At 48.3% G+C, this 206,012-nt stretch overlaps 6 protein-coding genes and 1 pseudogene across 13 annotated transcripts; 4 read left to right on the top strand and 3 right to left on the bottom strand.

Annotated features, from left to right (window-relative positions):
- Positions 1–2,272: 2,272 nt before the first annotated feature.
- LOC105094434 (RAD52 motif-containing protein 1-like) lies at positions 2,273–12,101 on the bottom strand (annotated as a pseudogene).
- Positions 12,102–14,880: 2,779 nt separating this feature from the next.
- Positions 14,881–18,554, bottom strand: LOC105094436 (lysozyme-like protein 6). Its single transcript, XM_064494893.1, has 4 exons — positions 18,356–18,554; positions 17,258–17,416; positions 16,292–16,370; positions 14,881–14,984 (listed from the first exon to the last, which is right to left on the bottom strand). The coding sequence occupies exons 1-4, from the start codon at positions 18,492–18,494 to the stop codon at positions 14,915–14,917; spliced, it is 447 nt and encodes a 148-aa protein (XP_064350963.1). The 5' UTR covers positions 18,495–18,554; the 3' UTR covers positions 14,881–14,914.
- Positions 18,555–32,186: 13,632 nt separating this feature from the next.
- Positions 32,187–40,594, bottom strand: LOC105094437 (peptidyl-prolyl cis-trans isomerase FKBP10-like). The gene is given in 12 exon segments (XM_064494790.1): positions 32,187–33,140; positions 33,402–33,565; positions 34,321–35,082; positions 35,085–35,199; positions 35,375–35,564; positions 35,937–35,989; positions 35,991–36,080; positions 36,195–36,386; positions 36,695–36,826; positions 39,176–39,752; positions 40,344–40,393; positions 40,440–40,594. Coding segments are annotated over 10 exon segments (1,602 nt in total). The 3' UTR covers positions 32,187–33,140; positions 33,402–33,565; positions 34,321–35,034.
- On the top strand, positions 40,350–46,834 carry LOC105094399 (endoplasmic reticulum protein SC65). Its single transcript, XM_064495815.1, has 8 exons — positions 40,350–41,084; positions 41,226–41,378; positions 41,515–41,686; positions 42,421–42,549; positions 43,440–43,585; positions 44,222–44,305; positions 45,727–45,871; positions 46,197–46,834. Exons 1-8 carry the CDS (start codon positions 40,593–40,595, stop codon positions 46,217–46,219), a joined length of 1,344 nt encoding a protein of 447 aa, XP_064351885.1. The 5' UTR covers positions 40,350–40,592; the 3' UTR covers positions 46,220–46,834.
- Positions 46,835–58,980: 12,146 nt separating this feature from the next.
- Positions 58,981–86,604, top strand: LRRC37A (leucine rich repeat containing 37A). The gene is given in 14 exon segments (XM_064494789.1): positions 58,981–59,038; positions 61,414–61,576; positions 63,907–63,978; positions 71,969–72,040; positions 74,918–74,989; positions 76,004–76,081; positions 80,016–80,090; positions 80,643–80,659; positions 80,662–80,713; positions 82,403–82,521; positions 84,458–84,645; positions 85,488–85,684; positions 85,686–86,037; positions 86,536–86,604. Coding segments are annotated over 14 exon segments (1,584 nt in total).
- A 15,801-nt stretch (positions 86,605–102,405) lies between these two features.
- On the top strand, positions 102,406–148,820 carry PLEKHM1 (pleckstrin homology and RUN domain containing M1). Of its 2 annotated transcripts, none has more exons than XM_010986419.3 (12): positions 102,406–102,509; positions 108,321–108,408; positions 110,469–110,716; positions 112,429–113,055; positions 119,918–120,323; positions 130,296–130,566; positions 133,393–134,313; positions 136,706–136,851; positions 139,945–140,138; positions 144,378–144,441; positions 145,013–145,170; positions 145,999–148,820. In XM_010986419.3, the coding sequence occupies exons 2-12, from the start codon at positions 108,361–108,363 to the stop codon at positions 146,108–146,110; spliced, it is 3,195 nt and encodes a 1,064-aa protein (XP_010984721.2). In that variant the 5' UTR covers positions 102,406–102,509; positions 108,321–108,360; the 3' UTR covers positions 146,111–148,820. The 2 variants fall into 2 exon arrangements, with proteins under 2 accessions (XP_010984721.2, XP_064351878.1); XM_064495808.1 differs by lacking the exon at positions 102,406–102,509 and adding an exon at positions 104,951–105,130.
- A 1,668-nt stretch (positions 148,821–150,488) lies between these two features.
- On the top strand, positions 150,489–180,174 carry ARHGAP27 (Rho GTPase activating protein 27). 7 transcript variants are annotated; one of them, XM_064495809.1, is made up of 19 exons: positions 150,492–150,637; positions 151,050–151,210; positions 151,614–151,754; positions 153,064–153,741; positions 170,691–171,098; positions 171,384–171,566; positions 171,774–171,854; positions 171,928–172,011; positions 172,385–172,452; positions 172,776–172,866; positions 173,381–173,485; positions 176,075–176,173; positions 177,127–177,244; positions 177,376–177,498; positions 177,575–177,673; positions 177,858–177,935; positions 178,021–178,155; positions 178,293–178,398; positions 178,500–180,174. In XM_064495809.1, the coding sequence occupies exons 2-19, from the start codon at positions 151,196–151,198 to the stop codon at positions 178,675–178,677; spliced, it is 2,790 nt and encodes a 929-aa protein (XP_064351879.1). In that variant the 5' UTR covers positions 150,492–150,637; positions 151,050–151,195; the 3' UTR covers positions 178,678–180,174. The 7 variants fall into 7 exon arrangements, with proteins under 7 accessions (XP_064351880.1, XP_064351879.1, XP_064351881.1 ...); XM_031468565.2 differs by having other exon boundaries at positions 150,497–150,637; positions 177,127–177,232; XM_064495810.1 differs by lacking the exon at positions 171,774–171,854 and having other exon boundaries at positions 150,489–150,637.
- Positions 180,175–206,012: the final 25,838 nt, after the last annotated feature.

Here is a 206,012-nt window from a genome sequence, read left to right as displayed (position 1 = left end):
CCTGAGTTTCTCCTCCCTGTACCATGACCTGGAAACTCTCTCAAAGAAATAAACTAGGGGAGTCATAGGGATCACTTCATTTTTATTTCCCATCTCTTGGGGATGACTGAACTTTCTTGCCAGAGGTCCAATATCTTGAAAACTGTTTCATATATTTAATCTGGGTTTCCCCCCCCCACATTGTTTCAAATAAGAGGTTAAGTTGTTCCCTGCTACTTCATCTGGGCCAGAAGTCAATGAATTCTTAACTCTGTCTTGGTACAGGGTCCAATCAAAGATTAGGTATTGCATGTCATGCCTTTGTTTCCTTTAATCTAGAATATTTCCCTACTGTTTATTTTGTTTTGTTTTGGTTTTTGGTTTTTTGCTTGTTTGTTTTTTTTTGTCTTCTATGACATTGGCATTTTTGAAGAGCCTAAGCCAGCTGTCTTATAAATTGCCCCACAATCTTAATTTGTCTAGATTCAAAGTAAGCATTCTGGGGAAGAATAGATATCCTGGCGATATATCCTTCCTACTTCATCACTTCAGGTTGCCTGATGCTAAGTTTGACCACTTGATTAAAGTGATATCTTCCATATCTCTCCATTGTAAAGTTATCTTTTCCCTTGGTAATTAGTAAATAATCTATGGGGTGATACTTTGAAATCAGTGAAGATCCTACTTTCAAACACTCTTCACCCAAGTGTGCATCAGTGATAATCCCGGTCTGAGTTGTGTCACACTGGTAGTTGCAAAATGACACTTTCCCAATCCTGTCTTTCCTTCGACATTATTAGCTAGCATTGTTCTATAAAATGCTCCCCCGATGTCGAATATTATTCTAAACTCATATGCTCTGCTTTAAGTTAATTGTTTTATCTCATTGTTTTTCTCTTGAATGTTTAGATTGTCCAGAGTTGGCCAATGTAATCTCTGTCATTAACCACAAAGTGTTTTTTAATTCCCAGAGCGATTTCTGATACATTTCCTACTCACAACTAGGAATTGAGAAAGGGACTCCAGAAGTTGGGGACTTACTCAGACTCCTCTTAGAAGTCTGCCCTCTTCCTGTGTACTCTCAACTCAAAGTTAGACTTTTGGGTTGGGAGGAGATACTTCTGAATTAAACTACAGAGCAGTGTCACCCAATTCTAATCCCTATCACCTTTTTCCTAGGCACACTGACAGCCCCTGCCATCCTTACCCTGCTGTTGGGCACTTCCGTCCTCCTCTGTATTTATTTATAACAGTTAAAAGCAGCAATTGGCCAATTGGTCCATATCCAATTCTCCAGGCCATATGCCCCAAGAACTCATTTTTGCACTGCCCTTTGGTGGCCTTGGCCTGCCTCCCTACTCAAGTCACTCTTTTACCACTAATTTAATTCTGTTTTCATTTATAAGATCTTACCAAGCTGTAGGGCCCGCTGCCTTTGCCAATTTAAAAATACTATTGAAGTTGTCTGCAAGACATTCAAGCTGCACTGTGACAGGGACTGCCTGACAAACACCACACGTTGTGGTGAGTCTGCATTGCCTGATGATAAATTTTTATTTTTTTAATTTTTATTTTTAATCAGTGATGATAAAAATTTTAAACTAACGATGTAATTGAACTATTTTTATTCATTCATTCAGAATTTTACCTCCCTAAATTTCTAAGAACTACTCCCTTGCTAAAAGTAAGATTCTCAGTTACATTATTAAGCTCATAATGCCTCAGTTACTGTCAGCTTAATAATGTAACTGATCCACATACATAGAGGAACAAGAGAAAGGCATGGAAGCGGGAAGGGAATGACCATTCAGGGCCACATATTGTATACTGTGCTCTCTGCTTGATGCGTTACCCCCAAATGAGAACTTATTCATTTAAGTGCACCACAGTTTGTAAACTGATTTAATATCCATTAGGTCTCAAGTACCCTTTGCCTTATAGGGCGGGTGTAAATATATTTGTATTTATTTTGTTTGTTTTTTCAGTTTTATAAAAGAATGCAAGTGGTGGTGGTTTATGTTTTATTTGGAGCCTTAGAGTTTCTGGTTCTGTAACCAGAAGCTGCTACCTAGCCCTTCCAGTGGATGGGATGGCTCTTTTATTCTTAGACTGTCCAGCTCTGAACTTGCTCTGAATCTCAAGCATTTCTATCCACAAAACACTCAGATGCTTTCAAGGCTTTCTCTCTATACATGAGATTTATTGGCACGTAACTTGACGACTTCCAAAAAGTGCTTTCATGCACAGAACAGCTTGAATACTGGTCTCTATCAATGATCTGAAGCACATTATAAATAATTACATTTTGCTACTTACATAAAAATGTTGCTTATTTTCCAAACTTTTTTTTACCAATATTACTCCCTTCTCCCCCAGAAGTTGGCAGAACAGGCATTTTTAATCTCCCTCCTTTTACAGGTGAGCAAAGCAAGATCAGAGGTGTGAAGTGCTGTGGCCTAGTGCCTAGATCTCCTGTCCCCAGTTTGGGGCTGTCTGCGAGCTCTTGTTCCTCCTTTCTCATGACCCTTCACCTCTTCCTCTGACCCTCACACCTCCTCCTCTGACTCTAACCACCACCACCAAAAGTACTTTTAATCCTTCTGGAAGAGAGACCCAGCTGCACAGTGGTACACATGACCCCACAGTCAGAAGCTTTTGATGGGTCCCCAAGTAAATCTGGAAATACTAGGAGTTAAATAAAATGAAAGCAAAGTAGGCATCTGACAAAAGTTGCTTTTTCCCTTCTACATTTTAGGACTTCCAAGTATTATTCCATTGATTTCTTGAATATTCCACATTAGCATACAGCCTGGCAAATCTCTTATTAACCTACACCCCAGATCTCTGCCCAAATGTTAGCCAGAGAGCCAGCGTGGACATAGTGTTTCTCTCTGTGTAGAGCCTTCTGTTATGGGGGCTGGGATATATGGGAGCAGGACCAAGGAGAGGCATTGGTGGTAAGTGGAAAAGGCCACACCCAGATGAGGACCTGTTAGCAGCGGGTGTTGTGATAATCTGTGATGGGAGCAGGAACACGAGCACGAGCACGCTGAGGAGGTGGAGAGAGGAAGCCTCACTCCTCTGCGTCTGAGGCAGGATGGGCTGGGGTGTATGAACGAGAGGAGTCACAGTGGGTCTGCAGAGCATCCTGCTGAGTGGGGAACAGTTGTCTTCCAGCCTTGACTTCTCTTGAGTACTGGGCAGTTGGCCCCTGGGAACCAGTGGAATAATCCTAAACACTGTCACTCTATTTCACACCATGGAATTTTCTGAGTAGAGAGCCACTTTTTCAAAAGATATCTTTTTCACCTCTTGTTGTGAAGTTTCTTTTTCTCCTCTCTAAGGACCATTCCAGGGGCTGAACTCCCTGGTCCAGAAGCCAGAGTGGTTGCTAAGCAAAGAGCTGCAGCAACCAAAAACACTATGGAAACATGATCTAAAGACAATTCGGGCACAGCAACCCAGGCCAGTGGGGCACTGGCCAGGCGCGCTGAATGGAAACCAAAGTGATATGGCAGCCTGGCTACACGTGTGCCCCTCCCCTGTCTCACGCCCCACCCTTTATTTAACACACCTTTACTGACACGACCTTTAGTAGGTCAGTGGGAGATCCAATAAGAGTGCGGATTTTTCCCAGGGCCCAATCCATCTTTCCACCAGCAAAGGTGACACTTATCTCCTGCCGGGCCCTGTCTACAACCCGGGCCCAGCCCCTGGCACAACGAGGCAGGATTTGGGCTGCAGACCAGAGTGGCCCCGGACTCCAGCAGCGCAGGGGTGGGGGTGATGGTGGGGCAGAGCCTCCCAAGGAAGTCACAGGGCCCGGCCTTCCAGGAAATTCAAAAGTGCTACTCCAGCTCTGGCAATCTAAACTCCTCCTCCTCCAAACTGAAATCTGAGAGACATTCTTCCTCCCCTTGGCCACACTGCTTTGAAGAAAAGTAGCTGACCTACAAAATGAGCACCAGTTACGGCGGTGGGAGGGGAATACACCTTACACTTAGTTATTCTAAAATGTTCTCATGTCCTCTAAACTCTCAGGATCCATGTCTGATTATAAAATTCACCACTCTATTATTAGGGGTTACCACTGAGTCAGTGATGACTCCAAAATGTCTGCAGGAAGGGTTTTGGAGCGGGTGAGCAATTCATTCTGGGAAAGAGTCGGAAACCAAGTGAACAGCCCTATACATTAGTGTGGGAAAATCTCCCCATCCCACCTTGTCTCAGCACAGCCATTAGTCTAGAAAAAACTACAGTGCCACTTTTCAGAGGTCTACCCTGTGTGCGTACACAGAGAAGACACCTAGGATGTTAAAGTCAGCACGTTGTGGGGAGGGATAGCTCCGTGGTTAGAGTGCGTACCTGGCAAGCACAAGGTCCTGGGTTCAATCCCCAGTACCTCCATTAAAAATAAATAAACAGTCGGGAAGGGGGTGGGAAGGGATATGTTGGGAGTTGGAGATTTGCAGATACTAACTACTATGTACAAAATTGATAAACAAGTTCATGCTGTATAGCACAAGGAACTATATTCAGTATCTTCTAGTAACTTATGGCTAAAAAGAATATGAAAACGAAAATATGTATGTTCCAATATGACAAAAGTACTGTGCTGTACACCAGGAATTGACACAATACTGTTAACTGACTATACTTCATTAAAAATATATTTCTAAGAAACAGAATATATGTAACTAAATAAATAAAAACCTAATTACCTCCTCCCTCTCAAAAAGTAAATTCAGCATGTCAAATAATTTTCTTGAAATACTGCAACTAGCACCCAGTTTACTTCCTTCACAGCCCTTATAATCATCTCTTTAACTTTAGCCCTGTTTAACTGTCTGGCACACCCTCTGGCCACAGAACTCCATGGAGAAGGAGCTTGATCTTATTCCCAGCGTCAAGCACATAATGGTTTTTAAATGGAATTGATTCCAAGATTGGCCGATGAGGAATGGGTCTGTTGTTATAATCAGCTTTCTGAAAACTTCAGCATCGATACTGAATCCCTTCCTCTCACATTTCACAAGAAGCTAGACTTCTTAAAGCCTAAACATGGACATGATTGAAGTGTCCCTCATTTAAGCTGAATTTAAAATAATTTGATATAAATTGAATTAAAATAATTATCTTGTGCATAAAAAACTTCAAATACCCCTTCAGAACATAACCATCTTTTCTTTCTATACTTTCTTCTCTTCATAACAAACTTGGCAATGCTGGGGAGAGTTACATAATTAGAAATCTAGCTGCACATTAAGTTCTCAGTGACATGAAACACATTTTTACTCCTTAAAAAAATCTTATGTGCAGGTCATTACTATTTTCTTTCAGAAATTACTTTGACAACTTAATCCCTAATTCAGGCCATCCATATAATTGATGTATAGAAAGGTTTTTCAGCAAAATATTTCACATAAGATACATATACGATGCTGAGATCTGGGTAACAACACAACTTATTTGAAAGGCATTCTTAGTTTCCAAATGGTGCAGCATACTCCGACTTAAGGCCATAGTTACTTGGTTCCTAAATGCGTGGGATTGTGCTTGAGGGGAGTTTTAAAAGGCCTGTGTCTTCTCCTGTGTCCACAACTGCAGAAGCACGCTGGTGGCCCTCAGTCCTGCTCTCCAAATTTCAAATAAGGGGTCAGAGCCAAGGGTCATGACTTCAGGAAAAGCCCCAGGAATTCCTTGCCTCAAAAGCACTGTCAGAGTTTCACATTTCCCTAAGGATGACACAGCTGAGTGGACAAGCCAAAGTCTTCCAAATCCTGCTGGTTGTTTTGAATTATGGTGACACTGGCTGGGTGCCCCTCGAGTTTTTATCTCCACATACTTGAATTAAATCCTGTACTTCCTCTTCAGTCCTAGCACCTGTGACCTCTTCACAGGGGCTGTACACCACAGCCATTTTACCGCTTTCTGAAATAAAGTTAACAAGGGTCAGTTCAGAATTTTGTTCTAAAGCTTCCTGTATACAACAGTAGCACCCAATAATCAGACATTCTTTTGATTTCTAAAAGCAGAAAATTAGAGCATTTTCTAGTAGTTCCCTCATCTGACACTTCAGTTTTTATCACAACTATTTGTGAAAATGTATATAAGAAGTACCAACTTTGCTTGCTTCAAAAAACTTTATGGTCTTAGAAATAAGAACTGAGGAATAATGACACAGGAAGTAAAAGCTATCAGAAACAAAAATGTTCAATCATAACATGATTAAAAAGTGAGGCATTAGGTGGGGGTCAAAGTGAGTTCAAACCTGGGATGGACACCATCGGACTATAATAGATAGCTTCTTATTAGAAGAAGGCAACTGTTTACTCCTTGGGGCCAAAATTCTGCCAGATACAATATACAAAGCTTTGGGGAGAGAGAGAGAGAGAGAGCAAGCATCTGAACGCTGCTGGCAGAGACTGGCCCATGTACCTTTTGGACAATACAACTTCCCTCAAGGCAAACTAGAGTCACAAGGCTTTCTTGTCTAAGGAGTTGTGAGTGCAAGTAAGGAATACCTTCAGCATGTTAGGAACAGGCAAACAATCCGGAAATTTAGTTTGGTTCTTAAAGGTTGTTAATCAAAAGTTGACAGCTGATGGGGATTCTGCCTGATGACCAGGGAAGTCAACCTTCACAGGAAGGACTGCCTGGGCTGGGAGGCTGAGACCAATCCACGGTCAACTCTTAACAAGCAAGTAAGGTCTCTGACAACTTCACTAGGTTTTCTCAGTCTCTCAGTCTGCAGGGCTGTGAAGCAGGGGAACGACTCTGCTCCGGGAATGGACAACCATAAAGTTTCCTTTGGGCAGAGCCTGTGACGTTCTCACCACTGTGTAACTCAATAGGGAACACAATCGATGCCATTTAACAGCATGACCACTTTCAAGACTCACAAAAACGTAGCTAAGTATTATGAGAATCATATTCACACAACACATGAGATGAAAACTGAAACTGAATTGATTCCAAAAACATAATCTAATAAACCCTTCAACAGGGAAACAACGATAATAATAACAGTCAATATATTTTGTCTGCTTACCATGTTCCAGGCACAGTTCTAAGCTTTTTACATTCACCATCTCATTACTCTTACACGATCCCCCATGAGGTGAGCTGAATGACTAACCGAATTTTGCAGATAAAGACAATGCAGCTTAGAGATAATAAATACCTTCAAATCTCTCTGGCTAGAAAGCCTAAAATTGCATTTAAAAAAAATCTAACAGACAGAGTTAGGACTCAAACACTTGTGTCCAAGGCTTATAATCAATATACCATCCTGTATAAGGCAAGTAATCGAAAAAGAAGAGCTGGATGGAGCACTCTGTGTGAAATGGGACAAGGCGGTCTGCATCTGCACGCTGGACACAGTAATACTTGCTGTCATTCTTCTCAGAAATGCCCCAGAGAACAAATTTGAGACTGCCGCTGTGAAAGAATTTAGTGACTGAAAGAATATATAGTGTTTTAGGTAACAATTATTTTCATCCAATTAACTTTTCAAATAAGTTTATTTACTCCTTGAAACTGAAGCACTTCAAGGACAACCGAAAAGTCTTAGCATGGGGAGGGTATAGCTGAAGTGGCAGAGCACATGCTTAGCAAGCACGAGGTCCTGGGTTCAACCCCCAGCACCTCCTCTAAAAACAAAGAAATAAATGAATAAACCTAATCATCTCCCCTTCAAAAAAAAAAAAAAAGTCTTACCTAAAACCACAATCAGCAGTTTCTGGAATGCATCCGTCATAGACTTTTGAGTAGCAAGCTTCTGGGTTATCTTCCTTTTCAAAAGGAATGATAATGGCCCTAAATCCAAGAAAAACAAATGGATTTAAAATGCCTATCTGAATAACTGATTTTTATGTTATACATTTAAAAAGAAAAATGCATCTGTGATTCTTAGATCATTATCGTAGCAACTAAAGGTAGGCACAACACAAGCGTGTGGTTGAATGGCTCTGTTGTAGATATATCCTGGCAGGGCACATTTTTACTACCCAGATCGATTCTGGACGTTCCTGAAGTACTAGACGGGAGATGCAAGCCAAGAATGTGGCACAATTCTCACATCACTCAGATTTCAAATGGACGAGCTGAAGCTACACTCCTGCTCTCCCGTGCATAAACGGCTGGAATCACACAATGAGACAGATCTGGTGGTAGTGCAGATGGCCTCTCCCAGAACATCAGCCACTCAGGTGGATGGTGAAGCTTCCTCCACTCCATTAACTAACAGACCTGCCTCTGACTTAAAACCCTAACCCCAACTGCCACAGGTTCTAGGGAAAAAACTCAGTACCAGCTGGAAAAACCTTTCTAGGGATCTACATTTGAATTTCTCCACTCAAGTCCTTGTATAGGAGGCAAAGGACTGAACATTTACACTAGAGTTTAAATCTTTAGATGATGATTTTGTTGGGGTAACTGAAGGCTACAAAAGATCTGTATTGGAAAGGACTATTTTGGCATAAATTATTAACCAAAAATGGGGGAAAAAATTTCCCTCTGACTAAGCTTCTTGGCAGGCAGTCAGCTCTAAAATTTTAAAGTTAAAGGTTCTGTCAGGCATTGCCTAAAATAAGAATCTATACTGTAAGGCAGAAAACCTCTGCCCAGGGCTTTAGTTGCTGAGCGAGGGTGATGTTGTACCTGAAAAAAATTTCAGAAAGAAAGGAAAAAGGAGAAATCCCACCCCCTCACTACCCACCACACACTGGAAAACAGACCTTCCTCCAGCTTGTGCAAGGGTTCCTCGGCCATGCCAGCTCCAGGACTCCTGCCCTCATAGGGTGGCAACACCACCTCTAAAGTTCAGAAGAACTTCAGGCTTTGCTTCTGAACTGGTGCCACAATATCTTCATTTTCCCTTTCTTCAAGGTCAGAAAGATCCTGAAGCTGGTAGAATTTCAGTGATGAGTTTTCTTGTTTTTTGGTTTTTTTTTTTAATGGAGGTACTAGGGATTGAACCTGGGACCTCATGCATGTTAAGCACATGCTCTACCACTGAGTTATAGCCATACCCCAGACTTCCAATTAAATGCAAGATTTCAAAACATTTTGTTATTAGAAATAAAAACTAGACTCCAGCAAGCCCAGTTAATAGTTGAGGTGTCCTGTTGCTTCAGACTCAAGTAAGACTTGCAAATGAATTACTAGATATGGACAACTATTTTTTATTATATACCATACAAATACCAGAGAAAATTATGAACACCACCACCAAGTCATTGAGATTATCATTAATTCTACGTGGCAGGTCAATGCTCAGACACTTCCACTTGGAGGTCTCTCACATCTCCCCACAACCCAGTTCTAGTCTTCTCTCTGAAGTCTAGGATTTCAATGTTGAAAGGAGTCTGGTTAGTCAAAGAAAATCTACACTTTACCTTTATGATCCTTTTTGACCATCCATTGAATCCAAAGTAGTAATTGGCCAATTCTTGGCATCTGGAGCTGCTCAGGGCAAGGGCATTAGGTTGAAATGCCTTATGTCTGGTGCCCAGATGAACCTAAAGACAAAAGAGACCTAAAAATATCACAGCTTGACACAGAGACTTACTTTGGATACAACTGGGATTTTTCAATACCAATTTCATGGGGTGGTTATGAAGATTAAATAGGGCCACATTTTAAGGAATGAGTTCATAGGAAGCCCTAAATAAATGTTATTAGTTTCAAATCAATACTTTTCTGTATCACTTCCAGGGCCCCTGACTAATCGGAAGGTTTCCCTGACCTCTGATGGTGAAGGTGATGATGAAAGGAACCAAGGAAGACCTGCAGAAGCCTCTTACAGGCTTGTGGGTATGCAAAGGAAGTAAATTGTTTTAGTCGTGTCATCCTATAGCTCCTGCTTGAGAATATGACCTGAAGAGGAGATAAGTGGACCTGCCACTGAAGTAGGACCTGAATCTGTAGCAGCCCCGCTCCCCAAGTTACTAACCTCTGTAAGAAGGAACACACATACCTCTATATATTTTATAAACAACTAAAAGAATTAGCATTCTTTTAGCATCATCTGCATTAGCAAGCTTCTTTGAGAGTGCAAATATCTTGTGTTAACTCTGAATAACTTACACATTACTGTGGATTTCTTACATTGCTAGTTCTTTCTTAAATCTCTATTTCAAGTTTAGATAGGATGTAGTATAGAAATATATTCATAAAAATTTAAATAATACAAATAAAGTCAAAGCATTATTTTTGTTTTTTCATCCAGTCCTCTTGCCCAAAAGATGGGAGAATGTGGTCAACTCCTCCAAAGAAAAGGCATAGACTAAGAGGACGACAAGAGAATCATTACCAGCCTCTGCCCAGGGAAGGCAGAAGTGCCAGGTGTCTCCTTGAGGATATGCACAGGACGGTTCTTTCCTCACCAGGGGACCAGTCCTAGCGGTCCAATCTCCTGCTCCAGGAGCTAGGTGGTAGGAGGGCCAGCCTTAGGCTGGGTCCCACTGCTGGCTGGACTCCTGGGGCTGGCCCGGGCTGGGAGTGGGCGTCCTTCTCACTGCCGGCTCCCTGGGGGAAGTGGAACCAGCAGAGGAGGCCCCTGCTAGGGGAAGACCAAGAAGAGAGAAGGGAGCCGCCCTAGCCCTGGTCCCCAACGTTCCATACTTCCCCCGACCTAGATCAATCTGACCTGGGCTGAGTCTCCCCACCTCACCCCCGCCCATGCCTTCAGAAGGCTGGCCTAGGGGAGCCCCTGTGTGAGGCACTGGCCTCAAGACCTGACTCTGTGATGTGCTGACAAAAGAAAAAGTAGACATGGAGGCAACAGGAGAGGAACAAAGCAGCCAACACTGGAAGGGACTCAAGACACTAGGACAATCCCATCCCCTACCACTGGGGCACTGGAGCCCCATAAGCCGGCTGGGCCCTCCAAAACCATAACAGCATCTAGAGACCTGGACCTGTTCCTCTCTTCACAAACACCTTTCTCATCAGGGCCTCCTCATCTTCTGCTGGGTGGGGAAGGAGGGGACCAGCAGACAATGGGGGAACAAGCCTTTGGTCCTGCCCTTCCTGAACTCCTCCCCAGTGTGTTATCGAGTCCAAACTCTACTAACCACATAACTGGCCAATAAATCAGGATATGAGGTGTTGGGGCAAGGAATAGCGACTTCATTTGGAAAGCTGGCAGACTGAGAGGATGGCCGACTAATGTCTTGGGGAACCATCCTCCCAGTCAGAATACAGGCTGCTTTTACAAATAAAAAGGGGGGGGGGGTTGGTTGTTGCAACTTCTTGCTGTAGGAATTCTTTGTTCCTGCAGCTGTCCACCTGGGCTAGGTCATGGTGCTCCTGCAAAACCTCCAACAAAACAAAGGTTACTTTCTATTCTGCAACGTGTTATCTTTATATAAGTGCAGAAGTGTTAATATCCTGAAAGGTCGGAACCTTGAGAAGAGGCTCTCCTGTTTACCAGACAGGCTACAGGCAACATTCATTTATAAAAGGTACAGAGCTAGCAAAAATAAGCCTAGAAAACAGGGCACAGTGGTTAGAGCTAAAGGAACAGATCCAACAGAGTCAGATTTGTTCTCCTCTATTACAAGTGCACTACCCTCCAGGTTTCTGGGTCTCTCCCTCTCTCTCTAAAGCACACCACAAACACCGCACTCTGGTTCTGAGCAAACAGCGCCTCGCTCTCTTCTCAAGACCTGTCCTTAGTCCCACTACTCAATCACAGCCCCTAGCCCCTTCTCTCTCTCTATTCCCCACCAGCAGGTCTCACCCTGCTCCTATTCTAATTCATGCTACGAAGCCAGCTACTCTGCACCCCTCACATCCAATGGCAACGGACCTGTTCCACCCCACACCTAAATACCACAGCTGTCCCCAGTTACTCCCCACTCTGCACTCCCATCACCCCGCTACACTCCCACCTGCCATCACTAACCACTTGGCCCAGCCAAGCTCTGTAACTTTCCCCTTTACCTCCACCATTGTCTTACTACACCCCATCACCATTACTCCGCACTCAGGATCGCAACCCCTTGACTCCTGCAGTCTCAGGGCCCAGGCGCTACTGACCGAACATGACGAGGTCGCGGGAGGCCCCGCCGGACGCGGGCACCAGGGGTCTGCGGGTTGAGTTCATGGTCCGGCATGGAGAGGGGGTGGCCTGATCGGGGCTCGCGCCTCCTCAGCGACCGCCGCTATTCTGCCCGCCGCAGGCTCCTCAGCAGTCGCCTCGGGCTGGGAAGAGGGTAGGGGGTGAGGGGTGGGAGGCGGTGGACTGGGGGGCCATCGTTGCATGCCCCTCCCCACCTCGGGCAGCGGGGAGGTCCGAGCGCGCCGCCGCCCGGCGCGCGCGGTGGCCGTTACGGGGCACGCGGCGGCGGGGCCATCGGGCCGTCCCCTCCCTCTCCCTCCTCCCGCGCGGAGCCAGGCGGACGAGGCAGGCGGTGCGCGGCGCGTGTGCGCGGGGACGACACCCCACCCCCTTCCCCATCGCTGGCCTGCTCCCTCCTTCGCAGCTACCGCGGGTAACCGCTCTGGCCCCGTGCGCCACAGCTGCCAGCGCCGTGCCCAGCCTTTCCAGGCCCTGGCCCGCGGCTCAGCGCCCAGTGGACTTCTGGTCCCAGGCCAGCAAATGGACCACCGCGCGTGTCTCCCTGCGGTCAGCGAGAGCCCTGTGCCGAACCACCGCCGCATCGCCGCCAGGCCACTACTACGCGCTCCCCTCCCCCGCCAAAGCATTATTCTTTATTGATTTGTTTGTGCGTCTTTCCTCGTCTTTCCTCATCATTAGTTTATAAGCTCCTTAAGTGAGGGGGGGGGTCACCTGACTGCGCGGGGCTTGGGCGGGGGGCCGGGGGTGGTCACGTGTTGGCTCGGGAATTGGGCTGGGTTGGGGGGGTCACCTGGCCCTGACTCCCAGTTATTGGGGCAACTGGCGGCTTTCTCCATCCCTCCCTCCACCCTGGCCAGCTCACCTGCAAGGCCTCGGTCCTAGGTCCAGAGCTCAGCTCCCACACCAGGAAGGTTTTGTCACTCCGGGTGGGAACCGCGAAGGCACCAACTTTTTTAAAAAGAGGCTGTGAGAGGGGCTGGGACGGCCTGGTGGGGTGGGGGTGGGGGGCGAGGGCAATGCTCTGACCGCTCCTTCGCTCCTCCCACTCCAGGCGGGTCAAGGCCTCTAGTTCCCCTCCCTGAGCCCGGCAGCCTAGAGGTCTTTGGCTTAGTGTTTCTATTCAAGTGTATTTTTAGGGTAGAGTCCAAAGGGTGAGTTTATAGGATCAAGTGGTGCAGATGTCTTTATAGCAGCTGGCTTGATTTTCAAACTCCCACAGAAGACTAGAGTACTAGGTACTTAGCACTAACTACCCACAGAACTTTAAAAATTTAAACTTCCCAACTCTTTGTGGAATGTGACCACTAAAGATGAAATCCGTTAACCTAAGAGTGTTTGCATGTGTTTTAAATATATCAAGGTATAGCTCATTAAAGCCATCAATTGTCTAACATGAAATCCTTAAAAAGAATTCCCTGACTTTCCTTCATGATTTTGGTGAATTATGTATGTGAGCTGGTGGAATCAGGTGATGTGGGAAGTTGGGAGGCAAGGTGAGAAGGAGAGATAAATTTCGAAAAAGTTGGTCCAATTAGGGCACCAATGTTGGAGCTCATGGTGCCTGAGAAGGGCTGTTCTAGGCATCCTAAAAGTCAGCTATTTTGTGGGGGAAATAGAACAGATCCCTTGAAGTTTCCAAACAATGGTCTTCAGTCCCATGCCAGGCTGTGATGAAGTTTTTACTAGTTCTCAGCAAAATGGGAAAAGGACAATATAATCATGGTTTAAGTTTTTTTTTTTCCCACAGGACAAAATCTATTGCTTTGTATTACCCTACAAGTATGACCTTCCTTCAATTTGATGCTAAAAATTGTCCTATGAAGAGATACTGATAAAGGATAGTTGTTTTGATTAATACTTAGGCATTAAAGTAAAAAGTTGCAATCTTTCACAGTCTTAATTTTTTTTTCTTTGACATTTTACTGGTCTGTGAAATCCAAAAGCCTGGGAATCACTGAATAGTCAAATCACTCATTTTATAGCTGAAGGAGTTAAAGCTCAGAGTAGGGTTATGAGTGGCTCAAGATAAAACCCCAGTTTAGTCAGACAGGACTGATGGTGGCTCTGTGCAGGGCATTCCTCCAACTGTCCCTTTTCTGTCTTTGCAGTGTCCTTAAGCAGGTTTTACTCCATGTCAGCACCTTCCAAGCAAACCAGATCCTGAAGCTTTTTTAATCATCTGGATTCTAGCCTGTTCTCCCAAAGTACCCCCAAATCACTGACACCTGGCACCGTTTCTCCCCTCCCCTCCACTCCCTTCTCCACCTCAATATACCAGACCCTTAGCCCCACCTGTGACCTACTTCTGAGCTTTCTTACTTCAAAACTAGTTGGCTTTGGAGGAATAACTTTGATCCTGATACTGTTTCAAACCAATAATTATAGATTTTATTACCATTGTATTCATTGTATGTACCTATTCCTTGTCTCCATTATGCACGTGTGTCTCTGCTTCCCCAGCTGGATTATGAACAACAGTTAATGCTTTCTCTTCTCGTCCGTAGCACACTCCTACTCTATTAGGTACTCAAAGACACGTGGAGTTAATAATGAATAAATTAACACAGTCTTTGCACAAGGAATGCTTTAATAATTCCAAAAATATAGAAACTTCTTCATTACAGTCTTCTTGGTTTGCAAATGACAGTCAGGGAACCAGGGGCCTGGGCCTGGACGGGAACGGGGACGAAGCCCTAGAACCCATTTATTTCTGGGGCTCTGGTCAGTTTTACTTGTAAACGGGAAGGGAAGAAAACAGGAAGTGGAGGCAAGAGGCAGAAGAAATGAAGAATTCTGAAGTGAGGAGAGGAATTCTGGAGTGACTCCACCACAGGCCTGTCCCCTGCCTCATCCCAGGTGGCATCCTGTCATCCAGTAGGAGAGTGGCCGGCCCGCACAGTGCAGCCTCCATTTTACCCTGAGGAGAGAAAAGCCTGGTTCTTGCTTCCACCTGACCAGCTGCTCCCCTGCCCACGTGACCCGGAACTTAGTGAGGCTTCAGCACAGAGCGAAGCCCAGCATCCCCTTCATTCCCAGCAGTCTAATCTGTCCTTCTTTGGCCCCTCTGATTCTTCCTTTCAATTCCCTTATCCGTGTTGTTTGCCCTCTTCCCCCATTCAGTTTGCTTCCATATATATTTTTTAATAGATACACTGAGGATTGATTGCAGGACCTCCTGCATGCTAAGCATACACTCTACCCCTGAGCTCTACACCCCCCCATAGGCTTTTAAAATTTTATTATTATTATTATTATTATTATTATTATTATTTATTATTATTTGCTTCCACATTTTTGAATCTTTATCTCCCTCTGAAGGAGGAGAGCACTGTGTTACAGGGCTGAGAGTAATTGGAAAAAAAAAAAAACCCAGGGGCAACCACTGACTTTCTCTCCATAATAGTCATCAATGTCCCTTCTTTTGCATGTGTTTTTAGAGAATGCAAGGCACTTAACTCCTTCCGTTTTTTCAGTTTCCCATATTATTTATATATCTAGTTTGAAGGTCAGAGAAGTTAAGTAACCATCCCAACGTCCACCGTTGGTAAGCTGACAGCTGGGGTGTCTGCCCAGCTGATGAACAACACACTTATTCTAGAAAGTGTTGCAGCCAGTTATGGAGAGAGGGCCCTGTGGCAGCCAGATTTCTATTACTTCACTGCTCCCAGGCCTACGGCTGATTGAGTCAAGTGGGGACACGGGGTCTGAGCTGAACCCATCAGATTCTCTACCTCAAGCACTGGGACTGGGACTGAGCCTAGCCAGGCTCTGTGTGGTTGCCTGGGACATTAGCCCATAGATTCAGGGCAGACATTGTCTTGTGGATGGTAGAGCGGAGAAAGATGGTCTGTAGAGGAAGTCGTAAAGCAAATACAGCAAGAGAAGCAGAAACCTGTCAAGGAAAGCTTGCTGATGGTTTCCAGCCCTGCTTCCGTCCTCTTCCTGAGGCCCAACCTCACCCCTTGTGTGGGCTCAGTAAGACCCCTTGTCCTCTCAGAACAAACTCCTTCAGTTAGCGCAGGCGGTTCTGTTACTGCAGCCAAAAGAGTTTGGTTTAACACAGAGTCAGAGGAAGAGCCAGGTCCCAGCGTTCCAAGCCCTGCCACTAGCCCACATCTTACTAGACATAGAAGACACCTAGGCCTAGCCTAGTGTCCCTTTCTCTGTCAGCACATCTTTCTTAAGACCCTACCCACTAGCTTAGTCCCACAGAGTCCTCCTCACCAGTTCTTCATGCCCCCTGCTCCGGACACAATCTTTTTTGCACAGTTGATGATTGGGAGAAGGTTGGGGCTCAGCAGTTCTGAAACGAAGAGGGAGAGTACTGGTGAGAGCACAGGGGACAGTCCCGAATACTGAGGCGGTCACTGGCTCTCCCCTCACAGGCATGTGCCACCCGGAGGCTGAGTACTTCCAGATGGGGCGGGCCTCCCTCCTAGAGGCCCACTGGGGCATCCATACAATGGCTGCTGGAGGTTGGGGGGGTGGCTGCGGGTGGGGGCAGGAGGGACAGGAAGCCTGAGATTTGGGCTGGTTTGCTACCATACTTCCTAGCCAGAGTAGATGGTGGTTCACCCCTAGGTTTGGAGGTTTCTAGGGAAAGCACAGGGACCACGGTAAAATCATGCTTAAGGAGGGAGGCTCTTCAGGTGAACAAAGGAGGAGATAAGGGACAGAGTCATGGACCCATGGAGCCTCCTGGATCAGCTCTGAGTGGGGAGTTTGCCCTTGGCCTTTGGTTAGACTGTTAGCCAAAGACAGTACTGCTTGGTGGTGAGAGCTGAGCTTTCAGGGCCACCAGTTTGGCATTTGGCACTGGTTCTATGAGCCTCAGTTTTCTCATCTGTAAAGTGGGGATCATACTAGTCAATATTGCATGGCAGTTTGGATGAAATGAGCTATGCATGTAAAGTGCTGAGGACATAATCCACTCTCAAAAAATGCTGGCTGCTGCTGCTGCTCTACCACTGCTGGCTGTGCGAGCCTATCTGGAGCCTGCAGAACACCGTGGCAACTCCTACAGATGCACAATTAGGGACACAAGTCAAACCCTCTGCTCAGTAAAGGGATTCCCTGATTCTTTGAGCCACCCCACTGGGGTCTGCTCCAGGCTTTGCATAGGAAGGGAAATCCTGTGCATAGAGCCTGGTCACCTCTCTCACCTCTCCCACCCTGGGGCCCCAGCCAGACCTTGACAGTCCACGTGGCAAATGTTTTCCGTGTGACTCTGGTAATCGTTGCACCAGTAGTGGCTGTTGATCTGGAAGATGCCGTAGTCAAAGCTGCCATCGGTATTTTCATCTACCTTTGTTATGTTGAAGGCACTTTCCAAGAAAGCCAGGCACAGCCCTTAGAACAGGGAGAAGAGGGTTTTTAGAGGGGGCTAAGCTGAGGGAGAAGGGAGATGCAGGAGGAAGGGAGATGAGGAACCGGAAGAAAGGAGCAAGGCCCTAGAGGCTAGATGGGGCTTGCGGGCTACAAACACCCATTAGCGTCTCCTCTCATCCTTCAGTCCATCCACCCACCCATCAGCACAACCGCCCATCTGTCCACCTGTCTATCCGTGCTTTCTGCCCTTAATGACCACCTACTGTGTGCCAGAAACTGTGCAAAGCCCAGGGAGGGACATTGAGCTGGATCAAATGCAGATGCTGCCTTCAAGGCATCTATAGGGTAAGAATGAAGCTATGTGCCTAAAAAACCCACAAAGCAAGATGAAAGGAGAGAGTGCTATGAGAGAGATGTGCACAAATTCTGGGCAGAAGGGCGATTTCTCTACCTTGGAGTAGGATAAAGCCTTTACACTGGCTGTTTCCTCTGTCTGGAATGTTGTTCCTCCAGATGTTTGAGGGACCAGGTCCTTTACTCTGTTCAGCACTGCTCAGTGTCACCTCCTCAGAGAGGCCTTCCTTGACTTCTTCTAGAAATTGTCACCTATCACTCCCCCTGCTTTATTCTTCTGCATAGCATTTATCACCACCAGGAAGTCCTTCATATATTTGTATGTTTCTGTTTATTGCTCTCTCTCCCCCTAGAATGTGAACACTGTGAGGGAAGGGGCTGTGCTGATATCTATACCCCCAGTGTCTGAAAGAGTTCCTGGGACACACTAAGTGCTCACTTAATAATCATTGAACAAATACGCAATGCTGGGGAAGGCTTCTTGGAGAGGGCTGTTTTTTGAACTTGACTTTGGAAAACAAGTGACAGAAAAAGACAGCTGGCCACGAAGGGCATGACCGGGAGAGGAGGCACGGTGGGGGTGGGGGTGGGAGGGATGGCACTCACAGTCATTCAGGGAGTAGCCCTCAAACCCATCCAAGTCCTCCTCATGCAGCACCTTGGCCAAGTCACAGCGGCTGATGAGGCTGGCCTGATTTATGGCCAGCAGGCAGCTGGCCAAGGAGACGAGCAGCAGGCCGGGCATCCCCGGCGGGGAGGAGGCGCAGTGGAGGGCGTGCGGTGGCGGGCCGGCGGGTCCCAGGGTCTCCCAGACTGCCTGCTGGTTTGCTCCGAGGGCCTGAGGAATATGGAGAGAGCAGCCAAATGTCCTCGCTCACTCACAGCTCTCCACCTGGCTGTTTTCAGCCTCTTTCCTCTCATTTATTATTTTATAAATACTCTTTTATTGCAGAAAATCATAAACATTTACAAAAGGAGAAAGAATAGTGTCATGACCCTCCACGTACCCATTGCCAGCTTTAGCAGTTAAAAACCAAGGCCAATCTCCTTTCATCTGTAGAGCTCCACCTTCTTTTTAGTTGTTCTCACCCTTAGGATGGGTGCCCAGCTTGGGGCAGCATTTGGGTACAGGGCAGTGGAGTGAGGTGGGCGAAGGAGATGAATGAGAACTGCCTTTCATTAGTATTTGTGAGCTTGTATTTGCTTATGTGCTTTCAGAGGAAGGGCTAAGACACTGGACGCTGATCACCCCCAACCCCACACCCCACGTGACACGTGACACGTGACTCTCCCTAAGGGGATGCCCTGCCTTATGCAGTTCATGGGGGATGGTTATAGGTTCTATTCTTTTTTTTTCCATTCAGAAGTGCATATCATAAAGCAAGCAAGAATGATCTAGTTGTAGAAATAACCCTCACTTTCACTCTGAGTGTGTGTCAGTCAGACTAATTCATTTAAAGTGTACAATTCAATCATTTTCAGAGAACTGTGCAACTAATACCAGAGTCAATTTTAGAACATTTTCTCTGTGTGTGTGTGTGTGTGTGTGTGTGTGTGTGTGTGTGTGTAGGAGGAGGAGGAGTGAAGAGCAAGGGCTCTGGATTCCCATTGCCTGCTTTCAAAGGCTGGGCTGCTGTGTGACCTTGGGCAACATACTTAACCTCTCTGGGTCTCCTTTGTGAAATGAAGATATGCTAATACCTACTTGTTAGGCTTATTGTGATGACTGAAGGAAATAATAAGTGCCCAGATCGTGGTTTCACTTTCCCCCCCTCTGAATGGGAACCAGGACTCCAGGGAAAATGGCTGATTCCCAGGCTGGAGTAGGAAAGGGCACAAGATAAATCTGGATTATTTTGTGCAGAAAGTAAGGAAGTGCTCAAGTTAAAGACTGAGGCATGTCAAATGGACATGAGAGCCAGCTCAAAGGGGTACCCACTGGGCAAATCTGGAACAGCATTTTTGGGTAACAGCTTTATTGTGATGTAATTCACAATATATAATTCACATACCATACAGTTAATTCATTTAAAGTGTACAATTCATTTTCACAGAATTGTGCAACTAGCACAACAGTCAATTTTAGAACATTCTCATCAACCCAAAAAGAAACCCCATATCCATTAGCAGTCACTCCCCATTCCACTTCCCTCCAGCCTATGGCAACCACTAACCTACTTCCTATCTCTAGAGCTTTGCCTATTCTGGATGTTTCCAAAAAATGAAGCCACATACTTAGTGTGGCCTTTTGTGTCTAGCTTCTTTCACTTAACATAATGTTTTCAGGGTTCATCCATGTTATAGCATATACCAGGATTTCTTTCCCTTTCATGGCTGAATAATATTCCATTGTACGGATATACCACAGTTAGTTTATGTATTCATCAGTTTATGGACATTTGAGTTGTTTCTACTTTCTGGCTATTATGAATAATGCTTTTATGAACATTTGTGTAAAATTTTTTGTGTGGACAAATGTTTCCATTCTTTGGGATATATACCAAAGTGTGGAATTGCTGGGTCACATGGTGACTTAAAGTTTAAACTTTTGAGGAATTGCTGGACTTCCAAAGTGGCTGCACCATTTTACATTCCTATCAGCAATATGTAAAGGTTCCAATTTTTCCACATCTTCAACAACACTGTTATTATCTGTCTTTTTGATCAAAGCTATCCTAATGGTATGAAGTAGTGTCACATTGTGGTTTTGATTTGCACATGCCTGATGGCTAATAATGTTGATCATCTTTACATGTGCTCTTTGGCCATTTGTATATCTTTGGGAAAATGTCTATTCAGATCCTGTGCCCATTTTTTTAGTTGGATTGTTTGTCTTTTCCTTATTGAGTTGTAATGTTCTTTATATATTCTGGATATTAGAACCTTACTGGATACAATGATTTGCAAATATTTCCTCACATTCTGTGAGTTATTTTTCACTTACTTGACAATATTCTTTGAGACACTAGAGTTTTAAATGCTGTTGAAGACTGATTTATTGGTTTTTTTCTTTTGTTGCATGTGTTTTTGGTATCATATCTGAGAAACCAATGCATGATGGTTTCTGAGTTAATCTGGAACAATTTGATCATCAAAATAAATAATGATAGTGACAGATAATAACACATTGACTGAGATAAGAATCCTTGAGTTCTTAACAGTAATAAATAGGCAAATAGATACATAATGGGGATAAAGGGGGTGCGCTTCCTGACAATAAAATTGAGTGATAATGTGGAAGTAGTCATGAAGTAGGAAAATCACCATTCTGAAACCATCATAGGTCAGTTTGAACAAGAAAAAATCATCAGTAGATGCTAAATCCGAGGTGGTGGGATGCTTGATGAAGAATGGGGTATGGAAATGGTCTTAAAGTGTCTCCCATAGAGTGCATATTAGTGGCATGAGAAAAACAGTGACACTACAGTGAAGAAAGCAGACAGGATTTTGACCTTGTAATCAAAATTAACACCACCAGTGAGGGGCACAGAGCGATTACGTTCCTCCAGATGGGATTCCCTGAGAAGGAAACACATCACTTACGTAGTATTCTGCTCAGGGATGCATAACCTTGAGGGGACATCAGACAAAGCCAACCTGAGGGAAAATTTGCAAAATAACTGGCCTATATTCTTCAAAATGGTCAATGCCACAAAAGCATAGAATGAGGCTATTTCTAGCAGTAGGCGTGTGTGTGTGTGTGTATCTTTCCCCTTAAACTAGACCCTGAGGGTTCCTCCACCCACTGGCTTCACGAGTCAGGCAGCTTCTGCTTGGACCAGATGGCTGCCCTGATGCCCTGTTTCCTCAGGGATGTTTTATTCTGTTTTCTAAGACTCACCACAGCAGCCTGTGCTTGTGACCATTCTTTTGCTTCTCTTTCCCACCCTAGAGTTGCCAGATTAAGCAAATAAAATTACAGGATGCCCAGTTACATTAGAATTTCAGACAAACCACAAATACTTTTACAGTATAAACATGCCCTGTGCAACCATATTCTTCCCTGACTCAGTAGGTTCCTTCAGAGACAGGTGTCACTGAGCCTCACAAAGCAGGGAGCCCCATCTCTGCCCCTGAAGCCCCGTCTTGGGGTTCCCTTGGGGAAGACAGTGGTTCTGGCAGGTGTGCACCGACCTTCCCTCTCCAAGCTTACCTCTCTCCTATCCTTCTCTGGCCCCAGGTCCCACCTCCTCTTCCTCAGGAACTACCCTTTAGCCCCACCCTGCTCACCACTCTCCATTGTCTAAAGATGGCAGGAGTACTGGGCCACCCCCACCTTCTAGAACCCCAGTTCTGTGACGTCATCACTCTCCAGGGAATACTCTGGTCTTAACCACGAAAACTGGCTCAGCCTTGAGGTCTACCCTATCTTCAGGCAGAAGTGGCAGGCGGGCCTGGGGGGATTGCTGACACTGGGAGGCAGACCGCAGGGTGGGACAAGGTAGAGGGCGCTGGCTGATCTCTCTGCCCCTCCCTTCCCTTCTGGGAACAGGACTATCTGTGAGGCAACTCCTTCCCCCATGGGGTTTTAGTGGGGCTGTCAGTCACAGGGCCCTGCCCTCCATGTGACAAGGTATGCCCAGGCTGCAACCAGTATATCTTGACTTGAAATTAAGCAGAGCAGCTCAGCTTCTTACAGGAAGCCTTGGGTGTAGGGCTAGAGGCTGACAGTTTGGAATCCTGTGGATACAGCCCATCTGAGAGACCAAGCCTCCTTGAAGAGGAGACAGAATTCCAGTCCCAGGGTCCACTCTTTCTGCAAACTAAACACGCTCTAGTTCTTACTGCAACCTTGCGATTCAATAAAGGTCCCTTCTTGTGTAAACACGTTAGAGTTGGGTTTCTGTCACTTGCAACCAAAGAGACCTGCCTAATAGAGTCAGCATGGGGCTAACCATCCTTGGAGTGGTGACCTGGCAACCTGTTACCTCTCCATGAAGGCCACACATGCTAGCAACATAAGTCACCAAGGAAATCTGGGAGATACTTCCAGCAACTGCAGCAAAAGGGAGACAAGAGAAAGTTTTGTTACTGATCCTCACCCCACCCTTGGAGACAGGTTGATAGGGTCTGACAGGAAGTAGGAAGAGCTTTCTAAGTGGGCAGTGCTGCCCTGTACCCTCCATCTCTGGACTTCCCTCCCCAGCAGGACAGCAACACATTACATCTTGGGATGTGAAGCCAGCAGGACTTGGGTGGAGGTAGAACCCTTGGAAGAGGGCATTCTCAGGGTGCCACCTCATGAGGTACTGCTTGTGACCAAAAATCTACAGGTGCTTCAGCTGACCCAAATAACCTCGTCTGTGCAGAATTAGAGCCCTGGGCGGAAGGAGAGGTTTCCGTAGCCCAGGTCCACATACTGGAAATTGGGCCAACGTGGGGGTTCCCTGCAGCTTAAAGTCTTAGAGGGGATGATGACAGCTCTCAAAGGGGAACCTGAGGGGCCCTCTACCCTCCACCCACCCAACTGTGACAGACATGAGCCCTGGTTGGCTTCCTACCCAGTTAAGGAACAGGAAAACCCAACCTGGGGTCCATGAATAAATTCAGGATGTCGCAGCCTAGGGCAAGAAAACATGGAGGCCACAGATCATCCGTCTATATAAACATTTACAAGTTATAAATCAAGCTAACAAGCTGTCAACTGAAGGTTATGTTTGTAGTAGAAGGTTCTAAAGCCTTGTTGCCTCCAAAGCATTGCTGAACACTTTCTTCCATAAAATCGTATTCTGGCTCCTGAGAGAGGCCCCAGTGGGACTGGGAAGTGCCAACGCCTGCTGCTGGCCCTGAGACCTTGGGGAAAGGAAGACAACTTATGTCCCTGCTCAGGAAAGTGCAATGGAAGCTCCTAGATTGTGCTATGAAAGTAAGATAAGAGGAATGCAAATGTGCCTTTGAAAAATTAAATATGGACCTTAGTGAATGAGTCTGGATCATTAATAGGCTGGATGGTGGTCTAAAATCCCATGGTGGTCCAGTCTAAACACAGCATTCACATAACTCAGAAAGAAGCATGCTACCCTGATGGTCAGCCCTGTGAGAAATGAATCTTTCCACTGAGTTAAAACCTGCCTGTGTCCACCTTCTCTGCTCAATCTCAGGCCCCACGCATCATCCACACAAAACTGTACCCTCCTGCATGGGATGGCCAACTGCCGGCCATGGGAGCCAAACCAAAATTTCTGGCAAAGAACCGGGTTCATGTAATTGTGTGTATAGGTCAAGCATCTGACTACATCATTATATGTTCCAGTGTGATCATGGCTGAGCATCTACATGGGACTTACCTATTATTGTATTACTTTCCTTCAGTTTCTCTTTTATATGATAGTAGTGCAACCGAGTCCTAACTCGTTCTGCTCAGAGAACAACAGGACAATAAATTGGGAGACGAGGTGTTAGGGCAAGGAATAGTGACTATTCAGAAAGCCAGCAGGCTGAGAGGATGGCAGACTAATGTCTTGGAGAACCACCCTGCTCCAGTCAGAATACAGGCTCCTTTTACACAAAAAAATAGGGGAGGGGGTGTGGTTGGTTGTTGCAAACTTCTTGCTGTAGGAATTCTTTGCTCCCACAGCTGTCCACGTGGGCCAGGTCGTGGTGCTCCTGCAAAACCTCCAACAAAACAAGGTTATTTTCTATTATGCAACTTGTTATATTTACATAAGTGCAGAAGTGTTAATATCTTAAAGATCAGAGCCTTGAGAAAAGGCTCTCCTGTTTACCAGACAGGCTAAAGGCAACATCGTTTTACAAAAGGCGTAGAGCCAGTAAGAATAAACCCAGAAAAAAGGGCACAGTGGTTAAAACCAAAGGAACAGATACAACATAGAGTCAGATCTGCTCTCCTCTGTTACAGTAGGGCATTATATTAATTTTTAAATTTATCCTCATTCTGAATCGATAAACTGCAGTACATTCATATGATGAAATACTACACAGCAATAAAAAAGGAATGAACTATTGGTACTCACAACAACATGGATAAATTTCAAAGTAATTATGCCAAATGAAAGAAGCCAGGCCAAAAAAAAAAAAAAGAGTATATACTGTACTATTACATTTACAGAAAACTCTAGAAAATGTAAGCTAACCTACAATGGCTGAAAGCCGCTCAGTACTTACTTGGGGTGGGGAATTGGAAAGGAGGACAGGTAAGTTCTGGAGGTGATGCAGATGTTCACTGTCTTGGTTGTGATGATGGTTTCTTGGGTATAAAACATATATCAAAAACTATCAAATTGTACACTATAAATATGTCATTTGTAGTATGTCAATACCTCAATAAAGTGCTTGAAGTTTTAAAAAATTACTATAATTACATGAAATATATTTTATGAAAAGGGAGTTACGGGTCTGTCATGGTTGAGAACCCCGGCATCAGGAAAATCCAGAAGTGGAAAAATGTTTCCCACATGCCTGTTCTCAGGTCAACTCGCTGTGCAATTTATCCAGTGGCCACTAGAGGCCAGCAGCGGCCCATGTACAGGAAATCGGGGCTGGGGTGGGCAACAACACTTCTTAAAAGAATTCCCTCCTCAATGCTTGCTAGCCCGGGAAGTGGGCATTAATCACCCAATTTGCATGTAGTAGAGCTGGGATTTGGGCTGTGATCTCTTTGGCTCCTGATTCCACCTTGTTGGTCCAAGAGACCTCCCTGCGCTACCACTTGTCCTGTCTCCACTGGGTGGGCAGCCACACCACACACACATCCACGGGCTCAGGGTGCCCTCGGTGCTGGCCTTCTACCCGACCTGAAACAAGGCAGGGTTCCACTGTCAGACACTGCAACATCACAGGCTTAGCCAACCAGGCTGAAGAATGAAGCACTGGAAAGGCCGTTTTTATAAAGGAGAGGGAAAGGAGAGAAGGTTTAATTAGAGGTGGGGAGGTGATGGTGGAGCACCAGTGGGGTGCTGCAATGGAGGCCTCCCCCCCCCCAAAAAAACTGATACTAATGTCTATTAAGCCCTCCTAGAGCATGAGGCATGATGCAGTGCGTGCAGTGAATCATTTCATCTTCACAGCACTCTTGGAAATTATCTGCAGAGAGGTTAAGTAACACACCCAAGGCCACAGAGCTGGCAGGAGAGAGAGCAAGGATTTGAATGCAGCTTTGGCACGAGCGTGGTGGGTGTGGCTGCCACTCTGTACTGCTCACTTTCATGGGCTTGTCTTTCTTGCTCTTTGGAGCTGGGGCATTACTGAGTCCACGTGCTAAATTGGTTGGTGTTGGTAGCGGGTGGTGGGTATTTTAGTTTAACCTTCTGGAGATAAAGCTCCTGATACTTTAAGAGAATTTTAAGCCCCTGCGATGGTCCAGGAGGGAAGTCCTCCCTCTTACTTATTGAGATTTATTGAGCATTTACAATGTGGGCATTTCAGTGGTAAGGTTGATACTTCCTTAGTGATGCTGTTGGAAGAGCAGCTGGGCAGAGGCCAGCAACAAGGAATTGAGGGGCAGGTGACATAAGGATCCAGTGATACTCATTTGTGCCCACGAGAGTGTGTCAAAGGCAGCAGGAACCCACCTCAACTGGAGTCCTGAGTAGGTGACCAGACCAGGACGTAGGCCCAGGGAACTCACCAGAAGGCCCCAGTCATCAGGAAAGGCTAAACCATCCTGGTGAAGAGATAACTCCTGCACGTGGTTGATGGGTGATAAGGTCTTCCAGCAGTTTCTTTCTTGGACAGCTATTCCCTTGGCTTTGGACCTGCCCACCTGGGATCCTGCAGCTTGATCCTCCAAGCAAGGTGCCTCGGGGAGGTGGCCTCTTCTGCTCCAGGCTCTTCAGAGCCCAGCAGCTCTGGGCTTCTGCCCATCCCACTGCTTTTATGCTCTTATGGACACGTGGTAGGGGGGTCACAGGCACCCAGTAAAGGCTGCAGGGCTGCACAGGTGAGGACAAAGCAGAAGGAGGCCAGGCTCAGGCTGCTGCAGACCCATTGGGCCGGACTGCTTCATTTCACAGGTAGGGAAACTGAGGGCTGGGGAGGGGAAAGGACCAACCAAGGCCACACACGGGGTGCGCTAATGGCCGAGCTGGGGGCAGGACTCCCACGGTAGTCTCCGTCCCCATCCTCCCCAACCTTATTTCACACTAGCTCCTTGCCACTGTGTAGTTCCTTGTACTCCGTCCATTGTTCTTCACTCATCTTTCTTAAAACAATAATGTCTTTCTTAAAACAAGAATTCTTTAATATCATTACATATTCAGTAGACCAGTGTTCAAATTTCTTGTTTTTATGTCAAAAGGCATTTTTTAACAGTTAGATTAAATAAAGATCCAAATAAGATGCACTCGGTTGTGATGGGCTGATGTCTCTTCAATCTCTTTTTAATCCACAGGTTTCTCTTTCATCTTTCTCTTTTTCCTTGCAATTTATTATTGAAGAAGGCAGGTCATACATCCTATAGACTGTCCACAGTCTGGGCTTTGAGGATTACAAACCCATGAGGTAGTTTAACATATTGCTCTGTCTTTTATAATTCCTGTAAATTGACAGTTGAGTCTAGAAGCTTGATTAGATTAAAATCACAGTAGGTGTTGTGTTCTTCCATCAAAGGGACATAATGTCTAGTTGGCTTCCTTCTCATGACATTAGCAGCTGTTGATGCCCAAAGCCTGGACCCAGTCATTCCTGGGGGTGAGGGGCACGGTGAAACATGGTGATAATTCTATCTTTCCTCCTTCATTTATTAGCTGGATTTTTTCTATAAAGAGAAACTTACCCTCATCTACTATTGGTTACCCAGGGTATTATCTCATGAATTCTGTGAGGATTCGGGGGAGGGACATGTGATTATCTCCATTTCTGTATGAGCACACTGCACTGGAGAACTGTCCAGCTGAGCCTCAGTCAACCCACGGAATCATAATAAATAATTAGATGGGTTGTTTTAAGGCCCCAAATCAGGCCCATGGGTGGCAAGCCCAGGCCTAAGGGCTCCTGAGCCCTTATCTCCCTCCGTAGGTGGAAAGACCCGCCCAGAATCTTAAACATCATCCAGCTTAGCCTCGTCCTGTTCCGATGGGGAAGCTGAGGGCACGTGAGGCGTAGTGACTCACGCAGACTTGCACATGTAACCAAGGTCATGGGCATACGCTTAAAGGAAACCCTGAAATTCCCTGGGACCAGTTCCAGGGCCTCGGGCGGTTGTGTCTGCCATTCTCACTCCACAGCCTGTGCTTGTACCCGCTGTGCTAGGTCCGTCCCTCCACCGTGTCTGTCTTACTGTTGTGTCCTCAGTGCCGAAGACAGACGCTTGACGAGTATCAACTGCTGAATGTGTGCATGAAGGTGCCATGGTTTTTATGTCTCAGGAACTGGCTCCTCATGGACCTGTCACCTGGAGAAGGTACCGTAGACATCGATCCCGCAGCAGATGTTCAGAGAGCAGCCAGCCTGTCAGGCACAGGGCAGGTGCCAAGGGTAAGAGGATGAGCGGGAAGAGAGAAGCAGTAGGGCTCACTCTCAGAAAGCGACAGGAGCAGTGGGCTATTCTCCACTCTGGCAAGAGGCAAGCCCTGCCACATACGATCCTGCAGGCAGCAGGGGTAGGGCACACCAGCACACGGGAGGGCCCAGCCACTGAGATGGGTTGGTGGCAGAACTCCAGTCTGCAGGAGGAGCAGGCGGGACCCTCATCCTCACACTGGGCAGGTGACCAATGCAGGAACTCAGGCCAAGGATCAAGTCAGAAGCCCTGAGTATTAGTTAGGATTAAGTTGGGTTGAGAAGAATGTAAAACCTTAAATATCATTGTCTCAGACAGGGTAGGAGTTCATATTAAGAAACCCCAAACGAGGGAGTCAGTCCTCCACCAACAGCATGCTCCATGGTGCAAAGGAAATAACAGAGATGACCCAGGCTCCCCTGTCTCATTGCTCTTCTGTTTTCAGTCATGACTTTGATCCCTGGCATAAAATGGCTGCTGGAACTCAGCCTTTCCATGCCATATTCCAGGTAGCAAGAACAAGTAGGGGAAGAAGAAGAGCACTCTCCTTTTTCAGGGCAATTCCCAGAATTGTGCAGAATATGTCACTTACATTCTATTGGCCCAATCTGAGTCACGTAATTAGACCTAGCTCCAAATGACAATGGGAAATACAATCTTCGTTTCATACATCCATGGGTCCAGCTAAAAACCAGAGAGTCTGTAAGTGAAGATCAGAAGCCATGTGTCCAGTGACTCAAATTATGATACAGGACAGAAGTCAGCAGGGGCCTCACAGCTTGGGCCCAGGTGCTGGGCTGTAGCTGTTTCCATCCCTGCTGCCCTAGGCCCCAGGGCGTGGGCAGGATGGCGTTCTGTGAGTCCAATTGTGGGGAGGGAGGAGGTGTAGAGCCAATAGGGCCTGACTGTCCGTGTATACCTCCTGCTGCGGCAACAGTGGGCCTTTCCCAGCTCAGCATAGCGTCAGCCCTGCCTGTTGTCGAGGACAGGCACAGACTCAAAGGCCAACAACTGCTCAGTGCTGTAAGAAGCATCTTCAAGATGATGAGTCCAGGGCCACAGACTGCCTTTTCCCAGGAGACAGTGATGTGGCTGAAGACAACTGCCTTTTTTTCTTTATTTAAAAAAGAAAATTAAAAAAAAATTACTATAAAATAACATGCACATAGAAAAGCACCCAAGTCCACAGCACCCAGACCGGGAAGGAGAACATTATCACAACCGCCAAGGGCCCCATGTGTCCCCTTCCAGCTACTACCCACTGGCCCTCCTCCCAGCTCCACCCTTTCCACCCCACCCCCTCCAATGTCCACCCCCACTCCCAGCATTTAAAAATCTTTCTAGCTGATCCCACAGTTAATGTTGAGAATCATTGCTTTTATAAGAATGGTTATCTAACTTTGCTGCACAGTCCACCGTGATAGAAGAGGGAACAGAGACAGCTAGGAGGCAGTGTGGTACAGTGGAGAAAATTAGGGGCCAGACAAGCCTGCCAGTTATTGGCTGTGTGACCTTGACTGAGTCCCTTCACCTTCCTGAGCCTCACCTGTGAACTGGGAATATCGTCACATGATTGGCAGAGTTGAAGTGGAGACGTAGAGGGTGTAAGCCCAGGCACATGTAGGGTCGATAAATGGCAGCTACAACTGTCATTTTTATTAAAGGGGAGCAGCCCCGGGAAGACTGGAAAGCCCTTCTTTCTTCATGCAGATGGGCCCCAACCTGAGGATGGTGAGCACAGGCTATGTTGATAGAGGGTCAACAGGCTGTGCTGATGAGAAGCCAGGGCCTTTCTAGGGAGCACAGGAAAATTCCACGGGCAGCAGAGATTCCAAGCCAAGGCCAGTGAGAGGTGGCTGCCGGCTGGCACAGCTTCAGCAGCACCGGGGACCAGCAACTGGGGATGAACTTGGGCAAGCCCAGTTTTGGCAAAGCCAATCCCTCTCCTTCAGCCAGAAGAGCAAGACGCTGGCTACAGACTCTGACTCTGAGAGCTGCTTGTTGAGGAAGAAGCGACCTTTGTCAAGCACCTACTATGTGCCAGAGGCTGCACATTCGTGCCTTCAATCCCGAGAGGTGGGCAAACTCATCCCATTTAACCCTTGAGGAGCCTGACGCTTAGAGGCAGCAACTCGTGCCTGACTCATAGAGCACTGGTGTCACCAAGAGGCTGGGACCCGCCTCCCCACTGGTCTGCAGTGCCAGCACCCCTACAGGTGTGCTGTGTACACAAGTGACCTGCAGACTCCTTATTTGATTAGATGCTCATTCCTGTATTTTTCCCCAAAACGAAAAGTGTATGACTTCTTAAGCTGATGACTTTCTTTTCTTGTACTTATTACAAGATAGACTGTTCACTTTAGAACACACAGAAAATGCAGATAATCAAAAGAAAAGTATCAAAATCTCTCATAGCCCCATCCTACAGAGAGGAGCACGTCAGTGTTTTGGCATCTGTTGTTTGTATACGTGAGTGTGTGTGTGTGCGTGTGTGTGTGTGTGTGTGTAGACATTTACCCAAAAGAGTCATATAGTACACTCTGTTAGATAATTGCTTTTTTTTTTGACAGTTTGTTGCTTTTTTAATTTTTTTAACTTTTCTTACAAAAATTTAGATGTTTACCAATACAGTCTTATTTTGGTTTTGTTTTTAATGCTTTTTGTCAGTGTTTTTCTTCCATTTTAAGGTCTCAAACAGCAGACACTGAACAGCAGTCCCTCATTGCTGGCAAAGGTCAGTCCCCAAGGTGCTACTCAGGGCTCAGCAACGGGACAGGGCACCATGGCCCTGGGTCAGAGGTGGATAATCTGCTTTTCTTCACTTAATAATACAGTTGACCCTTGAACAAAACAGGTTTGAACTGTGCAGATCCATGTATGTAAGATTTTTTTTCAGTATAAGGCAGGTTCCATATTCACAGATATGGAGGGTGACTATGGGACTTAAGCATCCAGGGATTTTGGTATCTGTGGCGGGTCCTGGAACCAATTCTCTGCGGATACTGAGGGATGACTGTATATAGTGGATGTATTTCTGTGTCATTGAATAATCTTCTACAACAGCGGCTCTGAGTTAGAACTCTCCAGGAAAGCTTAACAAATATTATTGTGTGGGTTCCACCCCCAGGCAGATTTAATGGTTTGGGATGGGTTGGTCTATGGGAATTTTAAGACTCCCCAGGTGGTTCCAATGTGTAGTAAGCTGGACAGCCCTCGTACCACAGCATCATTTTCCCATAGTGGCCTTGCATTCTCTTTGCTGAAAGGATGCACTGTGATTTGACCAATCCCTTATCCTTGGACACTCAGTTTGGTTCCAATTTTCATCTTCATAAATCAGGAGTTAGCAAATTTTTTCTGTAAAGGACCAAATAGTATATTTTAGCCTTTATGGATTATAAGGTCTCTATTTAACCCTGCCATTGTAGCACAAAAGCAACCACAGACAGTGCATACATGAATGAGCATGGCTGTGTTCCAATAAAACTTTATTGGCAAAAACACGTGGTGGCCAAATTTAGCCAGTGTGCTATAAGCAGCACTGTAGTGAGTCTCCCCGAAGCTCAACCTTCTCGTATGAAATGATTATTTTCTTGGCATAGTGACTTTCATGTATAATATATAGAAATGTTAATTATATTTATCATTCTGTACATTACATCCTTAGTACTTACTTGTCTTGTAACTGGAAGTTTGTACCTTTCACTACCTTCATCCAACTGACTGGGACAGTTAGGAGGAGGTCAGGGTCATGTCTCTGCGCCTCCCCCGCAGGCCCTGTCCTCTGTGGACGCCCCCTCCCCACCCTCCCTCCATGGTGATGCCCCAGTGGGGCCTCAGGGAGGCAGGAGGCTGAGACCCAGGGACACAGGGTCGGGAGCTGACCGGCCATGGAGACAGCCTGCTTGGTTCCCCTTCTCCCTGATGTTTGGGTCTAAGGGCCAATCCACACAGAAAGACCATGTCCCAGAGGCTTTACTTTAGTCTTTTATTTGGCACAAAGGAGAAAGGGGTCTGATGCCAGTTTAATCTTTTGGGGGTGCAGAGCTCTACCCACCCCCTCTCACCCTCAGCCCTCAATGACCCCCTCTTCTCTTTGTAGGGGGGAAAGGACAGGTGGAGGAGGAATGTGACAGGTGAAGGGACCAGGACAGGTGAGGTAGGGCTGCCCTCCTGAAACCACCCCCTTCCTTAGGAACCAGCCAGAGCCAAGGGAGGAAAGCATGCTCCTGGGGAGCTGAGGACAGAGGACTGGGGGCTGGAGGGGGGGTGGGGATGGTGGGGGAAAGTACAGGTAAAGGGGGAGTTTGAGGAAATTAAGAAATAATGAGCTTGGCCCTGCTCAGTGTCTGCTGCCATGGAGGGAAGGTCTGGGTGAGGGGCCGGCGATGACCCCAGCCAACCCACAGACTCCATCCAACTCCAGACTGACCTTGGAATTCCAAAACTTTCAAGGAAGGGGTTTGGGGTTGAAAGAGAAAAACCAAATAGAGGTCTGTGCTGTGATTTTACTCTTGGGCAGTGGGAAGACCAGAGCTGTTCCCTCTGGCCACTTTTCAGAGTCTTCCAGATCTCATCCTAGCAGGGGAGAGGGTGACTGTCCCCACAGACATGAGCTTTTGCCTTGGGGTCCAGGCCTCTGGCCTTCAGAGCTCCTCATGGACGCACTCCCCATCTTCATCTGACTTCAGCTTGAGCTCTTTCCCGTGATTTTGCCGTCCTTGTTGCAGTCCTGATTCTGGAAAATGTCTCCTACGGTTTTCTCAGGGTCCTGGCCAGGCAGGAGGCATCCTTTGCCTTCACTGACTTTAGCCTTGATGAAGGTGGAGAACGGCCAGAGAGCCAAGGAAGGGGAGACTGAGCAAGCGCCTGGCCTGAGCAGCTGCAGGTGGCCTTGGCAGGGGCTCCTGGGCGGAGGCCAGTCAGTAAGGACTGAGGAGAGACGACGGCACTGAGTCCTGAGTGGGGCCAGGGCAGAGGGCATGCAAAGGGGACAGACAGCCATAGGGGGAACAGGCCACATGTGCCAGAGGACAAGGGACTTAAGGTGCAGTGACCCACAAAGGGCAGGAATATGGGTGCAGACAGGATGGTGGACATGCATTGCATTCTTGCTAGATGCCACAGTGCAAGGTGGCTTCCACTGTGTGACAGTGTGGGAAGGGTTATTTAAGGACTGAACTCCTCACTCACCTCCTCCAGGGGGACCTCGCCATCCTTGTTGAGGTCCAGGTCTTCAAACAAGTTGGCAGGAGGGTCCTCATGCCACACAAACAGGTAGCCTGTAGGCAGCCCATCCTCCTGGGACACCAGCTTCACCTCAAACAGCAGCACCGCACTGCCAGGGACCCCCTGAGCTGGAGGGAGGATGAGGAAGAGAAAAGGGAAGGGTTTGGGCCTGGGTCTGCGGTCTGCCCAGGGTGCTCTCCCACTCATAGGCTTCAATTTCCCCACCTTGGGGACTAGAGAGTAGGGCATGGGATGTTTACAGAACCATCTGGAAGGCCTGCCTCACTCCTCCCACCAGCCATCAAGGCTGCAAGTGGGCAGGGACAAAGCCATCAGACCAGTCTCTGCCCCTCATCTCCGCTCTCTCCGTGTGCTAGGGGTGGGAGGACCAGGATTTGCCACCTTTCCCCCACACACGTGCCCTGTGGGCCCATGTCCAGGCCTCGGATCACATTGTTGGCCCCCAAAGTTGCCTCCTGAGGGGCCCTGTAGTCATGGCTGTGGGGAGAGCAGATTTCCAGGTCAGTTCCCAACCTCATCCCCTGCCTGTTCACCTCCCATCACCCCGGGCACGCCCCCTTCCCGAGTCTCTCCTGGTGCCACCCCAGGGCAGGGTGCAGGGACCCAGCGGCTCAGAGGTAGGATCCCCTTCTCTTGCCACTGCCCTGAAGTGTGGCCTGGGGGCTCACATCTCTCCCTGCTCCAGTTCCATCCAGAGAATGCAACTAGCAGCTCCCCCTACTGCTTACTTCACCCTCCCTTTGCTCACGGAGTTGAGAATTTTATCTCCTTGTGCTCCCCCCACTCGCTTAGATGGGAACTTATGGAGAAAGTAAGAGTTGGAGGTCTGTTAGGAGGACTCCCCAAGCCCAGGCCCACCCACCTGCCCAGCCCTTGCCCTGCCTTGGATCCACGAGGAGAAGAGCCTGGTGCCATCCAGCAGAGAGCAGTTATAGTGGTAGTGGACAAAGTCCCCAGGCTTGGCCGTCTCGTTGCAGGTCTCGGCGGGCTGGGACAGTGTCTTGATTTCCACTGGATCCGCAGGGTTGTGGAAGTCGATGATGTGGACATCAAACATCAGCCCAGCGGAGCCAGGGATCTTGTCTAGTGGGCCTCAGGCCTCCACAGAGGCCCCAGACCTTCCCTGCCAGGGGGTTTAAACGAGGATGGGGTGGGATGTTTGTCTACCTAGTCCCCTCTTCTAATATACTCTGGCGGTGGGGAGGCAGTGGAGGGGAGGGAGAGCATGCCAGTTAGAAAGCCCTTTACATACACCTTGGAACGTCCCAATAATTTACCCTGTTGGGCTATGTGATTAGTCCCATTTTACAAGTGAGCACACTGAGGCATCCAGCAAAGCTAGGTCTCAAGTCCAGGTGTCTTTGCCTCTAGGGCTATGCTGTTTCTGGTCTCCCGTAACCACCCTCCCTCTCAAACTCAGGGTCGGCTGCCCTTCTCCAGTGTGGAAGGAGGAAGTGGGAGACTGCCCTGGAGAAAAGGATGGAGTCCATGTGGCAGAAGCTGGGGTGGGGGCAGAGCATCAGCTGGAATCCCCCCGTCAAGGGGAGGTCAGGAGGAGCTGAGGTGCTGGCTGGGATCAGGGAACAAGCCTACCAGTCCCGTTCTCCCCATAGGCGAGGTGTGTGTGGGGAGGGTGATCCTCCGGCGCTCCCCCATGCACGAGCCCTGTAACCGCTGGTCCATCCCGGGGATGATGTAACCCTGCCCCACGAAGGTATTGTAGGTGTGGTTGTGGGAGTAGCTGCAATACAAGGTGGGGGGGGCCAGCAAGGGAGTCACAGGGGCCCGCCCTTCCCAGCAGTTCAGAGCTGCCCCCAGCTGCTCCCTGGGGCAACCTCACACCTGCTACTTTCCTCTTGCCTCAGCTTCTCTCATGTCCTCCCAACTCCCACCGTCCTCCTCAGAACCCCCCTGACCTGGAATCAAAGAGGGTGCCATTGAACAGGGAGCTATTGTAGTGGTAACGCATGAAGTCCCCGGCTACGGCTCTCAGGACGCAGCCAGGTGGCAGCTCCAGTGTCCCCAGCTGGATGGTGTCCTTTGGGTTGTGGACGTCAATCAGTAGGACATGGAAGACCAGGGAGGCCTGCGGGGGGATCACAGTCGCTGGGGAAGGGATAGGCTTGAACTATCCAAGTGGAGGGCAAAACTGGTCTTCCTCCCAACTCAGGAAGGTCTATATGAGAGCCATGCAAAAAGGTGCTAACCCTGCTTTCCCGAGTCCTTCCCCACCCATCAGCAGCCCTGGTTCTTCCCCTGTGAGGCTGGAGCTAAGGCTTCCCCAGGACCACCACTTGCCCATACTGAGCCTTTGTGTGAATCAGAATGAAGCACCCCTGCTTAATGAGATGATCACCAAGTACTAGGTTTCATGCCTACTTGCCTCCTGGGCTAGATTTCCTTGTACAGTACACAGCCTGAGCAACTGTATATGGCAGCCTGCTTCTAGAGAATCCCTGAGCTCCTGGCTGCCCTCACCATAGCCTTTCTCGCCATAGGCCAGGAATGGAAGGATGATCACCTTTCTTCTCTCCTGGACACATGCCCAGCAGCCCCTGGCCCATGCCCTTAATGAGCCATCCAGAGGCCACGTAGGTGTCATAAGTTCTGCCCCTGCTATAGCTGCAAAGAATGAGGTAGAGGTGAGACTGCTGTTGGTGGAAGAAACAGGATGGCCCCAGAATCCCCCCTGCATACCACGGTCCCCAGCACCCCAGGGCTCCCTCCAACCCTTACCTTTTGTCAAAGGCGGTGCCGTTGTAGTGGTAGTGGACACAGTCACTGTCCTGGGCCACGCGGGGGCAATGGGGTGGGCGCAGCTAGGTGCTCACCTGCACGGTGTCCGCCTTTTTCCACACATCCAGCAGGACCATGTCAAAGTAGTGGGTGGCATCAGGGGAATGAGCACTGCTGTGTTTGGTGCAGCCCCTAGAGTTGGGGGGTGGAGTGGAGGTCTGAACATCCTGCTAGGCCATCCGCTCCCCCAGCCCTAGCTCCCCGTCTCCCACCAGAGTCAAGCTAGGATCCCACCTAGGGCCCTGTTATTTCCCTTGCTCCCGCCCCAGGGGCTGAGAGACCAAAACACAGGTCCCAGACCAGCCGCTATTCATACTTGGAAAGTCACTCTCCCTCTCTGAGCTTCATTTTCCAGCCCTAGGGTCTTTGCTTCTGCCCCTTGGTCTCCTGCATCCCCCTACCAGGGCCCCAGCCCTTCTTACCCACGCCGATGCTTCTACAAGTAGCCCAAGTGCGGAGGCACAATGAGGCGTTGCCGCTCATTGACACACATGCCCATGAGGCCTCGGTCCATGCTGGTGATGAGATGTCCCACGCCCACCACAATGGCCACCAAGGTGTGGCGGTCATAGCTGAAGAGGGAGGGGACAGATGGGATACAGTGGCCTCTGGCCATGGTTGCATAGATCCACAGGTGCTCACACACACAGTCTCCCTCCCTATCCACAGGTGTAGATCCACAGGCTCCTCATCCCCTCTGCAAGCCTCCCTCCTCGGTGGGCCACGAGCCCTGCCTTAATAGGATGGGCTGCTACAAAAGGAAGTCCTGGAGGATGGGTGGGAGTTGTCTGCTGCTACTGTCTGCTGACTGCAAAGGGTCGGTATGTGCAGCCACGGGGGAAGAGGAACAGTGATTCAGCACTCACACGATAAGCCAATGAAATGCTTGGTGTTTTGCGTTTATTATCTTACTTAATTCTCTTCCTTGTGAGGTGAGCATTATTGATTTCATTTTTCTTACGAAAAAAATTGAGGCTAGGGAGGCCAAGTGACTTGCCCAAGGTCACACAACCAACGTGTGGTCTGTTGAACTCCAAAGCCCATATATGGGCCGCTGTACCATCAATTCACCAAGGAAAGGAAGGGGAAGCAGAGGAGGCCAGGGATAGGTTTTCTATTTTTAAAACAATGCTCTAATGTCATTCTTTTACATCTAGCTGTCGTTTTCCCAGCACCACTTCTATCTTTTATTTTGCTTTTTCTTGGAGGGGATGTAGGTAACTAGGTTATTTATTTTAATGGAGGTACTGAGGATTGAACCTAGGACCTCATGCATCCTTGTGCATGCTAAGCATGCACTCTACTACTGACCTATATCCTCCCTGCTGGTTTTCAATTTTGAAAAGGACTATTCTAAAATTGCCATGGCTTTTATCTGTTTTTAGTTGCAGTTTTCATAAGTTAGCAAAGGATGGGAGATTGTTATTTTGATAGAAGAGGCTGTGGGTTGTGGACGTTTTCCAAGTTCAGCACTGCGTGAACTGGGCCCAGCCTCGATCCAAGAGTTCCCAGCAGGGAGGTCATTCCCCAACTCCCGACCCCTCCCCCACACCTTGGTGGCCACGGGCTCAGAGTGGTACTCCTGGCTACTTCCTATACTTTATTTTGCCCATTGATCTGGTTGTATGTCTGATCTGCTTCCTTTACAGTGCTGTTGTGAGAACCTGACCATGGCACAAAGTTTCTACCAGTTAAACGCTACCAGGGTTCTTCCTGAGTCAAGACTGCCAGGGACTGGGTAAAGTTCACTTTCATTCTTCATCTTGTTTGAGTCCTCCTATCAGCCTTGGGAATTAGGGACTCAGTTTTTCAGATTTGTTTTTAACCACCTTTTTTTCAGATGAGGAAAGTAAAGCTTAAAGAGGTAAAATTCTTTGTCCATGATCACAGCCTGGATTTGAACTCAGGGTCTTGGTCTCAGGAGTTTGTGTTCTTTCCCAATATACTGCCTGGCTCCAAATCCACTGTCACTAATTTCTGTAGGCTGAGCTGTGTGTTTTGGGGAAGTGTCTAAGAGGGACCGACTTCTTGGGGTATGGTGTGAAGGCTTTTGTCTACGACCGGGACCCAAAGTTCAACTGAAGCTGGTGTGCAGCCCTGCCCTGCCTCATCCAAGAAAAGCTGACTTGCCAGAGCAGACTGAAGGCCTGGATCAGACCAGAAGCTGGTCTCTCAAATCCCAAGGCTGGCAAGATGGGCAGCAGCACAGGCCTGGCAGAGCTAAGATGGAGGGAGGTGGGGCTGCGGGGGCACCCAGAGAGGGAGGCATGAAAACTCTCTGAGAAGCCCAGGGTGGCATGTGTGACCATGTGACACATAGACAGGATCCCTACACCAGGCTATGCCCTATGCTCCTGGAACTCTCCTGCTCTTATCTTGCCCACCTGCTTTACCTCATGCGCTGCTCAAAACCCCTATCCCCTCCAAAAAATGTCCTACTTACTCCCTCTTCTCTAAAGGCAAAGGCACTGAAACCTGGGGCTGGAGCCAGAAAGGGAGTCAAGGTGGATGGAAAGGTGGAAAGTCTTGAGACCACTGTCAAATTCACACACAGCAGCCCTTCCCCCCACTATGAACTGGAAACCAACCCTCTTGTGTCTTTAAGTAAAGCACTGGTAAGTAAATAGAGCAGTTAACCTTGATTATCACGCACTTTGTGGGACATAGGAAGCTTGTGTGAAAGAAATTGGGGTCCTTTGACAGGCGAAGGCTTGCGACTGAGGGCAGGCGTGTCTTTGGGGAGATGGCTGTCTAGGAGTCCCCCCTCCCAGCCTGCAGTGTTTGGGGTTAGGGGATCACAGTTTTAGTACTGGGACACAGACACAGCTTGAGAGCGGCAACAAGGGAACCCCATGACTAAGAGAGCCTGGCCACCAGCTCAGGGAAGGGAAATGGTGAGTCTGGGGGCACCCAACCATTACCTCGAGTCAAACTTCTTGCCATCCTCGAAAGTGCCGTTGTAGTGGTAGCAGACAAAATACCCCATCTGCACCTCCTGGGGACAGGCCCTGGGGATGTGGTACCTCTGGATAACCACTTCTTCCAGGAGGGCGCCGGCCAGACTGGCGCGGCCCAGCCCCCTCCTCACGGCCTGCACCAGTAGTAGCAGCAGCAGCAGCAGCAGCAGCAGCAGCGGCGGCGGCGACAGTAGGGGGAGCCGGCGGAGGGTGTGGCTGGGGGGCCCCCGCGCGGAGCATGCTGCCTGGAGCTTGGGAAGGCCTGCGGTGAGGGCGAAGCGAGAGAGTCGCTGCCGCCAGACTCCTTTCCCCTCTCCTCCTCCCAGAGCTGACTCCCCCTCTTCCTGTCCTCCATCCCCACCCCTGCACTGGCTGGTCCACGTGGAATGGGGGCTGGGGAGACTGAGCTGGCGGGGCAGGGGAGGCGGAGTGGAATAGCGGGACGAGGCCAGGCTGATAGTGATAGAGTCGGAGGAAAGAATCACAAAGAACTCCAGGTTTACCCTCACCCTTACCCCAGGGGGCCTGAGAGACCTGGGGCCTGGAGAGGGAGGGAAGTTCAGGAAAGTTGAGAAGTCGGAGCTGACTTTAGGGGGAAAAAATTCGGTCTTTTTTTTTTTTTTTTCTGGAGCTCCTGGGTCCTAAAGCCGAACCGACGCATCTCTTCTTTGGCTGGCCATCCCAGATCTAAGCCTCTCCAGGTGGCTGGTGAAGCTCCAGAATCAGAGGGGTAACTCAGTGCTCCCTCCCACCCCTTCTGTCCCAGGAACGGCCTCTCCAGGGACAAGTTGCTTTATCCTGCAAAAGTGGACTGCCAGAGGACTTTCTGACGTGGGGATGAAGACTGAGTGGGAAGTGGCGGGAGCGGAGGGTGTGCAGGGTAAAACCAGGAGTGTGCCTCCTTGTCGCGGGCTGGGGTACACTTGGAGTGACCTCTTCAGGGCTGAGGGTGGACCGTGCGCAGAAAGACCGCTGTGGTGGAAGGAAGACCAGGTTCCGGGGCTTGGGCAAAGTAGAGGGAGGTGGGACTTCCCTCAGTTCCTTGGTCTTAAGGTGCGGGGGTGTTGTCTTTGTGTGGGAGGGGCTTTCTGGGCTCCCCATCCCGGCGGCAAGCCTTCCCGCACCCACTCACCATCTGCCAAGAGGAAGACCCGCAAGGGCACGAGGTCACCGTTGGGCTTTCTGAAAAGAAAGGAGACGCAGCTCTCAGCCCCTCGGGGACCCTGACCCAAGCCACCACCCCTTGTTGCTGACCCCAGTGCCCGGCGCTAAGACCCAGCGGGCGCGCCGGCGGGGCCCCGGTCCCTGAGTCGGCCCGCCCGGCGGGGACGCCAGCTGGGCGGGGAGAGCCAGCTGGCGCGGAGGGGGCAGTGGAGGGGGCATGGCTCGGGCTGCGTGGGGGCTGCTGTGGCTGCTGCTGGGCAGCGCCGGGGCGCAGTACGAGAAGTACAGCTTCCGGGGCTTCCCGCCCGAGGACCTGATGCCCCTGGCCGCGGCCTACGGGCACGCGCTGGAGCAGTATGAGGGCGAGAGCTGGCGCGAGAGCGCGCGCTACCTCGAGGCGGCGCTCCGGCTGCACCGGCTGCTGCGGGACAGCGAGGCCTTCTGCCACGCCAACTGCAGCGGCTCCGCGCCGTCCGCTGCCGCGCCCCCGGGGCCCGCGCCCCCTGGCCCCGACGGCGGTGGCGGCAGCGGCGGCGATGAGTGGGCCCAGGAGCTGCGGCTCTTCGGCCACGTCCTGGAGCGCGCCGCCTGCCTGCGGCGCTGCAAGCGTTCTCTGCCCGCCTTCCAGGTGCCCTACCCGCCGCGCCAGCTGCTGCGCGACTTCCAGAGCCGCCTGCCCTACCAGTACCTGCACTACGCACAGTTCAAGGTGAGCGCCCAGCCGGCGCCAGCCGCCCGCTCGGGTCGGGAGGAGCGCGGCTCTCACCCAGCACCCCGACCGCCCAGCCCTCCCGCGCGCTCGGGGCCGCGGGCTCTGGTCCTGCTGACCGGCTCTGTCCCCACCCTGCAGGCTAACCGGCTGGAGAAGGCGGTGGCCGCAGCCTACACCTTCCTCCAGAGAAACCCGAAGCATGAGCTCACCACCAAGTATCTCAACTACTACCGGGGGCTGCTGGACGCCGCGGAGGAGCCCCTCACGGACTTAGAGGCCCAGCCCTACGAGGTGGGGTGCCAGTGTAGGACCGGCCCTGACACTCCTTCCTGAGTACCGCCCCCACCCCCACCCCGCCATCAGGCCTGTAGAGGAGGGGAGGTGTTGGGGTACCTCTGACCCCCTGCCACATCGTTCCCTCCCCCAGGCCGTCTTCCTGCGGGCTGTGAAGCTCTACAACAGCGGGGATTTCCGCAGCAGCACGGAGGACATGGAGCGGGCCCTGGCCGAGTACCTGGCCATCTTTGCCCGGTGTCTGGCTGGCTGTGAGGGGGCCCATGAGCAAGTGGACTTCAAGGACTTCTATCCAGCCATAGCAGGTATCCCCTCACCCAGACTCCTGTGGGCATCCCTCTCACCCACAGGCCCTGCTTCCCAGAATTCCTAAGTTCCCTTAACACAAATTTTCATTCCATACACATTTATGGAGCCCCTACTAAGTGCTTGGAAGGTGGATCGGAAAAAGATGTTATCCTAGCCGGCCAGCAGAGCCTTTAGAGGCTAACAGGTCACTTGCCACTGGGCGCAGAGGGCTACAGTGGGGAGTGTCCAAAGTGCTGGGCATCGGTGCAGAGAGGATGTGATATCCCAAAAGGGTCTGGGGAGGTTGGGGTCACAGGCCTTCTAGGCAGAGGGCAATGCAGGTGCCAAGGTGCTGAGGTGGGAAATAGCCCAGCAGGTGTGTGCAGAAAGCAGTTTGTGGCCAGAAATCACACCTGGGGATTCTGAAAGACAGAGTCCCTCGGCAAGGGCAGAAAGGACTGTCCTGAGGTTCTCTCACTGGGCTTCAGTCCTACTTCCAAACCTCACCTGCCATTCCCCCAGAATGCCCTGGCTCCCTCTGGCTTGGGGGTGGCAGGTGAGCTGTGGGGGTGGTGAGTCAGCCTAGCCCACAGCAGTCTTCCTCAGCATCACTTGTAACTTTACACACATCATCTCATGCAATCAGGAGGCAGAGCTGGGATTGGAAGTCATCTCTGTCATCCTTATCATTGGATGTGGATGGAGCTGGTCAGCACACCAGCTCCTCACTGCTGCTACCCACCCCCACCAGATCTCTTTGCAGAATCCCTGCAGTGCAAGGTGGACTGTGAGGCCAACTTGACCCCCAATGTGGGCGGCTACTTTGTGGAAAAGTTCGTGGCCACCATGTATCACTACCTCCAGTTTGCCTACTACAAATGTGAGCCTCCTGGCGGGCTTGGGGTGAGGGAAAGCACTGTGTGGGGAGTCATGGGGCATTGTCCCTCAGAACTGAGGACCCAGGGTGATGGAAGGGAAGTCTAGAGGTGGGGGGGGGGGCAAGTGAAAGGCTGCGGGGAGGGAACAGAGAGAAGCCCCAGGGAAGAATTCCAGGGCCTCTTGGGTAAGTGACTAAATAGCCAACAATTGCATAGTGCTTGACAGCCCTGCGACATCTGTTTACCTCACTTGATCCTCTCACAAACTGCCAATAGCTGACATTACTGGGCCCATTTTTCAGGTGAGGAAACTGAGGCTCATAGAGGGCAAGGGGCCATTAGTCACATGGCCAATAAAAAGTAACACCAGGACTCAAGTTTCTCCTCACTTGAGGGAGATTCTGGCATCAGCTGGGGCTCAGATGGACAATTTCCAGGGTCTCTGCAATGCAGAGATGCCCAGATTCAGACAGAAGCTGGAGTTGGAGTGGAGGAGCTGAAGACCAAGAGGCCAGGAGACCCTTTTTGGGTCCAGTTGGCTAAGAGGTTGAGGGCTGGACCACCAGCCTCTAATTTCCCGGTGCCCTCATCCTCCAGCTGTGTGAGCTGGAGCAGTTGACCTAATCTCTCTGTGCCTCAGATTTCTTGTCTGTAAAATGGGGATAACAATAACAGTGAAACTTAAATGAGCTACACAGGGCATAGGAGAAGTGCCCAATACATTCTAGCTTGCATTATTATTGGATGGGGTGAGAAGCTCAACAGATTCTGGGAGGTGGCTGGGGTGCCAGGGGCACTGGACTAAGTTGGGAGGTAGGGGTGGGTTAGGTGAGGGTTACCCCTGAAGGTGGGGAAGTGCCAGGGCCACTCCTCCCTCCTGTCCTGCCTGCAGTGAACGACGTGCGCCAGGCCGCCCGCAGTGCCGCCAGCTACATGCTCTTCGACCCTGGAGACAGTGTCATGCAGCAGAACCTGGTGTATTACCGCTTCCACAGGGCTCGCTGGGGCCTGGAGGAGGAGGACTTCCAGCCCAGGGAGGTGGGCATCGGGACATGTGATTTGATAAAATAACCTAGCTTCCTCCAAAGGCAGGATGGGAGATGAAAAGAAAGAATATGGTTTGTGGTTGGAGTCCTGGGTTCAAACCCAGCCCCACGAGCTTTGTGGTCCTGGGAACACCGCAGACCTTTCTGAGTCTGTTGCCTCACCTGCAAAATGGGGGTGGTACTGCCTACCTGACCAGCACAGTGCCTGGGAGGTGGGAGGTAAAAAATAACCTGTCTGTTCCTGCCTGCTCCCCTCCCCACCCTCGTATCTTCACTGGCCTTTGCCCTTCTTCCCCAGGTACTTCCTCACCTGGACCAACTGAGGAAACTCCTTGGGAGTCCAGGGCAAGACTGGCAAATATGGTACACATGGTGCCACTTCCGATTTCCTTGTCAGTTGCAGACGGTGCTAATTGATCGAGGCATTCTTTTCCGCTGAGCCTTCGGAATCCTTCTTAACCTTAAGCACCTTAAGCAGCTATGGTTTTTTGATCAGCATGGAAACTGATACCTGTTTCCAGATCCTTGAACTGGAAAAAGGCCAGAGGACCCAGATCCTAGGAGCTCTATCTCCTCCACCATCTAGCAGCAAGGCCCAGCTCACCTCACTTTCTTTCCCTCCGCCCAGGAGGCCATGCTCTACCACAACCAGACAGCTGAGCTGCGGGAGCTGCTGGACTTTGCACACATGTACCTGCAGGCAGATGATGAGGTAAGTGGCCCCCTGCCCTATGGGGCTGGATAGTGATAGAGACCCCTTGGTCCTCTTCCCGGGGCTACTGTGCCAAAGCTCAGCCCCAGCTCCTGGCAATCAGCTGTTGTGAAGCAGAGAGATTTCACCTGTCCCTTACTTACACCTGCCCTTCTCTCCCTGCTCCATGTTCTCATGTCCCCCCTTCTGTCCATGTCTAAATCTTGCTTCTCCTGGACCCAGCTCATGTTGGCACCTCCTCCGGGAAGCCCTTGCTGCCTGTCCTGACTCTGTCTTCTGGGCTTGCAGTGCCTCCCTGCACTGGAGTTACTTGCAGTCCTCATCCATCCCACCCACCCCTTTCTCTGCCCAGTCTCCTAGAGGACTGTTCTCCAGGACAGGGGACCAGGGTATTCCCAGCTCTCCCACAGCACCTGGCACAGAGCTGGGGCTCAGAAAGTGAGTTTGAATGAACCAGTGAGTGGATGAATGAATGAATGAATGAATGAATGCAGGACACCAAGAAGGAAGGACCACAGTGTGTTATTATGTTGATCCTGAATGAGGGCTTGAGAACCTGAATTCTCTGAGGTGTTGCTGCCCAGAGCGTATTTATCCATTCCGTCCTTTGTTCATGCACCCATGCCCCCCTTATCAAACACAGGGGCCGGTTCTGTGCTGGGAGCAGCCAGGCTTTGGTGCTAGCCAGTCTTGGCTCTACCACTTCCCAGCTAGGCAACCTCCAGGCAAGTCTTAGGTAACCCTCGAACTTCCATTTCTTCATCCGTTGAATGGGGAGAATAATGCCCATCTCACACTGTTGTGCTGAGACTCAAATGAGATCCAGCACATAAAGCACTTAGTATAGAGCTGGCACACAGTAGGTGCTCAAATAACTGTTACTTGTTGCCTGCTGTTTGCCAGACACCATGCTTGGGCCAAGGGTAAATTCACGAAAGGCACAGTGCCTTGCCCCAGCAGCTCACTGATGCATGAATCACTGTGCAATGGGAGAGGCCATCACAGGGCACTGGAGGAGGCCTCTAGACCCAGCCAGGGTCATCAGCAAGGACTGCATCCTGGAGCTGATGCCTGGCATTGGAGGGATAAGCTAACCAAGGTGTTCCTGGCTGGTAAACACCATGAGCAGACAATATTCAAGGACTAGCAGTATTCCCTGGGTATTTATGCTGAAAAGGTGGGCTGTGGAGAGGGCAGTGCTTCCAATAACACCGAATCTGTGCCAGTGGAGCGATTCACACATCAGTTCAGGGAGGGGGCAGTTTGGGAACAGGACTTTGGGAGAAACCCTCAAATTATTCATGTGTGAGATCTTGAGGCTGGGAAGGAGGGACTTTGGGACTGTGATGGGATGGGAGGGCCCCTTGGCCAGGAAGGGGGCCCACCTGGGTTTGTGCCTGCTGTGACCTGGTTTCTCCTAGATGGAGCTGGAGGAGACAGAACCGCCCGTGGAGCCTGAGGAGCCTCCATCTGATGCCGAGTTTGAGGGGGAGGGTGACTATGAGGAGAGCATCTATGCTGACTGGTGGCAGGAGCCAGATGCCAAGGGTGATGAGGCTGAGGCCGGTCAGTGACTTGATCCTGGTGCAGGGGTGGGGATGCAGCCTGGGATGGAGTTTGGAGACAGCAGGATCCATGCCCCAGGCTGGAGAGGCTGTGAAGTAGGTGTAATGGGTGTTGGCACATCTCCTCCAGGGACTTCTAGCCTGTTAGCAACCCCCTTCCCCCTTGGTGGAGGGCGGTGGCATCTTTCCTAGAGCAGGGACCAACTAAGACCTGTTTTTGGGGAGCCTCACTGCTCCCTGCCCCACCTCCCCTGAGGACAGCACCCAGACACCTGTTGGGAATGGGGTCGGGGGCTAATCCCAATGTGCTCTCCTTTCATTTTCAGAGCCAGAGCCTGAACTAGCATGAGAAGAGGGCCCCCCTGCACCCCTCAAGAACTTGGGAAGCCTGGCCCAGTGACACCACCCTCACCAGCCTGGACAGCAACAAGAACTATTTATTAAACATGTAAAATGGACATAGCTGACCAGGCCCCATCCTGTCCCACCTGGGAGCAGTGCTTCCCATGTAATGGAGAACAGCTCTGACTCCATATTCGATCTGTTCCTTTAGTTTTAACCATTGTGCCCTGCTTTCTAGGCTTAGTCTCGCTAGCTCTGCACCTTTTGTAAAACAATGTTGCCTTTAGCCTGAAATATACAGGAGAGCCTATTCTCAGGGCTCTGACCTTTAAAGATGCTAGCACTTCTGCACCTACATAGAGATGGCAAGTTGCAAAATAGAGAATAACCTTTGTTTTGTTGGAGGTTTACAGGGACACCGTGGCCTGACCCACACGGACAGCTGCAAGAACAAAGAATCCCTGCAGCAAGAAGTTTGCAACAACCAACCACACCCCCTCCCCTATTTTTTTGTGTAAAAGGAGCCTGCATTCTGACTGGAGCAGGGTGGTTCTCCATGACAGTCTGCCATCCTCTCAGTCTGCCAGCTTTCCGAATAAAGTCGCTATTCCTTTCCCCAACACCTCGTCTCTCAATTTATTGGCCTGTCATGCGGCGAGCAGAACGAGTTTGGCCTGGGTAACACCCAGACCCCTCCTACCTGTTTCTGGGTCTCTGGACCACAGGATGATGGTGCTGCAGATACTGACAGCCTGCCCTCCTCCCCATGCCCCCCAACCTAGACAATCTCTTGAAGGAGAAGAGTCCAGCTCTTCCTAGTTGGGGTCTCAGCCTGAATTGGAGAGATGGCAGAGGGGCAGTTGGCATCAGAAGAGCACTGGGCCAGGAGTCTAGCAGTTCCTGGCACACTGGCAGTGGGTGCTCAATAAACATTTATTTGGAGAATCAGCACTGGGGCCTGGTATCTCCTGGGTGGCGTGCTCAGGGTGCAGGTCCTTCCCTCCCTGCCTCTGCACCCATCTCCTCTCAATAAATGCACAGGCGAGAGAGGGGCCACAATTTGGCCTCTAAACCCTGGGTGTTTGTGAACTGAGGAGCAGCAACCTGAAATTGCAGCCCACCGCCAGGGGGCATGAGGATGCAGTTCTGCCCGATTCCTGGGAAGATGGTGGTTTCAGATTTCTAAGACGGGATGCCCTGTTATTTCCCTAGTTCAGCATCTCTTCCCTCAGGGACTGTGGGGAGGGGTCCGAGAACATTTACTTCCAGTTTTTACTTTCCAAGCATTTACTGACCCAGGTTCCTTCTAGTCAGAGTGAGCATGCCCTGCCCTGTCCTCTCTGCCCATTCTCCCATTCATTCCACAGTAGGGAACCAGGCCCTCTCAGGACCCAGAAGAGCCCCAGGAGACTTCATAGTGGCAGTGGGAATGCCAGACTGTCTTGCCCAATCTTGCACTGCTTCTAGGGAGCAGAGAGTCTGGAGGTGGGGTGAGGGTGATGCCAGGTGGCTACCACCAAGTCCCCCAGCCATGTTCCAAAGTGGGCAGGTGGGGGCAAAAGGAGTCTCTCTAGGGAGGGACCTTTGGCCAAGGCCAGTTAGGTGACAGTTCTGCCCCACTGCCCACTTTTCTGGTCTTCCAGGGATAGGGTGGTAGAGGAACCTTCTCCAACCAGCAGGTGGAGCTGAAGTTGAAGCCCAGTTCTCACCGTCCACACTCCTGCCCAGATATGCTAGGTAACCTGGTCTGGGTCCTGCCTATCTCTGTGCCCAGGAGGACTCCCTGCCCCACCTCATGCCCTTTCCGGGCCTCTGGTGAAGGAAAGCCACAGTCTGAGTCTGGAGCACGGGCGGGTCAAGGCTGGGGGCATGGGTGATCTCACTCTTCCCTCCCTCCCATAGGTGGGTCTGCAGTGGTGGCGTCTCCACAGAGGTCTCAGGTGCCGGGCGGGCCTGCCCGACTCCAGCACTCACGCTGCTGTGTCCTCAGCTTCCCCCAAGCTCCGCCCCTGTTTCTGGGAGGGGCGGGCCCTTGGAGGGGCGGGGAGCGGGGACGTGCTAGAGCGTGCCTGCGTGAGTAGGAGCTTTGGAATCTGGACGGCTGGGTGTGAGTCCGAAAGCGCCTGTGTGCGGGAGGAGGGCTGTGAGCCTGTGTCTTGTGGCAATGTGCGGGTCTGGGTGTGAGCGTGTGCCTGCGGGCACGCGTCTGAGAATGTCCGTGGCAGCATCGGGGGCGACTGAGTGTGTTTGCACATGCGTCCGGGAGGATGCGCGCATTCGTGACTGTGATTCCAAAGGTTCCTTCACTCTCTCAGCACGTTATCTATTTGAGCACCTACCCAAGCACCCTGCCTTCCTGGAGCTTGTATTCCAGTGAGGAGACAGGCAATAAACAATGTTATAAATAAGTTATCTTGCTATGATAGATAAGTGAGATGGGAAAATAGAGCAGGGTGAGAAGACCAGGAAAGCTGGTGCAGTTTAAGAAGTGTGTTGATATGTGTGTCCAGTGTGCATCTGAGAGTGGCTTCTGAATTGAGGGTGTGAGTCAGGGGTGGCCCCTTGGAGCAGGAGGCTGCCCCTCTCTAGGCACTCACCTCCATCCCGCCATTAGGCCAGGCCCTCCCTTTCCAGCATCCCATACTCAGCTCCCCCATCCCCAGCAGCTGCCAGCCCCTCCCACCTCTCCCTGATGCCAGCGTCTCCCCATTGCACAGCCAGCGTCTCCCCATTGCCCGGCCAGATCCCCAAACCCATAAGACTGTGTTCCATTGAGTCCTAGCGTTGGCCCTCTGGGGCCCTCCAGCCCATTCTCCCAACCCCACCCAGCCCAGATGCCCTCGCCTCCTCCACATCTGCCTCATTCTGCCCTCTCCTTACCCCACCCCGAACTCCCCCACCCAGCACCTCAGCAGTCCTACCATCTGTATTATAATGAGTAGATTAGGAACAGCCAAAAGGGCACTGGGGATAACGGCCTAACACAAGAGGCCCAGACTCAGATGCCATAGAGGTGTCCTGGACCCAGAAAGACCTCATCCCGAGGAAAGCATCACTGCTGCAATGTATTGAATACCTACCATGTGCCGGGCAAGTGACAGGTTCTTTATAACCTCAAAACAATCTTGCAACCTAGATATCAATTCCCTTCTGCAACAGGTGAGGCTGATGAATGAGAAGCAACCTGTCCAAGTTTCCTCAAGGGGGTTCCTGAGGTGGGTTTGAAACTTTTCCTCCTAAATCAGTGCTGCTCAGAGAAGGGAGAGAAAGCACAGAACTCCTTGGTCTCCTCTCTCCAGTCTCCGGAGTTGGCTTTGTCCCTTTAGGATGTCAGATGGGGCCTCGGGGGAGGAAGGGGAGGAAGGTGAGGGCTAGATGTGGAGACAAAGCCCCTACATTGCCACAGCTCACAGGGGAAGGCAGAGGGTTCCAGAAGGGAGACAGGGAAGGAGGGAGGAGGAGAGAGGAAAGGAGAAAAGGAGAAAGGGGAGGAAGAGCAAGCAGTCAAGACTCAGTCTCAGGCCTCATTCCACAGCTTGGTCCCACCTCCCCTTGTCAGCTTTCTGGGGCTGGACCAGAAGTTAGAGGGCCTGGGGACAGACTTGCTGGGGTGATTTAGACCAGCCTCTTCTTGAATCCTGAGGAGTGATGGCCAAAGGGAGAATCCCATGGGATCACCCAAAATTCCAGTAAATTCCAATGGAAGAAATTCCCCCTGAGGTTTGAGAAATAGTTCTTGAAGTCTCACCCTAGCATTCCCCTTCTCTGGGAGAGTAGGGTTCCCCTAGAGACAAAGAGTAACCCCTTCCTGTGTCAGAAGGCTGTGTCCAGTTGGCACTGGGGCCAACCTCATAACCTTACTTGAGGGGGTGGTGTCCTGGCAGCTGCAGGGCCCAAGGCTCACGCAGCTTCCCCACTCCGGGGCCTCCATCCAGGCCTTCTTTTCCAACTTCTCTCCAAGGATAGCTCCAGCAGATGGCCCAATTTCATGGATGGGGAAACTGAGGCACAGAGAGACTAGATTGGGGCCCATGGCCAGGGTTCACTCTAAGCTAGGCTGGCGCAGCCCTGTCTGGCTTCTTCCTGTGATCAAATTCCCAGATGACTTGGGGATCTGATGTAAGTATGCTGAGGGCTGGGGCTGCCCACTGCAGCCACCCCTAGACCAAATGCCAGGCCCAACCTGTGGACACATCATCCCGTAATCACCACCTTCCTAGGTCCCTGCTGGTGCTGGGGTGCCTGGATAGCATCTCTTCTGACCCCCAAACAGCCTTTGGGGCGGTAGCACCTCTCACGCCCATGACTCAGATGGAGAAACTGAGGTAAAAGGAGGACATGGCTGCTTGTTTACCCCTCCCCCCACATATACTTGATCCTCTAAATCTGTGGAAGAACTCACTCAGGTAGGCCGCTTGGCAAAGAAGAGGTCAAGAGAACTTGACATTTTCTATTTTGGGTCACCTTTTCCACCTTTCTTTTAATAAGAAAAGTATAAAGTTAGATGCCTGGAGCAGAGTAAGTGGTGGCCATTCCAGATTCCATCCTTTTCTCTTGATCATCTGGCTAAATCCTGCTGGCCTTCCTGGAGGAGGAAGCTAGGAAGGAGCAAGGTTTAGTCAGTCTAAGTTGGGAGTCTGGCCTCTTTCCCAGGCCCCGGGTGGTGTGGGGAGCAGGGAGTTTTTTGGAGGCTTCACAGCCATGAAGGACGTCCCATTAAAATTTGTTATCTCCAAGTGAGGTTATGCACACAGTTACAGAGATACCGGGACAAGGAATGAAGTCAGAAAATGCTTGTCATGTAACTTTAACCTTTAGTGCAATTATTTTGATAAACCCCCTCCCCTTTTTTTTGATAATACCTTGGTATCCTCAAAAATGGTATTGTTCCTAGCCTTGGAGCTCCTCCCCCACCCCCAACACACCCCCTGGAAGGAGCTGGCTTCTCACAACCCTCATCAACAGCCAGCTTCAGGCTTCACCTGCCACCATGCTCCCTGCCCCTCCCCCTCACCACTTCCAGGTTCTCTGCTAGGGCCATAAATCATCCATGAGCTGTAAATTGGCTGCTTCTTCAGCTGGAGGCTGAAGTGCTGATGAAATATGCAGAGATTGCAAGTCCCCTGGGGTGCAGGACAGGACTAGGAAATCTGGGATTAAAGTACAAGGCTGGGGGCTTCCAAATCCTGGCCCCACCAGTTCCCACTGAGGTGGAGCCTGGGACAGGGAGAAAGGCCAGAGGGCGGGAGGAGGTGGGGGAAGTCTCTTTGCACAATTGATCCCTGTGGGTCTGTGTAGTGCCCTCCTGGCTTAGAGGAAGTGAGGGGAGGTTACAGACTTAGACCCCAGAGGAGGGCCGGCCAGCCCCTGCCCCAGCCCTGGTTCTCTAATCCCGAGGTTTGCCTGAAGTCACACCTCCAGCTGACTTCTCACAAAGTTGTTTCTCATCTCACACAGGCTGGCGTGCTGGCAGGGGAGGGGTGGACTCTCTGTGGGAAGGGCGCCTGTCGGGACAGGCATCTCTCCTGGCTTGTTGAGGGAGGGAGGGGCAGGCAGGCTGGAGGGTGGGTGGGCCCCAGCTGTGTCAGCCTGTGAGTGGAGTCACCCAGGCCAGGAGCAGGAAGTGAGTGACTCAAATGGCAAGGCTTCACCTTCCCCTTCAGCCCACTCAGGGCAGGATGGGGGTTGCTCAGAGACCCAGCTCCAGAATCCAACAATCCTGATGCTTGGGACCCACCCTGATGAGCTCCTGAAGCTCTGAGATGGAACCCTGGGGGGCTGAGGGTAGGTAAGGGGTGGGGGCAACCAGGGGAATAGACATTCTCTGGAGAAGTCCTGACCCTCCTCCATCCTCCCCCTCCACCACCACGGGCCCCTGGTATCTCGCTCTGGCCTGTGCTATTTCTGGCCCATTCTATCTCTGTTTTCTTGTCTCCCTATTTTCCCTTTGACATTCCATCCCCGACCACACGCCTTGCAGTGAAGTGTGGCTGGAGCTGCCTCTGTAATTAAGAGCCCTCCCCAGGCCAGCCAGGGACACACCCACAGGACCAGGCCATGGGCAGCCTCTGGTCTCAAGGCTCCTCCCCTGGACAAAGGGTGGCAAAAATGGCAAGAGCACCCCCACCCTCACCTCTGGGGCCTTGCACCATCCTGCCCTGCTCCTGCTGATGCCAGGGCCCACTCCAGCCAGAAGCATTCGGGAGGCACTTCGCCACCAATATCCTCTCCCCAGGACTGAAGGGGGCCCCCTGAACAAGTCTTCCCACCTAAGCACCAGTGGGCAGGGGCAGCGGTGCAAACGGAGTCCCACGGACAGAGATCTAAACAAGTTATGAGTGAAGCTAACTGTTAAATAAGACACCTGGACCAGGGTACCTCCACAGGGACCTGAAAGGCCAGATGGAATTGAGAATTCTGACTCCTTCTCAGAATGTGGCAGCCTTGGGGAGAACTGCTCCCTGGCCTCCAGCCCCTGGGCCATCCCCTTCACACCCCTGGCTCCCCCGATACCACAAAGGGCCTCCAGCATGCATGCAGGCACCCCAGCTCACGTGTCCCTGGTGTGTGCGTCCCTTTCCCACAACTGCCCCTCATCACCTCTTTGCCTGAGTGTGCACACACCAAGTGGTGCTGCTGTCCCAACAGGAGGAAGAGCCCAAGTAAGAGACCCCCCAGGCCCCAAAAGCAGGGTCGGTGCCGGGCACGTCCCCGGACTGTGGTCTCCAAGGGGAGAGGTACGAACTCTGTGTAGGCTCGTGCCCTTGGCCCTGTGTGGAGGGGCACAACCCCAGGGGAATAGAGCAGGGGCCTTCTTAAGGGCAGGAGCCGGGACAGAGGCCCCCTCCCTGAGTCGAAGGCTGGCTCTGCCTTGTCTGCCACCAGGAATGACTTCTGTTTGTCTGTGTTCCTTCCCCACTGCTCAAACGCCAGGGGAGAGCGGCTGTGTGCTGAAAAGGGACCAGCATCAGCCTGAAGTTTTGCATTGCATCTGTTCACCAGGCCTACCCATATGGAGGTGGCCATCCCCCCTTAGGCTGCAGAGGAGGGAAGAAGGGTATGTGTGTGTGTATCTGAGTGTGCTGGGGAGAGACCGCTGACATGGCCAGCATTTGTGTATCTGGACCTGTGTCCCTGAGTGTATATCCCTAAGATGTGAGCAAGGAAGTTTGTGTGTGTGTGCGCATGTAGTGTGTGCAGATCTATATGTCTGCCTGCCACTGTCTGGGAAAGGGGACCCCATAGAGAAAGGGCTGATTGTGAACACACAACAGAAACTCATGCACCTCCTTTTATGGCTCAGAGGCCTCATAGGGGATGAGAGGAAGGGAGGTGAGCAGAGGAGGGCAGCCTGGCTGCCTGTTCACCTTCCCCAGGAAGCACATCCCCAACCCCTACCCGCTCCCCTCGTTGGACCTCTCTTTGCCAGTAACTCTTGTCTCTGGGATGACTTGGGAGGGGCCCCCTGCTGCTCTTTCCTTCTTTACTCTGAGGCCCCAGAAAGCTGCAAGGTTGAATTAACCATATGTGTTCTTGGGGGCCCAAGGACTCTGTTTCAGAACTTCAGGCAAGAGAAATGAGTTTAAACCACAGGGATGCAAATTGAGGCTAGACTCCAGAAGGAATTTACCAGTGCTAGAATAAGGAGAAAAGAGTAGTCATGTAAGGGAGGCTGGAGAATCTCTTTTCCTGGAGATTTGTCAGAGAAATCCCTGCCTGTAAAGGCTTGGAGGCAGGGGATTGGGTAAGATGGTCTTGTGGCCTTTTCCTTCAAGTTCAGCTACGCAGGAGACTGTGGCCACAGTGACCCCATCCCTCTCCCCGGGCACCTCCTTGCCCCATGAGACCACATCTGCTATACAGACAGCTGATTCTAGTAAACATCACTTTCTGATTCTTTTCTGCATCTTGCAGATGAATAAAAAGTGACTACCACACAATAGTAGGTGCTTAATAAATGTGCAGAGAACCCCTTGGTCTAGGAGGCAGAGCTCTTAGCCCAGTAGTTCCTGCTGCTGTGGTGGTGCCTCCACCCAGTCCCAGCCTGAGCTGTGAGCTGTGAGCTGTGAGCTTTGGGGCCAGCTTGTTACAGCATGTTCCAGACCGACATTCAGGGCACATTCTGGGGAGACACACACACATGCTTTATTCTGAAGCCTTATTTCTGCCCCTCCAGCCCAGCCAGTCTCTTCCACTCCTCTGCAGTCAACCAGCCCTACTGCCTGTATACTGAAGTCAGGAGAAAGGTCTGGGAAGTGGGTGTGTGTCTGTGTGTTGTGTTTGTGTGGGGTGTGTGAAGTGGGCAGGGGAAGATGGGAGGTGGGACAGAAAGTAAGTGAAGCCCTGGTAGAGGCAGGGGCCTAGGACTGGGAGCTCTTTTCCTCCCACGCTGGGGACTGCATGGCAGGGTGGCAAGTGGGTGGGTGGGGCAGGGATAAGGTGGGGAGAAAGATGCTGAGATAAACTGGAAGAGGGGGAGTAAGGGAAACAAAACAAAGGGCAGTGGCCCTGGAGTGCGGATGGTAACTGATCAGGGATGTTGATGTCTCCCTGGTCCCTTCCAGGAAGACTTCGTGGATGGCACAAGCCTCAGAAGTGAGACTTTCACTATCATTCCTTTCTCTGGTGGAGACAGTCAAGAATGCTGCTGATGTACCTTCCCCCAGTCCATCCTGCATGCTAGCTTTGGGAATATAAAGCTTTTGTAAGGAGGGACCCTTCCTGAACAACCACCCCTCCAACACCAATGAACACAGAGTGACTAAGATAACCTGTTTACACTTGGCTCTCTGGAAGCCCTTGGAGGGTTGGAGTCATTTTGATTTTCCGTGTCACCAGCATCTAGTCCAGTACCTAGTATAAAGCTGGTGCTCAATACTTATATGTTGATGAATGAATATCTGTAAGAACCTTAGGATGCTGTGTAGCCACCAGCAGGTATTCATTTCATCAACCACAGAAAGCAAAGACCCTTGCCTATTGGGAAGCTCTCTAATTATTCCCCCAGACTCTTCCAATACTGAGGGGCCCGCTGCCCCATTTCTTTTATGCCAGCGTTGATTTCCTTTAGATCTGCTGCCTCTGGGTTTGTTTGTTTTTTTAGTAACTCTCAGCCCTGTAACAGTGCTCTCCTCCTTCAGAGGGAGATAAGGATTCAAAAATGTGGAAGCAAATAATAATAATAAAAATAATAAAATTTTAAAAGCCTGTGGTGGGGGGTGTAGAGTTCAGTGGTAGAGTGTACGCTTAGCATGCAGGAGGTCCTGCGTTTAATCACTCAGTGTATCTATTAAAAATATATATGGAAGCAAACTGAATGGGGGAAGAGGGCAAACAACACGGATAAGGAAATTGAAAGGAAGAATCAGAGGAGCCAAAGGAGGACCGATTAGACTGCTGGGAATGAAGGGGATGCTGGGTGTTCCTCTGTGCTGAAGCCTCACTAAGTTCCGGGTCACGTGGGCAGGGGAGCAGCTGGTCAGGTGGAAGCAAGAACCAGACTTTTCTCTCCTCAGGGTAAAATGAAGGCTGCACTGTGCGGGCCGGCCACTCTCCTACTGGATGACAGGATGCCACCTGGGATGAGGCAGGGGACAGACCTGTGGTGGAGTCACTCCAGAATTCCTCTCCTCACTTCAGAATTCTTCATTTCTTCTTCCTCTTGCCTCCACTTCCTGTTATTTTCTTCCCTTTCCACTTACAAATAAAGTCTAGCTTCTTGTGAAATGTGAGAGGAAGGGATTCAGTATCGATGCTGAAGTTTTCAGAAAGCTGATTATAACAACAGACCCATTCCTCATCGGCCAATCTTGGAATCAATTCCATTTAAAAACCATTACGTGCTTGACGCTGGGAATAAGATCAAGCTCCTTCTCCATGGAGTTCTGTGGCCAGAGGGTGTGCCAGACAGTTAAACAGGGCTAAAATTAAAGAGATGATTATAAGGGCTGTGAAGGAAGTAAACTGGGTGCTAGTTGCAGTATTTCAAGAAAATTATTTGACATGCTGAATTTACTTTTTGAGAAGGAGGAGGTAATTAGGTTTTTATTTAGTTAGTTACATATATTCTGTTTCTTAGAAATATATTTTTATTGAAGTATAGTCAGTTTACAGTATTGCGTCAATTCCTGGTGTACAGCACAGTACTTTTGTCATATTGGAACATACATATTTTCGTTTTCATATTCTTTTTAGCCATAAGTTACTAGAAGATACTGAATATAGTTCCCTGTGCTATACAGAATAAACTTGTTTATCTATTTTGTACATAGTAGTTAGTATCTGCAAATCTCCAACTCCCAACGTATCCCTTCCCACCCCCTTCCCCACTGTTTATTTATTTTTAATGGAGGTACTGGGGATTGAACCCAGGACCTTGTGCTTGCCAGGTACGCACTCTAACCACGGAGCTATCCCTCCCCACAACGTGCTGACTTTAACATCCTAGGTGTCTTCTCTGTGTACGCACACAGGGTAGACCTCTGAAAAGTGGCACTGTAATTTTTTCTAGACTAATGGCTGTGCTGAGACAAGGTGGGATGGGGAGATTTTCCCACACTAACGTATAGGGCTGTTCACTTGGTTTCCGACTCTCTTTCCCAGAATGAATTGCTCACCCGCTCCAAAACCCTTCCTGCAGACATTTTGGAGTCATCACTGATTCAGTGGTAACCCCTAATAATAGAGTGGTGAATTTTATAATCAGACATGGATCCTGAGAGTTTAGAGGACATGAGAACACTTTAGAATAACTAAGTGTAAGGTGTATTCCTCTCCCACCGCCGTAACTGGTGCTCATTTTGTAGGTCAGCTACTTTTCTTCAAAGCAGTGTGGCCAAGGGAAGGAAGAATGTCTCTCAGATTTTAGTTTGGAGGAGGAGGAGTTTAGATTGCCAGAGCTGGACTAGCACTTTTGAATTTCCCGGAAGGCCGGGCCCTGTGACTTCCTTGGGAAGCTCTGCCCCACCATCACCCCCACCCCTGCACTGCTGGAGTCCGGGGCCACTCTAGTCTGCAGCCCAAATCCTGCCTCGTTGTGCCAGGGGCTGGGCCCGGGTTGTAGACAGGGCCTGGCAGGAGCTAAGTGTCACCTTTGCTGGGGGAAAGATGGCTTGGGCCCTGGGAAAAAGCCTGACTCTGGTTGGATCTCCACCCTGACCTAATAAAGGCGGTGTCACTAAAGGGTGGGGCGTGAGGCAGGGGAGGGGCACACGTGCAGCCAGGCTGCCATTTCACTTCAGTGTCCGTTCAGTGTGCCTGGCCAGTGCCCCACTGGCCTGGGTCGCTGTGCCCGAATCGTCTTTGGATCATGTTTCCCCAGTGTTTTTGGTCCTTGCAGCTCTTTGCTTCACAATCAGTCTGGCTTATGGTCCAGGGAGTTCAGCCCTGGAGTCTGTCCAGTGGACCCCCAACTCAGAGTCGGGGGACTTTAATTATGTCACCCAGATGTTGGCCGAGACTTTTCTTCCGTACCTGGACGTGCATTCAGATGGAGAGCTGCCCACAGGGCCATATCGAGGTGTTGCTGTCTCACATCAAGAGGGGAATCACAAGCTAATCCAGCATCAAATGCTCCCAGAGGAGGTTCCAGTGCTAGGCTGGGATCAGAATCAGGCCTCAGCTCTGTCTCCTCAACCCAAAGGTAATAACACCAAAGCTATAGACATAGATCTAACTTTGGATGTTCTGGGAAGCCCAGATTGACCTCCAGAGCCCCTTGAGGAGGCTGAAATTTCTTCATCCCTGCAGGAGGCCCGAACTCATCGTCCAGAGCCCACCGAGGAGGTTGACTCTCCACCCCAGCAAGAGGCCCCTGAGAAGGTTGAACCTTTTCTACCCCAGCAGAGGCCCAGGCTCAGTGTCTAGAGACCACGGAAGAGATAGAGCCACCTCCCCTTCAGCAGGGGGCTTGCCTCAGCCTTCAGAGGCCCCTGAGGAAGTAGGTGCTTCAGTCCCCCAGTGGGGAGGGAGGACTTCAGGAGGTTTTAGTTGAACCATTAAGGCCTCAAGAGGTAAATGTTCCCAAAGAGAATGAAGCTCAGCAGTCAGACCTGGACAGTGTCACTGTTAACCCTCTGGATCTGGCACTTACTGGAACTCCAGAGGTCACTAATGAGGTTGAAACTTCTCCAGTTCAGCAGGAGGCCCCTTCTGAGCCTCCAGAGAGGCCAGAGGAGGTTGAATCTTCACTTGAGCAGGATGCCACAGGTCAGCCTCCAGAGCCACCTGAGGAAGCTGAGCCTTCTCCAGGGGAATGGAGACAACCGGCTCAGCGTTATGAGCCGACTGGGGGAAGCTGTACCCTTTTCAACACAGCAGGAGACCCCAACTCAGTCTCCAGCAGAGATAGAACCTTCTGCAACCCAGCAGGAAAGCACAGCTCAGTGTTCAGAGTCTCCTGCTGAGGCCAAACCCTCTGCAGCTCATTCTCCAGAGCATGATGTGACAACAGCTTCTCCTCCAGGCCAGGATCAAGCTCAGTCTCTGCAGGGACCCAGTGTCACTGTTAAACCTGTGGACCTTGCACTCACCATAAGTCCGGGGCCCACAAGTGAAGCTGAACCTTCTTCGCCCCAACAAGAGGACTCAGCTCCATCTGCAGGGTTTCCTGAGCAGTTGGCTCCATTATTGTTCCAGCAAGAGGCTCCGGATCAGCCTCCAGCCCCCTCAGGAAATGGTGAACCTTCCCCAGTCCAGCTTGAGCCCCCAACTCAGCCTCCAGAGACCTCTACAACTGCCGCAGCTCAACGTCCAGTACATAACGAGGTGATGGTCTCACCTGCAGGTCCGGGTGAAGCTCAGCGTCCAGTGATGCCTGGTACCACAGGTAAACCCCTGGATCTGGCAGTTGTCATCACTCCAGAGCCTGCTAAGGAGGCTGGAAGTTCTCCAGAGCAGCAGGAGGGCTCTCCTCATTTTCCTGTTTCCCCCCCCGAGCAGGCTGAATTTTCTCCAATCCAGTCCAAGCCTCTTTCTCTGTTTCCAGAGCCTCTCTGGGAAGGTTGAATCTTCTCCAGGCCAACAAGAGGCCACAGCTCAGACTGCAGATCACCCTGAGGGGCCAGGGCTTTCTTTGGTCAAGGAGGAGGCCCCGGCTCAGCCTCCAGAGCCACCTAAGAAGGTTGAGATACAACTGGAACACCAGGACAGAATCAACCTCAGCATTCCAGCTCGCCCAGTTTCACTGATAAACCTTTGGACTTGGGGTGTACTGTGACTCCATAGCCTCTTACAGAGGCTGGACACTCTGCAGCCCTGCAGCAGATGACATCTCCAGTGTACCTGGAGGTGACACCTCCACAGGCAGAGCAGGTGCTGGCTCAGCATCCAGCCATGACTGAGGTCACAGTTCAACCTCTGTACCTGGGACTTACATTAAGTCCAGAGCCTAATAAAGAGGCTGGACCTTCTCCTACCATGCAGGGGAACCCAACTTAGCCTCCAGAGCCCCATCAGCCTTCATTGTATCAGGAGGTGACAGTTCCAACACCAGCTCAGGATCACACTTAGCATGTAATGTCACCTAGTGTCACAGATAAACCTTTGGGCCTGGGGCTTACTGTAACTTCAGAACCCACTATGGAGGAGGAACACTCTACACCTCCCCTTCCAAACACCCTCAGAGGACACTTGCCCCTTCAAGCATCACTCCAGTCACATTTCACACTGTGGACCTGGAAGTTACTGAAACTGGAGCAACCAGTGTGGACATTGAACCTTCTCCGACCAAGCAAGAGAACCCAACTCAGCCTCCAGAGCCAACAAAGGAGGTTGTTGTTCAATATCCACCCTATCAGGAGGTGACCGTTCCAACTCAAATTAAGGGTCAGGGTCAGACCCTAACAGCATCAAGCGTGAAATCTCATCATGTAGACCTGGAGCTAACCGTGATTTCAGAACCTACTACGGAGGCTGAACACTCTACATCTCCCACTACAAGACACACTAAGGTGACACTTGCCGCTTCAAGCATCACTTCAGTTACAATTCACTTGGTGGACCTGGAACATACAGTAACGAGCATCCATTGTGGATGTTGAACATTCTCCAACCAAGCAAGAGACCCCAACTCAGCCTCCAGAGCCACCAAAGGAGGTTGACTTTCAATATCCACCCCATCAGGAGGTGCCCATTCCAACTCCAAGGAAGGGTCAAGGTCAGCACCCAACACCGTCCAGCATCACACCTCATCACCTAGACCTGGAGATAACCGTGACTTCAGGACCTAGTGTGGAGGCAGAACACTCTACATCTCCCCCTCCAAAACACCCTGAGGGGACACTTGCCCCTTCAAGCATCACTCCAGTCACAATTCACACTGTGGACCTGGAACTTACATTAACAAGCATCCATTGTGGAGGTTGAACCTTCTCCGACCAAGCAAGAGAACCCAACTCAGCCTCCAGAGCCAACAAAGGAGGTTGTCTTTCAATATCCACCCCATCAGGAGGTGACAATTCCAACTCCAAGGAAGGGTCAAGGTCAGCACCCAACACCGTCCAGCATCACACATCATCACATAGACCTTTAGCTAACTGTGACTTCAGAACTTAGTGCGGAGGCTGAACACTCTACATCTCCCTCTCCAAAACACCCTGAGGGGACACCCGCCCCTTCGAGCATCTCTCCAGTCACAGTTCACACTGTGGACGTGGAACTTACGGTAACGAGCATCCATTGTGGGCATTGAACATTCTCCAACCAGCCTCCAGAGCTAGCAAAGGAGATTGTCGTTCAATATCCACCCCATCAAGTGGTGACCAATCCAAAATCCAAGGAAGAGTCAAGGTCAGCACCCAACACCGTCCAGTGTCACACCTCATCACGTAGACCTGGAGCTAACCGTGACTTCAGAACCTACTACGGAGGCTGAACACTCTACATCTCCCCCTCCAAAACACCCTGATGGGACACTTGCCCCTTCAAGCATCACTCCAGTCACAGTTGACACTGTGGACATGGAAGTGACTGTAACTGGAGAATCCAGTGTGATTGCAGAACCTGTTATGAAGGCTGAACATTCTACATTCCTTCAGAAGACTACAGCTCCTTCTCCTGAGGTGGCCCTTGCACACCCACTCCTGACTTGAATCACAGTTACAGCTGTAGGCCCAGAAGGTACCATAACTCGACACCCAGGGTCATCGAAGACAGCTGTTTAGACTGATCCTTCGGTGGTGCATTCTATAACATACACCTCAGAAAAGGAGCAACTGGAACAGAGTGCTCCCACAAGCGTGAATGTCTGTGAGCTCTGCATCTGCAGTATTGAGACCTTGTCCTGCGTTGGTCTCAGCCCAAAGGAGAGGCACTGCAGAGTGCCTGTGCCAGAGCCCGACAGCTACAATGGCACCTTCACCGTCCTGTAAGTATTGCTTTTCCTCATTTGTTCTCTGCATCCTGCCTGACCTGGCAGCCTTTCTTTGAGGTCTTCCTGGGTCTTCCTCATCTCCCCAGTTCACACTGACTGACTTTGTTTATACCTTTTGTCTTATAAGAAATTTCTCATCTTCATTTGCCTTCTTACTATCATTCCTTCTTCTCCAGTCTTTTGAATTGCCCCTACTCTTTTTCTTACTCCAATTTTTAGTCCATTATTTAATTTCTTAACATCTTCTCTTCTCCCATTTTTGCTCCATCCTCATTGCAGCAACCCGTACCTCTCCCCATCTCATTGGTGGTAATTCAACAAAGTGGTTAAGAGTAGAGATTCTGGAGTCAGACTACCTGGGTTTGAATCCAGATCTGCCCTTTATTAGCTTTGTGACTCAGTTTCCTCATCTGGAAATTAGGGATTATCATAGTCACCAACCATCTCATAGGATTATTGTGAGATTTAGGTGAGTTAATACATGTAAAGCTTTTACGTCAGTGCCTAGCATATATCTGAGTGTTAGCCATTATTATTATTCGATCCCTCAGTTACACCGAGAACTCATCTTTGCCCCCTGGATTTCTATGTATAGCACCCATTTTATGCCCAACCCAAGGCTAAGTACTGTGGGAGCCACAGAAGTATGGCGTTGTCTCCAGAACATCACAGTGACAGGTGGGAAGAAAGGGAATACACCTTAAAAGGTAGGTGATGTGTAATTGAGTATTAAAAGATACAGAGAGGTGCTGTAATTAACCAGAACCTGGAATCACTGGGGTGTGGAGGTCAGGGGAAACTGCATGGGTTAGCTAAAACTTTCACTGGAACTTAAAGACTGGCTGTGATTTGTTAGAGTAAAAATAGGGAATAGAGTCTAGGGAAAGGTGTGGCTGCAGGAATCATGAGGATTTAAGAGATCAGTCTAGCTGTGAAGAACGGGGTTAGGCAGCAATGAAAGATATGCTATGAAAAACCTTGACTGTCACAAATGAGGGTTTGAAAAATATGCTATAAGATGTGGGGAGCCATTGAAAGTTTTCAAGGAAAAGAGAGAAATGATGAAAACAAGAAGTTTATTTTAGATTCCATATGTAGTGTGATCTAGAGAGGAAGGTTGGATTCAGGGAGACCAAACAGAATGCTGTAGCAAAACCTAGGAGGAAAGTGAGAATGGGCTGAATTAGCGTGGTTGTGACAGGAGGAGGAGGAAATCCTAAAAGCACAACAAAGGGAAAACTGACAAGGTTTACTAACTGCCTAGAGTTGGGGGGCAAGGTGTACAGGAAAGAGAAAAATCAAATATGTTGATGAGGAGAAGGCTGGTGGTACAACAGGTGGACATACAGTTGGGAAGGAGAGCCACTTTGAGGGACATGGGTTCAGTTTTATTGATGAATATAAAGCAACCAGAAGGCTTCTGTTTGAGTGGAAATGTCCCATAGGGAGGTGGGCAGACAGGTATATGTTTTGACTTATTTCTGATCCCCCTGAAAAATGTGCATATAAACTAAATCGTCATTGCTGAGGGAAGAGGACAAAGCTAAAGGTAAAGATTCAACGCCATCCAGTTAGTGGTTGAAACTGAACCTCAGGCATTTAACAGCTTCTTTTAAACATGTGTAATTCATGGGTACATTCTCACTGTGTAAAAGAAAGTGTCATAGAAGTATGCACAGGATAAAATGTGAAATTCTCTCCCCACCCTCCCTCCCACCCATAAGATAACTATGTTACTATTTTGATGTGTGTCCTTCCTTCCAGGCTCTTTCCTTTGCATTTTTTCCCCTAATGAGGTAATAACTTCACTCCTTGCTCGGTGATCTGTGCTTTTCCTTATGCGATATGTCTAAGAGGTATTTCCATATTAGTCTCTAATTTCTAACTGCCCTTATCCTTCCAATACCTGGAGAGATTTAGAGGGCACTGAGCCAAAGCTTTGGTGTTACCTGGCATAAGATTTCTTTACTTGCTGATAATGATACATTTTTGCCATTTTTATCATTGATTTGTAGGAGTCATTTTAGACACATAAGTGACTTTGGGAGAAAAAAGACTTACATTCAAAACAATTGGCAATATGTATCCAAGAAATTGGACAGATAGGAAGTTCAGGTTCTCAGGAGATGCCTCATTACTTGTGCCAGTGATCTCACATTATATGTTTATGAATTGTGCCCACTGGGAAGCTAAGAAGCTGTGGGAGTTAGAAAGCTGGTCTCTTCTGCATTTGAGTATTCCCCACAAGGTTACTGTGATTCTCTCACTTACTCTGCTCATTCTTTTCCTACCTATTTAAGGATATGAACTGTGTTCCTTCACAGAGATTTCCAAGGAAACTCTATTTCTTACATTGATGAAAATACATGGAAGCCTTACTGCTGGACTGAGAAACTGTGAGTATATTCTCTCCGAACATGCATACAAAACACTAACTACCTTGTCAGATTCTTCTTGGTCCAGAATTTCGAGGTCAACAGCTGTGTTAAAAGGTACTTCCCCCTTCATATTCCAAACCAACCTATTGATTGAAATTCCATGTTTATTTAAAAAATCAAACTTGGCAGGCCCTCATTCAAATAAGCAAGAACCAATTTAAACTTACTTTCCATTATACCAGTAATACATGATTATATTCTCAATATATAAAAATGAAAAACAGGTATAATGAAAACCCTTCTTGTGCCTTAATCCCCCACTCACAACAATTTTGAGTTTAGTAAAACAGTCCTTCCAGACTCTTTTCCATGTATTTGGCTACATACATATTTACAGATAAAATAAGTTTGTCATGTGTCTTTCTTATCCTTTTGTATGTAAAGGATAACATCCTGCAACTTGATTCTTTAACGTCATGATACATCTTATGTTTCTTTCTTTCCCAGTACGTAGAGGGTTGCCCCATTCATTTAAACTCCTGCATAATATTCCATAGTATGGATGTATCAGTTTAATAATGCTTGTATTGAAAGGTGTTTGGATTGCATCTAGTTTTCTTTTTACAAACATTGCTGCAATGAGCATCCTTGCACATGCATCTTTGTGAGCCTGTCAGGTATTTCTGTAGAATAGATACCTAGAAATGGGATTGTTGGGGTGAAAAGTATGTAGATATAAACTTCTAATTGCCCTCAAGCAAGTTGTGCCAGTTTATAATCCAGTCAGCACTCCCTGACAGCCTTTACTTCCCCACAGCCTTCCACTGCTGGATATTCTCCAAGTTTTTGGCTGATCTGAAGGGTCAATAAAAGGGGTCCCATGTGAATTTGAATTTTTCTGAAGCTGTGAATTTAAATATCTTTATATGTTCGCTGGACATTTGTATTTCATCTCTGAATTGTCTGTCCTTTACCCATTTTTCTTTTTTTTTTTTTTTTAAATTGATTTGTAGGTAAGTCAGGTTAGATAAAATAAGTGATTTTAGGGAGAAAACTACATTCAAAGCAATTAACTGGCATTTTTCATGGCAGTTTGTATTATTTGTTCAACCTGAATAGACAAATCATAAATATAACTTCCAAATTAATAATAAAAGTATTAACAGTCATAGTAATCTTGAAGTAGAGATTATGAGTACCCTTAAAGAGATGCCCCCTTAATCTGATAAGTTACTGATAAGGAAAAAAATGCTAGAACCAGGCAGTTTTTTGTTTTTGTTTTTTAAATTTACAGATTTCTTAAATACTATATATGATTTTTATTTCTCATGACAGTATCTGACTTGGAGGTTTTATTTCCCAGGCTTGTAAGAAAAATGAAAGTCATTTGGCACAAGAAATAGAGAATACTAGTTTTCTCTGGGGAGGAAAATTGAATGGTAGACTGAGGGAAAGATGTAAGGGGAAAACTTTGGATCGTATACTATATACCTTTGGAATTCTGAGCCATGTGAATATATATTACATATTTAAGAAAAGTAAATCAAAATTAAAAAACTAATTTTTCTAAAGCATGTATTTCAGTTGACACAGTATAATATGAGTCTGGTAAGGATTGAAATTTTCTAAGGCAGCTTGAGTTTTATACTTTATAAGCAGAGGTTCCTAACTTAGAGTCAGTGGCTCCCGATGGCAGGATTTCTTAATCCCCTACCCCCACCACATGTATCTTTTTGGCGATCTGCATAAGCTTATGTTCTTAGGATAATGTTATTAAATGTAAAATAAATTAATATATATACAGAAAAACAAAGGAAACCATTACACTGAAATCATTTTCAGAATATTTTAAAAATTAGTGATATAGAAATAAATATGCTTCTCTTAACACATTAAATAACAAGAATAGTTGTAAGTCTAATAACTATTATAACTCCAAGATAGTGATGAGAATAAATGATATTTCAAGATACCTGCAACAAACATGTGATATGGAGTGATCTGTGACTTCTGTTGGGAAGCAAGTTAACTGTACTGCTAATCTCCTGTGGTTTGTTGCCTGCACTCAGAACAGAAGGAATTGCTAGTTTTAATTAGAGATTTGTGAAAATGGAGAAGTAATTTTATTTCCCTTCCAAGTTTGGGCCTCTGAATTCAGTCCACTCTGTTCACAAACCTCTGCCCTAAAAGGATGATCCACAAATGGAAATTGCATGCACACTTTTGCATGTATTCAAGAAAGTGCAGTTTTCTAGGGAAAAGGGCCATTACATTTATGAAATTCTCAAAGGATTCTTGTCTCAAAAGATTGAGTCACAAATGTATGGGTGAAGAAAGACATTTCTGTAAAGCTATAAGTAGATAATAAATGAAAGATTTGTTTTAAATAACAGTATCTGATAGTTGGTAACCTGTCACTTTCCGAATTCATCCAACAAATATTTATGGAGGATCCAGTGTGTGCCAGGGACTGTTTTACATGCCAGGGATATAGGCCCAAGAACAAAAGAGACCAAACAGCGCAGTCCTCAGGGGGTTAAAAAATACATAAAAATAAATATATAAATATAGTAGATATAATATGAAATATTCATAAGTGCTTTGGAGAGAAAGAAAGCAGAGGAAGGAGGGTAAATTACTTTCAGAATGGCCTACTGTTTGCATTATACATTAAGTCAAACAAACAAACAAAAAACCCTGAGCCCTGTCAGTTTCCTAGAAGTTACAGAGAGGGATAATTGTAAAAATAGATAATATCAAGAATGAATGTGAAATTCAGAAGGTTGCCTTAGACCATAACCGTGGTCAGAGGTTAATGGATGTTTCTTAAATGTTAGTTCATGCCTGGTTTAGATACTTTCCTGGTGTGAGGAAGTTTTAGATCTGGCTTTAATTCTGATTCCCTATAACTTTAAAATTTTTCTTCAGTGAAAATGAGTGTTTGGAGTTCTACAGATGAATACATTTTATTTCAGTTAGTTGCTTATTTGAAGCTCCTTTTGGGGATAATTTTTTGGTGACTGACTCATTCTCTAAACTTTACTTCTAGATTGAATGTATTGTTGTTATTTAAAAAAATTTTTCTATCCTGTCATCCAAACAGCTTGACACAAAGAGACCCCATTAACTTAAAAGGCATACTCTTTGGTTACTCCCCATCCTTCTGTGATACTTAGACTCTAGCCAGTCTGACATGGGCAACAGTCAATCAGAATACACTGCCATCAACAGTAGAGGGTCAGCCCTGTCTCTGTTGGTTTACTGAATCCTTGTCAGTGTTTAAAGTTATCATTAGTATATGTGAGTTTCATTTTTGTCTTGATTTTTTTCATGTATCGTTGTTTCCTATGATCTTTCTATGTCATCTATGGTGTTCGCGTACAGCTTTGTTATGTGATGTAGGGATGTAGAGTTTTTTCCAACTTTTAATTTATGAGAAGGGTTACTATAAATGTCATTGGATGTACTGATTTTTGTGGATCATTTCCATGGAAATATGAAACTTAACTACTTAACAGAGATGAGAAAACAGTCAGTCATAGCACCACCTGTTGACCACTCCCCCTTCACATATCTTCTGACCATCACTGCTGTTCCTTCTAACGTGGTCAATTTCAAATGGAGGTCAGGGTCTTGGAAGCATTCTCAGGGCTCCAAGAGTTCTTTGTGGGAATTTAAGTTTTTTGTGTTTTTTTTTTTTTAATGATCTTTTGAAAAAGCATGGAACTACATCCTGTATAATGTGAGCCACCATATAACTAAGAGCTGCCCTTGATTTCAGCCACAGAGTTTCCAGATAGTAACATGTTAATTCTCATAAGCTATGAGTAAATAATCTATGAGATGGACTTAAGCTATGAGATGGAATTAATATAAATGTGACCAAAAGGCACTGTGAGAGAAAAACAAGAACATTTTACATGCAGAACTCCGTGGAAATAGTTTCACAACGCAATATAGTGTGTGCTCAAATCCCCAGGGCTCCTGAAGGATGTACAACTGTTAATACTTCCCACAAGGAAGGGGATTCTCTGAGGCAAGAGAAAGTTACCTTTGCTATCTTACAGAGTTTCTTGTGTGCTGGCTCCCTACTGCTCCCTCCCTCTAACTCTTGGAGGCACTGGTTATGGGCCTTCCTGCTTAGCAGGTTTAAGAAGCAGGTGCAAAAAAAGAAAAAAGAAAAGAAACTGGTGCAAAACAGCACCTTCTCTTCCCCGCAGCATGTTCCTAGTCTTTGTTGTGAGACCAGGCAGAGCAAAGGCCTTAGCTGTCCTCGGGCAGACCCAGGTGGCAGGCATGAGTGTGAATCCTTCCTGCCCCCTGCATTCTGCATTCTGGAGAGGTCATTGGCTGGATCTCTGTTTTCTAATTTGTTCTTTAACTGTCATTTCTGCTGCTCATGTACTGAGTTTTTTTTTTAAATTAATGCGAAATTTCCATTCATATATTCTTGAGTTGATTCTTTGCAACAGATGTACTGTCTATTTACATCTGCCTGGGGATACTAATTATGCTGTTCTAAAGTCCTCTTGTGTTAACTCTGATTAGCGGGCTATATGCTGTTATGTTTGTTTTTGTTTTCTGTCCTTAATAGAGTTGGCTTTCTCCCATTGGTCATTTCTGAGTACAGTTCATCTTTGTAGTTGAGATTCTGCTGCTTCTGTTTTCCAGCTTTATGGGAGAGGTGAAGTGAGCTGCTGAGGCTTGTTACTCCCATTGGGTTCTCCTGAGAGTAGGCAAGAAGTGGAAGGTGCCTTCTGCTGGCTAGTGAGGGAGTGCATGGCCTTCCTCCAGGGTTCTGGGACTTTGCCCTTTTTCTAACACCAGTTGCTCCAACCTGGAGGAAGAACTTTTTTTTTTTTTGCTGCCTGGGTCAAGGAGCAAAGATGTGGGGTTGATGTGCTGCAGGTTGCTCCTACGACACCATCCCAAATAATCACCCTGCAGGCAGCTACAGGACATTTCTGGTCAGGGAGCATTTGTAGAGCTGCTTGCTTTGAGCTAAGGTTGTCATTTTTAAATTATATCTTTTCTGTCATTCTTAGGGATTTTGGTGGAAGTTGAAGGAGTAGAGGCTTGACATGTTTCAATCTGCCAACTTGAAATAGCACAACTTCTTATAAGTACAATGTTGTATCCCTGTTACCTCCTAGAGAAACTCAGGCAAATATGTGTCCAGATACAAATACAGGACTGTTCAAACCAGCATTGTTTTTAGTAACTAAAGAATAGAAAGCTCTTGGTATGTACCAGTAATTGAATCAATAAAGTGCGGTTAGTCCCACACTTAGAAGACTTACACTCTATCAGAAATGTGATGATGGCCACAGAAATCCCCTTACAGTTTCTGGTAGCCACTTAAAAGTAACAATAAACAGATGAAATAAATGTTAATGTATTCTATTTAACCCTTATAACCCAAATATTATCATTTCAACATGTAAACATTATATACATTGTTGATAAGATATTCTACATCTTTTTCTTTAAGTCTTCAAAAATATTCAAAGTATTGTCATATCTACATGTAATCAATATAAAAATTAACGAGAGTCTCCATAGTTTTTGTCTGTACTCTTTGAAACTCAATTTTCTTGCTAAATTTTATTTGTATTTAGATTTCATAAAATTTACAGTTGAAAAGTTGTATCACACACCCAAATTGTTGCACACACTTAACATTTTCTTTTTTTTTTTTTAACATTTTTTATTGATTTATAATCATTTTACAATGTTGTGTCAAATTCCAGTGTTCAGTACAATTTTTCAATCATACATGGACATATACACACTCATTGTCACATTTTTTTCTCTGTGAGCTACCATAATGTTTTGTGTATATTTCCCTGTGCTATACAGTATAATCTTGTTTATCTATTCTACAATTTTGAAATCCCAGTCTATCCCTTCCCACCCTCTGCCCCCCTGGCAATCACAAGTCTGTATTCTCTGTCTATGAGTCTATTTCTGTCCTGTATTTATGCTTTGTTTTTGTTTGTTTGTTTGTTTGTTTGTTTGTTTTTTAGATTCCACATATGAGCAATCTCATATGGCATTTTTCTTTCTCTTTCTGGCTTACTTTGCTTAGAATGACATTCTCCAGGAGCATCCATGTTGTTGCAAATGGCGTTATGTTGTCGGGTTTTATGGCTGAGTAGTATTCCATTGTATAAATATACCACATCTTCTTTATCCATTCACCTGTTGATGGACATTTAGGCTGTTTCCATGTCTTGGCTATTGTAAATAGTGCTGCTATGAACATTGGGGTGCAGGTGTCATCCTGAAGTAGGGTTCCTTCTGGATACAAGCCCAGGAGTGGGATTCCTGGGTCATACGTTAAGTCTATTCTTAGTCTTTTGTGGAATTTCCACACTGTTTTCCATAGTGGCTGCACCAAACTGCATTCCCACCAGCAGTGTAGGAGGGTTCCCCTTTCTCCACTGCCTCTCCAGCATTTGTCATTTGTGGATTTTTGAATGACGGCCATTCTGACTGGTGTGAGGTGATACCTCATTGTAGTTTTGATTTGCATTTCTCTGATAATTAGTGATATTGAGCATTTTTTCATATGCCTTTTGATCATTTGTATGTCTTCCTTGGAGAACTGCTTGTTTAGGTCTTCTGCCCATTTTTGGATTGGGTTGTTTTTTTTTTCTTATTGAGTCGTATGAGCTGCTTATATATTCTGGAGATCAAGCCTTTGTTGGTTTCATTTGCAAAAATTTTCTCCCATTCCGTAGGTTGTCTTCTTGTTTTACTTATGGTTTCCTTTGCTGTGCAGAAGCTTGTAAGTTTCATTAGGTCCCATTTGTTTATTCTTGCTTTTATTTCTACTAGGAGAAAAATTTTGAAATGTATGTCAGATAATGTTTTGCCTATGTTTTCCTCTAGGAGGTTTATTGTATCTTGTCTTATGGTTAAGTCTTTGATCCATTTTGAGTTGATTTTTGTATATGGTGTAAGACAGTGTTCTAGCTTCATTGCTTTACATGCTGCTGTCCAGTTTTCCCAACACCATTTGCTGAAGAGACTGTCTTTATTCCATTGTATGTTCTTGCCTCCTTTGTTGAAGATTAGTTGACCAAACATTTTCTGATAATTACATTGAGTATCAGTTTTTACATTTTAATTTTAAAAATAATTAAGTTAAATTAGAATTCAACTCCTTAAGCACATTAGCTACTCAAGTACTCAGTAGCCACATGTTGCTAGACATGCAACACTACATGCTACATGCAAGAATAAAATAGATTTACAAAATATTGTTGAATGAAAGAACATAGAGAATAATACATAAATGATTCCACTTACATAAAGTTAAGAAGCAAGAATAAATTATATTCTTTGTGGCTGATGTATAAAAGGCAAAACTACATTTAAAAAGCAAGGAAAGTAGTATTAAAGTCAGGATAGTGGTTCCCTCTAGGGAGAGGGCTGTAATTGGAAAGGAGCACAGCAGGGGCTGCGGGGGTGCTGGCTGTGTTTTTTCTTGATGTGAATGGTGTTACATGGGAATTTCTAATTATTAAAGTGAACAGGTATGTATATTTTACGTACATTTTAATTTTGAAAAAAAATTTCAGTGGGGAGAAAAATCAAATGGCTTCATTTGCAGCCCTAATATACTCTGGGACTTCCAGATACGGTTTGGGAAAAGAGAGAAAGGAGTGGCAGCTCTGCAGCATCAGTGCTGCCCAGAGTTGGGTTCTAACCAAGGACTTGTGATCTGAAGAGTAGGCGTTGAATACATGATTTGGTGAGGACGAGCGGATGGGGGTGTGTGTGTGTGTGTGTGTGATGGAGAGAGATGGACGCAAAGGAAGACGGAAGAAAAAATGATTAAATGAAACCAGAGCAGAGATCACCATCTCTAAATTAAATAAGAGTTAGGGTATTTAGGTGGCAGCATTATCCAGGCTTCCCCTACATATAGGAGTTAGTCTTATGTAGTAAGTAATTGTAGTTGTGTTGCATCTTGACTCAAAATAACCTTTTCATTTTTTAGAATTCTCAGAGAAAGTTCTTTGACTGAGTTACATAAGGAATCATTTAAAGGCTTGCTAGCCCTCCGGCATTTGTAAGTTAATTAGTTAATCATATTTACTTATGAGGTCTTAGTTATATTATCAAAAAGTAATTAAGAGGTTCAAATCAGATAACCTCTACAATTTTTTCAGGCAATAAAATTCTGTAATTCTCTGTGTAGGGCCCCAGCCCATCTCCAGCATCAAATACTTCCTATGCATTTTTAACTTTTATATTTATATAGACAAGCTACAGATAGAAAAACAGTTTCAGTTGTAGAGGAGAAGTAGTAATGAGGTCCAAGCAATTCTAGACACTCATATGAACCTTATTATGTAAGTGTTCATATACCATCCACTTATATTTAGTTTATGGCCCACGGATCAGATCCAGCCCATGAGCCGTATTTACACAGCACACAAGTTAAGGATGATGTTTAAAGGGCTTTAATTGGGAAAATGGAGGAAAAAACAAAGGAAAACACGTGACAGAGACTGTGTGTGGCCTGCACAGCCTCACATACTCACTGTGTGGCCTTCACAGAAAAGGAGTGAAAAAGGTGGTTTAGTAGAATGAGAGGAATTAAAGTTAAGCTCAAATTATCACCTACAGGACCAGAAAATATAGAACACTTACATTAATATGAGTGCCATTAAGTCATAATTTTAATATAAATTAAATTAACATTTAAATATTAAATATTAAAGCAGATGAATTATGTAAACAGTATTGTCCAGAACACATCAAGTTACCAAGACAACAGACTAGCATTAAGGGTTCAATGTTGGAATTGTTATACCAATATTAAAAATGTTTAAGGTGATGGTTAAAGTGGTATAGTTATACATGTTTACACCAAGTAAGCATATTAGAAATGCCCCTAACTTCACTAATTACAAAATAAAAAACTCTGCAGCCTCATTATACAAGGAAAGAAATGCTTGCATAGTATTTTTGTTTATTTAGAGATAGGGAGATACTGTGTTCTTTGCTATGAAAGATCAATTTTTATCCATTGTCCATGGCATCCAGAGCTGTGTATGCCATTAATCCTTACTAAGCTAACTAATGATGCTCTTTAGCAACGAGATTCTTCTTGCAAATATAGAAGGCTGAGGGAAGTGGGTATAAGGACCCTCACATGGCCCTAAAAATAGTCCTTTTAACAGTCAAACCATCCAAACCTTAAGGGGCAACCACTTTTGTGTTAGTCTTCTTGTGTCCCTCTGTCATGTGGGCTCCAAACCTTAGAAACACAGTTTGGAGAAAAATAAATGAGTTAACTGCTCAGTGGATTAGGCCTTTGACTACTTCTACTATGAAATACTTTCTTAGCTGATTATTTCATGTTAGCGTAAATCATTCTTACTCATTTTAAGAAATGCCAATTAGTAAAAAAGAGTATGCCGAGCACATGCCTAATGTAAACACAAAGATGGGTAAGACAGAGTTCCTTCTAGCAACTCCTGATCTCACAGGGAAAATAAACATAAGCTCAAACCAAATGCACAAGCACAGAGTGGATGACAGAGTGCTGCAGAGGCGTAGAAAAGGGAGCGATGAAGTAGTAGACCTACATTTCTTCCAAAACAGTCGTTTTCCTCCTGTTCACTCCCCAGCTAGTTGTTTATTTTTAAAAACTCTGACTTTGCTCTATGTCCATGCATTGGCTTTAAACATGATAGACGTTGCACATGAGCAGGTCTAGTCCATACATTCAAGGAGTTTATACTCAGAGGAAATGGGCTGCAAAAACAGCTATATAAGAAAAAAAGAAGTGTAGAGGGGCAATGAGAGCCCTAAGTTGGTTTTGGAGCTCAGAAGAGGGAAGAAAGACTTCAAACTGGATCAGAGAAAATGTTAGATCAGTGCTGTTTGAACAGGACCTTAAAGGGCCATTGTGTATCAACAGACAGACATCTTGGGAAGAATAAATATACAAAAAAAAAAAAAAGAAAGAAAAGAGGCAAAACACAGGAAACATGCTTTTAGTACCTGGAGAGTACAAGTAGGAAGAGTAGGAGATTAGGGCCAGGTCATCTAGGGCTTTGAAGGCCACGCTGAGGGTGACACGCCAGGCTGCCCCATTCCCGCAGCAGTGCTCTCGGACAGACTTGAGCCTGCAGCAGAATCAGTCACTTGGAGGGCTTGTCAAAGCACAAGTTGTGCCCCACAGTTGCTGATTCAGTTGGTCCTGAGTAGAGCTGAGCATTTCTTAAGTAAGTTTACAAGTGATGGTGGTATTTGAGAACCACGTCTGGAGAGTTAACCTGGTGACTGTGTACAGGATGACTGAGAGAGGAAGAGACCAGAGGCAGAAACACCAGTCAGAAGACAATTACACCCATCCAGGATAAGTGAGAGACTAAGTTAGAATCAGTGGAAATAAGATAGCCAGCTATAGTCAAGTGTGGGTGTTTCAAATAAAAGTCAATATTTTAGTATAATACTGAATTAGTTCAAATTACACATTAATAAGAGCAGTAACTTCCTTTCAAGTCATGTGAAAGGCTATCTTTTATTTCTGCTGGTATTGAATTGGCATAGAAAAATAGAATTAAACTGGGAGTTGTGTAAATAGAGTATTCATTTTCACATTGAACATTATAATTATATATGGAGGTAAAAACTTTGAGTTTATAATCTAGAATTTGTTAAGACCACAAAAGGTTATCTAATCAATTCTTCTGCTCTGAGGAAAGATTACCTCCAAATTCTACCAAGATCTATATAGGTGTATATATTATTTGTGAAAATCATGAAAGTGAGACCCTTAAGAAGGTGAGGACAGGTTCCAATAACAATTCATAAGGTTTAGAGGTCATACAGAAGCGACTTACTCGTTGTTATTCTAACCTCTAGAAGTTATTCCTACTAATTAGCTATCTAGTAGCTAATTGAGGCAATATTTTCCTTTTCCTTTTCCTAGAGATTTATCCTTCAATAAAATACAGTTTTTTGAAAGTGGTACATTTGAATCGCTACCTTTTTTGGAGTTTGTGTAAGTTACAAATATAACTTCATTATGTTTGGAATTTTTATAAAACTTAATTTTTTATAAAATTAACTTGCTACTCATTTTGAAACATTAAAATTTTAGTGTAGAGAGCTACTACAATTATGTAGCTAATCCTTTTTGTCTCTTGCAAAGATTTGCAGTCAGATGACATTTGGCAATGTCTGGAGACATTTTTGGTTATCAGAACTATAGGTATGCTGCTGCCATCTGGTGGGCAGAGACCAGAGATGCTGCTAAACCACCTACAGGGTACTAGAGAGCCCCCCACAACAAAGAGTAGTCCGGCCCAAAATGTCAGTAGTACTGCCCTTTGCTAGAGAAGTAAGGATCACTTATCACAAATATTTATTGAGGATTTACTGTTTTGTATCTGTAGGCCCCTGACTGTGGGAACAAGGGAACAAGCCTTGGGCTGGAATGGTAAACAAGTTATTAAAAGCTGCAGACTCAGAGGTGAGAAGGCTGGTTAGCCAAGGACGGGTAAGATCCCCAGAGAGGGGCAACCTAAGACAGGCACAGCCACCTGAGTCCAAGAAGAACATTGTAAAGCAGCCGTTTCTTATACACTCTGCCCTGATAAGCTGTAAGGCTCACTGGTGTCAACACAAACATGATTTACCAAAACATAAAGGGTCTTCTGACCTTGAGCCAGACACTGCCAGTTAACCATTTCCTTTGTCATTCTTCTTTGCTATGTAAGACTGTGCAGCTTAATAAAGCTTCAGAGTAGCCATCAACTCTCTCCGCATACAGTGTGTATGTGTACATGGTATCGTGACACCGACAGTATCTAATGCACCATATATGTAATTATGAAAATATAAATCATAAGCAACTATTTTCCACAGTGAGATTTCTTTAGTGTATGGAAGAGATAATAAGGTTATGTTTCATCATATATAAATTAGAATTACTGCCAAAAGATAATGTTCTGAAAGAATATTTTTTTCTTCTTTTGCTTGTGTCTTTTTTTTCTTTCCTTTTTTCAGTTTGTAGAAATCTAAGTTGCAACTTAATCATAGACCTGAGCTTTGGAACATTCTGGGCCTGGAATGGAATGCAGTTTTTACACAAGTTGTAAGTGAAATAGATGAATGCATGTAAAAGCTATGTGTTTTGGTTATCGGTAATTGGTTAGCTGGGTGTAAGCTCACTATGAATTCCAGAAATTATGTCTTAAGATCTTTTTTTTTTTTTTTAAATGAGAAAACTAAGGTACAAAGAGGCCAGGAGACTTGTCTAACTCATATATGGAACACTTTGCTTTCCCTACTACTGATCCTTGGCACGAGCAATAAAATAAAAGGCACCCAACAGAAACGCTCAAATTAGCATTGCCATGGAATCCCATTGTTGTTGCTCCAATATGTGAATGGTACTTGAAATTCCACTTTTGAATTTAGTTCCTGCTCATGTGCAAAATTCCTAACTACTTAAAATGTATGCAGCACAGAGCTGCAAAGAACTAAGTTTAGCCCCAAATTCTTCAGGGAGCAAAAGTTATGGGTACTTTCTCAACTATTAGCTTCTTTTAAATGGTAAACCATAAAGAATTCCTGAACACCCACCACTGGGCACCTCTCTCCCCAACCACCCAAAACATTATTTTTCAAAAAGTATATATGTCTGAAGTGAATTATATGTGGCTGGTAGGAACCTTTGAGGTGTGGATGTTTCTGTTAAGCTGTAGTGTGAAAAATATAAAGAAGATACATTGCTATCGCCTAATTCTATGTACTTTCCTGACTACTACTAATAAGAAGTGTGGGTTTTTCAGAATCTTGAAAATTCTGTGATTTCTCCATGTCACAAGAAGATCACAGCAGGTAGGTTCAGTGGCCTGAAGGGGATTTTAGACTCGAGGTGAAGAGCCTCCTCTAAATCAGGCTTTGGAAAAGACTCTCCTATTTGTCTTGTAGTTCAGAAATCCAGTTTCACACAGTTCACTTTGGGTTAATGAAGGTGTTGAAGGTGTGTCTGGAGCAGGATTAACAGTTCTGCAGATGCCCACCAGTGGCATCTCCCTCCCATCTTCATTGGTTTGCTGGTGCCTAACTTGTGGAAGGAGAACAGAGGGTCAGTTTTTCTCTTGCCAGAGAGTGGACTCATTAGGTCCCTCCACCAAGAGATTTTAGTAGCATCAGTACCATGTCTTAAACTCATGACCTTTTCTAAACACTTTATAACACCAAGAATCCCTTATAAGAATCTGAGTTTCATTATGGTTATGTAGGTGACCCAGGGGGGGAAAATTGTGGAATCACAGTTAATAAAAATTAATTTATTCAAAAATATTCATTGAGTGCCATGCGTGCTGTGTGTCTGCCCTGCACTAAGTGCTGGGGTTACAAAGAAGAATAGGCCAAAGACTTTGTCCCCAAGAAACTTTCATACTGGGAGAAAATTGATGGGAAAACTTACAAGAGCCATGCTAGCATCTCTGCAGCAGGGTAACAAGGTTGGGGGGCAAGGAAGTAGAAAATGGGTGGTGGGCTAGAAAAGATGGTCATGGAAGAGGCATGAGCCTGTTCCTCTTGAATTTCTGTGTTTATCTTAAATGGCAGAAAAAGTTAATGAAAGAATCAGAGCCAGTGTTGGAAATAAGTTTACACTGTATTCCTAAAATTCATTCACAGTTACTTTCAAAAGGTTGTCAGAATACAGTAAGTGTGTGTTGGCGGCTGGGCTCCTCCTTTGTTTTGTGCCAAATCTAGAAGTCTAGATGGTGCCACCCCTTGAGTTGTCATTTTGTTGCCTATAATGAGATATTACTGAGGTATTTATAAATTGAAATAATATTTTCCTCTGCATTAAATAAGTCTGGAAAAGGGCCCCAGCTGAGGTGAATTTGTCATGAATTAAATGAAGCTGAAGCTGCAGGGCTCCCCACTTGCCTAGGTCCCTTCCAAGGTCTCGGGAGGGATCCTAGCAGTTTTTGTGTTTATAACTTTGCATGTTTTTAGTTAGGATTTTTCCAATGTAGATGAATTTTAAGCCCCACAAAACCTTGATTCATCACTGGGTTTCAGGTAATTATAACTCAGTAGGTTTCTTGAATGAAACCTCTATGTTATTGACAAACACCAGGTGAACAAGTTAGAGGTGTGCTAGAGTCTATTTTGAATCTGAGGTCCACCTCAAAGACAAACCAAGAGCTAATTAATTAATAAAGCACCATTTTTAACTTTGTTTTTTTTCTTTTTGTTTTGGTGGTGGGAGGTAATTCAACTTATTTATTTATTCTCAGAGGAGGTATGGGTACTGCTAAGTTTAATATTTCCTCCTTATCCTTAATTTTTGTCGCTTTGATTACTATGTGCCTTGGTGTGTTCCTCTTTGGGTTGATCCTGTGTGGAACTCTCTGTGCTTCCTGGATGTGGGTAACTGTTTCCTTTCCCAAGTTGGGGAAGTTTTTGGTTATTAGGATGTGGGCTATTTTTCAAGGCTACCACTGTCATGGTCTAGGACAAGCTAAAGCAATACAGATCTCACTGTCCTTATAGATGTTAATTTGTTTTTCTTAAATAAATTGCTCCCCAGATTGCTACAAGCCCACTGGTTAAATTTCCAGAGTTCTGAGAAAGTTGATTCTGACCATTTTTGCCAGTTGTTGTTGTTTTTATGGAGGGATGAATTTTCAGATGTCCTCACCCCACCATTTTTACTGATTAGCCTGCAACATGGTTTAAAATCTCTAAAGCCTCAATGACCATAGGCTAATTAAATATTTAATTATGGGAGATAATTGAAGAAATGAAATAAAAGAGAAAAATGTAATTCTCATAGAGGCTCTCCCAGATGGGGAAATGAAATTTGAAAAAGTATTTCTATATTTAGTGCCCTCAGACTTAAGGTTAAAGTAATAGTTGTTTTAAACACACTCCTTTTTTTTTTTTTTTTTTTTTTTTTTTAATTCAGGTTAAACACAGGCTTTGGAGTCAGAACAGAGTTCAGGTTCCAGCTCTGCTTCTTACTAGCTTGATGCCTTAGGACAAGTTATATAACTTCTCTGTAAAATGGGATAATAATAATATCTATCACATAAGGTTACTGTGAGGATTAAATATTAAATGTTGATCATAGATAGCTGGCAATCCAAAGGGTATTATTTGTGATAATCTTTATAATATTCTGTAAAAGTACACTAATGATTCTTGAGTAGAGTTAATTAACCTAAAGGCAGATTTTCTTTTCTTTCTTCCTGTTTCTTTTGGGTATATAAAAAAAATTTTCTTTTTCTTGTTTGTTTTAAAGAATTGAGAAGAAAATCTTTTCCAGCATTTTGGAATAAAAATTTGTTCCAGAAAATGAATTTGTCACTTTGTTGGTATATAAACAAAATGTTATTTATGCAACAAATATTTATTAAGTACCTAGTAAATATTAGGCTCTGTGTCAGGCACTGAGATGACAATGACAATAAAATGTAGTCCCTGCTCTCATGGAGCTGACAATCCAGGAGACTGACAAGTAAGCAGGTGATTCCACACATGGTAGCAAAGGCTGTGATACAAGAACACATATGGGAGTGTGCAGTGGGAGTGTTGCTCTCCCCAGCTCCTCTTGTATTTTTCTCTTCTTCAGCTCCAGAACCAAGGGATTGGTCCTACTTTTGTGTTTAGCTGGGTAGTTTAAAACATGAAATTTTAAAAATTTCTAGAGATGAAAGAAAAATGCCTTGAATTATGGAGGATACTAGAAATAGTATTTCTTACAGAGGAATGGCTTCCTACCAGCATAGTTCCTTCTAGGGTTTTTGGCCTAAAAAGTTCTTTGGCATATTTTTTTCTTTGCTATCCACTTTTTTTTCCTCTTTCTGTTCTCCACTTTATCATCTAGACACCTGGGTAGTTCCCAAATGAAGAGTGCTTTATGAATTCTAAGGGTGACTTATAGGTAGATTCAGGATTTTTTTTTTTTTTTTTAGCTTCGAGTTCCATACCAAAAAAATGAATATAAACTTTCATGGATGTTATTTTGCAGATAATTTTAATGCCATTCCAGTCTTCAAAATTCTCAGTCATAATCCTTTGATAACAGTTGAAGATACTTATCTTTTTAAATTGCCAGCGTTAAGATATTTGTAAGTATTGCAACAGTCTTATGGCTCTTGAGTTGATTTCTGCTCTTTTTTTACTTTCATCAGAGATTGAGGATTTTGGCTAAAAAGTCACAATTTAAATTTTAACTGGGTTATTGTGGTAAGAGTTATTGGCAAAGAAAAGGATTAAGAAAGAATGTATACGGGTAAGACAGCCAGCAGAGGAAGAAAGCAGTGTTGAAGAACACGTATAGAGATGAAACATGTAAAAATATGATTTATCCCAAAAAGCAAAAAGGAATAAGTTGTACGTTATATTAAAAAAAAAAAAAGTAATCAAGAGAATTGAATGCAGTTGAGAGTGAGAGTTAGGATAATGGTAAAAGAAAAAAAAAAAAAAAAGTCCTGTTCAGCACCAAGGTCATTAATTTAATGATGCAAATAAATTTAAATTTCTTCAATAAGAGCTCCCTGGAATTATTGTCTATGGCAAGTAAAAAGCCAGAATTGAAATAATCACATATTAGTTATCTTTTTAAAGGTAGAATTTTTGTCTTTGGGTTTATATCATGCCTGTTCGGGCTTTTCCTTCAGGGACCTGGGAAAAACACACGTCTCACAACAATTGAAAGAATCCCCATGATGGCCCTTGAATTGGAAAAACTGTAAGTTGATTTTTATTACATTTATTTTCAGTTGTTTTTTTATAGGTTTGTTTTATTATTTTCTTAAGTCAGGTTTATTGATGTATAAGTTTCATAATTTTCATGTAATAAAATTCACTCTGTTAAAATACACAGTTTGCTGTGTATTGACAAATATGTAGTTATATAGGCACCCCCACATCTGAGATATAGAAAACTTCTGCAGACCCAAAAGTCACCTCATGTCCCTCTGTAGTCAGTCCCCTCCTCCCACCACCAGCCCTGGTAACCACCAGTCTGATTTTTGTCCCTATAACTTTGCCCTTTCTGAATGCCTTATAAGTTAAATCATAGGGTATGTGGCCTTTTATTTTTGGCTTCTTTCACTTAGCCAGTCTCTTTGGAGATTATCCATGTTGTTGCACCTGTCAGTAATTCATTTCTTTTTATTGCTGAGTAGTATTCCAATTGTGTGGATATACAGTTTGTTTATGCATTCATCAGTGGATGAACATTTGAATTGTTTCTAGCTTTTTGACTATTATGAATAAAGCCACTAAAAACACTCATGAAAGTGTAAACATACGTTCTGTGTGAATATATGTTTTCATTTCTTTGGGACAAAATACCCAAGGATGAGGTTGCTGGATCCTATGCTAAGTGTATGTTTAACTTTTCAAGAAACTGCTTAACTGTTTTCTACAGTGACAGTACCACTTTGCATTCCCACTAGCAGTGCACGAGAGTTGCACTTGCTGCACAGCTTCACCTGATCCTTATATTTCAGTTTTTAAGAAAAATTTTAATGTCTCTAGTAGATATGTATGTATACTTCCATTTCTCTTGGGTAAATACTTGCCAATAGGATGGCTGGATCATTGGTAGGTGTATATTTAAATTAAAAAACTATTTTCCATAATTGTTCAGCCATTTTACATCTCTGTTAGCAGTGTATGAGAGTTCCGTTTTCTTCACATTTTGCCTACACTTGCTATGATCATCATTTTTTTTAAACTTTTTTTTATTGACTTATAGTCATTTTACAATGTTGTGTCAAATTTCAGTGTAGAGCACAATTTTTCAGATATGATCATTGTTTTTAACTGTAGATAATTTAATAGTTATATAGTGGCATCTCAGTGTAGCATCTCTAACAATTAATCATGTCAAACATCTTTTCACATGCTTCTTTTCCATCTATATATCTTTGAATTTTTTGTCTATATTTTTATTGAGTTTTGAGAGTTCTTTATATATTCTAGAAACAGTCCTTTATTCAATATGTAGTTTTCTAAGTATTCTGTGATTTATCTTTCATTCTCTCAAGAGTGTCTTTCACGGCACAGAAATTCTTAAATTTGACCATGTCTTATTTGTCTTTTTTTTTTTTTAAATGGACAGTGCCTTTTGTGTTGGGAGGAGATACTTCTGAATTAAACTACAGATCAGTGTCACCCAATTCTAATCCCTATCACCTTTTTTCCTAGGCACACCGACACCCACTGCCATCCTTACCCTTCTGTTGGGCACTTCTGTCCTCTGTATTTATTTACAACAGTTAAAAGCAACAGTTGGTCAACTGGTCGCTGTCCAATTCTCCAGGCCATGTGCCCCAAGAACTTATTTTTTTACTGCCCTGTGGTGGCCGTGGCCTGTCTCCCTACTCAAGTCACTCCTTTACCACTAATTTAATTCTGTTTCCATTTATAGGATCTTACCTAGCCGTCGGACCTGCTGCCTCTGCCAATTTAAAAATACTATTGAAGTTGTCTGCAAGACAGTCAAGCTGCGCTGTGACAGGGACTGCCTGGCAAGCACCACACGTTGTGGTGAGTCTGCATTGCCTGATGATAAATTTTTATTTTTTTTTAAAATTTTTATTTTTAATCAGTGATGATAAAAATTTTAAACTAATGATGTAATCGAACTATTTTTATTCATTCATTCAGAGTTTCAACTCCTTAAATTTCTAAGAACTATTCCCTTGCTAAAAGTAAGATTCTCAGTTACATTATTAAGCTCATAATGCCTCAGTTACTGTCAGCTTAATAATGTAACTGATCCACATACATAGAGGAACAAGAGAAAGGCATGGAAGCGGGAAGGGAATGACCATTCAGGGCCACATATTGTATATTGTGCTCTCTGCTTGATGCGTTACCCCCAAATGAGAACTTATTCATGTAAGTGCACCACGGTTTGTAAACTGATTTAATATCCATTAGGTCTCAAGTACCCTTTGCCTTATAGGGCGGGTGTAAATATATTTTTGTTTATTTTGTTTGTTTTTTCAGTTTTATAAAAGAATGCAAGTGGTGGTGTTTTGTGTTTTATTTGGAGCCTGAGCATTTCTGGTTCCATAAACAGAAGCTGCTACCTAGCCCTTCCAGTGGATGGGATGGCTCTTTTATTCTTAGACTGTCCAGCTCTGAACTTGCTCTGAAACTCAAGCATTTCTATACATAAAACACTCAGATGCTTTCAAGGATTTTTCTGTACATTAGATTTATTGGCACTTAACTTGGTGACTTCCAAAATGTGCTTTCATGCACAGAACAGCTTGAATACTGGTCTCTATCAATGATCTGGAGCACTTTATAAATAATATTTTGCTACTTACATAAAAATGTTGCTTATTTTCCAAACTTTTTTTTACCAATATTACTCCCTTCTCCCCCAGAAGTTGGCAGAACAGGCATTTTTAATCTCCCTCCTTTTACAGGTGAGCAAAGCAAGATCAGAGGTGTGAAGTGCTGTGGCCTAGTGCCTAGATCTCCTGTCCCCAGTTTGGGGCTGTCTGCGAGCTCTTGTTCCTCCTTTCTCATGACCCTTCACCTCTTCCTCTGACCCTCACACCTCCTCCTCTGACCCTAACCACCACCACCAAAAGTACTTTTAATTCTTCTGGAAGAGAGACCCAGCTGCACAGTGGTAAACATGACCCCACAGTCAGAAGCTTTTGATGGGTCCCCAAGTAAATCTGGAAATACTAGGAGTTAAATAAAATGAAAGCAAAGTAGGCATCTGACAAAAGTTGCTTTTTCCCTTCTACATTTTAGGACTTCCAAGTATTATTCCATTGATTTCTTGAATATTCCACATTAGCATACAGCCTGGCAAATCTCTTATTAACCTACACCCCAGATCCCTGCCCAAATGTTAGCCAGAGAGCCAGCGTGGACATAGTGTTTCTCTCTGTGTAGAGCCTTCTGTTATGGGGGCTGGGATATACGGGAGCAGGACCAAGGAGAGGCATTGGTGGTAAGTGGAAAAGGCCACATCCAGATGAGGACCTGTTAGCAGCGGGTGTTGTGATAATCTGTGATGGGAGCAGGAACACGAGCACGAGCACGCTGAGGAGGTGGAGAGAGGAAGCCTCACTCCTCTGCGTCTGAGGCAGGATGGGCTGGGGTGTATGAACGAGAGGAGTCACAGTGGGTCTGCAGAGCATCCTGCTGAGTGGGGAACAGTTGTCTTCCAGCCTTGACTTCTCTTGAGTACTGGGCAGTTGGCCCCTGGGAACCAGTGGAATAATCCTAAACACTGTCACTCTATTTCACACCATGGAATTTTCTGAGTAGAGAGCCACTTTTTCAAAAGATATCTTTTTCACCTCTTGTTGTGAAGTTTCTTTTTCTCCTCTCTAAGTGGCACTCAGATGTTTGCTGATTTCTAATTTATTTGGCTGCGATATGTGGCTGTGGACTGACAAAAAACTATCCAATAGCCTTCAATTATCAAAAACAGTCTCCTCTTTTTTGACAGATGAAGAAGCAGCAGTAGGGGATGCAGAAGGGTCATTCATGAAGGTTTTACAAGCCTGGAAGCAGAGCACCAGCGCCAAGCTGATTATTGAGCCAGAGAAGGCGTCCTTGGACACACGTGGTGTCAGCCTGCCAGCCTCCATGTATGAGCAGCCAGACTTTAATGATGAAAGTGACGTTGTCAGTGCAGTAAATTACGTACTGCCTTATTTCTCAGAGGGAAATCTAGAAGATGTAGAAGCAGCATTTTTGCCATTCATTAAACTTCTTTTTTCAAATGTACAAGATGGAGATAAGCCCCTGGGTTGTTTGGGGGAAAAAAAAAACACAAGGAACCATTCTGTTAAACCTGAATCCAACAATTAACCTTATAAAAATAAACTGAAGAGATTCTATCTTCTGAAAAAATGGTTCGATTCAGAAATGCAAAAAAGAAAAAAAAAATTGATGAGGTTAAAAACAAAGAAGAAACGCATGCTTGTACATGCCGACACTTTAGGCCCCAAATTTAAATGGCAGATCTTTCAAAAGGAATTGGAAATTGCCCAACCACAGGAAAACAGCCCAGCAAAGACTGAGAGTGTAGGGGAAAGGCTGTGGGGAGTGGAAAGGGTCCTCAAGGGCCCAGGGGGCATCATCAAAACACGTATCAAAGAATTGATGTGTCAGAGGAAACAGAATGCCCAGCCACCTGTGGAGAACACTGCCAAGGAAAAAGAGCTCAGGAGGCCGTCCCCAAGAAAGCTAGAGCAGCTTCAATGATGAAGAGGCCCAGGAAGTCAGTGGGAAGCTCCTTCAGCCTTCATTTACAAATGAACATAAGGCAGCAGTCTGTTCTTCCCTGCCTTCTGCTTCCACCCCTCCTAAATCTGATGTTAATCACAAATCAAAAGACTTATCCTACACTGTTTTAGAAGATGCAGGTGCTAGAGTTAGAAATATGGAGATTTCTAAGCCAACGTCACATCCCCCCTCCCCAAAAAACACTTCTTCCTTGATACTCGCTCTCGTGTGATCCACAATTATTCAAGGCCAAAAGGAATCACAACTTGGGAGGGAAAGAGTTACTCAGGAGAGTATCTGCAAGCAGGCCTTCATCCTCTGCAGTGAGGAGCCTCATAAATTCTCCTTCACGAGGAGCTATTTCAACTTCAGGGGAACTGACTTCTCAGGAAAATCCTTCTCCAGAATTATTTTCTCCTTCAGACCCTACTACGGGAAAGGTGGCTGCCGGAAGGAGCTATCTCTGAAGTCACTGTCCATACAGATGTTCCCAGCACATATTCTGTTACTGCAGGCAACTTTATGCCAACTGTTCAACACGCCCACGAAACACAATGGGAATACCACAACGTGGGCACCGAATTACCCTCTAAACCCACCGGCTTCAATTTCCCAGGGCTTTCATCCTTGGGTGATCAGTTTGAAATTCAGGTAACCCAGCAACTATGGTCCTCCATCCCCAAAGATGACGTGAGAAGCCTCATTTCCCATGTGATCCGGACTTTTAAAATGGTCTGATCTGAGACCTATGTGAAGCTGGCCTGTGCCAAGCTCTTCTCCAGAACAGGCCTTCTGGTAGTAGAACAGCTGCCTATTTGGGGGAAAGATAATAGCAGGTCCCCATTTCTTATCTTAAATATATCTCTATAAACATGAAAGAAAATAACTCATAAAAGTATTAGAAGAAAATAGAAGCAATATGTTTATAATCGTGTGGTGGAAAAGGGCTTTCAGAGCCTGATGCCACAGGCAGAAACCTTTGGCAGATTTGACCACCTTGTCTGTGAAACCAACTTAGCACCGACCTATGCCAAGCACAGGACAAAGAATCTTCCATATATTTTCGATTTAACCCCCACAGTCCTGTGAAGACGGTAGTACCATCCTTGTTTCATAGATGTAGGACATCAACTTAAGGCCCCAGTGACAAAACCAAAAGCAGAATCCAGCTTCAGCTGACTTTAAAGCCTGAGCTCCTTACTCCACTCTTCTGTCTCATCCCCTTAGAGACAAAAACATTGGGAAGTGTTTGAAACACTGAAAATCAATGAAAGCCAATATTTATTTATTGTAAAGAGTGTTATAAATGAACAGGAAGAAGACAGACAATCCAGGGGAGGAGAGGGCAGGGGCTTGGTAGAGTAGCCGTCTGTTGACAATCTGTCCCCACATCAGCCTGTCCTCATGGTGAGTGGGTTTTGTCAGCCAGGCCTTTGTCACCTCGTGGCAGAAAAATAGTCTCTGATACTTTCTTCTAGTGCTTTTATAATCTATCTAGAATTTGCTTTGTTTTTTAGTGTAGTTGAGGTAGGGGATCGAACTTCTTTCCCCTGCATGAAAATCGAATTGTTTCAAAATTTTCTACTGAATGGTTCATTCTTTCTTCACTAATTAAAAATACTGTCTTTATCTGGACTCTGTTCTATTGATCCAGTTACCTTTTCCTATACCAGTACCGGCACCACACTGCCTAATTCCAGTTGCTCTGGAACATGTTTTATAAATGGTAGGGTAAGCTCCTGCTTTTTGATCATCTTTTTCATAGATTTCATAACTATTCTTGCACAATTTCTCCACCAAATGTCAAATAGCCAGGATTTGTTGAATATTTATCTTGGATTTATATAGGATTGCATTGAATTTGTGGGTTAATTTGAGGACAATTGATATCTTTACAACATTCTAGGAAGATGGTATCTCATGCTATATACATATTTTTTATTTTAATATCCTTCAGAAGAGTTTTAATGTTTTCATCACATAGGTCTTATACATTCTCGGTTAAGTTTATCCCTAGGTACTTTATGCAGTTTTATTGATATTTTAATGGGCTATTTCTTCTATTTCTTAGTTATTTGTGTTATAGAGGAAAGTTTTTGAGGCTTATATGTTGATCTCCTGATTTTGTATGTAGGATCTTCCTGAATTCTTATATTGCTTCCAGCCTAAAGGTTGTCCATCATTTCATACGCAAATATGCTTGTCTCTTCCTTTCCCGTATTTTTCTTACTGCATTGATGAGGACCTCCTCAACAGTGATCAATAGTGGCCATAATGATAGGCATCCTACTGTTATTCTTGGCTTTAAAACCATGCTTAGGTTTCTGCTAGATACTTTTATTTTGTTTTCCTACTTCTAAGAATTTTTATTGGGAATTATCTATTGAATGTTACCTAAAACAATCAATAAAATGTATTGCCGGCTGCGCCCCAGATCCTAAGTTAGGTACTGTGAAAGAGTCAAAGGATTATTAAACAAGACAGCATTCCTTCTACAAAAAAAGTCATCATCTCACTGAGTAGATAAGACTTAAAATAAAAAGGAATGAATAAAGATTTAGAGATAGTCATTGTGATGAATTATTCTGATCATGTTTCTTCCAAAACAGCTTTATTCTCACAGAACAGCAGCAAAGGGCAGTAAAAAAAAGGTGTAAGGTAAATACTACTCTGGTAATTTTTTTTAAAGTTTTTTTTATTTTTTTGTTTTACTTTTGTGGGGGAGGTTATTAGGTTAATTTATTTTTAATGGAGGTACTGAGGATTGAACCCAGGACCTCGTGCATGCAAAGCAGCTCACTCTACCACTAAGCTATACCCTCCCCCTAGTCTGGTAATTTTTAAAGTAGGATTTTAGAACTAGAGGAGAACTTAGAGCTCATCTATTCAATCTCTTCAGTTTCCAGTGAAGAAAGCACAAGAGACAGGAAGAATGTTTATCGTAATGCTTCACCCAAATTTATTTACCAGCAAAACTAGCTCCCCAGCCAAAGCTGAGTTGGAATGGGACAGGCACAGATGCCTCTGCTTTTCCTAGTCCTTTAAGGAAAGAAGGGGGAGGGGGAGAGGTTTGGGTTGTTACCTGTTCCTGCTGGTGGTGGCCATCAGGCCAGGCTGGGCCAGTAGCCTTCTTGGAGGTTCTGGGGTAGGGAAGGCCACATAGTTCTAGGGTTTGAGGACCAGCCTCACTCAAAGTTGTTGGAAGGTAGAATATATGAGTCCTTCCTAGAAAGTGTCAGGAAAACTTCCCTTGTCATCCTGCTGGTTTTCAGGCCCCCACACTCTATTCCCTTTATCCAAACCTCATAGAATTGTAACTGGGAGAAACTATAGATAGTCATTTGTTTATATTAAGGAAATGGAGAAAGAGAAAGGGAAAAGGCCCTGCCCCACAGCCATGCTGCTAGTGAGTATCAAAAAGAAGATGCTTCCTTTCCACTGAGGACTTTATTGATCACACTGTGCTTGGGCTGTGAGCTACATTTTATGTCACAAATCAGCACCACATACTATATGGACACCAAGAGTTTCTAAAACAAACTCTGATTTTGCATTCTGATTTTTTCCTATTCTATGTATATTCAAAAAAGAATGTTTTGTGTTTTAGTGCTGCTCATGGCCTTTCAACTGACTTCACAATTCACTTATGCATCGGTGACAGCCTGTGGTGTGAAAGCCAGTGAGTCAGATAACCGTGCTAGTTGGACTCAGGGATTTACTTAGTGTGATTCAACTTACAGGATAAAGCAGCTAGGAAAATAGGGGCTCCTCCCCACTGGCCCCCAGCAAGTGTTGCGTGTGAGACTGCGTCTGCAGAGGACTGGGGTGAACACTTCCAGAGAGTCACATGCTTCTGCCCAGCACGGCCGGCCGTGAAGGGTCTTCCCTGCATGAGGGCACTTGGCAGGGTGGAGCCATGTGCTGCTCAGCTCCCTCCAGCTCAGCCCAGCACCAAACCTCCCCACTTCCTGCCTCACCCAGCACAGGCCCGTGGCTGCATGATTTCAAGTGAGTATGTAATGACAGTGCCACCTCCATCAGCTGCAAGGTTCTTCCACTCCTGCAAAGAAAGTCATTAATCAGTCACATTTAGTAAGCCAGTGATGGTTGAGGAACGTTAGTGAGTAAAAGAAATTCTCAATGATCAATAACAACGACAACAACGAGGAGAATGATGGCAGCTGTTTGCTAAGCACCTGCTCTGGGCCAGGTGCAGTACAAGGCACTTGGGTCACACCATTAGGTCATGAGAACAAGAAAGTCCCCATGCCCGCTCAGACTCTGTAATGAGTGGGGGGTTGATGTCAACAAGAGAGGTGGACACGAAGACGGAGCTGACAAGAAACCAAGGATAAAGATCCTCATGTTGCTGGGCTTCCCAGATTGTGGACCAGGATTCCAAGTAGCTCCAGGCTCCTATGTGGGGGTGTTTCCATTATTTCAAAGTTGGTACATAGAGTGAGGCTTAGGTAATATTTTTTATGTCACACTACCTCAAATTTGCACGATTCTTTATTAGTCTCAAATGCTACCCTACCATATTTCTAAATAAAAATGCCCAAGAGTAAGGTTCTGCTTTGCCCAGCTTGACCCAGATTGGGCAGTGCTTTTGTCAGAACGCAGAGACTTCACCTGGCCAGCCTGTCTCTCCTTGGGTCAGGGACACACCCCTGGCTGTAGGAGTCAGCTGGTTCAGAAAACCATGGCTGCCTAGGGCTGCCTCTGTCCCCATCTTCCTGATGGGCAAACTAGCTTGGAGCCCGGCTCCTTACTGAGATCTGAGTGATAGAACAAGGGAGGGAGACACAAGGCCAACAGCTACTACGTGAAAATTCTCACTGATTCCAATGAAATCTATCAGACAATTTAGCCATTTTTAAAAGGCTAAATGAAATGAAATGAGGCAATGTATGAATAGGGTAAGAATGACACAGAAAGGTTGCAGGGTTCAGAGGAGGGAAGGTTAGGAAGCTGGGGAGAGTCCATGAAAAAGGAGGGACTTGACCTGGGCCCGGGGTGTATGCCAGACACTGTGCCTGGTGCTGGAGGAAGAGTTGGCTAGGACACAGCCCCTGTCCTCCAGGCACTCCTAAGACTGGGAGGAGGGACAAACCCCTGCAGATGTACATAGAAGACAGTGTGTTGATGTGACAATGGCAATGTACCAAGAAGTGGCTTGGCTCTTGGTTGGCTGGAAAGGAGTAAATGTGAGGGATGGCTTGGAGGAGGGGAAGAGGAAGAAAGCCACACGGAAGGACAGTACAGCGGTGAGAAGCGTGAAACCCCAGGTGTTCCCGAGCTCGAAGAACGAGGAGGGAAAGGCAGTGTGTGAGGCCACGTGGGGAGCAAGGCACCAGTCCCAAAGGGCCTGGTGAAAGCACATGGGCTTTACCAAACAGCACAGACTGCAATGTTTTAAGCAGAGAAGAGACATGATCAAGCTTGAGTTTTAGAGTACTTTGAAGGTGACTTGTAAGTAGAGGCCAAGAGATCAATTGGGGGGTAGGCTAGGAACTGGGAGAAAATGGGGCTCCAGACCAGAGGTTTTGATGCAGCTGAAGCACATGTATGGTGGGTACACATGAGTGAGAACTGGAAAGACAAGCACTTATGTTCAAAGAAGGAAAGGTTGGACTTTTGAGTTTTTTTAATGGTAGATTCTAGATGATAATAAGGTACAAGTGTAACCCGGGGATGCGTGGGTCAGTGAAGTATTAGGAATCCAGGAAGTGATGAGAAAGAGTTCGAACAGCCTTGGAGACTCACTTGTTTCCCCCTTTTCAGTGACCCAGCAGAAAACTAGCTGAGCAGGTACCTGCGGGGTCGGGGAAGACCAGGCTCCCCTTCTCCTGTCATCGCTTCTGTCTTTGGGCAGTTTCCATTACCAGTGGTACACGTGTTCCCTGCCTCCCTGTTCCTATAGTTGTGGGGCACTCCCAGTGGCTCCCTCCCTGAGGGAGTGCTAGCCATGGGACACACAGTCAGAAAATACAGCTCCCGTTCAAAAGGGCTGCCAGAGAAATGGCACCCATATAATTATGAAAAGGGAAATAAAGTTTCTCAAAATATGATCTGTAGACCTCTGTACTGAAATGTCCCTGGGGTGCTTATTTAAAAGAGTATTAAATGAATAAATAATAAGGCTAGTCCTGGACACCTCCCCTTTTCAAAAATAAACAAAGCCAGGCACTTCTTAAAGTGGTGAAGACAGATTTCAATCAATAATATACAGTAGCAATAATACAGGAAAAGGGTCCATCGTAAACTGAACTCAGCTGCACCTGAGGTGACCAGGTTTTTAAAGGGAGAATGAGGGGATAGGAAGGGGGAGGGGGGCTCCGTAGAGTGAGAGAGGTGAAGGATTGCAAAAGGCAGGAAGGGCGGGGCATTGGTCACGTGAAACCCATCTGTGTTGACTAATTGTCACTTATCAAAGTTAGGCTCCTACCCTCTCACAGAAGCTGAGAGACCAGGGCCCTCCCTTCAAGCGTTGGCTGGAACAAACAGCCAATTCTTCAGACATCCTTGAGTGTTTTTCAGGGAGCTGGGGTCATCCTAGGGATGTGTCCTTGAGCTGTTAGAAACTATGTTAGTGTTTGTTCAAGCCTTTATAGGCCAAGGTTGAATCCAGAAGTCTCAGAGGAACCTGGCTTGAATTTGGTCCAGGAGAGAGCCCGTCACTCTCCAAACCAACGTGCCTGCCCCTCCTGAGTCAACCTCCAAAGCAGATCCATGTTAACAAGCCCTGTTACGCTCACTAAACTACTGAGGTCTAGAAGGAGGGAGGGAAGTGGAGGGTGCAGAGGTTCCTGGCTTCTTCGGGGCTGGAGGTCAGCAGGGCTCTGAGGAGGGGAGAGGCTGGGCAGAGGGACGCAAGGATGACTGGAGGCAGACTGGACTCTCCTCTTGGACACTGGACTGCAGCCCCCCACCCATGGAGGTCAGGGCCTCTCACTCTTGGGGAGCACCAGGTCCGACCAGCTCTGGCTTCTGAGGCCCTGGTGGGAGTGAGATGTTGAGACCTGGCGGGCGGCAGTGGGGCACAAGCGTGGGGGCATGAGGGGAGCACACCCATTCAAGAAGAAGACACATCCTGAGGCCTGAAGCAGAAGTGGGAATAGTGGTTCAAGGTGAGGCTTTAGGTGTTGGAGGGTAATGTTGGAAAGAGTTTGGCGCCACACTGTGGAGTGTTTTGGATTGCAGGGCATCAGGAAATTAAGACTTCAATCTGTGAACGATATGAAGGTTTCGTGTGGGAGAGGATCACATGGAGAATGGTAGAGCCTGGCTCCCTGACACTCGAGTCACCAAACTAGCTCTGGACTTACTTAATCAGATTCTTACATAGAGGTCAGTAAATTTCTTATTAGACCCAGTGTTGTGTAGGGTCTCTATTGCAGCAGCTGAACTTAGAACCTAATAAAAGAATAGGTACGCGTGTTGGTTAACTATTGCCACAAGAGTGCTATATAACAAACCCACCTCAGAACTCAGTGCGTTGGAGTAACGACTGTCACCAGTCTGCGGCATAGCTGGGACAGCTCTGCTTTAATGCCCTGCTGGCTAGATCTGCTCTGCACCTCACTGCTGGTCTGCAGATCAGCCAGCGTGGCTCTTTTCCATGTGTGTTCATTCTGGGGCCCAGGCTGAAGCGGCAGCAGCTACCCAAGGGAGGCATAAGAGAGCAAGGCAGAAACCCATCAGGCATCATCCATCCTAGGCAAGGAGCTGGCACTCTCTCACTTCTGCCCATGGAATGGGCCAAAGCCCCCAGCCAGGGAACGAGACCGTACACTCTGCCCACAGTGAGACGCAGCAAAGGTGTGGATGCAGGGAGGTGAGTGCTCGGGGCCAAAAATTCTATCCCAGGATGTAACTGAGTTTTGATTTGGGATTTGTGTAGACAATTGTGATTTTTATTCAGCACTCATATGACCCTTTGGTAAGGTTATGCCTAGTTCTGTAGAAGAAATGAATGTTCTGCAGAATGCACAAATTCCACTCTCCCTGTTGTCATCATGAAAGATAGTGTCCATCATTGTGCAGACCCAAGCACTGTTCCCTATTAGGTCAGAAACCCTGACAACACAGGAATCACATGTCCTTCCTCCCTCCAATGTCTAGCAGCAAGCCCTGCCCAGTGGTGACTCAGGAATATTTCTGAGTGAAGTTTAGGCCATTTCTTAATTCCCCCCATATGATTCCTTGTACAGACCGAGCACCCAAAGGTCAGCATGTGCTGCTGTGCATTCACCCCATAAGCTGCCAAGGTGCTATGCCTTGTGGAGCTGGGATTTGTACCCGGGTCTGTCTGATGTTGAATCATGCATCCACTGCCTCCCATAGGAACCTCAGAGAAGAAAGGGCTACACGGGGTAAACATCAAAACAGGTTGGTGAGATGTGCTCTCTAGAGGCTATATGACAAAGGTTCTCATTGCCTGAAATATCCTGAAAGGAAGGCTGCCCAAAGGCACAAGCCTAGGAATCCACATGAACTTAAGGACAATTTTAAGAACAGGGAGATTCACCATCAGAACCTGCACGGCTTCACAAAGCCCCTTGGCCTCTCCATCATCTCTTTGTCCCTCTCATCAGAGCAAAAGCAAAACCAGCCTCAGATGCTCTCCATTAATTTTTGCCTTGCCCAGTGCATTTTGCAATCTAAAGGAGACCCACTTAAAGGGACCCATGATTAACCCTAAAGAATGCCACCCTCACCATTGAATTCCAGGCACAGGGCATGTGGGTGGAAATTGTATTTTAGGGCAGTGACTCGTGGTAAGTTGTTTCCCCCAGTCCCCAAAAGGGGCTATTGGATATCAAACTATCTCAGGCTCAGGCTGATAAAAGTGGAAGGATAAGGAACCCAGAATTGTTGCAAGATGTGTTGGTTATGATGGTATGATGTAAAAGATTTCAGAGCTTTTTATTAAAAGTGGTGATCCATGGCTCTCTGGGCTGAGTAAGGGATCACCTTAGTGGATTACAAGAGGATATTATGCAGCAGCTTTTAAAAATAAGGCAGACCAAACAGTCTATCTTCAAGATATGTGTGTTAAGTGAACAAAGCAAGATGTGGTACAATATGTAGAGTATGCCACTAGCCACACGTGGCTGTGTAAATCCAAATTTAAATTAATGCAAATTAAGTAAAGTTTAAAAGTCACTTCCAAGTTACACTAGCCACATTTCAAGTGCTCTGTAGGCATGTGTGTGACTGACAGTACTTTATTGGGCAGCATGGTAGACTTTTAAAAATTGAACTATGGTTGATTTACAATGTTGTGTTAGTTTCTGATGTACAGCAAAAAGTATATTTTTTTGTATTCTTTTCATATTCTTTTCCATTATAGATTTTTACAAGATACTGACTATAGTTCCCTGTGGCATACAGCAGGACCTTGTTGTTTATTTTATATACAGTAATATGAATCCACAAATCCCAAACTCCTAATTTATTCCTCCCCCTCTTTCCCCTTTGATAACCATAAGTTTGTTTTCTGTGTCTGTGAGTCTGTTTCTGTTTTTGCAAATAAGTTTATTTGTGTCACATATAGATTCCATATATAAGTGATGTCATATGGTATTTGTGTTACTTCACATAGTGTGATAATCTCTAGGTCCATCCATGTTGCTGCAAATGGCATTATTTCATTCTTTTTTATGGCTGAGTTATATACATACACACACACACACACACACACACACACACACACACACATACACACACACACACACTCCACATCTTCTTTATCCATTCAACAGATAGACTGTTTTTACCATTATGGTTCTATTGAACGATGCTGGTACAGAATATTTCCGAAGGACATGCAAGAAGCTGAATGGTGGTTGCTTTCAGGGAAGGGGACTGGGAGGCTGCAGCACCATATTCCCTTTTGTACCTTTCGAATTTTATATCATATATTTGTATTAGGAAATTAAAAAATAAATTTAAAAAATAACTTTGGAGTTAAGTATTCCCACATAGGGTCAGTGGAATCACTAGGACAGTGATTCCCAGGAGATTACTTTGCAATCAGCCAAAAACAAAACCAAATCTTAAGCCCAAATTCTTCACAGGTTTTCACTGTTCCTTAATATTATTGTGGCAAGTAAAACACAATTCATTAAAGCAGCAGTGCTTTTACAGTAATTTTTGGTCCTTATGTACTTTTTCCCAATTAATATACACTAAAGGTATAAGTATTATCATGAGGAGGTCCAAAGACCATTCTGTTTTTGAGTATTGGCTAGGGATTCTTAACTGGGGATGTGCTCCAGTAAAGACAGAGTAAAGAGCAAGAAGAGAAGGAAGCCAGGAAAAGACCCAACCCAGGAAGCAGGGAGGGGCAGTTCCAGGACGGCAGCTGTGTGACAGGCCGAGGAGGTGACTAGCACACCCTGGAGCACAGAACCTGGAGGAGGGGACTCCGAGGGAAATGGGCACTAGCTGCTAAGCCCCAGTGCACTGGAGCACTGAGGATGCAGCGTGGCAGATAGTACAGAGAGAGACAGGAAACTGAGCACCTGGCTCTCAGAAGGGGATGCGAACGTAATCAGAGTCTATTATTAAGCTCTATGGGGAACAATATTTGCACAGTCACAGTTCTGTAAAAACTACCAATTATCTGGAAATAGTGACGGAACTAAACCTCAAGAATGGACTGGGAGTAGGGGTGTAAAAGAACTAAGTCCTTGTCAATGTTAGTAGGAACTCAATAGACAGTGTTTAAAATGGATAAATCAAGAACTAGAAGTGCAAAGAGATGTGAAGAAGAGCACCAGAAAATTCAGATAAAACCTGCTCCCTAGAAGGAACCCAGCCCAGTGAGCTGGCTCAGAAAGGCGGGCAAGGAACCAGTCAGGGGCAAGGCACTGCGGTGGACCATTTTGTTTCACTTAATGCTATTTGAACTGTACACTATGCATATCATACAGTTTTTAGTTCATTATTTTGTGACTTCCCCTCCGGCTTTATTGAGGTATAATTGACAAATAATTTTAAAATGTAAATCCATTTTTTAAAAAAGAGTGAGAAGAACCAGTGTCCAGAAGCCAGGAGAACATGAGCTATTGCAGTGTCGAGAGGGACAGTTGCATTAATACTAGTTTGATGATTTCATTCAGTTGCCAAGTAAGGATGTATCTGGGTCCAAACAAGAAAAGATCTCACTCCATTGCTCAGAATAGCAGTGGAAGGCAGGAACTTGATGGCACTGGGAAGTGAGAAATAGTCAAACTGTAATAATAATAACTAGTCAACATCCAGTGCTTACTATAGACCAGAAACTGTCCTAACGATATTATCTTACTTAATCTGATATTTTCCTGACTTTACACATGAGGAACTGAGGCTCAGTGAGGTATTGGAACTTCCCTGCTGTCACACACTCTTACCCCTCTGCCTGAGGCTAAGGGGCCAGAGGATGTTGTGACTGACTTCTCTTTTCTGGACATTAGTAAAATCCAATTTAGCAGTTTCTATCTTCAATGCTCTCTCAAGGGGCCTGTGAAATACACTGACACTCTGGCAGTTGTCTTAGCCAGACATTTGCTAGGTTGCCCTGGGCCCCCACTGTTAGGGAAAGCCCAGGAAACAGTATGGAGTACAGCTGGGATTCAAATTTAAGCGTTTCTGGATCCAAAGCTCACTTGCTTGCACACTGAATGACTTCACTTCTCATTACCTCTCCAGTTAGAATCAGAAAGAGCTGTATGAGAATCCTGCTTCTACCATTTCTTAGTTGTGTGGACTTGGGCCCCCAAGTCACTGAACCTCTCTTATCTCTGTCCTGTGGGGTAATAAAGGGACTACCTTCCAGCTGGTTGGTAAGGATAAGTCACAATTCCAACCTGGCAAAGGGTAGTAGCTTCTATTTTCCACAAATGCCAAGCCCTTACCCCTCATCTCCTAGGTCAGGACAGAGTCTCTCATTTTATTATGCTTCAGATCCGTTGGTAGTGAGGGCACAGGACAGGTGGTCAAGCCCCAATTTTTGGACCCCATCTTAAAATGACTCTTTAGGGTAGGGGTGGGGTTTAGGAAACTGCTTGTTGGACCTGTCCCCAGGGAATCTGGATGCCTACGATTCTTGTATCTAGCTTCAAGTAACTTTGGATAGTGCTTGAAATCTAAGCTTTCAGACCGGTGGGATGTGAACTGCCTTTGCCAATGTTTTTGAGCCTTTCCTGCCCTGGCCTCCAACTGTGTATGTGCATCCTCCCTTTCCCTCCGGCCTTACCTGTCTTTATTTCCCCATTCATTCTGACCCCCTGCCCTTACTCTTCTCTTTTCTTACTTCCTAGCTTCCCTCCACCTCTTGGTGCATCCTCCCCGGAGCTCAGCCTGCATTGCTACCCACCAGCCATTTCTCTGCCAGTCCCTTCCTCTGTAGTGCCATTTCTTCCATTGACTGGGGAGGCTCAAATCAAAAGTCACTTCCTCCAGGATATCTTTTAAGATCTCTTTGAGCTCTCTAGAACTTTGCAGGTGCCTTTATTATTTTCAAATTGTGGTAATCTGAGATGATTTTTCTGGCTAGGGTCTTCCTGGTGGACTGATAGTTCACATACGAAATCTTTCAAGGAAATGTGCACCGTGTGTGTGCATTTCCCCTTCCTTCACTCTCCAACCCTCCCTCAACCCTCCACCTCTCCCCCACCCCCACCAGGATCCAAGACTTTATTTGGCTTCACAAAGGGGTGGAGAGCAAGATCAAGAGAGGAAGACAAGCCTGCAGGTTTTGCAGAGAGGCTGAGAGACCTGGGAAATAAGACGGGAAGATGGGGGCTCCTGAAAAAGTCAGACAAGCGATTACTCTGCGGGGTTCCCACAGCTTTTGCAGAGGGCCATTGCGCAAAAATCCATAACAACTGAGGGAAGTCACATGTTCCATTTATGGGGAGGGTATGCTTGTGCCAAGCCAGTGAGGCTCTTGCTGTGCCACTTATGACCAGAAACACTATACTTCTGCCAAAGTAACAGGATTTCCCTAGTAAGTCCCTTACTTTCCACCTTGTCTAAAATGACTTTAACACCAAGAGAATACTTTGCCTCTATGTCCTTATTTCTAATCTTCCTGCTCAACCATTAACCCTAGTGAAGGCACTCAGCACCCAGACTCACCTGGCCTAAAACCAAGGAGGGGTGGTTCTCACTCCTGGAGAATTACTGAAGGGGCAGACCACACACAATCTGGGGCCAGAGCCCTAGCAATCACTTTTATAAACAGAAACTGTTACTGATGTTCCCCAACGATTGGCTTCACCTCTTGCTGGGTGTGGAGCCAAAAACACAACCAAGCCAAAGATTGGGAGAAGGATTTATTACTTGAAGCAAGTAAGGAAAACACCCAGAATCTTTCCTGAAACAGTGTCTCCCCAACAGCAAAATTGGGCATGTTTTAAGCTAAGGGTACATGCATATTCATGAAGGGGCTTAAGCAGAGGAGAACTCAACATAGAATTGGGACAAAAGTTGACGGAGTCCAAGCTTTAGTTGATTGAAGTTAGGAGGGTTAGAAAATGTCAACCTCATCATTTCTTAATTTCTGACCAGTCTGGGGTCACGTAGCATGTGGTGACCATCCTCCAACTGGGTGGGGGCCTTAGGTCCTGAAGAATAACTCAAAGATAGAGATATAGATATAGATATATCCCTTAAGGAGAAACTAGGACTCTGTTTTATTGCTGAACTATGGTTTTTGGTTTTTTGTTTGTTTTTTACTGCTGTTCCTGTTCCTGCATTCCTTTGTTCCCTTAAGGTCATTAATTACTGAGACCTGTTCAAGGGCAAGCATCGTGGCCAGACTTAGATCACAAAATGGCTTAGGCCTAAAACGGCTTCTCATGTCATTAAGCTGTATCTGGTTCTTTTCTTCCAGGAACCTCCTACCCCATCTGCTTATACTGGGGCCTCAACCTTCCCCAAGATATGAGGAACATCTTCCTTCCCTGGAGAGGTTGATGGAGCAGAGAATCCCCAGCCTAGGTCAGTGGAGCTTGCTCCCAAGAACTGGCCTATCCCCAACCAACACCACCGCCACCCAGCAGCCCTGTGGCCAACCCAAGTTCCTGCAGACTTGTATGTCCCAATAGTTCTCCTCCCCTGGCCCACACTCAGGCTGCAGGCTTCCAGGTGACCAAAGCCTGCATGTGAGAAGTGTCTCAAGCACAGCAGGACACCTGCTCCTGATTTTGACTTTTTGTCCTTAGACTGTTTGAAAGAGAAATGTCACTTCTCCCATGAAAAGCAAACAAGTACATGGCTATATGAGAGTAAGCGGATGCTTGAGTGTGTGCCGCCAGGGCTGATGGCGGTTACAGAATGCTCAGGGGACGTCAAGGTGTTCCCTTGGTATAAACTGCGGTCAAAACATGTATATTTTTCTTGAGAGCTGCCAGGTGGGAGGCTGGGCCTGGGCTCTGCCCTCCAGGAGACAAAAATAGGGTAGGCATTGGTCTCATTTTATCACAAGGGGGCAACCTTTGCTGAAGGAGACCAAGTGCTGACCCCAATGCGTTGCAGATAGTGTTAGAGGAGGCAGATAGCTAGATATGAGCAGAGAAAGGGGAAAACAGACCAAATGGCACAGAAATTGGGCAGAAAGTAGCATGGGCCAAATGCAGGAAACCATACATCACGTAAGCACCAGGGGTCACTGAGCAGAGAATGAAAAGCAGGAACCTCTGGGCTAAGTGGTCACACCTTTGGGGGTGATAAGTGGCCCGGAGGCCAACAAAGAAAGGTGGGAAAAGGCAGGAATTTCCAGTGTCTGAATGTAACTGAGACAGGAGGGAAGGGTACAGGGCACAGCCACTCAAGAAATGACAGCAATTAACACCAAAATGGTGGAAGATTCACCTCCTAGTTGGCCTTGAGGATTAAGAGGTTTGACTTCTAATAGACCTTGAGCTTCATTATATGCTCATGGTAACAGCATGATCAAATAATATGCCGGCAGGTGCCATGACAGCCCCCAAGGCTAACCGCAAAAGGCAAAAGAATAGGTGGTGGCCCAATCCCTGGGAATCCCAGCCCCTTCCCCAGGGCAGTTGGATTGATCCCACCTGTAGGCCTGTGAAGCTACTGAGGCCATAAAAAGCGATAACACCACACCTAGTGGTCCTTTGTGCTCTCTCCCCGCTTTGGAGATGACCCGCACTCTGTCTGTGGAGTGTGTACCTACTTTTACTTTAACCTGAGCACCCAATTCCCACACCTCTTTCTTGGCCTTTCTCTTACCTTTCAAAGTATCTCTCTAAATAAATCTACCTTCACTCAACTGTGGCTTGCTCTTCAATTCTTTCCTGCACAAAGCCAAGGACCCACACTTGGTGGGGCATGTCCCAGGAGCTCAACTGAAGCCTGGGACACAGCCCTTCTCATGCCCCACATCTGTTTTCCTGCATCATAACCGTTTGCCCATTATGCCCTCATTTCAATAAAATTAGCCTTGCAGGTTAGAAGTACCCATCATGCACCAACACCATGACACTTCTGATCCAGACTAAATAAGGACAAAAATCAGGATGAAACTGGATGAAGATCAGGGAATAGGACCCCAGACCCTTCCATCCCTGATGAATATTCCGCCCATTCATTTTTACAGTCTATGTAACCAACCTGCCAAAGAAACTCGGGGAAGCCGCTCACCTGAGCCTGCCAGCTCTCCCCTTGAGACTGTACTATCCATCCTGTAATAAATTCTCACTTTACTCTTTTACTACATCTTGTCTCTGAATTCTTTCTGGGACAAGAACCTGGAAAACCAGTTACATCCACCAGCAACATCTTTGGCTGGCCAGCCAGGAGATTTGGTAAGCCAATGCCTCTCACCTCCCTTGTGCTTGAAAGGCTCACCCTCTCCCTCTGCCTCCCCATCTCTCCCCTTCCCTCCACCCCCCTCCCTCCCTCCCTCCTCCTTATCATCAGTCATCTCTTTCGGACCTACTGCCGCAAAAATGTGGCCAGGAGTTGAGCATGTAAATCCCTCTACAGCGCTTGCCACTAAAAAAGTCTCTCCTGCGAGGGTGAGAGAGACAATAGGTCTGCCTGCCCACCAGAAGACAATTCCCACGCCACGTTATCTTGGCTCATAGTTAAAAACATAGCACTGTACCCCCAAAAAAGACTACTTTTGGCCTTGGGAGACTGCCTCAGTCCCAAGCCAGAGGACGTCTCCCTTTCACCCCACATTGTAAACCCCACTGTCTGGAACACCAAGGTCCCCGACAGAGCAACTATCGTCAGGCTACCATTAAAAATGAGACCACCTGAGACTATAGGTAAGCCTCTTCAACCAAAGGCCAAACTGAGAGCCGTAATTTAAAATTTTCCCAAACCTAGGGAGGATCCTCAAAAGTGTTTGTAAATAAGTTTCCAAAATGGGAGACTGCCAGTCTAACTAAAATAGCCACAACTGATATTCAGAGCCTGACAGAATTTTGCGAAAAAAAGACTTTTTCCCTAAGCTAAATAAAAATAAAAAACTGTTCTTGTTTTACAAATCTAGTCTTTACAAAGCAAAAAAACCAAAAACAAAGACTTTCAAAAGTAAACAAAATAAGAACTCTTAGGTAAACTTAAAATAACTATGTTTAAAAATGTCTCTCTAAAATTGTCTCTGGCAATTTTGGTAGTTGAAACTTAAAACTAAGTTAAATTTTAAAAACTCACTGTCATTTATAAAATATTAAAACATTCATTGCTATGCAGGTATAAATTTATCTACCTTTGCCTTAAAAAAAAAACTAGAGTGTAAGTTTCCAATCCAAACAAAAAAAACAAAAAAACCACTGATATGACAACCAGTTCACAATTGCTTGTGGGGTTTTTGTTTGTTTTTATCACCCACCAACAACAACAGCGCTGAGGCTATGCCAGGGCAGGAACTCAGAAGCCAGAATTTCGTCTGACACACTCCCTGCGGGAAGCGGGCGTTAAGGACGCGTTTCACCCGCGGCCACGGCCTCGCCTCTCCGCGCAGGCTCCGGTGTCTCTCTGAGTCCCAATCCTCCCAGACGTTATATTCTCGGAGCTGGGAACCGTTGGACATCCCAGAGCTCCGGCCCCGCCCCGCGGCTCCTCGCGGCCACGCGACTGGCTCCTCGGGCGGGGGCGGGGCCGGACACCGAGCTGACGTGATGGCGTCAGGCGCCGCGGCCGCCGCTTCCTGTTGTCAGTGGCCCGGAGGCCTCAGCGTCGGGTCCGAGGCTTAGGGGCTGCAGCGGCTGGGAGTGCCCCCGACCCCCTCCCCGCCCACTCTGGTGAGTTAGGGGTCGGGGTCAGGGCCACTGCAGGCAGCGGAGGGGCGGGAGGGCCGAGAGGCGAATGGGCGGGGGCACAGCAGCCCTCTCTGTGATCCCACAGAGACTTGCCTTGAGACTGCCCTGCTTCAGAGCCCTCACCCTTCCCAGCCCAAGCCCCGCGCCACACTCTGACCCTAGCCTTCAGCCTGCTTTGCTTGTCCCCTCCATTTCCCACCTGTGACCTGGCCCCAGCCCTACCCCCATCCCCTGACCACCAGTCTAGCGTAAATGCAGCCTCACCCTTGACCTCACTCTAGTTGAGTAACAACCACGACCTTGGCCACATCCCTCAGCCTCCCTTTAATACATCTCATCTTCACCATTCAATCCCTTTGGCAATTCTAATGCTGCATACAAGCCTCCTCGAGCCCCACCATTCTGGTTTGCCCTTTTTAGGATCAGTTTTCTTACCTGAATCTCCCACACACCCCTGCTCTGCTCCCCAAGGTCTGCCCATCCTGGACACCCCACCTCTGTCCCACCCTCATTTAAGACCGACCACCAAAGGAGATGCCCTGTTAAGCTCATCCTTTTCTTTTTGATAACTCTGATCACAGCCCTTTCCTGAGTCTTAAATGTATCTTCTTGTGAGCCCGAGAGCCAGACTCAACCCCTAACTTCCTAGCCCACTATATACATCCTTTCCATCTTCAAGCATCTGAGGACACCTCCATGCCTAAGTGTTTGCTCAACTGCCCCCCTGACTCCTGGTGCCCCAGTTCCTATCACCCTCACCTAATCTTATTAAAAGTGATGTCTCTTGTCCTTTCACCTCTGCTGTCCCCACCTCAGCTCTACACCTCAACTCTGCACCCATTCTTACCTTGACCCCATTCAGTCTGAGAATTTAGTGCAGAATCCCCTGCCAACCCCACCAGCTGCCCCTCAACAGTCAAATTTAGGAGCTTGCTCAGAACCCAGCATTTAGAGACTGAGCAGCTTGATAGGTGCATGCAGGGCCTCAGGTGGTAAATAAGTGTGGAGAAGGAGTGATCCCTGCTTTGGGTTAGGGGCTTTTCCTGGGTATCTGGTCCCGTGTACCTGCCCCTGGGAATTATGTGTCTGGCATTCATATTAAATTACTTGTGCTGATTGCTGGAATGGTAGGTATCACCCAGATACCTGGAAGGTTCGGGTTGGCCACTCAATTAGCTCACTCAGCCTGGGGCAATGGAAGCCGTCACTACCTTTTGGCTGGTTTTCTGGCTGGGGAGAAACCTGAGTACCACTGTGTGGGATTGGCTGTGATCACAGAACCACGTCCATGTGTGTTGCCCTAGCACTTGTAAAGGACCCTCACCCAGTGCTCCTCTCAGCTAGAGCTGATAGCAGACTCCAACACAGAACACAGGGAATGTGATGGAAGCCAGAGATGATGGTACATGTTGTGAAGAGTATGGGTAAGAGGGTCCTGAGGAGGCCAAGGCGGATAAGCAGGCACAGAGGCTGTCAGATCACTTCCTCTTTTTGCAGGTGCTGGATCACTGAGTTTTGGCCATTTGGTTAGCCATGGGGAGCTGAATTATCTCATAGTGGCTGAGGCAGACGGACAGTCCTGCGGCACCCAAACCCCATGCTCAGCATTTATAATCTAGGCTTTTGGTGTACAAATTCTTTCTAAATTCTGATGACCCACCTTCAAAGTGTTGGCCATTTGGCAGCAGTTTTAAAGGGTCTCAAACAGGATCTGTTGTCTTTGCTTGCCATTTATATAGTCTGTTCCTTTGAAAACTGAATGCCCTTCCTCCTTCAGTATCCCCCCTCCACATTAAGGTGCAGGATATCTGAATGGTGTTCAGCCTCCTGGCGGTGTGGTTTAGAATTGGCGGTGCGCCAGTTGTTTCCCACCACTTAAGAGTTGTATACCTCAACTTTCCATGGTCTTTGAAATGGAGATAACCTGCCCTGAGCTTTATTTTTATTTCATTCATCTGTTCATTCAGCAAGTATTTTTTGAGCACCACTGTGTGCCTACGTTTTTCCAGGCACTAGAAATGGTGAATGAGTCAGGCAAAGTTCAGAGTTTGGTCCTTGCTAGAATCCTGAGGGACGTAGGACAAGAATATGGGGGAGATGGGTGTTATTGGATGGAAGGAAGGAGGGAGGAAAGAAAGATACCTAGTGTTCACTGACTTCACATTTCTGGGCTCAGTCACTAGCCCTTGGTTTGGGAATCACAGGCTAGACATTTCTCACCCTCCAGCTGGTGTCCAGTTGCTTCAAAGGCCTCATTCGCCTACACTCACAGGACACTTGTCCAGAAATCCAACTTTCTTCAGGTGGAAGGAGGTGCTGTCTACTCACTCAGCACTCACATGTCTGAAAGATCAGCTGCCTTTCTGAATCAGAAGATAACTTTGTCATTCTTTTCCAAACATGACTCATTGATTGATAACAGCAGCTAGATGGCTTAAACGTCAGGCTATTTGTTCTGAACAGCCAGGTACAGAATTGGATTCAGGCTGTAGAGAGAAAGCTGTTGGGAATGGCTAACTCTCTAAGGAGAAGAGGTTGCTGTTTACTGATGGATGGAGTATTTCAGAAGCAGTGAAGCCAGGTCATCCATTTCGTCTTTTAATGTAAGTCTCATCCAAGCCATCTTTTCTTTCTTTCTGGGTCTCTGGAGGAAGTGAAATTGGATGTATATGGAAGGCCAGGAAGGTATAATGAAGAAAAACAAGCAGAACAATTCCTCCCTGTGTGTTGGAACATTTAAGAAAGGACAGCTGTGGAACTTGGGTACCATGGAAGGGACCTGGCCGCAGCTGGTTGGGACTATAGACCTGATGGGCAAGACGGTTTCTTGTGGATTTTAGCCTTATTTGATAAAATGGAGCTTCTGAGTGCTAAGTTAATTATTACTTAGTCTATAAGTAAATAATTTTGCCTGAAACTCTTAGAACCAAAGACCTGAGATGGTTTGATCTGGTGAAAGGCACAGGAATGTGGAAACCAGAGAATCCTGTCCCTTACATGGGGCTCTTTTCTGCTGAGCCTCAGTTTTCTCCTGTGTAAAAGAAGGATAATCATCCTTCTGTCACAAGATTGTTTTAAGAAGTAAATGAGATTAGAGAAGGGTGGAGAGCTGTGTCAGGATGAATCGATACTTAGGGAGTGAGGTAGACTTCTCATGGTTAGGAGTTGCCTAAAGGGCAGACAGAAGTCACCTTTTCTGCTAAATTTCACCAGTGATGTTTGAAGAACCCTTTGGTAATATTACTCCAGTTCTCTTCTTACTCTTTTTAGCCTAAATCACCTTGAAGCCACACCTCTTCTTGGTTTGGTTCTTGGTGTCAGTGAAGAGTGTTCTGAGGACCGGAAGTGAAACCAGTCCCATGGGATGGTAGATTGGGGGTCTGGGCCTCCCAGGAGAATGATGGGGTGCTGATGCAGGAGACCCAAAGTCCCATTCTGGTCCCACCACCAAGTTCTCGAATCCTAGGCTGTCAAATTCCTGCCCCGAGCTGGTTTCCTGCCTGCCCGAGGCACGATGGAGCAGACACGCACAGGTAGGGAGCTGAGGCTGCCTGCAAAGAAAAGTGTGCCCTGAGTTGTGGCCTGAATCCCAAAGCCTCAGTCCTATTGTATGAATTGTCAAGTGGCTGTTCTCCTTCTGGACTCCTCTTCACTCTCGTCAGTCATTTGGTGGCTTTTCCGACGCTTGGTTTTAGGCGACAGTTACTCATCTCTTGTCTCGCCCTGCTCTGACCTCTCAGTGTCAGCTTTCTTTGGGGTTTTAGCAGACCATTCCTGGGCTGGGGCACCCGCTTACGAATAAGCTTCCCTCCCTCCAGTGAATGTTATTTTCAGTTAATTAGTTAATGAGGCCTTAATGGGCCCAGGCTATCATTCAGATTGTTTTGGTGAAGGCATTCTAGGCCTGGGCTGTGGCTGGCTGAGGGAAGGGCAGTTTTGGAGCTTGAGGCTCTGTCTAGAAGGTCAGGCCTGAGGGAAAGCCTTTGGCTGCTGGAATTGCTGAAAGGGCCTGGAGCCCAGAGTCTTGGAGCCAGAGAGCCTGGACTTGACCTCCTGGGCTACACTAGGTAACCTGGAAGGAACCTAGTCTCCAGGCTCAGGCATTTTTTCAGGAGGGACTGTCTGCAGCACATACCCCTTTTCCTGTTCCCTGGGTGGCCAGAGTGTGGCGAAGGGCCCCTGAGAATCCCTGGTGTGTGGGAGGGGGAGCATGGTGAGAGTGAGGCAGTCAGACAGGGGCCAGTGTTCTATGGTCTGTCACACCCTGAGCAGAGCTGGCTCTGCAGGGGCCGCCTTCCTAACACTTCTCTCCTTCTGCATGTCCTTACTTGTTGAGGTTGGCTCTGAGTCCTGTTTACCCTTCACCAACTCCAGAAGCCAAGGATTGAATCAGAGCATCTTCCACTGTCTAGGGCCACGCTGCTTCTCCCATTTCCAAGCTTCATGCTCGCTATCCTCCTGTAAACCTTTCCCACCAGACTGACCTCAGTGTTCCACTGCACCCCCTCACCTGGACCCCCAGCTGAAGAACCCTCCTCCCAGGCCCCCCTGCCCTTTTGCCCCACCCCCACCCCTTAGCCCTGGCTCACACCTGCCTCTTCCAGAAGAGCAGTGATCACACCTCTTCAGGAGTCTGGGGGTTTCCCTTGAGCTGGGGTTGGCGTTGTCCTGACCAGAGGTAGTGGTGTCTGCCACTTAGTAACCCTGGAATCTTGGGAATTTCCTTGACCTGGGTCAGCTTCTATTTCTTATCTGTCATCTGAGATAATTAAAATGCTCCTAGGGTGGTTAGAAGGAATGAATGAGGCAATATACATAAACTGTACAAAAATCCATTGAGCATGCCTTGATTTTGTTAACTTCTTTGGGCCATGAGTTTTTGAGAGCAAAGACAACAATAACCTTTTTCTTTCTTTTTTTCTTCTTTTGGTGTCCATTCATGCTTAGCTGTGTGACTTACTAGAGATGTGTTTAGATGTGGGTGGGGCCAGGCCAGGCAGCAGTCCCCTCAGGCTCAGGCCAAAGTCCCCACCCCATCCTTCTTACCTTCAGCCACCCCCACGAGAGGGCCTGAGAGATTTACCTGTGTACTGACTTCAGCTACTTGTGCATACTCATTTAGGCAATAGCATTCTTTGCTTGTAGATTTGGGTGGCCACATCCACTAGGGTTATAGATATCCTTGGTAAATATCAGGCCCTGTGCTCGGTGTTTTCCACATTCATAACCTCCATTTGAGAGGCCTGGTGCATGCCCCAGTATGCTTAGCTGGTTAGTGGCAAATTGAGATTAGAACCCGTGTTGTTCTCCTTTAGACATATTCCTGTGCAGCTCAAACTAGACCCTCAGCCTAAAGGAGAAGCAGATGTGTGGCAAGAGAGCTCCTTCCTTTTGAAGCTGTTTCAGTTGTGCTTTTCCCCACTGAGCTGGCTGGCCCTGGGCTAGGACAGGAGTCAGGGGACAGTGGCAGGGCCCAGGCCCTGAATGTGAATGGTGAGCCCTGCATCAGCTTTTCATTCCCTGCTTTTCATGTCAGCCATTGGTGTGGAGTAAAGAGCCTTTTCTACCCACCCTTGGGGCAGACCCACCCATGTCACATAGGGACCCTCAGCTCATGAGATCAGAACCCTCAGACGTTTTTCCTTCCTTGTCTCCTTCCTTAAAATCTACTCTTGGTTTTCACTTTTGGGTTCAAAGTCCTTCCAGTTGCAGTTTGAGTAAGATGAAGGCTGGGGGTGGGGAGGAGATGGGCTGAGGCAGTGATCGTTCATGTGGTCCCATGTATCTCTTCAGGTGTCATGTGATTCTTCTGGGAGCTGCTGCTTGAGTGGAGATGCTCTCAGTCGTGGAGAATGGACTGGACCCCCGGGCTGCCATCCCGGTAGGTAACAAAGGAGGATCAAGGGTGGGGGAAGGGATGCTCAGGACAGCCATTCCTTTGGTTTTTCTCACTTTGAAATGAGTTGGCACTGTCCAGAAAGAGAAGACTTGAGAAAAAGTTATAGCAGAAGCAGGCTCTGAAGAGATCCTGCCCTTTCTAGATCATCTTATTGGTGATAAAATGAGGATTTATAAAAAAAAAAATGGAGATTTAATATAGGTTACCCAAAGACCAAGAATTCCTCCAAAGAAGATATACAAATGACCAATAAGTACATGAAAAGATGCTCAACATCATAAGACATTAGACAAAGACAAATCAAAACCACAATGAGATATTTCTTCGTAACCACTAGAATGGCTATAATCAAAGTGGCAGACAATAATAAGTATTGGTGATGATGTGGAGAAACTGGAACCCTCATACATTGCTGGTGGGAATGTAGAATGGTGCAGCCATTGTGGAAAACATTTTGATAGTTCCTCAAAAAGTTAAACATAGGGTTGCGTATGACCCAGCAATTCCACTCCTAGGTATATACCCAAAAGAATTGAAAACATATGTCTACACAAAAACTTGTTCATGAATGTTCGTAACAGTGTTGTAGCCAAAAAGTGCAAACAACCCAAATATCTATTAATTGGTGAATGGATAAATAAAATGTATACATATGCCATATTTGGCAATAAAAAGGAATAAAATACTGATATATGCTATAACATAGACAAACCTTGAAAACATGCTGAGTGAAAGAAGTTAGACACAGAAGGCTGCATGTTGTATGAAATGTCCAGAACAGGCAAATCCACAGAGACAGAAAGATTCATGGTTGCCAGGGGTTTGGGGAGAGGGGAATAGTGAATGACTGCTATGGGTACCGTGTTTCTTTGCAGGGCAGTGAAAATGTTCTAAAATTAGATAGAGGCAATGTTTGCACAGTTTTGTGAATATGCTGAAAACCATTGAGCTGTAAATTGTAAATGAGTGAATTTTATGCTGTGTAAATTATGTCTTATTAAAGCTGTTCTAAAAAAAGAACATTTAACTTGTCAAAGAACATTAACATTAATTGTGTTGGCTAAAATAAAAATGAAACACTGAAATATTTGTCCATAATCCTATACCTAATAATTTAAGCCAGTTTTTCTCAGCTCCCTCTAGGCCTTTCCACTTAGGTGATTCTGACATACTTGCTTATATTATAATAGAACTATCTTTACTCTGTATTTCCAAAGGACTTTATGTTTTTTAATAGTTTATTCACTTAGCAAACATTTATGGAGTACACGTGTCAGGAACCAGGCCTAGTGTTGAGGGCACGAGGATAAATTGAAAAAACTAGTCCTGCCCTCAAAGAGTAATCCCCCCAGTGCTGTAAATCATGAAGTATTCTTTCCATTTAACAGATGAAGCAATTGAGGTTCAGAGAGGTTAAGTGAAATGTCTGAGGTGACCCAGCTGGTGACTGACAGCTGAGACTAAACCTCGGCTTCAGTCGCCACGTCTAGGCTCTTTCCTCATGTAGAACGTGCTCCTGTTTCTTAGTGGTTTTGTTGTTGTTGATGTTGTTCTAAAGCAGTGCCTTTTGCCTCTTAACTTATTCTCTGTGGAATGTTGGTCACGTGAATAAGGTGGGAGGCCTCACCCCTGTCCTAGGTGGATTACCTGTGCTCCCATAGCTGTAACTGTGATGGAGCCAGGGTTTACACCCAAGACTTATATGGCTGTCAGCTCACCGACATTTAAAAAACAAGAACCCCACAAATGTCTTTGGGAAAAAAAACTGACAACAGTATCTCTGGGTGGTAGAAGTGTGTTTCCTTTTCCTCTCTATGCTTTCTCTTTATTCTCTACATTATTAGTTACATTAATTTATTTATTTTGTATTACTGTAATAAAGTTACATTGCATTCCATACATTAGTTAGTCTGTGCCAGTTTTGCTACAGAGATAGAGGTTTGTGCAGGCACACGGACCCTTGTTTTTGGCAACAGAGTTACACTGCAGGGGGTGCCATGGGATCTTCTAAAGGCCTGTATTATGTGTCGGGCACTGCCTAGGTCATCAAGAAGAAGCTAGTGGGCTCCGTGAAGGCATTGCAGAAGCAGTACGTGTCCTCGGACACGGTGGTCACGAGCGAAGACGGGGATGCCAACGCCATGTGCAGCGCCCTGGAGGCTGTCTTCATCCACGGCCTGCACGCCAAGCACATCCGGGCGGAGGCCGGAGGGAAAAGGAAGAAAAATGCCCACCAGAAGCCACTGCCCCAGCCTGTCTTCTGGCCCCTCCTGAAAGCTGTCACCCACAAGTGAGAGCCCGGGGTGGCGTTGTGGGACCAGGGGAGTTGGGGAGGAGCTTCAGAGTATGCGACACAGGGCTCTTCCTCTCCAGCTGTGTGGAAAAGCCACTCTGTGTCCTTAGAGTGGAGATGGGTGAGGCTGGGGTAATTATTAAACCAGGCCTCGGTGAGCCTCTCAGGGGATGGCCTGGGGCAGCTTAAAGTCCCTGGGCTGGTCTCTTGGGCAGGAGCAGAAGCTGCCTTTTTTTTTTAACCACACTCTGGCAAGATTGGTAGTTGCAATGGAGGTTTTGTGACCTGCAAAGCCTAAAATCTTTCCTGTCTGATTGTTCCCAAAAGTTTGCTGACCCAGCCTTAGAATATTTGCAACATCTGTGTGCTAAGTGTCATACTTATACCAAAGTCTGGGTTTTTTTGTTTGTTCGTTTTGAAGAAGAGTGGCATCCAGGTAGAGCATCTGAATGTGCGCCCTGATACTTGTCTCGCTGGCCCTGCCCTTAACCACCTGGGCTTTGGAGCAAACGGCTGGCACTGTGCCTCTCAAGGCTATTAAATGCCACCTTCTGCCCGAAGGTGCCTTGTCAGTCTCTACTCTTCCTTTCTGTGCCTACTGCCACTGCCCTATCTCAGGTTCTTACCTCACTCCTGGGTGACAGTGCCTTTCTAATTGTTCCCCTTATCTCATTCTGTCTTTCCTTTGGTCAGACAGCCAACATTTACTGAGCTTAAGCTCACGGGAGCTCAGTCACTGAGTTCTGCAGAGTATGGCCCGAGCTCCCATGGAGGAGACGTGTGGTAGTCAGAGGAGGAGCATTCCAATCAGACGGAGGCATTCAGGAGCTGAGCGTGGTACACATGGGGTCAAATCTTATCCGGGGCACCCCACCCTGAAGTCTTCACGGCTGTGGGCACATCACTTTCCTGTGCAAAGATCTACAGCCCACAGGTTCCCAAATACCAGCCCGGAGTCTGATTCACTTGGCTGGAGCCCCTGAACCTATATCCTGACCTGGTTCCCCAGGTGATTCTGATGCACAGCGGGACTTGTATTGCCCCACTTTGCCTTACCCATTTGATACTCAAGACCCTGCATTACCTGGCTTTGCAACCAAGTCACCCACGCCTCCTCCCTGTGCTGTAACTGAAGTGCGCACCACTCTTGCTACAGTCTGTTGCTTTCTTACCCTTTATGCCTTTGTCGCTGTCAGTCCCTCGTGCCTCGAAGATTCTCCTTCCATCTTTGCCTCTTGACATCCCTCAAGGCTTGGCTTGTATCTTACTGTTTCTATGGCATTTTTCTTGCTCCAACCCAGAAATGATTGCCCAGCCCCCACCCTAGCTCTCCCAACAACAGGGCTCACCTGAGTGTGCCTTTGAGAGGTGGTTACCTGGGCTAAGGGTAGGGACCATGTCTTTACCCTGTCTTCACAGTTCCAAGGACCTTGCACTAGGGCTCAGCAGACATGTCCCGGGTGAGCAGATGATGTCAGGGGCCCATGGGGTAGTTGTAATAAAAATGGCAGTTAACCTTCATGACACCACCCTACGAATGTTGGGGGTTGTAGTATTTCTAAATTCCCCTTAGAACGCTATTCTCCAAGAATTTTTCATGCTCTGTATATCTGCAGTCTTATTACTGGCTCTTTCTAACCAGTGGGTAAAACAACATCTCAGTGACTGGAAGTTGTTTCTTGAAACAAGTTTGTTCTCTCCCTTCCCAGACACATCATCTCGGAACTGGAGCATCTGATCTTTGTCAGCACGGATGTGGGCCGCTGCCGGGCCTGGCTGCGGCTGGCCCTCAATGATGGCCTGATGGAGTGCTACCTGAAACTGCTCCTCCAGGAGCAGGCCCGGCTGTGCGAGTACTATCAGCCCACAGCCCTGCTCCGGGACGCCGAGGAGGGCGAGTTCCTCCTCAGCTTCCTGCAGGGCCTGACATCCCTGTCCTTCGAACTCTCCTACAAGTCTGCCATCTTGAATGAGTGGACGCTCACCCCGCTGGCCCTCTCTGGGCTCTGCCCACTCTCTGAGCTCGATCCCCTCACTACCTCTAGTTCACAGCTACAGCGGAAGGAATCCTTGGATTCAATTTCCCACTCCTCAGGCTCAGAGGACATCGAAGTCCAGCACTCGGGCCATAAGATCCGGCGGAACAGGAAGCTCACTGCCTCGTCCCTCAGCCTGGACACGGCCAGTTCGTCCCAGCTCTCTTGCAGCCTCAACTCTGATAGCTGCCTCCTCCAAGAGAATGGCTCCAGGAGCCCAGACCGTTCCGAGGAGCCCATGTCCTACGACTCAGACCTGGGGATGGCAAATGCCGATGATTCAGACCCATCTCTGCAAGAGTAAGTACCCCCCTCCCCCCCTTCCTTCTTCTTCTCTTCCTCTTGCCCTCCCTCCCTCCCTTCCTGTAGCATGTGACTGCCTGTCACTGAGCACTGTCCTCTTTGAGGGCAGAAGGGCAGACAAAGGGGCCGTGGACTCTCCCTCAGGGACTGGAGATGCTGGAAGCTGTCCCTGGAGGCAGACTGGGGCCAGTGAGAAGGATGGGTGTAGACAGAGCCCCAGCACTGTCCTGGGTGACCTCTTACAAGGTCTTAGGATTCAGTGTAAAGTAACATTGTCCTCTTCATCTAGAAAGAAGGAAGCTAATAATAGTTCAGAGCTATATTTACAACTTCCAAAAAGTTGCAACAAAGCATAATGCATAAGGGTGATCTTCTGGGACCTCACAGAAGACCTTCTGGAGGGCACAAAACCTGAGTGATTCCTGGAGCAGGTGGCAGACAAATGGGGACAAGCAAGTGTGTGGACGAAGGAATACACAGAGTGAGAACTTGGCTAGAGGAGGGAGCCTGGGCAGAGCCTATTTCATTCAGGCTTTTTAACATTAATTTTTGAATAGATAATCTTTTTATGGTTAAAAAAGATCTAAAATGTTTACAGTGAAAGGTGTTTTCCCACCCCTGAAACCATAATTATTAAATTCTTGCATATTTTTCTAGTATTTCTAAATTCATCTGTAATAAATAATAATATGCAGATTTAGATTTTTTCTTCCTTATTTCTTATTCTCCCACTTCTTTCCACAGAAGCTACTATAGATTATAAGTACACTATTCTACACCTTGTTTGGGAGATCTTTTCTTCTGTCTTCTATTTTTTTCCAGATTTTTTCCATTGTATGAATGTACTTTAGTTTATTGAATCAGCCCTGAATTTCATGGACATTAGAGTTCAGTGTTTTTATAAGTAATACGTTTATGTGGCCTTTTAGTTCTATGCAAGTTATCTCTGTTCAGAAGCAAAACTGCTGAGCCAGGGGATAAATTAATTTGTAATTTTCACAGATATTGCCTATTTACACTTGATCAGGAATGCACCTCTGTCTTCTCAGCCTTGTCAACAGAAGGTGTTACCAAGTCCAAACTTGTTCTGCTGGCCTCACGACAGGCCAATAAATCGGGAGACAAGGTGTTGGGGCAAGGAATAGCGACTTTACTCGGAAAGCCAGCAGACGAGAGGATGGCCAACTAATGTCTTGGAGAACCATCCTGCTGTAGTCGGAATACAGGCTCCTTTTACACAAGAAAAGAACAGGGGAGGGGGTGTGGTTGATGTTGCAAACTTCTTGCTGTAGGAATTCTTTGCTCCTGCAGCTGCCCATGTGGGCCAGGTAATGGTGCTCCTGCAAAACCTCCAACAAAACAAAAGTTATTTTCTATTCTGCAGCTTGTTATCTTTATGTAAGTGCAGAAGTGTTAGTATCCTTAAAGGTCAGATGCTTGAGAAAAGGCTCTCCTGTTTACCAGACAGGCTACAGGCAACATTCACTTACAAAAGGTGCAGAGCTAGCAGGAATAAACCTAGAAAAAAGGGTGCGGTGGTTAAAACTAAAGGAACAGATCTAATATAGAGTCAGATTTGTTCTCCTCTATTACAAAGGGATTATCAAACTTATGGATATTTGCTCCATCTAGTAGGTTAAAAAATGGCAACTGTTTATTAAATATTTCCTTCTGTAGGACCCGTGTTCCATCAGCCTGTGTTTAGGGCCTTCTTTCCACTGCTGCTGTTCTCCTCACCCGGACCTTGGTTCAGGTCTTTACAGGGTTCCCACCTAGTGTGGGAGTAACACCAGGATTGGGTAATCATGGACTGGGCTTGGAGCAGATCTAGTTTCAGGTCCTGTGCCACCACTCACAAGCCCAGTGATGTCCCGCAAATGCTAACTCTTTTTGAGGTTCTGTTTCTTTGTATTTAAAATGGGAATTCCCTCATTGGGCTGTTTGGGAATTGAATCAGATGCCTGTTAGTGAGTTGCACACATAAAAATATCAGGTCGGGCCCAGAAACACTGAGCACATTAGACAGAATTTTTAAATAGATACAGCGTGCTGGGGAGGAGCAGCCCCCACCCCAGAGGTGGCTGGACCCGTGGCGTGACTGAGGCCCAGTCACCTGTCTTAGCCCTGAGTTGTCTACCTCCTCCCGCAGACCAGCTGGCCTTCTCTGTGTCATGTGCCTTGCCTTTATCTTTCATGGGTCTTGTGATTGGAAAATTCCAGCTTAAAGTCATTGAATCAGTGACCATCCACTCTGTGTGGGAAGTGTTGTCCTGGGCATTACGGGGGAACTCAAGGGGAGAGGGTCAGGATATACAGACCAGCTCTGGACAGTGATGTGAGGAACTGGCCAACACTACACACACACACGCACAAGTACGCCTCCAGCACCAGCATTCTTGGAGCTGGACTGGAAGTCAGTCTGTGAGCATCCACAGAGACCAGCATTTCTTGGAGCGTATGTTTTAAGGGTAAAGATACTCACCAACAGTTAAGAGTTTGCTCAAGTTGTAATGTTACTTAAATGTCTGTAACTTAGAATTAGGCATCAACACCTTGTGCTTACAACTCTTACAACTATAAGATCAAAACATCTGCAAATTAAGCATGAAGCAAAGTAACATTCCAAATGAAATTTAATAATTTAGTGTTTTGCAGAAACCAAATTACAGTTTGCCTTGTGAAGAGAGGATTGACTGCCCTGAATATCTTCTTTTGTGTTCATTGGGTCTGAATTATAGTTGTCACTGAGAAGTGTAGGTGCAGTCTAGTGACAAAGAGTGTGGACTCAGGAGCCAGACTGCCTGAGTCCTCCACTAACCGGCTTTGCCACTTTGGGCAAGTTACTCAGCCTTTCTGACCTTGATGTCCTCCATAAAAGGCGGATAAGAATGCTTCAGAGGAACGCTGGGGATGTGAAATGAGTTTAGATACGTAAAGTGCTTAGAGCGATGCCTGACACAGGGTGCATGCTCACCAGGTGTTGTCATTTTATTCCTGGATACCTGTGACATCCATTCTCCTACTGTTTGTCCCCATATACACTGCTGCAAAACCCTGATTAGTAATATTTGTCAGATGTCATTGTCATGAGACCTTTCCCTGGGGGACATGAGTCTTAGCATATGCAGCCCATCTCTGTGCTTTTATCAGTGGTCTTTGACTGCCAAATGGTACCGTGTGTCACCAACACGATTGTCTGAATGTTTAAGAAAACCGCAGGCTGAGAATTGCTTGTCAAGGGTGCTTTATAAGGTGACCATCCAGCTTCTCTAGGCCATGCTCTTTATTTCCCCGTCATACACACACACGTACTTACACTTACATACATAAGTATGTACAATATGTATACTTTTTTCAGATTGTTTTCTAAATGAAATCACAAACCTTAAAATTTTTTGAATAGAAAGTTTGAAAAACATGACCCTGAACCAGACGGAAGTGGAAGGAGTGTAGCAGTTTCACTGTTTCATTTCTATGTTTCATTTCCTCTCAGTTTTTGAAAATTTTCTTTCTTTTGCCTTTCCTTCAAAATTTTGTCTCTAGCATTTTTGTTTCCCACTTGATGTACATGTCTCTCTTACTCTCATTGGGTCCTGAAGACCAGTACTGATTCTGGGGAAACTCAGTGAACTTGATTGCACCTTGACCTTGGTTTTGATTTGTTGGAAGCTCTGATTTATCACCCAAGATTCTTGCTGTTTGGTGGCATTTCTTTAGGCATGAAGTCACTCACTTATTCTAACATCTAGTCCACTCCTATCGTTAAAATCTTTCTTATTGATTTGGATTCATTGATAATGATAATCATTTTGGTAATGCTAGTGAGTATTTTGATAAATCTTCTCTTTTCCTTCTGTTTTTATGTTTGTGTACGTGGAGACTAAGCAGTCTTACCAGTGATAATGAAAACAATTGCAATAACAAAATGAGGCTGACGGTTGTTGAGTACTTACTTTTTGCTAGACACTCTACTAAGCACTTTACCTATATTATCTCATTTAATCTTTGTCACAGTCATAAAAGCTGGGTGCTGTTACCTCACCTGCTTTTCAGACAAGGGAGTTAAGTCCATGACCTTCAGTGTTTACATTGTGGGGCCCCCAGCAATGTGCTGACCAAGGCCAGGTGGACTCTGGAGCCCTGCTCTTTATCACTCACCGCATCACCTCCCAGGAGCCCCAGAGGAGCTGGGACCTCACAAAGGATGTTAGCAAAAATCTGCCTCCCTAGTTCATTTCAGAAGGGGGCCCCATTCTGTCACAATGGTTTGGACACATATAATCGGTTAGCAAATGTCCCTTCCTCCTCTGCCTGTGGAAGCTACTCCAGAATTTATCATGGATTGGAATTTTTGTGGGTGTGTTTTAGAGCAAGAACGAGCACTCACCTACCCCTCCCAAGACTATTCCACAAAAACATTTACACCTTTCACTGAAAGGTCACTTGTTTATTTATTGAGATATGATTCACATACTATAAAGTTCACCGTTTTAAAGTATACAATTCAGTGGCTTTTAGTATATTCACAAGGTTGTGAATTCAACATCTACTGCTGTCTAGTTCAAGAACATTCTCATCACCCTGTAAAGAAATCCCTTACCCATTAGCTATGAATTTACCTATTCTGGACATTTAACGTCAGTCAAATCATATAATATGTGGCCTTTTGTGAGCGACTTCTTTCACTAAGTGTAATGTTTTCAAGGTTCATCCGTGTTAGAGCATGTATCATGGCTGAATAATATTCCATTGTATGGCTATACCATAATACACTTTTTCATCAATTAATGGACATTTGTTTTTTTCCCACTTTTTGACTATTATGCATAATGTTGCTGTGAACATTCACGTACAAGTTTTTGTGTGGACATATGTTTTTAATTTTCTTAGATGTGTACCTAAGAGTAGAACTGCTCAGTCATATAACTCTATATTTAACTTTCTGAGGAACTACCAAACTGTTTTCCACAGAGGCTACACCATTGTACGTTTCCACCAACAATATAGAAGAGTTTCAATTTCTCCACATGTTTGTCAACACTTGTTATTCTCTGTCTTTTTCATTATAGCCATCCTAGTGGGTGTAAAGTAGTATCTCATAGTGGTTTTGATTTGTATTTCACTACTGTCTAATGATTTTGAGCACTTTTTCATGTACTTACTGGCTATTTGTATATCTTCTTTAGAGTAATGTCTATTCACATCCTTTGCCTATTTTTAAATTGGGTTATTTGTTTATTATTGAGTTGTAAAAGCTCTATATATTCTGGGTACTAGACCCTTACCAGATATAGGATCATCTTTGCATAGAAGATATGCATTAATTTTTCCTATTCTATGGATTGTCTTTTCACTTTTTGATAGTATCCATTTTAAGCAGAAAAGTTTTTAATTTTAATGAAATCCAGTTTATCTATTTTTTATTAGTTGCTTATGCATTAGATGTCATATGTAAGAAACCATTGCCCCATCCAAAGATATGAAGCTTTATACCTATTTCCTTCTAGGAGTTTTATTGTTTTAGCTCTTACTGTTAGGTCTTTGATCCATTTTGAGTTAACCTGTTTATATGGTATGAGATAGGGGTCCAACTTTATTCTTTTGCATGGAACTTTTCACTTCTCCCAGCACCATCTGTTGAAAAGACTATTCTTTCCCCGCTGAAATGTCTTGGCGCCCATGTTGAAAATCAGTTGCCCAGAAATGCATGGGTTGGTCACTTGTACTTAAGGAAAATGTCTTGAAACATCATTCGGGGTTATGATGGTGTAAATAAAAGCAGAGCTCGCCTAGAAGACAACCAGATGAAAACCTAAGTTCTAAAATCCTCTTTTACATAAGCCCTTGTTAAGGGGAGTTTGATGTGTCTTCTGGACTCAGTCTAAGCCATTCGGGCAGATGTGTGGGATCTCTTGGACTCCAGACAGCTTTCTTGCCACCTGAACTTGCATTTGTCCATGATGTCCTCCACTAGATTCATAAGCAGAGGAGGAGACAGCTAATAGGTTTATCTCAGAAGTAGAACTTGGATTCTTGGAAGCTTCAGGAGAGGTAGGAGGAGCAGCCACTGGCCAGTGCACATTCCAGAAGCCTCAGAAGTGTGTGTACGTGTGTGTGTGTGTGTACATAAGGCAGTAACACTGACTCCCTGTGCCCCAGAAGCACCACTGAGGGGCAGGAGGTACCAGTCCCATCGGGAGCACACCCTGTGTTTGCTGGTACCAACACCACACGGCTTGTAGACACTGTCCTCCAGCAGCGGCTTTTGGGAATGTGAGGCCTCTCTGGCTCCACACCCAGCCCCTCACCCCATGCCTGCTGCCCAGTTACTGTTCCAGGAACAAAGTGGGTCCTCACTTCACCCAAGTCCACATCCCGGGGAGCGGGGTCTTGGTGCCTCAACTGTTTGTGCTGTCAGGGAGCCCAGCACTGAGACACACTGTTCACCAAAGCTCTGCCGAGCACAGCCTGGGGCAGTGACAGTCCACACCACTGTTTATTTGGCTGAGCGAACTCTCCAGGCCCACAGTTAGCCTGTTCAGCAGGTAAAGGCAGTCAGTTCCCATTCACATCAAGTCCTTTTCTCTGCTTTGTGAGCTTTTTCACCTGAGATCCTGGACCCCACAGCTCACCTGCCCACTCAATCTACCTAAGTCCCAGCTGCAAAGAAGCTTCGGTGGGGAGTGTCAGGTGAGGAGGGCCGTGTGTGTTGTGAGCTAGGAGCGTAGCATTAAGAGGGTGTTTGTTTTGTTTTTTCAATCACAAAACAGCAGTTTTCACTCTTCCCACCGCCCCAGTAGCTTCGGGCATTCCACCTGACAAGCCCGTCATACAGGTTTCTCTGTTTAAAAACTTCCAGGGTGTTGTCGGAATTCAGCAAAGCCCAGGTAAACTCTGTGCCAGCCAATGGACTGAGCCAAGAAACGGAGATCCCCACGCTGCCAGCCTCACTCTCCCTCCACGGCCTTGACACCAGCACACCCCTGCACTTCGATGTACCTGCAGAGCCCCTCCCCACCCAGGCATCCCCTGGGACTCAAGATGGTGGCCCCAAGCAGGAGCCGCTTTCCCAGGCACCTGGCCCCCTGGGCTGGCTGCATCTGGGCACTACCCAAGCTGGCCCTTCGGGGAGCACTTCAGACCAGCAGCCTTCTAGTCCTGTGAGAGAGACGACCAGAGCCGTCGGCCAAGGGAGTAGCCAGCAGAAGCCTCCAGAGGATGACGGACGTAGGCTGAGCCTTGTGGTTCCCTCACCCACCAGTCCGGTGAGTGGTACAAGCCATGGGGGCAGCGAGGCTGCAGGGGGTTGGTGAATGTCTCAGAACTGGTACAGGGTTTCCTGAGCTAGTGACCCCAAGTGGTCTCCACCTTCTCCCCCTGAGTCCCCTGTCCCTGCATGATTTGGTATTAATAGCTTCATGGTGATGGAGGTAAGGTTTCTTGGTGAGTGGTGGATGTGAGCCAGGCTCTGTGCCCATCACTCCCTGTGGGTTTCTCCTGTCATCTGCGCGTGGACCCTGTGGAGAGGATAATTCTCAGCTGACAGCAGGCTCTCTGCTCTTAACCACTGCCCCTCTCCAGCTTACGGCCTCAAGCAATGCACTTCACCTCACGGAGGTTTGGTTTCCTCCTCAGTAATTGTTATTAAATTCACATGTTTATAAAATACTAGGCTTTGAAAATACTCATTTTGCAACATGAAGCAGATTTAGAACCGCATGGTCCACTTTGGCAGCCACTGGCCATATGTGGCTACTGAGCACTTAAAATGTGGCTCGTCCAAACCGAAATAAGCTGTGTAAAATAAACACTGGATTTTGAAGACTTGGTAGGAAAAAAAGAACGTAGAATGTCTCGTTCATATGTTTTTTGATCACATGTTGAAATGGGAACAATTTAGATACATATTTCAAATAACATTAAAATTAATTTCAACAGTTTTTCAAAACTTTTTAAAAATTGAAGTATAGTCAGTTACAATGTGTCAGTTTCTGATGTACAGCACAATGTCCCAGTCATGCATATAGATACATATATTCATGCATTTGTTGTTTTTTGGTTTGGTTTGGTTTGTTTTTGGGGGGGGGGGTTGTTTATCTATTTTTAGAGGAGGTACTGAGGATTGAACCCAGGACCTCCTGCTAGGTGCTAAACATGCGTTCTACCACTTGAGCTGTACCCTCCCCCTCTAAAACTTTTTTAATGTGGTTAGTGGAACATTTTAAATGACACATGTGGCTCGCATTATATTTCTGTGGGACAGTGCTGTTCTAGAATAAACCAATCCAGACCAGCCCTGGGAATGTCCTGGAGAGAGCCTGGCAGCTGGAGAGAGGCTGGAACTGTGGGCCCAGTGAAGCAGCAGTCAAAGCTGTGAACCCAAGCTCTTTTGCCATTTCACATTTGTGCTTGGGTCATGGGAAGCAGAAGTAGGAATTGGTGTGCACGTGCACATGGACACATGAAACCCAGAGCTCATCCCAGCTGCTGTCTGGGGCTCATGTTGGGGATTTAGTCTCTCTTTCAGCTCTGTCTATACATGTTTCTCCTTTGGCCTGTAGCTTCCAGATCCTATAACTCAGGGGGTGGACCAAGGCCATGAAATAGACTAGAAGAGGTCCACCCACCCCCTTTTTAGCAGCTTTATTATGATATAATTCACATACCATACAATTCACCTAATTAAAGTGTATAATTCAGGGGTTTTTTTAGTATATTCTCAGAGTTGTGCAGCCATCACCACAATCTAATCTTAAAACATTTTCATCTCCCATAAAATTACTTCCATGAGCAATCACTGCCCATCCTGTTCCCCTCCTCCTACCTCACCCACCTCAACCCCTGGCAGCCACTAATCTACCTTGTCTCTGAATTTGCCTCTCTGGACATTTCACATAAATGGAGTCATATAATATGTGATGTTTGTGATTGGCTTCTTTCAATTAGTGAAATGTCTTTAAGGTTCATTGCTTTTTGTTGCTGAGTAATATTCCATCACCAACCCATTGTACGGAGTATACATTTATTTATCTGTTCATGAGATGATGAACATTGGCTTTTTTTCTACCTTTTGGCTTTCATAAATAATGCTACTATGAACATTAATGTACAATTTTTTGCTTAGACATATATTCTTAACTTTTTTGGATGCATACCTATTAGTAGCATTTTTGGATCATATGCTAACTCTATATTTAACATTTTGAGGAACTGCCAAACTGTTTCCCAAAAGCAGCTGACCCGTTTTATATTTCAAGCATCAGTGTATTCCTCTACATCCTCACCAACAGTTCTTACTGTCTTTGTTTTTGTTTTTTATTGTAGTCATCCTAGTGGGTGACAAATGGTGTCTCATGATGGTTTTGATCAGCATTTCCCTGATGACTAATGATGCTGAGCATCTTTTCATGTGCTTATCGCTGTTTGTGTCTCTTCTTTGTAGAAATGTCTATTCAAAACATTTGCCCATTCTTAAATTGGGTTATTTAATAAATTGAGTTATCATAGTTTTTTATATATTCTGGATTCTAGCCCTTATAAGACAAGTGGTTTGCAGGGTTTTTTCTCCCATTCTGTGGGTTGTCTTTTCACTTTCTTAATGGTATCATCTACAACATAAAAGTTTTTAATTTTAATGTAGTCTAATTTGTCTGTTTTTTCTTTTGTCACTGATGCTTTTGGTGTCCTATCTAAGGACTCATTCCTAATCCAAGGTCATGAAGGTTTACTCCAATGTGTTCTAAAAATTTTATAGTTTCAGCTCGTACATTTAGATCTATGATCCATTTTGAGTTAATTTTTGTATATGCCTTAAGAAGGGGGTCCAACTTCATTCTTCTGCATGTGGAAGTACAGTTGTACCAGCACCATTTGTTGGAAAGACCATTATTTCCCCCATTGAATTGTCCAAACTCTCCCCTTTTAAAACTGTTTGAGGAACAATATATTTAAAGTACCCAGGTCTTCAGTGTACACCTCAGTGAATAATTATGTATGATGTGTGCACTCTACCACCATCCAGATCAGGACATGGAACATTTCCAGCCCACCAGGAGGCTTCCTCGTGCCTTCTCCCACTGCTTGCTCCCCTCCAGAGGAAATCATCATCTGACTTCTAGTCCTTAAAGTTTTTCCTGTTGTTGAACTTCATAGAGATGGCCTCATATACTATGTGCTCTTTTACTTCTTTCACTGAACACTGTGTATGTGAGATTCATCTGTCTCTATAGCCTGAGGCTGTAGTTCCTTCTTTTCCATTGTAGGAATATATCACAATGTAGTTATTTATTCTCCTGTTAACAGATATTTGGGTTGTTTTCAGGTTTTGGCTATTAGGAGGAAAGCAGTTGTGAACATTCTTGTTACTTGTCTTCTGGTGAATCTCCACACTCACTTCTGGGTTTGCATCTAAGAATGGAGTTGCTGGGTCACCGGGCAGGCACATGTTTAGCTCTAGAAGAGACTGCCAGATAGTTTGCTAAAGTGCTTGTGCGAATTTACAGTCAGATTAGCACTATATGAGCATTTCCATCACTCTTTATCACAGTTAATGGTATTGTCAATATTTTGCATTTTAGCCACTCTAATAGGTGAGTAGTGGTATCTCTCTGTGGTTTTAATTTGCATTTCCCTGATGACTAATGATATTGATACCTTCTCATTTACTTTTGGGCCATCTGATCCTCTTTGGAAGTGTCCTTTAAAGTCATTGTCTCATTCTTAAATTAAGTTGTATATATTTTCCTTATTGATTTGTAGGGGCTCTTTATATGCTATGGATGTGTGTTTTATTGGAGAAAAAATACATATAGCAAATATTTTCTTACAGTCTATGGCTTGCGTTTTAGCTGTCTTAATGGTACCTTTTATTGAACAGAAGTTCTTAATTTTAATGATCTTCAATTTATCAGTCGTTTTGTTTTTGATCAACGTGTTTTGTGTCTATTTTAAAAATCTTGGTCTACCCCAAGGCTATGAAGGCTATGAAAATCCCTGTATTTTCTTCTAGAAGTTTTAATATTTTACATTTTACACTGAGGTTTATTATCCATCTGGGATTCATTTTTGAATATGGTGTGAGGTAGCTGTTTTCCATGTGGATGTCTGATTGACCCAGTGCCATTTATTGAGTATGACGGTATAAATCTTGGAGCTGTATACGTGTGGGTCAGATTCTGAGTTTTTGCTGTCCTGAAGATGACTTCAGGGCCCAGAATGCCACAAGACCCTGAAGGTTGACTAAGAAACCAGCAACACGCGCTGAGGGCTGAAGAAGAAAGGCTCTGCAGCCCAGACTTGAGCTTGAGGAGGGGGGTCCCCTTGGGACGGTGGCTGTGGGCCCCAGCAGGGTTCCCCCAAGTGGCCTTGACCGTGGTGCATTCACTTCTGTCCAGGGTCTGCTTTACAGGCTCAGACATCCTATCTTGCCAGGGTCCCAGAGCTGATGGACAGAACAGCTTACATCCCCTGTCAAAGCTCATTAAGTTTTGACACCCACCCTGCCAGCCTCCTTTGCAGCTCCTTCCAGCCCCAGCTTTTACCTTTGCTGTTCCCTCTGCCTGGACCTTTCCCTGACTCTGCTTTTCCTCATTGTCCCTGCCTTCCCTGACCACCCTGTCTCAATAGCATTATCCCCAGTCACTTTGTTTCCCACTTACCTGCTTCACTTTGTTTATGACACTCATTACTAGGTGAGATTCTGTTATCTTTTTGTTTGTCTACTTGTTTATTTTCTGCCTTTTTGACTAGAATATTAGCTCCATGATATGAAAGACCATATCTGTTCACTTCTGTCTTGTCAGCTCTGAGCACTGTATCTGGGAGAGAGTATGTATCAATTAATAGTTCTCAGGTTCTCCAGAGACTCTTGAGATGCCAGCTTGTAAGTTTACACTGAGAAGAGCTCCATCAAGTGCCCGGGGTGAGCTGGTTGGTCTGACCAGCTCACCCTCCACCTCCCAGACGGCCTCAGGGGAATCTGGTTGCTGGAAAGTTGCTTGGGAAAAATGGAATCAAAGCCTCTGGTATCGAGTCCAGCATGAGAGCCTCGGGTGCTTGCCCCTTCCAGAGTCTGTCTCCCCAGGGGAGCTTTGCATCCATCCATCTCCCCACCAGTAGATAATCACTGGGCGCCCTGGGTGGCCTGCCTGCTCACACAGGCCTGGAGGGCTGCCTGCCTTGGGTGGAGCGAGGCTCTGCCATGCATGCTGCCCCTGTGGACATCGTCTTTCTATGCTTTCATCACTTAGTCACTGCTATTTATTTGAGACTTTGCGGGTAATGGTAGGGGGTCACTGTCAAGTTTTCTAATACCAAGAGCGAGTCCGTCTTTCTTTTAAAATTTTTGTTTTAAATTAGGTTAATTCAAAGCCCAGCTGTACTTGGTACAGCAATGGAACAGGAGAGACAAAGGTCCTCCTCTCTGGGGACAGACACTGGGTTAGACAAATAACTATCTCCATCATAATTACACCAGTGATAACTGCTGGGAAGGACCAGTGCAGGGAATTGGGGAACTAGGGTGACTTTGCTCATGCGGATCTGAGGGGTTCTGAGTTGCTTTCTCAGTTTAGGTCCCAGAGGGCAGTCTGAATTACTAAGACTTGGCCTTGATCACTGCCCTCCATGGACCACTTGTCTATGGCATGTGGTCCTTTCCCCTCGGTAGGGGTACAGGCTATCCCTTTGCCTGTCCTAATGAGGACAGACTGAACAAAAGTGATTTTTTAAAAGTGGTCCAGAGACCTGCTATCTCACTCCACTGCCAGACTTCTCTCTGGGATTTAGCTGTTGTATTCCGTGTCCTGATACCTTTAGTAACTCAAAGTGTCATTCTTCTGTCTTGGGTCCCTGGTGGCAGCTGCTGCTCAGAGCCTTGGTCAATGGTGATTTTTCCCCACTGTTAAAGGAGCAGAGACCTGGCCAGATGTGGGGCCCTGAGTGAGCAGGAGGTAGGAAGGTGAGACAGAAAAGGGAAGCAGTGATAAGCTCACCACCCCACTCCGTTTTATGACTGGGGGCCCCGGAGAGGGGGCACAGCCACAGAGCTTAGTCCAGGCCCACGTGTAGAAGCTCCAGAGACCCAGTGTTCCTGCTGTTTTTCTCTGTTGCTTAAGGGAACAACAGATCTTCCCTAGAGTACCATTTCCTGGTGGCCGGCCTGTGCTCACTGGACCGGATGTGAACATTTCCTAGCAGTGTCCCTGCCATGGAGAGAGAAGCCCTCACCAGTGACTTACACCTTCTCAAAGTTCACATTTGTCTTATTCCTTGTTCCCTCACCCCATCCTTATTGTTTTATGTTAAAGACATTTGGATAGTCGAGATTTATTCCCTCATCTTTTATAGCTCCACGCTAGGCACAAAGAAACATGACCATTCCAGTCAGCTTTGTAGGTGCTCAGATGGGGGTACGCACAAAATGCCATGGGAGCCCACAGAGGGTCCCAAACCCAGCTGAGGGTGGGTAGAAGGGAGTGTAGGCTGCAGATGAGTAACGAAAGCTTCCAGGAGGAGGTGATGGATGACCCCTGATCTGAGTCTTAAGAGAGAGTAATCTCTCCCATTAGGGCCATGATCAGGGGATAGAAAGTCACAGGATTTCCCAGGTGTGTGTGCCAGGCTCTGTGAACTGCCCGGACAGCCATGTGATGCCCCTCCTGCCCATTTTCCATGGGGAGATTCCCCCTGGGTCTTGATGACCTAGACAGACTTTGTTCAGAATCCTGAGTTGTAAATTGTCGCTAGCAGCCACCCTGATTGACACACTGTCCTGTCACTGGCAGAAGGAAGTTTTTTGGAGGAAGCTCTGAAGGCCTAGCTCTGAGCCCCCCTCACGCCACCCCCGCTCCAAGCTCCTGACTCAGAACTCGCCACACTTGGCTTAAGGAGTTTTACAGCATCTGAATGGATTAAACTGTCCAAACCAATCTTTCTGGGCAGCCCCAGACCTACTCCTCTTCCCTGTCTATGGGAGCAGGGAGGGCAATCTTAATTTAGGGGTTGGAAATACCAACATCAGGGTGAGGTTGGTGGCACTTAGCAAAACAGCTGGGCTGGTCCCACCCCTTGTGTGACTCATTTCTTCTATGTGGACAGCCACTTAGGGCACCTAGCCAGCTTCCTTGCCTCTGCTTGTCCACACTTAGGCACAGAAAGGTGTAGGGAACACTTGAAATAGCGAAAAAAAAAAGGAGCCAAAATCCATTCCCACAAGTCTCCTGACAACCCTAGACCCACCCCACTTCCCCTGGCCAGTGAGCAGCTTCCGACTCAGAGAGCAACAGAAGGGGAGGGGCAGGGTCTGGCTACCTGGAGCCTCAGGGGCCTGCTCAGAAGTGGGGAGCAGAGGCAGCCAGCGAGGTCCCCAGGTCCTGCTTGCCCATATCTCGCTCATCTCAAACCCTACAAGCAGCATTGAAAACCTCTATCCCCCTTCAACAAGTGGCACTGGATATCCACATGCAGGAGAATAAAGGGAGATGCCTTCCTCACACACACACAAAAATTAACTCAAAATTGATCATAGACCTGAATGTAAGAGCTAAAACTATAAACCTCTTAGCAGAAAACTGTAGAGTATATCTTTGTAACGTTGGCTTAGGCAGTGGTTTCTTAGATGCAACACCAAAAGCACATAGAAGAAAAAAGGTAAATTGGACTTCATCAAAATTTAAAAAATTTGTGCCTCAAAGGGCACCATCAAGAAAGTGAAAAGACAGCCCATATAACTAGGGAAATTGTTACGAAGTCCAAACTCATTCTGCTCGCCGCACGACAGTCCAATAAATCGGGAGACGAGGCGTTGGGGCGAGGAATAGTGACTTTATTCAGAAAGCTGGAGACTGAGAGGATGGCGGACTAATGTCTTAGAGAAACATCCTGCTCCAGTCAGAACAGGCTCTGTTTACACACACACACACACACACACACACACACACACACACTTACTTCCTCAGGCTTCTGTAACCAAGTGCCTGGTTGTTTTAACTGGATGGCTTAAAATAACAGAAATGTATTACAGTAGTTACCCCTTATCCACAGGGATACGTTCCAAGACCCCCAGTGGATGCCTAAAACCCTGTACATACTATGTCCTTCCCTGTGCATACATACCTATGATAAAGCATAATTTATAAATTAGGCACAGTAAGAGACTAACGACAATCACTAAGAAAATAGAACTATTATAACAATATACTGTAATAAAAGTTCTGTGAATGTGCTCTCTCTCTCAAATTTGTACACATTTGTATATTCTACAATTTAATGCCTTTCCCATCTTAACTAGGCACTTATCATGCACTGTGGCCGTAACTTTTGCAGTTTGAGATGTGACAGCAAAACTAGCACAAATTTCTTTTCCTTCATCACAATCTCAAGGATAGGGGAAGGGCATAGCTCAAGTAGTAGAGCATATGCTTAGCATGCACAAGGTCCTGGGTTCAATCCCCGGTACCTCCTCTAAAAAGTAATTTAAATAAGTAAATAAGTAAACCTAATTATCTGACCCCCCCCCCAATCTCAAGGATAGATTTGTTCTTACTGTAGATCTTTAGCAACTTCAGCATACAGTTTCTTTCTTTCCTTATTAATTTGAGAACTTTCACCTTTCCACTTAAAGGAAGTACTTTATGGCTTCTCTGTGGCAGATCCGAATTGCCAGCATCACTCGTCTTGTGCTTTTGGGGCCATTATTAAGTAAAATGAGGATTACTGAACATAAGCACTGCAATACCACAGGAGATCTGATAACCGAGAGGGCTGCTAAGTGACCAGGAACCAGGATACACTAGACAAAGGGATGATTCATGTCCCAGGTGGGATGGAAGAGGACAGTGCAAGAGTTCATCATGCTGCTCAGAATGGACACAATGTAAAACTTATGAATTGTTTACTTCTGGAATTTTCCACGTAATTTTTTGGATTGCAGTTGACTGTGGGTAGCTGAAACCACAGAAAGTGAAACCACAGATAAGGGGGAACTACTGTATCTGATAGTTCTGGGAGGCTAGAAGTCCAAAATCCAGATGCTGGTAGAGTTGGTTCCTTCTGGAGATTCTGAGGAAGAGTCTTTCAACTTCTTGTGTCACCAGCAGTCCTCAGCGTTCTCTGCCTCATAGATGCCTCACTCCATCCCTCCCTCTGTCATCACATGGTGGTCTCCGTCTGTGTCTCTGTTTTCACTTGGAATTCGCTCTCTGTGTGTCTCTTCTCCTCTTACAAGGACACCTGTCACATTGGATGAAGGGCCCACCCTACCCCAGTGTGACTTCATTCTAACTAATTACATTTGCAACAACCCTACTTCCAAATAAGGTCACATTCTGAGGTACTGGGGGGTTAGGATTTGGGGGTATGGGGAAAACAAACCCCTAACATAACACAAGAACAAAAGGACAAATAAACCAATTTTAAAATGGGCAAAGGATTTGAGTAGACATTGCTCCCAAGAAGATCTATAAATGACCGATAAGCACGTGAAAAGATGCTCAGTGTCATTAGACCTTAGAGAAATGCAAATCAAAGCTGTAAGATTGCCCTTCATACCCATCAGGATGACTGTAATCAAAAAGACAGATAATAACAAATGGAGAGAATGCAGAAAAACTGGAACCCTCATACCTTGCTGGTGAGAATGTAAAATGGTGCAGTCACTTAGGAAAACAGTTTGAAAGTTCCTCAAAAGTTAGATGTAGTTATCGTATTACCCATCGGTTCCACTCCTAGATATCTACCCAGGAAAACAGAAGGCATGAGTCCACAGAAAAACTTGTACATCAGATGAGCAGGTAAACTAAATGTGGTGCACCCACACATTGGAATATTATTTGGTAATAAAAAGCAATGAAGTACTGTTACACACCACAGTGTGGATGAGCCTTACAAACTTTAAGCTAAGGGAAAGAAACTGGTTTCGAAAGATCACACGCTGTAGGATTTCGTTTATACAAAATGTACAAAGTGGGCAAATCTATGGAAACAGAAGGTAGATTATTGGTTGCCTAGAACTGGAGTGGTTGAGTGGAAACAAGGAGTGACTGCTGATGGGTACAGGGTTTGAGGGAGAGTGGAAATGCTCTAAACTTTGTGGTGATAGTTGCACAACTCTGAATACGCAAAAACTATTGAATTGTACATTGTAAATGGGTTGATTTTATGGTATGTGAATCAGGTCTCAACAACGATGTTTTTTAAAAAATTGTAAAAACAACCCATCTTTCCTTCTTTCCTAATAGAAAAGCAAGAGCTGGATCTCAGAAGACGACTTCTACCGGCCTCCCAGGGAGCAGCCCGCAGAGAGCCCTTCAGATCCCGGTGGAGCTTCTCCCAGAGGGACTCCTGAGTTGAGGCCTGGTGTCCTCAGGCATTTTTCTCAAGGGCCAAGAAGAAGCTGTTCCACGGAGGCCTTAGACAAAGCTTGTGTGCCTTTCGCAGGAAGCAGGAAAGGCCAGGCGGCCGCGGTGCGGGAGCACAAGCACTTCAGGGTGGTGCACCGCAGGCAGATGGGTAGGCGGCGCACAGGGCTCCGGGCGTGCGCGGGGCCAGTGCCTTTCAGAAAACACTTTGAAAGTCCTCTTTTCCATTACCCCGTCGGGAGGTGTCTTCTCACAAGGAAAACCTCATCCCAAAGTGTCATCAGGAGCATCCTTGCTGAGTAATTCAGGAAACCATTTCAGGAAAAGTATTATATTTTCTCATAAAATCTTCATAAAGTGATGCTCAAAACTGCCCACAGAGTACATCAATACAGTTTCCTATATTGAAGTGGAAAATATCTTCCCTGAAACTACCCTGTGAATCTTATGATTATCCAGACGATACATAGGATAATCTTATGAATATGCAGACCTCCAGATTCTGTCTGTAGCCCAGAGCAAACCCCCACCTCTTGAAGGCCCGTGTTTCAACTGCTTCTTCCCAAGGCCTTTGTCTTAAATGGTTTAACAGCCCTGGTGGGGTTTATCAGATCTGTTGTTTGTTCAGTCCCCTGTGTGCTGTCTGCAGTGAGGCCAGCTTGATCTCCACACCCTGTGAAGTTCCAGAAAGCATTAAATAACCATAATCTAATTTTTCTGTAACCCTCAGAAACAAACCAACCAATAAGTGTGTCCTAGAGGCAGTCTCTTTCTCTTCTCATTTTCTGTTGGCATGACCCGGCAGAGAATTCTGGCCAGGGTCCAGGAGCACTGGCTTGGAGACTCTGGGCAGAGCCCTGGTCTCCGTGCTGGCTCCCATGTGCCCATGTGATGATTACAACCATACCAGAGGTGTGCTCCTTGCCGAGGCTGTCAGGTTCCCTGAAGGGTAGGAAGACCCCATGCAATGATTTGAAATCTCTAAGGTCAGTCGAGGCTGGGAGAGAGAAGTGTGTGTCCTTTGGGCCCCCCTGGTTGGTGGCCAACCCCCAGGGAGCAGGGAGCACTCACTCACTCCCTCAGCAAATCCTCAGTGAGCACGTGTGATGTGCCAGGCACTGTCCTGGGTGCTGGAGACATGGTGGGAAACAAGCAAAGTTCATATCTTCATGGAATTTATATTCTAGTGTGAAAGACAGGAAATCAGCAAATTAACAGGTGAATGTACAGTGTGGGCGGGTGATGATAATTGCTGTGGGAAACAGTAAATCAGGGAGTGCCGAGGTGGGCAGTGTGCTGTTTTGTAAAGGATGGCCAAGGAAACCCTCACAGATAAGGTGATCTTTGAGAAGTGAAGGGAGGGAGGGAGGCACGAGGTGATCTTGGTGTTTTAAGCAGGGGGAACACGTGCAGAGGCCCTGCAATGGGAACATGCTTGATGTGTCCAGGAAACAACAGAGCCCAGAGTAGTTGTAATAGAGGTGATGGGGAGGAGATGGCTAGAGATGAGGTCAGAGTGACAGAGGGCCTCTTGGGCCACAGAAGGGACGTGAACTTTTGCTCTGAAGGAGATGGCAGCCCTTGTAGTGTTTGGGGCAGAGAGATGGGATCTTACTTGTCTTTTAAAAGGGAGTGAGGGTCATCCTGGCTCAGTTATTGAAGGGCTATAGGGGGACATAGACCCATTAGGAGGCTTTTGCCATAAGCCAGGCTAGGGATGACAGTGGAGAGAATCCATGAGGTAGTGGTGGAAGTGGTTAGCAGTGGACAATTCTGGGTACACCAGCAGGATTTGCTGATGGATTGGATATGGGGTGTGAAAGAAAGAAAATCAAAGATAACTCCAGGGTTTTTAGCCCAAGCAGCTGGAAGGGAGAAGTTTGTCACTTTATGAGATGAAGAACATCAGGTGAGAAGCTGGTTTGGAATGGGAGAGTCAGGAACTCATTTTTGGACGTGTCAACTTGAGAAGCCTATTAGACATACACGGAGCAGATGGAGATCAGGATCTGAGGTTCAAGGGCGAGGTCCAGGCTGGAGATAAAAATTGGGGAGTTGTTGGCATAAAGTCCTGAGACCAGGGACGATCAGCTAGGAAGTGGGAGTTGACAGAGAAGAGAACCCAGGGCTGAGCCCTGGTGCCCCCAGCATCAAGAGGCCAGCGAGAGGAGGAGGAGGAGCTCGGGAGACAGAAGAGGGGCCAGTGATACAGAGAAGAACCAAAGGAAGGGGAATCAGCTGTGTCCAGTGATGCTGATGGGTCAGGCCAGATGCAGACCAAGGATTGGCCTTTAGACTTGGCCATAAGGAGGGCCGGGTAGCCTTCCCAAGCGCAGTTTCTGTGGAATGAGAGGACAAAAGCCTGATTGGAGCAGGTTCAAGAAGGAATAGGAGCAGGGGAACTAGAGACTGTTCTGACACCTCCTTAGGGAGCGCTTCTGGAAAGGGGACAGAGAAACAGGGTGGTAATTAGAGATGCAAGTGGAGTCAAAAGAGAGATTTTTAAAGCTAGGAAATAGCAGTGTGTTTATGGGCTGGTGAGAATGATCCAGTAGAGAAATGAGAAAACAGCGACGCAGAAGAGGGAGGGAGGATTGCTGCAGAGACATTCTTGTCCTTGAGTAGGCGGGGGGTGGGGGAACCCCCGCACAAATGCACAAATGGGGGGTTGGCCTCAGAAGCACAGTCTGTGATGGGGGAAGTCAGTGTGTGGGTGCAGATGCTGCAAGTGTTGTGTAGGGAGGGGGACGTGGACTTGAGCATTTGAATGCTTTTATTTTCACAGGGAAATTCAGGAACAAGGTCAACAACCGGGGTGAGGACGGGAGGGAGGCTCTCAGAAAATGTTCCCCTCTGGCCTGTGAGGCCTGTGTTCTCATGGTGGCCACTCTGCCCGCACCCACTACAGGACTCTGGGGATTATCCTGGGTGGTGAAGGGACAGGCCCGATGTCTAACGTGCCTCTTTCTGCCTACAGGGCTGTCCAACCCGTTCCGGGGTCTCATGAAGCTGGGCACAGTGGAACGGCGGGGGGCGATGGGCATCTGGAAGGAACTCTTCTGCGAGCTCTCCCCGCTGGAGTTCCGCCTCTACCTGAGCGGCGAGGAGCACACCTGTGTGGAGAACTGCTCCCTGCTGCGCTGTGAGTCTGTGGGGCCGGCCCACAGTGACGGCCGCTTCGAGCTGGTCTTCTCTGGCAAGAAGCTGACCCTGCGAGCCTCCTCCCAGGATGAAGCCGAGGACTGGCTGGACCGGGTGCGGGAGGCACTACAGAAGTGTCGGCCCCAGCAAGAGGAGGAGTGGGTGAACATCCAGTACCCAGACCAGCCCGAAGACCCCCCAGAGGCCCCTCAGGGTGGCCACCCCTCCCACTCAGACCTGCCTTCGGAGGCTGAAACCCTCCAGGGCACGCAGTTGGACTGGTCCTCTTCTCAGATTCCCGAGCCTGATGCTATTAAAGAATCTCTGCTGTACCTGTACACGGATAGGACCTGGATGCCCTATATTTTCTCCCTGTCCTTGGAGTCTCTGAAATGTTTCCGAGTGAGAAACAACGAGAAGATGCTAAGTGACAGCCATGGAGTCGAGACCATCCGAGATATCCTGCCAGACACGAGCCTTGGGGGCCCATCCTTCTTCAAAATCATCACGGCCAAGGCTGTCCTGAAGCTGCAGGCTGGGAATGCTGAGGAGGCCGCCCTGTGGAGAGATCTGGTGCGCAAGGTCCTGGCGTCCTACTTGGAGACAGCCCAGGAGGCAGTGACACTTGGCGGGAGTCTGGATGAGAACTGTCAGGAGGTGCTGAAGTTCGCCACGCGGGAGAATGGCTTCCTGCTGCAGTACCTGGTGGCCATCCCCACGGAGAAAGGCCTCGACTCCCAGGGCTGCTTCTGTGCAGGTGCCCACTTCCTGTCCCACCGGCCTCACTCAGCCTACGGTGGAGTTCCTGCTTTAGGCTCTCCACCTCTTCCCGTCTCCATGCGTGCCCCCAGCTCACCCCTGGGATGCTGCAGCAAACGAGGATGTTTGCAGCAAATAGCCTCTGCTCCTCCGCAGCACCCACTGGGGCTGGCGCCCCTGCTGAGGGGTGGGACCTGCGGTGGCATCTCTGCTGCGCACTGCTCTCTGCACAGGGAGTTCCTGGGAGCTGAGCTCTCCGTCCCCTTCGTGATCATATTACTGCACTATTATATTCCTTGGAGCAAGGGCGTGGTACCCTTCCAAATGTTTTTGCAAGCTTTTGCAAGTGTACACAAATTTTTTTAAATTACAAAAATGGGCTCATAGTACCCAGTGCTGTCCAACAGAACTTTCTGTGATGATGAAAATGTTCTAGATCTGTGCTGTCCAGCACGGTAGCTACAAGCCACATGTGGCTACTGAGTACTTAAAATGTGGCTTCCTGTTGTGACTAAGGAACTGAATTTCCAATTTGATTTAGTGTAAAGGTATTTTCATGTAAATGGGCACCTGTAGCCCATGGTCACGGTTTCAGACAGCGCAGCTACAGCTGTTGTTCTGCAACATGGCTTTTCCCTACTTAGGAATATTTTATGGATATTCTTTTACCTCAGTACGTCTGCTGTGTCGTCATCACCATCAAATCCAGCCCTTCTGTGTTAGGCACTGGGATAGATGCATTGTTTGGATTGAGTCATTTAATCCTCATGACAACCCTACTATTGTCTCTGTTTACCGCTAAGGAAACTGAGTAACAGGGCTGGTAAGTACCTGTCCCAGGTTCACACAGCTAGTAACGGTGGAGCCGGATGAGGACTTGGTGTTCTCAGAACCTGCGCTCTTAGCCAGGTGCCCACAGGCCTCTCCACTCCCTTGCTTTCAGGGCTGGATGATATTCCACTGCTCTCAGTCAGTTTTTAGCTCTTCTCCCCAATCCAGATAACCATTTCCATCATGCTGGGTGAACTGAGGAAGTTGCCCTGCTGGGTGCCAAAGGGAGAGATTCAGCTGCACCTGGTTTAGAAGCCATCCTGCCAGGGCGGAGCCTGTGGGACCGAAAGGGAAAGCCTGCTTCAGGCGTCTGGAAGGAAGTGTTCTGTGGTTGGTCCCCCAGGAGGATGGAGAAGCTGGGCAGAGCAGAGCTTCCTGCAGAAACTGTCTTCAAGCCCCTGCTCACCCGTCACTCCCTGCAAGCCCCTGACACTCACACTTTGCCCCTCAGCCTGCAGGTACCAGGCTCAGGGAGGAGGCCAGGGCCCCAGGGCTGTGAGGAGGGCTCCCCCGCTATGGGTGTGAATGCCTGCAAGGGGGCTCTCCCCATGCCCACCAGCCACCAGCCCCTCTGGAAGCTGAAACTGGGCAGCTCAGGCCTCTCTGCCTGTGAGCAGAGCCCAGTAGCTGGACAGACACCAACTGCTGACATCTGGCTCTTGTTTTGTAGTTTATAGGGCACTTTCCAAACCTCATTTAATGTTGTAATAACCCCACAAAACAGCAAGTGGTAGCTGAATTGGAACCTTGCAAAACTTCGGTGAAAGTCAGGATGAGACAGCCGGTGAGCAGAAGAGACAGCCCTTCCTGTCCCGAGGAGGCTGAAGGGACCCTCTCCCTGGCGCTGTAGGAGGCTGGGCATATGCTCAGGATTTGAGCCAGGCCTTTGTTTTTCCCTTTGCACACCCCACTCCTGCTCCCTCTGCCCCTTGCTGTGGAGGGACCTCCAGCAGAGGGGCTGAAGCTGGGCCTCCCACCCCTGGCCTGGGGCATCAGCCAGCTCTGGCTTCAAGCTGGCACCAGGCAGTGTCCAGACTGCCCTGCCTCTGCTGGCTTCCCACCCACTCCGTGAGGACAGCTTCATGTCCCTAGGTCCATCCCTGGTTGTTGAGGCCCTAACTCTGTTACTTCCATTTCTGAGCCCCAGGGGAAGGGTGGACCTCAAGGAGGCTGGCATTGCTGTGCACCAGTGGTAACATCGAACAGAGGCCACCAAGAATAAGAGAGTGTGGGCTCTACACCAACCCAACCCAAATCTGATCCAGCTTTGCCACTTAATTGTGTGACTGGGCAGGTTTCCTAACCTCTCTGTGCATCAATTTCTTCAGCTATAAAACGGTGACAGTAATTCTTAATGTTTTGTTGTAAAGATTAATGAATAGGGTTGTTGATTCTGGGTGGTGGGAATATGAGTAGTGGTTGTCTTTATCTTTGTATGCTCCTTTTTTATCTTTCTGCTCTCTTTAAATAGCAGGCCCTTTCTGCTTTGTAGCTTCCATGTCATTTTGGAGCTGACTCTGGCCCCACCACTGCTCACACTCCTCCGTTCTTCTCCCCAGGCTGCTCCCGGCAGATCGGCTTCTCGTTTGTACGACCCAAGCTCTGTGCCTTCTCTGGCCTCTATTACTGTGACATCTGCCACCAAGACGATGCCTCAGTGATCCCGGCCAGGATCATCCACAACTGGGACCTCACCAAGCGCCCGGTGAGTCTTGAGCCCAGCCTGTTGTGGCCACATAGGGCCGAGTGACAGAGGTGCGGTCGCTCCTCTTTGCTGCTGCTGTTCATATGTTTGGAAGAGTTTGGCTCTAAGGAAGCCAAGGTCACTAGTTCAGGCCCCATGATCTGGGGGAGCTGACCAAGAAAAGTACTTGCTGCCAGTCTATAGCCCCTGGGCAGAGCTCAGTCAATGCCTGTCTCTGTCCTCAGGTGGGAATCTGAGGATAGTTCTCTGCAGCTCCCCAAGGCTGCAGACAGACTGTTTAAAGGACCAGCATCTAGGGAGTGGGGGAGGGAGGGAGGGAGGAAGAAGGGAAGGAGGGAAGGAAGGAAGGACGGGAGGAAGGGAGGAAGGAAGGAAGGAAAGAATTACACATAGGATAGATTAGATATATAGATGGATGGGTGGATGGGTTGGGTGGATGTAAATGGGTGAAAGAGTGGATAGATGGATGAAGGATTGGGTGGATGTGGAAAGGTGGATGGATGGGCTGGTAAGCTGGCTGCACTTCCTCTTGAAGCAGTCTGCCTTTTCTGTGCATTTTTTTCAAATATGCATCTACTTTTTGTAAAGTTGGGTTCATACTGGACTCATACTGCTTTATAACATGTTTTCTTCACTTAGTATTACATCTTGGATACTTTTCTATGTTCACCAAATTCTTTTGAGTAAAATGTATTCATCAGTCTTTGAGATTTTCCTCTTCTTCAGCTGAGCTTACCCACATCTATAGCTGTGTTACTGTGTGCAACTTATTTAACTTGAGTTTCCTCATCTATAAAGGAGGATTCATAACAGTGTCTGCAGGTCATGTGAAGACTAAAGGAGAAGTACCTGCCAGTCACTTAAACAGTGTTTTACATTAGTGCCCTTTTTCTCTCCTGAGGCCTGTCACCTTCTGTCCCTAATTCACTTGGTCAGGGTCTGCCTCAAGGATCACAAACTTGACTGTCTCCCCAAGGCACAGATTTCTGCTAAGACACAGAATCAGGAGGAAGAATCTGTGTGTTTCTCTAGGGGCCCAGGCCTGCCGGCCACGCAGTCTCAGCACGTGGGTGTGTCCTCGTCAGAGCTCACCGAACGTGATTCTCAGAACTTGCACCGCCCCAACCTCCACCGCCCTGGGAACAGGAACCCCCAAGATGCTAGCTTCACTTTGGGTTTTTTGTTGGTTACCTTGTCCCCACCCCTGCCCTCAGTGTTAAGTATTTAAGTAACTACATGAAGAAAATTAAACCTGTCAATCACCACAAATGCAAAGAACCCTTTGGCCATAAAACACACTCAATGTTTACAACACCCGGGTGCTTCTGTTGAGCCATCTCTTTATTCATTGCTGTAATTTTGGTGCCACTTCCGTTTTCCACCTAGGAAATTGTAATACTGCCCTTAGCATACCTGAGGTCAGGAGATATCCAGCTCTTTCAAAGATCCCGAGCCTGGGAAAGACAGGAAAATTCAAGCTCGAAAGTGGCTAGCTGGTGGATTAGGGGCCCTTCGTCCACTGTAACCGCTCTGGCTGACCCACTTGTGCGGGGCCTGCCTGGCACTTGGCAGGATGTCAGCCCAGACCTGGGGCCTCTCTCTGTCTGCTCCACGCCCAGTCCCTGGGGAGCGGGAAGCCCTTGCCTGTCTGCAGCCCTTGGCAGTTTTCAACATGCATTCCTGCCTGTTATTTCATCTGAGCCTCACCCAAAGCCAGGGGCTGAGTCTGAGGAAGGGCTCCGGAACTACCCGAGTCACCAAGTCACCGAGTCACCGGGCCTTTGCCAGTGGGCTGCCCATGGGCTGGGAGCTGGGACCTCAGGACTCTAGGAAATGGGAAAAGATGGAGTTGTCCACTGCTGGGGGGAGGCAGGAGGTGCCGGTGAAGCTGGTGGAGCAGCCTCCCACCTGAAAGGCCCCTGAGGGCCCTGTTACATCCCTGACCCTCCAGGGAACAGACACCTGGGCCACACAGGCACCCACAGTCCTGTTTACTGAGGACACGCTTACAGGAATTATTGTTTAGTCTTCTAAACTCCAAATAACCCCAGGAGGTAGGTGCTTTTGTTTTCCCCACTTTATAGATGAGGAAACTGAGTCACAGGGAAGTTAAGTAAGTTTCACAAGGTCATACACTAAGACAGGGTGGAGCCAGGATCCCAAGCCCGACTCCTGACCACTGCACAGTAGTTGACGGTAAATATCTCAGCTCCTCTATCCTTCTTACAGAGCAAAGAGGAGACTGCAGGGGAGAGGGGCTTCTCTTTACTAAGTGAGGCAGCCAAATATGCAGAGACAACACCTCAATTTAGACCCAGCCTCCGCTTTCTGCAGGAGGCTTGGATAAACTACTTTAGCTTCTCGGAGCCTCAGTTTCCTCATCTACAAAATGGGGATGATGACACCTTCCCTTTTGAGTTGTGAAGATGAAGGAAGGATGTGGTTGAGGTCCTTAGCCCAGTGTCTGGCAAATAGTAGGTGCTCAGTAATTGGGTTTCACATTAGGGTCAGGGCTGAGGGTAGAACCTTCAAAGTCCTATCATGTAGGCAAGGCCGAGATTGATCACTCAACTCCACGTGGAGACATGGGGGAACCCTGGTTGGTACTGCTGGTGGGAGCAGAGATAGCTCAGGAAACCTCTTATTAAACTGTATCTGATCTGTGGCTTCTTGTGGTTGGAGCCTGACTCAGACCAGCCACCTGGTTCCTGAGTCTGCCTGTTTCCTTTGGGCAGGAAAATGGGGGCTGGGAGGACAGGAAATAGTGGGAAGGATCTGTGAGGCCCAGGAGGAGTGGCTTGTTGACCAAAGCAGCCAGCATGACCGGGGAGGGGCAGCAGCTGGCGGGGAAGAGTGGGTTTGGAAGTCAGATAAACTGGGATCAAATCATGACTTCTGTGAGCTGTGGACCTTGGCCAGGTCACTTCCTCTCTCTCAACCTCAGTTTCCCCACCTGTGAGATGAAGATGGTACCACTTCCCTTGGCAAGTGGTTGCAGGGATGATCAAGTGACTAGGTAGTACATTACCTGGCCCAGAGGTGCTCACCAAATGGCCATTCTGTCTCACCCTCACTGCCCGGTGGTGTCCCCAGGTCTGCAGGCAGGCCCAGAAGTTCCTGACGCAGATCCGGGCCCAGCCCCTCATCAACCTGCAGCTGGTGAACGCATCTCTGTATGAGCACGTGGAACGGATGCATCTCATCGGGAGAAGCCGGGAGCAGCTGAAGCTTTTGGGGGATTACCTGGGTCTGTGCCGAAGCGGAGCCCTGAAGGAATTAAGCAAGAGGTGAGCACCCTGGACAGAAAGGCACACACACGCACACACAGACGCGCGTGTACACGCACACACAGACGCGCGTGTGCACGCACGCATGCACACACACTCACCCAGGGTCAATGCATAACCAACTTCTTGGGAGAAATGCCAGGGCTGGGTGGAGATCTTCCTGTTGGGTTTGGGGGTAGGTTTTATCTGTTCATGTATTCATGGACTCATTCATTTGACAAATATTTATTGAGAACGTACTCAGTGGCCGGCAGTGGGCTAGCAGGTGAGGGACACAGCACTGAGCAAGGTAGACCTGGGTAAGCCAGCAGCTCTAACCAGGAGGGAGGGCTGGAGAAGAGAGCAGGACACCCTGGAAGTACCGGAGGAAGGAGGGGCGTCTAACCCAGACTGGAGGAGGGAGGAAGGCGCAAGTCTTCCTGGAGGAACTGACATCAGAGGTGAGACCAGCAGAACGAGTATGAAATGGGGTAGATGCAGGAAAGAGTGTTCAGAACAGGAGTGATGTCCATGGGCTGTGAATGAAGCCCCCTTTGTGGAAAGAACGGGGAAAACTTTGGGGGGTGCGAGGAGGGACATGATGAGAAGAGGCTGGAGAGGTGAGCAAGGGACGGACACGAGGGGCTGTGTTGCCCTGGCTCCTCCATTCCCCTGCTAGCCCTCTACCCTGTGCTGGCTTTGCTTTGCCACTGTGGCAGCATCCCTCCCCAAATCCCCAGAAGAGGACCAGACTAGGGTGCGACCCTCAGGATGCCCTTCAAGGACCCGGGCCTGGGGATCTTCAGTGCTGTGAGGGAGTGATGCCTTCTGTGGGGCTGTGCTCTCCTGGGGCCTCAGGAGGGCAGACCTCAGGGGGACGAGCTGGTGCCTACTGCCCAGGTGGGCTTCGCTGCTGGCTGTCTGAGGATTTGGAGCAGCTCACAAGCCCCTCCACGTTCCCCCTCCAGCCGCTCTTCCCAACAGGGCTGGTGCCAAGACCACCTGTCCGATGGGCTTGCCAGCTCAGTCCTGGTTACTGGTCTCCTTCTCGGCTCCTCGTGGCCAGGGTGGCTGGCGCAGGGAGAGGCTCCTGCAGGGAGCCCTGTCTTCGGCAAAGGATAGAGGCTGGCTCTTCACAGGCTCCCAGAGCAGATGGCTGAGCCCTGGTCTCCTCTGAAGGCCTGGAAGAACTGAAAGCCCTTGGCCACCACGAGGGACCCAGAAGGCTGCTTCCTTAGGAGGCTACACTTACCATCAGCTGGGTGCCTAGGTCTCTACTCACTCCCATCCTTTCTGAAATTCCAGGACCCAGGACTCCAGAGTCTGCCCTCCTGCCCCTTTGACCAGGGTGGTGAATTCCCCATCTTGTCAGATGACCTTGTCACCCTCCCCAGTCAAGGGTCTGGGTAGACCAGGTGCCTGTAGGTTGCTGGCCTCAGTCCCCCATCCCTGCCCCGCCGAAATTGTTTGGTCATCGACCTTACTGACCTGTCTGGGCTGACCTGTGCTGAGCCCTGGGGGTAATCCTGCTTCTTTCTCTCTGGCCCTACTGTTCCCATCCTTGGGCAGCAACACTGCACACCTGTGTTCCCAGTCTTCGAGAAAGTAGGGCCACACCTGTGATGCCCCATTTCAGAAGCAGTGTGGGGCAGGGGAGAGAGCTCAGAGCAGCCTTCACCCCGCCCCAGACCCTCTGTGTGACTCACGGAAGTTGCTTCACTTCTCTGAGCCTCAGCTTTCTTGTCTATAAAATGGGCCAGTAATCCCTGTGTTCACGTGGCCTAGCAGAGATGTGGTGAGGGCTATGTGAGTGGGGAAGGACAGAGACACGTAGATGGACCTGGATCAGGGAGCCGTGTGCCGTGAGGGAGGCAGACAGGGCCCAGAGGGCCAAGGGAGCTCCGGAAGAAGATGGCATCTGAGCTGAGGGTTTGTGGAGTTCATCTCTTTTCTTTAATTAAAAAAAAAAAAAAAAAAACTTTTCTTCTTTTCAAAGGTAGTGTTCAGATAGTACAAAAGAGAATCAAGCAGAAAGTTTGGCTCACCCCTCTCCAGTCTGGCCACCATCAGTACTGTTTGAGCACACTTCCTGACCCCACTCTCCTCACACACATGAAAACAGAGTTACCACAACACAGCAGCATCACGTACTTAGTGAACTGGGGCCCTGGAAAGAAAAGGGAAGGGAGGGAGGGCTTTCCTGGCTAAGGGAGCCCTCAGCGTTGGGGGGGCGGGGGGAGGCGGGCAGGAGCAGGGCTCTCCAGGACCTTCGAGGGGCTCAGTGCAGCTGGACTGTGGGTGAAGGGGCCAGACCTCAGAGGTCCCCTGTGCCACAGCAAAGGCGTTTGGATCTTACTCTGCCGGAGCGGGCAGCTGTTGAGAGGTTTTGAGCACGAGACTGTCATGTTCTAATTAGGAGTTTAGAAAAGACTAATTTGGCAGCAGTGGGGCACGGGCCTGGTGTCATCATTTGTCCGGGAGGTGAGGAGACCTGGACTGAGTCGGCCAGAGTGGAGGGTGAGAGGACGGAAGGGTTGAGGAGGGACGGGCAAGTCTGGAATGTGGGATCCCCTTTCTCTCAGAGGACCCAGCTGGGCCCGCCCTGGCAAAGGGACTTCACCTCCAACCAGTTGTAAGTCCTCACTGAGGGCGTGACAGGCCCAGGCAGGTGCCTTATAGGGAAGACCCTGGGCCTGGCTGGCCCCCTGGGCTTCCACGACAGTGGGCAGAGGGCAGATGACAGAGAGGACTCTCCATCCAAACCAGCTCCACCCTTCCTGCCAGCTCAGGAACAGCCTGTGCGCCCCCCACCCCTTGTGTTTTCCTGGTGATAAATGGTAGCTTCCTGTTCCCAGAAAGCTGGATGTTTACTGGGGAGGCCAGCATGGGGAACTGAGCAGCCAGCCAGCAGCATCCTCACCCCACACAGCACGGGGTGGCCTGTGGGCTTCTTGGTGGGACTCTCCACCCTGGATGGGGTTACCCCTGGATCACAACTGGCCATGGGGTGGGGCATAGCCCAGCACCCACTCCAGATGCCCCAGGGCCTGGCAGCTTCCTGCCCCCAGATGTCCAGAGCATCCTGGGCAGTTTCCCAAACTTCTCTGGACTGGGAGCATTCTCCTCCCAACCCCAGTACCACACAGACACAGCAAGGCCAGGCCAGTTTTTATACCAGGGGAATTTCTGCAGGTGTTTCCTCTCTATCCCTCAGGATATAACCTTGGGATCTCTGTCATTGGTGAGGTGGAAACTAGAGCCTGGTTGGCCTCTGAGCCCTCGTCCTCTGTCCTTGACCCCCACCCTCTGAAATGGGATCTGCAGTGCTCAGGACGTGGCTCAGTTCCGCTCTCGGAGTACTGAAACTAGATACTTGAATGACTGTCCTTCAGCTAGAGCCCAGGGCTACAGGAGGGCAGAGGCCACATCCTGTGGATTTCTGTCCCCAGCACTGTCCCTGGTATGTAATGGTGGCAATAATGACCACTGCTAACACCTCTAGGCATTCACTGGGTGGATAAGGACTCCTGCGTTCAAACTCCAGCTCGGCCACTTACTAGCTGTGTGACCATAGGCAAGTTGTTTAACCTCTCTGTGCCTCCATTTCCTCTTCTCAAAGAGGGGATTATGATAATGCCAACCTCACAGGATTATTGTGAGAATTAAATGAGTTAATATGTATAAAGCTCTTAATCCAGTTCCTGGTACCACATGTTAGCTTTCATCATTACCCTCATTATTATTACTTTTTAATAGACATTTTTTTAATATCTTTAAATTAATTTTTTTAACTTTATTGAGGTATAGTTGACAAAACTGTAAGATATTTAAATTATATGTCATGATGATTTCATATATGATTACATTGTAAAAGAATAACTCCCATCCGGTTAATTAACACATCCCTCATCCTCTCGTATTTTATTTATATGTGTACATTTACGTTCTACTCTTAGCAAATTTCAATTATACAAAACAGTGCAATGTTATCCATTATAGTTAATAATTATTCTTTGGTATGTTCAAGGCACTGTGCCAAATGCTTTAAATATACTATTTAATCCTCAAAACAGCTTTATTTCTCAGATGAGGAAACCTGAAATTCAGAGAGGTTGAATACCTTGCCCAAGGTCCCAACAGTTAGTCACCTAGGCGGGAGGTGTTCACGACTGGTGAGCAGCAACTAGGGAATGAAAACAAACACGGGTTGGCCCAGGGCTCAGAAACCCTTCTAAGGAGCCACCTGTGTTTTCTTTGAAGGCTCAACCACAGGAATTATCTCTTGGAGTCTCCTCACAAGTACAGTGTCGCTGACCTCCAGCAGGTGAGGATGTCACCCCCAACGCCAGACCTCTCTAGAGGGGCCTCACTCCTGGAGAAGTCAAAACGGGGGTGATGGGTGGGTCTGCCTGCAGTTAACTGAGGCAAGATAGCGATCGTCAGCTTTTCAGACCTCACTCAGAATGGGTGTCCCACCTTCCCACGCTTCCTGGGGTGGTGATGGAGCCCCCAGCCTCCCTGGGACAAGCAGGCACTCCAGCAAAGCCCAGGATCTTGGCACTCCTCAGCCCCTTCCCTGCATCTAGACTCCTCCTTGCTGGGGGGGCAGAGGGAGGAGTGGGGGTTTGGGACATTCCTTTCCTCTAGAGAAGTGGACTTGGGTCCCACCTGTCAATCCCATGATCCCCAGCAACCTCCCTGCACAAGGACGGGACACCCACCTTGCCCAGCCTGATTCAGGGAGGTTTTCTTGCCCAAGTGGAGAGAAACATCTCTGGGGGTAGGAGTTCTTCAAGCAGGGTCCTGGGAGCGAGCAGCAGACCACATTTTGCAGGCAGCCTCAGGCTCAGCACGGCTTCCTAAAAGGCCTGGCGGCCCATGCTTGCTCTTCACAGATTGCGGAGGGGGTGTATGAAGGATTCCTCAAGGCCCTGATTGAATTTGCCTCTCAGCACGTCTACCACTGCGACCTATGCACCCAGCGAGGCTTCATCTGCCAGATCTGCCACCACCACGACATCATTTTCCCCTTTGAGTTTAACACCACAGTCAGGTATGTGGACACCCGGCCAGCCGCCCCGCCCCGCTCCCAGCTGGCCCACACTCCAGGCTGGCAGGCCCAGGCCACTGTGTGCAGCACAGTGACCATCCTCTCTGTGCCAGTGCCTCAGGGTACTGAGGGGGACAAGACGATCCCTCATAGGACTCCCCTGCTTCTGCTGAGCCAGCCGGCTTCCTAGAGAAGAGGCAGCTGCTGCCTCTCTGAGTTGCGGTGGGGTGGGGGGACCTCAGTCTTGTCATCTACCAACAGGTGGAGGAGGGACTGGATGAGTTATGGCCCTGGCGTGTTGGCGCAAGGCTGGGCACAAAGTGGGCAGCTTATGGGTGGCACCTGCCACTATCACTGCCCCTGTAGCCAGTGCTCTTGTCCCCAGTTATTGCTCATCATCAGAAGCCTGTAAATGGAAAACTTCAGGCACCAAACCTCCATTCCAACCCATGTGGGAGTGGAAGGTGCAGTGGTGGGAGCATCAGTTCACTTTCAGTAGGTGTCCCCTGGCCCAGATTCAACCCCTGAACAGACCTAGGGCTGAGTTTTTTAAACTGCAGAGTGTTTGAAACATAGGCAAGGAATCATTTTGTAAGTCAAGCGGTATTTATGGAAAGGGAAATAGAATAGAGGGTACCACCATGCACTGCGGGACTTAGAGGTAAGTGTTGTCAAGAGGATCTTTGGTCCCGGAGCAGAGGCAGTGCCCATGTGCCTTGGTTGCGGGTAGAGTGTAGCCTTATGCGGGCTCTGATCAGCAACTCCAGCCAGCCTTCGGCCTCAGGAGGGCCCAGCCCATTGGCCCCAGCAGCACTTGCCGCTTTCTCCCAGGTGTGGCGAATGCAAGACCGTCTTCCACCAGAGCTGCCAGGCCGTGGTAAGGAAGGGCTGCCCCCGCTGTGCCCGCCGGCGCAAGTACCAGGAACAGAGCACGCTCACCTAACCCGATCTGCACTGGCCAGCAGCCTGGGGCTGCACCCTCAAGGTGCCACCCACCCATATCTCCCTTGTCTGGAAGACTCTTGGATGTGACCAGAGCACGAGCCTAAGAGAGGGAGCCTCTGAAGCCCTTGATGATGCCCTCTGCCCCCCACCCATCTGCTCCAGAAAGCCGGGACACCAGCAGATGTCCCTTATCCGAGGGTGCAGCAGGGAGGGGGCCTTGCACTAATTGGGCCTCGGCTCCCCTCACTGACATGGCATCTCCTTCAGGGCTGTCCAAACACTGTGGAAACAAGACTTGGGGAGCATTTTCAATTCCACATTCCTGATTAAAAGGTCTAGTTTTTTAAGGTGGGTTTTTCCCCTTCATATTTCAACAGAAAATATTTTTTTATTCTTAACCCTCCACAAGTCACCCAAGAAATCCAGGCATTCTCACCCCGAGCAAATGTGCAGGAACTGCTCAGGCCTGGCCTGCAGGTGGGAGGTGGCTGGGTGGACAGGCCACCTGGGACAGAAATCTCGCCCACTGGCGGGTGCCCTTCCTTTGTCCTCGCCAGGCACTTGCTGCCAACAGTTCATGTGCAATGTGCCAAACCGCCGTGGGGCCGGGCAGGCTCAGTCCTGATGACCCCACCACCTCCTCCCTCTCCTCTCTGCTCCCCGCCTCCTCCTCACCCAAAAAGCCCATCACTTTCTTCATGTCAGAGCCCAGGCTCTCCTGTAGCTTGGGATCTCAGTGCCGCAGGAGAAGGGAAATGACTCGGAAGCAGCACTGTCAGCACTTGGAGCCTTCCTTGGTCCCAGGAGGGGTCATCATCTTGCCCACCCCTTGGCCTCTGCTTTTCTCACTCCTACCACCGACCAGCAGCCAGCTGGGCAAGGTGCTGCTGCAGACGCTCTTCGGGGACACATCCCCGCCTGACTGACCCCCGCCAGGACAGAGGTAGGCTGGGCCCACAGAGAGGGCAGTGAGCCCAAGCCAGGGGCCGGCCTCGGGCAGCGTGACTGCCAGGCCCTACACTGTGGAACAGTGACCTCCATCCTTCCACGAAGAGTGCCAGCCCTGCTGCTGAGATGTGCATGGACATGCAGGAGAAGCCACCCTCTTGGAAGGATGCTCAGCCTCAGTTTACAAAGCCATGAATTCACAAAGCTTGGCTGGACTGGCCCAGGAGGGGCACTGCCAGAGACTAGAAAATTTCATTGGAGCGCGATTGCCTTTTGAAGGGATCTTAGAGAGGGGTGGGAGCCTGGAATTGTTTTCAAAGTGATATTGGAAACCTTGGGGTCTGGAGGGAATCCAGGCATGATTTTTCTGTGGCCTTCCCCCACCTCTCCTGGACCCAGCAGACCGCCCTCAGCCCTGTGGTCCTCTGGCCATCCTTTCTGCACTCAGCTTGGATTGGGGGCCTCAGGTGGAGATCCACCTTCAGTGTCAAGAGACGAACCTACTCCCACCTCTCCCTTGGGGTGATTCTGCTGCTGAGTCACCTGCCCAGCCCTGTGGAGCTGGATAAATTGTGCAATAGAATATAAAGGAGGTGGTAGTGTTACTGAGTCCAAACTCGTTCTGCTCGCCACATGACAGGCCAATAAATCTGGAGACGAGGTGCTGGGGAAGGAATAGCAACTATTCGGAAAGCCTGCAGACCGAGAGGATGGCAGACTAATGTCTTGGAGAACCACCCTGCTCCAGTCAGAATACGGGCTCCTTTTATACAAAAAAATAGGGGAGGGGATGTGGTTGGTTGGTGCAAACTTCTTGCTGCAGGAATTCTCTTTTCTTGCACTGGTCCATGTGGGTCAGGCCATGGGGTCCCTGTAAACCCCCAACAAAAAACAAAGGTTATTCTCTATTTTGCAACTTGCCATCTCCACATAAGTGCAGAAGTGCTAACATCTTTAAAGGTCAGAGCCCTGGGAATAGGCTCTCCTGTATTTCAGGCTAAAGGCAACATTGTTTTACAAGAAGTGCAGAGCTAGCAAGACTAAGCCTAGAAAGCAGGGCACAGTGGTTAAAACTAAAGGAACAGATCCAATATGGAGTCAGATTTGTTCTCTATTACAGTAGGCAGATGAGGGGGAGGGGACTGCCACACAGCTTCTCTGTCCCCATCACGGAATATGGTGCACACCTGTGCCCAGCGCATCAACTCTTCCTGAAGTGGAAGTGGATCCTTATCCCCACCCCCATCCCCCACAGCCAGCATTACCGCTGCACCACAAGCCCAGCCTGATCAGAGCTGTACTTAGGCCGGATCCCTGAGGGGGCCTGGGGTGGGTAGTGCTGCCTGAGCCCGGCCCTGTTTCTTTGGTCCTGTGAGTATATTCTGTATTCCAGAAGGTGCCCTAGGAGGCAGTGGGAGTGAGGCCCTGGAGGAGCTCACTTTGGTCAGGCAGAGCCTGGCGCACCCCACTTCCCGCCCTCCCAGAGATCTGGAGATCTGTAGCATTAGAGCTGACCCCCCCACACCCCCGTACCAAAAAGCTGCTAATGTTTTCAAATGAGTTGACTTTTACTCCCTCACCTCCAATGGAAAGCTGATGTGAACCTCAGTAGTGCCCACACTATTTTAAAATTTTCATTTTATGCAATAAACCGTTTCTAGTGAGGGGCTCTGGCCCTGAGAAGTGCTTTGCAATGTATCGAAGGAAATGCTGCTGTGTGATTTTTGAATGATTTTGCAGTAAAGACCTGATCTTTCTAATCTATGGTCTGGTTTCTCAATCTTACTGCTGCTGATTGGGGCCAGGAAACCACAGGCCCTCCATTGCCATCTGATAGGGCCCCTCACCCCCAACTCTTGTCAGTCAATCTCTAGGCACAGGGGAGGCCTGGAGGGGGACAGTTACCCATAAACATTTGCAAGCAGGGGGCTAGTGTGCCAGGAGTGGGTATGGGGAAGAGGGGAAGTGACTGTTCAGTCTATACCCCACCCTCGCCTCAGAGTCAGGGCCCCCCGGGGGGGCAGAATTTCAGGGCATTCGGGGAGGTTTACTCACATACACTCATATATAACTGAAGCTAATGCCAGAGATCCCACAATGATGGCTTCTTTCCTGTGCCTTAAGTGCCAAAGCAGACTCCTGACACTGGAACATGTGAAACCACAGGACTGTATTTCCCACTGGGTTACTCAAGGTGAGAGAAGTCTCAGGAAGGAAAGGTTTATGAGCAGGGCTGATTCACGGATCATGGTTTTCAGGCTCAAAGTGGCCTTTGCTTGGCTGCCAACCTTCCTCTGAAGTTTGAGAAGCCTATGGCTGGGTGGTGGTGGGGCCTGCAGGGAGAAGCCCACCGCCACCCACTGTAAGGACAGAAGAAGGAAACTAATTCCCAGGGAAATTGGGTTGCAGGAGAATGCGACTGAATGACATTCAGCTCTGCAGTTTCCTGTCCTGGAAGATTCCTTTCAGCCTACAAGAGAGCACCCTCTGCCCATCCCATGAGCCCCAGGTTCCCTCAAGAGCAGGTGGTGGTCAGCTCTGAGTAGGAGGGAATAGAAGGAGGAGCCTGGGCTGTGGGCGAGATGAGGCCGGCCCAGAAGAGGGCCAGGGACACGTGACCTGTGTGCTGCCCTGCCTTTGAACTCAGTGCCTCTATCCTTAGCAAGGTGCTTCTGAGAACACTTGTTTCTCCCTTACCCCTCCCACCTGAAGAAGGGAGTTGGAGACCTCAATCCAAACCCAAAGAAGAGGAGAGCTCATCTCAGTAAAATTAGTGATAATAACTAATATAATGTGTGTTCCTATAATGTGACAATAACAATATGTTGTGCTTAGTGCCTATCATTTAATCAACAATCCTATGAAGCAGGTGTTACTGTCTCCAGTTTACAGGAAAGAAAACTGAGATGCAGAGATAAGGTGAGGATCTTGAGTGCAGCCTCAGGAGATTGTTCTTTTTTAAATTTTTATTTATTATAGTACTATTTAATTATTTTATTTTGGCTGGGAGGGGAGGTAATTAGGTTTATTTTTAAGGGAGGTACTGGGGATTGAACCCAAGACCCCATGCATGCTAAGCATGCACTCTACCACTTGAGCTATATCCCCCCAGAAGATTGTTCTGAGCTTACCCAATGGGCAGATTGGAGAGGGCCCTTCTCCCCGACAAGGATCAAGGCGGTGGAGGGAAGGGTGTGGAATAGAGCAGTGGGAGGGTAATCTGGCCAGAAGTTGGTGAGGAGGCTTCCTCCCCCCCTCATCCCACCATCCTGGCCCTGCTGCCTCCACCTCCGGGAGACAGCCAGGTGTGGCCCAGGATCCCGGGAGGTGCAGGGGAAGGGGGTGGCGTCTCTGCTCCTGGGGCGCTGGCCCGTCCCAGAGGGGACAGGAAGCCAGGACACCGGGGATTGTCTCTCGAAGCCGCAACCCCAGCCCGGGAGGAAGTTCTGCCGGGTGCTCTCCGCTGGTGCCTCCCTCGCTATATTGTTGAACAGGAAACAGGGCAGCACGGGAGCTGGGCGGTGGAGGAGGGAGCGCCGGACGCCAAGCCCCCGCGCGCCAGCCTGGACAAGTGGAGGTGAGGCCAGCGAGCGGACACCCCAAGGTGCCAGGGCCGGGCCGGACTGGGCAGGGGTGCTGAGCTGGGGAGGGGGTAGGGGGACCGCAGGTGGCGGGTCCTCACCGGTCCGGGAGCACCGGTCGCCTGCCCCCTTAGCACCGTACTGGAGCAGGAGCTGCGCTGGCCCGGGAGGAGGGCCGCGCGGGACGGATCCTCCCCTCCCCCAAGGAGGAGGTGGGAGGCGAAGGGCTGCCGTCTGTCCCGGGACAGGAGAGGCCCCGGCCTAGGCTCCAGAGCCAGCCCAGGCGTGGGCGCCGCTGTGGCTCTCCCGGACAGTGGACGCGGGGCACCTCCTGGTGACTGGTCGATCCCCGCGCTCTTGAGATCCTGTCCGCTCCCCTAATCTCTCTTCTCCTCTTCGCTCCCCCAGAGTCGGGGATGGAGCCAAGGGTCGGGTCCCCTCCCCACCCAGCCCGTGACCCTGCGCTCCGGTGAGCGTCCCTGCCGTGGGAACCCCGCTCCAAGTTTTTCCAGGCCCCGCTGAGCTGCGTCGGGAAAGGTCTAGGGAGGACGGCGATGGGCCCGGAACAGGTAGTGGCCAGCAATCCGGACGGTTCAGGATGCAATGGCTTTGCTCGGATTGATAACGCCCAGGCGAGACACCGAGCCCGAGTTGAGCAGTCCCCCGCTCCCCGATCATCGTGCCCGGGGGACGCAGAGGCTTGCAGAAGATAAATCCCGTGCAGGGGCGCACGGAGCGGGGTAGAGGCGGGACCCTACCCTCCCTGGGCTCCGCTTGCGACCCGCCAGCGCCCTTTCAGTCGCAGCCCTCCCCGCCCTGCCCCTCCCGCAGGCTTCTCTACCTCTGGGCCCCGCCCCAAAGTCCCCACGGGCCGGGGAGGACTCTTTCAGGCTCCTCCTTGCCCCTCCCAGACACAGCTGCTGTGGGAATTGGAGGCAGCCCTCCCGAGCGTCCCTCTCCCTCTTTGCTCAGCTTGCCAGCTCCTGCTCCCGGAGGTCTCTCCAGCCTAGCCCTTGGAAGCCCCGCCCAAGGAGATGGCAGGGACCTAAACTTCATCCATCTGCCGGCTCCGCCCAGCCAGCCCATGGGGTTGGTGAGGCCCGCCCTGCCGACGTGAGTGAGCCATGAGGGTCCAGGGGAGGGTGGTGAGAAGGGATGTCCTCCCTGGTCCTATTGGCTTAGCTCCAGGCAGCTCACGGGCCCCACCGCCAGGGTCCAGTGTGCTTAGTGACCCAGTTTACACCTGCTCCCCGTCGAGGAAAGCGTGAGAAAGTAAAGGAGCACTATACGCCCCGCAGCTGGACCCTGTTCCTTGGGTCCCTCAGCTTCAGAGAGGACAAGCTCCTAGCTGCTGGGCCCAGGCCACCTTTGTGGGGCAGGAGGTGTGGTCGGTGTAAAGGCTTGGAGGAACCAGCCACTCCCGGAGGAGGCCACCAACTCATTGCTTTGATGGAGGGACACTGGAATGTTTAGAGTTGGGCTCACCCTCTCCGACACACCAGGAGCCGGGCTGAGTTGGCATGGAGGCGGGTGGGTTGCCGTAATCACTCCAGGAGAGCTTTGGAGGCCCCTGGGTACACCGCAGGGGTAGTTACTGTCACGAATTGCATTCTCTAGTGGCCACTCTTACAGGGCAATGTATCGATCATAAGGCAGGCGGGCAGGCCACAGGGACCGAGCCTCTCTCAGGAGGCGGAGGTGGGAGCCGGAGAGCAGGGGTGGTGCTGGTGGGTCTGGGCGGGACGGGCTCCGGGTTCACGACTGCTGCGAAGGCGCTGGGGAAGGAAAGAGAAACCGAGAGAACCGGTTCCCCCGGCCTTGGCAGTCGCGGCCCCTTACGCCAAGGCTCTTGGACTAAGCAGGGCAGGGACACTCCCAGAGCCCGCGCCCCAACCCTGTCACCGCTGGCCTGGGGCACAGACGCCTAGGGGAGGGGAAAGAGGTGCCTAGGACGCGATTCCCTGAGGGCTGGAAGCGTCAGGGCGGGGCAGAACGGGGATAGGGGCAGAACGGGGAATAGGGGAATGGGCTGTTCTTCCCACTTCACAGACTCGGAAACTGAGGCTCAGTCAACTTTTAGGCAAATATAGTGTCGACCTTTGAGCCCAGCCATGGCTTCTGATTGTAAAGCTGGACCAGTATAACCCACAATCTCCCCACCAAGAGATTGAAGCGAGCCTCGAATTTTAAAATCAACACCACAGAATGAAAAGGCTGTCTTAATTCTCATCACAGAGTGTAAGAATGAGAACCTTAGAGATTAGTTTATCCAAGTCTCCCATTTTAGAGATAGGAAAACTGAGGCCCAAAGACACGATTGCAGCTTCGGGTTCTCAAATCCAAATCTTCCAACCCCCTGGTGCGGTGCGCTTCCTGGCTCCGCGGCCCTGACCTCCGCGCCCCTCTTCCTTGTTGCCCACAGGGAAACGCCGCGGCCGCGATGGCAGCGGACGTCGAAGGGGACGTGTACGTGCTGGTTGAGCATCCCTTTGAGTACACGGGCAAGGACGGGCGCCGTGTTGCCATACAGCCCAACGAGCGCTACCGGCTGTTACGCCGCAGCACGGAGCACTGGTGGCATGTGCGGCGCGAGCCGGGCGGCCGCCCCTTCTACCTGCCGGCGCAGTATGTGCGCGAGCTGCCAGCGCTCGGCCACCCTGCTCCCGCCCCGCCGCTGCCCTCACCCCTCCCGGGTCCCGCAACCCCCGAACCGCTAGCCTACGACTACCGCTTCGTGAGCGCTTCAGCGCCCGCCGGCCCCGACGGCTCGCCCGCCGACCCCCGGGGCCGCGCAGGCTCCCTGTGCGGCTTGGCTCGGCGTGGCACCGCGACCCAGCGCCGCAGCCTGGCTCCGGGCCTGCCCGCCTGCCTGTACACGCGGCCCGCGGCGCCCGTGCGGCCTGCGCAGTCCCTGGACGACCTCGCGCGCAACGCCGCCGCGCCCCCTGCCGGCCTCCTCGGGAGCCGGGGCAGCTTTAAGGCCTGCAGCGTGGCAGGCTCGTGGGTGTGCCCGCGGCCCCTGGCGCACAGCGACTCTGAGAATGTCTATGAGGCCATCCAGGACGTGCGTGGCCCGCCACAGGAGCATCGACCGGAACAGGTAACCCTTGGGGAGCCAGGAGCAGGGAAACCGACGGGGGGCTTCACCCACTCAGAGCTGGGGCGCAAGGAGACCCCTCAGCCTTGCGTGCGTCCGGCTTTGGACCAGCTGGCCACGCGGAGCCTAACTTTCCTCAGCCACGAAACGAGAGGAGTACAGGCTCACGCTCTCATCTGCAATTCCCAAATGCCAAAGCTCCCTGGAGCAGAAAGATTTCTTGTAACTCAGTTGATGGCAAAATTGACTTGAACCGATGTGCAGCCGTGGACGGCCTTTATTTATCTCATTTAGTGTGAGTATTCAAGTTTTGCTGCAGAAGTGCAAGTAAACTCGATTACAGGGTGCTGCCCAAGACTTGCTGGGAGCGTTATGTCACCTGTGGCAGGTGTGAGCACTGGTTTCCTTGCTAAAATTCGAACCATTCCGAAACGCATCTAGAACTGAGAGAAGGGATGGTGGACCTGCTGCCTGCTCTACCTGCCTCATCTTTCTCACATGAGCTTGGGCGTCAGAGGAGATAATGGATATGAAAGTCAGGGGTCTGCTTCCTTTTTTGGATGGTTCCAACATTTTAGTTCCTTTTTTTTTTTTTTTTTTTTGTTACTTTCGATGGGTTTGTTTCAGAAAGAAGTCCGGTTATAATGAGGGTGTTCATTATGACTCAGAATCCAGTTATGCAAACTTAGAAAATCTAAAATAGAGCACGTTTTAAAAACACTTACATCCTCAGAATCCTTCGGCAACCCTGTTATCTTCAACTTTAGGGACTTTTCAGGGTGAGGTGGGGGTGCACAGACACCCCCCCCCCCGACATCTGCCACAGCTGTGTAATTATGGGCTATTCACTTCCTCTCTCGGAGTCTCAGTTTGTGTTTAGACCAAGGGGGTTGGGGATGGTGGACGGATGACCCCTGAAACTTGTGAGTTTCTAATTTCCTTCTTTGGACCTAATATGATTACAATAAACATTGATGGGGGTGGGGGAGGGTGTAGCTTAGTGGTATAGTGTATGCCTAGCGTGCACAAGGTCCTGGGTTCAATCCCCAGTATCTCCATTAATATAAATAAACCTAATCCCCCCCAAAAAATCCAAACAAAAAAATTGATGCCTGCCACTTGTCAGTACTGAGTCAGAGATACCCAGAAGAAGGAGGCACTGTCCCCATCTGCGAGCTCCTGGGTCTTCCCTCTGCCTGGTCTCGTTATAGTGCAGAGTTCAGGATATGAGCTACAGAGACTCGAATTTGACCCTGATGGGTGACCTGCCGGGTGACCTGCCAGCTGCTGATGAGCCACTTCATTCCCCCTGCCCCGATGTCCTCGTGTGCACACTCAGGATATTACCAAAGGATTAGGATTGCTGAAAGCCTTAAATGAGGTGAGGTGTGGAAGTGTTTAATGCGTAGTAGGGGGCCACCAAGACTGGCTGCGGTCCCAACTGGGTATGTTTTCTCTGGATCTGTGCCGCCTTCGCTCCCATTTCTGCAGGGGGCACCTCGCTCCCTTGTGGCCAGAGCAGAGAACAGCATGGGGTGGATGGGGAAGGAGATCTGGACTTGGACCAAGAAACCCCAGAAGAGTCACGGGGGTGGAGGAGGTGGGGCGAATCCTTGAGTCAAGCACCTCTGCCAGCCAATTAGACAGCTTCTTTGGGACAGATGGCTGGATGTCATGGCTCCTTCCCTAGGTTCCCATTCTTTTCCTGGGCAGGCTCTTGGCAGTGTGCTCTGGGGCCTCTCCATAGTTTCTGTCCTAGTGATGGTGGGAGTGTCTGGCCCTTGGAGGTGCACTCCTCACTCCTCGCTCCTCACTCCTCCAGGTGGGAGATGGGCCTTGCTCTCTGAACCCCGGCACCCATCATAGGGGCTGGCACAGAGTCTGTGCAGAGTGTGTTGAAGAGGGACGAGAAGAGGCAGCCCTTTTATCATAAGCCCAGGCTTTGCGTGTCTTCCCAAGGGACAGCACCCAGAGCCAAGGACCAAGGTGGGAGAAGGAGATAAAGACCCCCAGATACCAGTACCTCTTGAGAAAATAAATCACCTCAGTAGCCAGGGTCACTGCCCCTCCTAACTCCAGCTCCAGCAGTTGCAGTGGTGTGTTGGGGGTAGGCAGACATGGAGGAAATGAGGCATCTGCCAGAAACCTGGGTTTTGGTGGAGAGGCTCTGCGTTGTTCCACTTCTGGTCCTAACTCACTGTGTGTCCTCAACAGGTCACTTAGCATCTCTGATCCTGTTTCCTCCCCTGCCTAATGGGTAAACACCACACTCCCTGTTACCTTACTTTAATCAAGTGTCAGCCATGGATTTCCCTTGATACTTTATCCCCAACAAACTCCAGGAGTGGGGAATTGGTTCCCTCCTGAGAAGGAAATCCCACCCTGCTCTCAGTTGTTCAAGGTCACATTTAGAGAAGGAATTTCCTGAATGGCAAGCCCACCTGTTTGCTCCTTGGAGGAGGCAGGAGAAGCAGGTTCTTACCTTTCCCCTTTATTCACTCAGAGGGAACTGACTAAACACCTGCCAAGCACCAGGAGAGCCTTTGGATCTAAAGGTGACTGAGACATAACCCCAGCTCTGGCGGTTCACTGTCTAGGACAGGAGATTGGCAGGAGGAGACAGATGTTTCAGTGGCATAGGCCATCTGTGATAGAGCTGCACTCAGGGTGCCAAGTTGCCTGGGCAGAGGTGGAGGTGTGAGATGTGGCACCTTCGGGCCTTACAGCTGGGGCTCAGAAGTGGGAGGTTTGGGGGTCAAGATCATGCCTTGCCAGGCAAGGCCTTGTAAGCTCTCAACAGGAATTTTGACTTTATCCTGCAACCATTGGAAGGCTCTCAGCAGAGAAGGGAGTGAGGTTGAGGAAAGACCCTGTGGCTGGGCCTTTGAGAAGGGTGGAGGACCTTTGTGATCTCCTGGGCACACAGTGATGACAGGAGATTTGGGAGGCAGAATTAGCAGGACCTGTGGCCAGTGGGCTGAAGAGGGTGGGTGAGAAAGAGAAATTAGAGTTCCAGCCTCCCAGTTTGCACACCTGGGCAGACTGCAGTGCTGTTTACTGCGGGGACAACTGGGGAGGAGGGGGTGGGGGAAAGATGCAGTGCCCACTTCGGCAGAGCCAGGTCCAGGAGGCAGCGGGGTGGCTGGTGGAGCCGTGGGTGTGGAGAGAGTGGGAATGTGGGAACGGGAGCATCTCAGACAGCCCTGGGGCCACTGCGTTCGGGAGGAGAGAGGAACATAAGAAAAGAACAAGGGAACAAGGGGAACAAGGAGGAAAGCAGCAGAGTGCTGGCCCAGAAGCTGGGAGAAGTGTCCAGACAAAAAAGGAATTTAGATAAAGGCCATGGAACCTTTATCGGAAGTGGCCACCAGAAGGCCAGCAGCCACCTTATCTGCAGCTGGTCAACAGGTCGCTGAAGGCAGAGGGCAGAGGGTCAGAGGAATGAAGGTGAAGATACAGTGTATACAACTCTGAGAAGCCTGGCAAGGAGAGGAGAGGCTGTGTGGCCAGAGGTGGGTGTAGGCCTAGGGTGGAGACTCCCTGAAATCTAAGTGAATAGGCAGAAGTGGGAAGAGGGGGAGGCTGACGATGCGTGGAGGGGGTAGGTGGTAAGATATGAGCTCCCGAGAAGGGAGTGAGGGAGGGGCCTGGATCAAAGAGGGAGTGATCTGCTTCCTCTGAGGGGCAAGGATGTGAGGATGGAGGTGACATGGGCTCATCAGGGAGGGTGGGAACAGTGTCCAGTCAATAGACTGCTGGACTAGGGGAGAAGTGGCGAAGAGGACAGGACAGTCGATGAGGAGAGGCAGGGACTGTCCCCCCCCCAGAAGAGAGGAGCCTCTACCACTGTAGGGCATTTTACAGCCTTGTCATTCACCATTCGCCATTTACTAGGCTAGCACTTAACAAGCATCTCCTTGTGCTGGCCACCGAGGACGCAACACATGGTAACATATGACAATCCCTGTCCCAAAGGTGCTAACGGCCTTGTGGGCTCTCTCTAAAAGACTCATCCTCTCGGCAGCTCGGCAGGCAGACGTGAGTACCCTCCCCACATTTGCCCTGAGTACAAAGGTTCAGAGAGATTTAGTGACTGGCTGAAGGTCACACAGCCAGGAGGTGGCTGCATCCAAGTCAGTCCCAGGCCTCCTGACCCCAAACCCCACCCTGACCACCAGGCTCAGACAGGTGGTTTTCAGGCTTGGCCACCCTATTCCCCTCAGCAAGGACAGTATGAGCCCAAGGCAAATAGGTATTCACTTTTCTGAGTGCCCTGTAGGTGCCCAGAGCTGTCGTGGGCGTGGGAGCAGGGAGGAGGCAGAATTGCAAACCTTTCCCTTGCTACCTGCAGCTACCCGTGTGGTAGGAGAGTGAGATGTCCCAGGAGAGGGCAGAAGCACACCCTTCTGAGGAGGGAGAGAGGGAGGAGAAGGGGGAGGGCTCTACCTTCCCCCGCCCCCTCCCCCCTTACAGGGGAAGCCGGGTGAGCAAGGGCCCTTTGAGACTCCTCCCCAGTGGCTGCAGGGCCCACCCCTGGGTGAGGGCAGTCCAGACCCAAGGATTTCAGGGTGTGGTCACCCTGCCGGCCCATGCCCCTAAACTCAGGTGGGAAGGCCCAGGCTGGCCACCTGGACTGGAGCCCGCCCCCGCTGCCGGGGCATTGGCCACTGGGAGGAAAGAGTTTCAGCCCCAGCCTCTGAGGCTTCTTATGCAAACAGCCCAGGAGGCACCACACCTGAGCAGGCTCCCGGCCGGGAAGGAGCCCCAGGGCTCTCATTCCTCCCTCCTCCTCTGCCGGGAACTGTGAGTGACCCTTCACCGCCGAGGGAGTTGGGACCCTGGGGGAGGAGGGGCATGCCACGCAGTGTTCCCACTCCCTCTCCTCTCTCCCTGACTCCCCTTCCTGGCTGTCTTTCCCTGTACCTGTCCTAGAACCCACCCGGTGACCCCTGCTGCGAGGTCCCCTCCCCAACCCTACTTCTCTCTGCATCCCAGCCCTGGCACGTACTCCCCGGGTCAACCCCAGGCAGCTGAGGTTGAGATAAAGGAACTGGCCTTGGGCAGACGCACCTGTATTTCCCTTTGGGGCCAGCCAGGGGGCTTCTAGAAAGGGGGGCTGGAAAGAGCAGGGGAGCTGAAGCCAAGTGGAAGGTCTAATGAGTCCCCTGTCCATACTCCCTCCTTCCAACAACTCTTCCCTTCCCCCATCAAGGCGCTGCCCTGGGGTAGCCCAGCTGGTTTCTTCACACTTGACTGGATACCCTCCCCGTGACTCATCTGCTGACCCACACTGACCCAGGAGCCCCACTGCCTAGCCTGTATTCCAGTTTGTGAAAGAGCAGGTTCTTGGGCAGCCCCCTCCCATCCTCACCCCGCATTCCTGGGCCTCATTTCACCCCTCAGTCTCAGGTTCCTTTCAGCAACACCCCCTACCCGACCGGACCCCGCCTCCAGAGACAACCCCGTGGCAAACCCACCTGCCACTTCCTTCCTGAGCCCCCAGAAGCTGGCCTCACTCTCCATCTATTTTCTCCCCTCTTCCTGGAGCTGTCTATTCAACAGGGAGGGGGCCGGGCTGTTGGTACTGACTGCCAGCCTCCATGGCCAGCCAGGGCTAGCTCCTGGCCGTGGGAAAACCCATGATCATGACCAGGTGTAGCTGATGACCACGGTCAAGGTTCCACGCCAGAGTGTTGGGGAGACTTGGAGCTGAATCTTAGTGGGCTAGCAAGGGGACAGTTGATGTTGGTTGGTGTCGAGGGAAAGAGGGCTACCAGGGCTGGGTCCCAGGGAGGGATGCTTGCTAAAATCCAGAGACTCTGTTTCCAAACTGAAGAAGGATTGTGGTACTGAGGGGATTTCCAAAGCTGTGCCTAGGCAAGGTGAGGCCTGCAGGACCTTTCTGTCTAGCCCAGGCTCTGGGCTCCTATGGGTGCTGCCCTACATCCTCTCCTTGCCCTGCCTGGAAGTCTCCTGTGAGCATGCAGGTAAGCAGGCCAGGCTTCTTATGTGTCCTGGTGGCTGGGCCCACTTGTGCCTGAAAGAGGAAGCCCAGAGGGGGCCAGAAGGAACCTGCCTCCAGATCCTTCCAGCCACCATCCTCTCGCAGCCCTACATCTGAGTATCCCGCCTTGTCAGAGTTTGTAAATTACTGTTCACCTATAAAAATAGTTTAACCCCATTACAAATATTTGGATGATGGGGGGGAATTTCAATCCAGTGACTTAGCATTTTGGTTTCTCTCCATAATTATGAATTTATTTGTGGGCAAGTAAATTATTGTTTTAAGTTTTCAAAATTTTTCATAGACATAGAAAAACTATTTTCTGTTTGAGGGATGTAAGTTTCCATATGTATCAAATCAAGGTTATTATTCAAACGCATTTCCTTTGTATGCTTTTTTCTTTTGCTCTGATTCTGATTGAAGTTTTTTAAATCTCCTACTCAGATTTTCTCTAGAAAGTTCTTGCACTTTTAATAGCTTTTGCTTTTCCTATTTAACTATAATGCTGTTGGGAGCATATAGATTGTGACTGTCCTGTCATCACAAATTGTGCCTTTGTGTCATTTTGTGGTGTTCCTTTTTAACTTGCTTAGTGCTTTAATACAAAATCCTACCTTTCTGTTATTAATATGATCATGCTTCCTTTTTATTTCATTTTATTCTATTTTTTGCACTTGCTGATCTCTCTTAGTATCCTTTTATTTTCAGCCATTTTCATTTTTCCAAAAGCGTATTTCTTGTATATATCATATCACTGTAATTTTAAACCCACGCCGACTGTCTTTTAATGGAATAATTCAATCTGTTCACATTTCATTTAACAATTGATACACTGCCCTTGGTTTTATTACTAGTGGTTGATTTTGCATTTATTGGTTTACCTTGTGGTTTTCGTCTGCCCTTCAGTCAAGTTGCTGATTCCCTTTTTCTCCCGTTAACCTCTTGTCTTGCTCTGCTTTCCTTGTCATTAGTGGCTTCTGCTTTTTCCTGGGCTTCCTAATCAGATATGTTCCAGGGTGTGCTGTGATGGGGATTCTTTTTCTCAGCGATCCATCTGGAACTCACAGAGCCCTCTTAATCCATAGACTTGAGTTTTTTTCATCTTAGGGAAATCTATCTGTTGCCTGATTATTGTATTTTTTTTTTCTTTTTCTTTCCTTTGCCTGTTCTCTCTCCTGAATGGATCCCCCCCCCCTTTTTTTTTTATCTGTTCCCTCTTTATTTCTATCTCTACGTACTTTTGCTGAGGTTTGAGATACTTCTGCTTGATCTCCCAGGCCACAAATTTAAATCTTGAGAGTGACTATCTTCTTCTTCAATAGGTAGTACAATGATATATTTTAAGTTCTAAAGCAGTCCTTTTTTGTTCTTCTGTGCTTTACTTGCAACTTCTTAACAGTTCTTATTTTTTGTTCAAACTATAATTATATTTTCAGCCCCTCTAGCTTGCTAATAGCTTTGATTTTTAAAAAATAAGTAATATACTTACATGATTTTTTAAAGTCAAAGCAATATTTTAAAAGTACATAGCAAGAATTCTCATACCCCTGCTTCCATGCCCTGTTCTCCATCAGCTCAAAAGTCACCACTTTTATTCATTATTTCTCTATTCTTCAGAGTTTTTTTTATACAAACACAAACTAGTATGAATGTATTTTTTTTTTAGTATGAATGTATTTTTGATTACTTGATTTTCTGTCTCCCTACATAAAGGTAGTATGCAGTATACGCGGTCCTAAACCTTTTTTTTCTTTTTTTTTTTTTTTTTTTTTGCTTTTTTGAGTTAACAATGTATCTTGGAGGTTGTACTTGGAAAGCATCCGTCTCCTTTTTTATAGCTACATGGGTTCCCATCATAATTCCTTTAACCAGTCCACTGTTGATGGATACATGGATTGTGTCCTATCTTTTACTATTACAAAAAAAAAAAACAAAACCGTAATAAGTAATCTTTTACACCTGTACAGGTAAATTGAGGATAAATCCCAGAAGTCTGGTTGCAGGGTCAAAGGGTAAACAGTAGGTATTAGTTAGATGTTGCCAAATTGCTGTGTGTAAGGCTTATACCACTTTGTTCTCCCCCCAGCTCAAATGAGCATGCCTGTTTCCCCACAGCCTTGCCAACTGAGTGCTGTCAAAATTTTGTTTTCCATCAATCTGAGAGTAAAATATGCTATCTTAAAGTAGCTGGAATTTGCATTTCTCTTTCCAGTGAGGATGAGACTTTTTCAATATTTAAGGATTGTTTATTTTTCTTAAAGTAGCTGGAATTTGCATTTCTCTTTCCAGTGAGGATGAGACTCTTTTTCAATATTTAAGGATTGTTTATTTTTCTTTTTCTGTGAATGGTCTGTTGATATCATTGAACCATTTTTTGATTGCGCTATTGGTCTTTTTCTTACTGATTTCTAGGAGCTTTTCTATAACATGGAAAATAACCCTCTGTCTGTTGCATCAGCTGTAATCCCATATTAGAGTTTGTCTTTTGACTTTGCTGTGGGTATTTTTTGGCCACACAAGTTTTCTTAAATTACATTTATGTAGTCAGATGTAAAAATCACTTATTTTATGGCATTTAGATTTTGAGTCTTTGTTACAAAAGCCTTTTTTATAGAGAATTTTGCTCATATTTGCCTCTGAGTATTGTTGTTATGGCTTCACTTTTTACATCTGAATCTCTGCTCCTTTGAGGGTATCTCTGGACAGAGTGAGAGGGAGACTCCTGGTGGTCATCCAGTGGTCCCATCACCTTTTATTGACAGGTGCCTCTTCCCTCCGTGATCTGTGATGGTGTCTTGAGTGTGTTGGGGGTCCTGGCCATACTGGGGTCTGATACAGTACCCTTTTTGGTTGTTTTTTTGTTCTACCTCTCTCCAGCCACTGGGCTGTCAGAAGAATGGAGTTTATTATATGTCTTTGCTCACCAGGGCTAGGGGTGTACTGTTGGGGTGCCCCATTTGGCAGGGGAGTGGTGGTCTCTGCCAGTGGGCCTGTGGGGCTGGGCAGGTGTCGAAGACATGGGCAGGGAGTGCTCAGCCCACCTGCTTGGGTCCCCATCAGCCAGGGGTCAGGTACCAAGGCTCAACCTGCCTTCCCACTAGGGTCCCATGGCCTCCCGGTTTGCCCTGGAGTTTCCCAGGTCCCAGGCCCTCTCACCTCTTCCAGCCCCCACTTGGCTTGGGCAGTAGAAGTTAGTAGTTGGAATAAGAGGAGAAGCAGGACACGTTTAAGCTGCCGTATTTCCAGAATCCCTGGCCCTAGAACTACATCTTAAAGTGAGAGAAAGAACTTTGTCTCTGATAGATTGGAGTCGGGGAGAGCTGGGAGGGCCAGTTTGTGTCCAGATAAGAAATACTGAATACCTCGTAGAGTGTAACACTGAGGATGCAGAATAGTTAAAAAAAATTTTTGAGGTTTTTTTTAACTTTTTATTATGAAAATTTTTCAAACATACAAAAAAGCTAAAGGAATACTAAAGTAAATAGACGTAAACCTATTATCTAGATTGAACAATTACTGATGGCTGCATTTGTTCTTTTTATTTCGCCAAGAAAAAAAATGATAAAAATTGTAAATTCCAGACTCCATCGTATTTCACCCCTGAAAATGTCAGCATGCATCGCTGAAGAATGTTTTTCTCCATAATCATGATACCATTATTATATCTTAGAAAGTTAACATTAATTCCTTAATATCATCTAAAACCCAGGCCACAGTCAAATTTCCCCATTTAACTTAAAAGAAATCTCCCACAGCCGGTTCAAACCAGGATCCAATTCAATGCATTCTTTGCATTTGCTTGTCTCTTAAATCTCTCTTGACAACCCCTTCCCTTTCCTTTTGCCCTGAAAGGGACTTACTAAAGAGACCAGACCAGTTGTCCTGTAGAATGTCTGCTTTAGATTTGAGTGTTTGTTTCCTTGCGGGAGGGTCCGTGTTCCTCTAACCCCTGGGTTACCTGGGGACTGGCTGGTCTGCAAGGCTTCTGCAGGTCGTGTTGCCAGGGCTCAGTGACAGATGATACAAGGGAAGCAGGAATCAAGGGTGACTCTAGGTCTTTGCTTGAGCAACAGAGCTGATGCTGAGATAGGGAGGAGGAGGAGGATGAAGACAAACTCGATTTGGGAACATCCATCTTTTCAATGTACCTAGGATGTCTCTGGGGGCAATTGGATTTCTCAACCTGGAAATACAGTTGCAAGTTGTTAACCTAATAAAGCTGGTTGAGCCTTCTCAGATCAGCAGAGTGAAAAGCAGAGATGGGACACCAAGCACCCAGGAGATGGGCAGAGGAAGAGGAGGCAGACAGAGAGGTCATGGCCCGAGGCGGTTCAGAAAAGGGAGGGTTATAAGGACTCAGTCCTGCAGAGGAGTCAGGCCACACCAGGGCCCAGTCTGTTATCAAGGAAGTTGTAGGAGATCTGAGCAGGGCCCTGGGTGTGAGTGAGTGGACCATGAGATGGTAGGCACACATTCCTTCAAGAAGTTGGCTTTGAAAAGGAGGAGGGGAGGGCTGCGTCCAGAGACACACTTCTTTTTCTTCAAGGTGGAGAAAACTTGAGTTTGTTGAAATGCCAAAGAGACAAAGGCAGTCAGGTGGCAGGGACTGAGATTTGAAGTGAGGCAGCTTCTGGGTAAATGAGAGGCAGTCGGGTTCCCCGAGCTTGGACAGGAGGACCCTGTATCCCCAATCAGGGGAGGGAGAAGGAATGGTGGGCCCAGGTGCAGGTTCGCCTGAGGGAGTGGCAGAAGATGACCACCCTGTCCCATTTGCCCCCTCCCAAGGTGGGAGCCTGCCAGCAGAGTCCTTGAGAGACCATTTCTGATTCCTCCTGGCCCAGCAGCAGGAGCCCTCCTGGGCATCTGCCGGCCTTACTCAGAGCACAGCGGGTGGTGAGCGGTGAAGGGGCTCCACCCCAGGCCCCACTCCACCCTGAAGGAGCAGGCCGAGCAGGCAGCCCCATGAGGTCACCAAGAGGCTAGGGGCAGAGTCCAGAGCCAAGGGCGCTCAATCGCTCAATCGAAACCCAAAGCCAGAAAAGCAGAAGTGCAGCCCCATTTTCTTCCCCGTGTCCCATGTGGGTGTGGGAACTCAGGCGCCTGCTTGGCTCTTCCGCACCAACCAGCCCTGGGAGTGGGGAGAGAATGACAGCCCATTCCGTGGATAGAGAAGCTGAGGCAGAGATTCCAGGGGTGGCCCAGAGAGAAGTTTAGGCAGTCTACACAAGAAGCCAGGTCTCTGGACTCTGGCTCCATTCTTTTTTCCTTTTAATTGAAGGAAGCTTCTGTCCCAAAAGAAGAGAAGCACCACCTCAGGCAGGCCACCGGGTTTGGAATCTCACCCTGAGGGCCTCTCAGGGGCAGGTCCAGGCTTGGCTCCCTGTATTCCAAAACTTGATGACCTGGACTCTGCCTGGCGACCCTAGCCTCCCCGTTGCAATACGCTGGTGGACGCATCGCTCAAGGTTAGGGGTGGATACTGGGTGAGGTCTGGACTCTGTCCTGAGGAGGTGTGCTCAGGGAAGGGCCGGATGCCAGAACAGGGGCGGTTCTGTACACACAGAGGCCCTGGGGGCAAAGATCACAATTTATTCCCGCTCCCCGCCACCCCAGCCCAGGTGGCACAGAGCAGCCTCAGAGTCAGCCAGGGAGGCCCTGCCCCACTACCACGAGCCCCATTAGCCAGTCCCTGGGCTCGAGGTGCTAACTGGCAGACATTTCTTTTGCCTCTGGCCCAAGAGAGCTGATAGAACTTTCTGGTTGCACCTGCTCCTGCCCTAACACTTCTGTGAGGGTTTTGGAGAGAAGGGTGATGTGCAGCTGGCTTGTTCTGTCCCCTCCCCAACCATGTGCCTTTTGAGGCATGAGGGTGTGGTGAGGCAGGAGGACCCCAGGGGGATCCACTGTGGTCACCACCTCCTCTCACTAGGGGAGGGGAAGCCCAGGCAGGAGGCCCAAGGAGCCACCTTGGTGACCAAGAGTAGCCCAGAGCTGTGTGGGTTTTGCTGGGTCCCCGTAGTGTATGGCCAGAGCCCAGAGGGAGAACCCAGGTGTGAAAGCCAGGCCTCTTACTGGGGAGGAGTAGCAGGTGGGGCGCTGGCTACACTTTCTGTGGTCCCAGCCACCCTCCCCACCACTGTCACTCCCGGTCCCTGCCACAGGGAGACCCTGCTCCCCAGTTCCACCTGTAGGGCAGTGCTGAGGTCCTGAGATCCCACCCTAGCTCATCCCTAATGGCTCCGCTGCCCTGAAATTTACAGAGGCTCTCCTGGGCTTGGCTCCATCTCTCTTGGTGGCCTGTCATGTATGTGTGTGTTTGATCCCTGGCCCTCAGGGTGGGGGCAGTGTGACATGTCATGTGTATGACAAATATGAGGACTCTAGGCCTCTCTGGGGGATTAGTCTGCCCCTGGGCTCTTAGACTTCTGGGCTTCTGAGTAAGGGTCTCCCCAAGAGTCCCAAACCCCAAACCCATGCCATGCCTGGCTTTCCTTGGGTGTCCCTGTCCTGAGCCCACTGTGGGTGCAGGGGAGGAGAGCCAGGGCAGGGGGCCAGAGGATTATTGAAATGGATGAATGGGAGTTGTGGGGTCTGGGATCCAGGTGGGAGGGTGAGGGCCAGAGGCTGAACAGGAAGCTGGGCAGTCAGTGCGCGCGAGTCTGCCGGCTGGCAGGTGGCAGGCACTTGGGGCTGGGGAGGAAATTGCTCTGAGAGGGTTAATGAAGAGATGGTCCCCAGGGGCTTGGAGGAGGGGCCGCAGCTTCTCACCCAGGACTTGCTGTGTCCTCTGTGAATACCCACGTGGTGAGGGGGTGAAGAGAGGAGAAACCAGAAGAAAGCTCTTAGGGTGGGGTGCGGGAGCTAATCCCTGTCCCCCTTCTCTGGGTCCTTGGAGAGTCGGGGAGGGGCACAGGCATGTTTGGGTATGCAGGTGGGGGTAGTGACCATGTATCTTGGTGACCAAGGCTGAAGGAGGCAGACCCAGGCAGTCAGGCGGGTAGATGGTGGTGTGGTCAGAATCCCTCCTATTCTCCACGTGGCTGGAGGGATCTGCTCCCTCTGATAACCACATCTGCCCAGACCCCTTCCTTTTTGAGACATCCCCCCTCCGCCATACAAGCTTCCTCTTTTCCATCACATGCTCCCTGGGCCTTGGAAGAGTTGACAGCCGCTCACTGTCCTGTCTACGCCAGCTCAGGCCCCCTCTGCCTGCCGTATCTGTGCAGCCTACCCTTCCCCCACCCACAGGCCCAGTGCCATCCTCTGTGGATCTTGCTCTGTGGCTATGTCTGGGCCTGGGCCTCAGAAGTCACTGATAATCAGAGTACTGAGTGGAGTGGTCACTGGTGTCCCTGAACACACATACCCCTGATCTGAGGCACCCGCACCCCACCCCACCCTGTCTCAGGCAGCCTCTGTCTCAGGCAGCACTTCCGCAGCCCTGACAGGAAATGGGTTGGAGGTTCAGCCTCCCGCCATCTCAAGGCAACTTCTTGTTCCCGTTGCCCTGTGCCAGCCCTGAGGTTGTACCCTTTGGCTCCACCCCCAAAGCCTTCCCAGGGCTCCATCCCAGCAGCTCAAAGGGGACCATTTGGACATGATTGCCAAATTAACCAGGAGGCAGAGTCGGGGCCCGCGGGGACAGGTAGGCGACCCTGGCTTTAGGGGGTGAGCTCAGCCTCTGATGGGGATGGCGGAGGGGCCTGTAGGGTCGAGAGGCTGCCAGTGGGCCTCCATACTCTGGCCCTGTTAGGAGCTGAGTGAGTGGGGTCCAGAGCAGGGAGCCCCACAGAGGCTGAAGACTCCTTTCTTTCCTCTTTCCTTCTCCAAGATCCCGCCTGTCTGATAGGGGCAGCAGAGGGATGCTGAGAGGTGGTGAGCAGCTTCGGGGAGGAGAGGCAGGCCTGTCACCTGCATGTGGGCAAGGGGAGGGAATCAGAGACAAGCGGGGCACTGGGGACTGGGCAGCGGCGTGTGGTGAGAGCTCTCGTGGCCTCTCCTGGCTCTGTTCTCTGGCCCGAAGTGGGAGACCACTTCCTTTTTCCCACTCGGTGCCCCTGTGTTTCTAAAGTGACTGGAATCTGGGCTCCAAGTGCCCTAGTCAGACCCCTGTCGATGGGCTATGTCTGCATCTAGTTCGGGTGCCCAGAAGTTGGGAGCGGGGAGAGGGCAGCTCTGCGAGAGCTCCCCCGTGAAGGCCTGAGGGCCTGGAGGGCCTGGCCTCACCTGGCTCCCAGGGGCCAGTCTGCTCCTGGCTGCGGCTCTGCCGGGAGAGGAAAGCACCTCTACCTTGGCCCTGTGGGGGCTTGACAGAAAGTTCCAGAGCTTGAAGGGGCCTCAGGGCCACTTCAGTTCAGCTCTGTCCACAGGGCTGCAGCGGCCCTAGCAGGGGTGGGACTCGGCTTGCCACCTCCAGTGAAGGCCCCTCACAACCTCCTGAAGCCACATGTGTCTCTGAGGAAGCTCCAGTCCTGAGACTGGGCTTCTCTCCAAGGGGCATTGCTCTGCCCACATCTGGCCTCTGATCTGCAGTCTGGAGTCCCACAGTGTGATTCTGTGTCTTCTCTTCCCGGTGACAGTTCTGTCACATGGGGGGCAGGGCTAAATTTCTACCTCCCAGATCTCCTCTGTGCCTCCTGGGAGTATTCCTTGTACGAGAGCCCCATCAGCGCAACCAGCCTGGGGCTCCTCGTGGACTTGAAAGTTGGTAGATTGGCTATGTGCTGCAGGGCATTGGACCATCTGCTGGGGTTGCAGGGTGCAATGTGACTGTGATCAATTACAACATCCTGGGTCTTACTCTCAAGAAAGTCCTGCCTTTGGGGGACAGAGAAGGTAGGCAGATGGGTGGACAATGAAGTGACCATCAAGGCAGAATGCCATCAGGCCCTAACAGTGACAAGCAGAATGCCATCAGGCCCTAACAGTGACAAGCAGAGTGCCTGTGGGGTAGACTTCTCCTCGGAGGGAGAAGGTGTCCCCCAGGTGAGGCTTGTGAGCCGGGTGCCAGCGGAGAAGCAGAACTTGACAGGCAGACCCTGGGTGGGGGACAGGGGGTTCCAAGCTGCGGGAACATCTGCAGCAAAAGAACGGCGGTAGGAAGATGCCTTTTGTGCTTGGGGGAGGGTCGGCAGGCTGGTGTGGTTAGAATACAGGATGCCACAGGAGGGCTGTTGGTGACAGAGAGAAAGGAGAAGTGGGGTGCAAGGTCCCATCTCAGCCACACAGGAGCTTGTGGGGTGAGGGAGAGGAGTGCGGAACTGGCAGACTAGTGGACCCACCTCTTCCTGCCCCTCGGTGCCTGGGACCTGCCACACTTTCTAAAACGGCAACACCCCCTTCTATTTTTGTTTTACTGTTAGCAGCAATCACCACTGATGTGCTGTGCATTTCACTGTCAGCCTGCTTGTTCCCCCCACCACTGACACACATGTGTACTAGAGTGTTGGCCCTGCTAGGGCAGAAATTTGTGTCCATTTGTCCACGCTGCATTCCCAGTGCTGAGAACAATGCCTAGCACAGAGTGGGCGAATCTTTGCTGGACAAATGAATGTTCTTTCAGGGGCGTGCCCAAGGCTCGGTGAGAGGCCGCCTTGAGCAGGACAGGCTTCCCCTCTTAAGCAGTTTACAACTTAGTGAAGGTGTTATAGCAACAGAGGAACTTCTAGGATTTTTTTTAAAGGTGTATTATACAAAATTTTGAGGTTGCAGAAAAGTTTTTAAAAATTAAACAAAAACAAGTCTAATTCCTAGAATTATACCGTCCAGAGATGACCCTCCATTAGCATTGTGGAGGGTTTCTAAAACCACAAAATTGGAATTATGCGAAGTTTACTATTTTGAAATCTGCTTTTCCCTTGTACCATTATGCATTCTTAGAAAACAGTATTAATTTCTGCCTGCTGTTCTGCTGCCTGGGGTTTGATAGTGTCAGTATCTGTCCTTCTGGTGGGTGCTAGGCAGGGTGTGGAGGGCACACAGGAGGAATCTTGGGAAAGATCTTGAACTTGACACCTGAGCTGAGTTCTAAAGAAGGAATAGGAGTCATCCAGGTGAGAAAGAGGTGGGGATGAGCAGGCTGTGAACGAGCTGAGGCCTGTAGCAGAGGCAGAGACGGTGTGGGCCTCCAGCAACTCAGTGTTCCTGGAGTTTGAAGTTCAAGGTGGGGGTGGGGGGGAAGCGGGGAGGAGTGGCAGGAAAGAAGGTGGAATACAGGCAGCCCTGGTAAAAACCTAAGACTTTGCTCAGCAGGCAGCAGGCAGCAGGGAGCCCTGAGAGCCTTGAGCATGGCCAGGCTTATATTCTATGTGACTGGACCCTCCAGCCTACCTGACTTTCCTTTGGAGGGGGAAGTGTGGCTCACCTCACCTTTCTTTGCCCTGCCTTCCTCCTTCCCCACTGGCTCTCCTCTCTCTTTCTCTTGTCTGAAATTGATTTTGAGGCCTGCAAACTCTGTATTGGGGAAGTTCTAGCTCCAAATCCAGAGGCAGTACTGATTCCAGTCCAGATCCTTCTTTGTGGGGAAGGAAGAAGGGTTAGGGGCTGTAAAATGGAGCAGGGCCCTGTCCCCATGTGATGGGGTGGGGCAAGGGGGAGAAGGGACTGGTCCCAGGCAATTATCTCTATTCCTGCCCAACCTTTAACTCACACCTGTGAGCATGCTGCTGGGAGAACTCCGTTATCGGTATTTTACTATTGTTAGTAAAGAATTGATGTAATTGTCCCACGCACCTGGGGCACTTCATAATTTACAAAGCACTTTAAGGAACATTTCCTCCGTTCTCTCTTTACTACGATTTCCGATATCCGTAGTGGACTGGCAGACATTTTGCAGCCGGGCAGAGAGATGCTGTGACTTGCGGAATGTTGCCCAGGTGGCAAGTGCCCGAGTAGGCTCGATGTGACCCGGAGCTGCCCTGAAGGTCACGTCTCCTTCCTCCTCCCGCAGGTGGACGACCCCCCGGAGCCCGTGTACGCGAACGTAGAGAGGCAGCCTCAGATCACATCGCCGGGTGCCGCCCCAGACCCCTGCCCCGGCCCGGTGTGGGAAACACACACGGACGCGAACACTGGGCGCCTCTACTACTACAACCCGGACACAGGCGTGACCACCTGGGATTCGCCCTTTGAGGCTGCCGAGAGCACGGCCAGCCCGGCCACCTCCCCAGCCTCGGTGGGCAGCCACGAGAGCCTCGAGACCGAGTGGGGCCAGTACTGGGATGAGGAGAGCCGCAGGGTGTTCTTCTACAACGCGTTGACAGGCGAGACGGCCTGGGAGGACGAGTCCGAAGACCAGCCTGAGGACGAGCTGGAGATGCAGCCAGGCCTGAGCCCTGGCAGCCCCAGGGACCAGAGGGTGAGGGGCGGGGCCTCGTCCAAATGGGCGGGGCCTAGCCAGGGTTGGGGGTCTGGCTCTGAGGGCCTTGGACCCGCCTCCTGCTTCGCAGTGCCCCTGGAACTGAGGGGGAGGGGCGGGGACAGGCAAGGGGTGGGCGTGGGTGGCTCTGAGAGCCTCTGACCCCGCCTCTCACTCCAAGGCCCTAGAGGAAAGTTGAGGGGGTGTGGCCCGGTCCGAAGGGCCTGGGCCCGGGGTGTTGCTACTGGCTCTGAGAGCCTCTGAGTCGTCTTCTGCTCCCTGCAGCCCCCCACCCCCGATACGGACTACCCCGAGTTGCTCACCAGTTACCCTGAGGAGGACTATTCCCCCGTGGGCTCCTTCAGTGAGCCCGGCCCTGCCTCTCCTCTGGCCACACCCCCAGGCTGGTCTTGCCACCTGGGCCCAGATGGGCAGAAGCTCTACATCAACAACTTCACCCAAGAACAGGTAGGCGCAGGGGGCAGGTGGGCCCAGACAGACGCGGGGCCGCTCCCCTTAATGCTCTAAACAAGTTACCGCGCGGGCTTCATGCCAGCCTAAGACTATCACCCACTCCCGCCCCTTTAAACTCCTTGGGGTTATGTTGGGCTCTGGTTGGAGGAAACCTTTTGCTCTCCGCTCATGAGATGAGCTAGGGCATCCCTCTCCCCACAGTGGGTGAGGTTGGAGGACCAACATGGGAAGCCTTACTTCTACAACCCAGATGATGCCTCTGTTCGGTGGGACCTGCCCCAGGTAACCAACTGGGAAAGGACAGTAGGGTAGGGGGAGTGGAGGGGATTATATATGACAGTATCTTTCTCCCCAGATCCCTGTCCCTGCCCCTCGACGCATCCACAGATCCAGCCAGGACAGTGAGACCCCAGCCCAGGCCAGCCCCCCTGAGGAGAAGGTAAGGGAGGGGCATATAGGACCTGGCAGGACCTCCACAGAAGAAATGGGGGTATTTCTGCAGGTCCTGGAGACGTGGTTAGGCATATCTCTGACATTTGCCCCAGCACTAGCCCAGGCTGAGTGAACCTGGGACCTGGGTCATCCCAGGCTCAACTGCGTGAGGCTAGGAGCTGGAAGGAAACCTTTGCTGCTGCTGCTGTAGCAGGCAGCCCCCTACCAGCGACCAGGTAGCTGGGCTGGCAAAGAAGGTTCAGTGGAGACTCAGGCCCAGCCTGTGGGGAATTGCTGGCTGAGAGGTAGACTAGCCTCTGCCTCCGTCTCTCTGGTGGCTCTCCCCTTAACTGCCTCCTCTTTCCTCTTTTCTCTCTAAGGTCAAGACCCTGGAAAAAGCAGGTGTGCTCCATCGCACCAAGACGGTGGACAAGGGAAAGCGGCTCAGGTGAGAGCCCATCCACCCCCAGACCAGGGCAGGGTGGGCCTTAATGATGACGTTCACTGAGCACTTCTTATATGCCGGGCTCTGGATAGTCCCCATAGTGATTTTATGAGGTCCTTTGAGGAAACCAAGGCACTGAGAGATAAAATAACTTGCCCAAAGTCCCTTGGCTACCAAGAGTTAGAGCTGGGAGTCCACACTTCACAGTTGGGTGTCCCAAGCTGTGTTCTTAAACTCAGTGCGCTGCTCCAGGGGGTAGGAGGGGGTTCTCAGCCCAGCGCCAAATCCAAGCTGTGCCACCACCCCACTTCCCCACCCCCACCTAGGAAGAAGCACTGGAGTGCCTCCTGGACAGTGCTGGAGGGCGGTGTCCTGACATTCTTCAAGGACTCGAAGACCTCAGCTTCAGGCGGCCTGGTGAGGCCCAGGCCCTCAGGGCAGGGAGTACCCTATCTGCTCCTGACTTCCATGGGTCTTTATCTAGTCTGGCTTGTAAAAAGCTAGGTCTGAGACCATGGAATATGAGTGTCAAGGGACCTGGGCCTTGGCGGGGGGGTGATGAGAGGAGATGCACCCCAGGACAAGCACTTCCAGCCACCTTGGGCATGGGGACCAGTCCATGAAGATGGGCAGCTCCAGCCTGGTGGGCAGGGAGGCTGGGGACTGGACACACCTGGTCGTAGAGATGAGGCTGCACTCCCTTCTCCTTTCCTCTCATAGGGGGCCAGGTAGCAAATCACCAGCCAGCCTGCAGGCTCCATGGTTAAGAAGTACTGGGAACTCTGGGTTCCGGGAACTCTTGGGCCCCTACTCCTGGAACTGTGATGCCGTTCTATCCCTGGAGCCAAGGCAGCCCGGTGGATTGGAGCCAGGCTGCTGTGCCAGGCCTATCTGAACCTGCTCCCTCCAAACCTTCTTCCCTTTCCTGCAGAAGCAACCTTCCAAGCTCTCCACCCCTGAGTACACAGTGGAGTTGAAGGGGGCCTCTCTTGCCTGGGCCCCCAAAGACAAATCCAGCAAGAAGAATGTGCTGGAGGTGAGTGGTGGTGGTGGGGAGGAGAAGGGGCTTACTGATGGCTTGGGACCCTCATTAAGCAAGCCCCAAAAAGGGGGACCTGGGGAGAGTTGGGGCTGGAATTCTCAGGGCTCAAAAGCAAAGCTGCCCCCACCCTGGGGATCCATCCAGTGTTTCTGATTTCTGCAGCTCCCTCTCTAGGAGCTGAGTTCATCAGAGTCCTTGGTCCTCAAGTAGGGGGTCCCTGGGAATGAAACTGTCATGTCTGGAAGGACAGTTCTCATCGCAGCTGTTTTGGCCTGAGACAGGAGACTCCTGGTCCCCAGCTACTTTCTGTCATAGGCTGGGAAATCTCCTCTGGCTGGTCAGAGCCCAGCTTCCAACTGGAAGTGAATAAACCAGGGCAGTGGATACGTTTCTCGGGCTCCTCCAGCAGGAAGAGAGAGGCCAGGTGGGGCCCAGGCAAGACCATCAAAGGCCACACACCCTTTACTGTCCATGTGTTATCTGGCTTTCAAACTGCTCTTACTCTCACCTCAGTCCCCAAATGTCTTGAGGCCGTGCACAACAAAAATGCGTATGATGATCTGGTAAAAGCCACTGAAAAGCCAAAACCAGGGAAAATAAGTTAGAGAAAGAGGTTAGTGTGAGGGATTAGGGAGCAGATAATGTACAGGCGCTGAGGTTGTCATCGCTCAAAAAAAATCAGCTCCAGGTTTCTTGGTAGCCAAAGTGAAAAGAGAAGGGTGATCGGTTACATGGCTCTTATTAGGGGGAAAAAACCTTCCTACATTTTGAGAGAAATCAAAGCTTTTTCCTAACCCTTGGCTCTTAAATAAATTTTTAGTGTGCGGCTCCATCTAGTTTAGTAAGGGACTCTTGAGGCTGCTTCAGGTCCTATCTGATGAGAGCCAAAAAGCATGACCTTCCCTCTCAGCTCAGAAAAAGCAATTCTGCAAGGAGCTTGAGTGTGTTATTTTGTGATGATTCACTCAACTTCGTTCAGTTCTAGAATCAGCATCCACAGAGCAGGGCTGGAAACCAGTTTTATCTCATGAGCTACCCTGATCAGTAGGTCAGGAGCCTTTTCCAGGCTTGGCAGGATATAGTGCTGTGATCAACTAGCAATGTCTGCTATGGTGTCATATTGAGGAAGGGCATGGCATTTGCTAGGCGTGCTCCTTCCTTGATCTAAGAAGGACATCATCCTTCAAACAGTGCTCCCTGAATGTCACCTCTCTGACTGGGCTTTTGATGAAAGTTTCAGAGTAGATACTTCAGTGTTGTCTCTTCTGGCAAGGACTGGAAGGCAGATGGTGCTGTTGGAAGTTCCTCAAGCTGATGGGGAGGCTGACAGCCTTGACTGGAAATCAAGGAGCCCCTTGTAGCCCTGCTGGCTGGCAGCCATCCTTCCTCCACTCAGGGGTGACCTGTAGGCAACTCTAAGATTTTTCTCATGAGACAGCCGCAAATTCTCTATCACTGAGGATGACCAGTTCTCCTAGACACCCCAGAGCCACAGAAAACTTCAGTAACGATCCCCTGAGAATAGCTGGTTTGAGCTCCGCTTGCCTGTGCATTGACCAGAATGAATGTCCTGTGAAATGTATCGATAGGTCATCAAACAGCTTTGCTTTTCTATATGAAACTCAAATATGAACTGATTATGTTTTTGAGAGAACTGCCAAAAATAATGGCTATTGTTTTAGAAACATTGTTAGGCCATGCTCCCGGATAACAGGCAGGGCTCCTGTCAGTTCAGATTAGAGTCAGGCTGTGCTGTCTGCCCACTAAATGTCCTCTAGTCTTTGCAGGGAGGGGGTGGGGTAGAACATGTAGGTTTGTTTTGTTTTGTTTTGTTTTTGAAAGCATTTGAAATAGCATGCAAGTCTAAGTTAAATAGGTAGGCAGCCAAAAGACAGCCCTCTCTGATTCTGGAAGCTGTACTCTTGTCTGAGACAGTTTTTGCTGACTGACTCTCATTGGACCCAAAGCAAGGCTGGTGTGAGCTGCTGCAGCCAAACCTCCCCATCAACCTTGAACGCTTGGTTCTCAGAGCCAGAGGCTGAGGAGAGATCCTTCCAAGTTGCTGACCGCCTCACCTTGTTCTTTGTAGACTTTGTTAGGGAATGAGGACACTCAGGTGAAAAATAGCCCAGGCTGTTAATACCTGCTTGCTCCTCAATAGTATAAAATAGTGGCTTTGGGGAGTTTCTTTCATTGACTTTTTTGCTGGTCATTGCTCTGGGTAAGGCCTGCCGTGTTCTGTGGCTCATGGGGAGGCAGGATGGGGCAGGGGAACATATACCAGACAGTTGAGCCATGCAGATCTGCTGCACTCAGAGCCTTGCTCCATCACTCACTAGCTGTGGAAATTGCTTAAACTCACCGAGCCTCAGTTTGCCCATCATTTGCCCAATACGGAGATGCTGTCGCTTACTGCTTTTAATGAGGTGGAATGCCTTGGCTTGGGGCGAGGCCCTTGCTCTATTAGGCTCTAAGTTCCTGGGGACAGGAACAGATCACCTCCATCTCTGTATCTCCCCTGGGACCTAGCCCTGGGGCATACCCAGGGAACTGTTGATGACTGAGTGACTTGTGTCCCACCAGCTGCAGAGCCGAGATGGCTCAGAGTACCTGATCCAGCATGACTCGGAGGCCATCATCAGCACCTGGCACAAGGCCATTGCCCAGAGCATCCAGGAGCTGGTAGGCAGAGCCTGGGGCTGCCAGGGCTGGTAGGGAGGGGATGGTCAGCTATTACACAGGGCAGCTGGGCCCACTGTGGGTGGGGGCCTCCACTCAGGCACTGGGAGTTCCCATGGCACCAGTAAGTACCCCTCCCTGCAGATGCAGATGGGCTGCTGAAGAAACAGCCTTAAGTATGTGAAGCCAGCCTCTGTGGTTGGCCCTGCAAGAGGACTCTCCAGGTGGGCATATCTTAGAGGTGTGCCCCATTTCAAGGGAGGCAGGGGAAAAGTAAATACTCTGGTAAACAGCCTCAGACTGGAATGACAAGCTGAAACCAGAAGATATCATTTAAAAGAATTGAATTGAAGAATCTACCATTTTTTAAGTTCAGTATATCAACTGCATAAGTAGAGATGGGGCAGGCCCCCTCTGACAGCTAGCTATTCACCTGGAAACAGCCTAGGGCTTTTCGATCCTTAATTCCCTGTGAGCCAACAGTGGGTGCCCTGTTTGGCTGTATTAATAGAAGTAGGAATCCAGATTCAGGGAGGGGATGCTGGTGAGGTTGTTGGCAGTGCTCTGGCCCCAGCCGGAACTTCAAGTTTGAACTGGGAGCCATATATTGAGGAATACTGACACAGTAGAGTGTGTACAGAGGAGCTAAAGAAAATTATGGGGGAAGGGAGCCAGGAACTGGGAGCTGGGTAGGGGTAGTCAGGATAAGAAAAGGTAGGGGAGAACAAAATGACTGTCTCCAACACCTGAAGGGCTCCACGAAGTTAAGGGAAGTGAACATTCTAGGTTCCCTGGTGGAAGTGAGGGGAGTTAACCTGGTTAAGGAAGCAGTGAACTAACTCTGCCTGGGGATCGCCAGTCCAGGCCTGCTGGGAGGGCACTTCAGGTCCCTCACCCTATCCCAGAAGGACCCTAGCTGGCCCCAGGCCCTCCTCTCTGAACCTGTGTGATTCTAGTCCACAGACCTGCCTCCTGAAGAGGAAAGCGAGAGCAGCAGCGTGGACTTCGGGTCCAGCGAGCGCCTGGGAAGCTGGCGGGAGGATGAGGCGAGGCCCAGTGCAGGTGTGCTTAGGGGTAAGGTGGGAGGAGGGGGATGGTGGGGGCATCCTTTTTTTGGGGGTGGGTGGGGTTAACGACCCAGCTGGGGCTGCTGAGCCAACCCTGGCGCCACCCACTGACTTAGCCCCCGAATTTCCATGCGGCAGCTGCGCAGGCCCCAGGGCCCGGAGGCCAGGAGGGCGACTTGAGCAAGGTCCGGTACAAGCTCCGCAAGTTCCTGCTGAGGCGGCCCACGCTACAGTCGCTGAGGGAGAAGGGCTACATCAGAGGTACTGGAGGGGCCCGGAACGCAGGGAGCCGCCGGTGGTCCAGGGGCGAGGTGGCGCTGACGAGCTTCTCCCCCAGACCAGGTGTTCGGCTGTGCACTGGCCACACTGTGCGAGCGTGAGAGGAGCCCAGTGCCGCACTTCGTGCAGCAGTGCATCCGCACCGTCGAGGCCCGGGGTATGTACGCACACCGGTGGGCTGGGCCGGGCACTCTGGGAGCCTGAAAGCCTCCTTTCAGGACCCCAGATGGAGACCCCCAGATGGTGCAGGGTCGAGAGGGGGGAAAGAACAGGAGCTCCAAAAGCGATCAGCTTTTGCCCCATCCCACCAAAGCTGGTGTCAGCACTTCCCTCTATTCCAGGGCTGGATATTGACGGTCTGTACCGCATCAGTGGAAACCTGGCCACCATCCAGAAGCTGCGCTATAAGGTGGACCACGGTGAGGCAAGTCCCCTGCCCCTGCCCCAGGCCTGAAGGCATTAAGTGATGGTGACCTCCTCTTCCTCCCTGCACCCTTACGGCAGATGAACGTCTGGACCTGGACGATGGGCGCTGGGAGGACGTCCACGTTATCACTGGGGCCTTGAAGCTCTTCTTTCGAGAGCTGCCGGAGCCCCTATTCCCCTTCTCACACTTCCGCCAGTTCATTGCTGCCATCAGTGAGTGCCCGGGGGAGGTGGAACAGATGGGGTAGGGGTGGATCTGGGCTGCCTAGGACACTCCCTTGGCCAGGATCCCCTCCAAAATACTGGAAGCCAGCCCCCTCTGTTCCTCTCCCTCTCCTTCCCTTGCCCAGAGCTGCAGGACCAGGCCCAGCGCTACCGCTGTGTGCGTGACCTGGTGCGCTCGCTGCCCGCCCCCAACCATGACACACTGCGGCTGCTCTTCCAGCACCTGTGCCGGTGAGGGAGCCTCATGGGAATGGGGAGGCACCCCAGCAGGACCCCCTACAACTCCCCCCAGCTCTGGGCCCTGATTCCACCCACCCCTACCCCTGCTGCAGGGTGATCGAGCACGGGGAACAGAACCGCATGTCTGTGCAGAGCGTGGCCATAGTGTTTGGGCCCACGCTGCTGCGGCCCGAGACGGAGGAAACCAGCATGCCCATGACCATGGTGTTCCAGAACCAGGTGGTGGAGCTCATCCTGCAGCAGTGCTCAGACATCTTCCCACCACACTGACCATGGGCCCCCACCCCGACCCCGCTGCTGGTGCTAGGAACCCGGGAGTGGGATGGGCTACAGTGGTCCTGCATACATGCTGGGTGGCTGGAGGCCATGCTGCTGGACTCTATGTCTGAGAACCTCTGCCTCCTACTCAGTCCGCAGGCCAGAGTGAGTTCTGCATCCCTTGGTTCTGAGGGTGTGGTGACCGCTTGAGAGCAGTTCGCAAAATGTGATTTTCACCCCCCTGATTGGTCTGTTTAGGGGTTAACTGGATTCTGTTCTTTATAACAGCATCACCAACTGTGCACATGACAGAATGCGGGGTTGGGGGAGAGTGTTGTCTGGGACCACCCTTGGTGGAAGGAGGAATTTGACTGAGGGGTTTCCTGACTTCCTCAGGCCTGCATCTGGTTGAGGCCCTCACAGACACCCTGTGGGTTCCCGGCCCTGTGCATGGCACTGTGTCCATCATGAAGCAGCAGTAGACAACTTCCCTGCTGCAGAAACAGGACTGACCCCACCCAGCCTGCTGCAGGCAGCTGAACCTGCCTTTCCCCAGGCTTCCGGGCTGAAGCTCCTGCCCAATAACTAGCTGACTGTGGACCATTTTCATCTACTTTTGTTCGGGGTTCTGGGCCTCTGCCCTCCCTGATCACTTGTGCTCTGTGCAAGGGGTTCTTCCGAGTTACTAAATGTGTGCCCTGCACTTGACACTTCACATGCACCATTTCCATTTGCAGCCCCATTTTATGGATGAGGAAGCTGAAGCTTCCAGAGGCAAAGTGACTTGTTCAGGATCTGGTGGGTGATTTGACCCTCCTGTGAGGGTGAAATCAGTCCTTTCAGCTACCCCCCAACCCAAGCATGGCCTTATGGGTAAAGCAATGAAACTAAGCTGGGAGGATTCTGTCTGGGCCTGGGAGGTCCCTGAAGGCAAAGAGGGACTCTGCCCCAGCTGTCTTTCTGTGAGGGATGGGGAAATAGCACGGGCAGCACCCCCAGCCCCTCTCCAGCTCTGGTTGTCAGGTATGCCTGCCCGGTGCTCACCTTGCTATGAAGAGCTGGGAGAGGCCTGCAGGGTAGGGGGAAGGAGTGCACGACCTCAGGAAAGGAAGTGTGAACCCTGAGGTCATCAGCCCCCACTCCCCTTCAGTTTTGGGGGTCTCAGCCCCCTGCCCCACCTACCCATTCATTTATTCAAAAATAAGAGCTAATATTTATTGACATCTGTGTCATGCCAGGCATTTTACTTGGATAATTTCATTTGTTTCTCTCAGTCGATATTTATTATCTGCTCTTCTGTGCCAGGCACCGTGCCCTAGGACAGGGGTACCTCACACTGCCTCCCTGGTGGAGCTTATGGTCCAGCGGGCAAGGCTAACCTAAGGCCACCCCGACGGCCAGCAGGGCTGGGGCAAGAGTACAAATGGAGGCCTCATACTAGACATCAAAATGGTGTAAAGTTATAAATCAAGCTAACAACTGTTCAATAAAATGTGTTCTATTATCTTACTTTGACAAATATACTTTCATGATGACCTGGAAGGCCAGGTTCTAATGTAAACTTCTTTGACTCTTCCAAATTCCATGCCCAAATGGGTGGCATGAAAAGAGCTGGCTCTGCTCTCAGGCTGCACTCCCCCGCCCCATCTTCTCACTCTCAGAGCCATCCTGTCCTAAGGGGAGGTTCACGTGGACACACATGAACACTCCAGTCCATGAGTGCAGAACACTGCCCCTTGGCCACCTCACAGGGTCCACCCTGGAGGGAATAGGCCTGGAACCATTTGGGTAGGGAATTCTGGGGTCCCACATACCAGGAAGGGCCTGGGCTCCAAGAGGGCCCCACAGATCCCTCATCCTGTGGGGAGGGGCATAGACAGAGAAGGTCCAGTGTAGAACTTTCTAAAGTGGGACCTGTGGCAGGGCAGGGACCCCCTCACAGGTTTAAGGGTGGAACTGAACAGATACTAAACACCTGACTATTTGGTTAACTGTTTGAACAAGAGCTAGGAAAAAGCACAGGGTGCTCTGAAGATGTGTCACTGGGATGTGACTGTCCCCCTGAGATGTCTCTGCAGAAGCCACATTTGAGCCGAGCACTAAAGAATGAAAAGGAATTAACAGGGTGAGGAATTAAGGGAAAGGTGTCTAGTCAGAGGAACAGTATGTGCAGAGGCTCTGAGGCAGGAAGGGTTGTGGGGAGAACAAAACCTGAGAGAAGCCCATCATGACGAGCCCACAGCGCCAGCGGGCATGGATGTGAGGTGATGCTGGGGAGGCTGGCAGGGGAGAAAGTGCGCAGGGCCTTGTGGACCACAATGAATGAGGCCTGTGGCAGGACAGCGGGCAGGCGGACCCTTGGCAGGAAGGTCTTGGAAAGTGTTAGCTTGTTTGATCCCCACCCCCTGCCAAGCCTTTGACCCTGCCAAGATCTTAGTGGGTGGTCAATAATGTAGCAGCAGGCATGGAAGTCCCAGAGTCATCACATTTTGTCACCAGGAGGAGCTTTAGAAATCACCTACCAACAATGAGCAAAATCCTGGAGAGACAGGTCATAACTCACCTGAGGTCACGTGGCAGGTTGGTGGCAGAGCCTGCCCAGAGCTTCCTTCACACAGTCTGAGGGCCTACTGTGCACCCCACCAGAAGTCTGAGCTCAGCCGTAAATCCTTAACAGCAAGCACAGTGTACAGCGAGCACCACAGGTGCACAGTGAATACACTTGGGTGAATGGGTTTTGTCTGGAGACACAAACATACAGAAATAGTATCTGCCCTTTTAAAGTGCCATCTGGTTGCGGGGTAGACATAAAAATAAGTGACGGTAGCAGAGTTGCTAAGGGCTTCTCAAACCTCTGGTCCTCCTGTAGCCAGGCATCTATCTCCGACGCTGCCCTAGAAAAAGCCGCTGGTGCCTGCCCCGTTGCTAAGTAACGTGGACATGCTAAATCCTCACAGGAGTGGACCATGAACTCCCTGTCATCCTCCTAAAGACACACTGTCCTTGGCCCACAGCAACATGGGTCGTTGCCCACCCTGTAAATGGTGCTGCCCCCGGGTTGTGCCTGGCCCACGCCTCACTCCCCTACACCCTCCTGAGCGCCCTCATCCACTCCACTCTGGTGACTCAGTCACCAATCCGGCACAACCTCATTCAAAGCTCTGTCACTAGCCTGACCTGTTTTCTTCCAAGTTCCAAGCGCAAATGTCCACCTGCATGGAAAGCTGCCAGGTACCCCAAGTACAACCTGCCTGCAACAAAACTGCAACCAGCCCCTCTCCCTATTACGGGGCACAGCATCTCCATGTACCCGAGTCTCCTCCCCCTCGGTACCCAGTCAGCCACCAAGTCTCTCTCTTCAACCTCCTAAACGTTCCCCGGTTCTGCATCTCCCACCCCCTCCCTACCTCTCATCTGGATGGGCTCCTCCTCTCCCAGGACTGTGTTCCATTTAGCAGCCATCTGACCACAGCTCTTCAGTGTGTGGTCTCCAAGGCCCTTCCCAGCCACACCTCCCACCTCTCTGCACAACTGTGTCCATGCCAGTGGATCCTCGCACACTCCAGAACCGTGCCTCTCCCCCTCATCACATTCACCTTGCTGTGTTGTAATTGTGCTTCCATGTCCCCTCACTTCCCCAATAGGCTACGAACCACCATGTTTTCAAGGTTCATCCGTGTTGTGGCCCATGGTGATACCTCATTCACTCTTATGGTCAAATAACATTCCACTGTATGGATTTACCACATTAAAAAAATCAATTCACTAATTGATGGACATCTAGATTGTTTCCACTTTTTGGCTGTTATAATTAAGGCTGCTATGAACATTCATAAACAAGTTTTTATGTGGACATACTATCTTACCTTCAGCTTCTGTAACAGATTACCATAGACTGGGTAGCTTCAACAACAGAAATTATTTCTCACAGTTCTGAAGACTGGAAGTCTGAGATCAGGATGCCAGCACGCTGGGGCTGGAAACAAGGCTCTCTTCCTGGCTTGCAGATGCTGCCTTCTTGCTGTGTCTTCACGAGGCAGAGAGAGAAGCTCATCTCTTCCTCCTCTTAGAAGGACACTAATCCCACCCTCATGATCTCCCCTAAGCCTAATTACCTCCCAAGGCCCCGCCTCCAAAAACCATCACATGGGGGTTAAGGCTTCAACATACGAATTTGGGAGGGACACAAACATTCAGTCCATACGCATGTGTTTTCACTCTCTTGGGTAGAGAGCTAAGGGGTAGAACTCCTGGCTCATACAGTAACTATGTTTAACTTTTTCAGGAATTGTCAAACTACAATTTCGGTCAAACACTGGTTTCCTACATTGGCTGCATCGTTGTGCACCCCCACCTGCAACGTGGGATAGTTTCTGTTCCCTACCACCTGCTGCAGCATCTATTTCAAGCCTTCATTCTCCTCCAATCCCTAGCCCTCCCAGCCACCCCTCCTCTTAACAGGCGACCTCACCACCTCACAGAAGTAATGGAAGCCCCTGAATGTCCCACTGTCAGAGCTTGGAGCTCCCTCTCTACATCCCCCCTGTCCTCCTTGCCCCTGGTACCTCAGAGGAGACATCTCTCCAGGGTACAGCTCATCTCCTCCCTTTTTTGGGAGAGTATCCACTATCATCGGCCTCTTTTCTCTCTTACTCATTTAGCTGCTGTCTTAGGTTGAATTCCACAGGAAATGGAGAGAAGTGGGTAGGAGGTTTACTGGGGGTGCTCTCAGGACCGACACCTGCGTGGGATGATGCAGGCCCACCCTAGGCCTCAGCTGACCCCATGGGAAATTCTGGGGCCAGGACAAACTCAGTGTTGTCCCCCTATTGTGGCAAAGAGGCAAGGCCTGTAAATTGCCTTATTGACAAGTCACTGGATGAAGGCTGACTTGGGCACTTGGAAGGTGGTGGGCAGCCAGGTGCATGAATTTGGCAGAGGCTCTCTGCAGCCCAGGGCTTGCCCTGAAGAGAGGCTCAGGTGAGAGCTGTTAGCTGCCAACCCTCCTGCAGCTGGGGAAATGAGTGTTTCAGCCCTGCAGAGGGCATCTCGGTGGTATCCAGGGCATCCACTACAACATCCAACTGGCTCCTCCCTCTCACCATTTGCCGCCCTTGCTCACTCTTCCACCCCCACACGCCATCAGACACCTGAACTCTCCCCTAAACTCACCAATGACTTCACACTGATAACTGCTGGGCATCTGGGGGTCTTCATATCAATTTTCCTCTTAGGAGCATCCTGTCCTCCGCTGGCACTCCCTCCTTGGAAACGGTCTCTTCCTCTTGGCTGGCACACTGCCACATTCTCTTGATTGTCCTCCCACTCTGGCCGCAGCATCTCATCCTCTTCTGCTCAGCCGTAAAGGTCAATGTGCTTGGAGCCAGTCCCCCCTTTCCCTCTGCAACCCCTCTTTGGTTGATACTGTCCACCCAACGGCATCAATAGGACCAGGCCAGACTTCTCAGAGCTCCAGAACCCCCGTGTCCCTCTGACAACCTGATATGTGTCTGGGACAGTCTTCAGCCCAAGATTAGATTCATGAACTTCCCTAAACTGGTCCTCCAGGTGTTACCTGTTCCAGGAAATGGCTCCATTATCCCCCCAGGTGGACAAGCCAGAAACATGGGAGTGTGGCCTTCTGCCCCCATCTCCCCCCTCTCCACCCTCCACACCTGATATGTCCAAGTCCAGTTGGTTCCACCTCTCTGGTTCCCCTACTTCTCGCCACCATTAGGGCCCCACTGAGTCTAAGGAGCTAATGTCTCCTACCTGGGCCACTGCAGCAGCCTCCCAGGCCCACCCCCTTCCCACATTCTCTTTGTCCCCACTCCATCCGTCTTCATTTTAAAATGCAAACCTGATTTGATTATCACCCTGCTTAGAAATCTTTTCACAACCCTCAGGAAAAGACTGCAAGTTTTAACACGGCCTCCGGGGCTCTGTGTGACCTGGCCTGTCAGCTCCTCAGCTTCCCCTCATGAGGCGGTGCAGCTTCGTGGTATGGAGCACAGGCTCTGGAGCCACACTGCCTGGATTCGCACCCACAGTGCCCCTGATGGGATTCTGGGTAACTGACTCACCCTTCTGTGTCCCAGCTTCTTCATCTGGAAAATGAGGATGGTGATGGCAGTACCAACCTCATATGGCAGTTGCGAGGATTACGTGAGATAATACCTTCAAGAACAGAGTCTGGCCAGAGTAAACACTCAGTAAACCCTTGCTGGGCCTGGTACCTTACCTGCTCTCCTGGTTTCTGCCCTGCCGCTATACTGACCTCCTATCCATTTCCCAAATGGTTCATGCTCCCTCCTGCCCCAGGACCTTTGTGTGTGCTGTGCCTCCCTGCAATTCTCTTCTCCCTTTGCTCAGTCATCTTTTAGCATTCCTCAGGCAGCTCCTCTGAATGCCCTGCTAGGTCAGCTTTCTTTGTTACAAACCATCAGAGGCCCACGTGTTTCTCTTTTCTCAGCTTGTCGTTTTACAATCATATACAGTGATTATTTATTGCTATCTACCCCCTCCCCATGATACTGTCAGCCCCAGGAGGGTGGAGACTCTTGTTGCTCACCTTTGTATGCCTGGCACCTAGCACAGTGCCTGGCACATGACAGGTATTCAATAGATACTTGTTGATGAGCCAGGACATAAAAAGGTAGATACCTAGAGTTCAAGCCCCAGCTCTGCCATTTCCCATCAAGTGATCTTGGCCAAGCTGTGCACCTCTGTGTGCTCATCTGGCCAGTTAGGACTTCCACACTTACCCTAGAGACTTCTTAAGGTTATAAGATGAGATGTGTGCAACATGCATGGCTCAGAACCAGCTAGTCTTCATTCCTCAGGCCTGAGGAGAGTCCTGGGTCCTGGGGCAAGACAGACTATGGGTTGGGGCCAGTGGGAGCCAGATGCAGAGGCATCCTGGAGGAGCCCTGAAGGAGGAGCCTGTGGGCAGCACAGCACAATGGGCTGTGGCTTTTTTGTTTCCCAAAGCCCCAGAGCTCCAACGCTGCTTTTTCTCCTGGTTTTTTTTTTTTTGGGGGGGGGGGGGGTTGTGTTCAATGGAGGTGCTGGGGATTGAACCCAGGACCTCACGCATGCTAAGTAGCTGCTCTACCACTAAGCTATTACTCACCTTCCCTGCAAAGCTGCCTTTTTTGAAGACTGAGCCCCATGAATGTATTTGTGATACCCAGGACGATACCAGCAGACCTACAAAAACATTTTCATAGAGGTTTATTATGTGTTACACATTTAAGTAGCTTCTGTCAATAGATAGCTACACCACTCCTAGGGCTATATTTTTGTGAAATTTTGTCTAAATGAGATGTCTTACTGAAATAGGACTAAATATTTAGCTGGCGAAAAACTTGCATTTCAGTGGTTAATTAGCATTCTAACATCATATAGAGGAACACTGAAATAATCCCATTTACAGTGACATAGAAAAGTGCTAAGCTTTGATTTTCATACATGACTTTGTCTAGATAGGAAGCTTGATGTGCCTTAAAATGTTTTTAAGTTAAAAATATAACTTATTTCCTGATTACAAAATTTATGTCATTGTTAAAAAAATTTTTAAAGAGAAAGCCTTTTTAAAAAAAATTTTCCCCCTTCACAATGGCACTGGCAATTGAACCCAGGACCTCATGCACGCCAAGCATGTGCTCTACCACTGAGCTATACCCCCACCTCAAGAGAAAATATTTTTTTCAAGTATCTCTAATTTTTTTTTTATTTAAGTACTGTCAGTTACAATGTGTCGATTTCTAGTGTACAGCACAATGTCCCAGTCATGCATATACATACATATATTCATTTTCATATTCTTTTTCATTAAATGTTATTACAAGATATTGAATATAATTCCCTGTGCTATACAAAATAAATTTTTTTAAATATATAGTGGCTAACATTTGCAAAACTCAAACTCCCAGATTTATCCCTTCCCACCCCCTTTCCCCTGGTAACTATAAGATTATTTACTATGTCTGCAAGTCTTTTTCTGGAAAAACATTTTTAAGAAAAGACAAAAACATTTAAAAAAAAAAAGAGAGAGAGAGAGAGAGAGAGAAAGAGAGAGAGAGACTAAGCCCCAGCAGTGCTAAGGGAAGGGTACTTTGTCCCCTTGGGGACCAGCGTATCAGATGTAGAAGAGCGCCCCCCTCAGGCCAGTATAGGAGGGGACCACTGGGATTAACAAGCGAGTCCCAGCCAGGTATAACTGGGGCTGTGAGGTCCAGCCCCCTGTGCCCTCTAAGAGGCGATACTTGTCTTCCGCTGCCAGCTTCAGAGGAGGGCTTGGTTTATTAAAGGAGTTTCCTAGACTTCATCCTCTTTGGCCAAGCAGGTGCCATAAGGTAGAGATGAACAGGTAGCTGATATGGCGAGGAATTTTTTTTCTTTTCATAATTTTCATTTTGAAAGAAAAGGGTGTTGCATAAACAGTACAAAGAGGTCCCGTATACCCATCACCTAGCTTCCCCCAGTGGTGACAGCTTCCATAACTGTAATGTGTTATGAAAACCAGGAAAGTGATTGACATTATACAATTAACTAGAATACAGACCTCACTCAGTTTCACCATTTGGGGCATGCACTTATCTTTTGGTATGTCTTAGTGTATAATTCCATGACATTTCATCACATGTATGGATTCATTTAACCACCACCACAATCAAGATACATAATTTTTCCGTCACCTTAAAAGAAATCCCTTCTGCCCTTTCATAGCCACACCTTCCCTCCCCTCCCCTTAATGTCTGGCAACCTTGTCTGTTCTACATCTCTATAATTGTGTCATTTGAGAATGTTATATAATGGAATCATAAAGTATGTAACCTTTTAAGATTGGCTTAAGATTGCACTCAGAATAATGCCCTTAAAATCCATTCAAGTCGTTGCAAGTATCAATAGTTCATTACTTGTTATTGCTGAGCAGTATTTCACAGATACGCTTTTAAAGAGATTCTCTCCACTATGGGTGGAGGAGGGAGGGAGGGAGACCAGTTAGGAAGCTGCTGGAGCCCAGGTATAAATATCACAAGCCAGACCTCCATCCTGGTGGCGGGCATCACCTCCTGCCACTGAAACTGGCCCTAGATGTGTTCGCGCCACTTGGGTCAAGAGTCAGCTGCAGAGCAGGGATTGGGATTGCTGAAACAGAGCTGGCAGTAGGGGGCACCAGAGGTCTTTTTCCCAAAGGGCGATTCCCAGCCTTGAATACAAGGGAGGGTTTGAAGTCACACTGGGCTGCCGTAGTCATGGGCCAAGAGAATCCTAGAGTCTTGTCCCCCTCCAGCCCCAGCCCCCAAGTTTAGTGCAGCCCTGAGTTCCAAGGCTGGAGGATGAGGCTGATGATGTGTTGTGGGGGAGGTGGCAATGTAAGCCTGGACCAGGAGGAGGTGCAGAGTGAGAGGGGTCTGGCCCTTAATCAGCCCAATGTTCCCCCTCAGGGGGTGACTCTAAGCTCAGGCCACCCCACTGGGCCTTGGCACCTCCGGCCCATCCACCCTTCTTCATCCCTGACAGGTGCCCTCAGTTCACCTGCTCTCCCAAGAGAGTGCTCCCAAGACCTCGGAGTGAGCACCCCATATTCTATACCCACCCATCATGCCTTCCTGCAAGATGCCTTCCGCACCAGCCCACCCCTTCTCCCAGGGCTCATCCAGAGCGCTCTGGGCTGTGTGGGGCCAGTGATTGTGAAGCATGCAGAGTGGGCACTTGCTTACTAACTACTGGGGGCCAGGAGAGAAGCAGCGTTCCCAGGAGGCTTGGTGGAACAGTGGCAGGCATTCTCCTCAAAACCTGCACTGGCTCCATCACCTTCTGAATTCAGCCCACTCTCTTGGCATGACCTTAAGCCCATCCCAGGCTCCTGTCCTCTGGCTTGTTCCACCCCTCTTGCATTTGTGAATGCCAGCTGCCAGAACTCTCCAAACAGCTTTCCATCTCCTCATCCTTGCTCAAGCTGGTCCTTCTCTGTCAGTGTCCTTGCCCCAATTCTCTAGCTCCATGCCCACTCCTCCAGGAAGCACATAGTAGGTTCAAAAAGCGTTCCCATCCTCTGTGCTCCCATGACATACATCATTCGTACTTCCATAATAGAATCTTTCTCATGCAGCCTTCCCCAATAATCTGTAGTTTACACACCCGCCTACCCAAGAGACTTCACACTCATCTCAGATACCCCAGAGCCTGGCATTCAGAAGACACCAGGTAAAGCTTGACTGAATCAATGAATGATTGCATCAGTTGACAGATCTTTGAAACCCCCTTCCTGTGACCCACTTCCACTTTCCTTCCCCTCTGATTACTCCTCCGTGGTTTACTTTGAGGGTGTTTCTTACCCTGCCGCCTCTAAATGCTGGCACTCCACTCTCCTCTCTGCATGGTTCACTCAGCCCCTCAGTAAAGCTGACAGCTATCACTGCTGCGTTTACTCTAACAGGCCCCCAATCTATCCCACAGCCTGGAGCCCCGAGCCCCATGCATACCTTGCTTGTCCTCATCTGTCTTTCCCACTATCTATCTTTCCCACAAATGTTAAGCTCTATAGAGCAGAAATCTTCTCTGTCTGATGGACTGTGGTACCCCTGGTACCCATACATGCTCAGTGAATATTTGTGAAATGAATGAATGAATAAATGAATGGGAGACTCTCCCTGTGAGGTCCTGCAAACAGTTCAAATTCAGCACATCCCAGATTGATTTCACCACGTTCGCTACCTCCCTCCTCCCACTTAGAAATCCCACAGTCTCACCCCAGACATCTCTTATTACTCTCTTAACACATCAGTCAGTACAGATTCTACCTCTTACCTTTCCAATCCCCACACCCACCCCAGTCCCTGGCTTGCCCCTGGTTTAGACCCTTGACATTTACCACCTGGACTTTAACTTCTCCTAACTTGGGTTCCTCATCTCTATTTTTGCTTGTATTCACATTGTCATCTAAATGATTTTTCTAAAACATCAATTTCATTATATCCACCCCTTAGTTAAAGACCTCATTGCATTTCCCAAAGTGCAGACCTGACACAGTGGGTGGCATAACTATAGGAGTTTCAAGGAAAAAAGGGTACACTGGGGTGATCATTAACATGGAGCTGCAAAATGAGAATGCTATTTCTTTTCTAATTCTTCCCAGCCTTTTAAAAATATCAAGAAGAAAGTCTCCATGTGGTGCTAGAATGTCTTTAACAACTCTTTTTCACTTGCTAATCTCTTAACAGGATCTAGTCCAGGCTACGAGCCACAAGATATTCAGCTAGACTAATAACATTGTCTTACTTTTATTTTACTTATTTTACAGTTACTTACTAGCTATGACATAAGTTATTGGTTTGATTATGGTAATAATGGTCCATGAAATAAACTTATTTGGGAAAAGATACTGCAAATCATATATCCATCAAAGGACTAACATCCAGAGTATATAAAGAACTCTTACTTGTCAATAAGAAAAATCAATAGACATTAAAAAATCAAATAGAAAAATGAGCAAAAAGACTTAAACACATAAAAAGAGGATATGTAAGTGACCAATGAACAGATGAAAAGTGCTCAACTACATCAGTTATCAGAAAAATGTGAATTAAAACCACAACTTGATATCCCTGTACACCCACCAGGACTAAAATGAAAAAGACTTTCATTATCAAATGTTGGCAAGGCTGTGGAGTAACTGGAACTCTGACTCACTGGGAGCGAGGATGTAATTCATAACAACTACTTTGGGAAACTGGCCATATCCATGGAAACTGGGCATTCCCATACTACCCTCTGACCTAGGAATTCAACTCTTGGGTGTAATCCCAACAGATATGAGTACAAGTGCTCACCAAGAGTCATGCAGTAGAATGTTCATAGCAACCCTACTCATAATAGCCAGAAAACAATCTGTGTCAGCAGTAGAATGGATAAATGCATTCTAGTATATTCACATAATGCAATACTGTGTAAAAGTGAGAATGGATAAATTAAACTGTACATATGCTGAGCCAGATACATAAAAAGAACAATCTTTGTGGTTCCATTTATATGAAGTTCAAAAGCAAACAAAACTAATCTATGCTTTACAACTCAGAGAGTGGTTACCTGTGAGGCTGTCTGGGAGGTAGCACCAGGCCAGCTGCTGAGGGCTCAGATCATCATCATTGACCTGGGGGAAAAATTGCTTTTTTTCAGACGAGTGAAAGTTAATTCATTTGTGTGCTTCTTCATATGTGTTATATGTCAAGAAAAAAATTACTTAAATTTAAGTTTTTAAAAAGTGAAACACTGAAAGACAAGCATTATGAAAATGAAAGTCTGACGACATAGAATGACTCTTGACGACAGAGTACAAATGGCAGGTGTTCGGGGAACTCTGCTCTTCAGAATCAAGTTCAGATGGCCATCCCTAGCACCCCCAGTTCCTTCAGTCCTGCATCATGTCATAGGGCAGATCAGCATAGTGGTTAGGAACACAGATTTGGGAATGCAGCAAACATGAATTTGAACCTGAGCTCTGATGCTGGCTGTGGGACTTCGGACTAGTTACCTAGCCTCTCTGAGCATCAGCTTCTTCATCTATGAATCACCTTAGAGGGAGAGGGGCTTGATCAGCGGAACAATGTGGCCCAGGGCTGGGCACACAAGGCAGCCTTGATAAATGGAGCCACACCCAGCTGCCTGATGCTCCCTGAACAAGTCCTGCTGTTTCATACCTTTTTGCACCCCTCAAGCATATATGCCGGCTGTCCCTCTGGAGTGCCCTTCTACCTGGAGATCACGTGCACACCCCTCAGTGCTCAGCTCAAGCACCTCCTGTGTGATGCTATGCCCCACAGGAGGCTAGCTCTGCCTCCTCTGCACCATCCCACCCATGAGCACATGCAATTTATAGGCACACCTGCATTTTTTTTTTAATTGACGGTTTGTGGCAACCCTGCATCAAGCAAGCCTACTGGTGCCATTTTTCTAATAGATTTGCTCATTTCATGTCTATGTCACATTTTGGTAATTCTCGCAATATTCCAAATGTTTTCATTATTATCATATTTTATGGTGATCTTTAATGTTACTATTGCAAAAAGATTACAACTCAAGGCTCAGATGATGGTATTTTTAAACAATTAAGTATTTGTATTTGTATTTATTTTTTGACAGTATAGAATGCATTTATTGACATAGAAAAATGCTTACAATGTTTAATCATATGAAAAAGTTTATAAAACAATATATTCAGTATATATGAATAGAAAACTAACTGAAAGACTATGCATCAAATTGTTAGAAATGTTTTATCAGGTTATTTTCATTTGCGAGAAGGAAATATATACTTCTGTTTCCTACAAGGAGTATATGTTCTTCCTTTTATAATCTGTTACATTGTTGTATAGTTTGCACGCAATAAAATTCACTCATTTTAAGTATGAAATTCAATGTTTTCAGAAATGTATACAATCATGTAGACACTAACACCATCAAGATAGAGCATATTTTCATCACCTCCCAAATTTTTCCCTGGCTTAAGACCAGCCCCTTCCCCAGGCAACAGCAGATCTGCTCTCTGTCACCGTTTTGCCTTTCCTAGAATCCATGTGCCTGGAATCACACACCAGTAGTCTCTGCGTCTGTTCTTGTCTCACTCATGCAATGTTAACACTTTTGAGATGCATTTACACTGTTGTTTTCGTAGTAGTTCATTCCCTCTTATTGCCCTATCATAAATCACTGTATGAGTACACTACAACCTGTCTCTTCTTTACCAACTGAAGGACATTTAGCTGTTTCCAGCTAAAGTATTTTTAAATTAAGGTATGTACGTTGTTTTTTTGGACATAATGCTATTGCACATTTAATAGACTACAGTATTGTGTAAACATAACTTTTATATGCACTGGGAAGACAAAAATTGTGTGTGACTCATTTTATTGCAATATCCGCTTTACTGCAGTGGTCTGGAACCAAATCTGTAATATCTCCAAGGTGCACTTATATATATGGTTTGTTATTCCTTTAGTGGATGGCACTTGCTTATAGGAGGAGACCCTCAATATGTACTTGCTGACTTAAAGAATGAAGAACTCTTCAAATGATTCTAATTTCTCTGCAGTTTCCTGGGCGAGGGGTGGGGGGGGGTCTGGTTCCCTTTGCATGCACATAAGAACAGCAGACACACAACCCTGTGTTAGGGACCTCATCCACCTCTGTGGAGAACTGGCACCACGAGATGCCTTGTGGGTGAGTGGTTATCACCATGACGTCAGCCTCAAAGGTTAGGGATGTCCCCAAGTCATCCCAGTTCCCTTTACCACCCTATATGGATAGGTCACCCATGAGAGTGCCTCCAACTTCTACTTAACCTTTTGGTAGCCTAACAGGTTCCCTAAGCCAGGCACTTGCTGACTGAGACAGTGCACTTTATTTTCAACTTTTACAAGTTATTGGGCAGGATGGAGGGAGGAGAGTGGGGCAACACATTCAGATGTGACTTCATATGTGACCAAGGCCATGGCTCCCTTGGTGGTTTTGTAAATCAAGACATATTCCCTTAGTAAGACAAGGGCTAGAGAACCCCATGTGAAGCCTGCGCAGCCCTCCAAGATCTGGTGACAATTGTCATACCACTTCATCCCATCAGCCTGTGCCCCTGCCCTCCTAAAGCATGCGGTCACTGACACTGTCCCTGCCTCTGCCAGCCCCTCAGCCCAGAACATTGTGCCCCATCTTTCCAGCCTCTGAAATATAACTCAAAAGTACAGTTATCACCAAGCACCAGCCCCGTTGGGAGAAGAGATGGAAAAGACGGGACTCCCAGCCACTCTATCTCCTAAATGGAGACAGATACAGACAGAAATTCACAGAACAGGGTGGTGAGTGCAGTAGGGGCAAGGGCCAGAGAAGAGGCACCAGATTTGGGGAAGGGAGACTAGCGAAAGGGAAGGCTTCCTGGAGGAGGTTAATGTTTTGATTGCTGATCAGTTTACTCTCCGTCCCACCCACTAGAATGTAAGCTCCACGAGGGCAGGACCTCATGCTTTGTCCTCAGCTGTTTTTCCAATGCCTGAAAGTCAGGGACATTGACAGGCATAGAGCAGGTGTTCAATGTACATCTGTGAAGGAACTGGGTAAGAGTTGAGCTAAGATTTGAGAGTTGAGTGGAAGTTGGCCGTTCTGAAGGCATTCTAGGAGGGAGGTACTTCGTGAACAAAGGGCTGGAGGTGAGAAATGGCAGGACGTGTGAAGAGAATGAGATGTAGCTGGGGTGGGACAGGTGCTCTCTGTGATTGGCAAGGGATGAGACAGAAGAGACAGGCAGGGCAGCCAGAGCTAGCCCCCTCCCCCATCTCCTTCCTCTGATGAGGTCCTGCTGCCCCCTGGCACTTTATCTGCGCTGAGTTTACAGTGCCTCATGTTGCATGAGTTCATTCATCAGCACTTATGGAGCAACTACTACGTGCCAGGTGTGCTGCTGGCACAAAACACCTACCATATGCAGCATGAGCCAGTTTCCAGAGCGATTTCTCACCCAATATCACAGCTCATTCTCACAGCAACCCTAAAGAAAGGGGTATCTCCATCCATCCATTTATTTAATCACTCATCTAACAAGTAAATATTGAGTACTTAGGATGTGCCAGGTGCCAGGAATGTAACTCGAGCAAGACAAACAAGGCCCCCCTCATCCTGGTGCAGGGGAAATAAACCCATAAACAAGCCAGTAATAATAGTAATCTTAGACTATGATTAATTCTGTGAAAGACATGGCAAATAGGGCAATGTGACCAAGAGTGACCAGGAGCGAATGGCGGGGCTGCACTGGATGCATGGTAGAGAAGGCTCTCCACGAAGGTGACATCTAAGAAGTCACCAGCCATGGAAAGAGTGTGGCAGGTCATGTGCATATCAAGTGGCAAGGTGCTGGGATGGGACAGTGACCAGGGCACTGGAGGAGCAGGAGGAAGGCATTCTGCATAGCTGGAGAACTAGAATATTCGACTAGGGTAAACTGGGGAGTGGAGGGGATGAGGTAGAAGAGGAAGCCAGCAGCCAGGTTATAAAAGGTTTGGAGACACTGCAGTAATTCTACAGTGAGATATGAGTCCACTGAAAGGTTTTAAGGAAGTGAGCTGATGTATTCTGATTGATGTTTTAACAAGACCACTGACTGGGCTAAGCTGGAGGTGGCGGAGAGGCGAGACCAGCAAAGACTTACGATCTGTGTGGGAGGTAAACAGCAGAACCAGCTTCGGGAAGCCTTAGTTTTTCTTCCAAACCTGTTTCTCCCCATTTTTCCCTCTCAGAAAATGGCCCCATAGCACACCCTATTGCTCCAGCAAGAAATTTCCTTCTTCCTGCACATCCCTTCTTCGTCCCACCCCTCACCCCTGTTCAGCCCTGTCCATCTTCACACCAGGAAAACTAAACTGTCTCCAGGCCAGGCCAGTGCCCATCTGAGGAGGTGCACCCAGGCAGCCTGGCTGTGGGACTGTCTCAGCAAGTTCCTGCTTCTCTGGTGCAGGTGGGGAGAAAGTAGAGAGTAGGCTTCAGCCACAGGGAGGCTCTGCAAGGCGAGGATGACAGAGGAAGCAGGGAATAGGCGTTGGGGTTGTTGCAGTAGAATAATCAAAATGGTGGACCATGGGCTCCAAGGCAGAGAGACAAGGGAAAAGGGCAGGGGTGATGGCCAGTGAGAAAGTGGGAGAGTCACTGGGTAGAGGGTGTTAGGTACAGCCTGCCTGAGAGAAAGCAGTCTGGATAGATAAGCGGTGTGGTTGGGGTGGAAACTTTGAGGATGGTACTGACAGCAATGAGGACAAGGTCTAGGGAGTGACCCTGGGAGTGGAAAGCTGGGCGGAGTGGGGAAAGTGATGTCTGGAGGTGAGGACGTCAGGTGCTGTGGAGCATCTGTGTGGATGTGGGACGAGGTCAATGTGGATGACCGGCAATAAGTCCCCCAGAACGTTGAGGGTGACTGGGAGGTGGTGGATGCCAGCACTGGCAGAGGCCTGGATGGTATAGCTGGTTGGCGTGTGTTCTGAGGAGCCAGGGGTTGGAGGAGGAAGAAGGAGGAATGGTTTGGAAACTGCGTAGGGAATAAGGTGGACACCCCCTCCTCCACCTCTGGGCCCTGAGGTGTCTCCTTTTGAAAGAACTGCTGGGAAGTCTCCATGCTGGTCAGGAGTTGAGAGGACACCCTGAAAACCCCGAGGCCCCCAGGAAGGGCTGCAAAAGAGCTGAGAGAGAGGCCTGGACGGGGAGGTGGGCCAACTCGAGGCCACACTTGGCTGACTTCTCAATTAGATGGAGTAGAAGAAGGGGCCAGCCCGGCAGGATGGGTGGGGAAGGAGAAGTTGGAGGCCGGGGGTCGTGGCAGCAGAGGGCACTGTGGAGGGAGGAAGGGTCCCTAGGAGGGGGAGGAGTTAACTAGCTTTTAGCACAATTATCCATTCTTTTCTAGAACTGCCTCGAACCCCCAAAACTGCCAGAACTGAGGCTTCTATCACTGGTCTCCCCAGGCCAGCAGCACTGCTCTCCCTCAACCCCTTCCCTGTTCCCTCACTCTGGGGGGAGGAGTCCCTTCCCTGCGGCCTGTGTCCAGTCCCTCCCCCCCCCTCATCTGGGACTGGGCAGACCCAGGTCCAAGAAGCTCAGTGGTAGAGTGCATGCCTAGCATGCACAAGGTCTTGGGTTCAATCCCCAGTACCTCCATCAAAAAATAAATAAGTAAACCTAATTATCTCCCTTTGCAAAATAATTAATTAATTATTTTTTTAAAAAAAGAAGCAGCTCAGGAACACAAGGAGTGCAGGCCCCCTCCCCACCCTCTGCTCCTTTGCGGGTAATCTCCCTAGGCCCATAGAGACCCTGCCTAAAACTGTTCTTTATCCACAACTGGGAGCCTGGGACACCAGATTAGCCACCAGGCCCCCCACCCAGCTGTGTTTGCTGTGGAGAAAGCAGGTGCCTCTCAGAGGCCACCCTACCTTATCTGAAGGTGTAGCTGGGCCCTGTTTAACACTACCACTGCCTTCATCTTGACAGGCGCACATGGAACTCTGGCTCTGGGAGAGAAATGAGAAGAAACTGACCTGTGAGCCATCATCTTGGCTGTTACAGAGCAGTAATCCCCTCGGTGCGATGGAGGGAGGCTGTGGTATTTCAGGTCAGAGTCTGAGGAATGGGAGGGTGTCGGGCCATCTGGGAGGAAGGAAGCTCTGAGCAACTCTGTCCCTTAATCATACACTCCCCATCGCTGGGCAGGAGTAGAGCAAGACCTGGGGTGAAGTGTGGGGCCTGGTCCCCAAACCCTGGGATTTCACAGACCAACAACTGATCAGTTTGTCAGAGTTGGGATTAGGGTACAAACCAGGCTATGGGAACCCCAAGGGGGTGCCTCATCTGCTTGGAGGGTCAGAAGCCCAAATATACTCACAGGTTGGGAGTCTTCATGGAGCCCGGGCCAAGGGGCCTCAGGAAACCTGAACTGGTCTTTCTGGTCAGAGGGAATTCAACCAGTGTCCTGGTGACAACCGATAATGGTAACAGTCCCAGCAATCCTCCCTGGAGCGGTAGTGACACGCTGGGCAGGAGCACTAGTCCATCCTCTCACGCTGTCACCAGCACCCCGGTGGGTAGGCCCGTCACGGCACCCATTTCACAGCAGAGGGAGCAGAACCTAGTCTGCACCCCGTCCGGCCTTCCATCCGCTCATCTATGTATGGTACTTACGTAACGTGAACGTGTGTACGTACCATGTACGTACGTAACGCATACGTACATACGTAATGTGGACTTTTATTGAGCACCTGCCATGCGCTAGGCACTGTTTTAAGTGCAGGAGATGCGGCAGAATACAACACAGATAAACTCCTGCCTTCATGGAGAGAAAGCTAAGTAATAAAGAAATACTGGAAACAAATTAGAGCAAGGGTGCAGTTTAAAAGCCCAGACCACTGATCCTTTCCAACCAGCTGACCATGAGAGCACTCTGCCTGGACTAGAGCCCCAGGGGTGAGGGTGTAGCTTAGGAGCTGGGAGCAGCATCCGGAGCCAGTATCTCTTATTGTGAGCCCTGGGGGGGGGGGGTGCGGGGAGTGGAGAGTCTGCCCCCTTGAGCCCATTAATCTCTGGAGACCCTTAACGTTGAGTTTCTTAATTGCCAATCAGATCTGGGTCTAGTCAAGGTTCCACCTGTTAGTGGGACCTAATTAACAAGCTCCCTGGCAGGCACCTCTGGTTCATCCATTTATCTCTAAATGCAGCTTCCCTTACTGTCTGCACTTGTTGCTGGCTGTCAACACAGATCTTGGCTGGGACTGTTGGCCAGACAGACACCTATAGGTGTTTCTTGCTTCCTCACAACATAGCAGCCTTGCACTGTTTACATGGCAGTGCAGGGCTCCAAAGGTGAGCATCCCTGGAGAACTTGAAGGAAACTGAATTGTCCTTAAGACCTAGCCTTGGAAGTCACATCACATCACTTCTGCCATACCCTATTGTCACCAGACTCTGTAAGTTTGATTCAGCTCCAGGGGGAGAAGACTTAGTCCCACTTCTTGATGGGCAGAGTGTCAGAGAACTTGCAGGCGTGTTTTAGAACTGCCACGTACAGCTAGGAGTGGTGGCATCAGAAGGTGAACTTGGGATGTCTAGGGGCAGAGTCTACACTGGACCTCATACGACGCCAGGCTGCCAAGAAAGAGAGAGAGAGGTCTTCCCTAAGGCAGTAGACAAGTACATGGAAGAGACATAGAGGAGGGACACTAAGAAGGTGAAAACTCTGTCCTGACCACCCGCAGACATCACAGCCCAGAGGACTGGGGACTGCTGGGCTGGATGGATGGTTCTGGGGTCTCAAGGAGCCCCTTCTCCAGGGCAGGGGGCCTGAATCAATACATAGCACTGGGGAGAAGTGAGAGGGGGTTCTTGCACTTAGTGAACCTGGAAGGGTCACGGGCCACACTCCTCAGGGTTTTTGCAAGGAGCTGGTGGGGGAGCATTAAGGATGTCAGATCCTGCTGCCCAGATTGTAGCCAATCACTATGAAATTTGGGAAGTGAAACTTTTTCAAGGCCAACTTTCTCATTTGTTGTTTGAGGTTGACTTTCAGTGGCTCCTCTGCTTGGCGTTGCAGGCAAAGGCCTGGGGCCTGAAACACACTGAAACTTGCCTGAGGGATGTGAGAGAAGGGGGGCTGTGGGCATCCAGGTGACCCCTGTGGGGATTCCCAGTTGGAGGAAGGGCAATAAATTCACAGGGCCCTTCTCCTTTGACACTAAGGTGGAGGGTGGGGAGTTGGGGCAAGGGGTGGGTTCAGGCCTGGCTGGGAGTCAGCCTGTGTTTTGGTGGCAGCTCAACCAGGAAATATCTGTGTGACCTTCAAAAGTCACTTCCCTCTTGAGCACTCAGTTTCCTTATCCATCAAATGTCAAGTCAGTTGATCTTTAAGTGGTTCGCCTCTGCTGACATCACCAGCTGATTGTCCAAGCTCGAGAGACGTCGTTCATCCCAAGGCTGTTCAGCCAGGGCCTGATGACTGGACAAACACACAAGAAGAAGATGTTTCTAAAGATGAGGACCTGGATTCAGCCCAGATCCACCTCAATCTCAGACTGAGTGCTCAGCTAGACCTGCCACCTCTCAACTTGCTCCATTCACTGGGAAGATGGGGAGAGTGGAAGGTTTGGGGTGTGCCAGTCCCGCTGCAGGGGCACCACTGGACACATCAGCCCTCCTTGCCCTGGGATTAGGAGCATCCTTGCCTAGCCCCTTCTCCATCAGGACACTGAGGACAGGAGTATGAGGGAGGAGATGGAAAAGTGTGAGGCTTGGGCACCCATCTCTGACTGGTTTAAGCCCCCATCACAGACTGTCCCTGAGGCTAGGACTTCTCAGGGCTTGTCACAATGGTTCATTTTGGGTAACTGGTGTTTAATACTCATCTTCCTTGCCAGACTGGAAGCTCTAAGAGGGCAGGGACCAGGTCTGGTTCACTGCTTATGCCTCAAACCTTGGAACTGTGACTTGCATATAGTAGGTGCCCAATAAATAAGTAGGTGACTGACTGAATGAATTAATACTTTTGAAGCACTTTTAATGTAGTAGGGAAGATTGGGCACAGACAAATACTATGATAAAAAGCCTTCCATGTCATTCAACATTTATTATTAATATACCAGCTAACATATACTGGAGACTAACTCTGTGCCAGGCTAAAGTTGCCAGATTTACCAAATGAAAATACAGGACACCCACCTCACACCTGTCAAAATGTCTATCATCAAAAAGAACACAAATAACAAATATTGGTGAGGATGTGGAGAAAAGGGATTCCTCGTACACTGTTGGTGGGATTGTAAATTGATGCAGCCTCTGTGGAAAAGAGTTTGGAGGTTTCTTAGAAAACTAGCATATGGCCCACCAATTTTAATTTGGATTTCTTTTTATATTCAGAAAACTCCACTAATTTGAAAAGAATGCACTGCAATACACCAGTGTTCATAGGAGTATTATTATTTACAATTGCCAAGATATGGAAGCAACTTGTGTCCATCAACAGATGAATGGATAACAAAGATGTCACACACACGCACGCACACACACAGGAATACTCCTCAGCCATAAAAAAGAATGAAATTTTTCCATTTGCAACAACATGGGTGGACTTGGAGAATATTATGCTAAGTGAAATAAGTCAGACAGAAAGACAAATACTGTATGATATCATTTATATGTGGAATCTAAAAAATACAACAAACTAGTGAATAAAACACAAAGAAAACAGACTCACAGATGTAGAGAACAAACTAGTGGTTACCTGTGTGCAGAGGGAAAGGGGAGGTGCGAGATAGGGGTAGAGGATTGAGGTACAAATGTATAAAATAAATAAACTACAAGGATATATTGTACAACACAGGGAACATAGCCGACATTTTATGATAACTATAAATGGAGTATAACCTTTAAACACTGTGAATCACTATGTTGTACACTGTAACTTATATAATGTTGTACATCAACTATACTGCAGTTTAAATAATAAATAAAAATAAAGGTAAAAGATATCTATATGAATGACTTATGACCAAAAATCACCATAAGCAAAGACAAAAGACAAACTGAGGGAAATATTTGCTAATTATATCTCAGAAAAATACAGCTAATAAAAGAGCTCCTAAAAAAGACACCCAGTTACATTTGAATTTCAGATAAACGGTGAATAATTTTTTAGCTTAAGTATGTCCCATGCAATATGGTTGTCTTGCATTTTTTCTGGCAGCCTATGCCAGGCCACTCTGCAGTCCTCACACCAGCCCTATGGGAGGGGAATTATTATTATGTCTTTTTATGGATGAGGAAACAGGCACAGAAGGGATAAGTAACCTGCCTGAGGTCACACAGCTGGAAGTGGCCAAAACCAAAGTTAGGTCCTGAGTAGCTGGAGCCCCGGGTCAGCCTGCTTAGTCTCCGTATTCTCTTATTTCCCAACTAGTGCCCATAAATGGTGGGCACTGGACTGGGCTCTGGCACCCAGCAGGGGAAGGTCATTTGCCAAGAAGGACAATCATTTTTGGCTGGGTGGACAAGAAGTTTCCCACAGGAGGGACAGGAGAGGGGCTGGGACAGAGAGGGTAGCAGAATCTTGGCCGAGGCAGCATCTGCGAGACCAGCTCAGGCTTAGACCCATTAGACGGTGCCCAGCTGTTACTGACCACCCTGAGCCTTCAACCTGCTCAGTAAAATGGGCCATAGTACAGGTCCACAGTCTCGTATCTAAAATCCTGGGGACAAGATAGGTTTTGGAATTCAGAATTTTTCAGATCTTAGAAAGGAAATTCAGCGCATGAATTGCACATTATATAACACCTCCGGGGAACCTGGGACAGCATCCTGTAATCAGACAGGTACATTTCTCCAGCCAAGCGTAGGAGCATCTACACTCACCAGGATAAAGACTGTAACTTAGGCGCATGTCAGTTCAGTCAGGTTTTGCCATCCTGTGCTTTTGGTTTTCAGACTATTGGATTCGGTTACTGGGGATAAGGGAGCGTGGATCCATTCTCTCCGAGGCCCGTGGGTCGCTGCACAGAGAGGGAGCCTGTCCCCAGGCTTCCCTGCCCTCCTTCCCCCGCCTGCTGGGGACCAGGGAGGAGAGGGGGCTGGTCGGAGCACAGACGGCTAAGGAGTTTCCATATAGGAAAACCAGTGGCCTGGGGGGGGGGGGGGGGCCAGGACTGGGCCGGGCGTTCCCGGGCTGCCTGGGTCGTGAGTCACCGCCGCCGCAGCAGGCGGCGCGCCGGAATGTGGCCCCGCCAATCGCCTGGCAGAGGGTGGGCGGCGGGCAGGCGAGAGCAAGGCTGGGTCCAGCTTTCGCCGGTGACTAAGCACCACCCTCCCCGTGGGCCCCTGCCAGACCCCCAGCGTCTGGCTGCAGCCCTGCAGGGGGCTGGGAGGACGCGCCCCCTCGTACCCTGCTCTGCGCCCCCCAACTCCCTTCTCCAGGCAAACGCCTCTGTGAAGGCCCAAGGACTGCGCAGGGGTCCCAGGGGATGTGGGCAGAACTGGTACAACTTCCATTTCTATTTACTTGTAGTTCATCCTTTTTTATTTTAACTTTTTTCTTCCTTCAAATAAGCAGTATAATTCATATGCTTAAAAAGTTAAAGATACAAGCATGTCCAAGAGATATTTGTACACTCATATTCATAACAACATTATTCACAGTCTCAAAAGATGGAAGCCAAGACATCCAAGGACAGATGAGTGGAGAAATAAAATGTAGGATACACAGACAATGGAATATTATTCAGACTAGGAAGGATATTCTGACACATTCTACATCATGGATGTACTTTGAGAATATTATGCCAATGGATAGAAGCCAAAGACAAAAGGCCAATTTTGTACGATTGCACTTATATAAGGTACCTAGAGTGGCCAAATTCACAGAGATAGAAAGTAGAAAGGTGGTTGCCAGGGGCCGGGGGAGTTATTGATTAACTGGTGCAGGGTTTCAGTTTCGCAAGATGAAAAGAGTTCTGGAGATGGATGGTGGTGATGGTTGCACAACACAGAATATACTTAGTGCCATAGAACTGTACACTTAAAAACGGTTAAAATGGTAAATTTTGTTATTTGTATTTTGCCACAATTAAAAAAAAAAAAGAAGAAAAATGTAAAGGTACAAAAGTCACTCTCTCACACCTGTCCAACTCCAGCCAAAACACCTAATGTCTCCAGTTTTTGTGTGTCCTTCCAGAGTCTATGCGTATACAGGCAAATGCATATATACACGTCAGTGTATAAAATAAATAGAAATATGTATGAAAGTATATATCTGCACACCTTTTCTTTTTCTTTTTTTTTTTTTTACTTTTTTAAAAAAACTGAGATACAGTTGATGCATAATATTATATAAGTTACAGGTGGACCACATGTTTCCAGGTTTTTCTATTATAAATAATGCTGCTACAAACGTTCACGTACATCTTTGTGTGGGCATACGTCTTTATTTCCCTTGGGTTGATACCTAGGAGAATTGCTGAGTTGTGTGGTAAGTTTATGTTGATCTTTTTTAAAAAACTGCTAAGCTGTCTTCCCGAAGTGCCACACCATTTTACATTCCCACCAGTAATGCATAAAGGTTCCAATTTCCCCACATCCTCAACAACACTTGGTATTATTTGTTTTATTGAAGAAGGCCATGCTAGAAGGTGTGAAGGGTTATCTTGTGTGGTTTAATTTGCACTTCCCTAACGGCAAATAAAATTGAGCTTTCTCATGTGTTTATTAGCCATTCATATATTTTTCATATCTCTTCTTTGATAAAATGGCCATTCAAATCTTTTGTTGATTTTTAAATTTAGTTATCTTCTTATTTTTGACTTATAGGCCTCATTCTTATAGTAGTTCCTTATATCGATGGGCCATAATTTGTTTATTTCCCATTGATATCACTTTAAATGTTTCATCTTATATGTATTTTATAGTGGACATACTATATTAGTGCAATAGTATATGTTCCTGACATAAATAAATAAATAAATAAATATATTTTGGGTCTCACACAGGCACTTCTTGTCTGTGTGGCCTGCTGTTGTCCATGGCAGCATAACCTAATAAACTTTTCTATTCTCAAAAAAAAAAAAAAATATATATATATATATACACACATACACGTTAGGGCTACATCTTCAAATTATTTTGCTGTGAGGGGATCAATAAAGCTTGGTAACCCCCAGCTTGAGCCTTCAGGCCTATTCCAGCCATCCTGAGATTTGTAAAAACCCTGTTAAATGCTTGCTCCTCAGGCAGCCTCAGGCCCCCAAATAGTCTGACCAGGACCCCTTAACCAATGGAGGAAACTGAGGCTCAGAGAGGGCCCACCTGGGGCACTACCGGTACAGTCTGACTTTCCAGGGCCCTCTGGCATGACCCAGGGCCCATGCTTCCCTTAATTTGAGGTGCTGCAGGAAGGATGACCTGATGATGTGTTCATGTTGGGGATCCTTGACCCCTAGGGCTAGGAGAGCTCAAAGCCCAGGAGCATGGTCTAGGGGTGAAGCTGCCCCTTTCCTGGCTTCCCTTCTCCTGCACCTGCCCAGCCAGAGACAAGGCCTCCCGCACAGGCTAAGCTCAGAGCACTCCAAGGGACAGGACTCTGCTGGTCATTTCCTTCCTTCTTTCCTGGTTCTTTCATTTCCTTTGTCATTTTTATCATCACCATTGCCACCATCTATTGCAGACCCTGTGTACCCTCTGCCTGTACCTGACATACAGGATCCTATTTAATCTTCCCACCAATCCTATGAGGTCGAGCTTATTTGTTCCATTTTGCAGAAGAGGAAATAGAGGCTCAGGGAGGGTTACACGACTTCTCCTTAGGGATAGCGGTGGAATTCAAACACAGGTTGAAGGAACTCCAAAGACCACTTTTGACTGGTCCATGACCCTAACCTTGAGGGACTGAGAACCACTGCACACTCAGCCTTCATTTCCACTGCTTCATTTTCCTCTGATTCTTGGCAGTCATCTTGGGCAGTCACCACCAGTGACACAATGAGGGTGACACATGAGGACAGTGAAGCTCCAGGGTTGGGAAGGAATTTAGGGGGTGAGGATTGAGGGTGCCCCCCCACCTTGCCCTGAGCCAGGGCAGCTACAGAACAAGTACTATTCTGAGCAAGACAGGGGTAACGGCAGGAAATGCACGCTGGAGAGCCTGTGGGTCTGCACAGACCTTGCCCGCCCCGCCCCCAGCCTGGGGCACAGCCTGCAGGGTGGGAGAGGGGAGGTTAAGACCAGAGCAGAGGGGAAGTCGGGGTACTCAGCCTTTCTGTACTTTGGCAGGAGAAAGCGAAACTCCTTAATCACACTTTGCGCTTTCACTTTCCCTTATTTCTCAGTAGGCATTTCTATTGGAAAACTCCAGCCCTGTCTGAACTGAACTAAAGAGGGATCTGTGGGCCCTCAGGGCAGCCCGGGGGAAGGGGCAGGAAGTGGAGTAGAGGGTCCAGGCCCCTGTGGCTGATAGTATCTGCTTCCAGGATCTAATGACTCCATCCTTGGCCCCAGAACCATCCACGAATGCCTCCCAAATTCAATCCACGCCACTTAGTTTGGCATTCAAAGCCTTTCCCTCATTCAGTTTCAGTTCTTGCTCCTCTCTATGCTTGCCTCCAGGATTTTGCTCACATTGTTCTCTCTGCCCAGAATGCCCTTTCCTCCCCATCCCCCCAGATCCAACACTCAAACTCTGGTCATCCTTCAAGGCCCAACCCAGATGCATCCTCCTCCATGAAGCCTTCCTTGATCCCCTTAACTGCAAATGACATCTCCCTCCTCTGACCTCCCATAGTCCTTGCTTCATACCTCTCTGAGGGCATCGTCCATCATCCTACCAGCAGTAGGTATTGATTGTTACCCTACTCAGCATCTATCTTCCTTCTAATCATAACACCTTAATCTTCCCTGGGAAATCATGTATCCCCCAGCTTCAGTCATGTGGTCCAGAAGAAGTTGGCTTCACTCTAGGATCCAGAGAGGAGTCAGAACATCGCATCTTCTCTCCAACCACCATCATCCCCATCACCAACCAGTACAGAGATTGGTTCAGGGATGGGCCTGTGACCCAATCAGAGTCAGTTAAATAAGGGCTTTTCTGTCGTGACCAGGAAATGAGCCCATTCTTTCACGTGGGGCTGATAATCACAGGAGATAGTCGTAGGAGTATAAGAGTCTCCAAGAATGAAGTCAAAGAGAGAAGCAGAGTCGTGCTGGTTTCAGATAACATGTGACAAGGACCTGGATCTAGCTAATCCTGAAGCTGGAATCCCTTCAGACATGGGGACAAAATATTC

The sequence above is a fragment of the Camelus dromedarius genome, chromosome 16 (genome assembly GCF_036321535.1).
Source record: "Camelus dromedarius isolate mCamDro1 chromosome 16, mCamDro1.pat, whole genome shotgun sequence".
In the NCBI taxonomy this organism is placed as follows: Eukaryota; Metazoa; Chordata; class Mammalia; order Artiodactyla; family Camelidae; genus Camelus; species Camelus dromedarius.
Note: the sequence above shows the minus strand (reverse complement) of the source record. Positions and strands in the feature narration are given on the sequence as shown.

Excerpts from the sequence above, each read along its gene's own strand:
- LOC105094436 (XM_064494893.1), bottom strand. The coding sequence starts at position 18,494 with ATGCCCGGCCTGCTGCTCGTCTCCTTGGCCAGCTGCCTGCTGGCCATA. Across the intron at positions 17,417-18,355 it reads GGGCTACTCCCTGAATGACT|GGCTGTGCCTGGCTTTCTTG; the intron begins GTGAGTGCCATC and ends CCCTGTTCTAAG. Across the intron at positions 14,985-16,291 it reads GCAGGGGGCATGAAGAACTG|GGTAAAATGGAGGCTGCACT; the intron begins GTGAGGAGGACT and ends TTCTCTCCTCAG.
- LOC105094399 (XM_064495815.1), top strand. The coding sequence starts at position 40,593 with ATGGCTCGGGCTGCGTGGGGGCTGCTGTGGCTGCTGCTGGGCAGCGCC. Across the intron at positions 41,379-41,514 it reads TAGAGGCCCAGCCCTACGAG|GCCGTCTTCCTGCGGGCTGT; the intron begins GTGGGGTGCCAG and ends TCCCTCCCCCAG. Across the intron at positions 42,550-43,439 it reads CCAGTTTGCCTACTACAAAT|TGAACGACGTGCGCCAGGCC; the intron begins GTGAGCCTCCTG and ends TCCTGCCTGCAG.
- PLEKHM1 (XM_010986419.3), top strand. The coding sequence starts at position 108,361 with ATGCTCTCAGTCGTGGAGAATGGACTGGACCCCCGGGCTGCCATCCCG. Across the intron at positions 108,409-110,468 it reads ACCCCCGGGCTGCCATCCCG|GTCATCAAGAAGAAGCTAGT; the intron begins GTAGGTAACAAA and ends GGCACTGCCTAG. Across the intron at positions 110,717-112,428 it reads CTGAAAGCTGTCACCCACAA|ACACATCATCTCGGAACTGG; the intron begins GTGAGAGCCCGG and ends CTCCCTTCCCAG.
- ARHGAP27 (XM_064495809.1), top strand. Across the intron at positions 153,742-170,690 it reads AGGAGCATCGACCGGAACAG|GTGGACGACCCCCCGGAGCC; the intron begins GTAACCCTTGGG and ends CTCCTCCCGCAG. Across the intron at positions 177,499-177,574 it reads GGAGAAGGGCTACATCAGAG|ACCAGGTGTTCGGCTGTGCA; the intron begins GTACTGGAGGGG and ends CTTCTCCCCCAG.